Raw genomic sequence first — 252,658 nt, forward strand, 5'->3', positions numbered from 1 at the left:
AGTAGGGGAAGACTGGATGTTAACAGGGAAAATCTTGGTTGAATGAAGATGATGGAGAATCAGGAAATTCGTAAATGTTCAGGGATCACGAAAAGAAAAATTTTTAGTGGGAATGTGGTCTGTTGGCTAAAATGCTATGAAATGTGAGTGAAGCCTAGAGAAATTATAACTTTCATTCAGATCTGTATGACAAAAATATAAAATACTTGTTGACAAAATGGGAAATATATATCTGAAGTTTCCGGTTTATGTTAAATTTTATCTGCTAATTATTGTGATCTTGGGTGGAGGCATCTGACAAAATTCTCAAAACACCTCAAATGAAAAGTTCAGCAGAAGAAAACCCAATTCCTTCTCCTTTGTTGAATATTCTTTGGGTCCCTAAGAAAAATAAATACTAGACAGGCTTAGTCAGGTCTCTCACATTTATATGTTCACAAAGGTATGTGGCATTTCAGTTAATACTAAGATCCAGGAATACTTCCAAGTTCTTCGGAGCAGCTCAGGTGTTCATCCTTGATGTACCTAAGGTGGACAGAGCATTAGCTGTGTTGGAAGGGCAAGGAACTGTGAGATGGGAGCTCATAAATTATGGCTAATTTCTACTCTAAATTTTAGTTGTCAAATGGTGAGCCAACATGGCATGTAGAACAGGGAATGTCTTCTCAGGCTTCTCTAAAGATAATCGTTAATATTTTTTCATTTTTTCCCTTGTTTTTTAGGATGAAATCAGCCAGGAGAGGGAAGCAACAGCATAATCAGATCAGACGGATGAGGCAGATGTGAAACAACAGCAGTGAGATAATAGGCAGCTTCCTTTGGGACTTTTTTTTCTACCAGGATCCTAAATATAAGATGTGAAAGGGTAAGCAGGAATTCTGAATCATGTGCACATATGAAGCTGATTAAGCAGAAAACTGGGTAGCTCAGGAAAATTGATTTGTAAAGTCTTCTGCTACTGCTATATGCGTTACAGCGGGACACTGGTTTTGTCTACAGCTAAAAGTTAAACTTTAGGTGTGCTGGTGTAGGGGAGTAACCCCCAAATTTTCTTAATTTCTCTCCATCTATAGTAAGCCATACCACTGAAAATGTATGCATGCCATCCAGTCAATCCAAGTCTCACAATGCAAAATAAATTGTACCAGTTTAAGGCACGCGTTGTGATACTATAGTTACATTGGTATTAGGGCTTTTATTCACCTAATTCATGTTGAAAGGAAAAATAACATGCTCCTTTTGTAAAAAAGCAGGAAAGTATGATTAAGGGTGCCTGGTGAGAGCAGCTATATCGATAACACAATAAAAAGACAACGCTAGCCTCGGAGGCCAGAATTTGTTATTGGCAGGATATTTTCTTAGCAGACTCCACAACCCCATAATTTACTCCTAATTTGCTTGCTAATCTGAAAAAGATACGTTTATGAGGTTTTTGAAGAAGCTAGAGGATACATTTCTGAAGTTGCTAGTCGGTTATTAAAATGTAAGTAAGTCCTGTTTAATACTCACCAGTGGAACTGTGCACAATTTAATGCCTGTTATATGGATCTTAAGAACACGTAGCAGACGCTTGCAATGCTGAAACTCAAAATGAATATTTAACTGGTTTAAAGTACTGCAGTCTTGATTCCAGTGAGGTTTGCACCTTTCAGGACTTTCCTCTGATACTGTGAAAAGATTCACATCAGAAATTCTTGTATTTCAGGTAAGCGTCTGTGTTAACCTATCCTATAGGAAATGAAGTTGGTTGGCAAAGGTGAGATGAAGAGTAGAAAAAGCATTTTAGCATTTTTTTCCTTTTCTCTACAGAGTTCTTCAACCAGATTGCTGGTTTAACTTCTAAATTGGAGCTAGATTCATGACTCAGCTGCGATTTTACTGCTACCCTTTCAATTTTGGGTGGGAAATGTTATATATGTGTCACTTTTCCAGCTGAGAAAAGACATATATACTGCTTAGCTCCCCCATGTCCCAAGAGGTCTTCTGACCCATAAAAATGATAATGTTACCTTATGCTCTCCCATTAGACATGCAGTGAAATATATCCACTGATAGTTATCTTTCAAGCAGCTGAAAGATGATGATTGAAATGACATATACTTTCCCCTCCTCCCCACCATGTCTCTCTCCCATACTTTTATCAGGGGCAAGGAGTGTTCAGGATTTTAGAAGTGGCATATGTAATCTTTCACTTCCAGACTGGCAGTTCACAAGTTTCCAAACTGGAAAAAACTGAATTGTTGCTATTAACTGTTTACTGGCCTGCAAGGAATGAGCTTTTTCTGGGTTTTAGTCTAATTCCTAGAGGACAGGTGTCCTTGAAACTAAAAGCCATCATCCTGGCTGATACTCTTTATTCCTAGGGACATCAGAAAGACTAAAGAATGAATTTATGAGTGAGTCCTGGAAATCCTTTCTGGGAGATGATCCCTAAAAAAGGGCTGTTCAACCTATAGCTCTTCAGTCAAATCCAATCCACAATGCAGCTTTATTTGGCTCTAAGAATATTGTCTGCTTGTTGGGCTGATGTTTTCGAGAGTATTGGCATAGTACTGCGGAGCGTCAAGACCTTTTTGGGTCTGGTAAGGTTTATTATATGTGAAACAGCTGTGTACAAACATGGCAGGGGTGATCTCTTCCCCCAACATTTGAGAATTTTATTCCCAAGCGTACAGAAAATGCTATCTTTTCCTTAGAGCCTGGTGTGGGATATGCTAGCAAGGCGATCTGAGGCAGCTTGCTTGTTGTTACATGCACTATGGATATAAGCAGGGAACTTCAGGCTGTGGTTAAGCCAATACTCTGCATGAACCCTAATTTGATGGTGGTTGCTAATAGCTTCTCAGGGGGCTTATACGAATCACTTTAAACAGCCCATAGACACAATACAGGCATGTAACATGGGGATGTGAGAATTACCAAGTTGCTTCATACTTGTGGGCCATTTCATATATGTTTCACGTAACAGCTACCGCTGGAAAGAATGAGATTCTTCCAGAGGCAACGAAACCCCAAAGAAAACAGGTTGGCAAAAATATGCCCCTTCACAAGGGTCTCATGCTAACTCTTAATAGAAACAATAAAGCTCTGAAAGTAAGGGCTGCTTTTATCAGCAATACCAGGCCTACCCAAAGCTACAACGTAGTGATACTCATATCGAGTTCATCATAAAGGCTAGTTCAGGTGCAATTACAGCCTTTCTACTGGGTGTTTTTTTAATTTGTCCTCTAGGTGTGTAGGGCTGCCTGTGCTGGGTGACAGCAGTATAGAAAAGTAATTCTTTCCTAGAAGGCTTTTCCCATAAGTGAGGCTGCTGCTGCTGCTGAAGCAGCAATGCTGCTGTCTCCAGTTCCTCGCCGAAACGCTGCACTAATGCTGCCACCTATGGAAAATTTCGAGACCTGACCTTTGCGGTCCGGCTCATACAGTGCAGCTGTGAAAACAGGATTTGAACAGGCCCTGCTGATCTGCAGATATAACTCCGTGTTTTTTTATTAGGTCTTTGTTAATCTAGATGTGAGGTGGCTCAAATTCTCTTCCTTCCAAATAAATTGTTTTTGAAATTGAAATTGCTTCCGGAAATTGGTCCTTAAGGCAATATTTTTGCTTGACACTGGCACCTCGAGGCCCCCATGTAAAAATACCCCTGGCCATTATGCTAAGTGCTGCGCAAACTTCAGAAGGAGCTGGGGCTGGGCGGCGTTTCCAGCCCTCCTTCCTGACATTCTCCACAAAGGCACAAGGAAAAATTTGGTGCTCGGGGAGACACCCGGCTCGCTGCACGTGAATGGTACGTTTGTGTGCACGATAGGGCAGTACACGTGGCATCGGAGACCCCAGCGGAGTCTCACCCTGGGACTTGTTTCCACTTTCACGCACAAAATAGCACCCTGCCCAGGGTGTCGAGCATCGGGTGCCATCACGAGGAAAGGCTCCATTTTAGGCGTGAGGAGCACGGGGAGAAGCTGATGGGCCAGGCTGCGGGTGCAGGCTCTGCAGCCTAACGGCGTATTTTGGAGTTGCAACTACACGTGCTGCCCTGGGACCGCCAATACACAAGGCGGGACGCTGAAAACGCGCAGGGCAGCCCTTCTCCAGCGTGGGCAGGCGGCAGGAGCCAGCCCTAAAGGCTTGAGGCAGGGCTGCCCTCTCACGAGCCTCTCCCCCAGAGGGGAGCACGCCTCGGCCCCCATTACCTGCACACAGCCTTGGGCTGGAGCAGAGGATTTAGAGGGGAAAACCTGCTATTAGTTCACTTTATTTCTGTGGAGTGTCGAAACGCAGGGTAGCTGGGCGGAGGCCTGTGAGGGGAGGAAGGGTGGGGCCCCCCAGGTGCTGTCACTGAGCAGCTGATTGCTGAGGGGAGCCCTGAGAGGGGCCCGGAACCTTCCGGAACCTTCTGGAACGGGGAGGGGCTGTTGGCCCCGCTGAGGCAGCACCCGCCCTGCTGAGGTAACACCGTGTTCCCTCGCCCACCCTGTGGTCCTTGCTGCTTTGGGTGGTTTTCCCTGTTAAAAACCCAGCACGGGAAGACCTCCAGCAGGTAGGAGCTGGCTTAGTTGGCTGTGGCAGTGTGGGGAAGTGTGGATGGGAGGAATGTAGCTCTCTTTTTGTGGTGCCTGAATTGTTTTTGATGGTTGCAGCCTGCAAGCTGGCATAAGTGGCAGTGTTTCCATCTGAAATGGCTTGGGAGGAGCAGTTTTGGGCTGGGGAGCCCCTTCTGCTCTGTGTAATGGCTGTTCTCTTCCCTTTGTGGGTTCTTGCATAGTAGATTTTCAGCTCAGCTGAATTTACTGTGAGTGATATAATAGTAAAATAATCAGTAGTGAAAGCTGCTCCAAACCATATATAGATAACTTAATGTGCGTCGACTAAGGTTTGTCAAAGACTTGTTTGTGCATGTTCAGGTTTAGCTTAACTTACTTGGTGAAAATAAGGTACCAGTGTTACAGAAAGAAGTGTCTCAACATAGCAATGTAGCCACTGTGCTTCTTGTTCCCATCTGTTTAAACCCAAATTAATGTCTTACTGTGGATAAATGATTATGTCTACAATTTCTTTTTTGTTTTTTTTCCTTTCTAGCTAATAAGTTAGTGCTAGGATAAGGGGTGTTGTGCTGGAATGGTTTTGAGACTCTTAGTAGCGTGGATGGGCTGTGTTTCTTGCTCTGCCAATGCCAAGAAAGAAGGGTGTTAGCACATGGAGAATTAAAACAAAGCAGGTGGCGAAGTTGTACTATGGTTTTCTTTAACAACGGGCACAGGATTTCAGATGCTCTGTGGAAATGTGGTAGGCACAGTGTACTCTAGAGCATGAAGCTTTTAGTTTTAACCTATTTCTCATTTTAAAAAAGCAAATCCCCCCATCCACACACATTTGGTTGGGTTTTTGTGAGCAATCTTGGCATTTAAGTTATTGCTTTCCCATCTGCATGTGTGTAGATGATGAAGGGAAAAGTAGAAAATGGAGGTATAAAATGATAACTGCATATGTAATGATACCAGTTTGGAGTCTCTTGGAAGGAGAATATTTATGGTGGCCTTAATTCTGCAAGCCGTTTCATGTTTCCTGACCTAGGCACTCAATAGCTTGTGCTTTGGCTGCTCTCTGGCTCATCTTGTAGAGCATTGTTGCTTTAAGCACAGGAGTCAATCTGAGGAGGAACACAGGAAAGTCCAATCTGGTACTAATGAGGGCATTGCTGTTGCATTGCCCAGTAGTAAGAGCTGAGCAAGGAGCAAAGGTCAAAATACCCAGGTGGTGCTCTTAAGATAAGGTTCAGCAATCACCAACATGGGCCTTTGTGTTGTCTTAAAAATCTAGCACTGAGTTGTTGCTTCAGGCAAGATGGACTGCAGTTTGCAACATTTAGGTAATATTCCTGTACTTACGGGTGACTTGGAGAAATCCTTTAAAATATCTCCTTTCCTTTCCCTCAAAAAAACCCAGAATTTTATTGGGACTTAAATACTTCCAACCTTTTTAAACCCTTAAAAAAGGCAGGATAAAAGTAATAGAGGCTGAACTATCCTTAACTGAGAATGTTGCAGTATGACTGTGACCTAATTCTGTCTGACTCATAAGCGTATTTTGAAGAGGGTGGTTGTCCCATATGTTCTGCTTTTGCACATTGAAATATTTTAAGCAACTTATTTATCAAGACAAGTATTTCTGAAGTCTAATGTGTTACACAGAAATGTTACAATAACTGATGTTTCCCTTTTATTATAAGGCATAACTTGGTTTGCAAAGTGATTACTCTTTTTCTTAGCCTTTCATTAGAAGAAGTTAAAGACTTACCCAGACTACGTAGTTTCTAGTTAAAAAGACAATAATCTAAACTATCCTGTATTATGCACCACCTGAGACTTTTGAACAAGAATTGGGGCCTGCGGAGCCAAAGGATATGAGGGTAACAAAGATGGGCAATGTCTTGTTGAGCTTTCAACATAGTGTCAAGCTGAATGCAAGAAGTGTCCAAACACAAAGTAACAAAGTGGTAAAACTTCTTTGTTGGAAATGTATCTGTATTATGCTTGTATTGCACCAAACACAAGAGGGTTCTGGTTCCTGTGGAAGTTTCTTTGGCACTATGGTATAATGGAACTAGATTTGAAAATTGGAATAAGCTGTTATATTGACCTAGTTTGGTGCTGCTATGAATTATATGGATTTTTTTTTCCTACATCAAGCTCATACCTGAGCTCATCCTCAAGTGTGCTACTGCTCAGTCAGAAGTTATCAGCTGCTTTCTGAATGGTGTGGAAAAGAGAACCATTTAACAGCAAAGATGTAATGAGCGCAGGTGTCTCCATGTCTTGATGAGTCTTAGCCTTACTGCAGCCAAGAAAATGTTTATTTCATGCTTGCTGCAAGTGCTGCCTGAGGGATGTATGTGATATTTCCAAGTGTTGTCAGGTGATCTGGCTGGTCTCAGTGGGAAGTCTGTGCCCTGCAGGGGCTGGAGGCTAGCTAAGGCTGTTTTTGCTCTGAACGGGATGTTTCTGTTTCTCTCTGGAATGGAGCAAGGCATCTTTCTGAAGAGGAGGTGTTACAGGTCTGAATGTCTTGAACATCAAGAGTGGTGCCCTCTGCTTGAGATAAAGAAACAGATCCTGTAATCAGGAGCAGTAGCAGCATGTGCCACTCTGCATCAAACATAAGTGGTAGACATGCTCGGCATGTATTCCATGTCTACCACTCTTGACTAGGTGGCATACAGCTGCGTGCTGAGGTCCAGGCTTTATTCTTCAGTACACAAATCTTATGATCCTGCTGTTCATCACAGCACTTTGTGTTAATTCTCAAAGCATCTGCCCTGACCTAATATCTGGGACACTGGCAAGAATGTAGGTATATAGTAAAATATGTAGTTACCTGTGTTGCATTCTTTAAAATATTTCCCTCTGTGACTCCTATTTCTGCCAAATACTTACAATACTGGCAAATGAAACGCATTTCAAATGAAACAATTGTTTTCTCAAATAAAAGCATCATTTTTGCTAATAATTGCAGAAATGCATATTGACATAAGGACCCTATTGTGTGAAATGTGCTGCGAATGCTGTAAAGAGACTACACTGTTTGTAATTTAGATTAAGAGATAAAATGTAGTGGGTGAATGTAGCAAATGTTAGTGGGCTTTGGGGGAAAAAGACCTTATGGGCTAAAATCTTCAAAGGACCTCAAGGGAATTGGGTGCTCAAACGCCTATAGAAATGTGACTTTGGAGCTTAGCTGGGTGAGAATATTGACTGGAATGACTCCATAACTGTTCTTAATTATTCCCTAAGCAGATATTGCTAGTCCAGAAGTCCTATTTTTCTTAATCTGCTTTGGAGGGAAAAAAAGACCTATTCTAAAATGACTGATTCTGTAAAAAATTCCAGTCATTCTTCCCCTTGGAGTGTTGTAGCCTCTGTAATTTCACCAGCAGAGTTCTGTAGCCACCCCACATGGCCCTAAAAGAGGAGAGGTAGTTAGCTTTTGATACTCTGGAATGAGTCTGACAAGTAGTCAGGGACCTCAGAGTTTAATATCTTGGAAATTGTAAGCTAAACTAAGCACTGGAGCTGCAAAATTAATCAGTAAAACAGGTATAAAGCCAACAAAGTAGCATGCCTTGCATCAAGAAGTTGTAGTGCAAATGGAGGATATAATTCTGACTCTGACAGTCTGCAGTATCCTCCTCAACATCCATTCTTGGAAAGGTTATTCTTGGCTTTAACATTACCCTGAACCAGTTCCGTGTTGGTCACCACAGGAAGAATCGCTGTAAATGCTTGTGTGCTAGTATCCTGGAAAGCAGCCCAGATTTGCATCATACAGGATGCCTTGATTATATCAATAGCAGATATCCATAGTATTTTTATTTCTTTGTGGAAGTTTCAGATAAGTTTTTCCTGTCAGAGTAGAACATAGTTTTGTAATATATACTCTTTTCTCCACTGTGGCCAGACATGAGAGTTTTGACATCATTGTCTGCTGAGTTTTTGTTTGTTTTTTTTTTTCCCCATCACTTGCAGATCTTTGGTCACATGCAAAGGCACATTATGCCCATTTAGCAGATGAGGAAATGGAGGCAGTCATGTTTCAAGTTGCAGAATAACTCTGTCAAAGCCTGGGATTGTTGATCCTCCATTTCTTGCTCAAACTTGTTAATAATTCGGTCTACTCAGCAGCCTATGAGCTGAATTTAATCCAGAAAGTAATTCTACCTCACCCAGAAGTATTTTTTGGTGATTAGTGCCTCTTCTTGCTTCTGTACACAGCATATTTTCAAGTCTCCACTGCCATTTGTGTTTGGAGGGGCAAAGAGGCTCAGTGTGGAGGAAAGCATCTTTTTATGCAGTGAATGCTGTGGAATTTAGATTTGATTGAGGTCATTTACGCGTCAGCCAAGTTCCCTATTAGTGCCATGAAATTGCGATCCTGCTCCAGGGACTGGCAAGGTTGCCCCCATTGACCTACAACACTTTCATGCTGGGATAAAAGCAGTCCATCTAACCTGCTGAATTTTCATGTATGTTACAAAGAATGTTACTGCTGGTCCGGACATCTTGTCCTCTAGAGAAAATGCTCGTTGTAAATTAGATAATAATTGAAACAGGCAGAAGGCCCATAGTCTTAGTGATGAAAGATGTGCCTTAAATTTTGCAGAGAGGCAGCCATTAGAATGTCACATCTTGCTCGCAGATGTCGGTGGGCAAGGCAGACTAGCTTGCCAGTTGATTTCAAGGCTGGCAGCTAACAAAGTGCTTCCTATCTGCAGGCAGTGGTTGACTAACAGGTGGTGGCACCAGAGTTCTGTGACAGTTATGAAACAGGCTGGAAGCTGCAGTATTTTCAGTTTGTGGCGGATTTATCTGACCCTATGCCTCTTATGCTAAAGTAATTCCACAGGGTATGCGCACAGAAATGCTCTCCTGTATCTGTCAGTGTGACATGGCAGGAAATATTCCACTCTCTTAAACAGAAGATGATGTTGTTCCTTAGTAATGCCAAACAAAGAAAATAATGGGAGAGAAAATAATGCAGCATCTCTGCTTTGAACATAGAGACTGAGCAAACAAATGTTTCTTCTATTAAATGTTATTTGAGGAGCAAATATATAGAGTCCTTCATCTTGCAGCTCTCCATTTTCTAGGCATCAGTTTGAACTTAAGATGTTGAAAGAAAGAAAGAAAACTTCATAGGGGAAAGTCTGTTGAAGTATGGTATGGTTCAGAAGACAGAAAAACACTTTTACCAGAATAGCATTGCTGTGAAGACTTTTTTGGGGATATATGAGTAAGAGATGTAATACTAATTCAGTGTTTCTCTGTTTTATTAACCATATGGAGAATGGGCCTCAACTTTGTGATAACAATAAGTAAATAATAATGCATTGTTAAATTCCATCAGGATGTACCAGGCAAGTAAAGCTATTCATGGATTGGCTCTAAGCAAAGTTCTCTTGAAAGAAAACAGCAAAAGGGGATTAGGTTTATTTACTGTGGGAGAAATCAAGATTCCAGTAGTGTTGTGACTGTACAGACCACAAGGTGGTGGCATTACACAGATAAATGATACATGCAATACCTGGGTTTTGTTCTGAGCTGAGAGTTTGTCCTGTGTGCTAGCTAGCTTTGTTTTGGGAAAGGAAATCAAAAGTTTAATCTGTTACATCGCTAATCAGAAGTGTAAAATACTGTTTTTTGATGGAAGGGGTATCATTGTTTATATTTAGAAGTTTTTACTTTTTTCCCCCCCTTTAATTAGAATGCTTTTTCTCCTGCTTCCCCCAAACCTAGTTATTAAGCAATTTGAATGCCATTTACCTGTCCTGCAAGAGTATTACAAATATGGATGTGCTCTGGAAAATGGCTCTGGGAATTTGGAGAGTAGGGTTTGGTACCCAGGTTCCTGTGTGATTTCAGGCGAGCGGTTTAATCTCCGCAGACCTCTGTTTTCAATCTGTAAATTAAGAATATAATAGTTCTTTCTTCTAATCTCATTTTATATACAGTGCAGCCTCTTCAGGCACAGCTCTTAGCATGTACATATAGAACCTAACTAATAGGAGATACCATCCTATCTCTTCTTGTGTATATAAAGTACTCTTGTAATCTTTCCAAATTTTTTAAGATATGTAACACTGCAGCATCTTTTGCTCAACTCATCATTTGTACAGGTTCATTAACAATAATTAAATGAAAGAGGCTCTCATTGCAGATGCTCACCAATGGGCAACCCGTATTTAGATGCTTCTGAGCCCTGTTCTTTGACCTGTTGACTTGTACTGTTGAGCCTTGCTACTCTCACTTCAGTAGTATTTTGAAGATCTGGCTTTTGTCTACCCAACCTGTTAAGGCTCTTGCTCTAGGACTGGAATCTTCTGCTTCTGTAGGCTTGACAGCTTCCATGCAATCCCTCTAGGCCTATTGAAAGTGATACTAGCAGGATCATCTTGGGTCATCAGTTCAACTACACTGCCTCTTTCTTGTATGCCTCAATCGGTCCTCCCTCTCCACAAGATCTTTCCATTGCTTCTAAGGCACTTTCTCCAGTGGTATCAGAAGTGCTGTTTTATCAGCCTGTTTGCCATCACCTTCACCCTGACAGTGATGTAGGTTTAGTTCCACTCTTCCCCCTCCCTGCACACTCTTACATCTAGATCATCTATCAGTGTCTGAGGAGAAAGTTGCCTGCCAAACTCCTTGGACTTTAGAACTTAAAAACAAGATCAGTAATCTCTTTCCCTTTTCAGATAGGGATTCTCTAGCTTGCTCAGAAGGTAAGCTTCCTGAAAGAGGTGCAGGGCAGAATTATCTGCTTTGTGTTATGAGGATCTTTGAACCACATTGTCTTAACTTGAAGAATTTAAAAACAAGGTTCTGTGTCTTATGGTTGGCATCTGTCAACTGAATAATCAATAAGTACTCTGCTTTTCTAAGTGTTGCTTTTACACTTAACCTACAGGAACACACCTTTTTATCTCCTCCAGCTGGTGTTTGACTTGCACACAGATTATGAATTCTTGGATATATAGGCTTTATTTTTGGACCTGACTGTGTAGCACCTTATTCAAGTGAGACCTGGTCTTACGTCTGGGGTTCCACTGTGACAGAAAGCACAAGACTGGTGTGTGTTGTGAAGTCAATGAGCAGATGTCCAAGAGCAGCTTGGCTATCACTGAAACTGATGGCAAAACTTTCACAGCTGGTCCAGCTCCCTAATTCTGTATCTGTTGTAATTATGAACAACAAATGTACCTAAGACACTAGGGGAAAGGAAATCAGTGCAGATGTTGAAACATGTCAGACGATCAAATATCTGGTTCCTATCTTATAAAATAATAAGACCAGGTGTAAAACAGCAGTTCTGTTAAATATTAAGACTTTTAAACTATATTCCCGATTTTAAAAAGAAGTGTGGAAGTGGAAATTTTCCAACTGTTGAATAATATTGTAGAACTCTGTAATAATGTTTTCTCAATATTTTAAGTCTTACCTCTAGTGGCAAGCTAAACATATATAATTTTATATACATTATAAATGTACATATGTTCATGCATACGGTATATATGTTGAAGCTTTAATGTGTTTCAAATTCAAGTTGTTTTTAGATAATACTGTAAATGCAAATGAGTGTATTTGGCTCATTAAACCAGTTCTTGGTGGAAAGGCAAAGGTTGTCTTGTTCCCAGCCCACAGAATGTTCCTTGAAACAGATGTTTGTGTCTTGGCTGCTGCAGGTTTACTTCTTAAATGTTATTGTTTTGCAGGGTATGTGGCAACTGTGCCAATAATTGAGCCGTGGGGAAATATTTTCACATATTCATGGATATCATTGTCCCAGAATCCAGGAGCTCCTGAGAGCTAATCCCATCTTTGCAGCTGACCTGTTGCAACTTTGACTTCCATGTGCTCCCACTTCCCCTATCAGTGAACAGGAATAATACAATAGCACTTACCTAATGCAGGTGTATGGGGGGAGGGGGGAGTGTGGGGAGGGCAGGATCACCTCCCCTCACCTTGTAGTGCTTTTTGATGCTTTGACTGAAGGCAAACACCTATAGGGAGCTGGATAAGCGTTTGTTTTACTTGGGTATTCGTTATAATGGGTTTTGTCAACTTTTTGTGTTTGAATAATGAAGAAACATCCAGTTTGACTATGACTGTATTGTAGTTTTATGGAAACTAGTTTGCAGTGGTCAATGCTTGCACAGAAAAATCAGGAAATGAAAATATGAGGAAAAACAAATTATCTGGGTCAGTCCTTCAATAAGCACTCACTCCAACTGGACTAAACACTGAAGAAAATCTGTTTCTTGCTATTATAATTTGGAGGTATGAAATAGGAAATCTTTATTAAGACAGCTTATTGGTTTATAGAAAGTATTGTGACTAATTGGTGTGGTCTTATGCTGTTTACCCTGTCTGGTACAAAATTGAGTGGCAGTGGAGACGGTGGAACTCTTTTGCTCTGAAATGTGTGTCCTTAACAACTGGACAAATCTTCTTAAGCTGCAAGCTATACAAGACTAATGATGCACACATTCTTGTTTCTATCTTATTTTCCTACCTCATCTTGCAAACATACTTCTTACAACATTTTTCTTCAGAATTATTTTACAAATTGCTATCAACAGCATACCACAGCAGAGTCCTGGAGTCTTGGTTTAGGCCTTTAAGTGCTGTTCAAACAAGGGATAATACTGGTAGTGATTTCAATGTCCAGCTTCCCAACCTGTGTCCTTGTTCTGGGCTTTGGCAGTTGCATATTAGAATTTCCTTATGCAGTAGAAATATATATTAAGCTCAATGCCAGGTGTATGTGAAACACAAATCTCATCCTTAAGTTTTCACATAATCTTTTAAATCAAAATATAATAGGTTTTCTATTTGCTTTCTCACTGGAAACCAGTAGGACCATGTGATTACTTAACGGACACTGGTTTCAGCCTTAAATAGGAAGTGCTGGCTGACTGTAGCAGCTGGCAAAGAGCCAAAGCAAAGTTTGAAGCTGTTTGATACCTGCAAAGGCCTTTTATTGCATGTAGACTCTGTCACCATTAACATTATTCATATTCTACATGGGGAAAAATAAGATGCCATAAACCATCTTGTAAAATGCTTTTCTCCTGTGGAGGTTACACACGCTGTGCTGCTTTGCAGTTTGGCTTTCTGCACAGTGTGTGTTCTAGTTACCCTGTCCCCTGCTCAGGTTTCCCGGCACAGTCAGGTCAGGGTCGCTCAGCCCAGCAAATCCTGGGGGTAAGGGTGCTTGCACGCAGCTTGGTGCAAAAGCTGGTGCCAGACCAGCAGCATGGCCTCCATGGAAGATTCTGTTATCTTAAGCAACAACCCTGACCACTGTGTGCCATAGATTCCGGAGGGTCTCAAATCTGTAGCCATTACAGCACAACCCTGCAAGCCACCGTGTTTTTTCCTAGGTGCTGAGCTAGGTACAAGGTGAGGCTGATGTGAGGAAATCTTTGAAGATGCTGTGACTTCTGTAGGTTAACATTTTCCCTCTGTCCTGCAGGGTAATTGGGGACTGCTCCAGCTGGTCAGAGGACTGTAGTGAAGAAGAAAATAAGTAGATGCCACATCTTTAAAAGTGACTGTCCTTTGATTATTTAAAAGCTGTACTGTTGGTCTTAAGTGTCCTAAGTTGCATTTTCTCCTCATGGCTTTCTTCTCTCTACCTCCATTTTATCTTCTCTCCCTCTTTGTCTCTGTTCTATATTTAGATTGTAAGCAGTGCAGGGAAGGAGCTTTAGTTCATCTGGTTTAGGGCCTCTGTATATTAAGTAGTGTGCAAGCATGGAACAAGTTGATAGCGTCATCTTGAACTGTTTGTACTTTCAACATGGATATCGGTGGAAGAAGCAAGCAGCTGGAAAATCTTAAAGATATACACTATGTATTCATTATAAGCAAGATCGTTAATCCAACCATAGGGATAATGACAACTTACACTTTACCGATTTTAGTTTGTATCTAGATGATTCCTAAATGGGCCACCTAGAAGGATATGGGTATGAAAACAAATTCAAATGAAAGCTGGAGATTGTTCTTGCCAGCACTGATCTTGCTGACTTGCTGCAGATTATGAATGGAGGAAAGGAAGGAAATCATATGCCATATGCTTCAACATATTCTACCCTTCAGCTGCTCTGAACATGTGCTTGAAAACAACATAGGGTGTTTTCCTTCCCTAAAGCCAAAGAATACATGTGGACCACAGAAATCTGCATCTGCTCAGGGTCTCCCTCTGAAACCCACTGAACCTGCTCATATATTTTGTTCTTCACTGAAGTCCTGGGGACTCCGAGTCATCAAGGGCTTATTTTGTGTCTTTGGCAATTAGCTAGATATTAGAAAAACAGGAGCAAAGAAAAGCACAGGGAAAGCTGGTTTTCATTGTCCCTCCTTCCCCCACTGTGCATTATTCAATTGGTGCACAGTGAATGCATATAGTAGTGCTGTCTGTCATGAAATGACTGTCCCAAATAGAGGCATCTTTTGACGATTCACAGCTCATGTTGTTCTTAGTGTTTCTTCTATAGGCAGAAGAACAAAATAAGGAAGGAGAAACATATCCGAGCTCGTATCATGGCCTCCTGTAGCTGCTGCTATACTATAGAGTAGCTCATGATTTATAATGAAGTTTACAGTGAAGGAATCTACCCACTGCACAGCCAGGCTCTGACTCTGCATCATAAAGGTGCCTTTTTGTGTTGTGCTAATAATCCTTCATCAGAGTGAGATCTAACTTGAATTCTTTGCTTACCTATCTTACTATACTTGCCTACTGTTATCAGCTAGTTCTAATTTGATGCTTCTAACTTGATTCTTAAAAAAATTAAACTGACTTGAACCCTAAGGTTTTGAGAAAGAGATCCACTTCTTATGCTGTATGCTAATATTTTGATTTTTCCTTTATCATATAAAAGAATTCCATGTGCTTACCCAATCACAACATCAGCCTTGAGCTCATCTTATACATGTGCTTACAGACTTTCTTTCTCAATTTTCTGATTTCAGCTTTGCTGTTCCTACTTTCTGGTTATTGAAAATGTATGTGCAGGAACCACATCTAGAGTATTGTATACAGACCACCTGCATAACATACTAATTATACAGTATGCCAGTCAGAAGCATAAAGCTAACAAACTGATATTTTCTTCTTCCTATTGTGGTAGCTAGTTGAGCTTGGGGGGATGCACTAGGTACGATTTCTGCCCCCCCCCCCCCCCCGAAAAAAGTAGTAGTAATGCCCTCTAATGGAAATACTAATGGAAAACTTTAATAGTATCAGGTAATCTGGTAACAGATGCTACTTTTCCTTATATAACGCTGATGATGGAAGTGTGATGACATCCAACCAGACTGATCAAATCCTTTTTAGTAGTAGAACCATTTAGTTATGTGTAAATCTCAAAGTATCTACATTTTAATGCTACCAATGAATACTTAAAATCGGTCATGAAAGAAACAATTCAAATGGTAAGCTGTAATTGAATAGCACGGGAGGCATAAAATGCTGGATAGATTTCTCCCCTCCCAGAAAATAATGTTTAGGCTTAGCTATATTCTAATGATTTAGAATAAACTCTCAAAAACAAAAGCCTCCATGAGTTAGGTGCTCAGAATTTTACGGGATCGGGGACCCTAACCTGGCAAAGATCTGTTGGGAGCAGTTACATTAAAACCAGTGAAGCTGGTGGTATGCAAGTGCAGATGTTTGCAGGATCAGAATCTGTTCATGTAATTTCATTGGTCCATTTTGAAGTGTCATTTACTGCAGTAGAAGTTTATTTGGCTTCATGAGATTAGGTGTGTTAATAGTTCCATTCCACTAAGTCCCCAAAACCTGTAGTTTTCTTCAGATTGTTTCATATACTTCAGCGAAGACTGGAACTCTCTCTCTAAGGTTGTAAAGCTCTAATTATGATATACTGAGCTTTAACTACTACTTTCTTGCCTTACAGAAAGAACACAGCAATAGTTAGATTATATTAAACTTCTTGCATATCTCTTCTATTATACTTAAGCTTCCAGTACCAGATGCTTTAAAAGAAGATACAGGAAACATTGCAGGAGGCAGATGTTTTGGTTATTGACCATCCTCATGAGATATCATCCTAATAATTTGTGTTATGGTAGCACTGATAAACTCTAGTCAGAGATTCAGGATCTTGGTAAGTGAGTTTCAGTGATATACAGAACGATTAAAGCTAATTCCTCCTTGAAGGAGCCTGCAGTTGGAACCCCTAATAATATAATCTGGTTTAGTTCTTAAATCATGGAGCTCGATACCACTTTTGGAATTGGTTTGTACTAACTTCTGTAACTCCAGATGGAAAATAGTCTGTGTTAGTAATAGACCCACATCCCTGAGTAGCATAAACTAGGCTAACTAGTCGTCCCTGAGCTCATAGCAGCCAAGGGTCTGCATGCCACTTGACCTATTTAATCTTTTAGTTGTTACAGATTGTTGCATAGTAGAAAAAGGAAAAATGGTCCAGTAGAGGAAAGATGGCCTTGTATGTGATGGAAAACATTAGACCCTTATTTCTTTGTACTGTGTGAGTCTTGTGCCTCAGCTTCTCAGTCTATCAAAGAGTAATGCTGTATGGCCTAGGTAAGTTTCTCTGTAGTACCTTGAGCGCTTTACAAATACTGAAATTGAGATATAAACGCATCTAAAACTAAGAAAACAAAATGTTACGATTGAGCTTGTAATGACCCCTCAATAACTTAACACTGGTCTGATCCAAACCCTGTTGAAGTCAAAATGTTTCCAACAATGTACTGGGCTTTGAACCAAACCCCGTAATTTTCTTTATTTTTGTGTGTGTTGAAGTTCTGATTTATCCTAACAGTGAAAGGTTATTGGAAAGTCTGAGGTGTGTCTACTTACTCACTTATTTGAGGTTGTGCAAGTATGAAAATCAGTATACTTTTCCCTTAGGACACAAATGTCTTTTCTTTGAAAGTCTCCGAGATTTTATATATGCCTGGAAAATGACTGAACTTTGAGAACCGATGCTTTCCTAGGTACCTCACCTTAGCTGGGGGCTGTTCTTTGGGCCAATCAAAACAGTGCAACAAGATATGCAATAGATACATGCTTCTTCCTCCCCGCCCCTTTCTTCTGCTATTCACAGGCAAAGCTATCAAATTTGTGATAAAAGTAATATGGGACTCGCACATTCATGCTACCAATATTAGTTAGTTTATGTAGAAGTGGTTTTGTTACTGTTTAGAGTTTCCAAATTAAAGTGTTTGACTGTGCTATATATGAGGAAGAACTAAGGAAACTTGAAAATGTTCACAATTCTTATTTTAAAACACATTTTTTTTTTTTAAAAAAAAAAGCCTTTATCTGGGAAGATCCTTAAGGATTTCTAACTTTTAAGCAGGCAAGATGTCCCCTTGGCATCACTTCAGAGTGACTATTCATGGGATTAAAGTTAGACACCTGTTTAAAAGAGTTGCATCGAATTGAATGAAGAAATAAAAATGAGGCCCTCATTGCACAAATGCTTAGGCATGAGCTTAAACATGTATCTTGTCAAGTAATTCTTGGAAGACCACTCTAGTGACTGATATAGATTAAGCACCAGTATCAGAATGTTTGTAGGATTGGGCATGGCTTTTTATTTGGTTTCTACATTAATGAAGAATGAAATTAACTCTTCTCTTTGGTGTATCTGCACATAGCCAGTTGATTATGGAGGCTGTGTTTGACAGCTGAAGTCAGATCATGAGTATGTACAACCTGTGGGGGAACTGGAAAGACTATGATAACCTGAAGTTCTATTCTTCCTGTTGAAGAATATATAATAGTCATTATATAAACACATTGTTTTCCATAAGCTGGAAAATGAGAAGATCCCAGCACAAATATACACCCACTTACAGTATTTTTCCTGAATGTGCTTGTTGCTTCAAACCTGTATGTGGTTAGAAAAACAAACTTCAGCACTAAGATTTCTCAAATCTGCATTATAAAATAAAATGGAGCATACGCTCCCGATGGTAAAATATTATTTGCTAATATGTTCCAAAAACCATGTTAGGCAAAAAGCAGTAAAAGTATCTTTAACAACAGAAAAAAAAGTTGGATATAAAACCTAGCAGATGTGTGTTTCTGTTTTAGTGGGGAAAAAAATCTACTTATTAAGATGAATGGGAGAGTCGAAAGACTATCTGATGGCTACAGTATTTTCTCTTTGGGGAAAGATGAGGTGGAGAAGTTATTAAATGTTTGCTTATGTGTTTGTAAGTTTCAAAGCATCCCTTTGACTGCTTATACATGTGATCAGTGGAAGCTCTGAAACTTGCACATTTTATAAGCGGTGATCAGCATGGAGAGCTGCCTCTGGTACATAGTGTCTTTATGGTGCAAGAGGGAAGGGACAGAGAGAGAGAGAGAGAGAGAGAGAGAGACCAGGTATAGCTCAGGATTTTACAACAATAAAGCCACATTTCTGGTTATTTCCTAATGGTGTGGGGAAAGGGAAAATCAGTTATTTTATACTTGGGTTCCCCCCCTCTCCCCCAGCAATCAAATCGGGAAGTTTTCTCCTGAAAGGACTCCTATGTTAATTATATGAAACTGGGCTTATAATGAATGTACACAAAAGCACTTGGGTACGTCCTTGTTTTGCACTTTACAATTAAGAGCTTGATTTGCTTTCATGGTTGTTAGTTGCGTGTACCTGAACTGCTTTAAACCCTTTGTTTTTAACGATGTTTTCATGAAACTTTTTTTCTTTGAAGTACCTGCGTTTTGATTTTAGTTAAATCGAGGGTCTTATAAATCAGGAACACAGTCTTACATTGGTCGAAGTAGCTTTTTATCCAGATTCGTGTATAGTGCTTTGACTGCCCCCCCCCCCCACTTCTAATTACACGAATTCAGAAGACAACCTGTTTCTGTTTCTTGTAGCCCCTTTTCTGCCGCAGAGTATCCCGTTCAAGTAAATATTTTGTTTACTCTATGCTTTTGTTGGGCTATTGAAAGTTATTTTCAGGGAGTTCTTTGTTTGATAAATACCGTTGTGTTTCAAAAATGTGGTTGATGGATGCTTAAACATGAATCATTTGCATTGTAAACGTCTTAAAACTTTAAGCTGCTTATAACAGGAACATTCATTTCACACCTATAATAGAAAATAAAACTTCCAGATTATTGGATAGAGAGGGAAAGATCTGTTATCCATGTCAGAATGGAGAATGATAATTTTAACCTATGACTCATTCCCTTGAGACACCTGAAGGATGGTGAATTCTCACGAATGAATAGGAACAAGACTGAAATGCTTTTTCCTAAGTGTTGTCTTTAGGAGTAGTTCAACTTTCCCATTCAAATTTTCCCCTTAAACGTGAGAGGAAGCAAGACCATGATTCAGGTCATGCATTTAAAGGATCTAGATGTTAACTTCAATATATATGTTTCTTCCTGCTGGGGGTTTCTAAAATGTAACGAGAGGTGCAAGTTGACTTTGCATGAAACGATGTTGTTAAAAACTACTCACAAAAAGGAGCACCTCACGTCACCATGTCAAAACTGCCTCACCTGTCATTTTGACCCCGCCATGTGGAAGAGTGTGGCAGTCTTGAGGGGAATAGCCCTTTCTTCTGAAGGAAGTGAGCGGCAGTCACTGAACAGTTGCTTTTCTCCCCCTTCCGCCCCCCCCCCTTTCTTTTTGGTACGAGGGAGAAAATCGCTTCAAGCGAGAACCAGAAGAATGAAAGCCGCGCACGTGGAAGTTGTGCGGGGGGGGGGGGGGTGCGCAGAGCGGCGCTGGTGGGGGCCGCGGCCGTGGCCCCGCGGTCGCTCGCCCGGGGGGTGCAGGGCTGAGCGGTTCGGCACGCTTCCCCGCCCCGGGGCGGCTCCGCGGCGCGCTCCGTCCGTGTGCCGCGGCCGCTCACCGCTGCCGTTTCAGAGTCGCAGTCGCTCTCGCTCTCAGCGCCACTTGGCCCGTGAGAAACCCTTTCCCCAAGTCTTTGGCGAGCTCTTATTTATGTCTCTAAATTGTGTTTAGAACTAGGTGCAAATACAAAGTAGAAAATATGCTGTTGGACGCTTCCTTCTCTTTACGGGGTGTCCTCGTCCATCTTGTATTTTTTCCCTCACCTAAGTAAACGTGCTCATCCCTCATGGAGTTATCTGGTGTCATTTACCTGTCGCTAGCCAGTGGAACCGACTCCCGTAGCCCGAACCACAGAAGTCTCTAAAATACAAATCCAAATTAAGCAGCGGTTGCACTAGTACAAATGCTGATTTTTAATAAGTGAATTTACATCAGAGGAGTCTGAGAGATGGGCTTTTCCTGAACTGTATTTAAACCAAGTGCTTGAAAAGGAAAATCTAGATGTGGAGTTAATAATTCCAGAAGTATTTAAGAAGTCCCGTCCTTTTAAGAAACGCTGCAAGGAAGAGAAACTTTGTGTGTGTGTGGGGGGGGGGAGGGGGGGAAATCTCCTCCTGAAAATGCTGCTTCTTCTAGGGGCAGATGAAACGACCGGGCTCGGGGCCGTGCCGCTTGCGGCTCGGCTCCGCCGCAGCGCTTCCCCGGCGATCACAAAGCTTCCCCCCCCCGCGGGCTCGGCATGGGGAGGGCGCCCCACCGCGAGCAGCCGCGCTGGGGCGGGCGGAGAAGGCTCCGTTCATTTGTCCCTGAAGTGCAAAATTCTGGTGGCAGCTGTTGGGGGCGAAGAGGGTGCATCTTCCCTGACCTGCGCCGCTGCCCTCTGACCCGCTATGAATCCCTAAAAGCAAGGCTCCCCGGGGGCCACGGCACACGAGTCCTCATTGTTCCTAAAGCTGGCAGGGTCCCGCCGTGCGCGCCCGGCCGCGCACGGGGATCTCTTAAACCACTAGCCTGGGATTGAGTAAGCATCTGGGATGAATCCTACCGGACTCCCTTTAACGCGTTACAGGGACGGAATCGGCTTTATCACTAGGACCAAAGGACTTCACTTATTAGGAAACCTTTCTTCCTTATGAACGCATCAGCCAAGGTTAGATCAATTGCGAATCTCCCCCTTCTCACCTGCCCTAGGTTTAAGAATAAATGCAGAAATGATCAGGGTGGCACTGCGAGAAATGATCCTCGTACAAAGAAGAGGAACCTTGTTCAAAGAAATGTACCCACGCCTGTTGAGAAACGGTCAAGAAAATCGCCGTATTGTTCCTGTGATGAGCCTTACGATCGTCTAGACGTTTACGTCGTATATTCCTATTTTCTCATATGTTTTGTTTTGAATACTTTACTTTTCTTTTAAATTAAGAAATTGCATCTCAAAAATGCTAAAATAATACATTAAAGGATTGGCCTCAACTCTGTAACACCATTAAACTGCCGCTGTTTTTCTTTAACGTTAAAATAATGCCAGCCTCGCCTTTGGCTAACCTGACAAAATCACTTATTGCATATTTATCATTTTGGGAGGGGTAGTATGGTAAATATCTTTGAACAGAGATCGTGTGAGATGTATTAGTTCATCTAATACCATGTCTGTCATTTATGTAGACAGAATAATTCAGAGTTCCGGCTTTGCCCTCAATCGTGCCTGAATTAAGGATACATTTTTCTGAAAGTCTTATAGGAAGATTTTATTTTATTAAGAAAGACAAATATACAAAACTCTATGAAAATCATCTGGCATTTAATACGAAGTTGTGCCTTTGAAATGCAACTAAACGTGGATAGAAGGAGTTAGGATTTAGTCTGAAAAGGAAATTATACTTCTACCCCTTAAAAAAAAATAAAGCAGGTTAAAGAGAGGAGCTATACATAATGAGTTAAGGAAATCCTTGCGCTGTCCCTTTAACTAGCGAACATCTGATTCCCTCATCTGGCAGATGGTCTCTGAGCACAGATTTGCATTCATTGTCTTGAAATCTGTTTTCGCGTTGGTGTTATATAGATTTCAGAGGCAGATCCATACGCAGATCAGAATACAAAAGGGCCAGAAAGAAAATATCACCAAGGCAGAGTGGTTTGGGGGGGGGGGGGGGGGATACAAATACAGGTATCGTCCTGGCTCGCAGCCGGCTGGGATGGGAAGAGCTCTGATTTCCTTCAGTGGTTTACATGACTTTTGCCTACATAAAATGTTATGAAAAAGTTTTAAGGATAGATCTGACAGCTCGCATATAGTGCGAAGTTTTGGGTCTTTTCTGTGTTAAAATCTCTCTCCCTCGCTTTTGCTCACGCAGGCAGTCTCTGCATACGAAACGCCTGTAGGCATCCCTGCCAAGACCTATTTCGTTTTCCCTGAGCGCTTTTGTTTTTAAATATCGCGCCTGAAAAGAAACCAGCCAACTACCTGTGCGATTGCTTTATTATTAAAGTATGGAACAGATTTAAAAAGATTGCTGCTTTTAGCACAGTTTAATTGTGATGCTGCAGGAAAGTTTGGTGATAGGATAGTTTGGGCTGATAGGATATTAAATTAAAAGCTAACTTGGCAGGGCTCCTACTGAACCTAGGACGTCCCACTGCAAGGAAAGGCTGTCGGTCCCTGCCTTCTCCCGACCAGGAAAGCCAGATCGCTGCTGGCCTCGCCGCCTCCTTCCCCATAGGTGATTGTTTGTAGCCGGGAGCTAGGGCTAGTGCACATCGGCTTTAGAATTGTTCGCAGCCCTCCAATGGGGCGAGAGTATGCAAATGTAAACCCTTATATGGAAGCAGGCCCCTCCCTCTTCCTAGTGTGTTTTCTCCCATTGCTGTAACCCATTCATGGTGACTAGTTGGAGGAAGTATCGTCTCTTCCCAGGCGTAGTGTGTAATCAGACTCTCTTTAGCTCCATTTCTTCCTTTCTTTCACAGTTTATCCCGATTCTTTTTTTTCTGGATTAGGCAGCAATCAATCCTTCTCCCTGTGTCTTTTGAGAAACAGGTGAACCTTGTTAACAGCGATCAGTTTCTGGATGCAGTTTCCTCTCCTGCGTTTGAAGGATGATGATACCAGGCAAGACTGAATCGGCATAACTTTTACTTTGCAAGAGGAAAAACTTTTTTTTTCCTATTTGAAGGCATTAAAAACACATAGAATTTAAAAAAAACAGAAGAAGTTGGTTTTAAAGCTGAACTTTTCCACTTTCTTGGGATTTGTGTGTGTCAATTTCAAAGGCTGCGGGTTTTTTTCCTTTTCTCCTCCCTCCCCCCAAAAGGAAACTGTTGCTAGTTGGAATAGACTTTTTAAATGTTTGGGATTCAAGATACTTTAGGAAGAGGACCAATTCTGAAAGATAAATCTCTAGGTTCTGAAATGGATTCCGTGAGGTCCTGGGTCAGAAACGTTGGGGTTGTGGACGCAAACGTAGCAGCACAAAGGTAACGGTGACTGTATTTCTCCCCCACCCCCGCTTTTTTTTTTTTCTTAAAGCAAACCTTTCCTTCACTCCCTGTTGTTGTTTGCAGTAGATATTAAATTTATCTTCTACCCTTCTGTGCCCCCCCCCCCCACCTCCTAAGTCTTCTGTAGTCAGGCAAAATTCAAGATAGTACAGCTAGAGCTAGGGACAAGCGTTTTAAAAACAGCGTCAAGATTTGTAAAAACCAGTGCGGGATCAGATCAGCGGTTCGGATCGTTCTCTCTTTCTTTGCAGAAGGCGGCGGCGGGGGGGTATTGCTTGTACCTAGCGACGCAAACGACTCCTCCCTACTTCACACTTTCTGGGTAGGACAGCCGAATAGGAGTCAACCAAGTTAAAATTAACTTAAAAGTAGTTATCTCCTTGTTCCCCTAACTCCCCATCTTGTTTCACTTAATTCAAGTGTCTCTAGCTACTGTAGGTATTGGCGAAATCTTAACTGCTGGATCCAAGAATACTACCTGACTAAAATAGGCAAGCAGCTCACAAAGTATGGGTTTGAGTAAAAAGGGGAGTTTGCAGAAAGGAAGAACGTGCCGACAGTTTTGCAAAACCTCATCGGCAGCGCGCAGCCCCTTGCCCGGAGCCCTGTGGGCGCAGCACTGCGCGGAGCCGAGAGCCTGCAGGGTTTCTGTTCAGCTCGCTTCCAAATCCCGTGCTCGCTTGCGTGTAGCACCTGCCTGAGTGTACGAAAGATCCCGCCGGATCTGTTAGGCTGGTAAACACACCGAACTGGGATCTTGTCTACTTTTGCTTGTTTGGGGGTTTGCTTTGTTTTTTCTCTCCCTAGTCAAGTCGGCACAGGACCGCTGTTCCAGTCTCTTCTCTTTAGGGACGAGATAATGAAAACCGCTTTAAGTAAAATGTTATTCTTTTCCTTGCTCTGTGTTTACCTTTTTATAAAATACATCAGAGTAGCCTCGGGAAGGGGAAGGCTGAATCGACCTGGCGAGGAAGTGGGTTTTTTTTTTTTTTTTTGTTAATAGTATAGAGATAAGCTAAAAGGCATGTAACGGTATATGGGACTTCTAATGAAACAGGGACATCACAGAAACAGTAAATCCATGCCCCCACCCACGGCCTGATCCGTGAACAAGGTTTTCCAAGCAGCATGGGAGGAGTTGTCAGACTTTTATGAATGTCGATAGATGTTTTAATAAATACGGCGGGTAATGATGGGGAGAAAGGAAGAAGAGTTTATTGCTGGGGAAACCGAAAGTAAAAGGAAATGGCTTCTAAATAGTCCCTAATTCAGAGGAGCGGTGAAAATGCAGCCGCGTTAGGCTGGGTCGTGGCATCGCTTCCCCCCCCCCCCCCCCCCCCGCCTTCTTCTAGAGATCCATAGCATACCAAGAGATCCGAGTTTCTTACGTGCAGAGTGAGAGGAAGCCCCGAACTAGGTGCAGTGCTGGCGAATGCGGTGCGTTCGCACTGTACCTGTCTGACAGGAATGGAAATTGCAGGGAAACTTTTGTAGTTCTCTGAAAGAGTCAAAGACTTTTTCCAATGCAGTGAAGCGATTTCGGGACTTAAAAAACTGAAGCTGTTCCGACTCCCAGCTTGTCTGGCGAAGCTATTAAGTGATATGGAGGTGCTCATGTGCACCTATCTTCCCCGCAGTAGGTACACATCGGTATTAGGGAGGCAGGTACAACTAATTCCACTGACAAGTGTAGCTGCAGTTCGGCATCCTGCAGGCACGCAAAAGCTTTTGAATCATTCCAAGCCGGGAAACGTGTGGGGAAACGTCACTGCGTTTTCTGCAGTCCGAGACAAGATTTAGGCAAGGGCTAGTTAACTTGAGTTTAAATTCGCTCCATTTAACCTAGAAACGGAAGACCCAGACATCGGTTCAAATAGGTCAATGACTGAAGACTACATTGACAAACTTTGCTGCCGAAGAAAGTAGATATCTTGCTTGAAACTAGTTGCTTTCTACCGAAAATGTAGATGAGGGAGATGACAGTCCGCTTGTAGTGAACGTTTTAAGGTCGCTTGACTTCATCTAGAAGAAAAGTGACCAAGGCTAGACTGTGTAGCACTTTCGGTTTCTGTAATAATTAGTTACATGTAATTCTCACCTCGCGCATTGCATTCCAGAAATGAGTATGACAGGTAAGAAGAAAATAGAGGAAGAGCTAAAGCAATCACTACATTCAGCAGCAACCAATCTTCTAAACGTTCAGGATTTGTAAATTTTTCTTGTCCTCGGAGTGTAACTATAAAGATCGAGGCCAAGTTAAAATGAGTGTTAGAGTGACAGCTTCAAACTTAGGGATTGCCCCTTCGCCCGCCAGTTCCGTGTCTGGCCGCGGCGGCATCCAGCCCTCCCGGCCGCCGTGTTTGGAAAGCCGCTGCGCTTGCCCGCGGGTGTGGGAAAGCGCCAAGGTCGGAATGGCTGGTGACAAGTGGTTATTCGTAGCCTAGTGTGGCATTTGTGCAAAGCGAATCATTCCCAGCTTTTCTCTGAACGTGTTCTGCCTTTTCTGATGTTTTGCCGTTACTACTGCATAGCCTTTTAATGTCTTTGTCTCTCCCCCCCCACCCTATCCCGTATGTTTCCTCCACAGCGGAGTAGCTTTGTCCAGAGCTCACTTTGAAAAGCAGCCACCCTCCAACTTGAGGAAATCCAATTTCTTTCACTTTGTTCTGGCTCTCTACGACAGACAGGGGCAGCCGGTGGAAATAGAGAGGACAGCTTTTGTGGACTTTGTAGAAAACGATAAAGTAAGGCTTCTTATCTTCTTCCTCTTTTTCTCTTCAGATTTGACCTCTTCTCCTTCCCCGGAGAGCCTCTAACCTTTAATACCTGTTGTCTCTGTCCCTAGCAAAATACAACCAGCTCTTGGTGAAGGGTTCAGGTGCTTCAGTAGAGCTGCTGCCCTCTGTGTGCTGTTATAGTTAACAGGGCTTGCAAGCCTCAGCTGTATTGGGGAATACAATGGGAATTTGATAATCTATTTAAGTCAGAATTAAAAAATTGCATGGGAGTCAAACCATTTTTTTTTGCACCTGACAGGTTTGCCTAGGTATCCTAGCAGAAGTGAAAACTAAACTGTAATATGTCGTGGAATTTGTTGAGCTTGATTATATTTCTTAAGACTCCAAAGTCAGTGGCTGGGCTCAAAAAGCATTTGCTTTTGGATTTTAAATTCATATGTTAAGCATTTCATATTGCTTCATGCTATCGTCTACTTTTTTTTTTTTTTTTTTTTTGGTTAAGAACAAGAGTTTTTAATTGTGAAGGGTGCTCATAAATAATTATCTTTCAGGAAATTACAGGAAAAAATCATCCAAGAAACATCCCAATAACATAACCTTCAGGAAATAAATATACTTAATGACTCAAAACAGCACTGTTATTAAAAACCAAGAACACTGAGCCTTCCCACTATCCATCCGCTTTATAGTAACTGACTTGAAATGTACAAGCTCATCTTACAGTGTTTTGTCTTGGAAAATCTGAGACCATAATAGCAAATAAGGTGGTGGAAAAAAGTTCTTGAACTCCTACAGGAAAAGATGTCAGCAGTATTTTGTAGTTTGTCCTGGGTCATTCGGAAGGTTAATATATCCCAATCAGTGAATCCACCTTGCAGAATTTTAATGAACTTCGTTGTCACTTCCATAATGATTATCAGCTTTTGCATTTTAAATGTGCCAAATAAGTTCTGGAAGATATATAGATATATATATAGACATTTTCTTTAATTCTCTTTTTCAGGAGCAAGGCAATGAAAAGACAAACAACGGCACACATTACAAACTCCAGCTCCTTTATAGCAATGGTGAGTCCCCCTCCCCTGTCACCTTCTGTAGATAGCAAACCAAAGTAAGGTTTGTAGAAATTGTAGTGACAACACCTAAAACACACGGAAACTCCTTTGCATGATGATGCCCTCTCAGTATGGGGATGGGCTCTGAAGTTTACCTTGTGTTGATGGCCTTGAGGAACGTATTTGTGGAAACAAAATAATACAGTGTTTTCCGAGGATGCTTAGTAAGTCACTAGGTGAAACTAAATGTATTAATTCTTGTGAATAGGGAAAGATATCTGTAAGTGTTATTTTTTACTCTTCTCTCTTGCTCTAGGTGTCAGGACTGAACAGGATCTATATGTTAGACTCATCGATTCAGTCACTAAGCAGGTAAGCATAGCTAATATGTGCAGTGCTATCCTGTCCCATCTCATCCTTGCTCTTTCCTACCCCTACCCTGAGTGTTTTTTTTTTTTTTTCTCCTCTGGTATTGCTGGTATTACTGGACCCTAATTTTGAATTTGAAAAATAATATTGAAAAATAATGCTCTCAAATCTCCTCTTTGCCTCTGCTGATTGTAGGGTTTTAACCATTTTCTAATGAGTATTTATGTAAAAGCTGCCTTTCCTGCTTAAAAAGACTTTTGGGGAAGGCATTTATTTGCAAGCCACGATGAGCAAGGGTAAAAAACCTTCACCTCAGATCTGAATATTATGTCAAATAAGTAACTCCCTGATGCTACTGGTTAACTCATTTTCTTAATTTTTGTAGCCCATAACTTATGAAGGACAGAACAAGAATCCTGAAATGTGCAGAGTTTTGCTCACTCATGAAGTCATGTGCAGGTAAGATGACTTTATTGACAGTATATGATTTGTTCAATAAGGAAAAGTTTGCTTCCATAGATGCCGAAATGGTCTTTCCATAGAAGATGTAGATAGGAGGAGTTTTATTTTTGGTCAGAGAAACTCTTCCTGTAGGGAGACCTTTTTTTAATAGATGGGTAATATTTAGTTTCGATACAGTATATTTTTTATTTGTTGTTGTTGGGGTTTTTTTGTGCAACAGATTTGCAGGCCCCAGGCCCACAGTCTGAGCTACGCTATTTTTGTTCTGTAAACTAGGTGTTCTCATGTGTTGTTCAAATACAGACTTTTCATTGCTTACTTCTTAAAATACTCCTGCCTACCTTCCTAAAATGTGCGGCATGACTTAAAGATTTTACTTGAAAATTAGAAGGCATTTTTAATGTAGTTTTCTCTAGTGAAATATTTTAACATTCTTAATTTAATTAACATAATAAACGTTCTTTAATTTTGCTTAGTTCTCCTACTCCCCGAAACCCCAATCAACCCAAAACCTAAATCCTTCCTTTTTATACCTTGTAAGCAATATCTATGGGACTTCCATCATTTAATTAGGAAGACACTATTTTTAGCATGTAAAGTGAAAATTAGAGGGTAAAATGCAGTTGAGGATGTTTTTAATAACATTTGTGCAAGTCTGTAGTTACATGTATCTTATGTATGTACATTGTGCTTCCATGGTAACTTATTACTTTTCCTGTTCTCATGTAATTAAATTTTTTTCCATACATATTACAATGCAAACAGTCAATGTTCTTATATTAAAATGTGTTAAATAGTGTGTAGAATGTTCTTTCATAAAATGAAAGGCAAAACCAATCTTGACCTTTATTAAACACATTTTGTGATTTATTGTATTAGTGGGAGGGGGTTAAGCTGTTGGACTGTTGCTTCTTTTAGCATTGCTGGTTTTTTGTTTTTTGTTTTTTTTAATAACCTTCTAAGTTAATATAGTTCTAAAAGTAGCTTAATTGGATAGGCTTCCTGTTATCAGGGGCAAGTCTTAGTTTCAGTACTTAAAAGGTTATGGAATAGTTGATATAATATTGAATATAATAAGAATTAAGTAAATATATAGTGTTTATGTATTTATACACACATTAGATATTTTAGCTTTTGTGCTTTGCCCTCATTAATTCCGAATATGAGCATTGTTCCTTTTGACCAACTTTTACATATGTATGTACGCACATAGCTTATGTGGTGCGTGAGTTATGCATAAGACATACTTTACCATGACCTGTAGATGTTGTAGCAAAGATTAAATGGATATATGATACTTTTTGGCATGTTTAGAAAAGACACATTTAAATATATATGCTATCCTTATTGGTGAAAGTCTTTACCTCTCTATAACTAGGTGAACATTAGAGGAGAAAAATTTTTGAATTTCCATGCAGTTGTGTTCCTGTTTGTAATAACAAAATGACAGCTTGCTTTGTTTTTCTCCCCCCTTCTTGGATAGGGAGAGGTTCTATTTTAGAAGTTGAGATCTCAGGAGAGTTCAAACATCAGCATTCAAGTGTACTACTTTAAAATAAAATTCAGTTGGCTTTTTCTTCCCCGCTTCCTCTCACTCCATCCCTCCACAATAATACGTTCTTTAAAGTATCAAACACTCTGTTCACCTTCTATATACCTGGCTTCCATCGATGCCTATAAACATATTCCATGCTTGATTTAAGGTAGTGTTTTACAGATGTAAACCATTATTCAGATTATACTGAACTCTCCTGCTTGATAGATTAGCCAAGGAAGAATTACAACTCAGGGACGTCCTTTCCATGTAGTACACAGATTAGTGAACCAAATCAAAAGCTCTCTGTAACCTCATCAAGACATTTGATTTTAAATGTCTTGTTTTCCTAAAGTATCTCTGAACAGGATGCTGCGTAATCTGAAGCGGCATTACACATATCACTTTGAATAATGCCAAGGGAATGGATCCAACTCTAGTTAAACTTGACATTTTATTCCATTTCTTTTAAGTACAATAATCAAATCCTCCTCATTGTGTGCTGCTTAAGTGGCAGCATCAATTTTTAACGCCCCTAGTTTAGTTTGCATTAGTAACAGTATATAAAAATTTAATGCACTGTACTCAGTCTGCTGTCCAAATTGATGCCTACTGTTTTTAAAAAGAAGGGTATGTCCGTCTTTCTGCTCCCCTTCTTTCAGTCCTTGTTAGTTGGAGATAGGCTTTTTTTTGGCCTCTGGTATTTTTTGTATATAATCACACATGCAGATATTCGTGCTGTATAGAGACAAGTGCATCCAAAACTCTGCATTTTCCACTCAGATAGTGACAGATGCATGCTTAGCAGGAAAGTTGTCTAAATATTGATATGGCTACAACAATCTGTCATACCAATTGAAAGTTAAACTCTCAACTCTCAATAATTAGTGCTTTCAGTGAGCGGCTTTATTTATTTGCAGATCTGAATTTTTTCATTTAGGTTATTACAGCCTAATGGGAACTGTTCCTATTAGGTGGGTCTATCGCAAATACGCAGTCTTTTTCCCCCAGTGGTTGGAAAATCAAGGTAAACAGTCTCCTCTCCTGGAATAACTTTCCCCCCCCCCCTTCTTTTTTTTCTTCCAATTATCAACTAAGAGGAAACTAGTTGTTATGCTGCTGCCGGCAACCCCCTATGCCCTCAATGCTCAGAGGGTTAAAAGGTATTATAATTTGAACAGAAGTAGTCTCAGGGCCTACAGCTGGCTAATAACAGAGTTGTATTGAGTGCAAGCAAGCCCCACAGCTGTGACTTTCGCCACAAGGCTCAGACTAGACAGGAGCTCTAATCAGCTGGGCCAGGCGGCCACTGGGGCCTGTGTCTTTATCGGCCAGATGGTGTGAATTTAGACACTTTTGTTATGCAATTGCAGGGAGGAGTTGGGGAGAAGAAAACAAAACAAAGGCCACCATGCTGTGAGCTTATTTGAGTTTGAAATTAGAGACAGATTTTTTTGGGGTGTGGGGAGGGGGGTTGAGGGGAGGGAAGTTGAGGGCTGAATTTTAAAACCATTTTAGTCAAGTGTAAGTGGGGGGGTGAAAGGGTGCAAGTTCGCCTCTGACATGAGCCTTCTGGGGTATTCAGTTTGTAGATCTGGCATTGAGCGCGGTGGCTTTTTGGTTTGGCTTGTTTTTAGTTTTTTTTGCAGGACTGTTCATAATGTAAGCTGTAATTTTTCATGTGTAGATCTAGTTAGGGGGAAACTAATACAACTCAGTGTAATAAGAAAAGGTGTAGAAAAGATAAATATTTGGCCTTGATATTCTTCTTTTAAGCAAATGAGTATCTCTGAAGATATGTTCCTAAGACAGGGTTGTATCAGGAGCTTAAATGTGGCTAAAGTCATGACATTAATTTTCTTTAAATGAGTATTATAGGCGTGATCCTGGACCACCAGAGTTCGGGATTTTTGCCATTGACTTAAATTGGAATGGGTCAATTATGTTACAGGCAGCACTTGTAAAACAAACCCAGTGGAAATATTAGTTCTTGAATACTGTGATGAAATACTTGGAGACAGTGGTTTAAAGATTTGAGAGGTACTTTTGCTAGAGCTTTGGCCTGAGATATCCTTAATCTTTAAAAACTCTCTGGTTTATGTGTAGACTACTCATTCACTGGAAAAAAGCAACTGCTTTTCCTAATAGAGAGAAAATGTTTCATATATTTTGGGGCTCAAAAAGTGTTATAGTCAAAAGGAAATGATCTAGTCCTCTAGCAAAAATCTGTTTTCCAAATGAGGAGTGATAAGAAAGTGGATATTTGTAAAATGTTTGGAAGACTTTAGCTGTAAGCCACAGTTTTAAAAGGACTTTTTTTTTTTTTTTTTTAAGTATTACTAAATGTAAAGTTCATAACTTTGATAATTGTGCAAACTGAAATAAAACAAGATACACTAATTTCAGAAATCAGACACATTTCACTCTAATCCCACATTATTCATTCTAAACCCTTATTATGCAAGGAAATGGCAAGCTTTCTGGGAAGTGTATATGAGTTGATGAGATGTGGTGGAGGTAGTACTGATTTATTCTGCCTGAACATTACTGTGGCATGATGCGGTCACATGTATTCTTGTTATGACCATCTGCATAAGTTATATGACTAAAGGATATCTCTTTTAGTGTTATTGCAAAGAGAGGAAATAACTTCTGTTTCAGCTAGCCATAAAAAATATAACACCACTACAAAAATATTTTAAAAATTGAATTCCTTTTGTTGTTTTATTATAGTGGCATGTTATGTTAGAAACCAACAAGGCATTTGTTCCTGGTGGTATTTCCAATGCAATGAAATATTGGACATGTCAAAAGTACATGCCAAATTTATATTCTTCTGAGTGAAGTTTTTTTTTTCTTGTTTTTCTATGGAAAATAATACCTTCCATCTTGTTTTTTATTACAGAAATATGCAGTTCTTTATAAACAGTCATAAGGCAGTGAAGCACATAAGACATACTTAAAAGAAAGTTAGGAGTTGGAGGGAGTGGGGAAATTCTTAGCTAGTGTGAATCATCATAGCTTCACTGAAGTCAATGGAGCTATGACAATTTATAGCAGCTAGAGGGTCTGCCCCAGGGATTTTTAAATATTTAGTGTATCTTTTTATTTTAAAAGGACTAACATCGATGAATAAGTGCAGGTTTGAGGCAAAGGGAATGTAGAAATGTTGAAACAGAACTGCTATTCAAATAGATCTGCTAGTTGTATCATCTTGCGGGCAATTTCAACTTGCAAAGGAGACGTTCCTGGCACGCTGTAACTTATGGATAAAATGCATGCATTTGAAATTTTTCATACCTAAAGGAGGTTTTTTTTTGTCTAAGCACTTATTTTAGTATTTATAGTTGAATATTATGCATTTCAAGAAAAAAGCTACTCATATTTTGTTCTGCCTTCAGTGAATTTAAGCATTTTATCTTTTTTTTTTTTTTTTTTTTTTTTTCACTGCTCTGGTTACAGTTGTTCCTAGATGGAAAGCAGTGGGGTTCAGATCGACTTAAGAATTTCACAGATGTATTCAGCCCCCATACCACCCTACAGAAAACTAAGCTCTCTCTTGATTCTGTAGGTGTAAATTTGAACAACTTCAGAATGTGATAAACTTAATTTGGAATGGCATTTGTGTAACTGAGGGCATAATCTGATCTGGTGACTTTTGAAGCATATGGAAATTCTGGTACAGAATATACTTAAAAGTTCCACGATTACGCTCTTAAGTTTTGTCTTCCTCCTTCCTTCCCATGTTAGGTTTTGTCAGAATAAACTATCTGAGCACTGAGACAGCTTAAAACTTCTAACAGACTTTGTTGTCATAAGATAAATTTTTAGGCTGGGGAGAGAAATTCAGCTCAAGGACTGCTTTTTAAATATATAGTAACTTTTGGTATTCAGCTGGAGTAAATGAAGGGAGAATCACTTTTGTTAACGCGTGTGTCAGTGGAAATCAAATAATGATCTGTCTTTTGATTTTTCTTGAAATGGGGAAAAGAGATGCAGTGGTTTAGTTCTTGTTTCCCTAAATACAAATGAATTCAGTGGGAGTGAAGAATGCTGAATAGCTTCTGAGAGTGCCTTGTATTATTCTGTGCTGTCTCATGATATATATGTATGTATGTGTGTGTACATACACACACAGTCTTTGTGTACCTGTGCATGCACATGCATAGATGTGCATACAACATAGAAATTATTCTGCAGTGTGTACATTTTTGCAGGCTGCTCAGGTCAGCAGCATTATCTTGCATTTTCTTGCCAGGTCAGATAAATCTACTTATTTTATCCGAGATACAGGAGCAGTAATTTGAATATTAATAAATGCGCCCAAGTTATATCGTAAGCTTATCAGAGATGGTTATAACTTCTTTACAATCATGTAGGTGGCCACACAATCAAAAATAGGTATAAATGTAAGCTTAATATTCAGGGCTTATCATCAGTGAAACAATTTCAGAGATTTACAGATGAAATTCCAACCTGAAAATTTTCTGTTCAGATTCGCAATACAGTCTAACTCTATGTCAGTTTCTTTTTTCATTGGTGTTACTATACAGCTGAGCATGTGAAACTTTAGGGTTACTTTCTATTTAATAAACAACAAATCAGATATTATAATATAATAAATCAGTAGGTTGCTTATAGTCAATTTTAACACCTTCTTTTAATGGACTTTTAACCATACACATGATTCTCATGTCTGTAACGTGGTTATAACATCTGTTAATCATTTATAAATCCTTTATAAATAGAGCCTTAGTCTAAAGTGTGACCATATTGCTGTTCATTTTGGCTCAGAATTTCAAAAAAGACTGAAGGGAGCCAAGTGCCAAACTCCTGCTGAAATAGACCATGATTTGGGCACTCGGTTCCCTCAGTCCTTCTCCATTCTGGAAATCTTAGCCAGAATTTTCTCGGCTGCTTTTCTATGCATGTATTGAGTCTTGAAGCTTGCCAAACAAGACTTTTAGGTGGTTGCTTTGCTATCAGCTGTCACAGTAATTCTTTAATCTTGGTTTTCTTCCTCTCTCTAGTCGGTGCTGTGAGAAGAAAAGTTGCGGCAACAGAAATGAGACTCCCTCTGACCCCGTGATCATTGACAGGTAGGAAATGAATCCTCACTTTTCCACAAAAGCCAACCCAAACTGTTGTGTGTGCTTCAAGGCAGCTGAGGGTCTTGATGGTTATCTGTCAGCCTCTGCTGTTCTTAGAGGTCTGTGCTTCATGATTCTTTACAAAAATGCTAGCCTGAGAGCTGGTTACCTTTAGTCCATCTGAGTTTACCTTGATGGAATTGTTGATTTTTTGGGGGGTGGGGGTGGGGGGTTGTTTAATGATATTCTCTGTGTGTGTATCATTTTAATTATGACCAAATATTCTATGTATGTATCTCTGAATGTCCGCTCGCCAGGGATATGATCCAACTGGATCACTAAAACAGACAAAGCTTTGAGCAGCCTGGCAGCTTCATTAATATTCTTTAACAAAATAACAATATTTCTGTAGAAATCTGGGGAGGAAGGAAGGCATGAATGTATTAGCTAGGCTTAAAACTGATAGTTTTGGGATTGCCATCAATTTTATGCAGAGCAGCAGCTTCATATATTACTCAGTTGCAGATCCAGCCCTAGGTTCTGCTTGTCAGTTTCTGGGTAAAAAACACAAATGGGGGAGAGCAACAATGGGTTAAATCATGAAATGATATATTCAAAATTGTCAGTGTTTGCAGTAGCTTAGGAAATTAGCCTGTGGAACTCATTCACACAATGTGGTGTTTAAGATCTGGAAATCAGCAAAGTTCAAAAAGGAAAAAGGAGACTGCACGGAGCTGTTTCAAAAAGAAATGCCACAACCAGGGTCTCCAGAAGGAGAATAGCAAACAATGAAAAGTCAAGAAGAAATCTTTTCCCCTGGATAGATTATTCTTTAGTAACTGTTTACAGTTTCTTTTCCCTGGAGCAGCTGGTACTAGTTGCCAGTGGAAAGCCAATGCTGAAGTGGATGGATTGAGAGCTTGGTTTTTATGTCTGTATGTGTTGTTAATGTTCTGTCTACATTCTAATAAGCATTAATTGACGTAATATTTTTGTGAATTTGTTTTGGCATTCAAAATGATCAAGGTAGTTTGAATAAAGATCTACAATTATTTCCCGCAATTTTTCATCACAAAGTTAATCTAAATCCTTTTGGAACTTCTGGTGTTGTGATGGTGGGATCCCCCCCGCTCCCCTGTTTCACCTTTATTCTTGTGCTCACAAACTGTTGTTGGGCAGAAAATTAGGAAATCTGGCAAACCATAATTGGGCTGGTTTTGTTTGCCAGCCCCCCCCACCCTCCTGACTACAAGCAGAAGTCCTAGACATGCCATCTTGACCTTTTCTTTGCAATTTCTAGCCTGATTTTGTCTGTGTTGATGTTTGGTATTAATCTGCATTTGGGAACTTCTCAATCTGAAGTCTGAATTTTCTAAGGCTTGTTTTGCTGCTCGAGAAGTAGTACAGCATAAGACAATGTATTGGCTTATAAATTAAGACCATGAACCATGAAGGAGGTAGGGCCTACCACTAACTGAATTTGTCATCTTGAGCAAGCTGTCCATTCTCACGCGAAACAAGGATTCTGCTGCTTTCTAGAGGGATTTGAGATTTGTTAATGTAAAATGCAATGGAAGCGAAACCATTAGAGAGAGAGAATAGGGTTATTCTTTCTAACTGTCTGCAAAATATGCTCCACAAGTCATCTGTGTGGACAATGACTCCTAAGCTTTCCTAACTTGCTGTAAGTCTAGAATTTTCACGGAAACCTCCCCTGCCAACAGCAACAGCGTTCTACCACTTGCATGGAAGTATCCTCTAGGTTGAATCTGGCTGTTACTTGTTGACTGTCCGTTCTACCCCTCCATCTCTCTTTGTCGATGTGTGTGTCTCTTTTCCTGGAAGTTGCAGGTGAAATCTAGAGTCCAACAGGAGTGGTAATAATAAGGTAGATGAGAGAAAAAAGGGAGATTGCCTGTTTAAAGCTTTTTTTCCCTTTGTTTTAAAGTTGCGGTCACTAAACTGGATTTTGGCTCCGAAGGAGAGAAACGAATAGAAATCTACACTGCTGTCTGGAGGTCGCATGGTTTAGTGAACAGAGCAGTGAATAGAGAACTCAGCTACGTCTTTTTCCTTGTTCTACCACTGACTGGTAGTGCAGCATCAAGCAAATGACTCCCTTTTCTGTACAGTTATTTCTATTCCACCATTTTATCCAGCTAAATAAGTTTGGAGGAGTAAGAGGTAATCCTCTGTATTGCATCTTATTTAACATGTATAATGCAAATATAACAGCAAAGCTATGCTACACATGTCTGTTCATAGAGGAATTTATCACTACTCTGTCATCCTGACACATTTCCACAGCAGTAAGTACAACTGCTTCAGAGTTAAACTAAACAGTCCCCTCTCCCAAGCTATATTCAATGTGACTAATCCTTCTGTCTTTGAAACAAAAACCTCTGCTGGAGAGCCGTTTGTGTTCTGGACTAGCTTGGGAATCTGGGCAGCAGTATTCTTATTTATTTAGGGTGACTTTATATGGCTTCTTAGCAAGACAACATCTATGCTTCAGACCTCAGTCATAGGTGGAGTATCATTTTTGAAGTGCAACTTGCATCCCTCTGCAATCATGCAGCCCAAAAAATATGGCAAAATTTTATGCATATTTTGAAGCTTTTTATTCTAAGTGCTTTCTTGTCAGTTCAGTGTTAGTTTCATGGTGGGTTTTTCTTTATTTCTAAAGAAAGCCTGTAGCTCATTTTAAACTATAATTGGAGTTTTGTCATGGTTTGAAACGATAGGTAAATGCAGAATTTGTCTTGTAACAATGCAGTTGTTATATTGTAGTATGTCTTTGTTAGGAAGAAAATCATGTACTTGAAGGAAGCTATTTGAAATTTGAAAGAAATGAGCTGAGCTGCACTTAAAGAAATTGCAATGGTGGGTGGTAACAGATATACAAAGGAAATACATGCAGGCACTGAATCTGCTTGCAGGCACTGAATCTGCTTAAACGGGCCCAGTTACCATACAGCAACAAACCTTTGTGATATGTGGTTTCAGAAATGTACCTCATCAGCCTCTCCTGCCAGTGCAAGTCTTGAAACAGGCCTTCTTAGTCTACAGGCAAAATAAAGCTTTAAAGTCTGTTATGTCAGCTGGACTTTCCAAAGTAGTCTAGGAAAGTGAAGGGGGTGCTTCTTCAAACTCCTTGGAAAGACCTGTCTATGCCTCAGAGAAAGAATGCCCTTTCCTGGGGCAAGTGCATAGGTGGCTACCAAACATTAGCAGAATTTGAGGGATAAGATGAGCAAAGTGGGATTAGCCACACATGATAGAGCATTCAAAATGCAGCAAAAATGTAAGATTTTCTTACAAGGTAATGCTCAGAGTACTGTACTGGTTTACCTGTTTAATGTTAGAGGCATAACTTACTGTGTTTGCCGAACCGTGAATTTTGTGTCCTGTTTAAAAAGGAATAGTTCAGTGGGGGGGGAAGTCAGCCATGCTGTTATGTGGGTTTTTTTTTTTCCTTCCCCTTGAACGTATTCCAAAAGTTCTTATGCTGAACAAAACACTGCTGCTGTGACCTTTGCTCTGGGGACTAGGTTTAGATCCTAAGGACCTTGAGTTATTTTTCCATATGAAATAGGAATTTACCATATTCTTTTCCTTCCTGCTTCCCCAGCAAATAAATATCCATAGGTTGCAACAGAGTACTCAGGTTTGTGCAAGCTTAAGCTGACCCAGAATCTTCTAAAGATTCTTTTTAGCCTCACTAGTGAAAATTGTATATCCAGCAAAACACTGCAGAGATGTACTATTAGAGACAAGCAGGTATGCAGTGCGTGCATGGGTGCAAGGTAAGTACAAGAAGACTTACTCCCCTTCTTTGCCTGAATCCGCAGTTGTGTATGTTCACTTTCTAGAAGGCAGATAAATTTGTTTGGACAAGGATAAATGAGTGTGTTGTTTTTTGGCTACATGCTCTGTCTGTGAAAGATCGGCTGGCTCTTGGTTTCTTTACCAGACTTAAATCTTGGACTGATACATGAACATCCATTTCTCAACATTTGGAACATTGTGCACAGTGGTTTTTGGAAGTAAGAATGGGTAAATTATGCGTCTGTGAACCATATTTTGGTCTTCGGCATTCTGGTTATGATGTGGAGTAGACTGCTGATTTACACCAGGGTAATTCAGATCAGGAAGATCAGAATCTGATGTCAGAATGCTTGCTCTGCTTCAGGAGCCACGATAGATCTCCAGTGCTGTGACGCTGCTATTGCAGGCATCAGTAGGCAGGAACCGACATAACTCCACCGGAACGTAGGCCTGGAAGGCCTGTCTTACCCACCTGACAGGAGACTACCTAATGAATGTTTAGTCCAGAAGCATTTGCAAAACATGCGCTCTAGGGTTTTTTTTGTTTGTTTTAGCATGTTCCCACAGTGTATCACAGCAGTGGTATGTTACCAGTGATTTAATATCTATTTTATCCTGTTTTCCTGCTTAATTTTTGAAGTTAGAACCTATGATATTGGTAATTTTATGAGACCTCAGAAATTTAAATGTAAATTTTTTTTCTCATGGCTGAAATGGTTCTTCCCACTGTTCCTTGTAGTTCCTGGAATTTACAATGTTATTTTTGCCTACTAGGGTTTTCTCCTTTACGGTTGAAATTGTTAGACAATGATATAGAGTGAATGGTGTGGGGTGGCTGTCAGATAGAACCGTGGAAGGCTTTAAGTTCTTATATTTGAAAATGATACTTCCCAAATGAAAACTGTGTTTTGGCACATCTGTATTGTCATTATGTGACTTACCCTCCCCTCCCCCCTGCCCTGGTATGCAATTAGAAAGAAATTTGGTCTTATGATTAAGGTCAGGGACACTGCAAATAAGTTTAGTTTCTTGTTTTACTGCAGATTTTCTCTCTTGTATGTGAGTCCCATAATTTTGGATCTAACTTCATCTATCAAGTGGGGGATAATTCTCCTTTTTATGCTTTGTTTTGCTTGTAGGTTTAAGCTCTCTGGAGCAGGGCTATTGCTCTGTACACTTGTTACTCTTAGTGCTTTACCTAGTTTACTGAAGCTGTGATCTAATTGAAGTCTCCAGGGTACTGGAGAGAACTGGGTGACATTTTGTTGGCTGAACAGTTTATTTGCTTATTAATTTTTTCTTACTTCTAATAAAAGAGAAATAGTCAAAAGAAATTTCTTTATTTAATTCAAACAAAAGATCTTAATTCACTTAAAATTACAGAATGTAAATGGGATGGAAGTGACTTTTTGTTACTACAGGGAGAAATTACTTGGAACAACACTGCAAAATGTGAACATAACCTCTGTACAGCATGTGGCTGGCTGTCTTTCTCTGTGGTTTTACTATGTGGAAGCTCTGGAGTCCTCCACTATCTTTGAGCTGATGGAATGAGGTAATTTAGCTCAGAGTCATGGTTTTAGAATCTGAGATCCTGAGTTCAATTCCCACTAGTGATAACCCAAACTCTTCTTAATTGTCCTGTAAAGAATCTCATGTGTTTTGTTGCCTTTCCCCTCCCCGCCTTCTTTTGCACGCTACTGGGGCAGGGGATGTTGTGATGAATGGGATTTGAGTGAACTGCTGCTGTGTGTGGAATATTATCTTGGTTTGAGACATGCACTAACCAGTGGGTGGAGGCATGGGGCCAGATCTGCAGCTGGGGCCAGCAGTGCAACATTGACTTGTACCAGCTGAGCACTTGGCACTGTGGTTTCAGTAGATGGTGAACCACAATACTGGTCAGCTGACACAAGCTGTAAATATTTAGCCTTTTATTATTATTTTTAAAGAAATATCCCAAACCACAAACTGGTGACACTCTTGTTAGCATCTCTAAAAAGAAGCTGAAGAGACTGGATTACTTTCTTGTACCATAGGGGTCCATCCCTTCAAAGCACAAATGGAGCCACATGGATGGAGATTTTCTTCCCTGCTGCTACTCATGCCCTACCTGCTGAATAGATAAACAGAGGACTGAACTCTCCCGGGCTGTCTGTCTGGCACATTTCACAAGCACTGTAACTCACTTGAGGAAAGACAGCCGTTGCCAGGCTTAAGCATTCTGACTATGCCACTATGGTGTCCATGCTGCGTGTTAAAGTGCTCTGCGTGAGATGTCCACATTAACAGGATTGGGCTTTGTGTCTTCTTGCCCTCCCCCTGTTCCCCCATTCCTTCTACACCAGGAAAGGCAAAAGGGCATATAGTTTAGCTTTCATTTTCACTCCTATCTCTTTGAAGGATCTGACTTGAAGTAAGTGCAGGCTTTTGGCTCTCCTCATTTTTTTCTCTTAATCTCGGTCATCCAGAAAGGACTTTATTCCTTCCATTCCCCTTTCAAACTGAACCCATAGAGTATACACAAGGATATTTCCTAATGCTTGGAGATAGACCATCATGAATGGAAAGACCTGGATCAAATTTCCAGTGATGCTTAAAGTGACAGGACAAGTCATGTAACTCTCTGCCTCAGTTTCTCCCTTAATGAAAAATGTTAGCAATTACCTATACGAAGTGCTTTCAGATCCTTGAATAGTATTATTTTTGTTTTTCATGTTTCTACTGCAAGGCAAATTTCCAATACATGGCACACTTGGAATTGTTCTTGTTCTACTCTATTCCCCTTACTCCTTGTGAGTCTGCCAAGGTGGAATAAATGTCTCGAATCTGCTGCTGCTGTGGGGTGAAGCTAGGAGCCGCAGATAGATGCAGCCCTCCTCAGCTTCCCACATGCTCCAATCCCCCTTTCAAAGCCTCCAAAACCCACAATGATCTCTTCACTTGTCCTAGGGAGTCAAAGTCCTTTGTTCACTGCTAAATCCTGCTCTCCTGCAAAGAGCTGCTGTTGTGCCATCTGTCTCTTTATGAATTTTTTAGTAGACTGGATGTTTGTGGGGAGTCAGTAACTTAAAGTGCACTATCCTAGCCATTTGACAAGTGGTTCTCTTAGTGCATTCTTTCCTTCCTTCTTTCTCTCTCTTCCTCTTTTTTTCTTTTAGGCCAACCCAAAATTTCCTTACTAGTTTGCAGTCCAAAGCATCTTGAAATCTTCAAAGAATGTGGTCATGTAGGCTTGTAAGCAGGGCAAACTGGAGGCTAGTTTTGTCACTTAATCTTTTTTTTTTTTTTTTTTTTTAATGTAGACAGACAACCCATTTTCCAGCAAGCTGGTGATTCAGAAAAACCCATAAATATCTCATTGAATGAGTGTGCTAGAAAAAAGGAAGAACGGACTGGTAGTTAAGGAACTAGCTCGAGCTATGGAAGTCCAGGGTTCTGTTCTTTTCTCTCTATTGCAAGCTTCCTCTACTACCCTAAGCATTCATATAGTCCCTGTGCTTCAGTTCTTTGCTAGTAAAACAAGGATAAGTGTATGCTTTTTTATCTTTCCTCAATAACGTGAAGACAAATATGCTGAAGATTGAAGTGTGGAAATACTACAGTGCTATGGGAAACTGTTGCCATTAGGGTGGAGATTGTTTCGGAGTGATTTAAAAAGTTATTCTCCCCTCAGACTATTAATTGCTGCCCTATGGGCTGAAGGTTACGGCTTCTGAAACTGAGCCAAAAATAAATGAGATTAGTTTAAATCACTGCTGATTTCAGGCACAGATTTATTAGGGAACTAACAGAACTGGAACCTCTTTTCTCCAAGCTTTATGGATGTGTGCTCCTAGCCATGTGATGTCATTACATGACTGTGCAGCCATTTTGTCCTCAATGCACTTGACAGGAGCTCTGTGAATGAAGAATGCTTGCCTTTTTGGCTATGTTAGAGTGAAACACAATGTTAGAAAAGGGGGTTGTGGGAAAAAAAAGTAATGTGTGAGAGTCTTATCCAGTACTGTTTCCTTTAGTTCCAATAAGTCTGTAACTGGAATATCCAGCACATGTTCTGGTTTCAGAACCACAAGGTGAACGTGGCTAAGTCTGAGCTAGGATATATTATATATAATGTAAAGAAACAAAATATGACTATTGCTACTGCTGTGAGGAGGCCTTAAGAAAATAAGTCTAATGAAGACAAGATCCAAAGGATTTTAGAAACTCTGCATGAATCAGATATGCTTCGATGATGCTTTAGTTCAGTTTGGATGGCAAACATGGATGAATTCCAACCCTATTAGATTAGTTGTGCTTTAGCTGAGATTAAAAAAAACATTGAGGGTGTTGGCTGGGTTAATCCTGACTGGACAATGCAAAGTTAAAACACTGTGTGTGGGGGGGAAAAATCCTTTTCTCCATTTAAATTTATTGGAGTTTTATCACTGCAATAGGAGGAGAGTTTTATCCAATCTAAGTGCTGCATTCTCCTAAACAGCAAGCGAAGAGGTTAAATGCCTGCACAGATAGCATAAGGGATCTCAAAAGGACAGATGACATAGCAATGTGGAGTCATTAGAATCAATGAATTTAATAGTAGTAGGGAGGAAAATGGAATAAACTTTCCCAGCTGCACTTTAATTCATGGGAATAGAAGCTGATGTTAAGTCCACTATGCAAACAACACAAAAGAAGTCCTCTGTGTGTGGAGCAGTAATATATGGCATGGGATCTCTACAACCCAACATTTAGAAAATCGGTCTGCATTCCCCTGGATCCATTTGCACCCATTATTGAATGTGCCAATATTCCAGAATAATTTCATCCTAATGAAAGCATCCTCTGTGTATTTGTGACCTAAAATAGTCTTCCTTATCACCTTTCCACTCTTCTTGGCCTCTGTCTAGACCTTGTTTTATGGACTTGTCACTTCATCTGCCTAAACATTTCTTGTTACTGCCTCTTGCTTCCCTTTTGAACCTTTTGTTTCTGTCCATCCCTTCCCTGTGTGTTTCTGACACCATCTGTTTCTGGTAGGATCTCACATACTTTCCATGCTGTAAACATCCCAGGATTTCAGCCTCTCTGAAGTGAGCTGCTTCACTTTAGAAGAAGGCCTTCCAATTAATGTGTAGCGTATGTTTCCCACTCTGACAGCTTATGAATAATTTCTCTCCCACTCAGAACATCACCCAAAGTCTTTGTAAAATGAGGACAAGGTTTTGATTAAAAGTGCTCAAGTGTCTGAAACTCACTCAAATCAGTTAGAGCTGGGCCCATAATTTTAAAGATATTAAATGCTTATGTGACTTGCTTAAGATCATGTAGAAGGTCTGTGATACAGTGAGAGGTTGAGTCCAAGGTGTGTTCCAGGCTGGGTCATGTAAGCATGTCCTGGAACAGCATTTCTTCTAAGTGTAATTCACATTCCTATCTATCTCGTTTGATCTGGAGCTGTAATGTGCTGCTGTCATCTAAGCTATCTCTCTCTTTTCTTTTTTCCTCCTTCCCTCCCCATTTTTCCTCTTCTCTGTTAATTTCCTTCCCAACTAAAGACCCCCATGCTTATTTCTCTGTGGGTGTCCCATTTATAACTCCATGTTTGGTGGCTTTTCCTTCAAGTGGAGTCCATTGAGCTTGTAAATTGTGTTGGATCAGTGAGTCTATAATGAGGCTTCTAACTCCGAACAGTGCAAGTCTGCTGGGATTTTATTGTTCATAAAGCTTCTTCCCTGGGGAGCGATGGAGCCATTAGGTGTGTGCTGTGTTTAATATTTGGTCATGACAGGAAGCAATAATTTTCTATCTTATACTGTGGTTCTTGAGCTGTTTTTAAGCAGTCAGCTTATTTGAGTCTCAGTGATTGTGAACCCATTAGGCAAAGGGGGCCGCTTGCTCCTATGTGGATTTGCATCTTCCTTACAAAGGCTATTTCAATAAAATAGAATAGAAAGTAGCAACTTATTGTCCTGCGGTAGCTTTTAATCACAGTCTTGTCCCTCTCATGAACTTCCAAATGCTGTCGTACCTGACAGGTGATGGCTTATAGCTGATTTCACCAGATGATGGCATTTCTCACGCTGAGGGGATTTTGTATTTACACCAACAGCGAACAACAATCAGGTCTCCTATTTGTATGACATTTTATGGATTTCAGGATTTACCTTATTCTTGTGGAAATCCATATCAAAATTTTCTTTAATTTCAGCAGAAGCAGGAGCATGGTTGTTTTCAAGTATTTTGGAAATTGTTATATATAATTTAGCAGAAGATTTATCAAAAGTAACTAACAATTTTTGGTGCTTCCAATTTTTTTTCCAAGCCTAACTATAAGACATTTTAAAAAGGTTCAGTTTCCAGATGGCACTACATCTAGCAGAAATATTTTCATTGAATTATTTAAAAATAATTGTAAATCATATTTTTAATCTGCCTTTAAAATGTACTTGCGTTGGGAAAAAAAAACCCAAAACCAAGGACTGAGAAAGACAGTTTGCCTTTCCAGAAAATGGCTTTTGAGCAATTTGAGCAGGAAAATTTCAGATTTTTTTAGCTAGTTTTATTGTGTCTTTTACCCTCCCTCTTTGAAAATCAAGCTATATCATTAATTTAAAGTGGGTGTTTAAAGTTGCTTGATAATGCTCCAAGTATGTACACTCTTTTATTCCCCAAGTGTCTAAAACAGCTTTATCTGGCATATAACCAATCTACTGTTATTTTGTTGTTGTTGCTGTTTTTTATAAAGTGTTGTGCAACAGTGTGTGTTGTGATGTTTTTCCTTAGCATATTTCAGGTGATGTGTGGGGTAAAAACGCCATCTCTCTATTGTCAGTTCAGCATCAGCCTGACAGATGCCATTTCTCTTCTCTGTGTTCCAGCAGAAAATTTTCTGTTTGCACAGAGATTCTCCTCCTCCTGTTGCAAGGTACCAAAATAGGGTAGCCTTCAGCTACAGTCCTACAGCAGGGAAGTGCGGTGAAGCTGGTGGTGATAATACAAACATGGCCATGACCTAGGCTGTTAGAGCCATGTAGGAAAAGTCATTCTGCTGTATGTGAGCAGTCGTTCTCAGGGAAATTAATGCAGAGAGACTGTTACATAAGGCAAGGTTTCTTAGCAGACAGAAAGCAGAACTTCAAGGTAAGGGTTTTTGTAAGATGAATATATCTTCCATGGGGAAGAGAAATAGAATAGGTTGAGGAAGTTTACCTCACTTTAGAAAATCCATAGTATGATGTCCTTTTTTTTAAGACTGTGTTTTTAAGTTTCTTGTTGCTGTTTATTCAAGATCCTCTAGCAAACTTAAGAGGGGTAGTACTAACTTCCCATCCTAGGATTTAGTGTGCTTTAGTGGAAGGGATGGAAATTAGGATGTCTGAAACCTATTTCCAACACTTCCCTTCCTGTGGCCTGCAGAGGAATTTGGACGAATCATTTCCCTCTTACCCTACCTTCTATTTCCCTGTGATGTAGCTATTTAAATTGCAAGACCTTTGAAATGTGGACTGTTTTGCAAGCAAGATGGAATAAAGGAGAAGGAGGAAGGACAACAGTCTCATTTTGGCTAGGAGGGTTTGGTGATTCTGTAGTACTAATTGTGAGGACAATTTACACAACACTGACAATGCTTGTCCGCATTGACAGATGAAGATGTTTTGAGTATCTTGACAGCTAGTGGAGGATGAGCAGTGTCAGTTCACGTAAGTGATCCATTCCTGAACAGATCATTCTTGCTTACATGTTCAGACATCATCATGTCAGCTGACATGGGGTTCAATACGTATACTTAAGTACCTTTTAATTTCCTCCTGAAAATGTAGCCCACAGACTGAGCTGGAAGAGTTTGGTTTATGGAAGCTTTGCAGTTCAAAGCATCACATACCCATATGGCCTGAGGAGATTAGTGAGCGAAGCGACTCTAGCTCTGCAGCCTATGGAATGTTGAGCCCTTCTCCCTCTGCTCAGTTTTTGGCATGAAGGCAGGGGAAAAAAAAAAAAAAACAAAAAAACAAAAAAAAACCACAGAGTAAATAGTCTCATTGGAAATGTGAATCCCAAGCAAACTAAAATGATATAATCAATTACCACAGATCCTTTCAGGATTCAGGCTTTATAGCCTAGTAGGAAGATACTCCTTTGACAATCTTTTCCTTTTGTTTCTGGTGCTCTCCTCAAAGAACTAATCAACTTTCTCCAGAGGATGTGCCATCAGTTCTGCATGCTTCTCGTGCTCTCTGTTGCTGCTGACTGCAACACCAACCTGCTTTCTCACACTGATTATTGTAGGTGTTCTCTTGCTCTAGTTAGGTCTGTTCTTTTGCTCCAGGGGAGAAGTTTTCCACAACCATATTTTCCCTCTGGGTCCTTGTCTTGATCTTTGGAGCTCTGTGCAAGAGGCTTGTATCAGAAAGAAAAGAAATAATTGCCTTGCTCTTACGGTTCTGTACCCAGGAGTTACGTTGTAAAAGCGCAACTGTGCAAGGTATGTTTGCATTGGCCAGATGCACGTTCTCTTTCAAAATGCCAGACTTTAGAGGAAGATCACTGAGTGTTTGAAAAGAGGTGGTGTAGTGAGGGTAATTACAGAGGCATTTAAAGCAGTTGAAAGCCAGTACACAGTGAATAGATGAAATTAGTTGATGGCATAAAGAAATTAGACCTGAAGCTGAAAGTGTTGATGCCAATACAAATCGGATTTAATTATTTTTGAAGAGATGCGTTTAGGTTTTCTTATGCAACATTGATAAAAGCTATTTCAGTAAATGGGCCCCAATTCAGCAAAGCAATTAGCACTTAGTATTGGTTAGCCTCAACATCAAGAGGCATGTATGTAAGTATTTTGTTGAAACTAAGTTCTAAAAAGAAAAGGGAAACTGTTAAGACTTGCATCTGGGCTTCTGGTTTCTTTCACATTTACAAACTTTTTATCAGAAACAGTTCTAGAAATTTCCTTTTTTGAAAACATGAAACTTAAGATTCTCATGTTCATGAGAATCTGAGAGAGAAAAAGTGATGTATTGGAAGATCCGGTAAAAACCGAAGAGGTCTGCCTCCTTAGTACATGTTGTTTGTCCTGTGTATCTATCTTAAGCTTTTATTCTAAATAACTTTAAATGATCCTTAAATTCGTTGCTACTAGAACCCACTCCAGTAAGTTTCACTTGGACTTGAAACTAGATTATGTTAGATCTTAAATTTCAGCATGAGTGAATACTTGAATAGCGATGCTTTCCCAAACCTGTACTCTTAATAGGAACATGGGTGCTCAGTACCTAAAGGAAAATATTCACAACTTCTAGAGTTGAATACATGCCAGATCATTCTATTTCATGTTGACAAAATACTGGTCAGTCAAAACTGCTCTGTTAAAGAAGGGAGAAAAGTATACAGCCTTGTGTCAGCATCACTTGTTGACGTAGAACCTCAAAGAAAAAAATCCTTTGGGACATTTTTGTTAGCGTTTTCCTCTCCGCCCGCCCCCCCCCCCCCCCCCAATTTTATCTCGAGCGTTTACCAGCATTCCTTCAAGACATCTGGTTCTCTCATTTTCTAGCTTGACTTCTGTGCATTCAAAAAATATCACTGTCAGTTTCTTACTATTTAGCCAAACAGCACAAACAGAACAGTAGCCCTGCTTGATAACTTGTCTAAAACTTTCCCTGATGCGTATCACAACTATGTTCATCTTGCTTTTCTTCTGTACCTTCAGCTTTTTTTTTATAGGCAAAATGTGTATTTTATTATATATATGAAAATATGTGAAGTTCTGTCTTTTCCTGCACTCATTCATTGAATGACTATTTTGCTCCACTGGAGAGCACTGCTTTAGTATAAGAAAAGCAGATACATATAAATGCTTTCTATTTGCATAGACCACAGCTTTCCTTAGAGCAGCATGGGTTCTGATCTTTGGCAAATGTAAACTGTCATTCAGCTATGACAGTTTATGCTGGCTAAGGCTTGCCTGTAACGCTGTGGATACATGTAGCGTACAGTTTGTGAGCATCCTATTGATGGCTTGCTGCAGTATGGGGAAATGATACTTCATAGTCAAGAGGACTAGGTTTTGAGCCTTGGTGGGGAAATCTGTATTCGATTAGGAGTCTTGACTGGAAGATTAGGACTTAACATTAGGTAGGGCTCAGCTGGAGGCTAGGGAAGAGGCAAGAAGCCGCTAGAATGAGAAGGTAAGAATGAAGAAGTGTGACTGGTCAGTCAAGGAACTGGTGACAAGATACACGCTGGCACATCAAGGAGGAATTATATCATCATATAATCAAGTATTATATTGTATTGTATACGTCAAAGGGGATTTAAATTAGAGTTACTCCTTCAGTCTTAATTCTAGCATTTCCTAGCTTCTGAATGAGTTTTTATGAGCTCGGTAACATTCCTTTACTTTACCTGGGCACATGAAACACATCTTATTAATGTTACCATCAACTGCATGTGTGTGTGAAATTTTATTTTCTTGGAATTTTTAACATGAGTGTAGAAAAATCCCCTGTACCTTGAACGTACCTCATTTTTCTGTCTATAATAAATTTAGAGCTGGTTGGTGAGCTCTCTGTTGGCTGAGGAGCTTTTGGGACAGTGGCAGCATAAGAAAGGAGCAATATTGGTTAGCTTTTAACATAGTAGTAGTTCTACATGGCTGCATAGAATAGCCTGCAACACAGCTCTGATCCCACCCATGTACAATGTCTATAGGACTTTAACAGACTACCAAGATTTTGCTCAGCTTAATGCTACATGAATTATGTTTCTTTGTATTCCTCTGCTTCTCCTCTACCCCTATATTTCAGGTACACCTTGCATACTTGTACTGGTACTGGACTGAAAAGTTAAAGCTGAAGTCATTGGACAGACAACTTACTTTGAGTTGCAGCCCTTCCCCTCTAAAGACAGAGACCTGAACTTGAAAAATTAACTGAGTCTGTTTCTCCCTGCAGCTGCTTCTAGCCCACACTGCAAGCACTAAATATAAGTCTGCAAAATGGAACATGATTGGCAGCTACCTCCTCTAGCAGCAGAGGCCCCAAGAAGGATGGTGTGCAGATAATGAATTGGTGTCTTTATCCCAGGAGACTGAGCACTGCAGTGCTGTACCCACTCTATTCTCCTGTCACCCATGGTGTATCATATCCCCTAGATACAAAGGTAACTTCAGTTCTTAGTGTCATAAATCTAAATTTTCAGTCTTAAGTGTGCTTCCCCCTGCACTTTCCCTCCCTCCCCCCCACTTCTTCTGTCTGTTCCTTTCTGACTGCAGTGTGTTAGCAGCACATCCTTTATCTGTGCGCAGGCCCACCTTACAGCACACACTGTAGGCATTGTCCCTTTTTTGTGTTTCTTAGAGCAGAAACGTGCCTTTCTTATGACTTGGAACTGTTGCAGATATCTTTATTGAATTTTCTAATGTTAGGCTGGGGAAAAGTGGGCTGAGTCTGTTATGCTCAATGTCTCTCTTTGTCACTGATTTAGGTTGTCATCTTGTGCAAGATAGTTTTCCACTTGAGGAATTGTCAAAAGCACTGATAGTCATATTCTCACTGCTGCCTTAACCCAGCCTGTTACTTGGTGTCAGAGTGATTCGGGACACCATCTCATTGTCTTTACGAACTCTGCTTAGTTCTGTCGTCTGTAAAATGGGTCCAACACTTAAAAACGTAAATAGTGGAGAATTAGTGTAGAGACAACTGTAGTGCATCGTGTTGCGTGAACTTTTTGGAAGGCACTACTTAAGAGGAGAGTTACCAAAGTTTGTTAATACATGGAAAAAAATAAGGATTTGATTTTTATGCTATGGCTCCTTTGCACTTTATTAGCAGTATTAAAGGCCTTAAACTGTGCTATAGTTTATATTCATTTTAAGGCCTCCTTTAGGCTCCTGATGTTTTAAGCCTGGCCAGCATAAATGGCCCATTACTTTGCATTTCAGTCATTCCTTGTTCATCTTTTCTATTTAGATTGGAAGCTCTGCAGTGCAGGGGCTTTCTTTGTGCTATCATTTTGTACAGTGTCTAATAGATTGGAGTCCTGCTCTAGGCTGGGTCTCTAGCTGCTACTGAAACAAAATGATTGTTGTAAATAGTGCCTAACAGTAATCGTTACCATCCATTGAGATGTGTTCATTCATTAAGTGAACTAGATGCCAAAGGTCCCTTTATCCCCCATGCTACTGTTGCTTGAACCAGTGTAATATATTTAAAAAGAATTCGTAGAACTAACTGAAAAACCATTTAAATATTTTCAATATTCATTTTCTTAAATTTTTTTCCAGAATTTTTGGGCCATTTTTCTCACAATAAGCAAAACATTTCAATAGCTTCTATCACTTGTTGAAGCTGTCTTTAAAAAACCCTTTCTGTATAAAACCTTTCCTCCACCCCCAGCATATTCTTGCAAAATTAGAATTTTTTACCAAGAAAAAGCTGTCTCAAATTCAAAATTAGGGAAAATTGAAGCTAGAGTAAATTTTTTGTGAAAATGAATCTAGTCATATGCCCCAGGTAATAACTGCTAGTGATAAGGTCTTTATTTCTAGACTGCCTGCTCTAATTTATGTTATTCGATCTAATCTGTTTGCTGGTCATTCAGTGGCAACTGAAACATAAGATGACTTTCCGATGGCCTATGTGAAAAATAATTTACTGTAGTAGTGTCACTGAACAACTTCTGGTCACGGATGGGATTCTTATTATGTTAAGCACTGTGCAAATACAAAATAAAGCTGTTCTCTGTTTTTTAGTCCTTTTTTGTTTGGACAAATATCCACATCCCAAAATATCTGCTATAAATGGCACTAACCTTGCATTTAGCAGGTCAGAAGAGGACTGGGTTGTATACCTGTACTGTCTTCTGCAGTCTACTAGGGACTGTCCTAGTGTTAGGAGTACTGGCTCTGTCTCACTGTGATGATCCATATGGAAAACTTTCCACTAGTGTTATCCACCTATAAGTCCACCAATAAATCCATTGATTAAAAAAAGCTCCTCCCTTCTGCTATTGCAAATTTAATATGTTCTGTAGCCTTGCCTCTCTCCTAAGCCATGTTTTCTCCTGGAGTTCACTATTGTTTTGTCAGCCCAGCCATCACAAAGCAGAGGGCACGTCAACATGACCTTTTGCTGGTACAAGGAGGCTGCTAAATAATTCACGTGGCCAACTTGATTTCGGGGTCCACATTTGTTTTTTCCAGTCTCCTAATCAAGATGCTCATTTAATTCTATTCCAGCACCTGTTCAGCAATTAACACCCTACAATTTGCATCTTACCCTGACATTTGCTATCTTTCCAATTAGTTTTTATATCAGTATAATTAGGTAGGGTTATTACAGTGCATCAAGCAGGGTCGAGGATATTCCCAAGCCTTTAAGCTCTTTCCCAGATTTGTTTAGGGAAGCCACTAAGGGTAAACGGTTGATTAGGATCACTGTTTTTCTTCTTCATTCAGATCAGGTGAAAACTGTTTCCCCATGTGGCTCATGAAAGATCAGGGAAATATGTCAGTCCGTAAGAACTAATATTATGTAGTTCATGACTTTTTGGGTGAATTTACAGGGGATTATAAATAAGGGTCATGCTATGTAGCCACTTCCAGCAGCATTCAGGAAGGGACAATGTACACTTGCTTTATATTAAGGTAAGCAATTTGCAGCAATGATTTTAATTTTTAAAATCAATTTTTGGAGTTAATGTGTGGGCAGGGAACAAGCAAATCAAAATTAGAGAGCAACCTGGCCATACTGAACACTTGTTTAATCAGTAAAGCCTATGTGAGTGAAATGACGATTCTTAACACCTTTTAATTTAGATTTCACAGAATGAAGTTCTTGCTGTTCAGTCAGGTTTAGATTGTAGCCTCTGAGTCAAGAACTGTCTTACAGCCAATGTATATACAGTGTCTAGCATGGTGAACCTTCCTAATCCAACCGTACTGCCAGTAATAAACAAGGTGGCTTCTTGCTGCTACCATTGAGTTTTCCATTCGTATGCAGTGCTAACATAAAGGGGGACTTCTGTGTTTGCTGGGAAAGTGGGACATCGGAAAGTGAGATTTGTAGTGTGGATCAGAGAGGAGAAGGTCTCTCTGATCTTGCACCACCCAGCCCTGCATGGTGCTTCTTTCTTACATTTGGTTTGAAATTATCCCCACTCCCCCACCCTCAATTCCCCTGCATCTCTTTTAATTCTGTAGGTGCGTACAGAGAGTATATTATCAAGAGGCGATATTGCCTTTGGCGAGATTGCGGTGAAGGAAAGTGTGTGACTGTAGGAAGATGTAGCACATCTTGCTGGGTAAAGTGAAGAGGTGGATAAAAACAAGTTAATCTGTCTGTTACGTTGCTCCTGAATCTGGTTGTTATTCTGAGCCTTTTTGCAATATACCTTAATGATCCTCTGTAGACTGGGGTGGGGAGATATATTGGGAGCCCAGAGGAGGAATCAGCCCACTCACATTCCCTAGACTGGAAAAGCCTGGAGAGGAGCACAGATTTCATGTGCTGTGTTGGTGTGGCCTGAGCTAAGAGCAGTTCTAGTGCTCTCAAGTATATAATGTATTCACCCCTGCTCTATTTAATTAATATTACATGCTGTAATGAGCTTTATCTCCCCCTGTTGTGTCTTTTTTTTTTAATCTCCAATTGGTTTGTATGGGTGGCTGAACAGACTTAGAAAAATGGAGGGTGGAAATGTCTTGGGCAATTGGGGTAAGAAGGAGGAATGGGAAAGGAGGCTGGGGGTGGAAAAGAAACCTGAGGAGTCAAGGTCGATTAATGGGAATGATCAGATCTAGAATAAGAAAATAAGATCAGTGATCAGGCAGGAAAGAGTTATGAACCTAAAACCTCATTTTTCTGGGTGGTGGGGTCTCAGTCTGAGGTATTTTTCCCAACTTCTTGATGCCATGACTGATTGTTAAGATTATATCACTTGCTGCTTGTCATGATTTCAAATTCTTAGGAAAGAGCTTCCCTGATCTATTCATAAGAAATTAAATTCCTAAGCCTTTAAGAGGGATTTTACGGGGCTGCTGATTTAAAAAAAAAAAAAAAAAAAAAAAAAAAAAAAAAAAAAAGTAATTTTTGATTTGTTTTTCAATGAAGAATTAAGAGTGTCTGCTTATCTTGGATGGTGTGTGTGTGTGTGTGTGTGCTCGCACAAAATGTGCAATTAAATCGCTATCCTGTATTAGCAAACTTTAAATCTGGTAACATTTGTTTTGGGCGGAAAAATCAAAACTTTCAGCTTTTGGTTTTAACTGTGGATTGATGTTGATGTCTCTAAAATAGAAACTGGGAAAATGAGGCTGAAGAAGTCAGTAGGAGTCAGAAGAATACCTGAACTAAGGAATTCCCTTTTGACATTCCTCCTTAAACCACAGATAAGAAGGAAAGGCCTGAAATATGGATGGAACCAGTAAATATGCCAATCAAATAAAGGCTCATAGACATTTCTGACCCTAAGGAAAGGACTGGATAGAGATTTAAATTGAGAGAGACTCAGAATGCAGTAGTGCTTTTTTTTCATTTTGGTGACATAAGACTACAGGAAGGGGGAAAGCTGAACCTCTGGTTTGTGAGTCCTTCTGCTTTTCTGAAGCCCAAACTGGGCTTCAGTTCTTTCCCACCTTCTTATATGTTGGGATTTGCTGCAGGTAAAAGTATTCTGAGAGCTTGTTTTGTGGAGCAGAAGGAAAGAGTAAGGTATAAAGAAGGCAAAACAGAACACCAAGGCGCTATAGTTCACTCCTCCTCTTGGTGCAATGAAACCAGCATTTGCTAATTGCCTTTGTTCATTGCAGTTAATCTTTTTAATCTGTGTGAGAGTAGAATCTGATCTAAAGACCAACGTAGCAAAGCGTTCCCATTTATTTCTTGGAACATTGTATCAGGCCCTATCCCTAGAATTTACCTCCTAAAAATGCTAGAGCAACAAAGGTGTAGAAAAGAAAATGAAGCAAGTTTTGTGAGGGTCACTGGCAGGAAGGAAAACAGAATCATAGCCCCCTCCTCCTCAGCTGAGTGCTCTGCCCAGTTGACATTACTGCCTTCTGCTGTGAGCTAGCAAAGCACGCTCCTCACCTGTGGTGGCAGGAAACTGTGATGCGTCTTGTTTTCAGGGTGGAATTGTTTTTGTCTCTGCTAATAACCTGGTTCTTGGACTGAGCTCCTTTGCTGAGAATAAGCCACTTCTTAAATTAAGTGCTCTACCTAAATGACTGTAAGTGTGCTTAGATAAATGTGAAAGGACCATTTGTATAAATCCAATTAAAAGAGGGGGAGAGTCTATAGCAAGGAGATTTCCTATCCAACTTTTCGAACTCGTAGGCTTCAGCTGGATGCTTATTTAAGCTAAACCCTGAGCAATATGAAGCGTTACCCCTGATGTTCACCTCTGTATCTTGTGTTAAAATCTAGTATCTCATCTACTTGGTAGGTGGGTGGAGGAGAGAGTAAGCAAATAGTTCAGTTTAAAGTGGTAACCATATCCTGCATTGTGTAGGATAATGTCATTATCTGATCACCTTGTCTGCACTGAAATCTCACACTTCATCTTTTCCCCTTAATAGATTTCACCTTGGAATGCAAATACACTTTGTCACTGTTGAGCAATCTGGTTAATATAGTGCCTGGTTACTCTGGGCCAGCAAGAGAGTTTCTTAGCACTCCAAGTGATTTCTGATGCATGTTACAAGGCTAGTAGCTTTTAACTGAATGGCAAGAAGATCATCTCAAGCTGTTCATAGTGACATAAGGAATGACTTTGATTTGTATGTGTGTGACAGCATTAAAGGGCTGGGGTCTTACTGCTGATTACAGGCCATTTCTTATTCAGCAAATCAGAACTTTCTCTGAAGCTGGCCTCCTTACAGGCCAAGGTTTTGAACATTAAAAGCTTAAGGTTTAGCTCCCAAATCACTGTAGCGTGAGATCTTCTGTGTTGTCTAAAAGTTTTTAATAGAAATTATAATCCAAATCCAATAGATGGCTTGGAAAATTTTCCCTAAAGACAGCAGTTGAAACTATTGAAACTGCTAGCTTTTAAGAGCTTTTGAAAATGAAGCCATTTCTAACCTGTTACTTTTGAACTTAAGAGGCAGGGCTCTAAGTCATCATCTTATCTAATGATACATGAAACTAGTGACCTCTTTTCAGGAGAGAACGAAGTCAATTTGAAGAATCTCTTGTCAGTGTCCAAAGAGAAAATTTAACTTTTGGTGCTCAGAATATGCTTACAATATTTTTCTCTTTTCACCCTTAGGTTTTGGGCTGCTCTGTCAGTGGAATCATAGACTCATGAAAGTCAGGACTTTTCCATCTCGATTAGGTCATCTTGTGCTCTCCCTAGTGTGGCCAAGCTAAGGAATCTCTTGCTGTACTTTATTAATATATTTCCCTGCTGTAACTTGGTGCATTACTTCCCTGCAGGCAGGTATCCAGCGTTAATGGGAGTTACATTCTCAAGCAGAGGGACATATTAGAACCTCAGTGTGATGTCTCTAAGAATGGAAGGAAAAAGAGATGAGCTAAGTAAATGAATAATAATATTAATGATGTTTGCTAAATCTCTCATCTAGTGCACTAGCCAGTGTAATCGCTTTAGTGCTTTGTGTGAAAGCCAGCAGGCTGATTGAGAAATATAAACAGAATAGTTCCCCTTCTCTTTCCCAGACAAGAAGATAGCCATTAATAGGGGCTCTTTGTTTCTTAAAAACCTAAAAACAGGAGCACGGTGTGTGAGCAGACAAGATTTGTATATCAAATCAGTAATAACCGTATTGCCAACTGTATTACATTTCCTTCAGTTTTGGTGAATCTATTGGAGCTTTTTCAGTTGTGTTAATAGAAATGAAGTTTCTCCATGTATATGTATACATACATATATGTGTGTGTGTGTGTGTGTAAGAGAACCTGGAGAGATCAGTTTGACCTATTTTTTTTCAAACCCTAGTTTATCAGCATATTATTAAACTCAAACGATGCAGAATTCTGCAAATCCTTTTTTAATCTTTACAAGCAAATTTTGCGGAAAGCAGTTTAAAAAAGAGACATTTAACCTTAAACGTTGAAACTGAAGCTTAAACAAGACAAAACTCCCTCAGGTAGGTAATATCAGCAGGCTATTCTATGACTTTTCAGTTTCTCCTCCTTTAGATCATTTTTGATAAGTTTAGTGATTCCAAGCTGTCAGGTACAAAAGGAGTTGGCTGCTGTTTGGAAATGAATTAATTTGTAAGATGAAAGGTCGTGCAAAATATTTGGAAATTTTGGAGGTGCTGTAGCTGAACTTGGTTGGCACTGGGAGCAGCTGCTAGCCTTGTTGCATTTCTTCTACCAGGTTGCTGTTGTATAATATTTTGGGTGTGGGGGGAGGAGTGAGATGGAGAAGGGGGAACTTGGGGAGTGTTTTGCTGCCTGGAACAGGTGACCAAATTGATTAATTGCTACTGTGTTTTGTTGGGGGGAGGGTGTCAAGGAAGAAAGTGTGTGTGTGTGTGTGTGTGTGTGTGTGTGGTGGAGGGGCGGGAGGGGCAAGAGAGTTCTGCCTGGATGCATTTTAACACCTTCTCTGCTAAGCAGGAGGCCAGCTTGGGGTGCTAAATTCCTGTCTGTGGCTGTCTGTGAAATAAATCTGTGTGTTGTGTAGTCCCAAGCTGTCAGCAACGGTTTGCACTGATGGACTCTGAAAGAGGTTTCCTCTCTGTTTGTGGAATAGTCAGCAGCCACTAGGGAGCTGTCTTTAGCTCATATTTCAGAGTTAGCTCATTAGACCAATAACAGCAGACACTCACTTTTTTTTCTTTTTTTTTTTTTTTATTTTCTCCAAGAATTTTTGAAATTGGGCTGTATTTATAGAGTTACGGTTAGACAATGATAATATTACCCTTCCCTTTACGTGTTGTAATAGCTTGGTGAATTGCATAGTGCATACTTTTTTCACAGAAACTAGCTTTCCCATTTGGTTATTATTGCTACATACTGTGCCCCCCCCCCCTGTGGGGCTCTCTATATCTTATAAGGAGTTTGCTCAGGATTGCCAAATTCTTTGTCTCTGCTCAGAGTCAGGGCTTAGCCTCACTCACTCATAAGGAAGTTCTGCCTGATTTTTCTTTTTCTTCCTCTTTTGCATTGAAAAATGAATTTGTTGAATGAACACATTCCCATTTCTCTTTCTAAACCTTTCTCTCCCCCCCCCACTCCCTTCCTCCCAGCTGTGTAATGCCAATAATGTACTGTGTTCGGTCTCAGCAGCCTTCTTGTGATTCATGAAACAGTGCCAATAAGAACTGCTGAGCTGAGCTCTTTTTTGTTCCCCTGTGAAGCTGCTGTTTGGCCTCTTTTTGCACAAGTTTACTTGACCAGTTACTCTGCTTTAAAATGTTTTTATACTCAGCTTCTGTCTTCTGCTCTTAGCATTGAGAAGGCTGCAAGTACAGATAAAATTTATAGGAATTACTTTGGGGAAATGTTACATTATCACGCCAGCCCTTGGTAAAAGCCATTTTGTAGGATGTAGCTGTACTCTCTGAAGAGATGAGACAATCATGGCAGTAAAAGACATGGAATAACCAGAGGATCATAAGCCAGGAATTCTGGAGTTGTAATCTTAATATTTGATACAGTTTCCCTTTCTGGCCTTAACTAAGTCATTCAGTGTATTTGCTTCAATTTACCTGTGTGTAAGATGGAAGCATGCATATACCTCTTTGCAAAGAGGTATAATCAACATTTGCTCGTCAAGAATGCACCTTTTAAAGTGTCTTATATGTAATATTGAAAGAAACTTAAGGAGTTGGTGGATTTTTCAGAATGTTTTATTGCTGTGAGATAAGCTATTATCCTTACATGAAAGACAGGAAAACAAACACAGAAAAAGATTAGCTCATAAGGGTAAGTGGTAGCTGTGAGTTCAGCATTTCTACACTCCGAGAGCTGGGCTTGATAGAGCAGTGAAGGGATCTGGTGAGTTGGGAGCAACATGTTACAAATGGGCAGGAGATAGATCATGTGATGAACACTTAAAGCATAACATAAAGTTATAAAAGTAAATACTCCTTAAAAGTATGTACTTTTATTTATTTATTTATTTATTTTACTTAAAAAGTAAATACCCCCTTAAATACCCCTTAACTCTTTCAGGACAAGAGAAATTTCCTGCAGTTCCACTCCTGCTCCACTCTTAAAGCTGGTGTAGAAATTTGAAAATGTAAGGGTACTAGAAAATGAAATCTGTCTGCCTCTCTGGATCTGGGCTAATAGCTTTGTCCTGAAAGCAGTCTTGCCAGCTGCAAGAGAGGTGTATATGTAGTAGACAAATGACCTCTTTCCTTTGTGTGATCATAGTCCTGATGTGAAGACATAAAGAGCTTAATCAAGTATCAAGTGTATCAGTGCACATTATTTTTATCATGGTTTTTGTTTCCATAAAATGATGACGTATTACAGCCATTTTGCAGGTGGAAAAACTGAGGTCCAGTGTTAGACCAGTGGCTTGTCTGAGGTTACATAAGAAGTAACTAACTGACGTGGGAATTTAAACCAGATCTGTTTTTCTGTGAATGCGGAACCAGGCTACCCCTTGCTGTCAGTGACATGGAATATTTCTGAATCTGACAAGTACTGGTAAATAAGTTGTAAAGATTTGTCTTCTGTAGATGGCTTTAAGGAAATGGCCATTCTTACTCCTTTGTGGATACAATGCAAAACCTCACCACTAAGTACTAGAATTCTTTTACCTAACAACCAAATGGATTATGCTTCTAAATGACCTTAGTTTATTACCAGACAAGGAGGCTTTTGAGTCTGTTGTCAGTGCTGTTATAAAATCTGATTGGCTTCATGTGTAGCAATAACTAGAGCTAGTTGAAACACCAGTAAAATTTAAGAACATACATTTAATTTGATGGCCTTGTATTTTTTTCAAAAATGCTTGTAAATAATTTTAATTATTTTCAATTAGAAGCTTTCAGCTAGCTTCCATAGCTAACTAAAAGGTAGAAAAATGTTAAAGGAAAATAATGTGAAAGTATATCAACACTTTTCTTTTTTCAATTGTAACTTAAATTAATTTATGAAAAATTTGACCTGCAACTTTTCAGCCTAACTTAGGTTCTGATAAATCATTCTTATCCTGACTTGTTATGGTATGTCATGTCAGACTTAAATCGGGACAGTAATGTCATGGCTTAAAGTTGGACTGAACAGTAAAGAATACTCTGTGGAAATGTGCTGTGTGATCTTGTTGTGGATGTGCAAGCTGCTTTTGTGAGCAGGTAGGAATGCTTTAGGCCATCTGTTGTGATAGGGAAGGCAGGATATGATTTTAGAAGGAAGGATGTGAATGCACTGTGACCTCCCACTGTAAAATGTCATCACCCCAATACCAAGCTGTGGCTGGGAAACAGGGGCGGTATCTCGTGACAGGTTCAGACCATGTACTTCAGCTGTGCCCTGTGCCTGCTGTCAGACCTTGGTGCTCTGTAGTTCCATTCCAAAGGAGAAATGACTCAATGTATCCATTGTTCCCAGACAGTGACAGCTGATGTTTTTAGGTCTGGAACAGAGAGAGGAAAGTTGGAAATAAAAAGATCTTGTATCGGAAGGAGTGTCCTGTGGCTGAGTCACTAGCCTGGAACTTGGGAGAACTCATGTAGGTCCCTGTCACTCAGGTGGTAGTTCACAGAAGCTGACTCATGGTAGATGAGAATCTGTCAGAGAGTGAGTCAGTGCAGCTAATTTAGCTCCCATGCTGAATCACCCCCTCCAGAAGGCTGTCTGACTACAGCGCAGAAAGTCTGTACCCTTCCTCTCCATCTTAAGGATATCTGTGCCTCAGTTTCTCATTGGTAAAATGGAGGACAGTTATACTGACCTATGCCACTGAACGTTCATATTCATGACTGGAAGATACTTAAGTATTACACAGAACTGTTGGGGGACTACAAGTAAGTATCTGCTCAGATAGGTTGCAGTTTTGGAAATTTCTTTTGCTAGAGTAACGTAACTTTAAATAAATTGAAAAGTTCTTAACACAATCTCAGGCTTATTAAGAGAATGCAGTTGTGGTGGCTGTTCATTACCAAACAAAAGATATGTCTCCTTTTGAAAGACTAGGATTCACGTTCCAGTTTCCACTGAAGTCATTGGGAAGCCTTCCATTGACTGTTATAAAATGGATGGTAGTGTGGCCCAGGAACTAGAGCACTGAACCATAACTTAAGAGATCTAGCTTCTGTTCCTGGCTTTGCCACTGACTTACCAAGTCACCTTGGGCAAGGTGCTTCACTTGCTGTCCCTCTGTTTCTTCATTTGCTCTTGCTTAGGTCATATGGGGAAATAGCTCATATGCAATGCTATAGTTGTGGCTCCTGGAACAGCGTGAAATTGATACCATGAATTGTGACGGATGAGTGCTGTGAATTGCTAGTTCCTCAGTTATGTATCTCATTTATGTGCTCTTCCTTGAGGGGAATCTTAGCGCATTGGCAAAGATGTGAATCAATGCGTACTGAACTGGAGGCACCAGTGGTGAGTTGGCGTTTTGAGCTCATTCGCTGTAGTAGCAGTTGAATGAACAAGTCCAACACAGTGATATCTGGCAAAAAGCACTGGCAAACTGACTATTAATTAAACAGCTGATAAAGTTTCATTTGGTTAATTTTCCCTGCAATAAAGTGCTAATTATATCAAAACGAGAACATTTCTGAGCATTGCAGCAGAATGGGATTGAAATGGCCATGACTGCACTGAGTACAAAACACTCCCAGTCCTCCTGCATGTTGCCACACTGAAAGGAACAGAAGCACAGTGTTTTCATAGCTGAAGTATGAAGTCTCGTTCAACAGCAAGATGAAATGGTGTTTTTGTTTTGTTAAATCTTGCATTAAATCTCTTTTATTTTCAGCAAATAATGTCATCTCTCTCTACCTAGGCTGATGTGAGGAAAATTCCATTCAAATGTGTGATAATGGTGGTAATTAGAAATGACTGGAAGTTGGTTGCTACTTTTCATTCACAACTGTTAATTTTTTGAGCTGTTTATGCAGTTTTCCTCTCTTTACACATTCTAGTTTCAGAGAGCTTTTTGTTTTTTCAATTATTGAAAAAAAAAATTAAGAAAATATTTTTTCCTGCCAAGAAACTGGAATGCATAGAAAAATGAACATTTGCATTGCAATACTACTTGAGGTCAAAATATTTCCTGTAAGTAGCATAACTAATAATTGGGATAACTCTGTATTATGACTGTTTGAGAATTGTTTGTGGAATATTTGGAAAGGGTTTGGGGACCCATAGATGAAAACAAAGATACATTTCCTGGATATTAAGGAATAGGATCGATCAACAATATTTCTCTAACGATTTAATGGGTATCTTTTGTCGTACAATACTTTTCAGTTAGTTTTTTCAGTACCAGCTTACCATTTTGCTGACTGTGTGCTAATTTCAGGACATCTTTCTTAATTAGAAACCTTTTTATTTATAACTTTTGAATCAGGGTAATGGATTTGCTTTTGAAAGTGTAAAATGACCAGCTTCACAGTGCGCGATTTCGCCTATGATTAGGACTTTGGTTTGTGCCTTTGGAATGTCTGCAGAATATGAGAATATATGCTAATACTGTTTTAGACATTCAAGAAAAGGTCAGTATTCTCATCTTTAAAGTGTTACATAATTCTTTGCGAGACAAAATTTGGTTTTAACTCTGATTCTTCATAGCTGTGTTATGTGTTTGGTTGCTTTTCTAAGCTACTAATCTCTTCATCTCGACAGAGAATGCGTATAGCCCAGCTGAACCAGACCAAGACAACAAATGCCTGCAGTTTCACTAGGAGAAAAATTTGCCTTTCTTTTAGCAATTAGACTACCTAACTGCTTACCCCATTTGTCTGTTCTGCATTGTCAGCAGAAAGCTGTAGCTCTTCCTCTAGAATTTGTTTTACACAGATCCTAGCCAGCCTGAAGCTTTGGTATCTCACTCCCTTTGCTGCTGCTTCTGTTCCGTATGGACTGGTACATCTTTCCAAATATCACCTTCCTCTGAGCATACTCAGGCCTGAAGGCAGGCAGGCCTGAATGAACTAGATGCCCTTTCAAGGTCTCTTTCAATATTATTTTTTAATAGCTGAGTGCAGTGTAGCCTAATTTCCTTGAAGTAATGATAATGATATGCACTGCAGAGTGATACTGCCCTGGTAGGGGTATTCCTGGAAATGAAGCTTTCATGGATGCATCTGGCAGTCTGTGTTGCAGACAAGGTCTTCCCAGATGTTATCATACCGGTAGTTTCAAGCATGATTTTCCGTCAAGGAAACCATGTTTTTGGGTCGTCTATCTCATCTTTTCTCCTCCCCCATCTCACCCAGCCTAGCGCAGTAGTTTTCCTCCTCTGAGGTTAAGCTACAGTTGGAGAGACTAAAATAATGAATTCAATGAGGAAAGGAAACTAGAGTTTCTTTTTAGCATTTCAATTTTATTTCTGTCAAACGACACTTCAGGAGTTGGAGCCTGTTAATGCTCTCTCCAAGGAGCAAGGCTTCTTTTGAGAGAAGAACTACAGGGAAATGCAGCAGCAACAACAAAAGTGCACCAGAATCCTTCAGACCTGGGCATCCGCTAAAAAACTCTGGCTGTCCTAATTTACACACCTTGCCTAATTCAGAGCACATGTCTCAGCTACAACAGGCATTCAGTAGACATGCTGCTGTCTTCCTCTCAGTGGGCCTGCTGTGAGTTTGTCAGCAATGCTGTTAACAATGACAAAGTAGTTCATCAATAATTTTTTTTAACATCGATATCCTAGAAGAAGCAAAAATCTTGTGCGCTGTTCCTACACAGTCTTCTGTCCTACAGCCTTAGAGAGAAATGCAATAGGTAATAGAGCCAGCTTCTCCTGCTGAACACTGGAACCGTGTTTTTCTTTAATCAAGAAATTGGAGGTTGGTCTTTTAATATAGCACCATCTGTGGTTTTTTTTCTTATCAGTGAGTGAGATTATCTGGATTGTTGGTAAACTATGCCATTAGTACAGAGCTCAGAAATCCTCCTGGGCCAAGTGTTGCAGGGATCTGGAAAAAAAATTAAATACTTTGCATATATATCTATACTGGTTCCAGGCAGAGCTTGTACTTTGCAGCACGCTTTCCAGCACATACAGATTTGGAAGGACATGCTTACTTGGACATAGGGCTGTGTGGACATGACTGTCCAGCTTTTGACCTAAGCTCATTCTGTGTGGTATGTGACTAAGCTGATAAGCCCTCCTGGATCCAGAAGCACTGGCAAATATCATGCAGAAATATTTGAGCGCGCTTTGCAGGAAATCAGATGGATGATTCTACTTCCTGGCGATTCTCCTACCACTGCAATACCTAATGCCACCTGAATTATGCCTTATAATCAAAACATCATCACTCGCACTTATTCATGGACCTTTGAGCTGCCCATTTGCCTCAGTGGGACTGATAGGAATGGATTAGAAACTTGTTGAAATCAAAGACTGATGATAATTGTTCAGAGGTAAGTGAAAATTGTTACTGGAGTCTGGAAGAGCTTTTCACATGGGGAAAAAGAGAAGAGTGGGACAAAAATTCTTTCCAGCATGAAACTTTTGGTTGGACTGCTAAGACACGGGAGGCTATCGATTTCATCTTGGAGGAAGTCTGTGAAGGGGGAGATAGGTAAAAAGATAACATGAAGGAATATAAAGCTAATACGTGGCATGTAACAGGAGTGTAGTTTGTCATAAATTAGGTAAAGAGATATTCAACAAAATGGAAAGACCTCCCAAAACGACAGAAAGAAATAGTATTATTTGAGGCATAGCTGACCTCTGGAATTCAATCCCAGTGTATATTACAGAAGCCATGAGATTATGAAGATTTATAAATTCTCCATGTGAATAAGATATTGAGAAGAGAGAATTTCCTTTTAGAAGGGATGTAACCAGTTTCTTGGTGGGTTCTATTGCTGATCAGTAATTCTGTAACAACTCACTGCAGGATTTTCTGGGAGAGCTTATCACTCAAGACAGTGTAGGATTTGTCGGGTCAAATATCCCGTCTGTTGTGGCAACACCCATGATCAAAGCTCGTGTGATTTGGCACAGCTGCTGACAAATGTCCTCTTAGCAACAGATTGCAAGACCAAGCTGAGCAAATAAAACACAAATGTGATGGGACATAATAGATAGAAAACCAATCCACAGCTGTAAGCCTTAGATTCCACCTTGTTTTAGTATCAAAGTGTTGCACGGCTTGTAAGGTTTATTTCATCCCGAGTCACCAATTGTAGCATTGATCTGAGAGCAGCCAGGAGCCTATGCACCTAACCCCTTCAGCTGATTGTCATTTAGGATGTGCTGACCTGCTAGAAATTTATTGGGATATAAAAGAGTGAATTCCACAATTTTCATACTGCTTTTGTGAGCTTCTTGGTGGTCTTCAATTTTCAGCCTCTTGGCAGGACTGCTCATGGGTGTAGCTGCATTGCTGCCAGTCCCTAGTGCTTGGGATGCAGCACAGGAGTGTGGAAAAGGCACTATGGGAAATTGCCCCTCTAGCTGATAAAGGAGCCTTCCACTCCTCTCACCTCCTCCCTCCCCCTCCCTTCTGCTTGAGAAGCTTGGTCTGACTCATGTCTGGCCTTTGCAACATGTGGTAAGAGTTAGGAGGAGGAAAAAAGGCAAAAAAAAGGTGCGGGAAGGGTAGGATGGTAAGGTTCAAGACAATTTAATAAGCCTGCGTAGAATTTATGCTAAAATCCTAGAGGGAAAGTAATTTTTTCCCCCTTTTTCTCTAGGGTGTTTCTGCAAAGTTAAAGCCAAGAAATACAAAATTTAGGTGGTAGAGTCAGAGAAGGGATGGGAGTAGGGTTTGCAGGCAGAAAGAATGAAGAAGGGGGTGTTAAAAAGAATAAAAAGTTATACCTTGGGCTTAGTGGAAACAGTCTTAGAGCTGTTGAAGTTGCATTCTATTTTATGCCAGCTGGAGCTCTATTCCCCTCCCAAACAGTGGCTGTGAAGACTGACTGAACCAGGCCTTGGCTACAAGGTCGCATAAGTATTCAAGGAAATATAATAGATGTTGTTCTGTCCAAAGTTGCAGAATCTGTTTTTTCAATCCCATCCATGCTTTTCAGCCCCATGAAAGATAATTTATAATTGTTTTTAAATTCAAAGATTTGTTCAAAACTATAACTCAGTTGCAAAAGTTCAGGCCTTACTTTGTAATTTACTTTGTACTGAGCCTTTCCACTGCCTTGATCCCAAGTTTATGGGAAGCTGTCTCGAGTGCATTGCTAAGTAGGGTCTTAGTGGTATGCTTGCTAGTGTAGATTCTACAGGGAGAACTTGTGTTTCCCTTGAATGTCTTAAGGACACATTTGCTTATGATACCTCTGTGTGGGCTTTTTGGCTGCTCATGTACTAATTTGTTGACACAAGAATACAACCATCTTTTCAAGCAGCATCTGCTTGTCTTTCTTCCATGAATTCTGCATATTTTCTCCTCTGTTTTTCCAAAAGCATTGGGCCCACATCCAATAACCTATCCCCAACTCTTCCAAAAAGTGTTTCCGGCAATTGCCCAGCAGCCTGAATGAGGATGAGAAGAAAGGGAGGTATCTACATAAGAACAATTGTAACAGTGTAACAAAATTACCTCCCACCCTGAAACAAAACAAAACAAAACACATGGTCATTGGAGTCTACAAAAATGAAGTTTAAAAGCAAGCCCTTGGAGTACAGTTGCAGCAGTACTATAAAATCAGTTTGAAATCAGTCGTCTTTCTTAGGGCTTTGATTCATGTCCACTTACTGCACAGCTTTAATTTCAGATGGTGCCTCTTCTCCACAGCAGAACTGGCAGGATGTAAAGTATGCCAGCATGATTGCCTCTAATGGGCAAAGACTTAGCTCAAAGTGCCACACAAGGTGCTGCTAAGCTTGCCGGCTTTACAGTGATGCAGCCCCCGGTACATGCTGCTTATTGCATTCCACCAACTCTGTTCTGGGAGAGGTAACCCCCCAGAAAAGGAGTGGTATGAACTGCTGAGGGCGGTAACTTTTAAACCTCCTGGCTAGATTGGCTAGAACTTGCCTGTCAGCATGTTACTTATGCAAGCTTCTTAATGAAAACCAACTCAGTAATACATAATCAGAGTGAAGTGCGGACTTGCATGTTACCCTTGCGCTTCATGGGTTGTGAATGCGGATCATCGAGCTCCTTTGGAAATGAGATCAATCTTTTCATGCAGTGCCAGATATAGCTCTTAATTGCCCTGTCGTAATGCATTATCCCTTTGCTAATAGTTTGAGTTATTTCTTTGTTAACCTTTACACAGCCAATAACAAATTAAACATCATTATCTGAGTTTAAAATAGGCTGTAAATCTTGAAGCCCTGGTTAATACTCAGGTACTTACAACAAGGGAGCAATAAAAGGACATTTAATGACACTGAAATGCAACGTGGGAAGTATTATAAGCAAAAGAGAAGAAAACAGGGCAGTTATGAATTGTCCATGGAAAGATGAGTTTACATAAATGATATTGTTCTTAAAACGTGTCTCTGATCATAGGCAAAACAAAAGTAGAGAGCTTTTCTTGTTAAACTTAGTGCAAATAATGCGACTACAAGAAATTTTCATCTCCAGGAATTGCAGCATTTGCATTAAAAGAAAATCATTGTTTTGGTTCTGGTGCTCAGTGGAATTTAGACTTTTCATAGAAATTTAAATGAATGAGCTGGATTCCTAGCAAGAGTAAATTCATATGCCTCACCTGGTTTGAATGACTCTAGCTAATCTGTAGTACGTGAGGGTTAGGGCCAGCATTTCTGACATGATCTTGCTCTTTAAGTATGTAGAAACTTAGAAACAGTGTATTCTAGTTAATGCTGCAAATTGTTTTGACTTAGCAGAATTGAAGGCATATATTAAAATTTTTAGCAAAATCATTCCACATTCTATGAATAAGATGGACGTGAGAGATTTGAAAATTTGGTCTGTGTTCTCTATTGTGAATATTTATTCCTCTCTGGTCCCTGCACGTGTGGTTCTAATACTGAAGACCTCTGTTTCTAAGGATGTTGCTTTGGTTCCAAAATTACCTGTGTTACATGCAACTTTCTGGCAACCCCTGCTTTTAACATTTGGACACCCCCACCACCCCAAGAATTACAGATCAGGAGATATCAGAAGGATTATTTCTATTACAGGTAGAAATATCCCACATATTTTGGGGTATTTGTCATATGTTACGTCCTTTGCTTACTTGATCAGGGTGTGATACAGCATTTATATATGGAGAGACTAAATAAAGACTCTCTGGCTTAGAAATTGCACAGCTGAGGAAGTACTGAATAGAAGGGTAGGAAATCATGAATAACCCAGAGAAAGTGAGAGGGAATTGTTAACTGTTTTTATTACCCCATTGGGTCTCCCAAGGAAATTCTCATGTATGGGCTTCAAACAAATAAAAGGAAATACTTTTGGGTCTTGAATGTGGACTCCCAAACCAAATCAAACAAACAGACGAGCTGCTTAAATTCTGTAATCGTAGATCTTTGATGTTTCACATCTAGCTTTGCGTATCTCCGTTTGTTCATGTGTAAAATGAGGAGTATATGCAGTAAATCCATATCTATTGTTGTGAAAGTTAATGAATTATGTGCAAGCTGATTTGTAGATGCATAAAGGAGACTGCAAATATTCATTATTAGTGAACTATCTTGTAAAGGATCCTTTCTGAGCAGTTTGTTTCTATCAAAGTGTGAAAAGTTTGGGGTTGTTATTAAAAAGAAGGGCTTAGGCCATAATTCAGATTGGGCTGTAATGTCTTCATTGGTCTAGGTATGCAGATCCAGAATTCTGGTTGACATCTGTTTCATACTATTTATTTAATTTTTGATAATCTTTTTTACCCTACTTCTGTGTCTTTCTGATTTGGTAAGCATCTCGTGATAAGTGTTAATTTTCGGTGGCATCTTTCCATTATGTGTGGGAAGAACTCAGAAGCTGAGAAAAGCATGTTTATTGGTCCAGGTCTCGTCTTGTCATATATAAAAGATATGAGGATGGGAAACATTTATGTTGATACTTGATCTTGTTTAGCTAAGTTATGTAAACCAAGATCTGCTACATCTTTTACCAAATACAGCTGACTGGATTTATTCCTGGAATCTTTCATAAATTCGGCACACAGCCCTCTATAGCTTGTGTCCTGTCAGCCTGTCTTCCTTTTTCTTCTGAGAACTGATAATTCTTTGTTATATATAGAGTACATTTCTTTGTTTTCCAGCCCGCTGTATGCATATGACCAAATGGTCCTGAGTCTTTCAGTTAGTACTTAGGTGTTGTTTTTAATAAAAATGTGAAGTAGTTGTGTATTGCAAACCTAGCAATGTAACTTAAGCACACTATACTCATGTTACCTGTAAGACAGCTGTGAAGGTAAGCGGGGGGGATGACGACGACAGGGGTATAGCCAAGTCTTGTAGCTCTGATTAGAAACAGGGGCTATGGTTTTGTGGTGGCTGGAAGTCACAGACGAGATGGGAGGAAGCTGGGACTTTGTGCCAAAGTATCTCACTACAGCTTTGATTTATGACGTTAAAATATTTGTTATATAATCTTTGGACAAATTTTATGTAGATAAATATTAAAAAGAACTTATTTGCAGGTGATTTTTTTTACTGTGTACAGCACACATCACGTTATAATCTTATAGGGATGGTAAGATGGTAGAGGCAAGAAACCTTGCTGTATCCACAACTCCTGCGTTGTGACCGCTGGTGAGTCTATTTTCCTTTTTCTGTGCTGAGGAAAACATCTTGCTTTATAGGCGAGTATGAAATCTTCACAATTTTTTAAAGCATGATTGCCTACTCTGCTGCATCTATCAATAACAATATCAGTTTTCTGGATTTCCACAAGAATGTCTAGCAGTTCTGGATAAGCAGGCATGGGGTGTGTGGTGTGGCTTGATGTTGCAAGGAGAGTGAGTCAAGGCATGTGAAAGGCATCCTACTCCCTGTCCATACAATGTGCAGGCTGACCCATGTGGGACATATCTGACTTGGATCACCTGTGCGTATATAGTAGGTCCAATGCCTGTGAGTGCATGGGGCTGCTTTTGACCTGTGAATGTTGACTGGTGTGATAAAGTGCTCTACTGTCTTGGGTTGGAAGATTATGTGGAAAGGTATAGTGTCACATGGAACTGCAATGTAAATGTAGGATGTGGGCTAAAAATTTCAATGCTTTCAGGCTGCGGAATAGCAGAAGTGAAGGTGATGAGTTTGGAGGGTGTTTCCCCTTTGGTGTTGAGAGAACCGTTCCCTCACGAATATGCTAATAATGTGATGCTTGCAATTGCATGAACCATTCGCCTTCCCCCTACCCCTTCTCCCCTGGGGGGGGGGGGGGGGGGGAGAAAAAGAAAAAGAAAAAAAAGTGTAGGACACCTCAGAAACTGTGTGTAAAAAACAATAATTTATATGCATAAATGCAGTAACAGTGGCATTAGAACTGAAGTAACATATTGCTGGTAGTCTCAGAATGATAAGATGTCAATAGAGGCAGTCGTGATATGAGACAATATATTTATCTCGCCATGGCCTCTCTTCTGCCTGACTTGGGAATATACAGTTTACAACAGGACCAGTAATCATCTAATTTTCCTCAACATTATATTCATTTCAGTAAGGTTGGGAGCAAGAGGGTTAATAGACATTTAGCTATATTCTTGGGATTGCAGAATGTGTGTCCTTGGGATTGCAGTGTGTGCATGTATACATACACCCACTAAATTTTTTGCTTCCTTGGAGTGCAGTCCCTTAAAAATCTAGTGAGTCAGCAAAGTTTTTGGTCTTCTCTTCATTGGGCCTGAGGAGTGGAGACCTGCAACATGGCCTTTCCTGTGCTGGGAGGCCCACAGTTCACATCGTCTCTGACTCTGCTTATCCAAAGGAACCTGTTTTCCCCTGAGATGGTGAATAAATGAGGTTTTGTATGTATGTATGTATATGCATGTGTGTGTGTATATATATATATCTTTTGAGCCTGCCTGGCAGAGGGTTTTCAGTAGAATACAGTGAGAGAGTCTGTCCAAGTTAGGGATGGAGGGCTGTAAGGCATAGAAACTCTTTCCAGCTCAGTATATTTCTTGGAGTTTTAAAATTATTTTTACCTTTACAATTGTAATGTGGCTTTCTCAGGAATCAAGTCTGTCCTCCTGTAATCCAATATGATAAGAAAGGTGAGTTTCTTCCTTACAGCACAGAAATATTTTGGTTGGGGGCTCAGAGCTTTTCCTGCCCCCAAAACAAACCAATTCACAGGAGAAGAGCTGACTGTAGAAGTTGCTAAGGAGAGGCAAACGTGGGCTTTTGTTCATTGTGTGTATTACACTAACAAAAATGTTGCTTGTTAGTCTTGATTAGTTGTGTTACAACAGCACTGAGAAAGTCCAACTATGATTTAGGATTAGGATTTGAGGATCTGAAGCAGAGCTGTGGGAGGGATTGCTCAGACATGCCAGGACTCTGTAGCAGAGCTGAGAATGGAACCCACCATTTCTGAATTGTAATGTTTTGTCTTAACCATCTCACTGTGACATCTTCTCCGTTGTAATTCACCCTAATAATAGCGGCTGTTAGCTGGATTGAGCGTAGACCTTTGTAAAAATGATTTTGGCTAAGCCCATGAAAGACCCTGTCTGTATTAAAATTTCCGCACCTATTTCTCTCAGTAGAACTGTGCCGCTGGTGAATGATGAGTCAGTTTTTTTTACTGGTGTCTGTACACAGCCATGGAAGCTGAATCTTGCATCTTTTCTTCAGAAGAAAGACCAGAAACAATTGTGCCCGAGATACTTGCAGGGTGTGCATGCATCAGTCTCTTGGTGAATTTTTACTGTGTAAAAAATACAAATTCACATCCCGGTGCCCAAGGGGGGTGGGGTGGTTGGGTTGGTGGAAGACAGGTTTCAAGTGGATTGTTTTTAGTGTGTTTCCAGGGAACCACAGCGTGTTAAACCCTATTTTATTTTTATTTTTATTTTATGCCGAAAATATACTGTGGCATTACGATCCCATGATGGTTTGTTTTGGAAGAGGAAATGTTGGCCCTGATGTCCTAGCCAGATCCCAATTTAGGAACTGGGTCATTTCATTTTCCTACCTATGATTACTTTTGAGGTTATTGAATAACATCTGTCCTCTGTGGTATGACCTAACCTGTTTTGAATGCATTCCAGCCCATAAGTGACTGAATTTCGATAGTAGGCAAGCAACTCAGTGATGTTCCTTTGCCCATATTTTTCTGAAAGTCTCTGAAGAGGGAATATACTGCAGTGATACAAGCTATTATGCGCTCAGGTTGGCTTGTGACGAGAAGTATGTTTTTCTTTCTGTTTTCTGCTGTGAGATGCTGTTGGAGATGGGTGGCTTTTGCTACCACCAGCCTAAGCCAAAGCCAAAGATGAGAAGAATCTGGGGAGAGGCCAGATCCTGGAGATGCTTATTGCTGAGACGTAGGCAGCTCTTCTGACCTCCTGCGTCTCAATAGTAAACATTTGCTGGATTGTGCCTGCAGACAGGATCTTTATTGATTAAAAAAAGAAAAAAAAGCTTGTTTAGCTTTTTAACTGTTTAACACCCATTATCTTTTACTGCAGCTTAAAGTGGAAATATTTTTAGAAGAAAGAAAAAACATCTGCTGCTTGTTTATGAGTATTGTGTAGCCTAATAATGTGGGCTTTACATTCTAACCAGAACAAAACCTATGTAGAGGACTTGACAGTAAAAGCACAGTTGCCTTAAATTCCATTGTATTGCAGTTATATAGAGATGGGGGAAGGAGGCCTGAAAATCTGAGGACTACGCTCTCCTTAAGGGGCCAGAGATGTCTGTGAAGTAGCCTTTAGCACAGCTTCTCAATGCTGCTTGACTCAGTTATTTATTTTTTACTTGAAGGGACTTTGGAAAGTTTGTGGTGCACAAGGGGCAACAGGATGTCAAGGAGGTGGACTCCGAGCATCATTAAAGGTGTCAAAGGTCGGCGATCTCAAAATTGACACACTTGACCCATTTCCTTGCCACGACGGACCTCGAGTCTGGAGTGAGTTCCCTTGGGGACAGTGCAGTGGGTTTGAAGCTGAATCTTCAACCCTTTCTTCCCATGAGGTGTATAATTCGATATTTATAGCCTCTCTCTCCAACAAGGTCTACGGCACCTCAGGGACCCATTCAGTAAAGAATGCTGATTCCCTTTATGAATTTTTGATGGGGGAGGAGGAGCATGGGAGGCCACAAGGGGAACTTGTGAAATGTTAATATTTTTTTCTTTTTAGCAACATTACGAGCAGTCCCTCTGATTGCATTTACCAGGATAAAGTTGTCTGAATTTTCCTCGTTCTCCCTTGCCCCATTCTCCCCTGCAAAGCCAAAAAACCAAAAATAAACAAACAAAAAAAAACCCACCGCCCCAAACAACACCCCCCCCCCAATTCTAAGTAATACAAAAATTTTTCAGCTGCTGTCCTCCTCTGAAAATCCAGATGATCAGTAAACAACATATTTTCCTTGAGTCAGGACTAAATGAGCCTCCTTTGTTCTGCTTTATTTTGGTGGTCCATGGGGGTGGCACTCTTGGGACTGGGAGCGTCTGACTGTATTTTAATGCAGAGGAGGAAATGAGGGTTTTGCTTTTGCTTAGCATGTGTGAGTGCACATTACTTACAGTTGTAATTTTTCCTCTTCCCATCATACATGCAAACAAATGTACTCCCCTGCCTTCTTTTTTGCAGATGACATGTTCACCAGTGTGACTTGAACCACAATTTTCATCACAGGGATTTTTTTTTTTTTTTTTTTGTAACTGAATTTAAACAAGGTTTTGCATAAGTAAACCTAGTTTTGTGGTTTTTTTCTGTTCTGGCATTTTTGGTTTGTGGTTTGATTATAATTTTCTTTTGCTTTGGGTAATGTATAATCCATCTTGTAATGAAGTGAGAGGAACCATTCGTGTTTAATTTGTGTAAGAGAGAACATCAGCCAAGGGTCAAACAGGACAATTGTATCTGCATTTTCATCAGTAAGAAAAGCAGGGTTAGACCTGGTGAAAGAAGAGAAATGGGAACATGGAGGCTCAGAATGTGATTTTTTTGTGGGGGGAGGAATATCTTTGATTTTTAGAAGACGAGGTATGAAGAGGCGTCTGTGGTAGTTTGATGTCGTTTTCACAGATGGCATGTTCTTCTTGAGGCAGGGTGCTGATGAAATATATGTTGTATTCCTGACTCTGCAACAAGCCTGCTAGACTGACTGGCCAGGACACTTTTCACCCTTTCATCTCTCTGTCTTATCCATTTAGATTTTCAGTACAACGAGCATCTGTGGTTAAGTGCCCAGTCCAGTAAGCTTGCTGGCTTTGACTGGGAGCTCCTGCTGCTTGTGCGTCATGAGCAGTAACACTATAGCCGCAGAGTGTCCTGCAGCTAGGTGAGGTCAGTGGGCTTTGGACTATAACCTTCAGTCCAAATACTGATGCACTCATTGTACTACTGTGAAAAGAAGTATCCATGATATACAGCAATGTGAGATGCAGGACCAGGTCTAGGTTAGTAACCTCCTGCAAGCACACCAGCATCTCCTCTGCTCTCTGTGTGAGGCTGTGTGACCACTGGACATGTTATGCCTCTGTCGTATCCCCCTTCAGTGATTTGAGCTTGGGCTGTAAGGCTTGGTGTGCTTCACATTTAGAAGGCAGATTTTTAGCTCTGAGGGCAGTTTGTGCTAGGTAAATAATGGGTGTTTTTCCCTCCCATCTTCCGAGAGGAGGCTGACAGATGAGATAGTTTATACGATGCTTTGGGATTCAGCCTGTTGGTAGGTAGACATGTTTTCTTAACAGAAAAACATATTTAACCTGTGAAACTCACTGCCACGTGATTTTATTGGACCTAAGAACTTTGTAGAATTTTTAAAAATGAGATACTGTATTTGTGATCCTCTGTTACTTTGCATAAGATGAAACTTGCTTGTTCATGGCATAATTCAAATGTTAGATCAACTAAAAAAAACAAATAATAAAAGATGGTGTAAAATAATCCCGTAAGCTCCTTTTGTCAAAAGTTTTGCATAGTATGATGGACTGAGCTTCCTTTTCAGTGCAAGGTGCTGCAGGCACTGCTATGATTAGTCAGAGTGCTCTGAATGCCAGCAAGGAGTAGGACAATTGTCTTTTACTGGTGACAGAAGTTACTGTTCCAGCTTAAACTATTAAGTGTGTTACTTTCTTGGTTTTAGGATGAAATATTTTTCCTAATTATATAGAACCAATAAACTGAGAAGCTAGTTGCTTCTTTTCCTTCCTCCTTTCTAGAGGAAATACAAATCTGTTATTATCAGGCAATATTTACATGGAAAATTCAAAGGATATTTAGGCACATTGTCAGGAAGCTCCTATTTCAATCCCCTTCAGCAATCTGTCTAGGAAATACGATGGGCTACTGGAATCCGTAGACAGAGGAAACTTGCCTTCCTTCCTTTCAGAACGGAATAGTTATTAGTGAATAGTAGAGGTGGAATTTTCAAATCTGCATGAAGGAAGTGGGCACCTAATTCTCGTAAAAAGTGAGTGAGAATGGGCAAGCAATTAATTTAAATGGGATTTTCAGAAAAACGTAGCTGACTTTTGGCCAAGTTAACTCAGAGCATCTGTGGTGACCATCTAAAAGATGCACGAAATCCTGTGCGAGAATCTGGGCAAAGTAGAACCTAGCAAAATATATCCGTTTTTATTTTGTTTGCAATTTTTAAAGGAAAAATGTTTTTTCCACTTTTTATTTTTTTAAATGGAAAGCTTCATTTTATTTAAAATTCCTTTTTTTGCTAAAATCTGGTATTTCCATTAAAACAAAATTTTAGAGAATCGTATGTCATTTGAAAAATTATCCCAAGTGACATTTGCTATCCAGCTTTTGTATAAAGTAACTGCTTAAGAACTTGCTAGCTTTGAGAATATTAAGGGCTTTTTACTTTGGATGGGGGAGGTAGTAAATCTAACATCTGTAATGTGTTGTGTTTTTCCTATTGATTGACTCATAAAACAATATTTGTGAAAACAGAGGCGCTTACTAACATAGCCTTGATCCTACAAACACTTAAAACACGTGCTTAGATTTGCTATTGTGAGTAGTGCTGGGAAGCAAGCCCCAGTGCCTGCAATTTTTGGGTCTGGTAGATAAAGAGAATGGAAATCAAGACTTCCAGTATTTTGTGTTGCTAGTAGTGAGATGAGGAAAGGGGCATGAGGGAATAGATGGGGTCTGCTCTGTGTCTCAATCTCATCTCAGTTTGTGACTTGAGGGTGGGAAAAGAAGTCTGGATCTCTGCCTTAGATTTCCCCATCTGTTAAATAGGGATTAAGATACTTTCTCTGCCTCCTAGCAGGGTGTAAGACTTAATGGACTAGACTGGCTGCTTTTGGATTCCACCTGTTAGGTGCTACGTTATCAAACTTGTTAGATGTTATGTTCACCAACAGTTTTCCTCTGTATAATCTTTATCCTCATTACATTTTGCAAATTCAGTCAAACCCTCCCCCCACCCCGTCTTTTTTTTTTTTTTTTTTTTTTTTTTTTTCCCACTTCACTTTCTCTCCTTGGACTGTTTTATTCGGTGTTACTTTGTTTCAGTATTTGCCTTCTCTTACCCCATCCTTCTTCAGTTTTCTTCAAATATTCCTTCTTTGTTCTGTCTCTGATATATGCTCATTGTCTCCCCCCTGTATGATCAGCATTAACCATCGTAGCTTTTTATGCCTATAGCACTAGTCTCCCAAGGTAAATTAGAGCATTTAACTACTTCCCTTATTTTGATAACTCTTTTTCCAGATATTTTGTTGCTATATTACCTTAAAGAATGACAGGCTCAAGGTCAATTTTATTTTTTTTTCCTCTTGTTTCTTGATAACTGTGGGCAGCATCCTTCACCTGGTCATTTGTACCCATGCAGTTGATACCATCTTCAGCTTTTCTCTTTGCTTTTTCTCTCTGCTTTTGCTTTGTCTTTGCATGGTACCATCTCACTCTCTCTGCAGGTCCCTCTTGAAAGTAGACATCTCTCCCAGTTTGTGCCGTGGTCATTTCATATAGTGGGCACTGCAACTTTCTCGCCACTCCAATCAAGTGAGAAAGCATTCCCATCATTGTAACTTTACCATGTATTCCTCTGGGTCTGGAAAGTGTTCCTGGCTCCATCAGGCCTTCAATCATGCAGTTCCTCTCCCATTTCACTAGGCCCTTTTGCTGCATCCACAACTATTTCTCACCTCTTCACTGTTGTTATTCTCCATTCCAGAAGTCTCCATGAGCTTTTTTCTTTTTCCTGTTCCCAACTTTTTAATCACCTTAGGGAACTTTTCTAAGTTCCCTGTCTTTTCTATCAAAATAATGTTTAACACTAACCTCTATGATGAGCCACCTTGCCATCTTGATACTGTATTGGTTGACTTCCTCTTCCTTCTTTCTTCTCTAGTACGCCAGCTTATGAGTTTGAATAGTAAACCCTATGGACAACCGATGTTTGTGCAGTATATTGCCAAGCACACTTAAATTTCTACCAGTGCTTTGCAAATATTTGCAAAGGGTTGCTTTACATTGAAATGTCACGTGGAACAGTCTATGGATATACAAAGCTTTTAGTATTAGCAGAGAGATGTACAGCAACTTTCCTACCTAATAAAAGCAGCTAACTATAAAAGCCTGCACATAAATGTGTTAAAAGTAGGCTGTTAGGACATCTTAAATAAAGCATCCAACATAATTAAAGTGAAGTAGGCAGTTAACATACATTTCCATTACGATGAAAGTAGTCTAATATAGACATTGATAAAATCCACACCATCACAAAAGTAGACGCAGTTTTACAAACACCTATATAAACCTCCGCATCATGATAAAAGTGAAATAGACAGCAAACATTTAACAGAAGCCTTGTTCACTATAATAAAAGCAAATTAGCCAGACAAGTACCACAGGCATCTGTCAGTAGAATCCCTGATCTATTTTGAGTAACTCGGAGCATCTTGGTTCCCACCAGCCATCTTGACGTGTGGCTGCACTGTAAATTGCTTAGGGAAAAAGCCAGGCATTTAGCAGTCATAAAAAGAAATGCTGCCTGCTGCTGCTTCTTGAAAGGATTGCTGCTTTCTCCATTTTGTTTTAAAGCTCCTGCAGCAGGCCTGCAGACCTGACTCTTGTTTAGTTTCAGGCACGTGTCTCTCTGTTTCTCTCTGGCATGTCTGTCTGTCTCTCTCGATTGAATCTTCCCTTCATAGAGAAAGATGAGATTCGTGCATGCGTAACTATTCAATGCAGTTTCCACAATGTGACAAGAGTTCGGTGACAGACCCTTCTGATGGGCTCTGGGGCTGAGGCTGACCTGCCCACCAGCCTGTGACGACTGACTTTTCTGCTGGACAGGGTTCATGGTGCTTTTCCTACCACTTCAAAGTGACAGTTGGTCATAGTCATTTTTCTGACGTGACTGTAAAAAGGACAGGTAAATGAGGGTGAGAGGAGAGAAACAGATGTTAACTCTTGGTTCTTCTCTTCTGGTCATGATACCAGTATTACTTTCTCCTTAACCTATCATGGAGCTCATGGGGGATAAAGTGACACAGAGATGCTCGCAAAGGCTAGGCCCTTGAAAACTGCCAAACGGATTTGACATTAAGTTTCCAAAGCAACATGTGAACAGAATTCCCACTCCTGCTTTGGCAATTAGGAAACCCTACCTGTGCTTAGCAAAGCTGGTAGCAAAGTTCCAGTCAGCTTCAGCAGCAAGACAACTATTCTTTAGGTTTTTGATGCCAGGCTCTGATCCTTGCTACCCAACTACAGGTCCCATTTGAGTAAGTGGCAGGGAAGCATGATACGTCCATTACCGCAGTGGTGCCAGAAGCCTGCCCCTGTTTCCCTCAATCATTGCTGTAGGATCCGTGCAGCCTTCTGTCCTAGAAGAACAACAACCCGCTCCATGCCAGGCACCAAGCTGAGAAGCTGGTGGTTTAGAATGCTGGCGGCAAGTCAGGAAAGCGTCCCCAGGTACTGCTACACCCAGAGCCAGGTATTTTATTGTTCTTTGTAGAAAGCATTGGCATCTAGAGTTTGTCAGAAGCCAGTACTTTTTCTAGTGAAACTGATAATTTTATCTGGTGTAGGAGAGGAAGAAAAGAGTGGTGAACTTGTGTCTAAAGTTTAGTACTTAAGTGACCTGGTTTCAATTCTGTACTTTGTCAGTGACTTGAGTTACTGGTTCACTACTGGAAGTCTTAGTTTTCCTGTCTATGAAATGGATATTATGGTACTTTTCTGCCAACTAGTAACTGTCTACGAGTTGCTCAGATTCTGTGCTGATAGTAGGGTTTCATGTATGGACTGGTAAGAAAGATTTATTACAATAATTTATTGAGCTTAATCAGGAAAAAGAAGAATTATTTTTAAGTCAGTACAATTGTAATCGACTGAAAAATGTTTAATATTTACAAACATTTTACATACTTTGTTTTGAAGATGATTATGTGGCTAAAATCCTCATCCCCCTCTATTTTGTGAACAATTGCGACAACTTGAATTATTACTGTTTTTAATCTAATCTCTTTCCAGTTTATCTTACTGTTAATAAACAGAAAGTACCAACTGCTGAGAATGGTTATCAGTTAGTTACCGCTCTGCCTTATTTTCTTCAACTTTGGAAAACCTCTCTTTTCTCTGTTGGCTAATTGGATATCAGTCAGAAAACAACCCAGACCTGGGAACACGAGATTTTAATGTGCAACGAATAAATACCTTGAGCCTGAAGCCTGTCACTAGAACTCATCTGGAATTACTTATCATGGAGTAAATTCACTAGAAGCTGCAGCTTAATACTGGAGTTTAAAAGGTGGCACCCAAAGAAATCCTCTTAATGTCTCAACAACCTCATGTTGACAAGTTCTTTGCATTAAGGACTCATAGCAAAGTCCAAATCCTTACTCGATATGTTAGAGAAATAATTATAGAGAATTTTTATCTTGATACTTTGCTCAGAGGTATCCATTCATAAAATACTTACAGTAACTGCAGAGAGTGCAACAACCATTTTAGGGTTTTTCTTTTTTTTGTTCCTTTTTCTTCTCTCTTTGTAGAACCTTGATTCTTATTAGTATAGACTTGTAGGAACTGAAAATCAGGCATTACATTTTTAGCAAAGATGCTAGCAAAGGTGAGACTTAATTTTTTTTCTTTTTCTTGTAAACTTCTGTCATTTTTTTTTAATATGCAAAACCTGGCAATTTCAAGGACTGGAAAATATATCAGAATAACTAATAAGTAGGAGAAAATGTGGGGACTCATACCCAAATAATAGCAGTGTTCAGCTGAAATAGACTGTATATTTTTGCAGCTAACTCCCACTTTATGTCATTTTCCTAAGTCTTTTGCCCAGAATATTATGAGTGCTTCTAAAGATGTCAAATAGCCATACAACATCTATTGGGGCCTACAAACCTTTATGGAAGTCAGAAAGCTTAGCACTCGAATAGTGTTTAATAGTAGTCTATGGTGGGAGATTGCCAAATTGGCTAAATTATACTGATTTTGATTCTGAAGTGGGGAATAACATGGAAAAACTTCATGTGTTCATTTAAGAACCATATTCAATAATGATTTAACAATTTTTAACCACATCCTATTTAAAAAATTAATTTATTTTTATGAAACACATGATGCAATGTGATTTATCTTATAAAAACTAATTTATTCATTAGGATTAGAAAGAACAAGTCAGAACTGACTCATGATATTTTTTTAATATATGTTTGTATGTGTGCCTTTTTTTAATTGGGTGTTGGTTTAAATATTATCTAAGAATCTCATAAAGATTTAACCTGAAAGCATCAGTTCATCTTTTGGATTTTAATTTTTACTTTTCACTGATATCCTTGTAAACTGTGAACAACAGTGATGAAAGATCAGTATTATTTAAACACAATTTCATAGCTTGCTGAAAACAAATTTTTTGTATGCTGCCTAATTTTTTATTTTGAAAATCACATTGATGTGGTTAACAGAGTTTTGAGGTTCTTTTTAATTCTTTTAGGAATTTTGGAACAAAACTAACAATGTATTCTGAAAATTATTAATTTAGGTAAACATAAAAGCATACACATGTTTGGTTCCAGTTCTCAGTTACTTTAAATGGAAAGTTTACAGTCCTTTCAGATAAAGATGGATTGAATAGACTGTTTAAGGGGTAGGATTTAATTAGTAGGTGAACATATTGAACACACAAGCTATATGTTGGAGAATGGAACAGTGATTCTAATATGGATTCTTAGTTAAGGTATGCAAACAATTTATTATGGCAACAAGGAGGAAAGAATACTCTTATACCTATTTGTTTACCTTTCTATTTCTTTAGGAGGAAATTATTTTCCTGCCTTATTTATCGAGTGAACTCTATTAGCTTTTAGCCAGAAATAGGAGTGCAGACATGAACAGTAATGTTGGTTTTGCTGATATGTATTTTCTGTAGAATCATAGAGTGATTTAGCTATGGATAACTTTTTTAAAACATCAGCTTGGCTGTGGTAGGTGCTTTCTGTATGGGCCAGAAAAAAGACGGTCCCTGTCCCAATGTACTTACGAGAGTTTCTAAGTTTAAATGTTATAAGGCTATAACAAATTTAGAAATCCTTCCCGTAACCCAGCTTTTATAGGTGCCAAGGAATGGCTTGGGATGGAGTTATTTTCAGCCAGAGATTGGTAGAAACTTTTGTTTGTATTTTTTGGTAGATATAGGCCATCACTTAAAATAATTGAACTACTAATATATGTAAAAAAAAAAAAAAAAACTGACTATCTCTAATTAATCTTTTGCCTCTGAATTTCTGGTTCCAAATGGCACTGGTAGTGGCTATTTCTCTACTCCAGTGTCAGCTTGGTAACGAGGGGGGAGGAACAGCCAGTAGCTTGATTGTTCTGGATGAACTATCAGCGATCCATTGGGAATACTGGTACCTTGACCTCTCTGACCCTCAAAGTGCTGAGTGTGGAAAATGTGAAGTCTCCATGGACCTCAGTATGCACAAGATGTCAGAAAAATGCAGTTCTTGGAAAACTGTACCTTTTTTTTAAGGTTGCATCGTTGTGCTAACATTACAAGTTTTCTTCCTTTTTGTTTTGTTTCGTCCCCAAATGCATGTTTTCCTTTCTTCCATCCCTTCAATAATGTTCACATTTTTATTGTGTTTAGGGTGTTCACAATTCCCCCAAGAGAAGAAAAAATGTAATAGAAGATCTTAAACGCAGTAACATTGCAAAATTGCATTGTGTTTCTCCTCCTGCCTGTATCATGGAGCTGGGATCTCCTTTAATAATGTCTTCTCTGCATTTAGCCAAAATCTCTGCTGAACTTGAGTAAACTTCCTACAGCTCCTTTTGGACTCGTTAAGGGCCAAACTATATTTCAATTTTGATATTTGGGTGTTTCCTTGGCAACATTTGTTCATTTGGACACATATAAGGTTATGGATCGTACACTTGCTTCTCTGAATTCCCAAGTATTGTTTAGTGTAGTAGACAGAGCACAGCCTGAGACTGTATAATAACAAATCTGATTGCAAACTAGCTGTTTGTGACTGATGTTGCAATTTAGGATTTATAAGCATTTCCAGATTTTTTGCCAATATCCAGAAATGTGTATAGTGAGCATACAACTTACAAAAAGTTTAGTCAACAGTTTAAGATTTCAGTTAGCGAGCCAAGATCCCCGCTTCCCCCCTTCCTCCTTTGAGGAGAGAAGGGTGTATTCCATTTAAAGTTTATACAGTGCACCTCTTTGGGGGTTATTTTTTCTAACATTCATACTCTCAAAACACCTGCTCTTTCTCTTGGTGTACTGCACATGTAATCTCTCCTATTTTCAAGCATACAATGTATAATGCTGTGTGTGGACTTAGGAGTCAAGAATCAGAGTTTATCTTAGACTGGCTTTCTGAAGCTCATTGAACAAGTTATTTTTTCATTGCATATGCCTTAGTTTCACTATCTGTTAAAAAAAAAAAAAAAAGTCTTTTAAGAGGAACCGAGATTGGATTTTTAAGGGTTCTAAAGTGTTGTTGTTGTTGTTATTGTAATTAAGGAGACCTGTATCTCAGTGTAGATGCTACTGTGGTCTGTGTGCTAAACTATGGCTAATATTCCCTAGTTTATAATGTGATTTCCTTAGTGGGTCTCAGAGTGTTTTATGGAGGAGGAATAGTAGTTTTTTCATTTAAATTATTTCAGCAAGAATGTGGGCCTTTTTTTTTTCTTTTTAACATACTGTTCTGTAATTAGGTGCAATCATTTAGATATGCCAAAAAAATTCTTAATTAACTGAAATAACAACATCGTATATATTTAGTATTTTATCAAAGGAGTCTTTAAAAGGTATTTGAATTCTTCTTTCCTGAAAACTAAATCCTTATTTACCTGAGAGACCAAGCATCTCCATTGGTGGTTTTCTGGTCTTGCAGGTAAATAATGAATACTTTACAAAACTGCCTAGTTACATCCTTACCTGGATACAGTGGTTGGATACAGTGGTGATCCCTTGTGTGAATTATGTTTTATGAAACTGCTAAGAATTAAATACATAAAACAACATTTAGATAACATAAATAGGGTGTGTGTGTGTGTACTTCCATCTGTGCACAAGTGGGCTTGATGCTAAAGATGAAAAGTTTTGGCAGATATTATTTATGGTTCATACCAGTTAGTCTTTGTCTTTTATTTTTCATAAGAGGCAGAATTTGTTAGTATCAGCCTTAAATTTCAATTTCCTGGATTTTGTCAGCTTAAGCCAGACACTTAACCTTACTCAAAAGCGTTTTTCTTTATTAAACTTTTTCAGGTTTTGTTGAAGCAGAAATGTTATGAAAAATTGAAAAAAGACTTGGCTCAAACAGTTTTGAAGACCAGAGTTATTTTTCAGTTTCTTAAAACAAAAGAGAGTTGAAAAATGCAGAACTTCTATCGCTAGCCCCCAGGAGAAAAAGGGGAGGTTGGGGAAGGGAAAATGGTGTGTCTCTGTTTATGACTTTGCAAGTATAATTCTTAAATTCAGATGTATAATTAAAGTCAGTGACTCAGAAAACTGTAAATAATACAGCAGCCTTCACCAGCATGAAGTGTGTATATCTACTGACTTAGAGGTAGTAACAAGATGATGATGATTTTTTTTTTGGTTCATGAACCTTCAGCAAGTGTGACATACGTTAACTTATCAATTTCAGTGAGTGATTTAAAATGCCAACCACCATTTGCCTGCAATAATTTTTGTTGTAAACTGCTCCTTCTGGACTTTCCTACAATAGCATTCAGGGTTCATAAATCAATATCCAGAACCAATAGTGTGGTGCTTGCATTTTGCTCCTTGGATGTTCCCAGAACTTTTCTGTCTGGAACCCGTTCACTGGGTGTGTGTGAGTGAGATTCCCCCCCCCCCCCCCCCCCCAGCCCCTGTCTTCTTGCCATGCAAGCACCCCAAGTGCATGCAAACAGTAAGTCACTGGTTCTAAACCCTTATAGATCATCATTATGAGTACAGTTTAGCTCATATATTTGAGGGGACCTTGCTACCAGTTTTCAACAACTATCCTTAAGGCTGTAGAAATGGACAGCCTTGTGGCCGATTCAGCCTTGAGTTGACTCAGTTGTGGGTATGGAGGTGCCTTTACATGACTACACCTTGTTCTTGATGAGAACCAATTTCTGTCAGTGAAACAGAGTGCCTGACTACACATCTACTGAAACTGTTAGCAGCCCTCTAAATAAAAAAGGGAAGGATAGCAATTAGGGCAGCGTGAAATTCAGAAACAGTCTTGGATTCAGTTATTTTGTCATTAATTTTGGTGACTATTTGACTGTTTTGGTGACCAAGGATATCTGTGATATCTGAGAATGCATGTATGGTCTAGAAAGGTTTTGAAAAGACATCTAAGCAAGCTAGGTTGGAAAAACCAACCCCTGTCATGCTAAGTCTCATTTCCCTACATGTGAAATGAGGGTAATAGCGCTTCTCTACTTATTAAACATGGTGGAGAGGTTCAAAGTTTATGGCAGATAAATATTAAAGAGAAACAGACAAAATAAGTTTTTTAAAAAACAATTGATGGTATTCCTTCCACCGCAGCGCTAACAACGCTCAGCTCCTTTCAGAAGGCCTGTGGCAGCAGGGACTATGCTTTATCCTGAGTTTGTAAAATGCTTAGCAAATTGGGAATCTGGCTTGTGATGAGAGGTCCTGGGATTTTTAGTGCCACAAAGTCAAATGGTCCCAAATAATTCCCCCTTACCATTTCCCAAGAATAGATGTGCTTTCAAAAGCACTCCCTATTTGAGTACTGAGTCCTTTCTACCAGAGGTGTGAAATGGTGGGTGAACTGACCCGTGAGCTGTTTTGTTTGTTGTGGGCTATTTTATTAGGGAAAGAAAAGCAACTCTCTCGGTTTGCAAGTCTGAGGAGAGCTTAATTAAACTGATTTTTCTGTTGCTTAAAATACACCTACACCTGCTTCTGTGGTGCTTTGAGAGTCTCCTGTTCCCAGAAGGCCAGGGCGGATTGGGGGGAAATGAGAGGAAGGTAATATTGCAAATTTGTTTTTTCATCCAGGCCTGTGAGTCTTGGGCTTGTATATTTGTATTCAAATGTTTACATAGTGGAAAAAAATGTGGATTTTTTTCAGTGGAAAATTCCCAAATAGTGGCTATTTCTGCATATTTAAAAAAGAAAATATTTATATTTCTTCCAAAGTTTTTCAGAATTTTTGAGATATAGTGTTTATATTTTGGTGATTCACAGCTCTTTAAGATACTACTTAAAAAATATTTTTTCTTCCCATTTTTCCTATTTCAGAATTTCCATATAGAAAAACGAAAGTAGGGAAGAGAATGGGAAAAGGAATAAAAACAAGCAAACAAAATACTGCCTTTCTCATTCTTGCCCAAACCCAGGAAAAAGTTGGGAATGCACACTTAATGAAAAGTTCCATAAAGGATTTTCTTCATTTAAGGAAATAATAAGAAAATTTTTCCATCAGCTCCAATTTTATGGGAAGTCAGTCCTTTAACACCCAGTGCAGAGCTGTGTTTACCTTATCCTGAACAGGAGAAGTATCTCTTCTGATTGATCTATAAATTGGTTCTACCTAGAACAACTGCAGGGGCTGCATTCCCAATTTCAAGGAAAATAGCATTAGAAATTATTTAGGAATCTTTTTTCCTGTGACATTTTAACAAAGATCGTTGCAAAGCGTATTTTGTGTTCTGTGGGAAGCTCTAACATTTGAAGTTTCTGTTCAATTCAAAATAATGTAAAAAGCCTTTTTTTTTTCACGTTTCATGGAGTGGGAATTTAAAAATCTTTTGATTAGGAAATAGTGAAACAGTCTTCTGGCAGAATTTCACTTCTGTATTGCAACATAGTAAGTATTGAATAACAAGTCAAATGTACACTATGCATAATTATAGGTTATGTTTACATTTTATCTGTAGTAAAATGAATATAATCATACATGGGTGAAATTAAATAAGAAAATAGGAATGTTGAAATATTGCTCTCAAGATTAATCATTTTCCTTGAAACACTTCAGGTTTCATAAAACATTCATAAAACAGGACTTTCTATGGGATTTCCATTTTTGACCAACTTTATAAATCAGCTGAAGAGGCAGAAGGCTTAAATCTCCATTTCCTTACCTTAGGCAACTTGCAAGTTTTCTAGGTAGTGAAAAACAGACAGCTTCTGGTTTATGAGCATTTGCACACTCTTCAGACAGAAGTTAAAAATGAAAGAAGGTGCAAAATAGTGTGGGATCTGGTCTAGCAAATACTTGGAGCAGATTATTGAAGCCACCTGGTGCAATGCGGAGGAATCGCACCTATGTGACCTAATCGTTAGCATCCGATGACCAACGGAAAAACACGCTTTTTCAACTGAAATGCTGTTTTAGGGCTCAAGGGGAAAGGACTGCTGTTGGTCTGTTCTTCCCGTTCCCTATTTGCGTAGGTAGGTGGGTGGGACAGGGAATAATGTTATGGTTTCAATCTCCAGGGTCTTAGTTGACACTAGGAAGGAAAATGGAAAAGGATTAGAACCAACTGGTTTCCCAGAAGACCTACAGGCGAGCAGCAACTCATTTGTGACTGTCCTGGAGACATGGTTCAATCTTACTGGGCACAGCCCCTTAAGCAGGAGGGTTTGTACTGTGCCATGTCGGTGCTCTGGGAGTAGTCACGCTGACTTTGATGAAGCTGCCTTGTCTGCAGCAAGTGGCTGTATTAGCATGCCCCTCAATAAACACTTAATTACTGTAAGAGCTTATTAACCTGAGTAGTTCTGTTTAAAACTGGTGGGACATACTAAACGCAGGCTTTGTGCAAAATATTTGCACGATAGTATCCTGAAATTAAATTGTCTAGCTGATTCCTGTACTGTCACTTTAAGGCAAATTTTGCTATTTCTTCAGGGAGGGTGAAAATTTGTGGGTTTTTTTGTCTTTTTCATTTTTTTAAATGACTTTCCTATAGTGAATACACTGTGGTCTCTCTTTGTCTTCTCAGCAGCTGAGCCTCAGCTGCAGATTCCCAGGCTCCTCTTTTCGCCCTCTGTTCTCAGCAGTGATTTAATAAATATATTTAAAAATCACATTTTCCTTTCTCCACCCAGCTGCCAGCTCCCACCCCCATAACGTGTGTACGCACATGCATGCATGTGAACTGAATTCACATATGCAGTGAGTGATAGGTCTGATTTTGCCAGAACTTAATGCAATCATGTTTTTTTTTTCCCTTACTAGTTTTCTTTTTCTTTTCCCCTTACCTATGTCCTCTTGGTAATATGGATCCTAGGGTAATAGACCATCACACAGTGAGAATGTGACCTTAGTATGTACTGTAGAGATAATCCATCACTGAGAAATGCAAGATCAGAACAATCTGGTCACAGTCACCAGCAGATAGAGTATGCTAAAGTTTTTGTGAAAGCTTGTCAGCACCAAATGGAATTCCCTAACTGAGTTTGCTCAGTGCTATAGTAAATATTTTAGTTCTTGTTGCTTAACTTCCAAAAGCATGATATTTGAATGTAGTCTGTGTAATAGGATTGCCTAACATATACATGCAGCTCTGCTTTCCAGTGCTTGAATGTTTCTGGAAATTTTCTGCTTTTGAGATCTCAGATTTGATACTCACTGGCACTGACCTATCATGATTCCTATGGACTTCAGTGGTACTTATAGAATCACTGAGCGCCAGCGCGCCAAAGGACAGGGATGCTGGAAAGAAGAGTTGTTGTTCTCTGTCTTTGGGTATGTTTGTGTGATATTAGCAACAATGCTGGCTATTACAAGTAGGAATGGCTGTGGTTTTTGTTGCTGGTGGTAGTGCTGTCAGTTCCCCATTACAGCTCATTCTGCTGAGACCACGTACACATGCACAGTGCAAGCTCTGCAGACTGAGATATTTACAGTATAAATGGGCCAAATCAATAAAAGGTGAGAATGGGGAAACTGAGGCTCAGAGGAATGAACTGACCCACCGCACAATTAGGCTACAATCCTCTTATCGAGTCCTGTCCCTGGGCTACTTTGTCTGGAGTTAGGTTAGATTTAGTTTAAACTTACTTTGTCTCCTTGGATGCAATAAATTTAGATTAAATTGATGTGTAACAAGGAATTAAAAAGCAAAATTCTTATCCTCTATGCATGCAGTTCATTCATCCTGATGGTTATAATGACTGTAACAAAAATTCATGCAAAGTAAGGAGCAGTTGACCATGAATAAACTTGCGACAGAATATGGCCCTAAGTTTCTTGTATTTCATGTATTTTTGCAACATGCATATCTAAGCTAGTCCTGATGTCTTATTGGTGCAATGGTGTATAGCAGAAGCATTAAGGATCTGAATGTAAGTGAAGTAATGTAAGACAAGATCTGTCAGCACAGGCTTTAATGTTGCTTAACAAAATATGTTACAGTAAATCTTTATAGACTGTATAAGTACGTTGAGTTCCAACAAAGTAAACCAAAGTAAACATTTCTCTTATGGGAAATTAAATTCCATGCGGTTAGGGCAGAGCTATGATTAATTCAGCGGCAATGAGAATATAGTAAAGTTATTGACTGTGTCTGAGAAACAATTTAAAGTCAGGAAAAAAAGCAAAAAACAAGTTTATAACCAAATTGTAGGGGTGGAAAAATAGAACTGGAGTTTCTGATCTTTAATTATAAATTAAAGCATTGATGCTGTAGGTATCAAAGTCACATCAATTATTGATAATGAGCTTGCTACAGTGTTAGTAAGGAACCATCATCTGCACTGAAGCACTGCAGCTATGAAGGGGTGTGTGTGTGTGCGCGCGTGCATGTGAGTGTGTGTGATTTCGTTTACTCCCTTAACCAATATCAACAGGAACAGTGAGCACTCAGAGGGCTGTTGGACTGAAGCCTCAACCGGAGTGCATGGTTTCATAATGTTCGTTTTAACTTTAAATGATTTTTAATATTCTACATATGGTTTCATGGTTTTAAGCCTCCACACTGGGAATGAACAAGGCTGCGGTATTATGATGAATAGTGGATCAAGTCCAGGAACACCCACTTGCTTCCCTACATATCAAACATGTGGCGCTCCCATTAAATATGGGAAACTCTCTGGGGATTAGAGTTGTCCTATCTAATCCAGTCCTATTTTGTTCCCCCGACCCGGATTGAGTAGGATGCATTGTTCCCATACATTCTTCTTTTAATTAAATGCAGTAGATATGTCATGTCAATGAAATATTCCAGGTCTGTTTTTACATCTGTAGCCATTTTCTCCTCCTTTACTTCCATTTGCCTTCTTGGAAAGAAAGTCTGCATTAAATACAGTCTTGGATTAGTTGATTGGCTGTGTGTATGCTGCCAAAACAGTTCAAATAAAAATCTTAATGTTTTTTATTTTTTTGCCCATGTAAAACTAGACTATAATGTCACAGAGACGTTGTTTCTCTGAGAAGTTTCAGACCCACCAGAAAACTCAGCCTCCAAACTATCTGCCTTTTTTTCCTGTTTGTTTTGTTAAGGGGATGATTTTTGCAGCAATCGCACCAAACATTTTTCTTCTTGTTACTTCTGTAATCCCTGCAGGTATTAACATGATGGACACTGAACTTGCTTGTTTTTTTAATTTGCTGGAATAATTTGGTAACTGATCCAATTGATACAAAGCTTCATCATTATTAAAATAAAAATCCTCTCTGAATATATGCCAAGCAGATTATCCAGGTTTGAAAACTGATCTCCTTTTAAAAATGCCCTGTTCAATTATTATTTTTAAAATGCTGGATTACAGCTATGAATTCTCTGGAGGTTAAACTGGAGCCTTATTATAAGGGGAACTACAAGTAAACATTATTAATTATAAAAAAAATTGCTTAAATTAGTTTTTTTCACACCTGCTTCTTTCTTAATTAGCTAGTAGTCCACATATTTCAGTCAGTTGAACTCTTTAGTATTTATTCAAGCATACTTGACATTAACATACTGTTTGATGTTTGATATCCTGAGTTTTTAATTTAACCACATGACAACAAATGATATTTATGAAATATCAGTGAGCTGGAAAAATATCCTGTGTTGCAGTTGTGCGCTGTAGTGAGCTGAAAGCTGTTTCCTTTCTGAGGTTTAAGAAGGGCTTAAATGCACAGAGGGGAATATGTGCCTTGTACTGATACCTCTATTTTTTATCCTAAGCAAGATTTACAGGCCACCAGTGGTGCAAAGCTACCAAGCGAGTAGCAAGCCTGCTGTAGGATCCGGGAGGGTGAAGAAACACAAAAATACTTTTAAAATTATGTCATGAGTTAGAGGGTTCTTACAAAATGGAATTTGTACTGACAGACAAGTCATCAACAAAGTATGTGACATCTATTTGTCTGGAATTGTTATTATAATTACACTTAATATTTGGATTGTAACTTCTTCCCCCCTCCCCTTATGATCCACAGTCATTTGCAAACTTTCCATCAAAACTTACAAAAATTCTGTTGTTTGTTTGTGTTACAGTAGTGCCCAGAGACCAGGCTGGGATCAGGTCTGTCTAAGCTAGGTACTGTTCGCCATCACCAGAAGACCGTTCCTGCCTAAGAGAACTTGCTTTCAAAACAGATTGTATAAACACAGGGCGTTGAGCACAGAAACCACATAGGCATGTGAAACAACTTCCTTAGGATTTCACAGCAGGGTAGTGGCAGTGCTGGGATTAGAGCCTATTCCCTAAATCCCAGTCACAGTTATGATACCATTACTTCATTTTTTTTTTTTAAATGGGGAAACTGAGGTATGAAGTAGTCAGCTGACTTATTTAAAGTAGCTTTGTGTTAAGGACAAAAAACAGTCCCTCAGCTTGTATTTGGGTTAAGTGTTAACTTCAGGATGTATCAGCTGTCTCCAAGTGAACAATCTTACATTCGTAATTACAAAACCTCTTAGCCAACAGTGATGGTTTCTAGAACTGGCTAGCATTAAACTTGCAGAATCTTTGCCAGAATCTTGCTACCTGCTGTTTTGGACTTCACATGTCGTCCTGTACAAGGTTTACAGGGAAATGATTGTTGGTTTTGTCGGTAGATGTTCACAATAAATGTGTGCTGAAGATCTGACTCATTTGCTACATCTGCTACAGAGTCTCTTGTACAAGTCCTGTCCTTTTCAGTCTATTTCCCATCTGACAGCAAAGTTTCCTGATTTTGGTCTAGGAGTGTTACATTAAGCAGAACTTAAGTGCTTTGATTAGAACTATGTTGCTAGCTGACTTTTCAGTTAGTTGTTTAAAATATTTCTGAGAAATCCAAAATTAAAAGTTTTGCAATCAAACGGAAAATTAAAAATATGAAATTTCAAGTTAGACTAGAATTTTTCTTCTTGTTTTTGAGTTTAATAGCAGAATTTTGTTTGAAATAACTTACTTCAAAAAAGGTGATCTTTTTGTACTTTTGATGTCTGTGCCCACTATGAAAAGTATAACAAATATCTTCAGCCTACTTATGTTTTCATTTTTTTTGTCTTGCACATTAAAGCTTCATATGTTACTCTACTTTTAAAAATAATATTATTAATCGTAATGATGCCACTTTATTTTTTCTAAGCCATTTGGACTGTAACACAGGTTAGAACTACAAAATGTTTGAGAGTAAGTTTGTATTACCTTTGTTGCGATACCTACTTCTGGGGTCAGGTAGAATCAGTTGCCCTCAGATGAGAAAAACTGATATAATGCCTTGATGCAAACTAATGGCTTTTAAAGGTTGCTGCTTGTCATAGAAGAAACTAGTTTACATATGATCTTGATCCCCAGTAAATCATTTTAGTTTCAATCGTGTAGATGCATGTACACACTTTTGTTGTCACAGCTACCAGTCAATGTCTCTGCCTGCCTTCTGTGGCATTAAAATGTTGACAGTCATTGAAAGAAGACAATAAAAGAATAGTGGTGTTCACACCTAGCATCTCAAAAGAATAAGCATATTCTGTACTAGAGAAATGCATCTACTTCTGGGGTGGAGTTCAGTCAGAATCAGGCCATGCTGTGTAAAGAATGAAGCATGCGTAAAGAAATATTAAGCATGGATTTAGAGAAAATCCCTTATGTTAGTGGAATGTTCTAAACTCACAAGTATATCTTCATAAAAACAAATGGGAGATAGATGCATGAATTTCAAGTGGCAGGATAAATTCTGAGTGAAAAGAAAGGTTTTTTTAATGTTCATAAGTGTTAGCAGGTCAAGGTAACACTAGAGAAGATGAGGGGTTTATTTAGACTTGTTAAAACTTGTTCATAGCAAAACTGCATTGTCTTTGTTAAGATATTAGCTTTTGATAGTTACTTGTGTGTTAATATGGAGTAAGAGTGTTCTTCTCAGCTGTTTTGACACTCCTTCAAGAAAGAAAGTGAAACTCCCATCATCTGCTGAATTTTGGAAGAAGCAATGGTTTAATTGGAGCTCATCAAAACCTGGAACCTCAGAGCCTACTGAATTTGGAGCCTTTGCATTTTGAGAGGGCAATTTTTCTTTTTCTGATACAACATTCTTTAGAGTCTGAAGGCTGAAAAACATAATGAAATCTCTAGGTGTCATTTCTACTTTGCTGATTGCTTAGCACGTAGGTTTATTGAGAACATGTAGTATTTGATTCCTAGGTTTGCTAATTAACGTGTTTCAAAAGATTAGATCCAAAGACTGCTGATATCTCACTGATCTTGATTCAATTTCAGTCTGGAATGTAGGGTCTGAAATACTGTATTTCAGAGTATTGGGCATACTAATGTGGATGAGGGAGCCTGTTATTTAGGAAAAGATGGTCCTTGTTCTGGTGGGCTCTCAGTCTGAGCAGAGAGACTAGTATCTGTTGAATTGTAAGAGAAAGCAATAGCATTACAGGATAGATCAGCAGAAGAGTTGAAAATAGTCCTGTAGTGTTATCCTGATTTCATCCCATGTACATTGCCTTTAGTATCCTACTTTCTGACTGTCTTGTTCAGAGCTACCTCTAGAAACCAGGTTTTCTGAATCTTAACCTTATCACTTACCTGCTAGGCTGTGTTACTACTGGACTAGAGGTTGAAACTTCACTTCTTTTCCTCATCAACATTAGATCTTGACTCTGCCAGATAGATTTGGTCATAGTATTGAACGGCTAGCTGATTGTTGTCTTTGGGTAGAGTGTATAAGAGAGCTGGGAGATGCAATATGTTAGCTCACAAGGCTGCTAGTGAATGTGGAAACTGGGACCAAAACTGTGAAGAAGCCTGTTGCTTTTAACATTCTTATTATTATTACTTCTAATAGGATAAATAAATAAAAAGAGAATGCAGCTCGGCAAAGCGCGCAACACATCTGTCTCATAAAACATTGTAAGGAGGCAAACTTCTTTTGAAAGTCTGAGATATAACACCACTGCTATGGAAGCCAGGGTCAGGAGAGTGTGTTGGAGCATGCTGCAGCCCCCCTTGCCTTCTGTGGGCCTGAAATTTTCATCTGGGTCTGGATGGGCTTTTAGCATAGCTTTTGCTAGAGTTTGCTTCTCTCACAGTAAGATTGTGAGAAGCTTAAGGGAGATACTGGGATCTAGTTTTACCAGGTGTAAAACACTGTCAGCTCCCACCAAAGTGTAATGCATAGTATTCCCTTTGAGTGTAATGTCTGATTGACACCAAATTCCAGATCTCCAATCCTTAGGTTAAAGGAAGAAGGCTCAAATCTAAGAAGGGTGAAGTTGCCTCAAGCTGTGGTAAGAGACACAGACATTGAAGCTGTGAATCACACCAGAGGAGAAAGAGCAGAAAGCATTAATCCTATTATTGCTCAGTGATTACAGGGCTCATGTTGGAGAGGGAAAGACAGCCCTAGGTGCTGCAAACAGTGCTGCAGGGAATATTTGTTAAAGTTTAAAAAGTCCTTGGATAAAATTGCTCATGAAATGGTCAGCTGCTACAAGGGTGGAAGAGAACACTTGGGGAGTGTTGGAGAAGTTTGTGAGCGCTTCTAGCAGGTGAGACAGGCTATTCTGAAGCGTGAGTACAGGAAAACACAGATATTACTGGAGCAAGCTGACCTAAAGGAAGGGGATATTAACGAGAAGTTGATCTGGATGAAGAGCCAATAAACACAGAAGAAAGGCACCAAACTGAATGCTCGTGGAGGAGAGATGCAGCACTTTCAGGCTGCAGCTTGAGGAGAACATCATTTCACATGTAACCCTAGTGTTCATTTAAGGCTACTTTTGGCTTAGTATCTTAGTCCTTTACCTAATTCTCTGGTTATTTGTTGTTAGATACATCTACTTAGTGTAAGCGTCAGTGTTGATACTCTGGTTCCTATTTATTAAAAGTCTTTCTCTTATGTGTAAAAATGGGAGAGAAGTTTTGCAAACCCAGCAGAACAGTTGTGTGTAATTTAGAACTTGGAAAGTTCCTCCTGCACTCTTGACAATTACAGTGAAGACTTAAGTTCTGCTGCAGCTCAGCCTTTGGGTTTCACCTGCATGAAGCACATCTTTTATTGAACCACTAAGAGGATAATTTTTCTTTAAAGACCACAGTCCTAATACCAGTTTATTCCACAAGTGGGAACAGAGCCAGATCAACAGATCTGTGTAAACAAGACACCACAGACTTTCTTCTCAGTATTTTTTTTAACTTTTTTTATATACTTACATGTATATATATGTATTATATATATGTGTGTGTGAATGTGTGTGTATATATATATATATGTGTATATATATATATAAAATATATGTGTATATATATATAAAAGAGGCTACTTCAGATTCTGCAGAAGTAATAATAAAACCAGACCTAATGGGTCACCATATGTGGAGAGGAGTTCTCTTGGGTCTTAGGATATACACTTAAAGAGTGAAATAAAGAAAAGGAAAAAAGCAGTAATATTGGCAACTGTTGTTAGGTAGTATAAACAATAGCCAGCCATTGGCTTGGAGCAGAGGATCAAGTTCCAATAGCACTCAATAGGGAGCCTTCCTTAAAAAATTAGAAGAAGCTGGGTTGGAGCTGATCCATGCTGGGAATGGCAGAAGAAGCAAAAACAAGAGTAAATGAATGGAAATTAAGCAGCAGGAAATGGGGATTTGGCACAAGGTTGGAATCTGAAACTGCAGAGAGGTGTCAGTGATAAAGGTTGGATAGAGTTTCTGGCCAAAAACAGAAAGAAAGAATGCAGATGTGTTCATTGAATAAAGTACAGATGTAGAAAGTGGAAAAGGGGGGAGGGGCTGATGAGGAGAGAGAGGAATAAAGAAAAGAAAAAAAGAAAATCAAGGGGAAATAATGCTGAGAGTAGGTGCATTCATGTTTGGCGTTTTCTGAAATGATTTTTCTCTGTGTGTCTGTACAGAATGACAGGTCTAGGTTTATTTCAGATTGTTGCATTCTGCAGGGAATTTATTTTACATATACCGTGTCTTGCCCCGAGCATGTTTCTGCCCCACGTTTTTTTTGATCGTGCAGCATTCAACATCTAGGTGTGAGGTGGGGCTCAGGGACTTGCTTGTTCATCATCTGGCAGCATCTCTCTAGGAAGCAGAGGTGATGTCATTTCAGAGACTACAGGATTTATGCTTCTGGATTCCTTATAAAGACACTATGATGTAAAAGTTTTGTTTGCACTTCTTCGTTATTATTTTTGTCAATTGTTTTAGTTCCTCTCTACCTCTCTACTGTGAAGTATTTATGCCTAAACCTAGGCATATGGTTGCACAGTCAAAATTTATCATGGATTATATAAATAAGCCTATGTTGTGACAATTGACAATAGATGTGCTCTCACTAATTACAAAGTAAGCTTATTTACTTAAAATGTTGTGAATATGAAGCTATTTTTCCCTGCAATTGGGCAGACTAATTACGATTTTGTTTGTTTTTTGCAGTTCATCTGATGAGTAATGCTGTTGTGTTCTTTCCCTGAAGTCCTTTTATGGCCCACATTACAGTTCCTTCTCAGTACTTCTCTATGTATCTGGCCTCAGATTGCCTCAGTGACAGAGGGAAGTCTGTCATGCTTGTTACACTGCTGTATACTTGGTAAACCACAGCACTGTGAGCTTTGAAGGCATTTAGGAATTTGCCTCCTGTTAATTTGTGCACATAAAATAAGAAATACGGCTCTCAGTGACTTGCCAAATATTCAGGTAATCTGTATCAGAGCTGACAGTAGTATCTGGGTCTTCCACATCCAGGCTAGGACTTCAAACGCTGAACAGTATTCCTTCGATATTGTGCTTATGGATGTAGCTTAGGGTGTAAACTGTCAAGGGAATAAACAGTGTCCTTCTAGCAGTGTAACTGCATTCACTGTGGAAATCGTGTAGACTTAATTACTTCTCTTGAAAACTTTTCTCTCTAACTTAACAAGTTAAATACATGTATTATAAATATTTTGGAAGGTATCTGAAGGACCTGATTCTCTATGACCCATACCTCGTGTGTCATTTACTAAGAAAGTAAGTTAGCATTTTGCATCTACTTAGCAGTTGGTTGATGTTAATAAATGAAGTGCAGTACTGCATGAGACCACAGCTCTCTGAAAACAGCAGTGAAAATGAATGGCAGTCTTTGAGTTGTGTTTGACCAATTTATACTGTAGGTTTTGGATTCATGGTGTTAGACCCTCATCTTGTAACTTGATCTGTGCTGTGCCCTGTTGACTTTTTTAAGAGCCTGTCCAGGAAAATTGTTTCACTACACTGGGACCTAACTCAAGGTAGTTGCAAAGAACCATACTCACTGATGTGTTAAGTGGTCACACGTGCGTGGGTGGGTAACTCTTTTTGCCTGCAAAGGCAAAATGTGACTTCTAAGTGCAGTGTAAGGCTAACAAACACAACTTCATGTATTATTGTGAGACTTGAAAAAATAGATGTGGAACACAAGACATGGAGAGATTAAACAAGAGTCTTGACAAAGATGACAGTGAGTTTAATGGAAGAGGCAGGGATTTAATAAGAGTAATGCTTGCATGGGTTGAAATCCCTGCTCCCCCCCCCCCCCCCAGTCATTCCCCCCAAACTCCCAAGATACAATTTATCAAAGTTACACTGATTATTAAAAGAAAAGCTATGAAGAGACATTAAAGCTCCCATTTCAGGGCTACAGCCAAGTTCTGTATGGCTCTATGATGCTTTATCTTTTGACTAACTGCTGTTGGCTTTCTTGCATCTAGCTGTAATAGTGTCTGATGCTGACTACTATCAGAGACCAGATACTAGGTTAAATGGCCTAATAGTATCACAATAGCTGGCAACTTCCCTGCTACAGCCCGGTGGCATTGATGTGGACAGTGGGCCTAGTCAGCACTATGTGACACACACAGTTTTTAAGAGAGAGATATCCTTGTGCTTCAGTGCATAAACTGACTGCTAACAGCATTCAGAATAAGCAGAATTTTTCTCTTTGGGCAGTTTATGCTATAGCTTTCTTTTTTTATACCTCTTTCTTGAAGCACTTGGAGCTGACCATTTTAGAATCCAAACCCAGCCTGAGGTTGGATTTGGTACTGTAATCCTAGTGCTTTCTGGTTGTGTGTATTCCTTTGTAACCAATAGACAATTTCCTGATTCAAAAAAACAGGTGTGTCTGGTATTTTGTTGGTACTCAATGAAATCAGTCCAGCCTTCCTAGTTTTTATGGACAGACAGTTGAATGTCTTTGGCTAGATTGTACTAATGACGCTAATAAAAACTCTGGCAGCAGCCGTTAGCCTCCAAAGCTTGGATCAGCTTAAGTGAAGCCAAAGTATGGACAACTTGTCTCTGAGCTCTCTGCTACACCTTTATGCTTTGTGATGTAGGTTTGTGTGAACTGTTCTAATAGATATTTATTTGTAGCTGAGATTTTGATAGAGTTTAGATCTCATGTAATCACTGAAATTAAGCAGTGTTTTCTAAAGGAAGTCAATCCTTAAGCAGTGCAAAGCTTGAAGAGCTTCAGTTACCAAACCTGGCCAACTGAGAAAGGTGCTGTGGAAATATAAATGGAAGTGGATGTCAGTGCTAAGGAGTTCACAGCTGAACCCCATTATACTCCTTTGCAAAATCATTATTATATTAGCTGGGAACTCTTGCCTTTTCCTGTGTCAGTTCCTAGATGATGCTAATAAACAGGGAAATAAACTCACAAAATCAAATGTGGTTTGAAAGGGATGAAAATCCTGGTCATTAAAAGGATTGCTGTGCCTGCTTTTAAAGTAGCATCTGGCCACATCACTTTTTCTGTTTCTCCATTTCTGCGTCATCCCTCCCCCCTCTCCTTCCCTTTATAAAGTCTTTTAAGTATAGATGCTACTTACATGCCTAAACAGCTGTAAAACTACCAGTGCAAACCCCCTGTAAATGCCTAACAGATGCACAGTAGTGAGACGTACATATGGACAGCACTATCACCACATTGGAGGCCTGGGCTCTTCACCCTCTTCCCTTCCAAGAGGATAGCATAAGGGAGAACTTGGCAGCAATGCTTAGCTCCCTATGCTAGAGCAGGAAAGGTAACAGTAAACCTTTGACTAGGTAGCAAGGTGAAGGAGTATAATCTTCATTTTGAGATTTTTTTTTTTTTTTTTTTTTTTTTTTAGAGAATATTAAACAAACTTACAAATTAGAAATCGCCTGTGCAAGATGACAAGGTAGAGCACACTGTGATGTTCCTTCCAACTCTATGGTCTTTGATCCATGCTGAGGGTGCAGATTTGATTCTTCCAGCATGGAGAGGACCTTGACGGTCCTTTCAGCAAATCTTTTCGCTTACCCTTGCTCCATTATTTTTTGCCTTTTAGAGATGTTCCATAGTCATTGGAGAAAGTGGCAGTGGTGTAAATCTTATTTCGCTTCTTTAAATACCTAGGTATAATGCGCATGTGGTAGTTGGTGGATAAGTCCTCAATGAGCAATTTGTTGAACTGGGGTTGCTGCTGGACCACACATCTTTGAGAACGTCAGCCCTGCAGGATGGGACTGGGCAGGCGTGACTGCAGCACAGTGGCTTTATGAAGCTTACAGGATGGGCAGCAACAAATACTGCAAATAGCAAGTAGTGGGCTATATGTTTTTGATCATCATATAATGGCATCTGAACCATGGACTGTTTGCATCTAGGCAAATATGATACGCTCCTGTAGCAAAGGTTTCTTCTGAAATTTTGCTGCCCTGTCTGTACTGGAAGGAGAGACGACTGCAGCAGGGGTAAGGAGTGGGGAATTTCTGCGAGTTAGATCAGAGGTCTGCACGTGGAATCTTCTATGGCATGCCAGGAAGTGCAACCTGTTGATACAACATTAAGCATCTTTATATACGTAGGAATTGCAGATGGTTAGCTCTAACTGTGGGTAATGTTTGTTCCTAACCACTTACCCTTCTGCGTACTCAGACATCTGGCTTATCAGACTCTGGGTTTCAGCTTTGTGTAATGCATGCATCTGCGGATTCTTTGTAATGCATTTGGCACAGGACTTCTAGTTTCAAAGCTAGCCTCTTATTGTTCCTTTCTCATGTGAACTCTCAAGTTTCTGTGTCTTTTTTGCTTTCTCCCCACCCTTTTCCACAACCTCCTTTTTATAACTAGGGAACGTTTACACAATTATCTCACTGACATGATTTGTTTGTTTATTTCAGTTAAAAAAAAAAAAAAATGTGGGGAGAGACTTTGAGCTCTCCCAAAGATCTGGGGGCATAGGCATCAAAGGGTTTGATTTCTGGCTTATGTGATGTTAGAAGTAGAAGTGGAACCAAAAATGAAAGAGTTTTAGTTACAGCACTTCAACAAGACCGACTTTTTGTCAGTACCTTTCTGTACATCATTTTTTGGCATCAGTAAGATGGAATCTTCTCCCACTAACTTATGTTCAAAGTCTTTGAGTGTCTAGAAGGGCTCCGTCCCTGGAGGTGGAAAGGATGTTATGGCCAACTAGTATTTAGGAAAATGACCCAGGCCTTAGGGCTTAAGGTGTTGCTGAATGATGCGTCTGCTCCTAGATCTTGGACTATACCTTTGGAAAAGACCAAATTAGCAAAGGAGAAACTGGCTCTAGAGGATTATGAAGGATAAATGCTGTGCAACAGCAAGGCAGAGAGATCAGAAAATGTAGAATAAATGCACAAAATCCCTCAAACCCTGAAGCTGGGATTGACTAAATTACATTGTGGAACAGAAAAATCATTTATTAAAAAAAAAAAAAAAGTGGGAATATAAACAGGTGAGAAATAGGAGTAGATTTTTTGATTTAAAGAACTAAAAAAAAAAAGAGGAAAGTTAGCTAATGAGAAATCTGTAAACAATGATTGCTGATCTGCTCTTCACTAGGGCAGGATTTAGTGGGCAAACTAAGTTTCAAATAGAATAGCTGACTGTGCATAGCCAACTACAGCACTGTAAATATCACCCTTGCAAAGAACAGGTTTTCATCAAGGTTTTGGAGATATATGCATTAAAATATCATATCAGGGCTGTAAAAGTTAGTAAGAGTATGTTACAAGGCCTGAAACCAAAAAGCAGCGTGTTAAGCACAATTAAGATGATTTTTTTAATGACCCAAAGCTGATCACTTTCTTCTCTTTGCTTCTACTCTCTCCTTCCTCAAGTAAACATCTGTTTCTTATGGTACTCCTGTCAGTACGTTGATGATGGTCAATCACCCGGTGTTTGCTTGTTTCAGCTTATGCCTGCACTTACTACACGCTGATTTTTGCTGCCTGCTCAGGGAAATAGGGAATTCCAGTGTGAACAGTGACCTTAACTTCAATAGGACCTTCACAGGGCTTCGCAGAACCTTTTTTCTTACTACGGAGGTGATGATAGTCAGAGAGCAGGACTTGAGAGACCTGTTTTTCCATAAGATCACCAACAAAATGGAGAAGAAAATCAGTGCCTCCATTTTCCCTTCCATTAACAAATACAGTAGAAGGGTCTGGAGGGAAATGTTCTTGCTTACCTTGGGGAGATGTAGAGGGTTGATATTTAATGACTGTTTATCAAATGTTTTGAAAGCCTGCATCTGAAAATACATTCCAGTTGCTAATAATATATAACCACATCTAATAATATTTTATAGTTGACGGTATTTGGCATGTATCATCCCAAAAGTGCTTTGTAAGTGACACAAAAGCCTGTTGAAATTCAGCCAGCTGTAGGATAGAGGACAGCAATCAGGCAGACAACAGCTGTCATGTGGTGATAATGTGAGGGCAGAAATGTGTCCTCAGGAGAGTACCAAAGCTTTCCCACCTCTCCACCAAAAATCACCCAGTGAGTACCAATGCTAATGGAGGGCAGGTAGAAAATTGCTTTTCAGTCTCTCATTGCAAAGTCCGCACTATGTATAGAACACATGAATAAAAGTTGAAGAGAAAGAGGAGCAAACATAAAGGGAAGGAGCAGTTTATTTGAAAAGAAAATAAGAAGGAAATAGAAATAAGCTTTGAAAGTAGAATGGGCTTGAAAAATCTGTCTTCTGATTGATGTTGCTGTGTGCAAACGAGTACCTTTTGAGAGTGAGCAGTGCTTGAGGAATCTGTGGGAGCTCAGCTGCGATGATGGAGAATGGTGGAAGGAAACACTGGTGCATGGCCAGACGTGGCTGTTTCTTGCTCCTTGTTGGCACCAGCTGTGTGTTGCCATTTGGGCAGTTCTGTGTTGGAATTACTCATTTGAAGATCTTGGGAGCAGGAAGGCCCATAATTAGGCTGGGGCTAAGCCAAGCTCATGCTCTGGAGTGAGAGAGGCTCAGTAAGGGTGTAGTCGCTACTGTGTGGTTGTGACCAACAAGACGTGTGCAGCTGCATGCCTTTTGCTCTTGAAGGATTACCTGCAGAAGAATTGTACTTGTCTGGACATGTTGCATTGGAAATTGCATAATGTGAAGATTAGAAAGAAATGTTTATTTTTCTGTTTGTCCTTCTGTCTGTGTGTCACTACCTCTCTCTTACTGGTACTTAAAACCTAAGAACTGAAACTTCAATTTAGGTGTTGTTGTTGTCAATGGTAATAGTTTCCTTTTTTAAAAATTTCCATGTGAATAAGATCTTTTAGCCTCTTTGTATGAGGAGAGACATAAATCACTGAAGGATCCCAAAGTTGTCTTAAAACTTCAAGGGAGGAGAAATATATTAGTAATTTTGTTGCTGTATATAGTACCTTTTAATTGCAAAGTCATCTTTCTCATCTTTTTAATTCTGTACTAGGATTAGTACTTAGCAGTACTAAAATGCAGTCATCTCTGTGGTGAAGCGCTGCAATTTGATGCACAGTGTCTTGTGCATCCACAGAAGGAATTCAAAACAACAACATAGCAGTACTCCCTTCCCTTAGAACAAAAGGTGTTACGCACATGCTGTCCATGAAAACGTATGTGACTGTAAAGGTTTTACCTCGGTGCTCCAGAATCCGCTAATGATAGTGTTCTGCTTAATTAGCCTTTTCTGTGCGAAGAGTTATCGCTGTGATCCACAGGATGGAGGGTTTAGCTCCATACCGACTCTACGAAGCTGTCTATTTCTACGTGGCTAAACTAGGTGGTTTAATCTGAAATCTGAACAAAGTGCTGGCTTGGTTGCTAATCCTTATGTGATCAGAGGGCTTATGTAGGGGAAGACTCTTTGCTGCACCTCTTCTGGGAACCCTCCTACGGCCATCTCCCAGTGCCTGATGATTCTCCTTGCTCTTGCTGTGCCCGCAGCACTAGGGGAGATGAAGGTTTGGTAATGTTACCTCTCTAATTGCCATGCTCCAGGGGAATACTTGCTGATTCATTCTCTCCTCTTTGCAGACTGTATCCTTTGCCAAAGATTGGTCAGACACGTTTTCTTAACTTCCCATCTTCTGATTTAAAGAAATCCTTTGTCAAAGAAGCAGTGGTTTGCAGATAAGCAGTCTCTTAATTTAGGGTAATCTGTTAATGGCGTGAGTGGTATCTAGATTAGCAACTGAAAGGTTATCTCACTGACCAGAATTGGGAATGTTTCCACAGAGACCCTTGCTCTGTTATATGAGATACGCATAGTTCTGACTGTGACAAAACTGGTCCCCGTTTTAAAATTGCACATTTTTGACTATGTGCTTTAAACAAACTAACTTAGCTTGGGCAGTTACTGATCCAAGATGTCTCTTGTTTGTGATGTGATTCCTGTTCAGCTATGGATCATTCATTGGTTTGGTGGGTAGCTTGTTCCCAGGGATATCCCCATGTAGTGATATATCTATCTGTCTATGAGATTGTTGCCCACAAGATAAGTGCTATAACACAGGGGAACTCATCTCTAATTGAAGTTTTAGGTGGTTGCATTTATTAACAATGTAGGAAGGTCAGAATTCTCAGCTTTCACACTAAGGTATGTGCCAAAATCTTTAAATCTTAATCTTTAAATCTGCATAAATTGGGGAGATTGATAGGGTGATGATGGGAGAAGGAAGATGGTGAATTTCCAGACTCAAAAATAGGACCAGATTTGCTAATAAGGTTGAGAGGACTTCCTGACATGTGTGGGTGGCTAATGTTGCTGTTTTTGTGTCAAACTATGCAGAAACTGCAGCTGTGCATAAGGATATGTCTGAGCCACAAGCTTTGGATTCATTTCCAGATTCACAGTCATGGGCGTTGGGATGTGATATTATAGTCTGAGCTACTCCTTGGTTCAGATCCAGTTTAGATTGTGTTTTCTTTCCTAGCTTGTTTTGTTCCCTTTAACTGTAATTCACAGCATAAGTTAGTCAAGGTTTGCAAAACTCTCGGATTCAGAGTCTGTTGTCAGCGAGCATAGGATCAGATGGAGTGAAACAGCTAATACACGTAACTGTTCTTACAAGGGGTCTCAGTCTAGCAAAAATGTGATGATATTGTGTGCATGATGAAACAATCATAGGTCATATGTGCATGAACGTCTTTAGGAACTAGGCATGGTGCTTACATTAAATTTGAATAATTGTATCTTGCATCATCTGTGCGTGATCCTTGCACGTTTCCCAAATTTTGGATTGTAATCTGCAAATTGCAATTCCGGTTACAGGGAACCTCTGTTGAAGTTCTGTGCAAACAATTACTTCTTTCTGAGTAGTGCTTCAGTCAGATCTCTGGAAGTGAGTGCTCCTGTAGCAGTAGAGTGGTATTTTGTCCTTTCCCCAAACTCCAGTTCCATCATAAACCCCTGATTTGAGTGGTTTGGCCAAATGTTTCATTACTGCAATTACAAAAGGGCGTTATGCTTGCACATCGATCATCTTACATCGCAAATGTTTGCACATAACCAAGATTGAGAAGAAAACAAATATACATATGTTCTAATTTCAATGTGAAATAATAATCTCCAGGCTTGTTAATATGCAGCTAGTTTGGAACAACACTTTTACCAGGGCATATCTCTGAACTTGCTCACAGAGATTGCAAAGCTAGAATGACAGTCTTTTTTCAGGAACGTTTAAAAGTTAGTCCATTGGGTTTTCTGGAGAAGGAGATTCTTCCTGAAGTCTTTTGAATCTTCTGTATGCATATTTTTTAATTTTGTATCTGTTACTGAATTCAGTAGAATAGTTGGAAAAAATATTTATTGCTTCCTCCCTCTTGGAATTCTACTGAGTAAATATCCATAGGATCTTACACGTTAAATTATGATAGAACCATATGGTTTATTCCCAATTGAATACAGGACTTTTTCAAAAGAAGATGGTGATACAATTTTTTCAGTGTAACCATCACTGTCTATTTACATCAGTTTTACAAGTATGTACTAGAGAAATGAAGCAGTTAAGGATTTTTATTTATTTATTTATTTAAAGAGGCCACTGTTGGATGTTGGGAGTCAATTGTGATTTAAAAGGGGACATATTCTGGCATTCAAGCTTATGAACAAATATGAAAGAAATATCTAGAAGTGTATGGCTTTTGGCTGATTTTTGATTCTCTGTTGTATCAAAAATTATTTTAATCAAAAGGGATCTCTGAGCAAATGCTGAAAATTCTCTTCTCTGGAATGCAGCGTGCAATTGCACTCGCACTTCTGGGGGGTTTTTCTCTCTGTTAAAATACAGATGGTGTCATTAGGTCTTCCTTCCTGATTGTTCATTTCTTTCAGGTGTTTATTTGTTCATCTTTATTTGTAGCTAGAACTTAGTAGCTAAAACAGATTCATATGTATTTTTAAAATATCATACAAGGCTAAGATATTACTCATCTCTCTGTCTTTTAACCCAGGCAGACTTTTTAGCAGCTGTGTAGCTATACTGATTTTTTTTTTTTCTTCTTGATTTCTTTTGACTCCTGCAGGGGGGCAGGAGAATAAGCAGAGAGGAAAGAGAAAAAAATAACATTAACACAAAGGAGCACTTCTTATTAAGAGTAGGTGGGTAAAGGCATTGGAAAAATAATTCCTCAAGATGCATTGAAACATTTTAGGGAATTAGGGAATTCTGATCTCCTGCAAAAGAAAAAAAAAAGGAGGGGGGGAGAAAATTAATATTAAAGACAAGCTGTGAGTTTCCATCTGGCCTTGCTGCTTTCGACTAACGCTTCCATGACGGAATTCATCTGTCCATCAACTGTCAAAAATTCTCCTGTCAGTAAATCCCTGGGTACTCTTTCTAGCCCACCCCACTCAAAAATATTCTGAGCCACAAAGTATTGTGAATTCCGAATCGCCCCCTCTCCCCCTCCCTTCCCATCTCCGGTCTCGATGGTACAAAAGTTGTAGGCCCCAGTTATTTATTTATTTACATCCTCCTCCTCTAAAATTGGGGTTCCAGGAGGAGGAGAGATACCGTGGAAAGCGACTGGAGAGCATTCAATCATCTGGAGATTAAATTCCCACCAAGATCCTCCTAAGTCTTTCTATTACAGTCTGACAGCAGACAGCCCACATCTGTTTTAAAACACTGAGTGGTTGTGAAGTGTGAACTCCCTACTGTTTAATGTAACTACATGACTATTTAATGTACACAGTGGTAGAGCAACTCAGAATGCCAAACTGTTGTGACATGCCTGAAGGACATATATAAACATAATATACAGTGGTTTATTGTGACAAAGTGCATCTATACCACAAATAGAGGAAAATCAGTTTGCTCTTGAGAGGAGTCAAATGGGAGCATAATACTATTTACCATGGTTTTTTTTCACTGCAGGTGTAAGACAAATATACATGAAACTTATGTTCCTTCAAATTGCGTGGAGTCTGTTTAAAATACCCAAAGAAAGATTTTTAGCTGAGGAATCATCCCAATGTATGTATCAGATGTTGCTATTGATGATAGAAATAAAAGAAGTGAATGAAGTAGGTAGAGAATTTAGGAAGTGTATATTTCACATTCGATTAGTCAAACTCCCCGCTCGGGTAGAGCTGCATTGCTTTACTCTGTTCTGTGCCATCCAAAGACCTGGCCCCACAAAGCTTTCATTTCACGTTTTCAGAGATTAAAGAGGTTATACACCACAAAACACTTTTTGTGGGTTATCTCTTTAAGCTTGATTGATTTGGAGTAGCGATTTTTTTTCCCCCCCGACCATGTCGAAAACTGAACTGCATTTGAAGTAGCTGCCTTTTTGGATGGTGGGAAGAGGAGCGGGGGAAACATTAAATCTTTAAAAATACATTTTTTTGTGTGTTTCTCCTCCAAAAAAATATTGGTTAATTGTGGCTTCTGACACCTCATTAATCAAGTGATCAGAATTCAGTATTTTACAGCAGCAAGACCAATTAACCTTTGCTAGCTACATAGCAGCCAAAAATATTTTCTAATTGTCAAATGGCGGGGGAATCCTGAACCTCTGAAGTACATAAAGGTTTTAAAAAGTGGGCTTTCTTGTTTGTTTTGCAAGCATTTAATCAGAGAGGAATTCTGACCTCTGCATGTCTGTGGGTTTTTTTTGGACTTCTGAAAGTAATGAAAAAATTTGGAGAGAAAAATACGCAGAGGTTTGACTCTGCATGGTTGCACAGTGCCAGCCTGTATCTCTAAATCCCTTTGGATGAAAGACGGGCTTTCCTTCCCCATAACTCAAGATTCTCTTTTCCAAAAAATATCTCTTTTTACAGGAAGGATATTAGTAGGAGACAAAAGATGATACAAGAATCTCAGATCAAACCATTTCATTTTACCTGAAAAACTCAACTATCCTTGACTTCATTTTTGTGTTTTACTTATTGCAATTAGTTTCACAGGCTGCAATGTTCAGTTTTGAACCGTAAGTGGCAGATCTCCCCAGCAGTAACGGCACGAATTCTGGCAGCTGAGAATCTGGCCTTCGGGCTTTGTCTGGTCCTAATCTGACAATTCAAAATTAAAATTAAGTAGTACTACTTAGGGGTCACTTTTCAGTGAAGACTTATTGCAGTACTTAAAACTGATCAATTTTTAGTTAGGAATTATATTTTATTATTGTCAGGAAAATTGCAATTTTAAGGGCAATCGAAACAGTAAGCATAGCTTCGGCACAGATTTTAATTTTAGTAGAGATTTTAAAGTAAGTTTTTTTTAAATATCAATTAATTGGAGGGAAGGATAGTAGAATAACAATGAGTAGTTCTTAAAGGGGAAAAGTTAATCAAACTGTCAGCATTTAATCTCTCCGTTATTTTGTTGCTACTATTTTTTGAGGAGTAAGTACAGTAAAGCTTTATCAGAATTTTATTAAGTATCTTCGAATATATACAGTTACCTGTTCTGGGGGAAGGGACTCTGCTGTTGGAAACTGCTCGTCCGCCGTACAATGGCATCCTATTCTCTTATTTAACGTTAGTAAGAGTTCTCCTTATATAGCTAATACTGTTTGCTTTTACATTATTGTTTAATTTCATTCTCCCCCTTTTTAAAATTTCATTAAGCCATCACAAAACCTGAATATGAGCAAAGTCATGCTGAGGTTCAAATTCTGCATAAGCTTTGGAATGGACTCTCAAAAGCCTGTTTTATATCTGGTCGTTAGTTAGGGCTGAGTTGAAGTTTTCAGTCAGACTCGGACTCTGCTCCTTCAGCTAAGTATTGTTATGTGCTCCTGAAGCTTAGCTTGACTTTTTTTCTTTATAGGCCAAAGACTTTCATTTTTATATGTTCACTGGAAAACTAAATTCAATTCAAGTGTTTGTGTGAATTCCTCTTTAAGAAGTATTGCAAATCCTAGGTTTTTCTATTGGTTAAATTTCATCAATCACTCTTTTAATTAAAAAGAAGGGCATCTCCATCCTCACTTTGGACACAAAGTGCATAATGAAATTGTGTATCAGGGAGGACCTGTGAGCCCCCCCGCCCCGCAGGTTCCCCCTCCTCCCTCCCCCCCGCCAGGATTGTTCAATGTATTCCAAGCAGGGGAGGTCAAAAACACTGGTGCATATGCAAGAGCCAAACAAATAGCCTTTCTGATAGGGTTGGGTGACATGTGTCAACCCCTGTCATCCAGGAACAAGAGAGGCAATGTGCCCAGACAAAGGAGAGGGTGGAATCTCGGCCCGCTGGCAGACCCTGACCCACACGCCAGGGCTTTGTGCAGCAGATGCCGCCTCGCATTGTTCCCTGCCGCTCTCCCCACCACCCCTGACAACAGCCACCGCCGCTGGCATTCCACCCTGACATCTGTTCGGCTTTATTGATGCTCTCCTGGAGGAATTCCCAGTGTAAACAGGGAATTCTCTACGGGAACCCCATGTTGTAAAAGGGATGAGCTGCATAATGCAAAGATTTAACCACTATTTAAAGGTGTGACACTTGATTGAAAGTGACTTGATTTTTTCCCCACTCCCCAGCCACTCTTAACTGTATTTGGCACAAACTGTCTGGGTTGGATTTTTTTTTTTTTGGGGGGGGGGGGTAGGATTTCTCCTCCTCCCCGTCCTTCCCCCCCCCCCCTTTTGTTTTCCTGAAGCAAAACTGTCAGGAAGGATGAAAACTAGGAAATGGAGCACACCAAAAATGGAAAACAGAGCAAAAATTAGAAAAATATCATGGAAAGGTGGAAAAGAAAAGCCAGGTTTATGTGTAGTGGAGTCTGGTTACTCCTATAAAACCTGTCAAAGCCCACCTGCTCTTACGACTGTCAGCAAATGTCTCAAAGGTCTTTGTACCTCCTGAACATAGGGAGAATTCCTCTTGAGGGAGCTGGAGCCTGGGACAGTACATTCATCATCTACAGCAATAAGAAGGGAAACAACATACTGAACCAAAATATTATTTTATTTGTGTGCTTGCTTTCTTATTATTTTTAATTAAAAAAACCCCCACCCTATCTGTTCCTGTCCTGCATGCTGCTCTATGTGGGTTTTCAAGCTAACTCTGTGGGCATGCAGATCTGCTCCTGGAAAAAATACTCAGCTGAATTTTGGCACCAGAAGACCTGATCCAAAATCCATAGCAGTTGAAGAGAGTCAGCCCATTGATTTTGAATTGGCTTTGGGGCTGGATGTTAGATGCTGAAGTGGCCAGAATAGCATGAGGACTGGGAATTACTGTGTATTCTTGTCATCTAGGGACCACTATGAAGAGACTAGTTCTGGCATTATTTTGACTCCCTGATTTGTTTAAATAAATATGTGAAAATAAACATGGATACTCGAAATGCAAACACTAGGCTGTCTGCTCAATCAGATCAACCAAATTATACAGAAAAATTCATACTACAATTGTCTTGTAGAATTTTAACAAGATATAAAGTAATATTATTCTGTTGAAATTGCTCTATAAACACAACATGCCTGATTCTGGAGATACAGTTGAGGTCCTCCCACGCACACAAACACATGCTGATCTAAATTAGCTAAGGATCTGGCCTATAAGCCCTCGTTCTTTGTGAAAGTTCCTTCTGTTTTCTTTATGCTTTTATGTAAATTTATATATTAGGCATAAATGTTTTTGTTATTGGATAAGATACAGGTAAAAAAGAACACCCCCAAAAATAATGAAGTACAATAGAAGAGACACCAAACCTCTAATAAAAAATATACAGAAGGAAATAAAATGTTATATACATACAAGGAAGAGGAACAAGAGCTACTTTATACTGAAGTGTCCTAAGTCTGAAAGTGTTGTATGTAACATCAATTCAGGGTTAGGCTATGTTTGGCGTGGAAAATATTATGTGGTTATTTTGGTTCTAAGTGTGATATAATCATCCAGGCTAGAGTTTTTATTAGGTTTATTGTATCACTGGGATGAATAAAATAATCTCAAATTCACAGCGAACATTTTGAGTCTGCATTGTTTTAGACGTAATAAAAATTTCTGTGGGAGCTGCTAAGGGGGAAGGTCTTATTGAAATGATAACTTGAAGTTTTATTGGACTATCTATAGGATTTCAACTCAGCTGGATATTTATTCTAGAATTCCACTGGATTGTTTAAAAAAATCCCTAATCTATTGATAGCATCTCATTTTTTTTTAAATAGATGTGACAGGATTTTGGAGGAATTTCTTTCAGGATGCTTTGACTAAATTCCCATTAACATCTTTTGGACTTCTCTGTGAGGAAGGGAGCATATAGCTTAAGCCTGGTTAAAACCAAAAAACCCAGCAATGTTCTGTCCTCCTCAGCCCCCGACCATTTTTGTTCCAGTGAAGCTGATAAGAAATGAGAAGCTTCGGCAAACAGAAAAAGATCATTCTGTGTCAAAAATGGTTGTTAGCATTGTAGGAGTTAGGACTCCCAATAAGCCAGTGCGGTAGGATCAGAGATTATTTTGAGACTGAACAGGGGATTGTAGGAAAAGAAAGGAGAGAATCATAATGAAGTTACCGCGAGGTGGATTTGCTGGTATTTGTAGGACTGTCTCTAATTAGAATGTCTTATTTTTCCCCTCACGTCTGTTTTTCCCTTGCCCTTAGTAGCTGAAAAATAACAAATACAAATACCAAAGTGTTGATGGATGGCCAAAGTCATGGCCAAATCCCACTTTGCTTCCTGTACAGTTTAAACTAAAACATGGAGAGAAGTTGCTACTAGAATTCTCTACAGCAGTCAGTCTAAAGAACAAATTTACAATAGAAATCCAGCTTCCTCTGGGAAAAAATCGCTTAAGGATTTAAAGATGTAAATAAATATCTTGCAGGATCTGTTTGAAGTGTAAAAGTTTCATCAGAACATGCCTCTTGATAGTGTTCTTAAATGCAGCTTTTCTCCTCACCAGGTCTATATGGTTTTGGGGGAAATACTTTTAGAAAAGTTAACAGACGTTCTGTGTATTTATACTGATGTGGAAAGAGTGACAGGTATGTGTATATGGATGTGTCTATGCACTTAATGCATATATATGTATGTGTGTGGGAATATGTATATAGTATCTGTGTGTGTATGTACACATACGTGCACAAATATATTTGCATCCAGGTCAAATAACAGCTGTTATTGTTAAGTTCAGCTTTTATTATCAATTTGTCACTAGATTCAGGCACTACTAAAAAAAAAAAAAATCCACATCTGAGCTTTTTCCTAATCAGTTCCCTCATTTTGCTAATATTCTAACGACTGTCAATTTACTTCAGTGGTGCCATTTGCAGAATTTTCCAATTAGCAGGAAACCTGTTCCACCTTCTCCCATAATTACAGGGGACTCGCTTCAGATCAGCTGTGGCCAGACAGCATATGATGTACTTGCCAAAATCTGTGCACTGTGGTTTTTGTGCGTGCGTGTGTGTGTTTTTTTTTTTTTTTTTTTTAACCTTTGCATGAGCTGGCAGAGATTTAACATCTCTGTTTGTAGGCAGGGAGCTCCCTCAGTAGTGGCATGTGTCAAAATATCCAAATAATTTCTAATAAATACACCACAATGAAAACACAAATATGTCCCTATCAGTGTTTTGATGGGTCTGGTATGTGACGGATGTTCAGTGCCTTGTACTTCTGTGAATCTCTGTGTGTGGCTATGAAAATCACGTAAATCTTCAGCAACTGCTGCGTTCCAACTCCTATTAGATGTTTTTATTCAAGAAGCATCCATTTGGTCACTTTTTATCACCTTTTTCTTTAGCACCTGTGTCAAGCAGTACAGCAAGGACAATGTTATCCTGATACTCTCTGAAATTACACAGGCTGATCAAAAAGCAATCAACCCCCTCGTTTTAGAGCTACTTAACTAGCAGATATTGTAGTTATAACAATGGAGCAGCGATAACTGTTATTGTGACATGAAAAGAAAATATATTTAATAATAAGCTCATTGATTTTTAACAGCATCTCTGTGTTGCCTAATTGATGGGAAGTTGTATGTTTGTGTAGCCAACGGGGGTTATGAATTAAATATGGTCGTCATTCCTTGAGGGATGCATGTCAATGCAAGAAAGATGGAGGATCTACATTTCCTCCAAGCTAAACAATCCCCTTGTAACAGACTTAGGAAAGCCTGGAATAGGAGCAAGGGGGAAAGGGAATAAAAAGCATCCATCACTGTTTATTAAGTGCTGCTACTTGAAGGTAAAAGGGGTATTGAACTGTTTTTAAATTGGAAGGAATGTAGCTAGACAAAACATTGATGGTAATATTAGGTTGGTGACAAATTTTATTCTTTTGTCCACATTTATTATAGTAGCAATTTGAAGTGATTTATGCCCCTTACCCCTCTCTACCTACCTACACACACACACACTCACTCACTCACTCACTCACTCACACCTACACATATTTATTCAGTGTACATGGGGCATTAAAGAAATGGTGTGTGGTCAGCCTTTTTAAGCATGTCTGGAAATGTTGGATCTTAAACTTAAGACACTTAAAGGGCTGGTGCTTAGCACTTGGAGAAAATTAGGCTCATCTGAAGATATCTCAAACTGGGCATTCCAGCGGCGAGCCCGTGCCACATGGCTAGGCACTTCTGCAGCCCTCGGCGAGGCTGCGCTCGGCTCCGAGGCGCGTGCAAAGGCTGTGGGACTGCCCCGTGGCATGGGCCGTTAGTTGCACTGGGCTGGATGTCCAAATGCACTCAGCTCCTGCACCCCGAAGGGCCCTGAATGTTGCTGGATGTTAGTTAATGAGAGTACTTTTTGAAAAAACCTTGTTAGCACTTAGTTTTGAGAGTCAGATATTCTGAGCTGTCTTGGAAGCCTCACTTCCCTGCTCTTGAGTTTGAACTGTAGGTTAAAGGGGAGTTCTGAGCTTCTTTTAGCTGCTCGTATCAATTCTCCGTCTGAAGTAAACGGGGTTGTTATTACTTGTCTCTTTTCACGTACCTTTTCCCTGAGTTTTGTCTCAGATTTCCCCCATCGCAAGTTCATTTTGTCTGCTAAGCTGACCGTTCAAGTAGGCCAAAGATGGAAAGGCGTGGCGAATTAGTGGATAGTATCTATTTGATCATAGGCACAAAAAGGAAGGGATAAATAAATGATCATACTTTGACTGTCCCTAAGGAAGTACTGAGGACTGCTGGACCGTGTCAGTTGGGGGAGTTCATGTAGTGTTGGACTGTGCTGCGTTTTTTTTTTTTTTTTTTTAATGTTTAAAAATCCTTGATCTCCAGCATTATCAAACAAATTCCTATTACAAAATCTCTGAATCTTACATGCCATCCTATTTTCTTATGAGTGCTACTGTTTTATGGTCAGATCTGCTATATGCTTGTGATTAGCTGGAGATAACGTCGTGCAGAGCACCATTTGGGGCAGTCGTTATGTTCACGGGGCATATGCACTGAAGCTCACAGAAGAGCCAGAATTCTCACAATCCTAGCTACAATAGCCTTACTTTAACCTTGAAAGAAATCCTAGTAGTTTTAAATGAGACAGCTCAAAACAAAGTCTGTGTGGTAGTGTTTCTAAGATTTGGATCTGTTCTTGTAAACAGCTACTACAAAAACAATATTAACTACCGCTGGGGATGCTAATTAAATGGGTAGAGTCACATTAAGGCTGCGGCAGGCTAGGTTTGCAACATTTGGCCCAAAGTTTAGGCCAAAAGGGAGTTCCCTACAGGATGCTGGAGGGGATGGGAGGGAGGGAAAAGGAATAAGGAATGAAAGGTTCATAGTGAGAGGGTGGTTCTAAGAAAGAAAGTAGGAGAGTTTAATAAACAGGAAACAGGGGAGTTTTGTTTTTAAATAACCAGCTTTTAGTCAGCTTTACTTTCCACTCCTGATTTCAGCTCAAGACTGTAATGAGTGAGCTGCAAATGCTCTGCATGGGAATGCTTATTTGTAAAACAAAACTTTTGCTGCATCTAAGAAATGTATTGGAACAATTTCCCTTCATTGTTAGTTTCTTAGAGGCTCCGGAAAGGGACTGTTCTGTCTCCTGTTATTTTATAACTGCTGGGACAATGAGGCCCTGATCCCTCCTCAGAGTTTTTGGATAGTCTCTTAGTAAATATAATTCCTCTAATTATGAGGGAAAGATGTTCACAAGTCCCCAAATGTTAGCCATCTCAGTCTGCCAGTCTGGCCTGTTTACTATGGTATTCGTAGTCGTGGTGGGCCAAATGATGCCAGTTAACGGTAGAGGGAAAGCCTTTTAGAAAAACAATTTCACTTTTTTCCATGTTTGGTGATTTTTTTCTAAGCTAAAGTAAAAGTTTTGTCAAAAACAATGGCTGCACTATTATTTTTGCTCAGGTGCTCAGAAACATGAATTTACTCACCAAGTTAAAAAAAATAAGTATCTTTTTAATTAGAAAGAAACCATGTGGTCTTCTAGGCTTGTGTGTAAGAGATGCTTTCTTTTCCTTTAATATTTTACTAGCTAATAGATACGTACAAGTTAATTATGTAAGACAAATTAAATGGTTTCTACTGCCTCACTTCTAGAATTATAGTGAAGTGTTTTCCTGAACTGTCCTGCAAACTGATAGTCTAATTAAGCAATGAAAGACTATGTTGGCATTCACTGAACTATTGCAGAAACTGAATTTGGACTGAAAGTGGTGACTAGAAATTTTGGGGGTGGGGAGGAAGGGGGAAGTAGAGAAGGGAGAGAATGAATATTACAGGAACTGATTAGTCTTCTAAAGACCTCTAAGTGTCTTGGCAGAGATCAGATTTTCAATCTTGACATTCACTGGCTTGATGATTCCTTATGACTGTGATTAGTAGATTTGAACCCCAAGAGCTTCAAAGCTGTGGCACATCTCTTTAGCATGTGTATTAAGATGTGTAAGTCTTCTAGCTGATCGCTGTAGCAATTACTGATCTTCTAGAAAGAGATGCAACAACATTTTTCCACTAGATCCTCAAGATCTACAAATTAGTGTCTCTGAACTATCCAAAGCTACTTAACCTTGAATTTCTGTATTAAACTTAACTTTTGGTATAATTAACACAATGATGTACATTTTCATATATGGCACATGCAGGCAGCCTCAATGGAAACCAAGTCAGAGTGATTTATCAGTTACTCTACACCTTTACAGTATTTATCACTGATGAAATTATATATTTATGAATGAAGAAACTTTGCAGAATTTATTTTCTTGGTAGACAAAACATCTTAGGAAAACTTCTCATCTTTTATGGAACAATTTTCTTCTCCCCTGTTCTTTCTAGCTTCTTATAAAAGATGGATTTTAGGCCCAATAGACTATAAAATAGCTGTTCCATAGATATTTCAGTAGAAACTTCGTAACAGCTCCAAGGGAGACTTTAGAATGGATTACATCATGATCTGAAGCCATTAAGATCTTTTTGCATGTTGGGGGAAAAAGGGAGGAAATGCATATGCAAAGGGAGGAAAATATATAGTAGCTGACTTCTGCAGAGCAGATCCTTAACTGGTTCAAATAATTATGACTGTAATGACTTCTGTGTTGGTTTACATAGCTGAGATATGGCTGTAAATTTTTTAACTATTTCAGGGAAAGTAATAGTAAGACATCCTAGAGAGCTCAGTGATTGTAAGGCTGGCCTACATCCACAGTTACATCAGTTTAAGAAGTGATTTTAAAAAAATCAAGCTGATTGAACTACGGCAAATTTGCACATGATCTTACTTGCATTTAAACTGACTTGACTTCTCTGAAGCTAAGGTTGATTTTTAGGAGGTTCAGGTTAAAACTGAACAAGAGTTTAACAAGGGAGATGAAAATTAGGATAGTTGAGGTGTCAAGCTGCAAATGCATAGTCCTTTGAGTAGAGCCCAAGTATCTTAAGGCTTAAAATGTGCACTGTCAGCCTCAAAATCTGAAACTGAAGCAACCCAACCTACACTGAAGTTGTGCAGCAATTACAGTATTTCACTTGGGAGCTTCAGAAACCACTGTCAGTGTTAAATGAGCTTAGTAAAGGATTCTAAAAAGCAGAGAATTGGAAATAATTCCCATTTTTTGTGTGTGACTAAATCAAACCATATGAACAAATATGAACATTTATAATGGAAAAGGTCACAATATGTGTTTTCATTAGAAGTTCTGTCCAATTTGTGTTAAACCTTGCTAACCAATCTCTGCCACTGATGGTCCTGCATTGATGTGTAAAGTTTTACAACTAGCAACATGCATTCATTCCTGTAACCTGTCCTGACACATTCCAGGGACTGACTCCTTAGTCTAATGTCTCATCACACAAGTTCTTTCTAATGACAGTGCTACTCCCATTAGCCTCCCTTGATGTCTATTTACCATAGCAGCTTTTCAATTATTTAAAATGCAAACATCTGGATTAAATAAATGAAGAAAACATCCAGCAAATGTTGCATGCACTCTAAAACTTTTCCCCAGAAATTATGACTGCAGTACAACTTTAGAAGGAAAAAATTCAAAATTCAGTGCATGTGTCAGCTGCTTATTGCACCATGGCTGTAGGAAGGAAGTCTTAAAGTTGGGAGCTGCCAAGAGACCTTTTTCAGTAGAGAGTATATTGTGATGATGCATATGGAACAATGCCTTATTATTTAAAGCCTCAAAAAAAAAAAAAAATTCCAATCAATCAGCCAACTGTAGCCTTAAAAAGCTATGCTCTGTATGTACATGTGTATGCCTGCAGTTGGGAGTACATAAAACATATATATACATAAAATATGTTGTTGCTCTCCAAGAGGTAAAGTGGGTTGGATTTACTCCATGAGAAGTCTTTCAAAGTCAGCAGAGTATAGATTTTGTGAAAGAAAAGTATCCAGCTTTAATACTGCCAAACTTGTGAAAGACTCTCATCTCTGGCTTTTGCAATGCATGCTTATGCATTGAGCTGAATCTGTCCCTGTAATCTTCACAAATCAAGGAAGTATATTAGAAGAATTTGAAGTGAATGAGGAATGCAGATCATAGTTGCTGCGTTTGGAAACATCTGGAGCCCTCACACAGGCTAGGGACGCTATGCGCAGTTGCACAAAATGACTCTTCTTGCATGAAACATGGGCTTTGAGCTTGTGTGTAGGGCATGGATGTACAATCACTGTTTTCCAATTTTGAAGCCCACCCTCAGAACCAGGAGAAATTTCATGCTGGTGTTGGGACCCATTTGATTCCAAAGATGTGCACCTCTTGGGACCGTGACTTAACAGAGTGTTATTTCTAAAGGGCCTCATATTGGGCCCACTAAAGGTGCTAGTTATTTCTAAAAATGTTAGCTTATGATGCTTTGAGTCTTCGTAATCTTCCTAACTTCTTAGGATAAAACAGTTGCCCTGAGATCCCTGAGGAGTCAGAACAGGCAAAGTCCTCTTGAGTGGCATCACCATGTTAACTAAGCCAAACAGAAATCCAAAAGTGAAGGAAAGTAGATTATTTCTCATTTTCCCCTTTTCTCCCTCCGCCATTTCTCCTCAGACCCATATTAGGGTCCCGGAAAGGGATATGAACTACAGGGTATTTCTCAAAATCAAACTGCTGCATCATTTGAGGCTCACCCATTGCCAATTTATAAAGTTCACACTTGTATTCTCTCATCTGGTTTGAGCTCCTATCCCAAAATGCTGCTTCTTTTTTGGCCTCTGGCACATATGTGCTATGTCAAAGGGTACTGAAAAGGTTAATTAAATTTGGAGGCTAGTAAGCAGAGATGGATGAAATGTCTGCAGTGAAAGGTGCAATCACTTTAAATGTATTCATTTATTTACTGTATACTATAAATTTTCATATTGCTTACAAATATAAGACTTCTGTGAATAAGTGTCTAAAAAATTAGCTCTTTTCATTTGCAAAACTAGTTGATTTCTGAGCACATATACTAAAACATAGAAAAAGGTCGGTTTCAGCATTCAGAATTTTTCTCTTTAAAGTAAAAATGTCTCTCTCTCTACATATGCATACACACACACGCAATCATTTTTCCTGAGCTGAGACAATAACAGACTGCATAGGGCATATGAGTGTTCATGATGCAACGTAAATATCAGCGGTGGCAAATTCCATGGTCAAAGAAGTGGGAAATGGTAAGAAGCCCTGGACATCAGGAATCTTCCAAAAGATGTAGATGCTGATATTTTCAGCGTTATGCTATGGCTGAAAAACGTCTTAGAAATTTCTTATTCTGAGAAGATAAGAATTAGCTTGAAACCAAACCAGAATTTCAGTGACTTGCTCTTGTACCCCACGCTGTGGCTTTGCAGACATGGATTCTATTTCTGCCTCAGCCATGTGACCTATATATCTTTGGGCCAATTCATCCATGGTTTAAAACGAGGTGCAGGCAGAAATGAGGAGGGAAAAATGCAGACACAATCCTGTATTTTTTTGTACATGTTACGTTTTTTCTCTCTGCTGGGCTGAGATACGGGAAAATAAAAAATAGAGGCATATCAGACAGAAAGGTGCTTTCTGTTTGTATTGCTTGTTTCATTCCTCTTTAGCTTCCCACGTCCTCTGGTGATGTGTTCAGTGGCTATTAGAAAAACAGCGTATATTAGGGTTGTCCAAAATGAACATAGCACAGAATGGTTAGAGAAGCTATTCCCTGTTTGGAGTCCTTTAGTTCCATGGCAATCTGCCCCAATGAATGGGCTTCACGCTATTGCTATGCTTCTTGAGTGTCTGGGATTCCAACGGTGCAATTCATCTATATTTTTAATTTCTAGTCAGTATTTCTTCTCTTAGAGATGTGTCTTTGTTGAACATGTGCTGCTCTTATGTATCTATCTTTTCTGAGGAGATTTACAATGAGTTAGAGAATAGCAGGATAATTTCTAATATTCCTCGGGCAAAAAAATAAAACAAGTGATTTCTGAGTGCCCAGTAGGAAATACTTGAAAGTAACTTGGTTGACCCACAATGCCCATACCACATCCTGTGTAAGCCAGGTCTGTTCTAAGTCTTCTAGTTATGTATGGGCACATAGAATACAATTTGCATTAAGAGCGAAATATATCTGAAGAAGGGCACACGTCTGAATTGAAGAAAAAAAAAAAAAAAAAAGGGAGACCTCAGGCAGGAGTGACCAATAAATATTTTACGTATATTGTTTGCAGTAGGCAATATTCCAATTCATCATTCTTCCTAAATTGCGAACTCACAGACTTCAGATAGTTCAGTTATCTAGCATAGGAATTCTTTTTTTTTTTCCTTCTTCTTTCTTCCTTTGTTTGGGTCAAACCATGAGGTCTTGCTTACTCACAACTGCAGCAAACACCCAGTGAAGTTGTTGAGCATGCTGCATGTGAGAAATATTGAAGACTGAACAAGGACATTAGCAATACAGCTGAAATATGTATCAATAAGTATATAAATAAATAGAGTAATCAGTAAACGAGACTACAAACAATGTATGTATATGTGTATAAACATAATACACTCATTATATTATTGTTTGCATTCTTATTTACAAAATAGCCCACAAGAGTCCTGTATGCTCTTTCCCTCTTTCTCTGCATTATTAAATTGCTGGAGGAGATCTTAGGACTTGGCTGTTTTATGTGCAAGGGTTGCTTTGCACGTCAGGAGTAGACTTCATAGTATACAGGCTATAATACTGCACGTTTTAAAAAACATATTGGCATGCATGTTTCTCCAAGTCTAAGCTCTTCAACATTAAAGCAAGACCCTTCATTTTAATCATTACAGAATGGATCCAGTACTAATAGCACTTAATTGTTTCACTAGAATGATCTCCGTTGGTTTTGGCAGCTGAAATGAAAACAATTCCAAATACCATCAAAGGAGCTTATCCACACACAGCATGTACAGGGAGAGTGTTTTGATATACAATGGTGTGTTAATATCATATCATCTCCTAATACTACATACGGTTCTGTAATCCTTTTCTGTCTCAGTCTATGATCTTGGAAGGTCTGATGAGTAAAAGCAAAAGGAAGAAAATAGACAAGGAAAATCTTGGTCCTTGCTCCTGAAAATAAGGCATTGATGGTCTCTTTGCTTCAACCCTATACCTATATTAATTTTGACTTTCTTGAAGCTTGCCCGCTAGTTTAAATTTGTATGCGACATCAAACATACCTTTTCACATATGTTCTTTCCAGATTTTTTTTAACAGTTACTTAGCAGTTTATAGAAGGAAGTGAATGATCTCATCAAGCTGCTTAGAAATTAAAAAAAAATCTGTGCTTATTAATTATGCAGGATTAGTCTAATTATAATTCAGCAAATTAATTAGCGACAGAAGGTGTTCTGAAACATTGGAGTACATTTGCATGTTAAATGGAGAGGCTAGTCTGTAATATATGTAAATTTATGCATGGCTTCATAGTTTAATTTAAAAATTTGCAGCTGCATATGGTATGGGAGCAGGTGAAAAGTCAGTTTTAGTTTAATGATGCTAACAAACATTGGATGCTGTCCTGTCTTAGGGAAGGAATGCACTGAATGCACCCCTATCTGCCAATCTATAAATCTGTCATAGGAATATAATGTTACACCAATGCTCAGATTCAAGGTCATCTGTGACTAGACCCAGAAGTACAATAGGTGCAAACCTACCAACTGAATAGACCTCAGAAAAGGGAGGTGGCAAAACGTGAGTGGAACCAAGTTGTGTGGGTGTAAATTTGCTGCTTTTGCAAACGGATGCATGTTTATTCCATACAACAACAGTTTAGGGACAGGCAATACTCTTGACTTGATAGATGAGTGAGAGCTTTCAATGAGTGATATCCACTCTGGCAGGTGTAAAATGGATGCCTAACCTTAGTTCCATCTCCAACATTCACATCAGCCCAACCTTCTGATCTCTTAGAGTCACGGGGAAGTTGTTACCAAGTTTTGAATTAACTGCAAGGTGGAGAGTTTTTATGTGCTGGCCTCTACCATCTGGCAGAAATAGTAAAAACCAGCAGACCAATCAGCAGCAAAAAGGCTATTGGTGTAATTGGTGTTCACTGTTCAGCCTAGCATGGCTCAATTTATGTACATTTTTTTGAGAAGGATGGGGTAAGAGAGTAGAACAGTCAAAAGACAGAAGAATCACTGGTGTCTCTGGGTAATCAACCACCTCACTGGAAAAATGAGTGGTGATCAAATTCTGTGCTCATTTAACACCTATGTAAACCTTTTTCTGAGGTCCAAAGGTCCAAAGTAGAATTTGAGCTAAATTTGCACCAGGGTACAGCTACACAAAGTGCTACTAGAGAATAAATAGATGTAACAAATATTGTAGAGCATCATAAGGCTTAAGTTCGTTTAAGAAAGTCCACCACCAAACCATGCATGTACTGTTGAGGCTTACATGAGTGTAATGAAGAAGAATATGGTCCTGTTTTCAAAATCCTGCAGAGAAGTTTGATTCTGAGGCAAAGAGCTGTTTCAGTTTTGTTCCACTATTAACAAGCATCAGTAAAAGCACAAACACGGCTTGCACAAATAGTGTTCAGTTCTTGGCTTGAAGATCGACTTCAACTATGATTTGGGGAAAGTCACTTAATTTCACAGTGCCTCGACTTCCTCATCAGTGAAATGAGGATAAAAGCCTTTCTTTCCTCCTGTTCTTTGTGTATCTTTTCTCCAATAACATTTTCACAATGTGACCGTGCAACGCTTAGCACAGTTGGAGCCCACAGACACTGTAATAAACCAGGGAATATTATCTGAACGTCCCTTTCAGCAGCCAGTCAGCCCAATCCTCTACTGTATTACCTCCCTGCCTATTGACTTTCGATTATGCTATGGCATTTGGTTGTGCGCCAAATGGCATGAATAATATGGATCTTAGAGTATAAATAAGCTCTTAGCTATTGTCTTGTAAGTTACTGGAAAGTTTTGGCGTGGGAGGGAGAAGGAAAACCCAGAGGAAAAGGGAAACTGTTCAGATTGCAGAGAGCCCTCCAAAGACTTTTTGGAGAACAATTGCAATTACAAACACGCTGTTAGTGTTGTGTTTCATTTTCAATTCGAACCCATAGAGTTCAATTATTATTTTCATTAATGGTGTCAGGTTTTCATCAGAGTGCACAAACAAGGAGGTTTTCCTTGGAGATCTATTTTCCTAGCAAATGTGGCCATGCCAAATAACTGCATTCAGCACCGAGAAATGACTGTCTGTATAACTAGTAATGCCCTCTCATCCAACCCTTGTTTCTTGAAAATAGGATCATTTTTCAAGACAGCGTAAGCATTTACCAAATGTGTGTGAATTGCAGTTGTTGATGTGTATACCTGCTGCTGCAGGTAGAGTGGGACAGAATCCGCTTCAGAGATGAAACTAGTGTAGAAGTTGGAGAATATACAGAATATAAGCATCAAGTATATTGACATGTTTGGGGTTTGGCATGACACATTGCAGCTTTACCTTCAGTTACTATTAGTTTGGAAACTAAGCCTTTAAAAACAGCCACTAGAAAGAGGGCAGTGAAGAATACAGTGTTTTAAGCTGTGGAGAGACAGGGTATCTGAGGAATTGTTTTGTGGTTAAGGCATGAGACTGAGAGTCAGACATGAATTCAAGTCCAACCTTTGTCATGAACTCAAGGTGCAACATTCTTTCTGAATTCATCTGAAATACAGGATATCAGCACTTCCACCCTGTATCTTCTTTGTTTAATATGTTTCACAGAGCATTATTTGCCCAAGTGTGATTAGGACCTCTTGGCATGACAATCATAATTAGAAGCAGTTTTAAGATGAATACTGCCATCTCATAATTTTAAGGTAGACTGTTAAGGTAGGCTGATCTATCAGCCTACCTTAGCTGAATCACTAACCTTTCTTGTTCCATTTTCCCACCCACCTTCTGTGTTAGTTTTTCTGAGCTTAGCATTGGAACGGGACAGAGACTGAAAATCAGACACCTGCTATTATAGTTGTGTGCCTTCTCACGGTGCTTCCAGGTTGTATTCCAGATCTGAATGCAAAGCACAAGAAAACAGGCTGTAAATAATGGTCCAAACCTCAAAGCTTAGATTTAAAATCCAAATTGGAGGGATTGACTAAGTGTGGGAGAGAGAAAGCAGGATATTAAGCAGTAGAAGTGGATATATGACATTGGATCATTAGCCTTGGAATGCTGAATTGTTTTGATATTTAAAATTATCTGATGTTTCCAATTTATTTAGAGAACACAATGCCTTGTGGCATTTTAACATCCTTTTTGAGCTTTTCTCCTTTTTAAAAATAAAAGCACTAATTCCACCTGTTCTCTATTATGTTTATCTGATCTGTATGTCTTCATATGCTTTGTATTGCAAGCTTCTTGGAATGAGCATGCTGTCACTGATTGATTAAATATTAATTTAATAATAATGATGGCCCTAAACAGAAAACTTCTGATCTAGACTTTCCTAAGTGCAAAGGATCTTTGAGTCTTGTAGATTTTGGTCCAAACCACCCTGATTTAATAATACAAGTAGAAATACACAAAAGTCTCACATCTTGAAGCCAGCTTCACTTTTGCCATTACAGTTTGGCTAACATCAGTGCAGTTACTCCTGAACTGTACACTTTAGACCATTGCAGAAGCAGACCCTACCTAGCGGAGCTTCTATTTCAAAGCCAAAAGAGAAATGCAGAGCACAGGAAAAAGACTCTGTAGAAAGTGGTCAGGATTAGTTCCTAGAAGCTGAGGGACATGGAGAGAAGTGGAGATGAAGAGAAAGGTGGAAGAAGGTGCTGTATATTGCAGAACAGTATAGATGGAAGCATAAAAGTAAGAAACATAGAAACTTATGTGTAAGGGACCTCAAAAAAATCACTTAGTCCATCTCCCTGAGGACTGTATGTACTATGCTATTTACTATCCCCTATATCAACTTACAGACAAGATGTAAAGACAAAGACTAGATAGGACAGTGTATGGGAAGGCAAGTAGAGGGCAATGAATATTAGGAAATTATAAGCCTGAGAACTGAGGAATTAGTGTGAACAAAAACCAAGGGATTCAGAAAGGTAGTGAAAGGTCCCTGTGTTCCTTAGAGCCAAGTGGGACCCTGGGCACTGCTCTCCAGCGTTCCCGTGGTGTTTCAGCGCTCCTCCCTTAGACATGGAGTTCCCCTGCGTAGCCTGCTTGTCCTGTGCATGCAAAAGTCAAGAGCTCGCGAAAAGTCTAACCAGACTGGTGCTCCTGTAGCTAAAGAAATTGCTTTGAGTTAAGGTGGCAGGAGGATAGAGAAGTGTTTCTCGTTTTTCACATCAGGAAATAATAACGTTGCTGGGGGCAGGAGTGGAAGGTATAATGTTCATGTGACGACTTTGGTACAACTGGAGTCTTTCTCTTAAAAAAGAAAAGACAAACGAACAACCAACTTCCCTTCTCATAGTCTAGGCTTGGGATACAGTATCATCTGACTCCTTTTGCCTTCTCTCACAGTAAAGCTCCGACAAACTCAGAAAAGTCTTTTGACCTACATATGTTGATTTTCACATTTATGGAACTGGGTTCACGCTTTATGCACAGGAGTTTTGTGAAGATTAATTAGCTGCTGTTTGTGGAGTATCATATAAATACTCTGGTTTATTATAATAACCTCACTCCTTTCTCACACAGTATAAGGCGTGTGTTCATTTAGAATGCCTCTGTGAAATGCCTGCTCCCACATTGACTATAACTGCTGGAAAAGGGTAGGAAATTTTCTGATCAGCTCCCTAAGAATACTCCCTGACATCATAGAGCAGAATTACTCCAGAGACAAACATTCAGATTATAAAGAAGTCTTCTACTGAGATATTCATTAAAATCAAGATGATGATATCAAATAAATGCAATTAATTGATTTTAAATACCGACCTTCAAATGTATGTGCAAGATCTGATCTAGTCCCTCTGAAAGGAAGAAATTCCAAGTAAAGCCTTCCACTTTGTTGTGTCGTGGCATCGGATCGGGTTACTTGTCACACTTACCTCAGAGTTTGCAGTGCCAAGACACACATGGGTGAGTTGAGGGGAGGACAAGAGACCCTGATCTCAGAATTTCCTAGCTTTGATGGAGTTGGAGTCAGGCCCTTAATGTAATGATAACTCTGTGGTTCATCTCATATTTCATCTTAATATTGTTAAACTGGAGCAAAATTATTCATAGTAACAGCTTTTGATTTTTTCTTTTAGTTCAGTTTGAGACTTTTTGGAAAGTACTTAAATCATGGAGCAGAATGTCATCATGTCTTTACATTCTCTTTAGATAGTAGCATCATAGGATTTGCTGATTAAACATAATGAAACTAGATGGTAGGCACATTCCCATGACAAAGAATGACTGAGGCCATGAATCCAAATTCTACAGCAACCTAAACAGGACAAGATTACCTCAGTATTTGCTTTACAAGGGATATTTTTTCAAGCTTCTGTAGTGGCTGTTTACAAGATTAAAACAATGTTAGATCTTTTGATTCTGTACCTATGCTGTAAGAAAGCACGAAAGGTTGATAGGAAGGTTAGTTAAGATGTAGAACCAGGAGTCAGGAGATCTAAGTTCTAGTCCCAGCTCTGCAGCAGACCTGGGATGGGATGGGGAGCAATTCCCTTCCAGCTTCCAGGCCCCGGCATCTTTGCCTGTAAAATGGTGAGTTACACCACCTGCTGCAGAGGGGTTTTGTGAAGCAGAATTAATTGAAGTTTAAGTCCCATAGAATGGCACTATAAAAGCGCAAAGCTTATTATCTATTTCTGTGGCTCCATGTGGTGAGACTAATCAGTCCCAGGTCTTGTGGCAGGGTTTAAAAAAAACATTAATGGATTTTTTTTTAAACTACACCTTCTGTTGCATGTGGGACTGCTCTTTAGGGCCTCAGTCTAGTCCCGTTGAAGTCACTGGAAAGATTTTTTTTTTCTGTCTCCAACAGTCTTTGACTATTTTATCAATCATGCGAGAAATAGAGTATAAATACTCCCAAAGTTAGTACATGTTTTCTAGTTCCAGTCACATTTTAAAGTTGCCTCAGACTGTCGTCAGAGAACCAAATAATGTAGGAATACATAGACGGAGCGAGGGTGTGGGTCAGCAATCACTCTGGAAACAGCTTGAGAGATTGAAGACCTTCCCCGCTTTGCCCTCATCCTTGCTCACTGCCCACTGCCAGTCCTCTGCGGGGCGGTTTGTTCCACCTCCGTGCCGTGCTGCGTTATGCGAGCACCCCTTGTCTGCTCCCACCCAAAGTTGGACAGGTTTGCTCAAACCAGTGCTGAAAAATAGTTGAGATAACACAGCTGTCTTTATACTGAAGTGAAAAAAGGGCACTTAAATGATTCATCAACCCAACTCAGCAGCATAATGGTAACTCCCTTTAGGAGAAGCAGTAACTTTTGAAACAGCTACCTCTAAATCTTAAAAGGAGGAGTTATTGGTATATTTAAAGTGGCATTTTGGACACCTCTGCGAGTGTACTCGATCTGTAGATAGAAGGCTCTAGTATATGACAGAGAGACAATAATAGAGAGAGAAAAAAAGATTGTATTTCTTAATTTATGTCTCTGCACTAAATTAACCGGGTCTTCTATAGCAATGCCAGAATTTTTGGTGGTAGTCATTCAACGTTATTTAAGTTTTCCCTCTGTGCCCTTGAATGTTGATCTGTGCTCTCTCTGCTTGGCTGGAATCAGAGTTATCTGCTAAATCCATAGCTAATGCAGTCCTTAGGAGGGAACAAAGGCCAACTAAGAAATATGAAAATGGGCTAATTTTTTAAAACTTATTTTTTATTTTTTGATATATGTATAGGTTAAGGGCAAAAACTGGCGAAAGGTTCTAATTTAAAAAAAAAAAATCATAAAGCCCTTCTGCAGTTCTCCTGTTAGCCCTAAATCACCTTCATTTAGTGCTAAGCCTTCCCTCCTCTTTGCTCCCCCCAAGTTATTTTTATTCTAATGTTGCAATAAATATTAATGCCTTTCCCAGATGCAACCATTTAAAATATACACGTGTATATAACGACAGACCAAATACTTTATGCGGATGTCCAGTTGCAGTTAAAAATTGACTGGAAAAACTCTGAAAGGAGAAAGTGCGTGACCTGGTTCAACTGGAGGAACGATGAAAATTCCTCTATGCACTTTTAAATAAGTCTATATCTGGGGTGATGGGGGGGAAGACTGTCTTTGTGCAGCCTGTCTACTGAGTTCCAAAGAAACTACAAATTTCTTAAGTCAGGCAGTATATAAATACTGCAAAAATCCTTAAGTACTAAAAAACAAGGCCAGGACTTTCAAAAGTAACATGAGGGATTATCGATGCACAGTTTGTGTTATCTTAAAGGTGCAAAATTTTCAGATGCCCCGGTGCTGAGCAATTCCAGAAAGTCAGTGGGAAGTCCTCAAGTGAGACTCCCAAAATTGCTGTTGCTTAAATATCCTGGCCTGAGTACTCTAAAGCTGAGTATGTTTGCATGCTGGATGATGTTTATTCCAAAGCAGTCGAGGAGAGATGAGAATGCTCTCCCTCTCGTAGGAGACAGACAGCACTGAGAGAAGAAGAGTTTCGTTTTCTGTAAAAATTTAATGGATAATACATCCACTGGTGTGAAACAGTACAGATCTAATTGAAATCTAAGTCAATTTTCACATACACTGCTGATTTACAACAGCTAGGGATCTGGACCCCAAAATTTTGGATTTGTTTAGCAGAAAATATAAATTTTTTTTATTGCCATGCGATACTACAGAATTCAGCCATGAATACTGTTAAACATGTAAACTAGATTTTTTATCTTTCTGTTATCTGCCTTTTAGGGTTTTGTATACCATATATCGCCGCAGTATCTTAGCTCTTCTCAAGTCAGTTCAGCTGACACCGTGAGTGCCGTTATAGACACCTTTCTGTGCTCTGATCTTCTTCATTCTTTAGTTTGTGTTGTGTGCTTTTCTGATCTGGATGAATAGGGGTGTAAACATTTGAAAATTTTTAAAAGAAAACAGTGAACATTTTCGTGATAGATTTGATCTTTTGTTTTTCCTTCAAAGTAACAACAGGCATGATTCTTGTAGTTTTTGTTTGCAGTTACCCTCTTAAACAATCAGTTATCCAATGTCTCATTGATTTCCGTGTAAATAGTTACTTGGTTTCCTAATATAGTTTGGTTCTGTTCTATAGTTTTTCCTTGCATATATAGATCTCGTCACAGTTTATCTATTTGCAAATATTTTTTGAGCATTGTAACGAGGGAGAGGGGAGGGGGAAGAAAGGTTTGCGAGTAACGCTTCTGGCGCAGGTTCTCCTGTGAACATTTGAGTATGCCGGTATGCATAGTATTTTTACTTCTTGAAAACATTCTAACAGATAAAATCTTGCTTACCAAATCATTCGAATAAAAGAGGTCACAGGTTTTAGTGTGAGGAGTCAATAGGACTTATTTGATAGAATGTTAGCAGACACATTCGTGTGTTGTATTCACTCGGTGCGACTCTGAAGACATGAAGTCGTATATGATTTTTAGTTCGGAATACAACTGCGTGACTAGGGCTCTGTTCGTCGAAGTTGCCCTCAGACAAAGGAGCATTGATCCATCTTTGCCACAGAACCTGAATACCAACATGAAGAGAGCCTGCGGTAGGGACACGATGCTTTTACCTTGTTCTGTGCCACATGAAGAACCAGTGAGCTGTTTAAATTGTAAACAAGAAGGAATAACGGAGATAAAAATAGTAGTTTGTAAAATGCACACACAGAAAATAAATACTTTAGATATCTTTTAAAATACTATCACAAATTTAAGGGAAAAAAAAGAAAGAACATTGTAATGAAAAAAGCTCACCAGAAGGATGTATTTTGTGATGGTCATTTTTATATGACCTTATCTGGGTCTTTTTTGTGTGTTCGGTAGTAGAGAGATTTTTGAAGGTTTTTGTTCAAGCAACATATAAATGGATCAGATCCTTCAATATTTCTTTGTGTGTTTGGGGCAGATGGAGGAGAAATACCACAGTGGTAAGTGATGCAAAGAATGTAGCAGTAACAAGGAAAAGTGGATTTCTGCTTTATTGTCTTGTATTAGGACTATTTTGGTGGTTGGTGTTGGTAAACCCTAGGAAATACACATCTTTCTCCTTTAAAGTTCTAATTCAAGGCATGAATGTGTGAGTTCTGAAGGGACTTAGGGACTGCGGTAAAAAATCGTTGTCATAGTAACAGAAAGGGAAATAGGCCTAGCTCACCTGGGACTTTAACTTACTGCAAAAGCTGAATTTTTTTTTAAGGAAAGCACTCAGCAAGAGAAATAAATAAATAAACTGTTCTTTGTATTCTAAATCAGTTCTTCAACTATTTACTTTTTTGTATATCTAAGCCTTTTTATTTCCACACCCATCTTAAAATCTCTGCTTTTTTAAAATTGTTGTAGTTAAACCCATTTCGTCCTACAAATGGAAATGCACATTCAGAAAGGAATCACAGAAAATATTTTCACTTGTGATGGAGGATGCTAAAAAAATTTCTTGTTTGTTACATCAGAATTTTAGAGACATCCTTGTTTTGTTTTTAATCCAACAGCTATGATTTTTCATACAGTGTAGTCTTCTCTGAAATTCACAGGTTTAATAGATGAATCAGATGATAAAGGGATGTATCCTTTTGTCCATGGATTTGACAGAAAATTTTGTACAGAAAAGCTTACTGAAAAATGTCTGCCTAATATTTCTAAAACAAAAATCTATATGCTCTAGTTCATAGTGTTGGGTAGGCCAATCACAGATGCTGAAGATTCAGCTTACGTACATGACAAACTAAATTCTGCAGAATAAAATACTAATACGTGACAGGGCAAAAGTAATTGGCATGATAACTTTGTACAATGTTAATAGGTTTATCTGTTTGGACAGTATGAACTGTCATGTGTTACTTCAATTTGTGTTTTTGTTATTCTCTCTCAAAATCTATGTAAGATTATAATCTGGACTCCTGGCAGTTCTGCCTTTCTGCTGTAGTTGCTGAAATCTTAATAACTAAAAATGTCGTCATTGTGAAATTTCATCAGCTTTTTGGGGGAGTTGCATTTGTTTCTATGTTTCTTAATACATTCTAAGTAGTTTCAGGGCTTATCTGCCTCAGAGTTGCCCTGTCGGTTTTTGTAGTTTTTACAATAACATTTTCCTTCTATATTGTTTCATGAAAAATCCATTCAGACAGCAAAAGAAAGCCCTTATATATGCAAGAGAAAGATAAAGAAGTTGGCTAAAATAGTGCAGTGAAGAAACTGGTATAAATCAGTGTAGATATGTAGACTCATACCAGCTAAGAGAGCAACTCAAAGTGGATTGCAATCACACTGGTTATAATTTACCTGATTTTTGTTAACTTCTGAGGTTTTTTGCAAGTTCTCAGAGTTCTGGTCTACTGACATACTATCATGTAAATCACTGTTATGTGTACTTTAAGACAGAATATAACAACACAGACTTTGTTATGGTTAATAGAAGTGACATGGTTCTTTATCTTTCCAGATTCTTCTTAAAATTTTTTCTCAAGTGCAATCAGAATTGTTTGAAAACAGCAGGGAACCCCAGAGATATGAGACGGTTCCAGGTAAGTCTTGTAAGGCTCAGCATTAAGCAAGCTGTCTGCTTTCTCCCTTCTCCCCTCTCCCTTCTCCCCCTCCCCTCTCTTTACTTTTTTCTTCTTTTTTTCCTTCTTTTTTTGTTTTTTCTTCTTCTCCTACACTGTTCATAATAAATATGACAGTAAATGATAAGTCATATCAGATATTGTTAAAGTTTTTCTTCATTTGTTGTGTTTAAACCTTTTTTTTCCTTCTCTCTCTTCTCCCACTCTGAATCCCCAAGGGGAAGTGATGTACTGTACCAACCAGCAGTGGATATTTGATTTGACACCCTCAGGCAAAGCACTCGCACATACAGCTGCCCACAGCAGCGATCATGTTTGTGATACTTAGATGCCTCAGAATTTTTCAAAGTAGCTCTGTACGTGGTACACAAGCAGCCCCCTTATTTCCCTCCACTCCCTATCTCTTACCATCTCTTTTGCCTTTTAACTCTTTCATTCCCTTCCTTTCAGTTTCTTTAAAAACAGCTGCCAAAATAGTCATGGTCACTTTAAGATCTCACGCAGCAAAGCAACAAGACCCATGGGATAATGACCCAGCTGCTTTGCAGTGAAATCTGCCACTGGTTTCATCATAGCTGTCGCTGATGTATTGTGAATACCAGCTAATAAAAACACAGAAGGAGGTGAAGTGTGTCAGGTTTGAAACACTGGTGAGGAGAAAGGCAGGCACAATCCCTCTTCTCTCATATCCTAATCTTTTAAGCAACTATGTTTGAAAAACATTTCACCCGTAACTTATCCCTCACAAAAATTTATCAGAATGCTCAAGCCTTTTACTTCCTGGATGCACTGATTGCTGTCTTTGTATGGTGGCACTGAGAGGTGGCCTTGTGGAGAACCCTGTAGAAAAGCGATGCTAGAAATAACTTCTCCTTGCGCGATTGAGAGTGAGGTAGCAGAGTCTAATAGAGGGGATACAGGGTTGTAAGTTAGATGACTAGACTGGACCACTAACTTACAGGGTGACTTTGATGAATCATTTTACCTTTCTTTGCCTATGACTTTCCACCTCTCCAAATGGGCTTGTTCACCTGTATAATATATTTTGGTCTTGATTCAGGAGAGCTTTTGAGAAAGTGCATGCATGCTTTGCTAGTCAAGGCTTTCGAAATCTACTGATGAAGAAGGCTATCCTTGTAAATAGTGTTGTTATTTGTTACCATTACTATTGCACCTTCACTGTGATGCATCCGCTGTACAAAGAGTAACTTAATTTGTTGTGGGGAGTGCGATTTTCTTGCAGATCCACAAGATCTGAAATAGAAAAGTGACTTTTATCCTTAGGTTTGCCAGTTCATGTTTGACTGCTTGTGCACTTGCCATATTGCCATTTATGAAATGAAGCTAAAACTCCCTAGGAGTTTGCAGAGTTGTTTAGAACTTTCCGCCAAAACATTTTTCCGCAGAAAAGTACTTTTCTTTCTTTTGCCAGAAAGGAAAAAAAGTCACAAGAGGTGTATCTCTATCCAGCTTTTAATAGAAATCCTGAAAAATTAAAATGTTGAATGATGAAAACAAAAATCCATTTTGATATTTTTGAAAGCTCCAAAAACATTAAAGAAAAATATAGGCAAAAAAATACAAAAGAGTAATTCATTTTTTGGTTTGAATGGAAATAAATTTAAAGAAAAATTCCTGAATAAATTTGCTTTATCACTAGTGGTTTAAAGTGACTGCAGTGACTTTTCCATTATGTGTTTTTGAGAGATACTAAGAGATCAGAAAAAATAGATGGTCATTGTTAGCAAATTTGTACTAATTTTTTTTCCAAGTGGCAATTTCCGTAAAGAAAAAACACCAATTAAGTATTGTTTGCCAAGACTGCAAAAAAATCTGAGAGTAGAAGAAAACTCACTTTATAGCATGTAAACAGATTTTCTTAGCCCTTAGAGCCTGGAATGGCTGATTGTGGAATGGCTGATTGTGGAATGTAATGAAACATAAATAGAGAACCTCTTATTTTTGTAATGGGTTTGTAAAGAATCTTGCACAAGGGTATCCTGATTAGCACCTGGGGATCATAGGCACTGACATAATACAAGTAATATTGGTTAAAACAGCCAGGAAAATAAACTCTGGATCCAAACACACCTGAACACAGAAGAAATTCAGATCTGATTTCTATCTCATGCTAGCTGGCCCCTCTCTACAGCGGGTGAAACTAAAATCCTAGATTTGGATTAAGTGCTGGACTGCAGGAGGATTTTGGACCCAATTCTTTTTTTGGCTGAAATCTGTCTCTAATATCAGCCTTATTCTGTGTTTCACGTCCATAACTCTAAATGCAAAATGGTGATGTTAGAGAGCCTTAACAACTTCAAATTTCCAGTGGAACGTTGAACAGGGAAACTGAAATGAGTCTTGGAGCATTCACGTGGTTACGGATGCCATCCACCTGGCATGCCTCTAGTACATATAAGGAAGTGTAGCCTTGCTTTTGATCTTTCTACCCAAATCAGCAGTCTATTGGAGAAGAAAATGAGCTGGGATAGACTCCTCCTTATCTGGGTTTTCTACCTTACAGCATGCCAAGCCTGAAAAATAGAGCCAAGCGAAACTCTCTGGTTCTGTTTTGCAGTGCTTATTTAAACTCCTTTTCACTTTCAGTCCGTGTGGGTTCATACCACTGGAGTTTCGTTGTGAGATTTAAGTTCAAACCCCTAAATTAATCAAGAGTTTTAGGGAAAGCCACTGGGCTTATCTTACTTTTTGTCGAAGCCATAAATGTTGACAAGAATTTGTTTCAGAATTACAAAAATGGACCCTTTGAAAGAAATTGCAAAATGCTTGGGTTTTGAATGAAAGCAGGATCTTTGTTCAGACTTGTTCAACACTGGACACATTAGTTGATGAGCTTTGTACTGAGCTACAGCTGAGGTCAGAATATAAAAAACAGATTAAAAATGTATTTCCGTTGCAAAATTTTATGCATTGGGAGTAAAAATGCTTCATGTTCCATAGAAAATCAGCCGTGATGATCTAGTCACTGTAAGGATTAATAAACAGAGGTAGCTTGCTCTTGCTCCGCTGTGTTGTTTCTAAAGATGGAAGCACAGTTTCCCTGAACATGATGTAAGAAAGAGCTCTCTTGAATGCTCTACTGTCTCTATCTTTTGTCTCTTCTTTTTTCTTTTAATTTGTGCAAACATTTTTTGCCTGCTTCATGTTGAGCAGAGTTTGTCAGCCACCTTTTAAGTCAGACGTGGAAAAAAGAGGTATCACCCCAACTATTGTTAGTGTCTGTGCACACTGTGAACATGTTCCTTTTCGTTTTAGTTAAGATTTACATGAGGCAAAGGAATTAATATGCAAGATTTTTTATTAGGTTTGAAAGGACAGTTGTTCATCCTACCAGTACAAGAACACATGAGCAGAGTAAAGCAGGGTCAAATAGCACAGTGCACAAGGGTACTTTATTAATTTTATGATTTAATTCATTATGTTTTATTCTTGGGTCAGCTCAAAAACATTTATTGGTTTTCCCTAATAAATTATTTGTACAGCTGTTGTTATTAAGGCCCTTCTCTTTCAAACTTTTCCATACCTTTAACTTTCTGTACATAAATTGACTTCTGTAGCATTGCTCAGTTGAATATATTTTAATTTATACCTGTGTTTTCTGTAGAACCAAATATATTCATTTTTAGTGGAACAGCGCTTATTAGAACTGAAGGAGACATGAAGATAACTTTTTCATGGCTATAAAAGAAACAGGAGAGAGAATCCTTGTCTCAAAGTTTTCATCATTTAACCTGCTACTGAAATCTGGATCTGAAATAGTCTCACCAAAAAACATTTTTGCTCTTTAATGGAGATTGAATAAAAGCCCAAAGCTCAGGCTTTGTTGTTGAGACACAAGTATAAATAAGAGACATGGAAATTGTACTGCACAGTGCATCTTACTGAGTTCTTCAAGCATGGGAGAATGGTTACTCATGTCTGGAAGAGTGTCAAGTTAATGCTTCTGATTAGAGATGGGTGTGAATCTACACAGTTTGGGCTTGATTTGGATGATAACCAAAGTTCCAGGGCGTTGGGATCCAGTCTCTGAGCCTGGCCTCAGCCTCGTTTCTAGATCTGCTATAAGATTTAGTTATTGTATAGTATAGTTATGGTATATTAAACTAACTTAAATGTTAAATTTCACTTATCACACCCCTTTAAAAAACAGGGAGGGGGAGAAAGAGGGGTGGAAAGGTTACATTAACACTGCATTGTAAATTTAATACAGCTCCAGATGCCTGCAGTGTTTTTTTTTCTTTAGTATAATTCTTTAGTTTTGAGAGCAGCACCAGCTGCTTTGTGATCACATTAACTGTTTGAAATTTGCTTTAATATGAAGTAGACCTTCAAACATATAATGAAAATCTCTCAACTTTCAGATTACAAGGGTTTTCTATTGTTGAAAAAATTCTTATACTTCACAAAATTAAAGGATGTGTGATCACTGTCTTAGTTTTTTTGCAGTAATAATTGTGAGTCACACACTACTTCAGTGTCTGTCACTTGGTAAAGCAGGCAAAGGGAATCTTTCTAGAACTAATGGATATTTTCATGGTTACTTGGTGTGCCCAAATACATATGCAGATTGAGTAGTATGTCCTTATGAATTTAACTGAAGCAAATATTGATTGTTTATCAATTAAAATGTTTCTGAATAAAAGGGAGAGATCATCAGTGGAAGGCGAAACAAAACATGGTTCAATCACCTATTTGAACGACCCTAATGATGACTATTTAGGTTCAGCTAATAAGCACATCTGAGTTTTCATAGATATTGCTGTTACTGTCATTGCTGTATTCTCAGAGTGATTCTCCCAGGAACAGAGTAAAAAACCCACAATGCCCTCTACTTAATGAGGACTTCTCCTAGAGAACATGATTGAAGCCCAGTGATACTTAATGGTAACAACCAGTGTGTAATGGGGGACAGTAATTCTGTGGAATTAAGATGAGGCACTTCAGCTAAAGTGCATCCGCTTAGATCTGGTGGTAGCACATTTAGCCTCCCCTTGATTAGGAATTCTGCTTCATCCAGTAACATACTGATTAAACAGATCTTAGAGTGGCGTGGTACAAGGTAACAGAACATCAGTACTAACAATGGTCATCTTTGAACCAATATGATTTTTTAGAAATAGAAAAGAGAAAGGTCAGTGATTGCCCTCTGTTTTCAGCAGAAATCATGACACGGGATATTTCCTGGCAGGTGTCCCTCTCTAGGTGCTCTAGGGGAGAGCGAGAAAGGAAAAATAACAAGGTATATCCCTGGAGAGTTTCCTTCCTGACCTCAGAGTGGTTGGATCGGTTCATCACCAGGCACGTGAGCAAAGCTGGCTGTGTTTGAGAACTCACCCAGCTAGGTTCTAATATGAAGCACAGAAGGATCTGTGTCATTCAGAAAAGAGAAAAATGGGTAAGAGAGGTGGGTTATTGTGAGTTAAGAAGAGATCCTGCAATGTCTCAGGTAAGCCCCGACAGTGGAAAGAAGGATGCATTTGTACCACTATACCCCACTGATATCTGTTTGGAATACAATATACTGTTCTGGTTTAACTATCTTCCAAAGAAGGATGCAAATGAAATTGGAACAGGTGCAGGAATGGATCATTAAGGTGACTGGGGAGTGGACAAGAGAGCAGTAGAAAAGTTTGACTCAATTAGCTTAGTAACATGCGCTGAGAAGGGGCTTAACTGCTGTCTAAAAATATCCTGAGATGGATCAGAAAGGGAAATAATAATTTTAAAGCCAGTGTTAGGTATAAACTGACTACGAATAAATTTAGGCTGTAAGACATAAGGTCCCTAACCATGAGGACAAGTAGCCTTTAAAACAAGAGGAATACTGAAGACAAAAACTTGAACTGGTTTTAGGCAATTTTAGGAAAGTGGCTACAACACGGTTTGGTTGCCTGTAATAGGAGGAGACTGGATGTCAGTGATCCAGGAGGCATCTGCTACCCCTGTGCCCCTCCAGCCTGAGGAGACCCTACTCCTGAACTGAAGGCCATGTGCACAGTTTCTTCTGTTAGCCTGGACTGTGCAGCAGTGTCAGGGCCTCAGAGAGGAATTCCCAGAGAATTCTGTGGAAATTTTGAGCAGAGAGAAGCTGCTGGCATTTTTCACATTGTTCATCCTTTTCCTAATCCAACTATGAAGCAAACACATTATATTATCGCATCTACTCCTGTTATTAGTCACCTATTGACATCAATGGGAGTCTTGTGCAAGTGAAGACAGCAGGATGAGGCCTGACATGTACCTTGTCTTCCACCCAGCTGGAAAATAATAATAATGATAATTATTTTTAAAATCCTCACAATAGTTATTCTTTTGAAAAGTTAAAATAACATGGTGCTGTGACTGCAGAGTTATAAGGGAAAGTGCATCAGGAATGTAATATCCTTTCCAGATGTACAATGTCATAAAGAATTTTTTCCACACTTGGAATGGTAACAGGAATTTTTTGAGAGAGATCGTTTACACAGTGATGAGATATGTTACATGTAAGTAAATGCCTGTATGCCTGGAATGTTTGTACCATATGTCTATATAGGTGTCTATGAATGATATAGCTTTATATGCATGATGATATATATTTACATGCATACATGTGATTTGAAGTGGAACATACTTTAGAACATACAAATACTGATAGAATATATAGATGGGGGAGGAAAGATCATCATACCTTTGTCAAAGGATTTCGAAGCACTTCACAGTACTTCTAAATTTTTGAATATAATACCTTTTAGGTGGCTACAGAACTTGCCTTCTTCACTACGCACCCTTCACTTCTGTGTGCTCCCTACTGATTAGGGGACACAGTAATTATCAGAAAGTTTCTGCTGCAAGAGTTGAAGATTTCAGTCTGAAAATTGGTGATGGGAGCTGTGATTGTTGCTGTGAGAAGTGGGGATTCAGAGAAGTGATGTTAAAGGTACCCAGGTAAAGGTTTCTAAAGTAATAGTAGCACTTTGAGTACTGCAGACAAGTGAAAGGGGGACGGTGCAGCTCAGGGAACCTGAGTTTAGTGTGTTGAACACAGTTGGGCTGCATGTCACGGTAGGCGAACCCTCAGTGTGGTCTTTGAGCAGGGAGTATGTTACAGAAATCCACCGGGGAAAGGAAAATAGTCCAGAGACTATAGTGGATGGGCTTCTTCAGTGCTGTAGGGGAGTCATTATCTTACTTCTGTGGCATCACAGCTAGTAACAAGAACCTTGCAGATCTGCAGAGAGAATCTGCACACCTGCAGGAAGCCCTGCTTAGGAGCCTGCAGTTCCCTCACAGTTCTTATGGAGGGAACCTCAGTTTGGATCTCTGAGGGAATAGCATATTGCTGTATCTCTCTCTTACTTTACTGTTGCCTTCTGAAAGTCTAACAGGAGTGAGTGGAGGATCCAGCTGTCTAAGGGCACAAAATCTTTTGTCTCTATGCTGTCTAGGTCAAATTTGGCCCTGAACTACAATTACCAGGATGCATTGCCTACCTGACATATTTTGATGTTCTCACATCATTCTCTTAGGATTATATTTTGCATTAACTACTGTTTTTAGCTAAAAAACCCCATCAGTTGAACTGGCATAGAGGCCAAATTCTCATTGACTAGAAGTAGTGCCATCAGGTCAGGAAAAGAAACCCATTTGCCAGTAATTTGCCAGTGCTGTGGACAAATCGGACAAATCTGAGAATTTAAATCTCCAGGGAAGTCTGCACATCACCTTTCATCAGTGCTAAATACAGGTTAAAACAAAAAGGGCCCGGAATGTTTTATGATGTTAGGAGAACAAGTGTTATTGATAAATATGTATTCAGAAGGGTATTGGCAAAAATGCACATAAATGGTTAACAAGGTAATGGTAAGAAATGTTGACCTTGATTTGTTTAGCTAAGATGTAAAGATTTTTGAAGGTCAAAGGTGTTCTTGTGTAGTGTTTTGGAGTCTAACTGTGTCTGACCCTCTAACATTAAGCTGCTGTGGCCTGCAGTTTTGAAGAGTGAAGCAAACCAGGGGGAAAGAGAGAAGGGGGAGAGAACAGGAAATGGAGTGAGGTGTTTCAGGAAGTTGTCAGGAGTTGACTGATTGATTCCAGATGGAAAGGGTCACCCTTCGTGACCCAGGAAATACTCACTGGGGGAAAGCAGTTGGCTTGTGAAAGGGAAGGGCCTGGGAGTTAGAGACCATCATGGAATGCACATTCCTTTTTGTTTTATCCATAAAACATTGGTTTTTAATCTTCAGTATAAAACAATTGGATTGTTGAATTGTCATCTTCATCAGGCAAGAGGAAATGACTGCAGGAAAGTGGAGAAGTCCAGTAAATTTTATATCAATACTCTTACATATTCTTATTCCACAGCATTGCTAATGAGTTGGCTAGCAGTGTCATAGCAAAGGTGGCAAAGGCCCGTGCTGAATTTCAGTAGTACCTTAGAGATTAAGGCAAATAAGGTTCAAAACTGTGATGAAGTTCTGGTCCAGATCTGAACTTTGCATTTTGTCCTGTCCCTGAGAATGCTGTATTTATGTACCCTAGGTCTCAGCCTGTGAAATGCCAAGTGGCTTTGACTCTCCTGTGATGAATGGGAGAGGTAAATAAAAAAGGAACCAGCCATGGAGAGAGGTCTAAAAGTGCGTCTTCCATTCCTGCTTGCTCAGGGAATAAAAGATGCTCAGCACTTATCTTCTAAATAGAGGACTATTTCTTGTTATTGTTCACACTACAGGGATCTCTGCAACTCTGGCGGAAGTGGGGCTTATGTATTCTGGGCAACACTTACACCTGAATGGTTGTTCAAACATGGAATGGGTGAATACTTGAAGTCTGCATATATTATAAAAATCTGATACTGTGAGTGAACATGTGGGTGTGTGTTTGTCACATACCTCGTGTATGTGAAGTCAGATATGTGTATATTGTATAATGTAACTATATATATATGATATATTTTTGATTTACATCTGGTTACAATTTAAACACTTGTAAGTATTTCAGACACTGGAATAATTCAGGTCTATTCCCTTATTGCCATAGTATGGTCTCTGCTGGCCAGTGAGAGATTAAAATTTATTTCCATTGTTTAACGGAAAATAATGAAGTGCATCTGAGTGGGTTCAGCTATGTCATGGGGGAAATGTTCACTTTGGATAGGAGTCTCACTCCACCCAAATGTACAATGATGAAATCAGTTGGCATACAAAAGCAACACATTTTGTGACAAGAATGCTTGCGAAGTGTCAGAGTACAGTATGACAAGAGCCTTTTGGAATGAATTGAACTTGTCTCACAAAAGAGAGAGCAGTCTTTAAGCTAGCATAATCCTGTAGGAAGGCAAGGCTTCTCCTGCTATACACTGAATACAGTTTATCAACAATTAGAGTTTGACATTGTCTTACCTAGAGCATGACAAGTGTATCTGTGAAAACTCATAAACACCTCCAGAGTCAGATTCTCAACAGCTGTGAATTACTGTAGCTGTGTGGCAACTGAATGGAGTTAAGCTGATTTACACCAGTTAATGGTCCAAACTTCAAAGTTTCAGTAAGTTGCATATTCTTTCAGTAGTTAAAACAAAGGATTTTTTTTCTTAAAGTGTGTGGTTTACAGGCACATTCATTTCTAGAGTTACAGGACTTACAGCTTTGGATACTGTGTTTTAAAGGGAGAACTAAATGGGACTAACTGACATACACAGTTACTTCCTCTAAGAACTTGTAAGGTATTGGAGCTCAGCAAGATAAGGCATAGAGGCCAAGATTTTCAAAACTGGTGCTTGATTCTGGGTGCCCAGGCTCAGGTGATTTTAAAGAGGCACTAAACCATGCATCTGTCAAACACCAGACATAATATTAGCTACTGTTTTCACATAATAGAAGTTTCTGTTTTGCTCAGTCAATGGAGACCTGATTCAGAGCAGATGCAGATACATTTGCATATGTGCACAGTACAGCAGATGGCTCTGAATCTGCATGTATGTATCAGAGGGCAAATTGCTGTGGTGTTCTGCAGCCTGCCCTCCTGGTTGGTATATATAGACCTCTATGCCATCAGCTATGCTACAGTGGATCATAGGAAGCTAGATTTAGGGCCATCTGCAGTTGCTGGTTCATTATACATTAAGGGCTTTATATGGCCCTTAGGATGCTATGTTAAATGGTATTAATGCGTAGAATAAAGGCTGAAAATATTTTCCCCCTCCTTGCTAGGGAGTAAACCCTGCAGGACATGATCACATTTTACAAACAGAACAGGATTTTAACTGAGCTGAATAATTAATACTTTACAAGCTGAATATCCAAGTAAGTTGTTTACCTGATTCCTTTTTCTTCCCTTTTTAAATATCTAGGTTGTACTATCAACAACAGTGAATGTTGATGGGCATGTATTGGCAGTGTCTGACAACATGTTTGTTCACAACAACTCCAAGCATGGACGGAGAGCAAGGAGACTTGACCCCTCAGAAGGTGGGATCTTTGTCTGAAGAACAGTACACAAATTAATACAGGAGCGTATTACCCATTCTTGAATTTCTGTTTCTTTTCAGGAGGTAAGGGGAGAGCTAAGTGGAAACTACAGAACCTCAGGGGTTTTAGAGAAGCAAGAAGCAGGGAAAAACTGTCTACTGCATGCAAAAAATATGATCCTCCTTGCATCGAGAGGTTGACTCCCCTCTCCCCCGCCCCGAAATTATTAATTAGTTTGTACTGTGAAGATGAAAAACATAAAACCACTAAATATTATCTAAATTTCAGACTTCTTGCTCAGCTGGGGTAGATTTGATTTCAAGCAAATTAAGCAACATGACATCTTAGTTAAACAGAAATGTTACAGCACAAGATGTGTATGAAAAAGTGTCACTAGTTCCCTTAAACAAACTATGTGCAAAGCATAACAATGCACAGAAGGCAACTGACACTAATTGATTTTAGTTTGTTTGGCTAAGCAAGACTCATGGCTGTCTACAAGATGGTTCTTGGAGTGTATTAAAGCAATTACAAATACTTATATCTGTTAAGCTTCAAAATGGTAGGCCCCTCCTTTCCCTCTTCTAATCCATTCATTTCCAACACATTCCACCTCTCTCACACACAGACAGTACTCAAAATTACTAGAAAATGTTATCTGTGTCTGCTTTCCCCTCCCCTGCAGCTAGTGAAAGTGAGAAGAGCTAGTGATGTTAGTAGAAAAGACAAGCAAGGATATTATTTCATTATAATGTTTTGTTGCCCCACTTCTTAAATGTGCCCTGTATCACCCTTAAAGAAGAATTAATGAACTGGAAGAAAATGATTGAATCAGTAAAGAATTCAGAGTGGTGTTAATTCTCCCCCAGCGGGCAGTGAAATGGTAGAAGGAAAATCCCAGGATTCCAAGCCTAGGAAGCCATCCAGTTTTTCCTTGACTGATTGGATGTGATTGACTGGCTGTTCAAAGGAGTCTCATGTTTTTGGAGCCCTGCCAAAGTTCCCCTCCACCTCTGACCCTGTCAACATTGGGAATGGAGTGATGGATTGACTTTGGTTATGGCCTGGAAACCATATTGGGTTCCTGATGGGATGTATAGTCCAGAGGCCTTGAACATATGGAATAGAGAAGAAAAAAAAAATCTATTCTGTAAAGTCAGGAAAATTATTAGAAATTGTTTCCTGATAGGAATTGGAGGACACATTTGATATTTCTATATCTCTTTTACCCGTTGATAAACTTAATCTTAATCTGTGTCTCCTTCCATAGGATTTTGCTTTAGTGTGATCATATGCTAATGAATGTTTTTTTAAAACAGCCTCTGCACAATCATTTAAGCGTTTCATTTTTACACCCACTACAGTTGGCCTATTAGGCTTTAATGACACAATGTTAAGTGCCAGTAATGAATAGGCAAGTAATTAACACTAGCAAGGCAGAAAACATGCTTTATTTATTTATTTATTTATTGGGATTTCTGGAATGGTAAAGCAGCCTTCATGGGTGAATGGCTGGAGGGGACTTGTCCTAGGCCTTGGTTAGCACGGGGGAATTCATGCCAACCGTGAAGCTGCAGCAGTGCAGAAACTCTCAGGAGTGGACAGGTGAAGCTGCTGTAAGCTACAGTTTGCATCAATATGACTTACCACTGCTTAATGTGCACAGAAGCTGCTTGCACCTATCTGCTTGCAAGGGTTTACACCCAGCATTGTAAATACTCTCAAAACTGTGTGCAAAAAACCCTAACCTGCTGCTCTGTTTTGTCCTTTTTCTAGCCACACCGTGCATCAAAGCAATTAGCCCAAGTGAAGGTTGGACTACAGGGGGGGCAATGGTGATCATTATTGGAGACAACTTCTTTGATGGGCTGCAAGTTGTATTTGGAACCATGCTTGTATGGAGTGAGGTAGGCAAAAGTACTCCGCTATTGCTAAGCTGAAAGAATGTGTTGCTGTTCTGAGGAAAGTGGAAGGGAAACATTTTATTTGCCTATTCCAATAGTGGTACAAAAATTGTGGTATGTAAGCTGGGCCATATAAAGCTGCCTTAAGGAAACCCATTTCCATGGAATGTTTGCTCTGTGGAACTCCTTGCTATGTGGTGTTATTGAGGCCAACTGCTTAGTAATATCCAGAATGGGACTGAACAATTCTTGGGGTAAGGATATGGATCTGGAGACAGGTAAAGGTAAAGAAATAAAGGAGGAGGGGAGGGAACATGGAAAGAGTCAGAGTTCTGGAAGGATAAAAGGATCCCTCTGGGTCCAGACATAAGTCAGCAATTAAACAATGGGGATAGGCAATATGATTTTCCTGATGACAGTTTATCCTAAAATGTGTCTTCCTCTCTTGGAAGCAATGAACTAGAGCAGATGTATCCCCTGCCTGTGATCTGTAGCATTTCCTATGTAGTAATAAGGGATGCATTTACTCAAGAAGCATGTTTGGAGGGTGTAGGAGAAAGTCGTGGGGGGGAATAATGCAAACATATCATAATTGTGTCCCTCCTTTTGTTATTTCCTAGCTTATCACACCTCATGCCATTCGAGTTCAGACACCTCCACGTCACATTCCCGGAGTGGTTGAAGTGACATTATCATACAAATCCAAACAGTTTTGCAAAGGCGCCCCGGGCAGGTTTATTTACACAGGTAGGCGATTGTGATTTACACTAGAAGAGCTGGAGCTCTGAGTGTCTGTGTTGGTAAACAGTATTGACAACTCTGTGTTTTATTTATTTATATATTTACCTTGCCCCTTGCTGAAGGCCACTGTGCTACTTGAGGCATTTGAACGTGTAAGGAGATAGCTTCATTGTCGTGCAGAGGTGTTAAGGTGCTGTTACTACACATGTTAATATTTTTGCAGATGGGAGTTCATGCTGTTATAGTATAGGTCTGTCTATATATATTGAGTATACAGTAACATGATAGCATTGTTCTACATACCGGAAGATGTTTTATTTATAACAGTATTTATTTTACATTTCTCTCTCACTGGGGGTAAGCTTTCATTTTCAAGATAATCCCAGAGGACAAGGAGAGTATCTTGTATTGAGAAAAGCCAATGAGCTGAGCTGAAAAAAAATCCAATTGCTTTTTTATTCTTAAATGGATTAGCAGCTTCTTTAGTGCCCTACATTCACCTCTGCTAGCACGAGAACATTAATACTATGGAGAGAGCGATCTATAGATCTGAAAATAAAAATCAAGGGGGACCAGATGACCATCTTACTGAACTGTCAGTAACGGTAGTAATAGCGATGGCATACAATGTACATACTAAAGTTTTTGTATCCTATTAAGTATGGCTGGAGAGTTATGGCGCACTGAGTTCTAAATGGTGGATTTGTATTCAAGTTGAATGACTTGTGACTACTAAATAATATCCACATTTCTGGTAAGACAAGCAGCAATTTGAATTTTAAAAGCCGTTTATTAGAAGCACTCATTAAATAATATTTGTGTATTATATGTGACAAATTTTAAATCATGATTTAATTCAACTAAAAATAATAATGAAGGTCCAACAAACTTTTTATTAATAATTTTAGGGGAAGATCTTAAGCAACTGTAGAATGAACTAGTCAGAATTTTTCCAAAATTGGAAAATTTTGAATGGAAATCTGACATTTTAGAATTTAGAAAGCAGCAATAATTTGTAAAGATCCCGATACTGGTTTATGCCATTTTATATATGCCATATTCGTACACATACTAAATAATTATTTAGTTCTGTATGTAAATAGGTATTTATTTATATGATATCACACCTAGAAATGTGCAGCAAGACTTAGGCCTTCAGTTCTACTAGGTGCTCTAAAAATACATAAGCTTAACTGGCACAGATTATTTTTGTTATGATGTAGAGGTCCGATCCACAGTTAACTGAAGACAGTGAAAAGGTATCCACTGACTTTAACTGGCTTTGATCAAGCTCAAGGACATTAGGACTTCCTTCTGATCTTGCACCCCAATGCAGTATAAAGTTGTTCTAGAATTATGCCAGTGTTTGCGAGACCAGAATCTGACCAAAAGCTTTTAAAATACATTTTCTTCTAAGGCAGTTCATTGATTAATCAGTCCTTGGGAAAAGATGAATCTGAAATCCAAGCAGGGTAAGCCTGTCTCCTTTCCCTGAGAGGTAACTGGCCAAAGCCACTAAAAAGGTTAGAATTTCAAATCTGCATGAAAATACACATTTTTTTGTAAAGAGATGGAACAGGTTAACTTCCCCTGTCTAGCAGTCCTTAAGCAAAGGAGCAGTGTTGTCGATTTATATGTAGCATAGGACTTGTAGGGGCAGCATTAAGCCTGATGTGTTTACCTTCACAGAGAGAGAGAGAGTGTTAATTCTTTGGTTATTACTACAGATTGAAAATGTAAAGTTCCTCTGTGACATTTCCTGCTTGTTGAGACCTTGATCTCACAGTGTGTCCAACACAAGTATAACTGAGGGTCACCAAATGTATGCTGTTAAGACCTGTTCGGAAGGAAGTTCAGGACTGGAGTGACACAGAGATGTAAAAGATAGGAATGTGCATCTCTCCATGAAAAAAAAAAGTCTTTTTATCATTGTAAAGCCATTTTAAGTGCAAGACTTATTTGTGCCACCTAGAGAGGACTGGAGTCAAACTGTAATTCAGTTCTTTGACATGTTAATTAGTTTGCCTCTACAAACGACAACATGAAGATGTATGTAGGAACCGGCAGAAGAGAATAAAGTTAAATATACTATCCCTGTTTAACTGCTGCTATTGGCATAGGGATATCTGTTAGCATTCTCTGAGGAGTGAGTGGGTGCTTACTGCCATATGTTACAAAACAGCATTTCACAGAAGATGCCGAGCTGTTTGAGTGAGGGTAGAATAGACAACTTTTCAATCTGTCTATTCAAGAACTTGCAGTTCTCCCACCATGGCAGGCAAAATGATAAACACAGCTATTAGGTAGAGGCTCACCTGTGTAATCAATTCCCCCAGGTCGTTGCTGCTAATAGCAGTAAAAACAACTTCTAAGCTATGAAAATAACATGGTGGCATTTTTTTTTCTTTCCACGGCTGTGATATCAGAAGACTGTTGTGATCCTGCTGTGAACAAACGCATTGATTTTTTTAGCCTAGGCAAACCACATTCAGGCAAACAAGGTCCTTCTGCCTGTAAGTCTTTTTCAGACCCTCCAAAATAACTTTTGAACCTCTTGACGAGTTTCAGCTAGATTTTATCAGAAAGGTAGAAGTATCAAAGATACACGGTTCCTGCACATTTTGTGAAAATGGAAAAAGCATAAGAAACAGATCTGAATTAATCTTCCATTGAAGGAAAGGCTGAAGTAAGGGCTCAACCATATTATTAGACAGCAGAGAAGCTACCAGAGAGACAACTCCAGCAAACCAGGTTATTTAAATCCCACTGCCCACAGCGTGTGTGTATATCCACAGAACTCTGCAAAATATTCTTAATAATATACTGAAGTGCAGCTATTTGTTGGGTAGAGTTTGGCAGACAGATATCATATAAAATAATGAGGAGGAAAGCTCAATAGATTTTAATATTATTGGTAACATAGCCCAGTGTGTCACAGAGAAAACCCATTTTCTTGTGATAATTGAAGCTTATTATTTCCTTGATAGTTTTAGTACTTTATATTGCAATATAGTCCTCCTAGCTGTCACCAAGTTTATAGATGGTAACATGTCAGAGATGTAAGATTACCTCTCTCTTGATTTGTAGTCCCCCTTATAAATGCAAATTTCTTCTCTAAATAAATCCCCTCTATATTCAGCCTCCATTAGCCAAAAACCTGAGAAATGCAGGGACCTTAACATCAAGCCCAGGAGATTGCAGAGTGTGAAATCCAGCAAGCCTATAGCACTGGAAGATGTAGTTTTCTGTCAGTATTAATAACAGCAGCAACAACTAGCAGCCCCAGTACTATCAGGGTCTCATTGTGTTAAGTCCTTAATAATTATTAAGTGCTGAGAGAACACCAGATGAAAAGCACAAAGGGTCAAGTGATACGAGTATTGAATAGCCAGGTATAGGCACTTCACAGATATAACAGTAATAATTATTCATATAAAACCAGATCTCAAAAGGTTCATCAGGGCCTCACTACATCAGAAATGGTGAACCAGTTATGATCCGGAAAGATATGTACTTCCATTTTATAGACAAGGTGCTGTCACAGAAAGATTAAGCAACCTGCCTGTGGTTATGCAGGAAAACTGAAGCTGGACAGGGAGATAGATCTCTCGGGTTCTGCTCTATAGTTTAATCACCAGACCACCAATATTATTCTAAAGAGTGGTAACAGAAAAGCAATGATCCTAGTAGTGTGAAGTTTATATCTGCCTATGCCCTCAATATTTAATACACAATCAAATATTAATATTTGACCTGATTATACTTGAGCTTTTCTTTTTTAAGAGTAATGTTGAGACAGGTTGTTTGAAGAGAAAATGATAAACTGTTAAAAAGATGAGTATAAAAATTAGATATAAATTTCAAGGGTAAATCTAAATGCCACAGTGGAGCTGTTAGGGGAGCTCATATGTGTTCTGTAATGCGTATTTATAATAGGCTACTAGCAAAGTGTGCTGTGCTAGCATTGCTGCAGTTATGGTTCTGTCAGCATTTCCACTCTTAAGTGCTATCATTCAGGGTGCTGCAACTCAGCCATCAAATTCCTCTCATCGCCAAAATGTAATGTGTGGACTTTTCCATAAGGTTCCCAGATGAAAAACTCTTATAAGAGTGAAGACAGCAGGATTCCGTGGACATCTAGCAGTATACTACAGAGAGTATAGCAAAGATCTAGAGAAATGGCTTGTTATATAACAGGGTTTGCTGAACCAACTTGCATAATTTAATAACGGGTATGTATTTAAAACGAGAGAGTTAAAAAGTGTATTTTTAACCCACCACAGCTAAACACTTAGTCCCGGTGTGAACCTTAGACTGGTGTGAATAAAGTTAGGCATATGTCTCCATGTTCTGAATTACCTTTCCTTCATTAGCTCTTCCTAGAATAATAAGGCATTTGTTCTGTGCTGCTAATCTAGCAGTAGCCTCATACCCTGCCTTTAATAATACACAAATTCAAATTCTCTGTTGCTGTAAGTAGTTCCATTATAGTTCCATTGACTTTAATAACGCTTACATCAGTTTATGCCAGCTGAGGATATGTCTCGTAGGCTTTCATATCTTAAGTTTGATCACAGCTCTGCATTTAGTTTGTCATAGAGATGCTAACCTAGAAATGTGTGCATCAGGGAGATTCTGAACATAATTTTCCTTGCTGTGAAGAAATCCTCTAGGGGTTAACTTGTCAGAGCAGTGCAATATAAAATAATCTGTAGGATATGTTGGACTCCCAGTCGTACTGTACCAGTCCGTGTGCCAGGTGCCAAGGGTAGGAGGCGCTGTTCTGCTAAAACTTGTGAGTAGATTTAAGGTGGTCTTGTTATCTGCTAGCGGGAAACAATGCCTACAGGGGTGCCGTGAGCTCTGGAAATGAACTTTGGCCAGAAGATGGGGGACAGGGGTGCCGTGAGCTCTGGAAATTAACTTTGGCCAGAAGATGGGGGATATGACACAGCACACTTGCAGAGAGCAGCTCCTACACTGTTTTAGCCTATGGAAGACACATGAAATAGGAGACAACGCTGTGTGAGGAGTAGGGTGTTTGGAACTGCTGTTACCAGCACAGTGTAGGAGCTGCTCTCTGCACGTGTGTTGCGTAAGCACTGTTGCAAAGGGCTGCAGTGAGTGTGAATGGGAAAAAGAAAGGTGGCAGTACACTTGTGGTGGCATACTTCCGACTGTAGGTTGCAATACACTGCTCAGAGTAGACTGGACGGTGTGTATGTACATCCGCAGCCCAGGTGACCAATAGATCAGCATGGTTATAGCCAGCAAGCTTCTGCAGCCAGCAGCATGGCGATTTGGGTTCTGCAGGGTGAATAACAAGCATCTGTTTGCAGCTGGGTTGCGTGTGGGTAGTCAGTGGTGCAAGGTAGGAATTCACATGTTTAAATCCACAACGGGTGCCCTATTTGCTCTGTGCTAACATCCCTAAGAAGGTTAGGCGTCACATTCAAAATATTACCTATGCTTTCTGGCTCAGTTTTCCTATCACAGATGCACCTAGAGGTTCTGCATGCTTTATTTCTTCTCACTGCTACTCTGCGAAGAGTGGACTTCTTGACCTTTGGGCCACTTCATAAAGTAAAGCAAGGATGAGCTATACAACTTTGCTGAGGTCTTTGACTGTGGCCCTTTTTTGATTGGAGGAGAGGAAAAGTGTGCATCTCCCAAGACAGTCACTGATGGTATTAGAGTGAGCTGTCACTCATGGTAAATTGTGCAGATCTTCATAACATCATCCTCCTTCACCAGTCTTATGTGCTTTGATGTGTGGTGAAATAATTAATATTTTAAATGTCAGCACTGCTATCATTGGGTATCTGAGTTAGTCCCCATTGAGATGAATGGGACTGAGCTGTTGTTTCAGGTTTTGCAAATGCAGACAGATGTCATAGCATCAGTTGCTCAAGTGTGAGAGATTTTTTTTTTTTCTATCCCAGAGAGTCATAATAGCTGGAGACTTGTATTTAAAATGAAAGCATGGATTTGGGAGGATAAGGAACAATATAAAAGAGGCCGCGTTGTGCCATACTCTGTTTGAGCCTTGTCATAAATTAAGTCAGGCAAGCTGTAGGGCGTTTTGACCTCTCCTTGCTACTGACTGCAACGATTCTGTTGTTAAAACAATTATGCTGGAATGAGGTTTATAAAATAAGTGACAATTTAGTTTATTCACTAGATTGTTGCTCTTTTTTTGAAAATGTATCTTATGTCAATGCACAGTTTTTTACATTATGTTCTGGGAAATTCAAGAGACCTCTTGTGTTTGAAACACATTTGGATTTGGGAATTGCCAAAGGGATTTTGCTATACCTGAGCCACCTTTGTTGGGGATTTCATTTCAGGTATCTGATTTGTAGGAAATAATGAGCATTCTGCTTCCATGTCAGACCACTTTATGGCCTCTGAGTCCATGCACCCAACAGCATTTGGATCTAATTTTGGCATATTTTTATGTAACATATGTAGCTAAATCACTATCGATCCAATAGCTCTTTTTTTTTTTTTTTTTCTTTTTTTCTTTTCTGTGGGAGTGGTATTGTGGTGAAGCTGTTTAAACTTGCTGATGGATTCTACATCTTGCCTTCACCTGTTGCAGCTTCAATTGGAAAGGTATCATTTACTTCCGCAAGTATTCGATATTGGTTTTTAACAGCATTTCCTGAGAGAATTTTCGTTTCAAAACTAGTAGAACGGCAATTTTCCAGACTGTACAGAAGATCTTTTGTGATGAAAGGCATAATATGTACATTGATTCAAAATGGCTGAATTCTTCTTAGAACAATTCTACATTGTTGAGAAACATTTTTCTATTTATCAGAATAGAATAAATATGTGCATGTCAACCCTTTGGAAAAAAAAGTGTGTGTTGGATAATAGCCAGTTTCTTTTTCTGGGTTAGATTTTTGGAAATTCCCATTAGCTATTTTTAGTTAACTATGTATACATATATATTTAAATTCCCATATACTTTACATCACTTTTGCTTAGCTTAAGATATATAACTTAGCTGATTAGACTTGTAATCAAGAAGAGAAATGGCACATAATGATGTATAGGCTCTTGAGAGATTTTGGCCTATAATTCTCAGGATTATTGGGGGGAGGGAGGGGAAAAAACCCTCTTCCCAAATGGGATGTAGTTTCTGTGGCAGTTGAAATGTGTATTATTAAACTCCTTAAGCAAACCAGAATGGCTCCCAGTGGAGAGCAAAGACATTCTAAGTATAGCCAAGACTAAATTCTCAGGTCTGGGTTTTCTCTATTCAATTCCCACTTGATTATCTTCTGTAATATTTAAACTTCATGCCATGCCATAATTATTTAATAAAAAGTAAATATAAAATGTATCTCAGTGGGGAATATGACCTTTTACCTTCATGTTGTTATGCCAAAGACAGACACAGATAAACAGCAAATCTGGATCAGTGTCATGGTCTGTCTCACTTGATAGTTTCATTCTTCCGGTGTCTGAGATAGTTACCTGCAAGGTGCTGAGTGCATTTGGGAAGATGCAATAACTGCTGTCAGCATCTCCTGGAATCAGGTACTTTCAACTGTGCTAATGTCACCAGTTCTTTCAAAATACATTTTTTGAAGAAGCACAAATATCACAAGAGAATGGAAAAAGCTAGCACTGAATGAGGATATTGCTAAAGGAGTTACATATGTTACTTATTAAATACTTCATGAAATTCTTAGTAAGATTCTCAGCACATGATTGCATGGATGTATCATTGAAAATATAATGAACATCCTGAAGTATAAGGAAGTCCTAAAAAAACAGACCTATAACTGTATTAGTAAATACTGATAATTCTAATGTTTTAGAGGGCAGTCAGAGCCTATGAGAATGCAGAATTCTAAACAACTGAATGTGGTGTCCATATTCATTTGAATCAGTTTAATTTTGAATGATCAGAAATTAGATAATTATTTGTCAAGGTTTCACAGCAGAGCGTAGCAAAGTGTTTGAGGTTTTATGAAATTATCAATCATGCCAATAGGGCTCTACCAGCTTGTACTAATTGAGTATCTGGGTCAAAATACCTTGGGTTAGCCACTAGAGATTAACATCATTACAGTGAAGTGGCAAGGTATGCATAATAGCCACACACAATGGATGAACTTAATGTGTCTAATGAATAGCTGCAGCCTAGTTTGTGATGGCAAAATCTGGGGGGAGTGGGGGAGAATGTGTGTGTTGATCGTATGTGCAAATACAGTACTCCTGATTTCTGACTGTATAATGAATATAGATGACCTGTTCTAATTTCCATTTGTACCATAGCTTCCTATATAAACTCCATGTTCAGGTTCATACAGGGTAAATACATATATCCTAATGGAGTATTCTGTGGCATTGCTTCCCTGCTGTATCTTTCAAATTATTCAGTCGGTTTCTAATGGTGAGAAGTCAGCACTGGAAACTGGAACAGTTTGTCATGTGCAGATGTCATGCTTTTTTCATTGCCTCATTGAGTAAGCCAAACTCACTAGTGCTACCCATCGGAATACTTTCAGTTAGAAGTTTTGCAGGTAGCACGCAGCATTCACATAAACGTTGTCATTTGCTTCAACATATCTGCCGCTGAATGCATTTCCTGGAATATTTGCAGAAAATGAGCATGTACATTCAGTTCAGCTGTGCCCACCAGAATGAGCAAGCATAGGGATGTGTGCGCGCGCGCGTGTGTGTGCGCGTGCGTACACATCAATGCACAGGAAGATATCACTAATTCTTTATTCAACAAATTACAGAAGCACTGAAGGCTTTTTAATATAGATAATGGCAGAAACATATGTACAACTAAATGGGTGGAGTTAGGGTATCAGGAGTCAGGGGACCTAGTTTGTATAATATGGTCCAACATTAATAGCTTCTATGTCCCAGTTTTTTTTATCAGTAGAATAAGAATGATCTTTAAAAAGAGAGGAGGCATCCTCATGTAAAAGTTGTTATAATGCTTTGCTTATTATTCAGCTTATCTTACACAGAGATCAGAGCCTGCTTCAGTAATTAGGCAATGTATGTGTCTAGGAACCCAGTCACAGAGAGGTTTTGAGAGTTTGGGGAGGGGGGTATACAGTGGAGAAGCTGCTATGAATTGGTGTAAAATACACCTTTTTCTTTTTTTTGAATGATTTTTTAAGTTTCATTACCTAAGATGCATATTCATGTCATACATCTTTCTTTTTTTCCTGTTTTCCTTTTCAGCTTTAAATGAACCTACCATAGATTACGGTTTCCAAAGACTGCAAAAAGTCATCCCAAGACATCCTGGTGACCCTGAAAGACTAGCTAAGGTAAAATATTTTCAAGCATTTCACTGAGCCCTCTAAATATTGTCTTTTGCTTCTAACTCATAAAAGAAACAAAACTGTATCTATCTTAAATAATGATTTTCTCTGAGGGTAAGTTCACCAATTGCTTGTAGGTCCGAATCGGAATTTGATCCTGTAGAATGCACAGCTACCAGTAATTGCTACCTGTTGGAGCTCAAACACCGCCTGTGAACTTTCTTTTACTGCTAATAGGAGAGTCCATTGCAGATACTATCCCAGTTCATATTCATGGTCCTTTGTTTAATCCATGTTGGCAAGTCTCTGAAGTGAAATATGTCATAGACATAAAGGATGTGTTGCAGGGGCCTAATTCCAAGGGAAACTTTTATTAAAAATCATTTGAAGCTCAACTTTTTCTGTAGCAACAACTGCAGTACATGTGTGTTGAAACAATTCAAAATTTTATGTATCTGTAATCTTACACACTATGTGTTGATGCAGCACCTAGCGCAATGACAGTGTTATTAGTGACTGTATTCCTACACTTTATTGCAGTACCAAAAGTAACTATTACTATCTTTGCAGAATGAAAGCCTATTATATTCAGAAATAAGATAATGTATTTTTTTTTCCCAAGGAAGATGATTTTTTTTTTTTTAAGTAAGTCCTACAACCAGCAGTAACAGAAAATTAGGAAACTAGCTAAGGCTTTTTTACTTGTTTGGTTGCCATTATTGAGAACAAATAAATGGACATGGAGGTTAAATGGATTTTTATGTATCTATACAAAACAATATAGTGAAATTCAATAGAGAATTGAGTTCCTACTTAAATTAGATATGTCTGAAAATTTTCTTCACAGTTTTTCAAGTTAGTGTTCTTAAGCAGTTTCAGGACTATGGAGAGCGCCCAGATAAAGATGGAACAGTGGTCCCACAAAACACACACCAGGGACTGACATTTCGATTGCATGCGCATCAATGCTTTCCAAAGCAACTGAGGATTTCAGCTGTCTAGTTTGAGATAGTGTAAGGGGGCTGGTTTTTCTGATAATGGGCAAAGAATGCCTCTTTCAGGGAGCTAGTTTTCAAAATGTTCACGCATGATCACTAATCACTTATTGCTTAGCAAATAGTAGCCCATGATTTTACTTGCACTGAAATCCATTTCTGTTAAAATGACAATTTTGTGCATCTCTCCATCCTCTAGGAAATGCTATTGAAACGAGCTGCTGACCTGGTTGAGGCACTGTATGGAACACCACATAACAACCAGGTCAGAATGACTACTCTTAGAATGGGGGTGCAGTATTTTGAGGTTTTGTGATAAACTCTAGAAATTTTCTCCAAGTAGAGTATTGATCTTGTCCCTTTCTTTGTACTGTAGGATATCATTCTGAAACGAGCTGCAGATATTGCGGAAGCTCTCTACAGTGTACCAAGGAATCCTGGACAGATCCCCGCACTGTCTAGCTCTCCTGCTCACAGCAGTATGATGGGAATTAACTCTTATGGTAGCCAGTTAGGAGTCAGCATTTCAGAATCAACACAGGGGAACAACCAAGGTAACTATTGCAAGCAGTACAGTCTTAAATTAAATAAAGAAAAACCAAATCACATTTGGATGGTATTATGTCTACATTAGATTCCATTCAGATGCGGCTGCAGTCATTCCTGAGTATTTTTTTTTGATATCAGTTTAACCCTAGATTCATTCCCTGCTCCCATCAATACCTTTTTGTAGTTATGTCCTTGGTCTTTTATGAGAACAGAGATACCAAATGAAAAAACACTCATTGCTGAAGCACCAGGGAATTATTTTTTTTCTGGTGTTTCTTCCTCAACAATGTTGATTTTGCCAATTTGCAAATGTTCAACATATTATGTTGACTCATATCATTGTTTTTTTTAGGGAAACGTGCCACAAAATGGCATGCTAACAGCAATGATAACTTAACTTTGGCCATTATCTGACTCTTGAATGTTTGGTCAGTTTAAAACTGGATTCCAGTAACAGAGTCTGTGGTGTTTGACTGCATGAACAGTTGTGTTTAACAGTCTGAGGCTGTAAAACCATGTCATATGACGTTAATTCTACATATGCCATGCTAAGCGTCATTATGTAGATAAGACATTATAAAACTAACAGAAGTTATCAAATTTGAATTAGAGCTTCATAATATCGATGGGCAGAAATAGCTGATTTGGTATCTATATGGTAACTACTTCTAAAGTAGCTATTGGATCACATCTTTCTAGTGAAAACTTTTCAGTGGAAAAATATTTTTCAGCTGTAATAATCTTGTACTTCAATTCTGGCAGCTAGGGTATTTTTCTTTTCAGGTCTGTTTTTGGTGAGAAAAAGGTTAAATTTGGTTCTAAAATGTTTGGGATGTTGTTTTAAAGACAAAAGTGTTTTTTCACTTATCTAGGTTATTCTTTTCCCCACAGAGAGTATCTTCAGTGTCAAAGCTGCAAACGACACATTGGTTATAAAAATTCACAAATAATTTGAAAAGTATAACCTGCCTCCTAAAATTGTAGAAAATCCCACATATAATATAAATTCTACATCATTAAAGGACGAGCGCACACATTTTTTCCAGGTCTCAGAACAAATTTAAACTTTTAACAATAACAGGTCCCTTTAAAAAGTTAGTTTCCCACATTGTTTTAAAACTTAAGATTGCCTTATTTGAAAGCATGTGCTCAAAACCCACTGAATTCAGTACCTACTTAACTGTTTTAATTAATCTGGATCTAAATATGTAATTTCTTTGGGCATGGAAAATAATGTTTTAAGCAAAATCCACTAACGTGCTGTGAAATGTTTTATTTTTAGGTTACATTCGTAATACAAGCAGCATCTCACCCCGAGGTTACTCATCCAGTTCCACACCTCAACAGTCCAATTACAGCACTTCCAGCAATAGTATGAATGGCTACAGCAATGTCCCTATGTCAAATCTGGGTGTTCCAGGGTCACCTGGATTCATCAACGGCTCTCCAACAGGATCCCCCTATGGAAGTAAGTAAATATTTAAACTTATTAAGTAGGGTGTACCTGGTTTTGTGCAAAATATTCTTTATTTTATTTACATTCACATCCTCTGTGTAAGGACTGACCCACTTTGTGGTGATGATAAAGGCTTCTTGCTGGTCTGAAACCTACTAATCATCATGATCATCAGTTTAAGCTGTAATTTAAGGCTGAGGTGCAACTCAAAGGATGTTCAGGTTCTTTTGATTCCTCTCCTATTTTTGAGCTTTGCCCTTGACTTCAATAAGGAAAGGACTGGGCCTGTGGCTTATTGCTATTCTGATTTCAGACTAGTGCTGTCATGTGATTTTACTTGAACCCACATGAACTGTGGTCAGTTGTTCCTTGTTTTGAAGAGAAATAACAGATTTTTTTTTCTAGAGGGTAAGTATGCAGTAGCTTCACAAAGCATTGAATCTATAGTGGAACTTTTTTCTTGAAAGGTATTTCTTTAAAAAGAATCCAGTTTAGATACAAATCTAAACAAAGGCTTAAAACATTTCCCCCTCATCTTCATCACCAAGGAAATCTTCATTTTTTTAAAAACGAGGGAGGGGAAAGCAATTTTCCCCACCTCTACAGTACAGGCTGACTCTCACTACTGTGAGGAGGAGCATGGAAATGCACAGCATTATTTTGTACTGTCTGCTCATGTTGACTATCTCTCTCCCTGGTTAGACTTACTGTTTTCTGATATCCTTATCTCAGAATTTAAATGAATTAAGCACAGTTTTCTTGAACTACACTATTCAATATAAATAACTAATTCAGACTTGTCTTAAACAGCCAAGATTATGTGAGAGAGACGTCTTCTGAAAGAAATAAAACAAGTAATCAAGAGTCATCTTGAGCAGTTTTACCAAACTTGTATAATTGCATTTCTGAAGAGGAATTCACTTTTTATTTTTGCAGTAATGTCTTCAAGTCCAACAGTTGGCTCTTCTAGCACTTCTTCCATCCTTCCATTCTCCTCTTCCGTCTTTCCTGCTGTCAAACAGAAGAGTGCCTTTGCTCCCGTCATCAGACCCCAAGGGTCTCCTTCTCCTGCCTGCTCTAGCGGTAATGGAAATGGGTTTAGAGGTAAGAGATGTACAATTAGTATTCAGCCTGCATATAAAAGGCACACTGTTAGTCTCGGTAAATATAGCAAACACTGAATATTACAGGACTCAGTAGTGAAAATCTGACTTCTGATATTTATAGACCAAAAATGGTCTCGATTAGTTGAAATAAAAAAGAATTCAATTGGATTAAAGCAAGGTTCCAAGCTCTACCTATTCTATGTTAAAACAACAGGGGACTGACACTCATTTATACCAGGAAGGATTTGACCCACGCTGCATTTAAATACCAGCTCTTATGTGAGGAATGACTTCTCCTTAGGCTTCAGGGACTTGTAAAATCAAATGCCTGCCCTGTAGAGTTAATACACAGCTCTGTATGCAATAGCCAGTGTCTTGAAACCTGCTGCAAGGTTTAGGCTCATACAGGGAATAAGCCCTATAGTACATTTATGGCCTTTTTTAAAGGTGATCTGCAAAACAAATGTGAGTATTAAGATAAGAATGAAAACCTGTACTAAATTCTTTCTTTTAACAAGCGGGGGGGGGGGGGGGGCATGCGGCACATAAATACACTCCAAGTCTCCATAAAAAAGTCTTTATAGGGCCTGAGAAGTCATCTGGCTCCTTTGGGCTTGACTAGAGATACCATAGAAAACACAACTCTGGGAATTCAGCCATGCCAAGAGCCAGTGGTAATTCCAAAATGAGCCCTACAAACCACACCTGTTGATTTGGGTGCATTATAAATCCTTAGCTAGACCACAGGGACTTGCATAAACTGTGATTATTTTATACCATAAGGAAATTTTAAGTGTGTTGAACAAAAATAATTACATTTTCCAAAGCTAACTTACAGAATTCTGCTATACATTTAAAACAGCTTCTCTTCTCCCTATCCCATTGCCTGAAACTTTGTGCTCCTTCTCTAGGATGGAAGGAAGCAAGTCAGCTTCTCTAAAATCATCTCCTCCCCATTAAAGAAACATAGTGATCTATGGATATGAAGGCACAGGCATCATGTTGACAGGGAATATAATTTTCTTTCCTGCTCTGTCCAAAAAAAAAAGAAAAGAAGGGTTTAAAGAAATTTTTAAACTATAGCTATAGAAAGTTTTGTTGACCCAACAGTGGTAGCTATTTATCTAAACTGTTTAGAAATGGGTTTGTATTTGTTAGTGTTTTGCATAATCACAGTCTTTAAAAGTTGTTATCATTATTTGTTCTACAATGAACTTCCCATTTTTTGACTACTATAAATCTGTTCGAGTTCTTCATATCAGCTAAAGGAGGGACGCACTGCATGTGTGTAAAAAAAAACAAACCCACAAAAACAAAAAAACCCAACCTTTGTGGGGGCTTAGTGGTTTTTTACTATTTCAAAGTAATATGATTTTAAACTGATTTAGTTAACTCTCTGAATAGGAAGACCTATATCAGCTTAAGAATAGTTTACTTGTTTAGCTTAACCCAGCTGGAAAGTGCTATAAGCTAAAGACAAATCACTCAAGAGTAGGCTTGCATTCAGAACAGGTTTAAATTTGATTTAAATTGAAATGTGTGCAACTACCATGCTGAGAGGGCCTAATTTTTAAGAAATCACTTAAGGCAGTGTTAACCCCAATCAGTTCAATAAGAAAATCACTTCTGACAGGCTGTGTCTGGGCAACAGAAAAATGATAGATTAAAGAATATTGGCTTCTTAGTTAATATTTTTCCTCAATCATCTACCATGTCTGTCCTGTCTGTTTAAGACTCTGCTTAGCAAGGGTTTATTATTCTTTTTTTAAATCCCTTTATAAACAGTAAACTATTAGAGTCCACTTCATTGCTTATAATAATACATGCTATTTAGTGTTTGCAACATATTTTATCTAATCTATAAAAGGGCACTAAATAAGAGACTGTAGAAACACAATTTTAATGTAAACAGTAACATGAGATCTTAAAGTTCTTACATCTGCGCATTTTTTGCTGACAAAAATCTGCTCCTGAGGCATTCAAAATTAAGCAATCGATTAAGGTTATGATTACTTACTGAAATAGTTTAGGCACATAGAAATGCAGGGACTTGGGCAAAGACGAACTGGTATAAAGGTTAACCTTATTGCTTTCATTATGGGAAATCTCCCTGTGCAGCATCACTGTGATTACATAAATACAGTAATATAGCTGCAACTGTCATTTAAACAAGCTGTCAGTAGGCACAGTACCTAGTACAACTGGACTTGTCAGTTGGACTACAACAACAAACAGCATCAGATGTGGGTCACAGCAAAGATGGTAGTTGCTTTTCAGAGTCAAACGTGTCTGCCCAAGGTTCTTTATGCCTGGTCTTTGTAACTATTTAACTATTTCAGCCATAGATGGGATTTTTTTTTCCAACTGAAATATTTAAATTGATGCAAGCTGGGGAGCACATGCTTTGGAAAGGATCCAGATACACAAAGCCTGATATCCAAATTAACGTTCCCACAGTGTTGACAGACAGATGTGGCCAGAAAGTCAGCAGGAGGGTCCCAAAGAGGCTTCTTGAATGGACTTACTGTGCTGCAGCAATGGGGGTTTGTTACTCTCCATTGCTGTGCCATGGCCCTGTATTATAAGCTAAGAACAGGCAAGCTGGTAATGTAGTTTTTGTTCTTATTTCTTTCTTAACTTAGGCCTCAGCAAATGTAATGTTAAGTAGGATTCTTCTCAAAAAATTTCGATGCGCTTTCAGTCCCCATAGAGATAAAATACTGAAAGCGCAGAAGAAGCAGTAAGTACATGCAGACTCTCCCCCCTGCACATCAGACGGATGTTTTGACATTACCTCTCAATTTCCCCACCTATAATATGGGGAAAATGTCTCCCCCGCAAGGATTTTTGCAAGTGTAATGTGTGCAGTGCACTCTGGGTGTGTCTGTTACTTAAAGGTGAAAGTTTCCTAGTGATATAGGCTCCATCATACTTACTGCATCCTCTTGCAACGAGGATATTAGATGTATTACCAGCACCTCAGGGCATGCCAGTCTACTTACAAGCAGCAACGAAATACTAGAGTAAAGCTTCCAGTTATGTTAATCATAGCAGTCTTTAGGTCTGGGTAAAAACTAGTTTAAACACACAGCGCTCTTCAAGCTTCATCCTCAGATTAGCATTCCCATCATTTCTGAGAGCTTTTAGAGCTTACAGTAAGGGTAGAAATATGTGTCCAAAATTGTATTTAAGGGGAAGTTCTTGTGGATAAAGGTGCTGGATACAAGAGGATAGCTTATGGAAAATATATTGTAACTCAAAGCCAGGCATGAAACTTCTTGTATCTACTGGCTTTCAGCTTTGGGCTGCACAATGCACCCAAGACATGGAATACCCTCAGATGATAACCCCATCCTGTGCCATGTGTTCTTGCTTACCTCTTTCACCTGCCATCTGCTATATATTCTAACAATGTAACAGGACATGATAGGTAGAGAACAAGCAGCAATCCATACTGGACACCACATAGTTCTATATATGCTCCAAATTGAGAGCAGGTGATCCTGATCAGAACAATTGTGTGCTGTTTGTGTCATATGTCAAGGCAGTTTAAAAAAGGCACTGGGAAGATGTAATGTGACGTGACGCAACATGGCATGATAAGTACACAAATGCCTAATCAACTCATCTCAGATGTAAGGCAGCTGATGGGAAATGCAAGCAAATTGGAAACTCCTGGAACAGCATGGACCGCTGACTGCCCAGATTACCTTTGGCCAGCTCAGCACATCTCAACATAAAAATGCAAGCTCAGTTGCAAGGAATAGCAGGCAGCCCCAGAAGGTCAGATGTTCCATTAACCATCAGGATCCTAGCCAATCCAAAAGGCATTGAGGTCTGATACTCTTAGGAACAGCCTCAATTTAACAAAGGGGACATCTGCACTATTCCCTAAAGAAATACAGGTATTTGAGTTGAAGACCCTGATTATTAGTATCTTGTCTTGACACAGTTTTGGCTGTCAACAGCACTGGGGTTCTGGTCCTCTTGCATTAAATACTGGACATGTAGGTAATGAGAAAATAGCTGCTCTGAAAAGTTTGTAAAGGATGGGCTCAGATGAAATAACTGGATCACATCTACAGAACAATGGCTCCGGACTGTTACCAGTCCAGTGCCTGAGCCACCATTCTTTTTCAAAGCCTGGCTCCACTCAACACTTACAACACAGCATTTTAAAATAACTCTTAAGAGAGATTCTACCCAGGTAAAAGTATCTGGGCATTTTCATGCTAGGAATGTTCAATAATATGCTTCTGTCTGAATCCTGAGTCCAGAACCTATGCTAATGGTTACAAATTATATACATATATATATATATGCTGTCAATATATATGAAAAATACATATTTGTCATCTGATTAAATTTGATGTATAGGAAAGATCAAGTACATTTTTCTCCCAGCTTCTTGGCTGAGATGTATCAGGCACACTTTCCCTCAAAACAAAATCTTAAGAGATGTTTAAAATTTGTTGTTAGTACTTGACTAAACAGAAATCTGTCCTGTTACTATTAATTACTCATTTTTCACTTGACGTTCATTTGATGATTGGGATGTTAATTTCACTAGCTTATTGTATGTCATAGGCTCATTTGGGCTAGATGAGCTCCATTTTTAATGAGAGGGAAAAAAAATCTGCTTCTATTTTATTTATGGGAAAAAGTATTCAGGGCAGATATAATCACAAAAACACAAAAGGAAAAAAAGAAAAAAGAGGGTTGGTGGCAGAGATTTGACTCTGACCTTTGCTTTGCAGGTAAAAGCTTAGTCACTGTCTAACGGATCTGGAAAAATACATAACTGCAGGGCGGCTATACATTCCTGCACCCTTTAATTTTTAAACTAATGCATATGACCTTGCAAACACATATTTTGGTGTTAAGGCTGTTCCTAATTAATTTGAACTAAATCATACTAAGTGTTCAGGCAGCCTTTTTTACACATACCACTTAGCATAATGGTGAGATATATAACTACCATAATGCAACTCAATAGATTAGGCCAAGTTAACTTCTCCTCCATCTCTTAGCTATCAAAGGCTTTGATTCTTTAAAAATGTTACAGGTTTTAGCCTGCTTATCATCTAAAAGAGACAAAAACACCAGTAATTTAAAAATATCTTACCTGTCTGTGGCTAGACAATCAGGAATGGATGGATGAGCATCTTCCAAACAAATATTGAAGGATTTTTTGCAAGGATTTTTTTCATTTCCTATGGGGTAGGGGGGAGGAAATTATTTAGGAAAAACAAATATTTGAAGCTTTTGGCTACTTTTTAGTGTCTTTTGTGGAACTATCTTCCAAGGTCCTTCAAGGACGGACTTTAGTTTACTTACATTCTAGTATAAAGGATGATGGTGCCTTTCATCCAAGGCACTGATGTTTTCTGCTTGCTTTAAATAAAAGCCAGCTGCCTTTTCTTCTGAAAATCCTTTCTTTCTTCTATCCTGTTCAGTTGATTTGTTACATAAGGCTTCCTGCAGCAATTACAGAAGGAGATAATAAATGTTGCATTGTTTTACAACATCTCCCTGGTTTTAACATTAAAAGTAAAGCCCTCTATATTCTAGTGGTGATGGTAGTTTCCAGGTCTAGTCATGATGGGAGTCCAAAGATATCAATAAAGTGAGGCCTGCAAGCATAAATTTTATCTTTTATTAGTCCAAATTACACACCAGCTAGCTCTGGTACCAACAGCTTGGTGGCTTGCACCATACAAACCTGCCTGTATATCCAGGACAGTCTGTGCATAGTTGCAAATGGTAGGAAGCTTCATTTAAGATGCTCAGAGTAGCACAACTGCAGCACTTCATCCTCCTCTTCTAAGAGCTGTAGGGCAGTAAGATCAGAGCTTTCTGGAAACTTAGTGGCAAAAGAAGAAAAAAATCAGGGTGATATAACCGAATGAGAGATCAAGACACTTAACATGAAAATGACTGAAAATACTCAGTGTTCATCTTCTCTAGAAAGCATCCTCTTTAAAACAGGTCACAAGCTAGACACCTCAGAACCACCACCCATAGGGGTGTGAGTGTGCCTCTGCGTACTGGTTACTACAGCATTGAGCCCTTTGCCAGTTCTTACCAAATGACTGTATGAGTTGCACAGAATTCTTTTTCACAGCAAAGCAAGACAGCATATTCAGGAACCTCTCCTATACACCAGGCTTATGATCATTATTAATTACACCCATTAAAGGTGCCTATCACCATAGCATCTGGGTACTATCCATGTTTGATTATTTATTTATAAAAAAAATTCTCCAACCTTGTGACAATTTTAATCAAGTGTTTCAGTTGATAATTGCAAGCTGTCAAGGTTAATACAATAAGGCTCATCTCTAATTCTTTTTCCATTTCCCTCCAAGAAAAAAAAAAAACCCTCTGGGATAATGACTGTGGTTTCTATATTCCCAACTCATCAGGGAGTGTCCTGCATTGAACCACCTTTATTGAAAAGTTACATCGATTCAATATATAGTAATACAGGCAAAAATAATTACAGCTTTGCTAGCAGTGTAAGACCTTAATCCAAACCTCACAAACATTCAATAAAAAGCGATACAGGCTGGGAATAGGCTTTTGACAGTGTAGCCCCAAAGGGGAGTGGAGGTGGGGAGAAATGGACAGCGGAGGGTATGTAAAAAGAGAACCACAGAGCAAAGCAGTTTACGTGTACTGTTGAAAAGCAGGTGAAGATTCCAGCCAATATTCCTCAGCCTTGTTCTTTGTTGCAGAAAGAGGTGGTTGCAACATTGCGATGAAATGCCAGGGAAATGATAAGGCTTTGCCCATCCTTTCTGTGTTACAGTGTTACCTGAATTTCCCCACTGGCAGGTTCCATCCTAACAAGCTCTGAGGAGTATCTCTAATCTCTGATCTGGAGCACTTAGGACCTGGAATGACAAAACAGACATTTTGTTTTGGCAAAAGTAAGGAGAGGAAAGAAGGGCTCAGGAGGAAAGGATTTTAGAAGAGGTGACAAAAGAGGGAGCAGAACCCCAGAAGTAACAGCATACTCCTCCTGATTGTAGATGGCAGGTTTTTTTGTTGCTGTCAGTAGACTGAGTTCAGGACTGCTAGCTAACATAACCTCTTTAATTATACAGTACAAATGTACTCTTCCCCCCAATTTAAATTTTCCAGAATGCTGCATCTACAAATAGCCTTAATATATTTTTGAAGAGCTGTAGAAGAGACTCATGCTTGGTCTTTCCTTAGCTCTGCTGGAATTTTTCTTAGATTAAGAGAAAGAAAATAATGCTGATAAGAGTAGTATCAGAAAAAGCTTTTATGCTGGTATGGCTTATGCCCCTTGGGAATAGGTTTTAAACTACCCTGGCAACAGCCCCTGCATGTTTCAAATTAAACCACTTGAGCTATACCAGGTTAAGACTGCTGCTTCTCTGCACAGACAATCTTAACAGCTCTGTATAGAGTCTGTCACTGTATGTGGCTATGCCAGCAGAAGAGATTACCACACATACGGATGGGCCAGGCACACAGTTGGTGTAGGCGCTCCTTTATTCGCTTCAGGCAAAAGACCCAGCCAGGTTACCTCAGACAAACAATTTAAACTCTTTGAGCTAACCTGGCTGATTTTGCTGGAGGCAAATGAGGAAGCGCTTGCACAGACTGCTCCATTGGGAAACCTTGGGGTGGCGGTGAGCAGCTGAGGGCAGTTACGTCTTCTACCAGCCCAGCAGAATCTAGAAGAGGAAATCAGTCCAAGACTCAAATTATCTTTTGTTTTCTAGAGGACAGAAAGGTGGGTGTGTGGTTGATGCACAGGGAGAAGGGCTCTCCAGTGCCAGGCTGGAGCACTACCATTCCTCAAGGAAATTAGGATCATTTTCTGGTTTGGGGGATGGGGCAAAGGAGAGAGGCACCTCATTAGCGCTATCAGAAAATCTCTCTTTTTCAAATGCCTTTTCTGTCTGTTTGTCTATCTCTCTCCCTGCAAAATGAGTATTTACCTACCTTATTTAGCGTAGGTAAATTGCCTTATAATATCCCTGTTTGAAAAATGCTAGCAAATTCCTAAGCAATTAAAAAAAAGTAGATACTTGATTTAAGACTGGTCAGTTTCACTTTCTGTTTCAGCTATCTGCCAAAATTGGCAAGGACTTTTAGCCCTAGTCAACTACAAAATATGAAAATATTTAGTTTCCTATTGTATTAAATCATAGACCATATCCACAGTTGGTTAAAATCAACCCAGCTCCAATGAAAGTCATCTTAGCTGAGGATCTTGCCCTGAGCATTTTTTTAAACACTATGAACATAAGGGTGAAATTAATTCTCAGAGGACAGGGCTTTAAACACATGAATAATCCCACAAATTTCAGTGAACATAAATCTTTGCAGGATTAGGACCCTGCACTGCACTGAGGCCCCTTTGAAAATATGACTCACTCATTTGTTATATAAATACATATAAACTTAACTTACCCCTCAAAACCTTTGGGAACAGGACCAGTTCCAGGCAGCTTCAAATGTTCCTGTTGTCAGTTATGAGGAATATAGTTGCAATTAAAGGCAGTGAGAGTGACTAATAAATAATTTACATAAGCCCAGTGTTCTGGGAATGTGCCAGGTAAGACTACAGTGGTTCAGACATATGGGGTAAACCAAGCGAGAAAGAGAGGCTGGTCCTTTATTTCCACCGAAACTAAATTAGCAAAACCTAGCTCCGGTCATTGTCCAATGAATTGGGACTAGTAATTCTATGGCTAGGTCCCGTAAGCAGTTCATGGGTGAATTCCCATTTGCTTTCACGTCATCCTTCCTTACTCACAATGTAACCCTTTCTGCAAGCAAATTAGCAGGCCGAGTGGGAAACTGAAGGCCCTGCTTGATCCTGATTTTCCAGAATGATTTTGAGTATTCAACTCAAGAAAGCATGAGAAGTCTGAAGTTTTGGGGATAGTTCTGAGCAATGTCCATCTCCAAGATGTCTCAGAAGTTGAGCACCCAAAAAATCATTAGGCATTTCTGAAAATTGTTGTCCTGAGATTTGAATTAATCCACTATCTCCTTTATCCATTTAAGAACCCCAGACAGCTGGGCTTTTGGTGAATTTACTAAGAAATAGCAGATTGTCCATTGTGTGTGATCGCTGTCAGTCTCACAATATTAGTTCTTCTCACTAAACATAAAAACATTAAAAGAAACTGAAAGTCTTTTAATGTAATAACTTAGCCTGTAAGTATAGTCATCACTGTAACATTTGACTGCACACAGAAGGGTAAAATATATTTTGATCCATAAAAATCTGCCAGAATTTCATCTCTGTCCATTTTCTTTTTCAGCCATGACTGGTCTTGTCGTTCCTCCGATGTAAGGAATAGGCAGCTTTGCTCCTCTCCCTCTTCCCTTTTTTCCTCTTTTTTTCATTTTTCTTTTACAGCACAAAACTACTTATTGTGATGGACCATTAAAAAGAAAAAAATAGCACTACAAGCTCTTTTTGGGGGGGAAAGCCAGGCCCAGGAAAAAAAAAAAGGAACATTTTTTATGGATTGGACAAGTTAGAAGTCTGCATCTTTTACCTGTTTCGTATTTCTGACACAACCACATCAACTCCTAAAACATCGTGAATGAAGAATCAGCCAAGAGCCACGATGAACAACAGTTGGCAGAACGGAATCACAAATGCAAAGTCTTTCTTGAAAGACATGAAACGTTCCTAAGATTTGTACAATATTAAAAGGAGAAAGAAATTGGCAAAATGATTCAAGTTTGATATTTTGGATACAATAATTTGTTTTACTTTGTAGGGGAAAAAAGTTGAAGTTTCTATTTTCTATGGAGCCTTTCAGATACCAATTTAGTTTATGCAGAAAAAAATTCAACAAAACAGGGTACCAGCATGAAAGAATTTCTAGGACAAACTGACATGAATGATGGAACTTTGGTGTATGTGTGTATTTGCTTATAGTTTAACCTCTTTAAAAATGTAAGATGTTTTACAATTATTTAAATAAATAAACTTGTAACTTATTGTATGTAGAGGTAGAAATTAAACCCTTTTTTGGATTTTTTCTTCAAGTTGTACAATGAAGAAAAATGATGCAAAAATGTAGTGACAAGTTTGAGATATATTATTACTGCTGCAATTGCTCCTCACTTCCTCCCTCTTACTGAATTTGTGTGCAAGGATGTATAGGATTCTTTCCGATTAACAAATTCATCAGAAACTTTTATACAAGTTGTGGTGTACAGGTCACTAATTCATGTATGAATTTTCATCCGCCTCATCTTTCCCCTCGTCCATTTTTTGTTTTCACAATATTCAGGTACTAGGATAAACTGGTAAGTTTCAAAGACCCTACTGACAAACGAGTGGCACTTAGGGATTTGAACAGATCAGATTTTTCATGAGGTACTGAGTTTATATTATAGATTCAATATATGAATTGGGAGGGAAAGGGTTCTCTAACATACTGTTTACCATGTAGTTAGAACAACTTAAGTTCAGTTATACTTCATATTAAGGGTGCATTTATAAAGGATAAATATGTATTTGAATAATTTATGCACTTTTATCCTGAGTCATTAAAAATGGTAAGTATTTTCCATTTATATATTGAAGTTCATAGAAGTAATCAATTGCTTTGTTTGAATTTTTCTGCATTTTAGTGTAAAAAAGTTTAGTTCTCCTTTGCATCTCCTCTCCTGAAATTGGAAGGTGAGAACAACGCAATGAAAAAAAAATCACTAGTTATTTGACTAAACCAGAGAGCACTCTAAAGAACTCAATTTTGCTGGTAAGCCATTTTTTGAGAGGAAAAAACCAAAATCAGCTACACTACTTACAACCCACTCAAATACATAGTATTCATAGTTGCACAAATAGTTGTTCCTATGATAACATCTTTCTATTTATAAATAAACCCTTAATGTATGGCCCCAAAACTGTACTTCTCCATTTGCCCAGTAGTTTTATTTATTGGTAAGTAAAATAGGATTTTTGGTGATTATATATGGTAGAAAATGTTCAATTCAATACTGGACTCAGGATGGAGAACAACTGTGACAACTTGCATGGCTGAGGTAATTTGTATTTTGGAGCTAATCTGGATTAGTAATAGACTAGAAAGTCTCTGTTTAGATCTATGGTTCAAATCCAGCTGCCATGATTAGTGACAAAGCAGCTTGGTGTTGTGTGTGGTATGAATTTATAGACCCTCATCTGACAGACAGGCTTTTCCCAGTAGTTTTTGCCATAGGACTGCATTCTGCAAACTTGTGTGCAAATTCACTCATGTAAATACCCCAGTGCAGTTAAACTGACTTCCTGTGACCCTGCTTCTGATTCAAACTGTGTAAGAATAGATTCTCATTGAAGCACAATTTGCGTAGTATGGTGTACGATTGGGCTTATATGAGAAATGTATTTAGTGTACAGAAATGTTTATGGGATGTGTTTTTCAACCAGAACTCGGTACAGCAGAGAAGCCAGGGGACTGCAAAGACAATGAAAGTGGGCTACTCCTGTCATTCCTAGAGATGACACGCTTGTGACCTTTGTACTGTTCCTGACTGTGCTGTGGCTTTTTAGCAGAAGATTCATTAGGTGCCTTTCCAATGCCATTAAATTCAATTTTTAAAAGGAAGGCTTTTTTTACTGTCTTCTAAAATTCAAGCTAAAATTTATCAGCAAAAGTGGCAATTAAGAACAACTTTAAAATAGCTTTTGTGGGAATAATGTGTTTTTAAGAAGCATGAGTATAGTTCATTGGTCTTGCAAGTCAGGTTACTAAAAGTGTCTACACATCAGAAAAGAAGAAATAAAATAACTCACTGTTAATTGTGGTTGCAAGTTCAGTGACACTGCAGGTTCTTTGCATGCCCTTCATGTCTTCAAGGAAGTAGCAATCACTGGAGGTCAACAAGGAGCCAACCTTCAAGCTAAGTGATCTCTAAAATATGAAAGAATCCTAGGTGGTAAGAAGTCTGGAGTTGTAAGTGTGTTCTGCTGTACATTCACCTGGGATAGCACAACGAGACATACTGCCTAACCTCGTAACTGTTATTCAGAACAAATAATTATATTTCATGTAGTCATAGGTATCAGTATCCCAGAAAGGCTAATAATGGGAAGTCTAAATTAATGCTTGGAATTCTGGATGCATAGAGGGGAAAAAAGACAAATTTAGGACTATTAAAGTTGGGTTTAAGACTTCCATTGATTTCAGTGAACACTGCATCAAGTCCTAGATTTCCAAAAAATATCTCATACCAGTGTCATTTCTGGTGTGTTATTTCCATTCCCCAATTTTGGCCTACTAAAAAAACCTGAATAGCTCCAAAGCATGAAGATACAGATTTTTTTTCTCTGCCCTTCTCTGTACAGGCTACGTTCTAATTTTGTCATCGCTGCTACACTTAAAATATATGACCATCAAATATTCTGGATATGAATTTCTAGGCCACATGCTGAAGAGCAGCAGCTTGCTAGCTTGACTCCTTTCACATTTTTAACAAACAAAGCTTTTCATTACAAAATTTCAGAAAGGTTTCAAATAAAAAATTGAGACATTTCAGGGGAGAAGCTATTCTGTTAATTGTCCACCAGTTACATAAATGGGGGGAGTTATTACATAAAATGTCACTGAAGTCTAAGAAAGATTCAAGAAAAATTGACAAGCTGACTAAAAAAAAAAAAAAATTGAAAAGGTTCTGAAATTCTCAACATTCCTTTCACATTTCAGTTATTTTTATGAGCTCCATCCGCTTGCTCAAGTGGGACAGCCAAGAGTCCAATGAAATAAAAGAAAACCTTCCCTAGAAAGCTTCTTCAGACGCTTGTAGGAAGGGAAACAAATGTAGCTGCCTAAGTTAATGTAAACAAGAAAAAAAAAATCACTTTTTCTGGTTTGATTTGAGCCAAACAAATGAAACAAAGTAAATGTAGGAATGATTTAGAACATGAGGTTTGCTCATGCATGGAAATCATCATATTGAAGATGAGTGTAGAACTTGGTAGCTTCACAAGGAAAAATGTGTGTAAATAAATACAATCAGGAATCCTTGAACATGAAAGACGGACTTTGGCAGTAGCAAACACCCAGCGAAAAGTAATGTAAAAATTTATGTGTAAGCGTTTTTTTTTTTTCAGTGTAATAAGCAAATCTGTCCTCTTTTAGTTATTGCTGTTTAATACTCCCTAACAGCTTGCTTTTTTGCCACTAAAAAGAAGAAAGCTGTTGTGAGAGATGATTACAAATTTTATCATAACTTTAAAGAGTATGTTTTATTTCATTATTTATCTTGGTATAGCCTCTTATTCTCCCTATTTCTTTGCACATTTCCAATATGCATGGTTTTTAAAGACCGTTTTCCTCCCTTCTGTAAATTAAGGCCTCATTTCTCCCTACTGTATAGTTTTGGAGTTTGGGGTTGGCTGGTCGGTTTTTTGTTTTTTTGCGTTGTCAGTTATACGGTATGAAGTTGCTATGCACAGAGCTTTTGTAAAGACAGCTTTTTTTTTGTTTACTGTTTTTAATGGTCCTACTTATGGAAGAATATCTTGTTTGTAAAATGAATATGTCTACTTCAGTTTTAAACTTTAAATTATCCTAACAAAAAAAATAAAATTTTTGTACTGTAAACAAGGGGGGGAAAATTATCTTAATTTCAGAGTATTCAGTGTGCTTTGTTCTGTATCTTTTATCATCTTTGGGGGTCACTCAAGACACTCTTATGGCAATAAGAGATTTTTAAAAAGTACATTATACGTTATGTAACAGCTTTCAAATCAAACCTTTGTGCTCGTAAGATGTCCATCCACAATTTGGGGGAGCCAGATATAGGTTATACAAGTCACAGAATAAGATAACAGTGGTTCTTCTGACCTTTTTTCCTCATTACACCTGATTAACAAAGTAGGCAACACCTTCATTCTTGGGGGAGAGGAGGAGTCAAATTTCTGTAATTTTCTTTTGGGAAACGACCCCCCTTTTTGTTAGTAGCAAACCATTGGTCAAAGCTGAAAATCAAAAAACAAAATGCATAGAGTCATGTCTTAACTAGCCTTTCTTTTTGACTCAGACTGCAGAGCTAAATTTGGTTTTGTTCCTCGGTCCATCTTTAGATGACCAAAAAATTTATGTACTGTCTTCATGCACGACTGTGCAAAGAAAAAAGTCTCAACTATCTCTATTCCCTCCTGCAGTAAAGGGCGAGATTTAATCAGTGGGATGTATAAATATGCTTCTTTGCAGCTCCCATGCTCTGACCAGCAAATGCGCCCACAGGGTAGAGGCACTGCTCCACTTAACACTCCATTCTACCTGTCCTTTAGAAGGAAGAGGATATATGGGGAGCCAAAGCCTGGGTGAATTATATATAAGACAGAGGATTCTTGTTCCTTTTGTAAGACTATTGATCGAAAATGCAAATTAACACTATCTTCTCAGAAAAAAATAAACTGGGGAGCTGAGAAGTGTTTTGGAAAACAGTAAGCAGCTACCAAGAACAGGAATACTCAGTTTTCTTGTTTGAAAATCATTGGAAAGGTTCAAACAAATGAAAATTTTCTTTGCTGATGAAAGCCATTTTTACTGACAACACTTTTGATTAACAGAAGACAGAATATGAGTGAGTGTTTAAACTACTGCCAGATGTCTGTGAAAGCATCTGAAAACATTAGGCATTATCAACCAAAAACAGAGAAGAAAAACTTTTCTTGGTCATCTGTTTCAGTTACTCATTCAAAGAGAACATGCAGTTAGTAGATGACCAGAATTCTTCCTATACCGTGAAACCTAAGAGTATTTCACTATGACAGTGGACCCTTTCATCTCATCTTGAGCAGGGGTTACGGCCTATACTATTTAAAAAACAGATTCAGTGATTTTTGGTCGCCCTCCCCTCCCCCCCCCCCCCCCCCCCAAATTCCCATCAGCTTATTAAGTGATGATTTTAGTGATATAACTCACAGCTACTTTGAAAAAGATTCTGAAGTCTGTAACATTGACCTACCTTCATATTCAAGTGGGGAAGTCCATTATGGAGATGAAAGCCTGGAGATCTACTATGCTTGACTACTGATTTGTAGCCTCTTCTCAGGAACTGCTGATATACAAGTACAGTATGTGCCTATGATATGTCATCACGCTGACCTTGAGAAACCTTCCGCTAGACTGAGCAAATTCTCTGTGAGCAACTTCCTGATAAATCGCCAAGAGGGGGAGGGACATGCATGAAATACCCCTGCAAAAGAATTTCAGAAAAAAATATTAACTTCTAATTTCAAAAAACAAAAAAAAAAACCCAAAAAACCACCATGCACACAACTCCTCTGAGCCCCACCCACGTATCTTAGATAGTATCATCAAAGACTATCTATCTGTACGATCACTGTTACACATGTTCACATTGCACATCCATGCAATGCATTGTTTAAGAAGGGCCTTCTAGAAACCAGATTCTATCCCACACTCCTTTCTTTACGGGTTGTTTCTAGATGGTTGTTTTTGTGAGAACTTGAATTTCACTTTAATAAACGGTGAAACAATAGCCACTCTTTCAACCACTTATGCAGGGCAGCTAGGGAATTGCCAGACCAGTTAAAATATTTATCTCAGTGACAACACACAGCTGTTGAGGTGCAAAGATCTGAAGATTTAATCGCACCAGGTTATATAAGTAGGAATGTCTCATTAACTCTGCTTGCAGGACTGGATTAAACAGACAGCTGGTGGCCGTAGTAGAGGGTGCAGACAGAGCAGCCACGATAGAAACAATGTCTCGCAAACATTGGCGTAGATAAGGGGAAGCAGGAAACCCAACACTTCCCCCTCCCAAAGTGGAAGGCACCAAAATACTGTCCCACGGAAGCAATGTAAGAATGCTGGGAGTGGGGATCGTATCTGGTGTCCTGCTTCCTCTATCTTTGCGCTAAGCTTTACAACAACAAAAGAAAAAAGACACAAGAATGATAAAACTCAAGCCTGTCCATTGCCCGTTCCTTTTCCTATGGTACTACTCAGATGGCTAATTTCCTACTAGACTTCTGCAAGTTTTATAGCATGCATACTTGGGGACACTCATTCCTGTTCATTTGTGCCCATATCACCAAGAATTCATCACAATCCAGTGTGGACACAGAGGCTGATGCTAATCAGTTTTGAATACAAGTTGGTATGTCTCTGAAATGAGGGGCCGGTGGTTGTAATCTTGCCACCATTAAAGTCTGGTGGAGCTTTAAACTGACCTTACATTATACTGAATCAAAGCATTAAAGAATGTGATTGATTCTGGGTAGAACTGGTCAGAAACTGGGATTTCTCTTCCCTAGGAAAAAAAACCATCTTTTGTTTCTCTAAGGTCACATCTTCCATTGCAGTTTAAGCATATAACTTGACAGGGTAATGTCACAGCTGAACACCTTCTGTTTCAACTGAACACTCGCTCACTGAGATGAAACAAGAAATCAAAATTTACACATTTTTAGATTTTACTCATTCTCATATCTGTTTATTTTCAGCAATAGAAAGCTGATCCCTCAAAAGGTGTGTCAACCAACTCTAGCCATGACTTTGCCTCATCGCTAAAAGAAAAAAAAGAAAAAAAAAAAATCTGTATTTTCATGGATCTTTTAAGGTGAGAAATAACTACCAAGACAACTTCAGCTATGACATGCTGGCCACAGACCAGACCAGACAACATACCTAATTACCTTCTGCACTTCAGGGAAGAGTTCTTTCTAGCCACTGCCATGATCCCACATTTAGCTCCTGAGATAAAGGACTTTGTATCAAATACCAGTTTATAAAGTGGATTTCTAGAGACACTGTTTTCTGTAGCAAGTACACAGTTGACTGTATACACTTTTGTCTATTTTCTAATTCCTCAGCCTTTCACAGTACTTGAGGAATAGTGAACAGGGAGGGGAGAAAGGAACATGGGAATAAATAGCTAGCACAAGTGAAAGAGATTGTCTGTTGGTAATAATACCATCTCTCCCTGTTTACAAGCTCAAAACTTGACAAGACATGGGCCGGATCCTCAGCTATCGTAAACTCGAGTCAGTGGAAGTATACCAATTTAGGCCATCTATAGATCTGGCCATATAATTACTTTCCCCTCTGGCCTGCAAACCAGAAGCACAGCTACAAAATAAATGAAAAAAAAATACAAGCATTGGATTTCTTTTATGTTCCCATTCATCCTAGCACAGCACCCAAAAGTGTACAGATCACTTTCATTACTTACACTACAGTGGTGTGTAGGGGCTTCAAAATCCATACCCACTATGGAGGGCAACGTACAAACAATAATGGAAACACTTCCTAACCCAAAGAAGTTACAATTGTTTTTCAAGTCGAGATGCTCTAGTTCTATTAAAAGAAGGAAAGCCCAGGGAGGTGAGACAGGAAAAGGAAATGACAGCAGAAATTCAAGTATGTCCTTGTATAGATTATCTACATATTCTAAGGGTGCTTCTTATTTAAATTAAGGCTCTCTACAGCTCTTTGTCAGAAAAAACGCTTACTACGCCTAAACACTCTACGCTTACTCTCTACTTATTCCAAAATAACAGTGACATTACACATAAGCTGTTTTGCCAGTTCTCATGCTTGCAGTTGTGATGATTTTGAAAGTCTTTTTTAAAACTCCAGTTTTCAGAGGCCTAGGAATTTTAGCTTAAGTACTTTCAGGTCTATTAACTAACTTTCAGAAAAAGATTCTTGAAAACACAATTCAGCTTTCAGCAAGTATGTTTATAATTGCGATTACTTTTATTCTAAGTCATGATTTCCTGAGATATGACTCTTGATTATTTTAGGATAAAAACTGGCTATCATATAAAGAAATACTTCTAATAGCAAGTCAGCTTTTGAGACTGAATCAAATCAATTTCGAGAATGCAGCTAATCTTGATGTGAATTTCTAGTGACCTTACCTTTCTCAAGACTTTTTGGTTTAAGTGGATACAGCAATATAACATAACACAGACTGGTATTTCTGCAGAATTCTGGTGTAGAAGGGCTTCCCTCAACACTTCACTGAAATTGTAGGAACTTGATTGAAATTTACCAGCAGGATCCCTATGACACTGCAATTGCTGCAGTCATTTCTTTGTCTTTAAAATGCCATATAATTGCTAATGTAATTAGTGATGTATACAGAGGGGGCCCATGCAATTACCAAGTCTTAAGATCAAGTAATTAATGTTCTGTCAACAAAACAGCAACTGTTTCATTAACAACTGTCTGGATCTGAAAACAGATCAACTCAGAATGTTACCCACTTGGCTGAGTTTGCAATAGCTGCAAATTCAAATCCAGAGTACACTAGCCTAGATCAACTGCCTGCAGAAGATGGGACTGTGGCATCATCCACCTACAGCTACCAGCTATTTCTCCTTCCAATAATAGGATTTGTCAATAACACTCAGAGAGAGGGCTGTCATATCTTTGTATTCTGCTTTCCATGCTGGCAACTGATGTTTCCAGTTTTATGAATGATCTCAAGTATTAAGAACTTGAAAAGGACCTTGAAAGTCTCATTAAACACTGTGGGACTTCTTTGGATTTGCTTCATATTTTCTCTACAAAATCCCTGCTAGGAACACCTATCTCGTGATGTAAAACTAGCAGCGAGGTGTCACGTTGATATTATTTTTCATTCTCCTTCCTTTAAAAACAATGCTATGTTTTACAAAGAGGTTTTTTAACAAAGACTCGCCTTGTCTTTTTCCCTATTGCTAATTTTGGTTGTTCACATCCTTTAAAGTGTTTCCAAAAAAAGTCCCTTGCCTGTCTCCTCATTTCAATGCTCATGTCAAGAGGCCATTGTCAATGACCAAAACCAGTCATTTGATGAGTAGACAGTGCTGTACTGGTCCTACATGACTCAGGCCAGTGCTACGTAATCTTCAGCACCATCTACTGGTTCTTTATCTCCCGATTTGTTACTTAGAGAAGCACCGAAGGTCCTCTTCCCTGGAACAAAACACAGATTAATAGCCCTGATGCACCAAGGTGCACATCAAACCTAGCATCTGGGAATGGTCCCTGTACCTTAAACAAAACACATTCTGAGCAAAGGGGTCTGGCATCACCACCACTCTCAACCCCCAAATAAGCTCTGCATTTCAAAGCCTCCTAATTCTCTCAGAGGATAAAGCTTCCATTGCCATTCTGTCCTCCAGAAACCAGCTTAGAATCAGGCTTGCTCTCCCTAAGTACTTTTCCCTGCCTCAGAATTGCACAATATATGGTTAACATTGCTAAATGATAAACAATAGCTGTGGTAGAATAGAGTTAAGTGGCAGAGGCAAGAGGGACCAGCAAGCATTTCCGGTGAGATTCGAAGCAAACATAAGGAACTCCTAAAGTATACAATTTTTCCTCCCGCTCTGTGTCATTTTATCATAGGGTAATTAAAGAACACTTTAAAATTGTGATTAATAGACTTTTAAGCTTCAGAGAAATCAAATCTCTGATGTCAGTAGCTTAAACATTCAGTTTACTTTGCCATTGAGGAATGCAAATAAATAAAGAATGGCAAATGTGTCTTTTTTTTTCCTCCTTTCACTCTACTTATTATGGGAAAGCTTTGAAATTTGGATTTTTTTTTAATTATTATTATTATTTTTTTTTTAATGAAGATACCCGGGATCTCAATAGAAGCTAGGGGCTGATTCAGTGCCTGGGTTGTTACTCCTCTGCCTCTATTCACACTGCCCAGTACAGTCTGCACTTCAAGTCATGGAAGTCTACAGTATCTTTGACATACACTTCGTGCTCTACCCATATTGTCTCTCTTTCTTTCTCTCTAGCTCTCCAGGCCTGCCAAGATCCTCTGAATTTAAGGAGAAAAATGTCAGTCTTGAGGGGCCTTGTCTCTAGATCAACCCAGAATACCATGAGGTTTAATAGCATGTTAAAACTGCCAAAACTCAGGGACTTTGCTATTTAGACTTCTCTAGGCCTGTTTGCTAGAAAATTTGGATATTAACTCACACGTGCTGGTGCTAGGAGGATATAAGAAGGTCTTCAGATGACAGGAAATTTTGCACTGATGATGGACATTCCTATTATCAAATCCAACAGTATCTGAGTTAAGCATCCTTATTGGTCATATAAGTAGACTGTGGAAATGAATATCTAACACCTCTAGGGTTTTTGTTTTTGTGTTTTTAATTTACCTGTCTAGGAAGTAGTAACATGGATAAAAATGAGATTCATACATAAGATGACGCCCTTCCAGACTAAATAAATAAAACCTTGTCACATATGCTAGCTATCTGGCATTTAAAAAACTCCAGCATGCTTGCATGCACAACAGTGCAGCTGAATATATTTCAAACAGCAGTTGGTATTTACATACAACTAGTGTACAAGGCACTGCACAATTCATAACCATATGCCAAGTTTGGCAACGGTTGCCTTTAAGATATTTGACCATGCAGTATAGAGGTTCCCTTTTCTAGTAAGCTCCGTTCAGCAGCAACTTTGTGAATTTTTTTCCAGAGATGAGGGAAGTGAATGCTGAGGACACAGATCCTAAGCCTACCCCAGATAGCTTCCTAGTCCATTCCCCAGGGCATACAGCTCCCATGGACATCACTGAGGGAATGAGCAGTTCCTGTTCTCTTTAGGAAAACCAGCAAATCTCAGACTCACAAAGCCTGTTTTTCTGCTCAGTTTGAGACACTGAAGTAATGCCCCTCAAGGTTTTGGGTTTTGTTTGTTTTTTTTGTTCTTTTTTTAATATAACTATTTTTAACAGTGGGTGAATTTACACATGACAGACACTGGGGAAAGAAATGAGTTCTAATTGCCCTTATTTTCCCTTTTAAGATTCGGACTCCATAACCACAGCACGGCCCCCTGATAAGCTGCATTTCATATCTTTCATCTTAAAGATTCTGGAGGCGTCTATTTCCATAATAGCATTTTCAGGCAACTAGCAACCTATATGGCTAATGTTTTTTTCTCAAATAATAATTGTCATCTTTTCTCTTCTCCGTTTCTCCCTTTTCCATTCACCCCGTCTCTTTACCTCCATAATTACGGATCTGTCTGAGGAAGGCACACAACCTGAGTCGCTAAGTATCTCACAGTTGTTGAATCCTTACAGCTGCGCAGGAAGGCAGGGCAGCGCTGTGGTATCTGCTTGCTGTGGTTTTACAGAAACGGCTCTGATGCACCAAGATATACACAGAAATCAATGACAACTGAATACCTTGAAGTATCTTCTTCCTTGAAGTATCTTGATTTGCCCAAAGCCCATTAGGAAGTCTGTGGGATAAGCAGAGACTTGAACCTATGCCCTGGATGTGACAAAGGTACTTAAGTAAAGTAGTAAAAAGGCAGGTTTAATCTGAATATATTAATCTATTAGTATGTATGGGAGCATCACTTTCTTAAAACATTTTTTGAACAGTTATCAGCAATGTTTTTCTTCATAGCACTGTCCCACTCCTTGCATGAATCCTGCCTGACGCACCCTTTCTCCCAGATACTTGTAACGTGTGTCACATCTATATGCAGATTAGAATTATGGATGCTTTTCATTCAATTGCTTTTGGAAGGAAAGGTTGGGAAGGAGGGGGGGAAAAAAGAACCAAGTTTAATACTCTACAGTAGCACAAACCTCCTGAGCATAAAACATCATTCAGGTAGACACATCTGGTGAAATGCATCACATCAAATTAGTATCAAGGGTATTGAGATTCTAAGACAACTGGGCAGACAATTCCCCTTCTAATGTACTGCTTTTTAGATTGTTGAAGAAACTTGAATCCCAAATCTCCTGTGAAATGAGTGATACTAAACATGCCTGCTCAAATACTGAAAGTGAAGATCAAAGATGCAGTGTCCAAATTGGCTTTGCAAACAAAGCAACCCCAGAGAGCCCCAAGAGAATGTGGTGCTAATTTTATCAGATCTCCTTGACTTCTTCCTCCAAACAGTCTGTCATTTAAGAAAAATAATAATGAGAATGCATTTCTCTTTACCTATCAGAAGCCTCATTGTAAGACAAACAAATTCACTCCCTTTTAAGTATATGCTTTGCAAGTCACCTAATAGTCTTAATCTATTTTAAATGAAAAATGAGAATGTTTCACTCTCTGAAAGCTGCCTACCTCTTAGTCCCCTACACACACACACACACACACACACACTCACTCTCTCTCTGCCATGAATATTTCAATACAACTCAGCCTTTCAGATCAATACAGGCAACTCTCAAGTTCTATTGATTTTCAGAGGTTTGGCTCACAAGGGTGATAAAATATTTCTCAAGTTATGAAACCTGAGTTAAGGAGCTTTTGCTGACACTACAGCATTTACTATAGACACATCTCTCTCTCTCGATTTATGACTAAGCAATAAGTCTTGATAAGGTGGGCAATATCATCCCATAGGGCCCACTTAAGGTCAAAAAGAGAAGCCAGGATAATAGTACAGCCCTTAAGGTCCCTAAACTTCAGTTTTCTGAGGTAATCACTTATTCTTTTCCACATGCCCTGAGAGTCCTTATTCCAACATTCATTAGTCAGTGAGTGAAATTCCCTTTCAATGTACCTCTGTAAGCTGTCAAAAAGAAAGGGACACCAAAGCAGACACCAAATAAAGCAACTCCCTGCTGAGGCAAGGAAGCTAATCCTCTCCATATGGAAAGGAAATATAGTTAATTATGTATTTATGCATGTCATTGCAGGCTTATATCTTGTTTCATTTTCATCCACAATGATCCTAACCTATTTAAATATAATGAGTAAACATTGCTGTTTTTCAAATAACAAACACACAGCTTCTCAGTGTTTCCCACCCATTCCCTTGCAGGACACTACAATTTGGTGCAGTTGTTACTATTTGTATTAAAGCAGCACCTAGGAAAGCCGATCATGGACTGTGACACCACTGCACTAAGGCAAAACCAGAGGGCAATCACTGCCCCCCAAAACTTTACAATCTAACTGAAGAAGCATCTTCAGTTGTAAGATGGAATCTGTGGATTCTGGTTCCAATATTCCAAATATCCCTTCCCAAAATGGGTGCCTCCACATAACAAAGAATTACATTTTTGATCTGGTGGATCGCATTCAGTTTAACAGACAGGGCAAGCAGGGAACCAAGGTTGTATGTTGGCACCTGTTGCATATGACGGGCTAATAATTCCCCCTCCCCGCCATGTACCTCAGTTTCCCCTTGTCCCCTTACAACTGTCCCATCTGTTTATATTACAAATTCCTGGTGTGGGGATTGGCTAAGTCACGTCCAGGGAAAGGCAGGCCTTATCTCAAGGACAGAATACACACGAGGAGCAAATCTTACATTAGGATCTACCTAGGCAACATTAATACATTTTAAAAATAACAAACAAAATACTAGAATTCAATGTTTGCAACGAAAGCAGTGCCTATCATCGGAAGTACTGAAGGGCCGGCTGATTAGCTGTGGAGGCAAACACCAGTTTGCATGTACACACACACACAGAGATGAGAAAGAAGGCCTAATTCAGGCTTCATATTTGTTCTGAACCTCATTAATAGTTCTACACCTAACATGACATCTATCACTGAAGCATCGCAAGGCATTTTTTTTTTTTTAATAAAAAGATGAGTACTTATTATTCCTTGTGAACTGATAGCAACAGAAAGAAAAAACAGGTTAACTGACTTGACTCACATAAGTGATCACGTCCATAGCAGTTCTATTGATTCCTCATTACCTTTTCTAGCTTTCCCTCCATTTCGTATTGGATCTTTTGTTTTAAGGAATTAGGATTCATCCTTCATCACTGGAAATTTAAAGACCTTTATCTTACAATAATCTCATTAAGTGAGACAAGTCCTACAGATTCTCATTACCCACCAGTGCCACCTCCTTCCTAGGATACCTATCAGATGTTTACCAAATACAAATATGCAGGGTACTTTCTGGCATTACAAGAAATACATTCAATACATTTAAATGCGTAATCTGAAATTGCAGAGTTGGATGTTATGAGGTACTAACAGTATATTAAACACTAGTAGACACAGGAGTCATATTACTTGGTCCCTAACCCACTTCATAGCAGCTGAAGGCTTTGTACACCAAGATGTTACAATGATACTGGGGTTCAGAAAAAGGACCAAATGCCATTTTTGACTCTCAGGCTCACTTCCTCGCCGCCCGTCGGTGCCTTCAGTGGCACCACGCCAGCTGACTCCAGCTGAGGCCTGACCCTCAAGCATACAGTTCCACTTTTCTCGCAGCCTCCACTATTTCAGGTCCTTTAATAATCCCAAATACTTCCATTTGGCCACAGAAGGCCTCTGGCCTCTGTTTCCTGAGGGGAAATAATTTCAGCTGTACAAGACTGTCCTCTGTTACAAATATCAGGAAAAACCAAGGAATCAGCACTCTGCTATATGTATGTCTGAGCCCCCCAAGAGCAAATGCTTTGCTCCCTATGAGAAAGCAACAATATTTCTGAGGCCTCACCCAAGAAATGGAACAATTTCCTGCAGCAATATATGGGCATGGTGGCTTGAAAGACTTTTCTACAATAACCCTTAAATCCCCTCCCTGATCGCTATGCTGCATGGCTCTTCCATGTAATATGTGCTCTCACTTTTGGTGCACTGCTCTCAAGACCTATCATTTTATATTCGTCTGCATTAACACTGCATTGTCCATTTGCTGACCTCAAGCAAAGTCAAGTCTTTCCAGAGGCGGTGGCATTGCTACCTCTTTGCTCAGCACTTCCCACGCTTTCACAAGAAGTAAGTCAAAATGTATACAGTTCCCACACATACACAAGACTCTCAATAATGGAAAATGAAAATTTAAAGAGGACCTACATAAATCAGAATCCTAAAGTACTTTCAAAATACCATGCACAAGAAGCCTGATTTTCAGAAGTGCTAAACAAAGAGTAATTATTGAAATCCATAGCTACTTGATACTTTGGAAAAAAAAATACAGCTAAGTTGTTTAGTCTAAAACACAGTTTAATAATCTAGCTTCTAGCCTTATCCCTGAAATTATCAACAAGTCTCTTCTGAAATTTTTTTTACATATATATATGGTACAAGATGTTTATATAAACATCTCTCTATATAAACATTTTATATATATATATATATATATATATATATATATATAAATAATATAAACATCTTGTACCAGATCTAAGTGGCTTTCTTGCAGTTCAGGAGATGATTATTTATAATTCTGTATCTGTTTCTTTGTTTGAAACATTATTTTTTATTATTATTATTTATACTCCAGTAGTATCAAGAAGGCTTGGGGACTTTGCAACCAGCAATCCACTGTAACGGCCACTGTACAGGCACACGGTAGGAGATCGTTGTGATGCCCTGTTTATGACAGAGAAGGTTTGATAAGGAACCAGAGTGCATAGGAAAGACTTGGCCAGACTCACAGTGTCAGTGGTCAAGGTAAGAGCGGAACCCATGATAGGAGACATTCCCTGAGCTGCAGTCTGCAATTTAAACAGGCAACACAAACATCATCAGCATTTTGCTTTCCAATTGATTCAAACAGGGGATGTGTACCTAAGCTAAGACCCACTAATACCAACAGTTATCCTGCTCTGGTCTTTGTATGATCTCATAAAAACATCCAAATTCCAGTTAGATGTAAAAGCACACCTAAAAAAAGCTCATTTGAAACAACTTTCCCTAAGTGGCTTCCCTGAGGTCACACACAGTTTGGCATGGGAGTCCAGCTTGTCCAAGATCCACTTTTTGGCTCTGTGTAATGGTCTTTCTTAAGATTTTCAGGAAGTAGAAGGCAAAAAGAAGTCAACTTCATTTCACTCCTTCGAAGTCTGGCTTTCATCCCCTTGCCTGGCCAAGAGGATTCATCATCCTTTCATTTAAACATATTTCAAATAAGTTCAGCAGCACAGCTCAATGAAACTAAGAGGAGATCTGTAGTTACATCCCATTTTGCCACTTGGCAAATTTAACTCAAGTACATGCCATCCAATCAAGATCCATTGCCTCCCGCGGCAGCAATATCTTTGAAGAATGCTAAGTTAGTTAAAACCTACCTTAAAAACCCACGTTGGCCATCTCTAATCAAATTACATTTTTCAAGCTGTTCACTTCCCAAACCCCATAAAATGGTTTCTAATATTTTTCCCACAACTGGTGTTAAACTGTAATTGCTTGCTGTATCTTTTTGCCCCTCTTGAATAATGGGTGTTAAATTTGCCACTTTATAGTCCTTGGGAATGTGACCTGTCATTATAAAACTTCTAAAAATATCAGTTAACACTTCACAATTTTCTCTCCTTTATTTCCTTTAACGGCAATGGATGTACCCTCCCTGGACCAGATACCTGATCTGCCTTAGCGCGTAAAACCTTTCAGCAATAATTTTTGCAATCATTTGCACACTAACACCTTTAACATGCCTGGGAATAGAAAGCCAGATCTTTAACTGATGTAAACTGGCATAGCTCCACTAATTTTAGTAGTTATCTCAGTTTACACCAGTTGAAGTTTGCCAAGAATTCCCATACATTTCATTTACTTCTTTTAAGCTTTTTTGAGGAGGTGGACTAATTGAACTAATTTCTCATTAATTCACTGTTGCAGTTAGCTTGAATACTTCATAGAAGACCAAATCAATGGGATAAGAATAGCTGTTATTAAACAACAGATTTTCACTCTAACTTGAGAACTTGTTTCAGGATATCCCTAATTTGAGGTCAAGCTGAAGCTATCAATAAGCATAATTTATCTCCCTGAAGTGGAACCTCAGTTTATATGCTCTGAACTTGATCTCCCAATGTGCTGAGAAACCATGGTTTCAAAGGAAGCTATGTGGAGCAGGCTGGGTAGAAGTTAGGGTTTTTTGACAGCAACAGCCATGAGGATTCTCAAATAGGAATGAATACACTTAGGGTCCCTTTTGGAGACATGAGATCTGAATATAGAAGACTTTCTGAAAGCCCAGATATTTGCTAGTGTAATCAGATTTTTTTTTAAGCTCTCCCTTTCCCATCCCCTCAGCAGGTTTGTACAGATTTTCAGCAGTGGCTGACGCTCCAAACGCTAGCTCCTAAATCCCTGAACCACATTCATTATTATTATTTATACTGGTATAACACATATAACCCTGTTGCTCTAGCTAACGGTCTCTTTGTAGACTTATTCTCTGATGTGCCAAGCCACAGTGTCCAGCCAGAATATTCAGCAGCACATTTCTTGACCAATGATTGCCCATGCTCTTTACAAAAAGAGGGCTGGTGTGCCTAAGCACTCTTACATTTTGTATATTCTTCCTTTCCAGCATAACTCCCAGGTGGTTCTAGTACAGCCCTGTCTCTTAGTTTAAGCACAGGGATTGTACTAACTCTCACACAATAAGCCTAAGTCACAGGAGGAAGGGAGAAGGAGAGAGTCAGCTATATTCAGCATTGTTACTAAAACTCCTGCAGTAGGTTGACCCTGTGGCCTTTTCCAGCAATCTTTAATGCCCAGTGTTACATGATTCCTAACGGCATTTTTTTGGCGCTGGACAGGGCAGAGGTCAAGGTCTGGAATGTCACCAGGGCTGCTACTTACTGAGTAAAGACAATTAGACGATTGTCTAGACAACTGAGCGTTGTGCTGGGTGATAAGCGTGCAGTCGACTCTCCGAGGTGATATAAACAAGCTGCCCTAGCCACTGCATTTTCCTTTTCAGCCTCCTCCTTCCCTTTCCGGGGATCTCTTGTGTTCTCCTTCTATACGTGCTGTTCTCGTCCCCCCCCACACACACATCTGCAGGTTCTGGTGTTAGAAACAAGTCAGCTGTCCACATTATAGCTGAAGAACCCAGAAAATCCTTTAACCACTGAGACAAAGAGCTAGACTGGTGTAATTCTCTAAGCTTAGGCTTTGGTCCTTTATAGAGATCATTTATAATATTATTTATTTAAAACTGAAGATCAGTAACAGGATAGGTTAAGGACTCCTAATACTAAACTAGGGGCCATTCTCAGATGCACATACCTAAGAATTGTACATTCAACCACTTTTAGAAAAAGAAACTGCATCCCTAATGTTCAGAAAAGTACTTGAGACTCCAAGTTATTGCATTTAAATAAGAAGGGGGGTGGCAGGGTGAGAAAGAAAAGGTCAGCCAAACCATTATCCCTTAACATCTCAGGCAAAATTATTTGTCAAATTGAAAAATATGTTTTAAACGACCCAAACTGTATTTATTACTTGTTGGAGGTAGGAAAAAATGCCCATTTCTAGTCAAGTATACGTCCACAAAATAAACTACAATAACTTCCCAAAAGTATCTTTAAAACTGAAACAAAAAAAATGATAATAGGCAATTTATTTGTGCTTCCATATTATGAAATCCATGTCTGGATTTCTGATGCCACATGATCTTGCTGTACTCAGACTTGAAGGGAGAATTTTTTGGAATGATTTGCCAAAATCATGCCCAGTGTTAGTTTTTGAAAGGCTTCCAGTGTGACTATGGTTTATTTTACTGCAAAACACCGAGATAATGACATCTTACAGTTCTGTAGAACCTCTGTTCCAAAGATCTCAAAGTATTTTTTTTGTGACTGTAGTTCAGCAAACAATTTAATCACAGAATTAAAATCCCATTGATTCCAACAGCATGTACTGAAGTGCTCTGCTGTACTGAGGATGAAACTATTAAAATTTACATGCCTGTAAGGCAGAAGTTATCTATCCTGTTTCACAGATGAGAAGAAAATGAGGCTTGCAGAGAAACGCACTTAGACTTACTTTGTGATTCTAGGTATGTCCAAATTAAACAGAGAGATGCACAAGAATCCAAAAACAACAGACTTCAGGCAGACCCTGTATTAAAGGCTGTGCTACAGACATCAGACTTGCATGTGTGAGAAGAAACAAGACCATAAGGGAAAGACGAGTGCATCAGCAGTGAATATGTGTAGTCTAGAAAAATTATCTTAATAATTCTCTTTGCTCAGAACGGGCACCCGCGTCTAGTTACGGACATGGCAAACAGGCACAAATTCAACATGTTAAACCCAAATCTTGCCTCTGCGTTCACAAAAGGCTTCATGAAAATACAGGCCTTTTCAAGCTCTGGGGCCTGCAGGAAAACCCTTGTGGATATCTGTCTTATCCAGAGCTGTTTTATTGGACCTTCTCAAGTCAAACTTGGAACACACAATGTCCTAGGGATCCTTCTCTCAAATTTTTAACTGGGACTTTGGAAGAAACATTCATCCCAGGAGAATCATCTCTGGGTTTTACACTGAACCCACCCACATGTAAAGGGAGGTGTTTTTCAGCCCCATGCTGTGCAGACACAATCAATAAAGCTTGCAGTTCTCTCACTATCCATTCTCACTGCCTTGATTTAAAGGGCTCCCACTAACTTGGGATGTAATAGCGAACTTTGCACAGACTGAACATTAAGTGAGGGCAAATTCCCTCTTACATCATCCAAAGGCTGACTATACCCCAGCCAAGAGCATATCCAGGACGTGTTTTATTTACATTCCTCAAATAAGGCACTTGGGCTTTCTTTCTTTCTTTTTTTTTTTTTTAAAACCAAATTTTGTCAGATGAGTCTGTCTGAAAATTTCTTGTAAAGCCCTGAACAAGTTCTGCTGAGCAAAGCCAGATCTCCATTTACTATTCTCTAAGCTTCCAAGGCACCTCCTTGCACTTTAATCGCACCGTGATAGAGCAATGATATAAAACCGAGGGAAATGAATCAAGGCTGTTAGTATCCAAACTATTAAATGTAAAACTTCTGTTTGTGAGCCTCAGAGGTTTCTTAAAGTGTAAGGAATGTCATCAGTCTAACCACGCTAGGAACTGTGGGTTGTTTAAAGCTTGATTTAGCACAGTTTCTTTAGGTCCAGGGACACTTAACACAAAGTCCTGCCTTGCATGAAGCTAGACGATCTATTAAAACTGAGAAAGAATGGCACACTTGAAAAACATCTGTTCAAATACTCTTTGTTGTCTAGACCAATGATAGATTCAGATCCAGAGGAGTCCAACAAAAATGATTAAAGGCTTGGAAAGACTTTCTAGAGGAGGAAAAATTTTAAAAAGACTGGGAGAGAGAGGAGATTTTTCAAAGGCATCTAAATGTCTTACAAGCCTATTTGCTAAAGACAGAGAGGAATCCAGGTGCAGCAATGGTTAATTTACCCACCTTCCTGATGAAAGCTAAATACGCTCATTCTGTGTTCTGGGCTACCATAGCTAAGTGCTTCCGGTACCCCCTACTTCCAAGATTTTAATGAAGCAATAACCTGAAAAAGATACCTAAGCTCCACTGACTCCAATAGAATTTCAAAACATGGTGTTCAATGTGTTTAAAGCCTTTAGTAGCTTCTTCTAGGTGCTTGTCCACACATATCTGTGCCTGACTAACCTTTGTGCTTCTGGCTAATAAGAATTATAAATAAAATTATTTTTTCTGTGGGAATGATCAAATTTTCTTTCCTCAAAATTATGAGGAATGGGAAATTTACAACTGCTAAATCTGTTTCTTAAAAGGGAAGTTATTTTTAGCTCGTAAGAAGTAATTTATTAATAGAAGTCATTATTAGAAGACATCAAAGAAGAAAAGGAACATTAAAATAGAAGAAAATAAATGTCTGCGCTTACGTAAAATAGTAGAAGACGACAAGCTCTGGAACTGCATTACTCTAGGCACGCCAACATTTTACAGATGTGAGCCAGTCTTTGTGGATCTGGATGGAATGCAAACCAACACTGGTTAACCATTTGGTTTGGACTGGCTTCAAAATCTGTCATGTAAGTGTAGTCACAGGCTATACATTGCTACAGATAAAGGAAAACATCTTTTAGTGTAACAGATCCTCACCCCTATTTATAGACCGAGCTGATAGGAAATAGTACTTGCAGACCACACCTGGAGAGTGGCTAAAGCTCTATCCTTTTGTAAAGGTGGTAGGTAAGTAATCCAGGGGTTCAGAAAAGAGCCTGTCCATAGCTGTTTGCAATAGTGTGCTAGAGGCAAATTATCGACTCAGCTCTACAACCTAAAACAGCCTTTGCCTTGTTGAGACCAGAGGAGTTTAATGACAGGACACTCTCCTTCAGCTGGAACAGCTACAGTTATATTTGGCTCAAATGATCCTATGTGTCAAAAGACCCAGTCAGAAACTGTCTTTTTGTTTCTAAAATGCCTGATTCAAGGAGAATGTCCATGAGTAAGTTCTATTACATTATAAACAAACAATAAAAGATGAATATTTGCACAGACCATACAGACTTTATAGCAACTAGCTATAATAGGCGAAAATCATAGTTTATATTGCTACTTCTGTAATATGTGTTAAATCAACTTCCATTGGCAGCACTTCTCCTGTAGAAAGAGGGCCCTTTCTCCTTCCCTCATATAATTCGACCCCCAGGGCATAAGAGCTTTCTCCTCTGCAACTCCTGCCCATAAGTGCATCTTCTTTGCATCTCTTTTCCCCTTCAACTCATTCACACTCTCTTCTAAACTCAGCTAGAAGCATCTCTTTTCCCCCTTGCCCATGACTCTTAATTTCTCTCTCCCTTGGCAGTTATTTAACTCATTAACTGAATTAATTTTAACCCTAAAGCACTTTGAGTGAATAGATTTTATGAAAGATCTGATACAAAATAAGGTCTTGGGGCCCTTATGCTGCTGTAGGTGCACAGAGGAGCCTTAGTGTAACTGAGAATCAGACCCTTATTTCACAGATTCTATACGGAGTTTAATCTCAGGGCGACTCACAGATTCCATTTAATGACAAAGTGGCTCTTTGATTGATAAAGGTCCCATGCCTCTGATGTAGACTAAATAGCCAAGCATCCTGAACACTGAAAAAATTATTCCTGGATCTTTATGAAACAAGACTCTCTTGTCATTTTCCCACACATGCTTCTTAGCAAAATTCCTTTTCATTTTAGAATTCTGTTTTATTAGAAAATATTAAGAGAAGAGTAGCCTCCAACACGGCGGTTTTGCCTTTTACCTTAAGAGGCAACCGTTTGGCAGGGGAAAAAAACAAATTCAACATAGAAATAACATGGAAGTTGCCCTAAAGAATGTTTATTTTGCTAGGTGCACTGATGGCTTTGAAAATCACTTAAGTTTCTTCTTAGGTCAATTAAACTTTTGTTCAGCAAAAGTGCACTAAGGACAAGAATCTAAGAACATGAGGTATTGATTGTAACCTGCTAGCACCCAAAAGAAGCATTTTCAGCTGGCTGTAAGTGGTTTCTGAGGCTACAGTTTTCCACATAAATGCTCAGAAAAGGAGATAGGGAGTCAGCAGAGACTCCAGGAGTATGCTCAGTACAACCAATGGGAACTGTGGCCCTTTAGTACAGTTACAGAACATCACAGAGTTCTTGATTCACATCTGCATGGGACTCGTGTCATCTGAACTCAGATTATTATATAAATTGCTTATAATTCTAAAATTATGATTACTGCTCACCACTTTAGCAGTGTGAAAGTCATTATAGTAAGGACAACAACCTTTATAGCAGCAGACAACTTTCAATGCAGCACTGATTCCTGCAGGATACAACCAAGATCTATCACAAATCTCAGCTTCAAAGAGCATTTCTTCACCAATAAATGCCCATAAAACAGCATGTGTTAGAGAACGAAAGAACAAAGAAGTGTCCCATAGAAGAGGGAAACAGACTGGTTCCATGGCAAATCATGCTCTGTTTCCCATCACTGCCACAGGCTTGCTAAATAATCTTCAACCATGTCACTTCCTGAGTCTGCTTTTCCTCCCAAAATTTGCTTGCTCAGATTATCAACTAGTTGGGACAGGGACTCTCTCTCACTGTATCTAAGATACACATGCTAAGGTTCTGATGTCTCTGGATCTACATTGTTATCATAAACATACATAAAAGTACACCTTTGGGTGGAATCCCTTTGGAAAGGGGTTTCAGACATATATAGTAGAGAAAGAAGTCTAGGTTGGCTACTATCCTGTCCACTGAAAGAAAAAGCATTATCTCTTTGAAAAGCCAATCTGGCACACTAATGCCTCAGCCTATTTTTATTACACTATATTTATTTCGGTGTGTTTCCAGGTTTCATCAACTTCTGCGGCAGGACTGCTCTGCTGATGGGCTGGGGAAAAGGAAAAAAAGGAAGAGGCAGAGGAAGAAAAGATGGAACCTGTCTGTGATTGATGCTAGTTTCTCCATTAAAGATACTTGCACACACCATAACCATAGGCGCTAAATAAGAACTTGCTCTGATCTTCTCAGAACAGATGACCTCACAGCTCTTTCTCCATCTGTAATTTCTAGATTTCAGTTGATTTAAAAGACTGCTAGGAAACAAAACACTGTTCATAGATCAGTGCCAAAGAGAATTCCTTGTATCAGAAACACGTCTGTCTGTTTCTGATACATGGAGCAAACTGACCCCAAAAACAGCCCTGTTCTTGTTGGTTGTTTTCCCCCAGAGCAGCAAACACAGCTGAACCAAACTAATTTGGCCATTTATTATTTGACTGAAAGGTGATACTAAACGTTTAAATGGTTTATCCCCTTCTTGTTAGTGGCATCATTCAATCAGGACTACTAAGCCTCCAAGTGAATGGATTGCAACTACCGAGGGAATTACTCACTCCAGCCAGGAAATGTGGGGTTTGTTAGTTCAAACAGCATCTGTAGGAAGCTGGTAAACAACAGCTGAGATGATGAAAGATCACATCAGCTCCTTGCTTTGAAGTAAAAGATATTAAAACCACGAGTGTACAAGTTCTTATTATAGCTTAGGCCCCCCTGCCTGCCGATCCCCAAGAACCTGGCATGGTTGTTCTTGCTGCATAACAAGCTGTATAATAAAAACCCATAAAAATATCAATGAGGCACTTGAAAGTGACATGAAAAAGTGACGGAGGCCTATTTCTGGAGATGCTGCCATTAAAGGCAATTTGTTACTCTATGCCTGGAATGAAATCAAACATTCTTCCAGGCCCAGAGTGACATTTTTAGTCTCAGAGACTTAAGATATGTTGTCACCTGGATGTACACATTATGAATACCCAGAAGCAGAACCATTAGCACCCTTTGTACAGGGAGTATATGTCAGGTGATTTGCAAATGAGCACAAGGACAACAGGTCATATTTTAACACCAGACTCAAAAGCCATTGAGGTGTGAATTCTCCCATTTGCAAAATGAAGTTAGCTAGATATGTGCTGGTAATTATAAAAGCACAAAAAAAATAAGGTAGGTGCCTCTTTCCCCCAGCATATGAAAGGGATGCAGGTTAAATGTCTGCACTGCTTTTGAAAAAGATATGGACACAGTTGTTTCTGGAAATTCTATCCAACTCCCTGAACAGTATCTGACAGTACTGAAAATTAGAGCACATGCACCTTAAATTCCTTTCGCTTTCAGCTTCTTTCATTTTAGTTCATTCCAATCACAGAGAACAGTCCTCACTTACCTCTTACCCAATACCCTTCTTCTCCATGTCTTCTAAATCCCGTCAAAGCTTGGTATTGTGTTTCGCTTTCCTTTCCTGGCCAATAACCTCTCAACTTTGCTTTTTCCTCTTAATATACTCTATCATATTTTCCCCCTTAATAAAAAGGGCATCTGCAGAATTCAGTATACAAGGCACAGTACTGCATTTCAGGTCTCCTGTCGACCTGCAGCGCAGTCACTTCTCTCTCTAAGCCATTCCTCTATAAAATAAGGATAACACCTTACACCTTCATTTGCAAAATGCTTTGAGATCTCTGCATGAAGAGAGTCAAACAGCAAGCATGATAATTATATAATATATAAGCGCTACAGGACAAGAGAGGTTTTATTCCTGATCCTAACATGCTAAGTGAAATGTTGCTATCTATGTAAATATTTTTCCACAATATATTGTTGTTAATAACAGCCTTTTTATAAAGGCTTGAGTTAACCATTGAAAATTGCCAGGTTAGAAGGAACCCTTTAAAAAAACATAACCCTGACAGTGTGAACTCTCTTTTTAGAGCTACTGTGTAGCCTCGCACTTCCCTGCTAACCTGTTCCTCTCCCTGCCTCCTCCTCCCCCCCCAAAAAGCACCCTAGATTATGCGATTTCGTAAGAATGCATTTATACATAATAGAATAAACACATATAGTCAAACTTAAACAAGTTACGTCCAAATGTCTAAAGGTGTCTAAAAGATGAAGAAATGCTTGCAGGTATTTTGCAATCTCATTTGTTTGATTAGGTGCCTCATTTGAATATTGAATAATCCAATTATTACACCATACAGTTTATAGAGACTAACAAAATGCTTTAGGGTACAGCACAGCCAGCTTCTGGAGGAAAATAAACAAACATCTTACGCTTTGACCCTACAACAAACTCCTCACAAGCAGCTTTATGTCTCTAGCATAGCAGCATTCAGCGCTTTAGCATCCCTTCATCTGGGGACATCAGTTAAGCCTAAGATTTTAAAAAACAGGGATCCAGCTACGAAACTACATCTCAGAGATACCAGGTCAAACCCATACCTTTCAGAAGGCAATATCTTCATAGAGTCTTCTTATGCCTTAAAAACAATGGTCAAACAACAGCAACGCATCTTCAGTGCAGGGTCCCATCCACCTCTGAAACTTGTGAGCAGCCACCCTTATAAAAACAGGGTTCCAAAGCCATAAAACCAGAAGCTTTTAAGGCTCCATAGAGCCATCTAGGATTCTCATTCTTCCTGTTTTTTCATGCAAAGTGTGATGACAGGTAGCAAACGCCCAAGTATAAAATCCCAAGATAGATGGAAGATGCAGGCAGACATCATTGCTCACCTTCACCTTTGCCCCTTCCCTTTATAGATGCTATAAACTATCACATTCATTTACCAAATGCCTACGCATAAACATGAGCCTCAGACAAGTAGCAGGCAATAGATTATTAATTACTGATGATAGATGTACTCAGTGGCTTTCTCTTAGTTTCCACTTCTGGGTGGAAAACTGCAGACATGCCTTGAACAAATAAAGCGGCTGTGGCAGGCCCTGCCTTTTGCTGCACACAAAGCTGAGCACAAACAGGCCCAGACTTTGCCTGTCAGGTAGTGCCTGCCTCTGCTGACAGTATCAAGCACATGTTGCAGGGTGTGGGGGGGAGAAGTGAGGCATGGCAAGGGCTTGACTCTGTAGAGTCCTGAGCTAAGCACTGCTGTTAGTCTACAAGAACATCTCTTTCTCTTTCCGACATAGAGCTGCTGGGTCTGATTCCATCAGCTTTGCAATGCAGAATGCGAAAACAAATCTGTTCAGGTTCTTTCCCTCGGATTACAAGACTTAACACCTTGGCAGAATGAACACTAAGAGAAACACACTCTGCAGATGAACTAATTAGACTCTGTGAAAGACCATGCAGGCTTGGAGTGGTGTTTTACTAAGCAGTTTACAAAGTAACAATTACAGAGAGAGAGAGGGAAAAAAAAAAGTAAATTGCATTCCCCAGTGCTGCAGATACGACAGAATGAAACCACCGTGATAGAGAGAAACATTCGTATGTTAGGACTGACACACTGATCATCATGAATGCAGACCTATATGAAATGAATGTACCGTCAGCTGTTCTTTCACTTACCCCCTTCCCTACTCTAAAGGTATCTGCCTGCATTAAGGGGCTACAAGTAATGCAATAAAAAAAAAAAGAAAAAAAACAGAAAAAAAATCAAGTTTCATTTGACTCTTGTTGCACTGTACACCAGAGCTGCATGCTTTACAAGTCTACCAGAGTGAAATAAAAAGTAAGACTTCCTGTATGTCTGCTCCATTTCTCAGGTTATGAGGCAGAGAAAAATCAGTAATTGCTTTACACATAAATGTGAAAACAATTTTAGAACTCCCTGGTCCTTTATCAACATGCATGCATATGTCTCTTACCAGCTCTGAACTGCACATTATCATAACACATAAGAGTAATGATAAAGAAAAGAGTTATACTCCACAGTTCTATGTTAACCTGTTTATATCCAGCCATTTGCAAAATTACTCTTTTTCCCTTAAGAGGTACATGGGGGTGTGCGGGGCTCTACAGCTTGTTTTATTTTGCAAGGGGAAGCAAAGCAAAAATCTATGGACTATCTTCTCCTACCCCTCCATAGAAGTCACTGAACACTATGGGATGAGCAATCTAACGTGTAAATTACAGCAGTCACAAATACAGACTTGGTATCATTTCATAGATACTGATGGCTATGTTATACTGTCATATGTATTATACTAATACATAAAGTATGCGAGAGAGAGAAAAGAAAAAGGATAAATTATGTGTATTTCATTAAATCAGTCAAAAGAAAAGCCAAACTCCTGGTGGCTGACCTATACACAAGACTTGCGCCAAAATAACGGAACGGTTTTTAATTCAATTGTCTCATTATTTCAGTGCTAATCTATCCACATAACCCCGCCCCATATTCTACTATATCCATCAACAATGGAACATCAACAATGTTACACCAAGAAAAAAGAAAATCAATACTATGCTATAAAAATATTTCTTTTAAGTAGTAGTAACCTGTCTTTTCCTCTGATACAGACAGGCAAAAGCTTGTATAGTTTGTATATAAAAAATAAATCCAAGTGGATGTTTTGCTCTAGCAGTCATAAGGAAACCCTGGGGAGCTGAGTGCCACTTCAGGGAGAAAGAAAGCACTTACCCCAGTGCAATGCATTGCCAGAAACCATTAAAACAAAACAAAAAAAACCCTCACACCACCCAGACCACGACAACTATTTGCCCTGCCTGCTACATATGGCCCTGCACCCCAGTTATATCTACGTAGCAATAGTTAAAGCTCTTTGAAACAGAATTGAAACTCAACAGGTATATTATTTAACACAATCAATAGTGAATATGTGCACTGCCAGACTGTTTTTGATTCTTATTATGTAAGGAAGTCCTTGCAGTCAGACCCTGTGCAGACACACTGATATTAGTAGGGATCTGCAGAAGTCTCTGCATGGGCCCACAAGTCTGTAGAATTATTTCTTGGATTTTAAGGCCATCAGATCATCTAGCTCAACCTTCTACATAGCACAAGCTAGAGAATTTCACGAATTGCCCATGCACTGAGCTCACAAATTTGTACTTGATTAAAGCAAATCTCCCCAAAAGACACCCTATCACAATGTGCAGAAGATGAAAGATTTTAATATACTCTTTGTCTCAGTGGCCAAACTAAGCAGCAAACAGCTGCTTAAAATAGCAGTCAAACTAAGCTTCAGCCAAACTTGTGACAAATTATTTTTGTAAAACAACAGTTTTGCTGTGATCTGCTCTCTGTGCCCCTAAAACATTACACAGAAAAGCTTTTCTGAGCCAACTAGACTTTTTTTCAGGTTGAAAGAGGTGAAGAATTAGAAAGTGGAACATGGGAGATCACAACAAAAACATACATGATATTTGTAATGAGCTGCAGTTTGATATTCTCCTGTCCTTTTCCACCGTGCTTTCATTTCTAAAACCAATTAATCTCAGATCCTATCAGATGAGAAGTGTGTTCCATTTTTCTCAGGAAAACAGATTCAGTATATTCCATTTCCTCCACCTTTTAGAGTGAATTTCTTGCTGAAATCCTTATCCCATCTCACCCTCCTCTCATCCTTTTACACTTTTATTCATCATATCATACCTAAAATAAGAAAAAAATACACAGGGATAAATGCAAGTATCTGATTCAAAGTCTAATAAAGTCAATGAAAGGCTTCCCTCAAGGTGCCATATCTTTAGTTCCATGAAGTTGCTAGTACTTGATTTAACAAACATTTCTTGTGTTAAGATCCATACAGGCATATAATACAAGCCCCAGTCTTCAAGAGCTCATAAACCATACAAAGCGAAGAGAGCGTTTTATTCTTAAGAGAGCAGATCAACATGCAAACCAAGCCGGACTTGAACTTGAAACATTATAGACTACTTGGGTGCCAGAGAAGAAAGTCTGAACACTGTCCAGAATGCTTAATGCTCTGATGTAGTGCCCAATGAAATCAATTATTGATATCAATGGGAGCTGGAAGATGCCTTATGCAAGTTGCCCAAAGGGACACAAGAAGTTTATGGCAGAGCTGAGAATCAACGCAGATCTCCAGACTTTCCATTTTAACCATATGTCCATCTGTCCTTTTAAATTTTTCTATTTTCTTTTTAAAAGCAGTTCCCCCCACCTCTGCCCCCCTGCTCTGCTCTTAAGTAAGAAGAAGAAGATGGCACTTTAACTCTCCTAGCTGCGCTCTGTCAGCTCTCGTTGCCACTTGGGATGTGCTGTCGCTTCCATGGAAACAGAATCATGAATCTTTTTCCCAGGAAATGCCTCCAAACTGCCTTCATTTTGTTTTGCTGTTGTTTCTAGGCAAGCCTGTGTATGCATATGCACATGCTGAGGCTGTAGGACTTTTGCTATTATTTAACGTAAAACAACCTTTTGAAAAATGAATTGGTGCAACATTAATTTGAATGCACAACTTCCTCTCCTTTTCCAACAGATTTCCTCTCTTCTGTTTGGGGCTCCTTTGCAAACATTGGTCTTGCAGTTTGGATAGCACATGGGTATTAAAATATTCACTGATTTATCTGTATCTCTCATTGTCAAGGAAAGATAGGACTTTGTTGTAGTGAAAGAGAACAGGAACCTCTTCTACAGCTGCTGGGTCCAGTTACAACCATGCAATTCACTCTAAAGCTGTTCTGTCACCTCGGTCAATGCTGGGGATTGGACTGGAATAGAACAGTCTACAGCTTGGGCTGCCATGCCAGACCCTACTGCTTGAAGTTGGGAAAGATCTGCATCACATACTGAATGAGGCACAGAAGAGGCAATACAGTGCACATTGACAGTGATGGCAGGTCACCTGCGGAGAAATTTAAGTGAAAAGAAGTCCATAGAAAAGATTGCAGAGCATATCAGGTCATACTGTTGTGGAGATAACCATCGGCTTTACCCATTAGATACAGGTTTCTCACCATCAATACTGCTGTGCAAAGCTACCAGCTTTGAGCCAAGATTTACTAACTAGGTTTAAAACAGAGCAAACGGAAGCAGAGCACAGGCTAATGAAATTTTGAACCCTGCTCCTTGGTAGATCATTGCAGAACAAGCAGAACACTACCTAGCACTATTGCTTACATATATTCATTGTATCCATGCACGTCTCATCTATTTTGTATCATTTCTCTTATGAGATGCTCTGTTTCTGCACAAGGGAGAAATATACGCAGGTTTCATTGTACATCCATAATTATTACTATAACTGACAATTTTTTGTATCTGAAAAATGAAGGTTCAACTAAAACTTTTCATAAATTTCTCAAAATTTGGTTTCAGCCAAAATATTTAAAATATATTTCTTAGAAGTGAGCATACTTTGAGTTTTCATATTGAAACTGTATTTTGTTACTGTATTTACCTGTTTCACTTCTAAAAAAATGAAAATTCAAAAAAAAGCCTGCTCATTTTAGTTAAGTGGCTTAAAGTAAAAATTGTTAAATTTGCGCTTTTTCGGAAAATGAAAAAGCACCACTCAAAGCAAAGATGACTTTTCCTTTAGTTTTCCATTTCAGCCATCCTATTGCCATCCTTCGCTTTCTCCCCAAGAGATCATTTACTCAAAAACTTTTAGTTGTATCTGAGTGATAACGAACAAAAATAATTGGCTTGGTTTGGCTTAGCTCTCCTCTGCTGTTCAACAAGAGGGAAGAAACAAGAATAAAACCTTTTCATTTACTATTAAGATGCTGGTAAATAAATTGGTTTGAAGGAGCTAAAGACTTAAAGTAGGGCATGGAGCCCTTAACCTCCAGGTCACAGATCTGAATGCAGCCCAGTGGGTAAAAGAAAAGGCTGCCACAAGGTGATGATTGCTGGCAGGGTCTCTCTGAGCAGACTAGTGTGCTTTACCGCACATCTTACTGGCTGTACAAAATACACAGGGCACACTTGGTAGCCACAGTGGTGGGTTTTTTTCAGAGAGATTACATATTGATTTAGGGGACTAAACCCAGCTATGTAGTTTTTTTCTGTCAGGAAGAAGATAGAGCAGTAGGAAGCCCGTGCTACTGCAAGTATTTCAGTTTCTGGGAAGGACAAGCAGCCTTTAGAATGCTCGCACTTAAGAGTGACCTTAAAGGGGATGGGAGTGTTCTGCTGGCGATGACACTGCGCCGACTCAAGGATTTGATACGGTTCTGTACGAGACTCTTAGTGGAACCTAGGGCACTCGTCCTCTATATACCTCATATATAATGTGTGAATAATAATCCTCTCTTGTCTACCAGTCACCTTTCCATTTATTTAAAACAGTTAACTGTGGGGTACATACTGAATACAATTTTCCAAGATTGAGACAACCCTGAATGTAAGAATTGCTCCTATTATGAGCATCATCTAGAAAGCCCAAGTTACTTCTTAAAAAAAAAAAAAAAAAAAAAAAAAAAAAAAAAAAAGGGCTTTAGCACAGGAATTTAGCAGAATTTGAAAATCCAGTATGACACATACACGCATGATAGGAGACTCCCGATCTTGCACAATTTGCATGATTGCAGTGATTTCAGCCACTCCTCAGGAAATATAGAAATCATCATAACAACTGTATTGACTAAGGTAACACACATTCCTATTAGGAGCAGTGTATGAAACCAGCCCAAATATGACAAGCATTAAGCAATTCGACATAGTAAAGCTGCATGTACAGGGGTAGAGAAACTTTGCTCTGTTATGTCCTTGTAGCAAATCACAATGTACACCAAATGATTTTGGCTGCAAAGGAAAATTCTCCCACTGTTATATCTGCAATGCTAGTGCAATCCACAGAACCCGTGTTGGTTTCATGTATCATAACAGCCTGAGGGAAATTTTACTCTTTGCTCCCCCCCTTCCTATCTCTTACTGTTTTTCCTCTGTCCTGCAAAAAATTAATTATAAAGCTACACCTAAATTATAAATTACCAACTTTAGGGAAGAACAAAAAATTTGCTTGAAATTCTGAACGGCTGATATGTCAAGATTGGAGAGAAGCAGCTGTTTTGGAAATGTTGCCTTTTTCTTTGTTCCGAATGCTATTTAAACATTGGCAGGGGGCCTCATTAAAGATGAATCGATGAATTAGTAAGCAGTGTTGTAGCCAGAAGAGACAGCATGTGCTCCTGTGGTGAAAACAGATTTACACAAAAGAAAAGGGGGGGGGGGGTGGAATATCCCGATCTCAATGTGTAACAAAGTCAGTGTTTTACAATATTCTATCAGAGCTGCACCAATCCCAGGCAGGATCCACCAGAATTTCCAATATAAATTCATATTTGGGGATGGAAGTTGGAACTAGATGCAAAGTTTCCTCTGGGCTAAAATGTAATAGACAACTTCTGAACCCTAGAGCATTTTAGTTACCAAAATGTTATGAAGTGTGAAATAATAGTAATTAGTAATATAACATGGGAATCACAAAACACAAAGATATAATCCAGACGAAAAAGCAAAGAGAGATATCAGACCAGCTATCAGAATAGATATATGCATGCATTAATATGGTAATAGCACCTTACTTTCAGCAGCAGACTTCAAGTCTAAGAAAAGCTGATCAGATGTAGCCATAGAACTGCGGGGTGAGGGTGGGTTTCAGGCAGTCTGAGGTGATGAGGGCATAAATATCAAGGGACAGACCAAAAGTGGAGCTGCTTATCTGACTCTGAAATACAAAGACGTCAGTGAAGACAACAGATCTGTCACAGCTCCTGCCCACAGCATGAGACTTACTCTTTCAGCCTTTAACTCTTGCTCCAGGACCAGGAGATGCAAAACAGGAGCAAGGTAGCAGTTCTACACTGTAATAAAGAGAATGTCACTTCCCATCCCATGACTGAACAGACCTGTCACAGGCATTTGTCCATTGTCTGACCCTGAGCACATCGTTGATACAGCTGGATATCTACCCACCTCCTGGTATGCCAGCACACTCTTACCATCAGGTAAAGAGAAAGCTGAGAGCAAGACTATGGTTCTAATCTTAATAATGGAAGCCAGACTCAAGTGCCCCTTGAATTTTTTGCAAAGCTTCAAGACAACTTCTGAGGACTATTGCTAAGACAAATACTTGTTACCATTTCCCATGCAGACCTCCTCTTGGGATGGCTCTGAAACATTTTTCCAATCAAAAACAAACACAGTAATTCAAAAGTTACTAAAAGTTGCATTTGTATTTTAAACAAAGGGAAGGCAAGGCACTTGCATTGATCTACATTCCACATAACTGAACCCCATGTCATTACATGATACTTTGCTTCCCTAATAATAATAATTTACTAACTTAGCTGATGTTTCTTAAAGATCGTAGAAAGGGGAGGAAGAAATGACCCACTATTATGATGTTACCACCTGTGAGTTGCTACTAAGATCATTCCCCCATTGTGCTAGGGACTATACAGGCATAGGTTAAATAAAAATATACATAGCCTAAAGAATATTTCAAATAAACTAGATGAATAAATCACACACACACACAGAGAAAAATCATTACTCAAGTTCTGAAAATGGAGAATTGAGGCACAGGGAGGTTTTGTGATTTACTCAAGGTCACTCAGGGAATCTGTAGCAAAGCCACAAGCTGAATCCAGACCTCTCAAATTCAATACTTTTTCATCTATGACCCACCCTGCAGATCACAGAACAAAGGAACACAGGCAACTACCAAAAAACCAGATGATCTCTGTGTGACTCCAATGGGTTTTAAACTCATATATATATAAAAATATATATCTATTGCTCCAGCTTCTGAGACTCCGATTCATTTTGGATCTATCACTATTAATAAACCTCAAGAAGAGTCCTAAAAACTTTTAAGACATTAGTTGCCATTTTACAGTTACCAGAGGACCATTTGTCCTACTTTGTAAGTGTAAAGAGCTGATGTTTTCAACTGCTTTAACTTTCTTATCCATGTCAAGATTTTGAGAGCAAATAAAAATTACATCTCATTTGTGTCCTGACTACTACAAGGCTTGGCTTCCTCTGTTTTGTTTTGGTTTTTTAATATCATTTACTATGTAGATCCAATTCAAGACACTTCGCATCTGATGTATTCTGCTTTTCTGGAAAGAGAAAAAGCCGAAACCTGCATGCTGAACACTGCCAAAATAACTGACTTTCACACACGTGAAACTGAGGTACAGAGCAGTTAAGTGAGTCAGCAATGGCACATAAGCAGTCTGAGCCTGAACTAGGACTTGAGCTCAGAACATCCAAACACAAGCAAGGGACTGGCAGAAATTCTGACCCTTTCCACTACCTCCTCCTGCTGCTCGCTGAGAATCCCAAGTCATCTGGAACAGAAACATAACTGTACAGGGAATGCACACATGTTTTTTCACCCTAATTCCATTCCCCCTATATAGAGACACTATAGGAGAAATATGTGAAATAATAGAAAGTTGCATACAAAGGAAAACAACAACAAAAAAACACCCACAAAACCCCACAACTAGTCCTCCTCTCATGAAATCAAGCGATATTAGCTAGTAGTCTATGCTAAAGGTGGAGACTGAACAGTTTGATTTCCCTTTTAAACCAACTTCTGAGATCTTTCTGTCATTTTAAGTTTGTTATTAGGGATATTAAGAACAGATTTTTTTTAATTAACTTTATGTCCCCTGACTTCTCCCCAACTGCTTCATGCACATTATTATTCATGTAGACTCCCTGTGACCGTGACCCAGATTCTCACCAACACAGAGATTTGACCGGGCAGAACTGAGACCACCAAGGAGCAAGATAAGCCTCCCTCATTCACGTCGGGCAGCCACACCAGACCTAACTTGATGGCTTAAGTTAGAGCAACCCAGAGGATACTCTAATATCCACAATATGACAATCAGTCTGATCAGACCCAACATCACATGAAAATTAGGTGCCACCAAATTTTTCATCCATCTTATAACATACCCTAATTTAGAGCTCTGCTCCATGAATCTTTTTGATGGACAATTAAAGTTCCATCATTTTGTGCCATCTAGGAAAAGTAAAATGGCAAAATATTGGACAGAGAAAAAGTTCTGCTCTGTTTGCTTCCAGAGTAAATAGCATTTTATTTCTTAAAAGTCAACTGAATTATCTGGAAAATAAAACACCACTTAGCAAAGTACGGGGAGCAATATTTGGTCAATAAATCACACTCTGACTTAAATGAACTACTGAAAAAAAAATTAGGGATGGGGAAGATTTTCCAACAGATTATTTTCTAGCTTAGTGTAAAAATCACCAAGTGAAATGCCACACTTCCCATTACACCAAAGGTAAGATCAAATCTGAACTGTTGTTATTTAAATCAAGAAGACAAAACGCTAAACAAGGTGGAGAGAGAACAGCTAGAGGGAGCAATACATTATTAAAAAAAAAAAAAGGAAAGAAAAGAAAAAAAAAAGGCGTGGGGTGGGGGGACATTAGGAAAATAATCTGGGAATTTAATGCCAAAGAAATTTTAGGGTACAGCCCAGAGATGGATAACACATCCTTGCAGCAGAGCAAATCTTAAAAGTAAATAAATAAATGAATAAATCTTGGCTCACTATTCTTTTAAATTGACATGGCTTCCATTCAAAATGTTTGTTTCATACCATTGCTGTACTTCTGGCTTTGCTGTACTTTCTGTAGGTAGGGTCATAAAAAAAAATATTGTACCTTAAAAAAAAATGTACTTGAATCTATTGATTTCTGCTGTACTAAAGCCCCTGACATTCTGGCACGATGAAGATATTGCTCTGGACCCTGTGTGCCTCCTCATACTTCTCTTCTGCTTATGAGGGTCTCTAAGGATGGTATTAAAGATATTGTAGTTCCCACTTTCCGACTCTGGGATATCAGTGAGATTCTCCTGTGTAAAGAATAATTATCAGCACTGCTGTTACCTCTAGTAAGTGTGTAATTACATGCTCTGTTTTGTGGGCTGTAGGCTGTGCAATTTTAAATTATACAATAATGACAAATTCTCTCTTTTTTTTTTAACCACCTTCTTCCAAATAATAATAATCTTCATCAACATCATAATGAAAGAAAGAAAACCTTCTTCTGATGTTAGGATTAGCAGCTTGCATTTGGTTATGGATATTTTTTTCCTTTAAGACAGAAAGGAGCTCTGAAATCTAAAATTTCTGCTGAAAAATAGCAGAGAGGTAATACAGGGAGGAAGGGAATGAATAAAGACAGAAAGAGAATGAATATAGAACAAACCTTAACAGACAGAGAGCAAGAGCAGGCGTGGAAAAATATTCAATTCTATTCATCCAACAGAATTGCACTGCTTTTATTGGGAAGTCTGGTTAATAACAGGAGTCCAAAGCACATTGAAATCCTTTCCTCCAAAAAAGTATCTCTTCACAAGCCCCAGATTGAGATTTCTTTACAGAAAGAAATCAGCACTCAGTGAAGGAAATTAGCCTGACCATGATAAACAACATGTAGTGCAAAGTGCATGTAATCTGTTCAAGAGATCAGATGTCAGAGTGCTCCTTGTCTGTCCCTTGATCACCACACCAATTAGTGATTAAATATTAAAACAAGACTACTATATACATGCAGAGATTGCTAGAAGCTACCCTAGGTGTGCCCCTATGACCACACAGACAAAGGCAGAAGACATGCAGTGGCACACCAAGCCTGTTCAGAAGGCAGGGCACAAAACCAAAATGCGACCAAAACCATTTGTAGCAATGTAAAAGCAGCATATTTCTGTGCAACAGGGAGAGCCTTTTCTTCATGAACTGAGGAGATCTTCAACTGGTTTATTTGGCTTCAAGAGAACTAAACCAGTTTATGCTTGCGGAAAGTTTGGCTCACAGTATTAAAGTGCTCCAGACACTTCCAACTGTATTTTTAATTTTGTGCTCCTACTGAGGTTTACATAAGTTCCTGTCCCTGTCAGGGAAAGCCTTATGGAGATTACTAGGGAGAAACCCATCTATACAAATACCCCTATAAAATCTACAGGATCTGACTTAGATCCTTTCCATTGGTTATTTCAGATATGGGTATTGCAAGCAATGCTATGGAATTCAATGGTTTACTACAGAAATTCATTGATGATTGTAGCCAATGTCACAAAAATTGAAAATTCATTATGATATTATTTCCTACTAAGGATTCTTTTCGTTTATTTTCAATGGAAGGATGCCATTTTCACTCCCAATATCACAACATGTAATCACATGAACTGTTGCTGTTTACAGTACCATTCATCAGTATAAAACCTCCCAGCCATACTCTAGAAGAAGAGTGGGATTGTCATCTTCCCTGAATCACACTGCTATAAAACATTGGAGATGAATATTCAATTGTTATAGTACACATCAAGAACTAGACAACACAGGTCACATATCTGCTGGCTTGTACATGGGAAGTTCTGAATGCCACCTATGGCATAACTTCATTCCTTTGCAATTGATTTTCCCCAAAAGTGAGGTTTCTGCCTAACAAACCATCTTATTAAAGGTTTTTGTTTCAAAGACACAAATTGCAACTCATGAAAAGTCATTCTTCAAATATGCTACAGTAGTTTCTGAGACAAAGAGAACATCTCACAGGTAAAATGAAAATGTATATATAAAAAGCATATTCTATTATACTTACAAAATCTACTTCATTGCCTCTCTCTAATTAGGATATCCAGTGGAAATTTACTTCTTGTGAGCAAGTGGCTGTGCTCAACTCATTACAATTAAGGACTGGAAGTGATAGTATTTTAACATCTTTATATAGGTGATTTTTCTGTAAGTTTAAACATATTCACACTGCAAATATGATATGTGTGATTAACGCATAGATAGCGGACAGACTGAGCTGTGGCATCTCTCCAAAGTTGCTGATGACCCTTTGAAATCTGGTTGCCATCAACAGCGAGATCTTGCAAGATACTGAGCATGGTGGCCCCACAGCAAGTACAAGCAATCTCAGTGAGGTAGGATACTTTTCATTGGGCAAGTGCAAAACAGTTCTACAGAACATTCTGCAGAAGGTAATGGAAAATTATTTACTTTTATACTATTTCTAGTCCACTCTGTAGGATTTGACACAGTATTCTAGAAGGCTACAACTAACACCCCATAAGAGATCTCCTTCCCCCCCTCATTTTTATAGCTCTTTTAATCATTGTGTCAGAATACCACTGACATGGAAGGTGAACATGGCAGCTTGGAATCAACTCCCACTGAAAGTCAGTGGGATCTGGGGACTAACATGCCTTTGAAAAATGCTGTATGTTAACATTTGTGGTACAAGTTAGATGCTTATGTGTGTTATTGGATTAGATGCAAAAAGCAAGAACCAAGCCCTTTAAGAACAAGGAGAGAGATATGCACGACTGGGACATGAAAAATAGGAATTAAGTCAACCATGCAAAATTGTCATTAAAATTTACCAGGCCAGGGACCTAATATATGTCTCTCCCTTACAAACCCTAATGGAGAAGTCTCATAAAAGTGAATAGGCACTGAGTCAATAGGAATCTATAGGAATAAAATAGCATGTCATAGAAACTACTCTAAATTCTACTGGAAAAGGCGAGGTTTTAAATAAGCTCTATTTTTTTTAAACTGCACATATTTTAAATTCTGCAGTAACAACAAAAGCCTAAGAAAAGTCTAGAGGAGGAAATAATTTACAGCTAAATCTCATGAAGATACTGGGAAAAAATGCTATTGTATTTGTCTTGGGGAAAAAGAAAAGATTCGCCAATAGTGAGTAGAATTTTACTATTGAGTTATATCTCAGATGAATCTGCCTTGTATCCTACTGCTGTGGATAAATCCTAGTGGAAATTCACTTAAATGTCATCTTTAAACTATTAGTTCTATCTTGTTTATCCTGTTCTTTGATACAGGAGAGGTTTTGCATATGTTTAACCACAAATACAATAGTACTTCATAAACTAAGGAACAGCACTGGGAAGTGAATGGCTAAGATGCTTACCAAGACTATAGAAAGCCTTGGTTGAGGGCCACAGCTCGCCACGGCTCAAATCACTTACTCCAAATGGTGACAACACTCCTCTATATTACAGAGGGGTTGCAAAGATAAACACAGCAAAGACTGTGAGCCACTGAGGAGACAGATGACTATAGAGAGGGATTATATTCTGCAAGAACACAAAATCAACTGCATAAATTAAACTGATTCAAAAACAACCAATACTTGTATCTCTTCAAACTAAAATAAAGTCAAACCTTAAACCTCAGGATATAACCTGATTACCACCAGACAGCTGATATTTAGAACTTGATCCTAAAAACAGTATTGCATCTATCCTCAGTTCCAGGTAGTCCCACTAAACCAAGGCCCAAACTATTTAAAGACGGAAACACTGCAATTTTTATGTGCTGTACAGCACTATGTGCATTTATGCTGCTGTGTCAATGTTGCTTGTTTTATATTGATACCTTCATAGCTCTAAACACCAAAGTCCAGTCTCATGTAACACTGCACAGTACTGTGCAGCTCTCCAGGTGCACTGTCGGTATTTCATCTTCCTCTGCAATATTTGACACTGAACATTGCCACTGAAAATAGAAGCAATGTATTGCAAAAGATGCCTGCACACTTTTCTACTAGGAGTTTAAAAAACTATGTTGTTTTGTGAGGAAGCTACCGAGCCATGCAAATGGACAGCACTATTAGACTATGGAATACCCTCCTCATGGGAACTAGCTGAATGTCTATTGCATAAGTCATTTAAAAAGTGTCTGGACGATGCACAGGAAAAATAATCTGCTGGGAATAATCCTGCATCAGTGGGGGGATGGACCTGATTATCTAATAGGTATCCTCCATCTCTAATTATTAGACTTGGGCAGGGGACAGGAGGGGATGAGAGGAACACAATAACAAACAAGAAACATTTTGGAAAATATTATCAAAGCGTGTTTCTACACAATTATGCAGGACTTTTCACGATCTTTGAAAAGTTTCTGGGGGGCCAACATTACATTCTGTGCTTTCCACCTGCCCATGATTCCAAGAGGTTGCGTGGTCCAGCAAAGGGGATCCTGATGAACCCCATATCTACTATCAGTTACTTGATAACTTCAGGCTAGTTACATATCCCTCACTGTGCTATTTAACCTCTGAGCCTCTGTCAATATAATCTCAGGTTTTCAGAAGCAGAAATATTTGGGTATCTCCCTTCTGCACACTAGAAAATTCCAGTCTTTGATTGAATGCCGTTTGGGTACTGGCCTCTCTTCTAATTTTGCACGTGGGCTAACATAACAGAATTGTGATCTCAGAAATAATTTAAGCAGTAGTCATGATGACTTTCAGAAGATCTGCCAGTAGATTTTTGCTCACAATTACTTTTAACAGATGGGATGAGCTCAATGTAATGTGCAACGTTGTTCAAAAGGCGGGGGCGGGGGGGGGGGGAGGAAGGAGAGAACAAATAGTACAAAAGGTAGCATTTCTGGGTTAACAGGCTTACCCCCATATCTATCAGATATGGCCATGTCTTACCTCTTGCTATTCATCTCTAATAATTTGCATTAAGGACATTTTGAAAGGTATTATATATTTAAGCTTTAAGAGAACAAGTGTTCAAAGAATCGTAACCAATTAGTAAGAAGTGGAAGCTGAGGTTACAGAAAAAAAAAATCACTTATGTTTCTGCCTCAATTCTCCCCTTCTCCAAATAGGTGATAATCCTGACCTTCTTTGTGAAATGCTTTGCTGCCAACAAGATTAAAAGTACTAGGTAAAAGCTATGATTCATTATGATGATGAATGCATTTCGAACAAATCATACTTTTGGACTAGTCCTGGAAGTCCTTAGGTTAAATCACAGACAGCCTCTGTTCAAGTCAGTCTGGGGGCTCAGCAGCTTTCAGGATCAAAACAAAACAAAAAACTCCATAGTCTTTCTGTTCTTTAGTTTGAACATTACAATAAGCATGGCAGCGATTTGCTTCGTCACTACAACATCAAGAAGCTTAATTAATATCACAATTCAATATCCTCTGTTGAAAGATATCTCATAAGTGCTAAACATCGCTCATCAATAAATACATTATATTTATACACTGGAGAGAATTTTTTAACCTCAAAAAATAATAGGAGTTTATTATTCTGCCCCTACCTTGACATGTCCATACAGGTATTAGGTGCAGAGGGTTTTTTTCCTAGTATCTCTTCAAAATTTGTTAGGACAGGTTTCATTCCTCAGTTAGGAAAAAGACTGTAGAAAGTTCAGTTAGTGATGCAATTTTTTGTCACAGAAAGAGAATATAATCTAATTTCTTTGTTACTCTCAGGCTTACAGAGATTTTTTTTGGAAAACCATCATCAGGCTCCCCATCTTTAGTTGGGGTTCACATTTCAGATTTTGAATGGATCTCTTTTCCTAGATTTTAATTGACAGTGAAAACCCGATTTCTGAAGCCAAGGTAAGGTACTGAAGGTAAGTGATCAAAACACTGCCCCTGTAATAAATCACTGCAGTCCAGGTCACGGTTTGGAGTGTGAATGCAGCGTTCAATAAAGAAACACACTCCACCTTTCAGCTTCAAGCCGACCCCAGCTAATTGACCTCATTGTGGTACCACCATTAATCATTCTGGCACAAGGGGCAAGAGGCAGCTCCACTGCATAGACTTTCAAGGAGTGGGGGGTGGAAATAAAAGGTAAGAGGAAATCATAGACAATTCTTCCTTAATTAACTCTTTGGATTTTCTGCTTTATAAGATGTCACTATTTTACCAATGGAATATCAAGAATAATATGCATGGTTTGTCCAGCTTGTATTCACTTAGCCCATGGATGTCCAACATAGCAAATAAAACTAGATGTGAACAACTGCCTGGTACCTAGTGATAGAAAGACACAGGAGAGTACAGTAAAGCTACAAAGCTGTTTGAGCACCCAGAGCAAATCACACCATCCATTCATAAAAATTTTACTTTAAATATTGCAAGCCAGTACCATGCATGCCCCATTGTCATTTACACAAGACAATGAAAATTACTGCTACATCTACATATTCTTATGCACATTTTGTCAAGAGAATATTGTGCAAGAACACATTGAGAAAAAAGGCATCTAGCCTTTCACTTACCACACCACATCTTAGCGATTTTCATTCAAGATTTAAAACCATGATTTTGCACCTATAGCTAACGTCACCTGAAAGTTCATCCATTTATCCAATAAATTGGAACAATCACCTAGAGACTTACTGCCATGCTTGTATGAAGAATTTCAACAATTTAAGGAAGTGACCTCATTAAGGTAGAGCTAAAGTCTGTGTGTAGCATAAAAGCCTGTGTTCAATTTCCCAAAGTATATTAATTTGGCGGTTCCAAAATGGTCAAATTAACAACAGTATTTAGGTGTCTAGATAATTTTAGAAAGGTTTTCTGGGAAAGAAAAAGCAATTGCGAGTCAACAGAATTTAAACTCTGAAATCTCTATTCAAAACAGAACATGTGAGCACTTTCAAATTTTTATCCTGTATTTTATTTGGGCTTATGCCTGCTTTATTTTCATTTGGAATAAATCTATTTATAGACTGTGAATAACACGATCTAACTTTAAGGTTGGCCCTGCTGTGAATAGAGGATTAGAGCAGATGACCTTCAGACATCCTTTCCAGCCTAAATTATCCTACAATTCTATTATAAAAGGCTTACAATAGACAGAAATAAGCCTTTTTTACACTCAGATTGGAGTGTCCTCAACATGAGGGTACAATTGTTTGTTAAACCACCAGGAATTTCTGGGGAAACAACTACCACGAAGCTGAGATTTTTCAAAGCTACCTAAAGGATTTACTGAAAACCAAAGATTTAAAATGAATAAAACTAAGGAGCTCAAAACCGATGGACATATTCACAAGTATCAGCCATAGAGAATATTAACCATGTTCACAAATCACTGAAAATTCAGGAAGAGGACACAATATTTTGTACAGCCCTACAGTCCTGGCTTCACACAAAACGTCCCACTGAAATTGTCAAACCTCTTCACCTCAGCAAGCACTACCTTGCAGGGATTCCACCAAGCGCAACATCCCGTCAATGCACAGACTTAGATCCATTTTCTAGCTCGAACAACTGTTACAGTCCTGCAGTATTCAGAAATTACAGAACTTAAAGATCATCAGTGTTTGGCTTTCAAAGGCCCTAAGTACCTGAACCAAGTTACTGAAAACAAAAATACCAGTATTCCTGCAAAGTCAGGTCTCTAGTATTTCATTTTTGAAGACATGCTCCAAATCTTTCCTGAAACATTTTTCTTTCCTTCCCCATTTTTCTCCATTTACATTGAGTGAATGCTTGAATGCTTCCCCGCTAGCAATTCAAAAGAAAGGACAATCCCCTTGGAACATGAGACACAGAACCTATTAATAAGCAAATGGAGAGAGCTGGCATATATTCCTCATTGTTTAATTCGTCAGCCACTAGAGTCTGAGGCATTTCTCTCCAGGGTCCTAGCCATGTAGAGTCAGCGTGGGAGATGACTTAATGCTATTGTCTTGAGCAAACTATCTCAAACTCTCACACACAGTGAGGACTCACAGGATGAAGGCACTCATTTAAACAGACAGGTCTAGGTTTTAGGGGAAACAAGCTTTTAATCCTACACATGCTGCCCACACCTGTGCAAGATTCAATTTTGTGGGTGAAAAGGAGTGCAGAACTTTAGGGAAATGACACGCTCTGCAGAACTGATGAACTGTGTGAAGATGGCTGGTGAGAAGATCAAGCTCTCATCCCCAACTGGAAACCTATCACTTCGGCCTCTGCTTCTGGGGCTGTCTTAACCCTCCCATCTCTTCAAACTGGTCCTCCCCACCCCCTCCTGCCATACTGAGCAGCCTGAACAGATTTCAAGTGAATGCTGCCTGATGGATACCTCCTGGGGAACTTTTCCTAGCTACCTCTCTCTTCTCTAGAGATAACAGAGGGGGACCACTTTCATATTGCATTATAATCTGCAGAATTATTTCCACTGGGGGCAGGGAGGACAAGGAGAAACTTTTTCACTCATGGTAACAATTTTTTTTCTGCCTTCATACTTCACAGATTTTGAATAACTAAACACAGGACCCGATCCACAGCAACATCATTCACTGGAAAAAGTTTGCTGGGTTTTAGGTCAGGCTCAAGGAGAAAGGAAGCATTGAATTGGCCTCACCAAGTTCTGTATTTCTCCATCTTACAAGCATTTTCATCTCCACAGCCTCCATATAAGAGGACATTGTTCTGCCAAGCAACATGAAATATCAACACTCAAGTAACAGAACTAAACTACAAAAACTCACTTTCCTTTGAGTTGAGCACACACAATTCTTGAGCTTCAACAACATATTGTATTATCTGTTCAAGGTTCATCTTTTGTTCAACAGGTTGAATACTTCAGCTTCAGTCCCTTAAAGTCTCTGAAAGCATGTTGCATTTCTGCATCTAACACACCCAATTTGTTCGTAGATACACTGGAAACTTTCTGTTCTGGCATCTCAGATGGGGCGGGGGGGGGGGGGGGGGAAGAAAGCCAAAAACGCCCAAACCCAACCATCTGGATAATTTCCCTTGCAAAACATTTCTCCCACATACTTGCTATGTCTCATCTTAAAGCTTCTATCCTCGCTCTTCCCATTGTGTGATCTGTTGTGTATTTAAATTTCAGTCTGTGTGACAATACGACTGGGTATATCCTGTACTTAAATCATTTACTTGTCTTTCATATTGACACTTTCCCAAATGCAATCCCATCACACAAGTGTTTCAGTGACATGTTGAATATATAACAGACTCCCTAGCGGACACTGGTCATTTTAATGTTGTGAACAGCTCGTCACACCTTTCATCCTCCTTTCACCTTGCTGCATTTGCTTTTTCTACCGTATAAATTGGGGTAACCACAGAATGACAATAATTTCACGTTGATGTACCACTATTCACCCCACTGGATCCGTAAGTGATTTACAGATTTCACATATGATTCAGTGCATCATTTCTGTTGACAGAACATAGGCTGATCGGTGCTCATATTAAGTGAAACTATGACCATTTGAAATTGCAGGTTAGGTTTTAGAAAGAAAGAATTTAAATAACTATATTAGAAAGATATGCAGGCCAAAATGCCCCTGGAAAAAATGCATTGGATTTTTTAAAATCCCAACTGCTTAGGACAGTTTATGATTCATGCTCAAGCAAATAATGCTCCTGGCATCATATGAGTAGGACAAAGCATTTGAGCTGTCAAGCAGGAAAGGGAGATAATGAAATGTTTATACAGAGAGCAACAATATTTTGTGCATACTTCAAATACTTTATCTGACATCACTAGACCAGTAAGGACAATTATGGCTACAGCAACCTAAATTGCCACTTGATGAGCTACATTTTACTCCAACCACCATCTTTTAATTATTCATTTAAAATAATGTAATATAAAATACTAAATGTTTTGCGCAAAACTATGCTACAACTTTATCAAACTAAAAGGCTTTGATATGATCATTTTGAGGTCAACTCATCAAGCCTTCACAGCAGATCTTGATAACTAAAGCCACCTGTTTAAATCCAGTCCTAATTTATTAGAAGATCCAAAAGATAAATGTTTCCTCAAAAGATCAGCTCTATCAAAGTCCCCAGTTTGACTCTGCTAGGGTACACTGACATTCTTATGCCATGACGGGTAACCAGTATGGGTCATTATCAAACTCAAAGTTCTACTTTTCATTCTACTGAAAATCCCAGCTCTCATCTAGGGAAAATGCTTGAGATGAAAGCATTGTAAATGCCCTTTTAAATCAGGCTTAATCAAGCACATCAGCTTCAGAGCTTCACAACAACAGTAGTACAATACAATGCGAAAAAAGGACTAGTAGAGCCATGAATTACTGGGTTGTTACTACTATCCTTTACTCAAAAGGTGACCTTATATCAATGTATAAAAGTCATCTAATATAAAACCATGCCAAAACTGTGATAAATTACAACTAGTTTAACACAGTGTGTTCCTGAAGTTTTGCAAAGAACTGCCTGAAACCTAGCCCAGCGTTAAGGCAACAAACTCAAATCACCCTCATTTACAGCAGAAGAGCTTGTAAATTGCCTTGAGGGAAGGCTAGCTTAGGCATTACATGCATGTCATCAGCACAGGGGAAGTCAGCAACCTTTAATGCACTTCAGATTTCCTCAATGATCTCAGTGTGTTGGCTTCATAAATGTTGGAACATGTAGGTATTTCTAAGTCACTCATTTCAACTTCTATGGTCAGCCAGAACAGGAAGAGTAATGAATGGCGACACTGCCCTTAAGAGGACCGAAGTTATTAGCCTAATGCATCGGGAGGAATGATGCATTAAGACATTAAGAATCAAAACAATCACATTAATGCTTGACAGCATAAGCAGGAAACAAAAGATGAGAGCTGTAATACAAACCATATGGCTTAATAACTAAACTCTCATTTAAGCATCGTTATTAAAACACCTCCTAAACGTTTGGGCCTTAACAGAACATCTCAGCATCATTGTTTTACATATTTATTCTTTCTTTTCCCCTCCTCCCTTGCTCCTCTCCCTAATCTTCCCCCTCTCCAAATTTTTTTTTCCTGAAAAGATCTTCAAACTGCTTCTCCTTTCAAAGTCCAAATCCTACGTCAACCCAATTAAGCCTACACAGTCATAATAAATGAGGGTTGTCAGTTAGTCTCACTTGAGACACAAACTGTAGCTAATATTACTCAATATACAGATGTTTTCTGTCTCTTTCCGTTGGAAAAAAAAAAGTATTATTCAAATGGATTAATGATAAATTGCTATTAATATGAAGAGGATATGCTACAGAATGACACAAGGTTGCAGAAATGTCAAGTGGAGGAGATGTGTGTGAACAATGAAGTCCTTTTAACATGCTGATGTGCCTCAGTATATATATATATTGTTGCATTTCTGGACCACATCAGCTTTTCTTTGAAAAAAAAAAAAAATGTATGCTGCATAAAAATGTTAGACCATCTAATAGGGGTTTCACCAGATTCTCAGCTTGTACAAGATGCTATAGCTCAAACGGATACCAGCTGGGGATCTGTCAAAGGGAGACTTTACAGCAAGAATTTTTGGGCTCATTTTCAGCTCTTAGGGAAGTTGCTGGGAGTTATGAGCACTCTGAATTCCTGAAAATCAGATTAAACCTGATTCTGGAAAGCAAAGCAAAGGAAATAAGAAGAAGAAGAAAAAAAAAAGACTTCAGTGCAGTTAATCTCTACACCAGTTAAAAATTTAGTTCCCACATGTTTCACATGTTTTTAAAGATAGCCATCCCCAATGTTATCAACACCACTTTGAAGTAAAAGTTAATTACTTAAATTTGTCAAAAAGCATCAACTTGTTTTTCCTCAATCCTTGAAATAGTCTTCCTATGGATTCATTTGAAAATTACTCTTTGCTTTTAATGCTGCGTTTCCTGCAGCTTCCCAATTTTTATCTAATGATTTCATGGATTGAAGCAGAGTGCTAATGGCAGAAAATTTGGAGCTAGATTTTAAGCATTTTGAAGTCTAGCAAGGCATTTGAACCCTCAATCAAAGACTTCTCTTTAAAATGGAGAATTTGCATTTGACCAACAGATGCAGACAGAAACTACCAAAATGTAGGTCTGGGAAAATACTTAAAGAAATCCTTTAATGCAATATTTTTCCATTTAATTTTAATTTAAAAAATAGCTTTTTTGGAGGTAGTGGTGGGAGGCAGGAGGAAGAAATACATATCCTCTTGTATCGTGCTATTGGTTGGCCAAGATCAGAGCTTAAAGTAAGTGATTTAAAGTCCTGCAAGTTTTCCAGAATAACAGAATCAAAAATTACCTTCAACATTTACTTCCTTCTTGAATACCAGCTGCTACATTTTGTGCTTTAACAATCACATATTCCTACTGAAGTGCTATATAAATGCTAATGATTATCGTCATTCTTTGTTTTTTTCCCCTCCCCTACAGTTACATTAAAGATTTTTGCAGTGTAACTGAATGCACTGATTCGTCTACCCTAGAGCCAATGTTAAACTGAAGACAGAATGCTGTTTTCATTCAAGAATAGAGTTGGTTGGAAAGCATCCAAAGTTTGATATTTTGATGATGGGTTGTTTTTTCTCCAAAAGTTTTTGGTGTGTTTTCTAAGCCATTTAACAGAGGTTGAAATGTTACAGACAAATCAAAGTTGCAATAAAAAATGAGCACCAAAAAATATTTCTCCTATATTTAACCAGTCCTGGCACAAAATCAGACACGTCAAATGTTGAAACTCCAATTATAGCTGCTGTTACGCAAAACAATAACATATTTCAAAAACAGCTAACTTCTAACAAACAAGTTGCTGTTAAATGAAATTATACTAACTACCTTGGTAGATTGCCCAATTACTGAATTCAAGTTCCTAAGAACAAAAGCAGGAGCTATCAGGGCTATAGCAGATTCTGCCCTCTCTGGATTAGGTGTCAGGAAATGCTTGTGAAAGTGACCAATAATATCTATTTATTTTTTTACTCTTTTCTGGCTATTCAGTACATTTACAATTTATACATTTGTTAGTACCATAAATGATCTGTCTTTTTTCAGGTTTCTTTTGGGGACACAGAAAAAGAGATTTGAATACAGGTACTAAGAGACTGCAAACCAGATTTTGATCTTCCGTGACAATGGTGAAAATCGTAGCAGTTTCAGTAGCATAAATTCACTTACTTCAGGCACAAGGACAAAGGGGGACAAAGTCCTACAGCAAATTAATGTAAAGGTTATCCACCGGATCACGGACTTCTACGCTACTTAGTATTACTTGTGCTTTCGTGAAGCTTAACAAAACAAGCTTCCTCACTGCTTTTCTGCATTTATGAATGCAGAAAAGAAAGAATGAAAAGAAAAGCACAGAGGAATTACGGTTCCAGACTGTATGAGAAAATGCAGAAGTTTGAGATATTTTATTTAATTTTTTATTCACTCAGTTTGCATCCTCTGCTTGGAAAGAGTTGGCTAAGTATGTCAGTTTCCTGCCTTAATTGGAGTCTCTGTCTACTGAGATCTACAGTAAGTAATAAATAGATTCTCACCTACCTACTTTCTGAAGCTATTCAAAGCCCACCTGGACTACTGATGTTCTTGCTTACAATGGAGAATAGAGAAGGAGGTGAAGGATTTGACACTGCCTGAAACAGACACTTAATAAATAGTGTTCTCTTGAAATGATTCAAACCAGCTGGCCTCAGTGAAACAGTGTAGAATTTAACTTGGGAGAATGAAATAAAAGATAAAGTCAGAATAAATTCATCTTTTGCTTCTCAGCCTCTCCTTCCTCATCCCCTCCCCCCTCCCCCAAGGCAACAAACCTGTTTTTTATAACCTTAAAGAGAGAGGGGGAAAAAAACAGGAATTTCTGCTAGAAGAAATCAGCCAAATTTAAACCGTTCCAAAAACATGAAAATCATTCGAAAATCTTCTGCATCTCCAAGAGATTAGTAATTCCCAACATTTGGCTGCTTCAAAAAGAGGAGGAAAAGAGAGGGAAAAAAACCTTTTTAAACATACAGAAACAAGATTTCCAGTCATGAGTAATGATTTTCAGGGACTGAAATACACTGAAAAACACCTGCCTTACTGATAACTGAGTCCCTTTAAGATATGTCAAACTGGACTGCCTGGAACGGATTCATCTAAAGTAAAATTTTTCACTTTGGAAAAATCTTAGCTCCCAGATTTTCCATTAAAATAATATCAATCTTTTTTAATCCCTAAAGAGTCACAAAGTGTTTCAGAACCAGTGCATAAAGGAACCGCTATGTTCAAGTGAAGTCCAACTGCCACTTAGGTGACAAGCAGCAGCTGTTCAACAACACACAGCAATGCTGCTCAGCCCATTTAACACTTCAGAGTATTTCAGCCAAGTAGAAGTACAGGGAAAAACTAACAACGTACAATATCATTAGCTAGCATGAAGTTTGACCAGCATGACAGGGCTAATATCCCTCTCTATAATAAGGTTTCCACCTCCCACCCACAGCCACATGTGAGTAGCAAGCATCTGCTCAACAGATTCTTTCTAGAGATGTCTGGAGGATACAGGTTCTACTAGAACTGGGAATCCAACACTTCAGTGCTTCTGCAAGACCTGGCTTGTGCCAGCAGAACCAGCACTGGAATGAACCTAATGAAACCCGATTGTTGCCTGCCTGCCATCTTTTATCCCTGTACCGAGCTCTTTAACATATAATACTATCTGCTATGCAGCGAATGAAAAGTTGATTATAGTTATACCTGATAAAATCAGTGCAGTCAGTACAACGCATATAAAACAAGAACAAACAAAACCTACACTTTTTTTTTCTCCCTACTCTGGTTTACAGGAGCATTCACCCTTGTAGCCAGGAGCTAAATATGTAGATCAGAGACAGCAAAGAAGAAAATCTGGAAAACACCCCCAAAAACTATTGTACAGTTAAAGAAATTCAGTGAGCTACAGTCTGAAGGATTTCCTGTACATGAGGTTTCTGTCCAAGACTAAGAGGCAGAAAGTTGTTTTTCAGACAGAACAGAGTAAAAAAGAAAAATAATATTTTTAGAAATTTCAGTGCTCTAGAAGCTCATTTGTCATAAGACACATGATAACTGACTTGAAGAAATGCAGGCGCTGGCTTAAAAAAAAAAATCATTAATTTTAGAGCTTGTGTTCAGAGGTCATAAGCCTGAGGTTGCAAGGTAGTGGAAGAATGTTAACACACACTCAGACAGCGAGGAACAGAGTCTGATCTTTCTTATAGCGATATAAAGCTAGAATGAACCCTCTGATAATTTAGCAGCAACTGTAATATATTTTACATGGACCTCTTTATGAAAGCTGTTTGGAAAAATTCAGAAGTTGCAGGTCTAGACTAGGATCTTTCAACAACCACACCTTGATTATGTCTCATACACAGGGCACAGGAAACTTTTTTTTCTCCCCCTACCAAAACACTAGTGAAAATTATGCAGCCAACTCTACAGCAGAAAGAAGCACCTCTGGAATAGAAATTCCTACTAGTTCAAGAGGGGAAAAGGATTGTTTTTATTAAGGAAGTTTCATTTACAATAAAGAAAGTAGTTTATCTTGTTAAGGCTGAAAGACATCAGTAAGCTAGTGCAAAATTTGAAATTGCTTTTCCACTGAAGTCTTCCTTTAAAAAAAAGTTTTTAGTAACTGACCTGTTTGCAACTGAAGTTTAGATTTGGACAAAACTACTACTTCTAAGCAGAAAACAATACCACCAAAAATCGACTATACCACCTAACCACAATCAACTTGCAATGCAGTCTGTGTGCCTCTGAGTCTCGACTGCAACAGCAGCAGCAGCAGTACAAAGCACCTCCTCACATGAGGCAGAGGGCACTTTCCTGTTTGTGACAGAATACCTTCTACTAAATAACTCAGTTTCCTTTAGAAGTTCCTTTTTTTCCTTAAAAAAATAAAAAAGCACTATTAAAAATTTCTGCTTCAAAATTGCAGTCATTTAAGGGATTAAATACAGTTGATTTTCAATAGACTATAGTTTTCAAAATGATATCAAAATCAACATGAACTTAAAAACCTTATTAGTAGTCCTATCTATTTGATAAATGTAATTACTGAAGACTTGTTTACATTGAAAACCTAAGCTAGTATAACCCAATGTATGAATTTTAATAGTTACACTGATACAAAACTCCCCCAGAAATCTCTTCTTCCAGCAGATTTGTTTACGGATCTTCTTTTAGGAGTGTACATGCAAAGTTATACCAGTCTAGGTGGAGTAGCAACATCTTTGTAACAGAAAAGATCCAAGTGTAATTAAGTCAAATCCCATAAACTCACTATCATGTGAAGAGGATAAGCATGCGAAAAGTACTTCGATAACAACCTATCGAGTCCTCTTTTCGAGGAGATTGTAACACAAAGCTGGAATGTCAACAGAAGTGAATCAGACTACAAGGAGTCCAGCAGCTTATTTGGAATGCCTAACAAAAAGTGGAATCCAGATATCATTTAACATTTTATTGCAGTCAGCATTTCTATATAGGAATGTAACCTTTCAGTTAGTTCTCCCATCCCCACTTTTCCCACTCATATAGTCCACAGTGAGAATGTGTAGAAATAGCAAGAAAATCAAAACCCATCGATCCATTCTCAGAGAATCAGCAGTAATTCAGGGAAAGACAGATATTCAAGCAAGGCCAACAGCTGGAGGTAGCTTGATGTACCCATATACAAAAGCTGGAACACCTTTTCCACAATCTTGAATGGGCAGACAAAATGGTAAACCTATGGAGTATTATTTTGTGCCATTACACTGCCTCACTGATCTTCCTTTCCCTGCCTATACCAGCCCTGCTTTTGCCAGGACAATGTTTCCCCAGGGATTCCAGCATTCTTGGCTTGATCATAAAATAATTGCGTTTAGAAAAGGAAGAGTAGAGATCATCCACTCTTTTCTCATGGTCATAAACACTTATTTCAAACTGAAGAGCATAGGAAGTATGTCTTCTAAAGTGGTTTATTGTCCTAATTATGCAATAGAAAGTGTGTGCATTTTTCCCTTTTCCTTCTAGAAACAAAAATTTACGCCTGCCAGAATACTGAATTTTATGCAAAGTTTAATAGAAAAGTTTTTTTCTTTTTTAAGATGAAGGTTATATTAAGATATTTTGCTGAAAAGTAACTGTATCTTTAATTACCCAGCCTGCTGTTTGTTTGTGAGGTTCTGTGTGCTTTTCAGATTTACACGGAAAGCATGATTTAAAACCAGAAAACTTCCCTGAAAATAGCAAACGTATTTGGACAAAGGGCCTCACTTGGCTCCTTTCGTCCCATCTCCCACTTAAGCAGCGCTATTATCTAAAAAAAACAAAACACCAAGACTAATTTTTATGGCATCCACCAGGGTTTGGACTTCCAGTTGCATTCATTTTATTAGCAATGGGGTGATCAAATTCCTTGGGCAGCTAGGGACATTCTGAAAGCAACATTTTCACTGAACAATAAACAGAATAAAAATTCCAGTTGTCGAAAGTAAAATACTTGTTAAAAAAAAAAAAAAAAAGTAACCTCCCCTACTGCTGTGGTTGGTGGAAATGGTCTTTAAACATCTGCTTCTGCAGCCAGTTAACAAAACAACACCTTCAGCATACAATTCACAGAAGTCTGTGTTGGTGCCGAAGTCCTTGGTTCAACTTGCACCAACCACCTGTTATTGTAGTTTCTTTTCACATGAACTCTCAGATTTTTAGTGTTGTTAGTCTAGGGACAAATTGATGAACCAGGGCTTCATTATGCACCACTATTTACCATGGCTTATTTTTTAGGCTAAAGCTAATAATCAAAGAGTTGAACCAATGAGGCAGACTAGGATCAAGTCTTAAACATTTATATTTTCATTTAATTTAAATAAAACAATGCTCAGCCCTGGCAAAAATCTCTTTCTTCAAAAGATTTTAAACCTATTTATAGGATAGAGCTTCTGTTTCTATGTCATATACAGGGAAATTCAGGAAGAAAGCTGTGCAACGACTTCTACAAAGTCATATAGGAAGCCTGTAGAAGAAGCAGAAGTAGATCCTGACAGAGCCACATTCCAGTTCTCTCTCCACCAGCTCAGGCAGAATCCAACAGTATTTGAACACCGTAGAATATCACAAAGATGCTATAGTGCACAGAGGTCTCAGATGAAATGGTGACCTCATTGTGCTAAGAACTGAACAAACACAAGGAAAGAAGTTCCTCGTCCTAAAAACAAGCCATCTAGACAAATGGAGAGGGAAGGGGGAAACAAATGCAGAAAAAAAATTGGGGTAGAGGGAGGAGAAATTAGCCAACAGGAGATACAGAACAGAAACCAATCTCATCCATCCACTGCTTCAGAAAATAGAAACAACTCAATTTTAGGCCCAAGTCTGACTTCCTACGGTACTTAACACCCCCCGCCCCCAAACTTCAAAACAAAACACAGTTTGATTAAAAAAACCCAAAACACCTCTAATGAGAGCCATGACAAAGCCCTCACTAGTTATGGTATAAACACTACAGCTCTCCCTGCAACAGGGCAGAGCTCCCACACCTGACACGTTGCAGAGCTTACAAATGCTCCATAAGGCTATCAAGAGACCGCAAATCACGATGCAAGCAACGCTTAGACCGACAGGAGTAAGCCCCCCAACATGCCACTAACAGTATGAAATCAGAACACAAGCCTTGATTTATGGAGGCTGGATGATTCCACGTCACTCACTCACTGTAAATCGATTAGGAGACAGCGAGGTCCTATTAGAGAGATGTCATATTCATGCAGTATTTATTGCCTGATCTCACACAAGCACCCAGGGAGAACATTAATTGGGCCCAGCCTTCCCAGGGACAAGAAGCCCCCAGTGCAAAGGAATCACCACAGCTCCTGAATAGGGGGGATGGGATGCAGAAGAGAGATGCGCTCCAAGGTGGAACCTGCAGACAGGAGGACCTGGCTAACAAAAGATAGTTTAGATTTCATTGGTAATCAGTGACCACGATCTAATTGCCTTCAGTAGGCTTTGAATCAGGCTGAGTGGGTAGATAGCTGGCAGTTCCCCAGAGCCAAAAACCTGAAATAGTCAGTGTAAGGTGGATTCACAGCACTGTTAGTACATTCCTGAAGCCAAATCTTTGCTAATTGGGAGAAGCATTTCAAATCCTCCTGCATTTCCCGTGTGTTCTACCTATTTACTGATCTGTGTGAGGACCAAGACAAGTCACACAGGGCTTTTCATCTTCAAAGAATTTTGCAAACCTGAATGTCTTTGCCACTGCTACAGAAGGATAATTACCGTAAAGCAGACAGCATGGATTTGTTTAAGTGAGAGAAGACTCTCAATCTAATTTTAGGGATCTGAACAGAAGGCGACACTCCAGCTGGGAGAAGATTTCCACCGAAAAGAATTTTTTGATGAAAACCAGAGGGTGTGGGTGGGGGGAATTTCACAATGTTATACTCCTCCTTTTTCTAACCTGCTCAGTGAAATACACATGGGACAGTCACTGGTAACAGCCATTATCACTGAGGAAACTGCAATGGTCCCTGCAAAGGCTGTCAGCAGGATTTGAACCACAGACCTTCTGGAACAAATACAGATCTCTACCAGATAGTTTAAAAGGAAGCTATGAAGCCAATCACTACGGTGAGACAGAACACACTTTGCAAGTTGTTTACACAAGGAGTTGGTCAAACCGGTGGCCTCAAAGAATGGGTCTGCTCAAGGCACTGAGCACGGTCTTAGCAGCTCCACATTTCCTTTTGCATTTGTGAATAGCCCAAAACAGCAGTTGGGAGTTGCTGTTGCCTTAACCTGCAGCCAAAAGAAAAGGTCCTCAATATGCTAAAACTTATATCCCTCTCCTCCTCTAAAGGGGAAAGATTAAGAGAATTTACTTGAGGTTTTTTACTTTTAAGGAAATGTTCACATAGTCAAAAATGCAATTTTCTGAGAAAAAAAGTTTATAAACAGGAAGTTTTTGATCAACCTTAGTTCTTCTTCACCTCCCCCATAGAACAATGAGAAATATCATTCCTTTAAGGACAACAAAAAGGTATAAAATTCTCTAGCCAAGGCAGGACATTTAATCATGTTAAACCACACAAGCCAGATCTCTCTGGAATGCACATTTAAACTAAAAAAAAAAAAAAACCCAAAAAATCACTGAAGATTTCCAAAATATTTCAAAACTCAGAGTTACTCTTAGAATTGATCTTCTAGGAACAATTAAACTAGCACGAAACATACAGAGGAAACACTGGACAGAACTCCCCCCTCTCTTACACATGCCACAGAAACACACACATACATGCACTCTGGTCTCCTCTTCTTTGGAAGGCATATGGAGAAGAAATGAGACAACGGACCTGGGGCTAATGTCCCTTGGTGCCCTCCAGCTCTCTTCCAACTCAAAAGAAAAAAAAAGCAAGTTACTCTCAAAAAACCCAAATGAATATTTATAACTTCCTGACAGACTGGATTGCATGAAGCTTTAAGATCATTTGAAAGTCTGCCTTCCCTTCTCTCTCTCCTCCTCTCCTTCTAGATGATAAAACTTGCTTTCTCCCCCAGATCCAGAATCAATGGCTGGCATCTGAAGACACCCCTCACTTTCAACACCACCATGTTTTCAGTGTCTCAAGCTGTCAAATCTCGCTCTCCCCCCCCCCCCCCGCTCCCTCCTCAAGGCTCTGACCTCCATTAGCAAGTGTTGCTTGAGCAGCCCTGATTTAGAAGATAATGGAAGGCACAAGAGGAAAGCCTTCCAAGTGGTAGGTTTAAGTGATAGAATAAGCATGAGTCCCAGCAAAAGCCATGGTGGGACTGCCAAGAAATTCTATATGATGCAGGTGCAAATAGTTTTTTAAATTCAGACTCATTAAAATATGTATCTTGCAAAAAGGATTAAATTAAAACATCTGGGAACTAAGAGAAAAGGCTAGAGGCTTGAGGGGAGCACATAGCTACGCACATGCACACGCACACGCACACACACACACTTTGTTTCCAGTTAAAAAGTGGATTTGAAGGCCCCAGACTTCATCAGGATCCATAATTGTGGGAAAGTAACCTGAAGATGCCAAACAACAGGAAATTACCAGAAGAATCTGTCAGCACAATCAGCTGCTATTTTCATTGTTCTTTGGCAAATTTATACGCAGTCGGGAACACCTGGGCTGGCACGCAGCCCGGGTTTGACTAATTGCCAGGGGAGAGGAGCAGTCATTTGTCTTCAGTGGGGTTTCCTACGCTCGCTCCTCAAAACATGTGGTTTCACTTTTCCCCTCTCTCTGCAGGAAATGGCAGGACAGTGAAACGCAGAATAAATGAGTTCGATTCCAAGAGGTTGCCTCCTCAGAGGCCACTCCAAAAATAACTGTCTTGTGAGAGGCTGTTAATAACCAAGATTCTATATACTGTCTTCAGCAAACAACATTTCAAAGGCACACTGTTCCTTTTCTCCTCAGACCCCATGTACATTAAAAACATTGTGGGGGGAAGAAAAGGAAGGGAGGGAGAGAAGGAAGAACCTCAGCAGCTGAGTCCTGTATATTTTTGTGGGGAATTCACACTCCCTTCAAACAGTGTTGCAAAATACACCTTGAGGAAATTGCTTGGGTTTTCTTTCATGGCAGAGCAAAGTATTGTTATGTTTTTTCCAACATTGTTTCAAGATAAGCAAGCAAACATTTGTTAAAGAGCTTTGTCAATCTCTGTGGTCATTTGTTGAGGCATTTCCCTTTCGTTTCATGTTAAAGATGTCAGTCTCTCTCCAGCTCCTGCCTCCATGCCCTTTGAGAACTTTGCATACCTGATCTCAGTGGGATCACACCATTCTACAACAGAAAGATGTTTATTCCCCCAAAATTAGGGTACAGTCCCACCAACAGTTTCAAACATTAAGTTATTCTTTTGATTACACACAATAAGAAGGGCTATTCTAAGATATGTAAAAGCAGGGCCTTCGTTTCTATGCATTGCATTGCATTTAAGGATCCATTTCCAACTTACTACCTATTTGAAACAGATATTTGGTGCATGTGTCTTACATGAAAAAAAGCAAGCCCCTTCCCAAACAGAAATTTTGAAACAGATTTTAAAGCTATGTGACAGACAACAGAAGAGTCCCAGTAATCACCTGCATTATAGCTTTATCTTTGCCGAGACGTTGTTTTTGACATTGTAAGACTGCACTTTAAAAGATCACCTCTTTACAAGAACCACCTGTCTAAAGCGACAGCTTTTTCCTTTAACCTCAGAACATATTTTTAAGGTTAACATACCACTAAAAAAAAAAAAAAAAAAAAAAAAAAAAAAAAAAAAAAAAAAAAAAGAAAGGAAAAAAGAAAGAAAAGAAAAAAAAAAAAGAAACCCTCCTCCCATTACCACTGATTCTTAACAAATCCAGGCTAAGTTGTCCCCTCCATGCAGCAGAGCTATGTTTTATGTATTTCTTTTTAAACCTGGAATACTTTCTAATTTACATTGCATAGTATTTTACCATTTTGGATGGTGTTATGTCACAGAAGCAGTATGTTTTATATTGAAGTGTATATCCACATTTGGTATATTTTCACCTTCATCTTGTCCAAATCCTACAATGATTTAGCATCTTGGCACTCTGACAGCAAAGAATCAACCAAAAAGAACCCCCCCCCCCAAAAAAAAAAAAAACACATTTAAAACATACAGCAGATGATCATTAGGTTGGGTGAAGGAGCTAAAGGAACATTTGGGTTTGATTTGGTTTTAGTTGCAGACTCCTTAGCAGGGTAGAACTAAACTGTAATTCTGAACTGACCCACCTTTTCTTTCCTTGCCTAAACAAAAGGTGAAAAATGTGATCAAACGTTTTACAATACACAGCACATCGGCTGTACTGCAGCACTGATAGAGTTCAGACTTGGCTTATTTTCCCTGCGACTGAGATGTTTTGACATGTTTATTTGTTTAATTTGTTTATTTTGACTAGCTCTGATTATAATTGGCAGCAATGAGCAGAATTAACATTAGCCAGTGTCTTAGACTTGTCGGTTACAATAACGCAAAAGGCATGGGAAGACAAATTCTCCTAAGAAGTGACAATAGTTAGAGTTTGGTTCAGTTGCGTCGTGGCTTTGCTAATGCATGAAGAACAAGTGACAAAATAGTACTGGAACCACACGCTAGCCACTGATTTCAATGATGCAGAATCAGACCTTCAAGAGTTTGAGAATATAACATCTCTTAAAAACATAAAATGTCTTGCTATTTATTCAGAAAGCGTCCCATCTTACCTGTACCAAAACAAATGGGAGATCCTCCAAATCAGGTTTTGGATCAGATCTCTTTATAAAGAGAAAAGTCTATGCATAGTGCTTCTGCTCTTTGGTACACTGGGCACTATTGAGTGTTACTGATGCTAAAGAAAGGGCTCATCATCTTTCAGGACCAGACCTTTGGTTTGTTCTTTGCAGTTCGTTCAGCTCAGGGAAGGAAGGCTCTCATGAGCTTTACTTCGCTGCAAGCCTCTTCATCACTGTGACTTTCTCGCTCGAGACCAATGTTTTTAGGATAACAACCTTTTGTAGGTTTGCCTTTGGGTTTTTTGTTGTTAACTGCAGTCACTGAAATGTAACAAGAATTAGGAAGGAGGTGGGGAATCTATTCAGGGCAGGCACTGTAACGCAGTTTCCTCAAGCCATAGTAATCCTAACATTTTGCTTCAATTCAGTTTTAAACATGTATTTAAACTGACAAAAGCAAGAATATTTTCTGAACTGCCGCATCCTTCACACAGGCTATTCTGCCACGATATTGCAGCCCATATGTTCTACAATATCACACTTCTCAGCACTACCTAGGTAAATGATATTGCTAACAAATCTCCTTCTGTGCATGTAGACAATACAGCATGTGGGTGATAAATCTGGACTCTAAGTGGCAGAGTTTACTCTCCCTATCTCAAGGTCCTCTGCACAGTGAGGACGCCTTATTCCCTGCAAGTCTGTCTCCTGCTCCCCACCTCAAAATGCCATTTCAGGCCTCAAGTCATGGCCGCATTCTTAGCATCAGAAGATACTCAAATAAAAATGCTATCAGAACACTGCACTGCTAAAGTTTTCCCTAAACTACTGAACCTTAAAACACCACCCCTAACCTTTACCAGTTAAAGATCAAATACTCAATTCAGATCTTTCCCATGATTCTAAAAAAAAACCCCACAGAGTCTAGCCACAAACTCCAGATACAAATGCACATTTCCAGAAGTCTGACATTTTTTAATTCAGAATCCAAACATTTTCATAGTACAATAGGTATCCAGGCCAAATGTCAAATTCTCTCCTCTTCAAATGGAAGATTCAGATAGGGTATCAGAGACAAAGTCATGCCACTTCATGTGCAAATCACAGAGAATTTTAAAAAGGGGAAGGGAAAAAATGCTTCCATTTTTTCCAAGAGGCACAAAGGCACCAAGGAAAAAAAAACTGACAAAGGTCCATCAAACATAGGAAAAAACATACAAATCAACTCTATGTTTTTCAGTTTCACTAAATGGCCATTTTTCCCTTTCCTAGAAACAGGCATTACCATTAGACAAGCCTAGTGAAGCTAATACTAATACAAAGGACGACTACTAGTTGAGTAATCAAGCTGTTTGAAGACAGAGAAGACCATCCCTGCCCAAAAGAATGTGGTAATCATATAGACAAGACAAGACAAATGAAAGCTTTAAAGCAAGTGACCAGATTCAATCCATATTTGCCATATTGAACACAGAGGTAGTTTTTATGCACAGCTGCTCCAAGAAAGGCAAGTCATCTACATATTCTACCACTAATTATCCAGGAAAAGCAAAGATGCTGCTTTACTCTTATTTTCAACAAAATATTTTCCCAGCGTGCAGCATATCACATTATTATGTGTGAGACCATATGTGTGGCAGTACAGGGGGCCAAGTTAAGGTTCTCACGTTCACACCAAGTGCTACAGAGAGTTCACCACATCGAAAGGGTTTGCTTTTGATACCTTTGCTCACTTGCTTTGTACTTCTAATTATTTAAAAGTGATTTGAACATGCATCCCCTTCGCCAAGCCCTGTCTTCAAACGTGGGGTCTCTCCAACAATTGTTTAAAGATATCAGCAACACCTGGAGCTACACTAAAACAGAGTGTGTTCCTGGGCTCACTTAAGCTGACTTACTCTAGGAGTCAGTGTGCTGGCAAATGCAGCAGAAGAATACAACAGAAAAGTAGAATCAAAGCGTATTGGACTCAAAAGCCAAAAACTATAAAAATACCAGGCAATTCTTCTCATATTAGTAGGAGAGGAAGATCAGGCCCTACATAAGGAACAGACCAGTTTTTCAGTGTTTTCTCCTATAAATTGTATGTATTTGTAGTAAAAGAAACAAAGCATATGAATAAAGTTTAATGCAGTTTTTGTGTATTTTTATGATAGTTTGTCATATTTTTCTTGCAGCAATTCTGGTGCCTGACGGTCAGCTTGTTAGATATAAAATGGACTTACACACAAAAGTTCTTTTTCTGAAAATTTAGAGGCTTAAATGGAACTTAATTAGTGCATAGCTTTCATGACAGTTCTTTGCACGTGGGTCAGTTTCATCATAATAGTGAAACTGAACACTTCGATCACGAAATCACCATTGCACCATTTGTACTGCACTGGTAGTATCACTGCCTTTGTCAGCTAAGACAGGAGCATAATGCCCATGGTACTTATGCATGGCACAGACCACAAACACACACCGAATGCAGCAAAAAGAACCTGAGAACCAAGATTTGTTCTAAAAACAAAAAACAAACAAAAAGTCCAACTAACAAAAAAATCCACCTAGCCCTCAATCTTCGACAAGTAAGCACATTCCAGAGTTCAGAGACGAGTAGAGTAAAATAATTCATCCTGGCAAATTATTTGCCTTGCTCTACTATTTGCCCAAGAGCACACTGTCAATGCTTAATAGTAAAGAAATCTAACTGGCTTCAAACAAGATAGAAATCTTACTTTATTGATTTCACAGAACACATTGGGATATAGTGGTTAATAGCAAATAGCATCACAATGAAAAACTGTGTAATTTCATGGCACCTAGGTTTCTTATTCAACAATCCTCATTGTTTCATATAACTGGAAGGTTAAACAAGATATTACTATACCCTTGATTTCATATCTAATACATGTGTTACTAGAACCCCAACAAAAGTGCATTTATATTTACACTAAGATCATGCTCACTCATAAAGTTAACGTTGCTATACAGTTTCATAGCGTAAGGTTACTGTGAACCTCCACTAATTTCAGCATATGTACAATCAATGCATGGACAGTACAATTGTAATGGTGGAAACCATCTGTTAAAAAGCCCTGAAAGCACAATATTTTTCTTTAGACCTAGAGGAGGTACACAGCACAGGCTAGCCTTGTGAGAACTTCCCTCACTTGTCCTTGTGAACAGAACTCTATCCTTCTCTGAAAGGATTATATTTAAGGCAGAAAAAAACCAAGAAAACCATGCCGATCCATTTCCAGATCTCCAGTAAGAGCTCTGTAGAAATACACATGGATGCAGACGTGCCACCTGCATGGGTCTGGACTGAGCCCTACCAAAGTATCTCCTACGTGTCCACAGCAACTTCTGCACACTATGTTTCAGCTTTAAGAAAACAGCTAAAGAGTCCCAGTGCCTTGTACATCAGATGCCTAGGTTGACCAGAGCTGCCTGATTTTTATGGCGGCCTTCATTTCACCCCCCCCCCCTTTTTTTTTGGACTAGTAAGCCTTTTTAAGGGTCTTGGATTCAGTATTCATAATTCAAGAGCTAGCGCTGAAAATCTTAGCCTATGGTCTCTGGCTAAAGTCAAACTATTGCTGTAAAAATGCTTGAGAGTTTCCTCACAAACACTCCGAAGCCTACAGTGTCCCAAACTGGACAACTTAACCTATCATTCTGATATCAAGGTGGTTCATATGTAAGCATATATTCGGTTAAGACCACTATGTGGGCCAAATCCTCTTTAGCTTGCTTGTCTGCAAGTCAGTAGAACTTTTATGAATAAGGTGAGCAGGTTTTGGCCTCATGGTGAAGAACAAGATCACCAGCTGTGCACATTCAGTTTAAATATTCAGCCAGTCTTTCAGTGGAAGATTCATTTGTCATGTCCCTTGGTACTTTCCAGTCTAATTATTCAAGACTTATCCTCCCTCCTCGGCCAAGTGTCTATTGTTTTTAAAGTGATAGCATACAGCTCAATCTAAATAGAAAACACAAGATGAGCTCAGTTGCAAATAACTGTGGAGTCAGGCAGCATTTTCAGCTTCTAGCCTACACTGCTGTAGAGCAGAGGATAAGAGATAATGGCCTGAGGCCTACACAGAAGATGTGTCACACACACAGCTTTTGCTCTCTAGCGGACAGCGCTGAAGTCCACCTGAAGACAAAATGGGAATACCCTGTTGGCTCTCATGACAGTACAGCTTAGAAAACGTACATGCCTCAGTAGAGATATTCATGCTATATCCTTTCAGGCGAGTTGCAGAAAAGGTATTTCTTGCATTGTTCATGCTTTTGATTCCCAAATATACACTAGGGTATTTTGCTACTCCATGGCATCTTTCACCAAGCTGTGCTTTTAAACTCCCTCCACATATGACCTTCTAAAAAACCAAGCAAACCAAATAACAAACAAAACCCCCAACATCTGCTCTGGAATGATACTTTTATAGCAATATTATGGCCCAAGTTTTCTACAGATCTTTCACAAAAATAAGCCATTAGGACCCCCATTTCACAGGTGGGAAATTGAGGCCAGGGTGTGCAAAGAGACCTCCCTCACGGTGACATGTTAAATTGTTGATGAGTTGGAAATGCATCCTTTCTCTCAACATGGGAAACGACAGTCCTTTGCAAACAATTCTACAGGTGCAAAGGGGATAAAATACCTATAAGGAAATTTGTTCTACTTGTGAACTTCCCAGGGGGGTTTGAATGACAGAGCATACAACACCTTGACAGTATCTATTTAAACAAAGGAAACACATTGTACACGTCTCAGACATTTCTCCATAGAGTTCAAGGCAGCAAAGGTCACTGTATACTATATCTTTAAATAAAGCAACTAAGATAAAGGGAAGGAACTTCAACTGGAGACAGCCAGTTGTGGTAACACAGGGCTCTGTAGGTAGCTGTCTATTGCCATCTAGTGGCTAAAAATCAAATATACCAAAAATCAGAGCAGCAAGGGTCTAGAGTCCCCTTCTCAAAAAAACTCAGTATCTTTCCTGTTGGATTACCTCTAAACTCCTATTCCACCATGTTATTAGCTGTTTGCTGTTTGTTTTAACACTAAAAAGGACTTTTTCCTGTTGACTGAAAAAGCCAGTGACAGAGCAGCTTGGATCAAATTTGAATGTCTTTAATTAGTTTAAAAGACCAACTGAGAGGAAGAAGGGGGAGGGATGAGAGAAGAGAAGGGAAAGGCCCCTTTTTTAAACTTTAATGCCAAATGGCAAACAAAGGGTTTGCTTTGCAATCAAGTATGGTGGTCAATACATAAAAACTAATTGAAAACTTTAAAATGGCACTAAATTAATATACATTGAAAAAACAGCTAGAAGTTTTCTTCTGTCATTAACAGTTGTGATTCAAGTTAGTTTCTGCTCTTCCTCTCCTGTTACAGTTTACTCAGGGTTGAAAGCATTTAGTGTAATTTATGCAACGCCAAGCCATGGGACTACGTTGACGAATTCTGTAAAATACAAGCTTTTCGTGCCTGGCAGCCCATTTCAAGTCACCAGTTTAAGAGTGAACAGCAACAGAGGGTAGCTGGAACTCTGCCTATAGGAGCTATTTCTAATCCCGCCCTTTGACATTTATGCATGTTGGCTCAGATCACAAGACTTGACCAGCTCAGCAGCCTGCCAGTAACAACAGCTAATACATTTACATCTCTTGCCATATAATCCAGAAAAGGTCTCTCTGCCTCAGTTTCCCTACACATGAAATTGCAATTGTTACCTTGACCTTAATTTATTAAACCTTTTGAACTTTGCAGCTGCAGAATGCTATTAAAAGTTAACTATAATCACATACTATCTTTTGTAAAAATCCTCTAAATTCAGGTGCCCAACATAAAGTCAAGAAGAGGATAGTATCTATGATAGTATCCACATTAGAATATAAGGAATAAAGATGATGACAAGTCAGGCATGGATAAAAATCTGGCTACAGAGACCCCCATTCAGGCAGCCACAAAACAGAAGTCCCCAGAGACATAGGGCATTTTTGACAACTTGTGTCAATCACATGGAAACCCAGTTGCAATAAGTATGCTTTCAAGTGCATGCAAAGGAAAGGAGATACATCATTACCCACAATTAAATATAGAGGATCCTCCAATACAGTATCATTAAAAAAATAAAAATCTTCATTTGGAATGACCAGACAACAGCCAGTCCCCATTAGCCAAATATCAAACAGCCACAGATCTTAAAGAATAAGTATACTGATGTTTAACACTGTTTGTCCTTTAAACAGAACGTCAGATAAGTAAATTAATGTCCCACAGACAATATCTAAGGGGGGGGGGGGAAATGTTTTCCATTATACCATGTCCCCAGGCAATGAAGATGATCATTTTCTACCCTACTAGGAAAGGCATTACACCATTAAATTATAACAAATTAGTTTTGGGTTATGTGCTTTACTAGTCCCACATGGTAGCTAAAACTTCTACAGTTTTAGACTGCAAAGCAGAACACGAACTGTTCTGAGTGTGCAAGGGACTCAGAGAATAAAAATTACACCTTGCTCATTTCTGGACCAGAGTCAAAGCTCAAAATGTCTCACACCAGGACATCCTTACTTACCCTAGTGCCTTACCCTGCATGTATGCCGTCACATTCAGGGGGAATGCTCACCAAAGAACATGCCACTCCGCTGAATCTAGTCCTTACTCACCTTCCTGCTGTTTCCTGGCCTTCTAACTAGCTGGAAGCATCTGAAAAAAACTAATCTAAAATATAAAACACCAGAGCAGGAGTCTAGGGAACTGGGTTCTTCTCTTGGCTTTGTTTTATGAGTTTAGGAAGAATGAAATACAACAGTCCATGTTCCCTGTGTCCTTCATCACATTTCTTGAGGTGCTAAGCTCTTTGGGAAAGAATTGCTTCTTATTTTAAATATGTACAAAACGATACTTCTTTAAGCACAGCCTCATGAAGAGATACTGAATCTACCCTCAAGCTGAAGTCAGCTGTAGAATCAGAAACAGAAAAATTGCATCACTGTACTATACTTGAATATGCTCTACACAAAAACTTGGGCTAATAGCCCATGTGAACATCCTGTGATGACCCGGATAAGTAACCAAAATCTGCAGTCAAGCTCATTCTTCTTGCAACTGGTGTTATATCTTTGGTGACTAGAGTTTTAACTGAATTCAGACCTAGTTCTTGGTCTTGCTGCAGAGATCTCCAATTGCTCACAGAGCAACTGTTGAATTGATGTGATATTCAGCTCCCTGCATTAAGATACACTGGCACCAATTTTAAATTATCCTGATACCTCAGATTAGATAGTTTGGAGCAGGAATTGTCCCAGCTATTTCAACCTGAATTCATCAGTCAGAATCCTTACTTTGCCAGGATGGACTGGATTCTTGGCACATTTATTTTCCTGTGATTAAAGTGCCCAGGAACATTTTCAGTCAGTAAATCAGCAAGGTTTTCACAGTTTCCCCAGAGCTCAGAGAGTTCTGCTACCCTCAGACTAAGCTGATACAGGAATAGGAACCCAGCTGCACAGTCTCTCAGGGGAACAGACCACAGAGTAAAATGTCCTAGGGGAAATGTTTTTTTTTCTAACCCTAGCAAGTTCCTTGTTGATGATGCATTCAGTATAAATACATACAAGGGTCAAATGCACAACTGGATCCATCAAAATCAAATGAAATAGCTCTCTGTAATGAGGTAGCTCAGTTTACACCACTGCAGGATATAAACCTCAAACCTTTAACCCAGGTTTTGCACACAGCAAACAACATTTTAACAGTGGCAGTAAGTTCCACCAGTTGACTTCCTACATGCTGGGAAGCACAAGAAATCTAATAAGTAAACTACTATGATGAGATTTCCAATTCAATTTTTGCAGATGTTCTGATAAATATCCAAACATTTAGGCAGCTCTCCAAACTTAAGCTGAATTACAAACCTTCTCAGGACCTGCTCTATTGTTATTCTTCGAAATTCTATCCAATTTGGAAGGTTAAGCATTTAAAGACTTTTCTAAAAAGTGCAAAGTAAGTGGAAGGAAGGGGAGACAAAAGAGAAAAAAATCCACCCAGCCATATTAATTCTGTTTTGTATCACTTAAAAAGCTAGCACCAAAAGGCTGAATGGAGCTCACTCGACGTTTTTTAATGCACTGTAATTTCTCAGGAAAACGCTTTGTGAAAAGTAAGCAATATATCGTAGCGTATAAGTATGTAACCATAGTTTCCCTCACTATGCAAAACATCTGTGACCTTGCACAGAGGTCATCACTGCAGTAGTGTTTCTCTTTACTTTTAAAGAAATGTCAGGCCATTTTTTATACAAGACTTATGACAGGGTGCTGTTTATTGTATCATGAAGCCACTATAACTCCAGCACAAGGAAACTGCTATTATTTGGAGAGTATATATCTTTCTGACTAGCAGTAAAGATGAAAATTAGAAAGGTCTTTTTTGGAGAATACAAGTCTCCCCTACTCTCTTCAGAGAGTAGTCTCCCCTAATGATACCAGCATCTTCTCCATGATGGAAAACCGAATCGTTGGTGGACTACTCAATCTGATTAAGGCACAAATTTTATTCTAGGATTTTCGATTAGGCCACACAGGGGTTGTGCCCATCTCTTACTGAGGGGACAGAAAAAAAAAAAAAAAAGCCAAGAACACATAGGTGCCTAATTCCCAATTTTTTGAGGTGTCTTACTATGCTGTATAACCACTTCAGACTTGAAATTTCAACTCCAACTTTCAAACTATGCACAACTTTCAAACTTTCAACTATGCACAGATGTTCTTCCATGCCACACTGTTTTATGCTTAATCAAACTTTTTGTTTCTGCGTGGAAAGTGTTGGAGAAAATGCCGGGGACAATTTGGGGCAAAATAAAATTCACTGCCAATAACCTCTATTTCCTTTTTTTTACCTTTATCATGAAAAACTGCTTGTGTCTTTTTCTGGTAGCTCTATTCAGCCCTGAACCAATACACTGAGGGGCACCAGGCTGTAAGGGCTGCATCTTTTGAATAAGAAGTCTAACTGAGATCCTAACTAGTTGCGTTCATTGATGATCCCTTGGTACTTTTTGCAAGACTAACCTCTATATCCTGGCCAAATTCCAGCTCAAGTAATTACAATCTACTTTCCTAAATACCCCTCTTCTTTCCCTGCAGCACTTTCAATTGCATATGAAATTATTCTATTATCTAATTAGAATAGTGCCCACAGACTCCTGTCAAGCTTGGGGATTTTGTGAGGTGCTATAGAGAGAACAGATGCATATACAATCCTCCACTTTCCCAGCAGCAGTGTGTTTAGACCTGTGCCTACCATGACTCTGAAAGGCCAGGCTGAAGAACAGAGTTGAATTTGAAACACAATACAGCAAGTTAGTACAAGAAAAAAAAGTGAAAGACAGAAATATGTTAAGTATAAGAAAGAAAGCAAAGGAAGGACACGTTCATGCTGGTGGTGCTTTAGGCTGACTGTGCTATTTAGCCTGTACCACCCCCTACAGTAGTTGAAGACAAAGCTGTTTAGTGTACTGTTTAACAAAGCAAGGAAAAGGAGCATCTTAGCTAACACCACACATGCTGGAAGAGCCACTGAAAATTTCATCATGTAACAGGTCAGACCCATAAGTGGAAAATCCATGCTAGCTATAAGCCACAGATACACTGCTTCTGATTCGCACTTAATTGCAGTGTAATATGTATTCCTCACAATTCCCAAACTGAGATGATGCTTTTTACAAGCAGATATGAGCTTGCTTTGTCTATGCTCCAAATAGACCATATGCCAAGCACTGCTACTGCAGTGCTGGTTTAAGCTAAGCGTTGCCAAGGGGCACGATATATCAGCTTGGGCTTAACATCATGACAATGTAACTACATGCCTATGTGCTCCACTGAATTATGAAGCCTTTGATTTCTGGAGTGAAGGAGGTGGTGGGTTGGAAGGAATCAACTTTCCTCATTATATATTTGCACAAGCAGACAGTTGTGAATCCATTAAAGGTGAAAGATTAAATTTTTTAAGAACTCCATTCCCATCTAAGCTGCCAGATTTGAAAAACACGCAAACACAAATGGAAAATCTGCATAACGATTCTAAAATATTATTTCCAAAGTATTCAATGAACCCAACTACACAAAATCATCCTGAAAATCTGCTCACAGATATTACATCTCAAATTCAGAGAGGTGAAATTTAGGAGTATGGGATAAGATGGGACAGTAAGTCTTTTTCCTGACCATTTTAGGAAACCATCCTTGAGATGCCTTATCATTTTTAATTGGAAAAAAAAAATTGTGTTTTTTGGGGAGGAAGAATCATTTGCTCATTGTTTTTTTCCTGCTATCCATCACAGGCCTTATATTCACATAATAGGTATGAAGACATTTCAGTTTCGATTGTTGTTTCCTATGTACCTTTATGCACAGGTTTTGAAATGTGTTTCCTCATAATGCTATAATTTAACTTCAAGGTTTTTAAATGAAAATGGCAGCAGGATGCAGCCAGCATATGCTATGTAGTCCACTGAGGGCAATTATTAATTTCCCAGAGGATACCTTTTCTTATGGTGACTGGCAGGGTTTTTTTGTTTGCTTTTTTATATTATTATTACTACTACTCATGCCTTTTATTTAAAACATTGCTAGATGTCTGTATCTCGATACACCTGCTGTGCCAGTGATTACACTGTGTTTAATGGCAAGTCTATCTTGGGAGAGCATAGCTGAGTTTAAGAGGGGACTGGAGAGGACAATGGAACAGCTGTTGAAGTTGTACATCCCTGCATTCCATTAGAGGAGCCGTCTAGGGCCTGGCAAGCGCCTTGCCAATATCTGAGCTCCAGCCCTGGGTCTGACACTAACATGCTACCGGCTGTAGTGGTCTTCCTCAAATCTGAAGCTATCGTGAAGGCTCCTAGATAAAGGCTGAAACGGTGCAGGAAAGATTTAAAGATGAGGTTTTCCAGAACTATCTTGTACTAGCCTAATTCTACTTCCCCAGAAGATGATAATGAATCTCGTATTGCCTTCAATAGACTTAAGCAATCCATGAACCTTTGTGAAAAATTGTGACGCAAATGAGCAAGTCACTACTCTGCACCTCCTCATTTACTCCATGTGCTCTACAGAGGTGATGATCAGGACAATGTGGCTTTCTGACAACAAAATATAGAACATCCCATAATTCATCCTGGACATATAAAACTACAGTATTGAACTAGATAGGGTGACAATTTCATCTCTACCTTATATCAGTGTGATTCTCCAGTGATTTCAACCTAAAGCTTGACAATCTGTCCTACATTTTTACATATGTAGTGCAAAACCAAAGGACTATGAAACTCCTGTAAATGATAGCACCATCAGTACTAATGGAATCGTTTCAAGAATGAATTTCCAAAATACAGGAAAGTCCTTGAAGATCTTCCCTAAAAATTTCAGTGTAAATCATCATTACAGGCCAAACCCAAACAAAAAATTTTACACCTGGATCTAGATTTTGACAATCTGTCAACTCGAGTGTCAAAGCAAATACATGCACAATGGTACAGCAGATACATAACTGGAGGTCCACAACAACGAAACTAACTATGATTTAGTCCACGTTTGACCCTTTGGTTTGGTTCCTTACCTCAAAAAGGTCAGGTACGGAGATGGATTTTTGCTCATTCCAAATATAATCAGTCCAATCCTCTGCACCTAGATATTCATCGGATAACATCCAGACAGTACGGAGATCCACACTTTCAAAAAAAGAAGAAAAAAAAGGTCAAACTAACTCATTTTAAATAAACAGGTCAATCAACAACCAAATCAGTGTTACCCAAAGCTCTTCCCCACTGTGTGGCTTTTATTCTGCAGGCAACAGAGTAATGACAACAGGAATTCTGCTTTTTTCTAGGGTAAGTGACGTCTCAGTTCTGCAGTGAGATCTACATGGCTGGATCCTTCTAGCTATTTAGAGCCCCATTAATTTTAACAAAGAGCAAATGAGACAAAAGAATCCTCTTCTGCAGATTCACCTGAAACATTTATTCTCATAAAGTTACTCTTGAATAAAGTAACTCCAAAGGAGGTCCAAGTTCAAACACAACATGCCAATAAGGTGATAAATGAAAGAAACAGGGAATTTTCAAAGGCTACTGAACATGTGTCTCATAGGCTACTGAATATGTAACATGTAACTTATCTCCCAGCTCTGATGACACAAATACCAAACAAAGACTTGGTGGGAATAAAGACTTAATTCTCTTCTCATAATTTCTGGACAAGTCTTTACTTAAAAAAAAAAAAAAAAAGTATTCATTAACTGCATTGTTTCTAAGTGGCCTCTCATCATACTTGAGGCTGAAGTAGTTACTGAAGAAAGATCAAGGGTTAAGCTGCACACTGCACACAATAGCACAAGACTTTAAAAGAAATAATAAAAAAAAAGCTTCATCCAATTTTTTTTTCCAAATTAAATCAAGAACATTCATAATTAGTTTTTACACTGGAGACATCTAGTGGGAAATGAAAGAACTGAAAGAGCCATAAGCTGCCTTCACCCTTTCATTAATATTTGCTCCCAAATGCAGGTCAAATAAATCTAACTCACAGTTTGAAATGAGTAGCTTTAAAACTGATGTATTACTTTCTGCTCGGATTTATGCCACCCATTTTGGATAATTACTCCCAATGCTTTTTTCCTATTGTATTCCCTAGCTTCTTCATAAGAATGAAATGAAGTTGGGTTTCTTGAGATCTCTTCTGCTTTTAATAACTTTTCATTGCCCTCCACCCCTCCCCACCTTCAAAGATTACTTCCACCTTTGCAATTTAAGGCAACTGGGTTTGTACAAGCAGACACCTTGCACTCATTCATGTCTCTTTTTCCCTCTGTTATGATAAATTGTATTGTCCAACCACACAGTAAAAGACTATTCTGCCCTGAATCCAAGGCCCTGATCCTGTGAAAACTTATCCACGTGCTTGAGTTTATCCACTGAGTAAATTTCCTGAAACACGTACATAAGCCCTATTCTCACAAGATTTATGCACATCAATAGGGTCACACACAGTGCATAAAGTTAAGCACGTGTTTAAGTCATTATGAAACAGGCAAAGGGTGAAAGGGAAAAGGGTATCACAGAAAGGGGAAGTAACTGAGTATCATGAAAGTTATGTCCATGGGGCATGATGCAACACTGCATACCTGAACTAGTTCTAAAATACAGCTCTGTTAGAGGAAGCAGCTCAGTCCCACTAACATGACACTGTTCTAGCTAATATATCCTGCTTTGCAGAAAGGCCGGTTAGTCTGGGCAAAGTATCATATCAGCAAAGCTACACTGGTTCTATAAGCTAAGCTAAAACAGGTATCACTGAACAGCATCGTATTATGCTTTTTAAGTGTAGCCAGAGAGACCCAATAGGGACAGAAACTATATCTTTAGCATTTCCACTTAGTGTTTCATTTTTAGGCTATGTTGCTACACCAACAGAAACTGGGGTGGGAGGGGTGGGGAATGGACCCATCCTGCCAAAATTCAACTGCAGGAGTGTGTCTGCACACCCCAGCGCCACACAGCTTTAGAGAACAACAAACTAAAGGGGAACAACGCCTATCAACTTGTATTCAAAAGATTTTGATGTAGAGAGAAATAAAAGTAAGAAGTGAATAACTGTAAGAAAAAAGCAGCACAACTTTGCACCTTACTCAGGGCTTGGTGCTGCAAACAAGAAAAGTAAACTTGTGCTTGTGAGTTCTCTATGGCCATGGAGAAGAGCCAAAATATCCACTGAGGTCCTTTCCTACAGTTATAGGAGCAACACTGAGGCCATAGAACTTGATTCACTGGGGACTATTAAGTTTGCATCTCCATAAATCTACACGGGAAATAAAGCCTTCTCCACCAACTCTCCTTTGCTTCCTATTTGTAGGCTTTTATAGGTTCCATAAATATTGTACATTGACATAGTTAAATTATCCTCTTTTCACAAAGAGTGGTTGCTGTTTATTAGTATCTGGCTGCTGCATATGCAGGGAATTAAAGACAGGTGCATGCTGTTTACAGGTTATGTTTGAAGCTAACAATTGCCTAATACCAGATCAGCTTAGTACTCAACTTCAAATTTCATCATTTTGAGTTCCAAGATATATCTAATTGTTTGGTTACGGCATTTTTTATAAGACAAGTGTTCCTCTTTGCATGGTATTTATCTGCTTGCTTCTTTCCCCCTCAAAATAGCAAGTACCCAAATGTCTAACAACTGCTCTCTGAAGCAAAAGACCCATTTTGCAGCTGGTGACTCGCAGCACAAAAGGGGGAATGGAAAGACAACATGGCTCCCTGAATCAAGCTCCCCTCAAACCCAGCAGTGTGCAGAGTAAGTAATGCTGCCTTATCTGCTCAGGTCTCATGCTCATACCCAAACCAAAAGCAAGCCTTTCCTTTTGGTCCTTTACAGGCAGCATGTGCCACATAAGCGAAAACGTGCTCCGTAAGGCCTTCAAAGTTCAACTCTGTAATTTCATGTTTGATTTATCCCTTTACTGACCAAACAAATACCCTGCTTTCCTAATTGCAGAAGGACTGAAATGAGGCCTCAGATCCAAACTTTGGGAGAACATGAAGGTGGACGCAGTATGTTGCTCTGGAAGGAGATAGCTTCCAGAAAACACTGGGAATCTGAGGGAAGACAGACAGGGACTGCAACAAAAGCAAAATCAAGGGGGAGAAATCAAGGTACTACTGAGATACACTGTGGATTATCATGTCTGTGTTAACAGTATCTGGGAGCATTTCCTGGTGGGGTTTTTCCACTGAATAGTAAATAAGACTTCAGAGAGTGCACTTCTCAGAGAAATCAAAGGACCTATTTGCTCTACAACCTTCTAAGAAGGAACTAACCCTAGGCAGTTGGTGAAACCAACTGAAACTCAGACCACAGCAAGGGTGATCTAGCTATCAGAGTTAGGGCCATTTTCAATTAGAAGCATTACTTGGTCAGGAAGGTCACTTTAAGGGACAAACTTCATGAAAAGCTAAGGAGCCCAACCAATTCAGACAACTTCTAGCATCCACTGATTAGAACCATCGTGGGAAGAAGCCAAGCATTATCACTATTATCAAAAACTAAGGCTTCCTTCATAAAGCAATACCATACCCCATTCACTAGGCACAAAGCAGGGTTTGCTCTGAGCCAGATCCAAGGTGATAACTTGTCCCCCATACAGCATCACCAGCAATAGGAAGCTTACAGCTTCTCATTTCTTGCTTATAAGTACCAAAACTACATTAGGTTACACAAATAGAGAAAGATAAACATAAAAAGCAAATCTGAGGAGAAAATCCTCTCAGAGAACTTACCCTCTGCAAAACCCAGTGTCACCTGAACTAGGGCTGAGGAGAAGAGTGCAACCAGGGGTAATTAAACACACCTGAGCTCAGCCTGCTCCACAGGTGACTCATCAACTCACAGCACAACTGTTGGGTCTTAAATTTCCTTCTGCAGTTACCCTTCCTCTTCTTTGTAAAAATGGTGGGCTTTAGCTATACAAAGCAAATGCAGGGCCATATAGCCACAAAGTTCCAGTAGAAGAAAAGGAGAATATGGTATTTTGCTTTCTAAATTTTAGCATATTTGGAGTTACAGGCACTTCCATTGCAAAAGGGGGAGTTACAAAGTTGTGAATTTTTGAAATCTGTTTTGGGTTCATCACTGTTATTTAATCATTACGTTAATGCATTCCTATGTGTGCATATATGTTCCTTTGTGTGTGTTGCTCTCTGGGACATGCTGGCCTGTCCCTTTCAGATAGATTTAGCAAAGTCTTTTTCTCTATGCCTAGTAGCTGCTAAATCTTCAAGAAACTTTTATCTGCAGAGATTTATTCTTTTGAGGTGTGGCTTTTATGCAGCACAACACAGGGGAAGTACATACCCTTGGCAACTATGAAAGTTTGATTTCTGTACTTACTTCTTTGCTTCCCTTCAGTACATTCAGTAAGTAATTGTGTACAGAAAAACTTTTCCTCTCCCAGAACTAGAAGCTCTAGGATATTTGAAACTCTATTAAAAAAAAAAAAAAGCTTGCTTACCTCTCTGGTGAGATTAGCTGAAGTCCTGCTAGAGTTAAAAGCAAAAAACCTTAACCCTAAGAAGAGGCTAAAAGGAGTGGAGGATGGGAACAAATACTTTATTCAGACAGGCAGACTTGTTCTACCTGCTGAAGAAAGGAAATAAAATTAATTCCTATTTTGTTCTGTTTCTTCCCCTTTTACAGTAGGGTTGATGTCATGTATTCCCTGTCCCCACCTGCTAGTAGCAGAAGCTAAACTATTTTCTAAGGCTGGACAGTAGAAGAAAAAAAGTTGCATGGGGAGGAGAGGAAAGCTGAAATAGAGAGAGATATTAAGTGCTTTGCTGAAGTTCAGTTTTGGCTGAAGCAGGTAAGATGCATGTGGCACTTGAGCTTAATAGTGAATCAAACTGGCCAGTTTCCACAGGCCAGTGTGACTTGCAGCTGCCCTGATTGGAAGCAGGAAATTGCATTTTTGCTATTTATAAACTGTGAGAGTGAAATAACATGAATACTGTATGTCTCTCCAGTCTCCCCATCTGAGAGGTTTTAAGTATCTTATAACTCCCAACAGATTATGCTTCTCAGATCTTATACAGACATTCTCATCATACCAACCCATAACATGGCTCAGCATAACTGTACCCTTGTCTTCCATTATATTAAACTGGAGAAGTTACCTTCTGGGTCATAGCTCCCATACAGCTCAAGGTAAAGTGCTTCTCTTTAGTGCAAGTAGTAGGAGCCAGTGCTTTTGGAACAAGACGGTCATTATATCTGCTATGAATGTTACTATCTGGTTGGTTGAATGACAGGCATAAAATCCTAATAGGGCCACAAGCCTGTTTATAGTGCTTTTTTTCTCCTGGACTAAATTACACTTTGTACCTCTGTGTATATAAAACATGCAATGTAAGAACAAAGCACACAGTCTCAGGTGAAGTCAGTCTAACATGGCAAGGACTGTCTCTAATTCAGTCTGGTTCGTATGCAGTCTAATGCAAAAATACCTCAGTACAATTGTATATGATGCTGCAATATAAATACTACTGTAATAAAAATGAGTGGGCCTGTTTCCACTGTAAACATGGGGCTATTCTGCTAGCTAAAGATTAGTAACACATATTGCTTCATGCTGCAAACGGGCATTAAATTTAGGCTGGCATTACAGTAATACGTGTATTTACAGATCATATGCCTTGTAAAGGGGGTAGCTCATGTTGCAAGCAAGACCCTGCATTCTGTAGAAATACAAAATGCATTTCTGTTCATTGCTGCTTCCCAGATGAGTCACCTATGAGAGTCTGCAATGAAGCACTAACTTGCTCAAATGAGTTGTTCAAACGGATTACTGCTCGTAAAATTTCCCCAAGTAGAGCACTGTTAACTAGAGACTCTGGTGCTGCACTACTTACTAGCCAGGAAAAAAAATACTGTTTCTACCAGTATTGTGAAGTTCAGCCTTTCAGGGAAGGGAAATTCCTACAGGGATGGGGAAGACTACAGCTGATGAGCACAGGCATCATAATGGTAATAATTAAAAAAAAAAAAAAAAGGCACCAGTGATTGTAGCAAGATAATGACAGGAAATAAAAAGATTTCATGCACTGAATGCTACAGTATTTAATCAAAAATGCTTCCTCAAAATGGCCTCTAAACTGAAAACTTGTTCTGGCATTTAGGAGCTTCTGAGATGGGATCCCTCTTGTCACTGTCATATTTGGTAATCAGCTCTGTAACAGCTCTGTGTAAGACTCATCTCCTTCCATCAAAGATACTTCTTCCCTGCCAACAGCGGGCTAATTCAGACTGACTGATGTCTACAAAGCAATTGGAAAAGGGAGAGTGCCGTTTCAGAAGAGTACTAAGCAGCAATTCTTTTCACAGAACATTATCCTAAGACCCCACCAAATGCGCAAATGTCTTTTGCAAAGCAAGGGAAGAGACTGCCCTCCCTTAAACATATTATAATCTAAACTGACACATGCCCTAAATGGAGCAAAATGAGAGAAAGAGAAGAAAGAAAAAAGTTACAAAAACATAATGTTTTGTGGTGTAAAAAGTACAGGCGACCCTTTCTATCAGTTGTATGGCTGAGAATACAGCCCCAAGAATGACAGCTGATCTAACCACCACACTAGATTCCTTTCCCAGAACTTGCCTATGAGCAAAAGCCTGTGACCTCACTTCCATCCTCTATTCTCTTCACTCTAAAGCAATTCTCATGAGGGAACCCTAAAAGGTGTCTATAGTCTTTCTATTTTAGAGGCCTAAATTCCCCATCTGACAGCATCCAGTTTCCAACAGCATAGCCAAAAAGCAGAAAAGCCCCAGAAAACTTTGTGCCAAGCATTCTCAAACACTGCCTAACAGAGCAATGCAGAGGGCCATCACACTGTGGCTGATCATGCTTGATGCACCTTTAAACCAGTTAAATCAAATTAGAGTCCAAAAAGAAGTGATCGCCTCCCTTCAGTTAAACATCTATTCTTTCTTAATAAAGTATCCCAGGCATTAAATTTCAGGCCCAGTGTTTTCAGGGATATACGGGTTGTTTCCAAGCCGAGCTATTACCAGTGAATGCGGTGACATTAATATGAGTAAATGCAGGAAAAAGGATGAAATAAAACATATCCTATTGAAGGAAATGAGAGCTCCTTAAGAAAGAAAAACACACATAGGAAAGACGTGGGCATATCAGGATACAAATGGGACACTGGGGAGTGCCGGATTCCACAGGCATGATGTTATTGAAGTGTTTGATACCAGAGTAAGCACCTGCAGATATGAATTACATCCTTGTTCAGACCACTAACATTGGAGTACTGACATCTCAGGAAGTGCTTATGTTATATTTCAAATCCCACTGCCAACTGCATAAATATCAAATAAATCAATCATAGATATAAAAGACATTATCTTAAGGACTTTAAAAAGCTGAACAAGCCACCTCTCTTCTAAAAGCAGTGCCACCCTTAAATCGTTTGGGCTTTTTCTGTCAGTCACACCTGAAGAGCAATAACATTAATGTTCCTGACCATCAGATATTAACTGCTTCACCTCTGTACACACAGATAAAATTGGTATAAAAATAGTTAAAAATGCTAATACTTCAATGGTTGTGTCACAGTGTTTTGCAGACTGGAAATATACTTTCCGCTGCTGTTAAAAGGTGGAGAACATCTCATTTTACACGTATAGAAACTGAGGCACTGAAATATGAAATGACTTCTCCAATATCAAGAGCTCTAGAACATCATAAACAAAAGCAGCTCAGGACTAGGAATCCTTGTAATATTTGATCACATAGTCTTGATTTTGAGTGTATTTTGAGAAGGTGTGCCTGTCCAGGACAGAATATGCATTGTAAAAATGTAATGTTTTTGTGACAGACATTTTGTCATGTGCACATATCAGGTAAAAAAGACTTGTTAAAATAGTTAATCTCATTTTAAAGCAATCTTGTGGTTTAACTGGAAGTATCCTGTGCTGAAAAATTCAGGTCTTAAGTTTCTGCTACGTCTTTGATAACTTAAAAAATTTAAAATGTACAAATACTGAAATATAAAAACATAAATAATACACATGGTAAAAAATAATTTGGATTTTAATAATCCTTTGAATTTTAATAATGTAAGGTGTTACTAGTGTTAAGGAATTTTGGTTTTAAAAACACTTATCAATTTAAGAGTTTCCCCATAAGCTCTTATTAGATGCATTTCTTATTTTTCTCGCTTGCCATGGGAGTCTTAATTACTATTGCTTCAAACACAGCTACCATCTATCTTAATCAAGCAGGGACTATTTGGCCATACTGTTAAATCATCTGGTATAATCAATTTTAAAAAGTTGGTTCTGCAGTGAAAAAAATGGCTGAGAAAGGAAGCAAAAGTAAACATATCTTTTTACTTTTTGTTAACAGCAGCAGGTAGATTAAGTGGTCATTGATTCTACTAAATATTCTTAGAGTTCAGAACTTCCAGGTAGATGTGTTTTCTGACGCACATATTCTGGGAGACATGGTAAGGAGGTATGCTGGAAAGGAGGATTTTTAAATTGGAGTGAGTTTGTGAATTAAAGCAAAAGCATCAGCAGTAAAGTCTCAGCTTCATTACTGGTGATAATTTTAGTTAGAAGTACTATGAAGAACGCAAGCTCTTCAAAAGTGATTTCCAGTGGCAACATTTGCAGGACTACCATCTTGCATGGATTGTTAAGGGAAATTCTGGACCAGCCTCATAACTGATCAAGCTATGGGGCTGACTGAGCTCTCTTTTCATAGAAGCATCCACAATTAAAAAAAAAAAAAAAAAAAAACACTCTGACATGACTTGTCATTTGCTCTGGAGATGGCCTAACTCTTGCAAACTAAATATATCATCTGCTGCCCTAGAGGCTTGAGAAACACTGGGAATTGTCAGTGTGAAAAACTGGCCCTGTTGTCAACTTTGCTATATTTGTTCTACAGCAGAAATGAAACATCTAAATATTTGGTTGCATCATGGTTCTGGACATTAGGTCAAACTGCTGATCTTACAATGAGATTGTTTGTTTTTCCCTACTGGAATAATGCAGTACCCATTATATGCTCTCATCTAGAGATTTTGTACTTTTTGTACTTCCATTGATTTCAATATGCTTCAGGACAGTTTCTCTCTTCTTACAATGTTGTATTATCTACTATATACTATTTCTGTTATTGAATGATTTCATAACCTGAAACTAGCAATAACTTACACAGTGTAATTAGTGTGTATTTAATATGATTACATAATTTAAATATGTTTTGGCAGAAATCTTTTATAATCCTGCGCCAATTTCCAGCCATCAATTTTAGTGCCAGTCCCTCAACAGCTGGACCAGCTTAACGGTCTTTTTTGTTATGAACAGTGGAAGTCTGCCTGTGCTTTCATTTAAAATAAAAAATCACCCCAAAAACAAACAAACAAAAACTTTTACAAAGAGTAGATCTCAAATAAGAACAGAGAAAGCTTCTCCAAGGCTTGCCCTTCTCTTCAACTGCTTATGATTATAGAGTATCATACAAAATTGAGTGGGGAAAAAACAAATTCAACTACATTTTTATGTTTTTCTAAGGACTGAAGGTGCCAAAGAAAGGACTCCAGCGACAAAAATCCTCTCTTTGTCCATCAAACAAATCTGGGGCAGTAGAACATGCTTTCCTCAAATGCCCATGGGAACATGACTCAGACTTGTTGCAGGACGCTCCTTTCTAATTCAGCTCCATGGTCCATTCAAGCCACTCACCAAGCACTGAAGTGTCCTGCCCGGGGCATGTTTGTCCACTGCATTATTCTGGTAATGTCTGGCTTTTAAGTTTTATTACACTAGTATCTATATTCACTTTACATGCTGTAAAGTAATTGTGTGAACTAAAGATGAAGAACAATTCAAAACTTTTCTAATCCAACTTACATCTTGAATATGCTTTTAGGTCTTTGATTTGTCTGCAAAACAGAATGTGGAGCTTTTTGAAATTGCAGGCTTATCAGCTTTCAAAGAACAGTTCAACAGAGTAAAAATGTCGTATTTTAAGAAGCCTGTTGTCCTCCACTACTAAATTTAATGAATATATTTCTCACTGTTCTGAGATTTTCATTTGATAAAGGATACCATATCAAGCACCTTCATCTTTGATGTGGAACTACTTCATAAACAAGAGGAAACACTATACTGTTCCAGCTCAGACATTGTTCATATGGCTGCTGTCCCATAAATCCACCCAAATCCCTCCATCCTCTGGTCTTCTCAGAGGTTCCTCTCATTTTAATCCTCAAGCAAAAACTAAATTCAGAGTTTCCAAAGAAGCTTTCATAATTGTGATTTCATTAGCAGTACATACATAAAACAAACACACCTTTATGTCAAAAATGAGACATTCCATTACCAGTGTTCAGCTCACAAGATACAATAAGAAGGGGGAAAAATGTAATGACAAAAACAAAGAAGGTTCAAATTTCCTTAAAAAATTCTAACCACCCCCCTTCCCTCTGTTCAGCTGCAATAAGGTGAAAGGCTAAATGTGGACAGAATAGTAATATGTAAGCGGTTTCTAAGCTTTCTGATGGGAATACTTAACAACATAAGTATGTTTCCCCTGGAGACCTTCTCCACCATTTGGTCCAATTTCTTACTCCAAGAACTGAACCAATTCATGATGTAATGCTCCAGGGAAAACATTCCTCTCGAAAAAGAGTATCTTCCTAGGGAGAATTTTGAAGAAAACATCTTAATATTGTTTAAACAGCTTTTGGCACAGTCATACTAGTTGCACTACATTTGATATCGAAAGCAGAAGAAAAGCAGGCTAAAAAATAAGGAAACAAAGTTTTAGGATTTAGTTTAAGACTTCTCCTCTACTACCACCCGAAGTCCCTAGCCCTTACTGATCCTTAGTGGAATGAAAAAAAAGAAACATCCAGAAGCAGAGGTTTTCTTTGCTAATAAGAGAGGAACAATTTAAGGCTTTGGCTATTTGGTGTGTCAGTATGAAACTGCATAGTTAATTCTGCCTACAGCCTTATCACTTTCTTTAACCCTTATACAAACGTGCAACTCCAAGGTGCTTAACACCACAGATCTGGGACTAAGGGTTTTTGAGGCTCTGCTAAGAGGCAGTATGCCAGGCATTAGAAAGAGTTCCTGGCAGCACTGCTTTGATTTGCTTCTTAACTCACGATATCTTGCATACGCATAATTCTCTGGGCTACCAACTGCTTCATTTCCCTTCTCGGATCATCACTTTGGGAATGAGCTTGGCATTTGTGACTGGCAAGAGCTGGAAAGTGGTGCATTAAGTAAGAGGAGGAAGTATTGGGAAGGCAGAAACAGGATAAGAGAGGCAGACCAGAGGGCACCACACTCCAAACCAGAGGCAGAGGGGCACAGTGCTGCATGAGAACTCAGCAATGTACAAGAGGCTTCTAGCTATTGTGAGAAGCGAGCAGCAGGAGAGATACAAAAGACAAATATTTAAGTGAGATTTGTATTCCATTCCATTACAAAGGCTTGTATTCCATAGGATATATTATGTAATGCTTAGCATTAAGATAAGCTAAATGTACATTACTTACTACTCCTATAAACCTTACAAAGCTTTCTTTGCATAACATGTACTCACACTTTTTTCTCAAGGGGAGAGTAAAATTACCTTTTTAATCATCATTAATATTTTTACCCATACAATTACTTTTTCCTCAAGAATTTTGCACAGATGAGGGTACTTAATAATCAAATCACAGTTCAAACTGGAGTTTCCTTGCAACCCTACTGTTTTTTTAATTAATGAATATTATTTACTACCAAAACTCAGCATTACTGACCTTCTGAACACGGAACTAAGTATATTTGTTTGTCCAAACATTTGTTTGACATATGCAGGTTATTTATGACAGAGTAAAGCACAACTTCAGAAGTGTCTTCAGTATAACTCAGTTGATTTAATGGATGGTGGCATTAGATCCATATTTTTCACCCTGATGCTACAGTGCTGGCAAATAAATGAAAAACAAAAAGAGCAAGAAAACTGAGTAACACTTGATTCAAGAAACAGCACAAGACCATAGACAGACCATGGAGAAAATAAAAGCCCAAATATCTGATTCCTAGTTTGGGGTTTAGTTTACTATACCAATATGGCTTTCCAGGAATAATTACAATTTGTTTTTACAACTTCTCTCCAGACTTTCAGATATCTCATTTATAATCTTTTACCATTTCATCATAATGATTAAAAAAATATGAGGTTCATTTATCTGCTTAAGAACATTAAGAGTTTTGTATTTTAATCATTCAAAGCAATTCTTGCTTGGAGGGTGGGATTGAAATAAAGGATTTTTGGGGGGAGGTTAAAGGCATGATGCCACTTTGGTAATTTATAGTTTTAGTTTTTCATTGTTACTGTATCCAGAAGCCTTGGGGCAGAGGTGTCTAAATTAAAGTTATTATTATTAATAAATATAGGCTATAAAACATGTTGCTTCACATGAATCTGAGTTACACAGTGCAAGGTCTTCACTGAATCGACTGGCAATGCCAAAAAACAGCAGTAAGCCTGCACCATAAAGAGGGTATTTAAACTACACTTTAGTGGAGCTGGAAGCCAGTCCATAGCAGGCTTCTGTCAAGAGGTTTTTCTGCTGGTTTGCTGGGTCTTGCGTTTACAGAATTTTCAGTTTCTTGGTAGACCCAAAACCTTTAAAGCCTTGAATCACAACTATTTATCACCCATCAGGGAGCTACATAAAATGTATTTTCCTTCAGGGTGACTGTTCTCATAAGAAAAACTCATTCAAAAAAGAAAGAAGAAAAAAAAGGAGACAATTAAGAATATTTTTTTAAACCTACAGTATAGCCCAGCTAACAGGGATTCTTAAAACTAAATACTATGAACTGCAAAAATTAATGCCACCTGCAAGCTGTAAATATGCGTATTATTTAATTTTTTTTTCCCAAGTATTTTCTTTGGCTGTTATATTCAGCTGAACAAGGCCTAAAAATTGTCAAACTAAATTCTTGTTTAAGAGCAGAGCTCTAACTACTGCCAGTTTGAGTGAAACACACATCCAGGTTTAGGGAATATGTTTTGTTTGTTTTGGCTGCAGCACAGGGTAGAACATTTTCCATCCCATCCGAATGCAGTCAAAAAGGTTTTGAAATATTGCACAATAAAAGCCATTCATTATATCTGTCTCCTCTCCCTTCCAAAAACAGAAATGGCTGACCAGTTCCAAATCTGTGCAGGGGGCAGGAAGATGGGAGTCAAAGGGTCATTGGAAATAACCCAAGACTAACACCAGGTTTTTCAGGTTTGAGTTTGGGAATATGTTCCATGCCCTCATTCCCAGTGCACACAGGTTTTTCTCCTTCCCCCTCCAAAGCTTGGTTAAAGTAGTTAACTGCTCTGTTATGCGCAATTTACAGGACTTAATTACAAAACTAATACATTAGCCTTCTTGTCTACATGTCATAGGCACAACTTCATCTTTTCCATGGGGACACAGGAATATTAGACCCTACCTTATTTCAAGCTAGAAAATTTTGATTTTTACTGTTTACCTCCTAATCTTTAAAAAAATGTGCAATTTGAAGAAATACTCAACTACACTTAACAGTTTGTTTTTAAAGTTATTAGTTCCATTGCTTACCTACCTGTCAGCAGCTTGAAAAATCAAATTTCTTTCACTGCCCACTCCTGTTCCTGTGTGCTTGAACTATACTTGACACACTTTAAAGGCTGTTTTGTTCAGTTCCTTGTATATAGATCTAACAATGCTTTTCTGTTTGCTTCCTTGTGTATAGATCAGTTCATCACTAATATCCTTTCAGTTCTAAGTGAACTGTAAGAGTGCTAGAGGATTCAGAGTCAGGAGGAAGAAAAGCACAAAACATTTTAGTGCAGTTCTAAACAGCTACGTGATTATCAAGACCAGATGAACATAAAATAGTGAAGGTGATATACAACCCTTCTGTATTTCAGTATCTCCTTTTATTGCCCAAGTAGTCAGCAGCAAATAGAGAAAAACAATCTGAAGATTACACAAATGTTTAATTACAACTGACTATTTTAAAGTATGGCTTATAAGTGAATTAGAAAAAATGGCACATACTATTCTCACTATTTTCTTTTCCCTGCTTAGAATGACTGTCAAGTTGAGGAAAGCTCTTTTCTGTTAATTCACAGGTGGGTAAACTTGGTCATATAGTCATCAACTTTTATAAGTGATATGCATTTTAATTATGGCAAATTACCGGCACAAAAAAAACTACTGAAACCAGCAATAATAACAGGAGCCTAATCCTTCCCTTTAAAGCTTTCTGAAGAATTCAAGCATAAGTATCATTGTTCTTTGTATCTTCAGCTCCCTGACATGATGCAAGTCTAAGGGAAAACAATTCCAACTGTAGTATACTCCTTACTGATATTTT

At 39.0% G+C, this 252,658-nt stretch overlaps 1 protein-coding gene across 1 annotated transcript; it reads left to right on the forward strand.

Annotated features, from left to right (window-relative positions):
* The first annotated feature begins 23,220 nt into the window (after positions 1-23,220).
* Positions 23,221-171,481, forward strand: EBF2 (EBF transcription factor 2). Its single transcript, XM_026122305.2, has 16 exons — positions 23,221-23,845; positions 26,457-26,613; positions 27,611-27,674; positions 27,979-28,034; positions 28,417-28,490; positions 35,058-35,126; positions 131,200-131,281; positions 141,672-141,789; positions 143,566-143,696; positions 144,314-144,440; positions 153,654-153,742; positions 154,931-154,996; positions 155,108-155,285; positions 156,563-156,748; positions 157,673-157,840; positions 167,154-171,481. Exons 1-16 carry the CDS (start codon positions 23,715-23,717, stop codon positions 167,183-167,185), a joined length of 1,728 nt encoding a protein of 575 aa, XP_025978090.1. The 5' UTR covers positions 23,221-23,714; the 3' UTR covers positions 167,186-171,481.
* Positions 171,482-252,658: the final 81,177 nt, after the last annotated feature.

Source organism: Dromaius novaehollandiae, chromosome 26, assembly GCF_036370855.1.
Source record: "Dromaius novaehollandiae isolate bDroNov1 chromosome 26, bDroNov1.hap1, whole genome shotgun sequence".
NCBI lineage: Eukaryota > Metazoa > Chordata > Aves > Casuariiformes > Dromaiidae > Dromaius > Dromaius novaehollandiae.

Coding starts and splice junctions, on each gene's coding strand:
- EBF2 (XM_026122305.2), top strand. CDS start 23,715: ATGTTTGGGATTCAAGATACTTTAGGAAGAGGACCAATTCTGAAAGAT. Junction 27,675..27,978: donor CCAGCTCCTTTATAGCAATG/GTGAGTCCCCCT, acceptor CTCTTGCTCTAG/GTGTCAGGACTGAACAGGAT. Junction 35,127..131,199: donor GACCCCGTGATCATTGACAG/GTAGGAAATGAA, acceptor TTATCTTTCCAG/ATTCTTCTTAAAATTTTTTC.